This window comes from Manis pentadactyla, chromosome 10 (assembly GCF_030020395.1).
Source record: "Manis pentadactyla isolate mManPen7 chromosome 10, mManPen7.hap1, whole genome shotgun sequence".
NCBI classification, from domain to species: domain Eukaryota; kingdom Metazoa; phylum Chordata; class Mammalia; order Pholidota; family Manidae; genus Manis; species Manis pentadactyla.
The window spans coordinates 126,489,133-126,736,426 of NC_080028.1; the positions used below are offsets into that span (position 1 = coordinate 126,489,133).

General features: G+C 45.4%; 2 protein-coding genes and 2 long non-coding RNA genes across 12 annotated transcripts; all 4 read right to left on the reverse strand.

Annotated features, from left to right (window-relative positions):
• Positions 1–36,094: 36,094 nt before the first annotated feature.
• On the reverse strand, positions 36,095–165,425 carry ADCY9 (adenylate cyclase 9). 7 transcript variants are annotated; one of them, XR_008992332.1, is made up of 12 exons: positions 164,844–165,425; positions 162,841–164,577; positions 79,109–79,299; positions 67,268–67,372; positions 66,092–66,309; positions 61,918–62,020; positions 57,194–57,402; positions 52,829–52,988; positions 51,467–51,615; positions 48,840–48,881; positions 44,591–46,523; positions 36,095–39,325 (listed from the first exon to the last, which is right to left on the reverse strand). XR_008992332.1 is itself a non-coding variant. In XM_036920445.2 (11 exons), exons 2-11 carry the CDS (start codon positions 164,531–164,533, stop codon positions 45,332–45,334), a joined length of 4,062 nt encoding a protein of 1,353 aa, XP_036776340.1. In that variant the 5' UTR covers positions 164,534–164,577; positions 164,844–165,425; the 3' UTR covers positions 36,095–45,331. The 7 variants fall into 7 exon arrangements, 2 of the variants coding, with proteins under 2 accessions (XP_036776340.1, XP_057343684.1); XR_008992331.1 differs by having other exon boundaries at positions 44,024–46,523; XR_008992330.1 differs by having other exon boundaries at positions 42,621–46,523.
• Positions 165,426–173,790: 8,365 nt separating this feature from the next.
• On the reverse strand, positions 173,791–206,449 carry LOC118929886 (uncharacterized). Its single transcript, XR_008992333.1, has 3 exons — positions 204,351–206,449; positions 179,550–179,628; positions 173,791–175,328 (listed from the first exon to the last, which is right to left on the reverse strand). It is a non-coding gene; the product is annotated as an uncharacterized LOC118929886 (long non-coding RNA).
• On the reverse strand, positions 185,784–188,419 carry LOC130679220 (uncharacterized). The gene is made up of 3 exons (XR_008992334.1): positions 188,316–188,419; positions 188,141–188,242; positions 185,784–188,038 (listed from the first exon to the last, which is right to left on the reverse strand). It is a non-coding gene; the product is annotated as an uncharacterized LOC130679220 (long non-coding RNA).
• Positions 206,450–207,444: 995 nt separating the features above from the next.
• On the reverse strand, positions 207,445–240,293 carry SRL (sarcalumenin). Of its 3 annotated transcripts, none has more exons than XM_036920446.2 (7): positions 240,052–240,293; positions 218,014–219,087; positions 216,861–216,962; positions 215,955–216,050; positions 212,916–213,032; positions 211,986–212,219; positions 207,445–210,645 (listed from the first exon to the last, which is right to left on the reverse strand). In XM_036920446.2, the coding sequence occupies exons 1-7, from the start codon at positions 240,110–240,112 to the stop codon at positions 209,834–209,836; spliced, it is 2,496 nt and encodes an 831-aa protein (XP_036776341.2). In that variant the 5' UTR covers positions 240,113–240,293; the 3' UTR covers positions 207,445–209,833. The 3 variants fall into 3 exon arrangements, with proteins under 3 accessions (XP_036776341.2, XP_036776342.2, XP_036776343.1); XM_036920447.2 differs by lacking the exon at positions 240,052–240,293 and adding an exon at positions 237,872–237,893; XM_036920448.2 differs by lacking the exon at positions 218,014–219,087 and having other exon boundaries at positions 240,052–240,272.
• Between the last annotated feature and the right edge of the window lie 7,001 nt (positions 240,294–247,294).

The following is a 247,294-nucleotide window of genomic DNA, read 5'->3' on the forward strand; positions in this document are numbered from 1 at the left end:
GTCTCAAATCAATTATGTAAGTTTACATGTTTAGACACTAGAAACAAAAGAGCAAATTAATACCAAAATGAGCAGAAAGAAGGAAAGAGGGCCAATCAATGAAAGAATAAGGAAAAACAACAGTGAAAATCAATGACACCAAAAGCTTGTTCTTTGAAAGTATCAATAAGATTGATGAACTTCTAGAAAAAGAAGACTAAATTTTCCAATTCCAGGAATTAAGGAGGAGAAATCATATATACACTGGTGAGGGAGATGATAAAAGAATATTGTGAAGAACTTTATTCCAACAAATCCAAAAACTTACATGAAATGGACAAATTCCTTGATGCAAACTACCAAAGCTAACTCAAGAAGAAACAGATTTAATTTCTACATCTACTAAAGACATTTCACTTGTAGCTTAAAACCTTCCAACAAAGAACAGTCCAGGCTCAGGTGGCCTTAACTCATAATTTTGACCATCCATTTTTTAAGGAAAAAATTAAAGTTAATTCTACACATGATTTTCTAGAAAACATTGTAGGAGTTCTTCATTCCTCTACACCAGCATTAAAAATTACAAAAAACCTGCAGACCCATACTCCTAATGAACATGGGCACAGAAAACACATTTAATAAATCACAATCAAGTGGGGCTTGTCCCAGGAATTCCAGATTCGTTTATCATCTGAAAATCAGTCGTTGGAACATATTAGTTGATTGCAGTAGGCCTAAAAAGGGCTCCATAAAAAATATCTACGTCAAAATTAAAAAATAAAAAATAATTAAAAATAATAATAATAAATAAATAAAATATCTATATCAAATCCCTGGGACCTGTAAAGGTGACCTTCTTTGGAAAAAAGATATTTGCAGATGTAAGTTAAGGAAACTGAGATGAGGAGATGATCTGGATTATCCAGTGGATCCTACATCCAATGACAAGTGTCCTTGTAGGAGAAAGGCAGAGTGATACTTGAGAATGGGCGTAAGGGGAGACACAGACATAACAGAAGGTGTTGTGAAGACAGAGGCAGAGATCTGATTGATGCGGCTATAAGCCGAGGAACACCTGGGGCCACTGGAAGCTGGAAGAAGTAAGGACCAGATCTGAGCCTTCAACCTGGAGCAAGGCCCAGCCAGCCCTTGGTTTTAGATTTCTGGTCTCCAGAGGTGTGAGGCAATACATTTCTGTTGTTGCAAGCCAAGAAGTTTGTGGTAATTCGTTATGGCAGCCCCAGGAATACACTGACTAAAAAAGAATGAACTTATGAGCATCTCTTTTGATGCAAAAAATTTTTTTGACAAAATTCAATCTTTATTTATGATTAAAAAGAAAAGAAATTGAACTCTCAGAAAACCGGAAGTGGAAAGGAGCTTCTTCAACGTGATGAAAGGCATCTATGGAAAACCTACAGCTAACATCACACTTTGTGTTGAAAAACTACATTATTTCCCCCTAAGATTAGAAACAAGGCAAAGGTCTCCACTTATACCCACTTTTTCTAACATTGCAATGGAGGTCCTGTTCAGTGCAACAAAGCATGGACAGGAAATAAAATGCATGCAGGTAGTGAAGGAAGAAGTAAAGCTATCTTTATTCACAGATGACATAATTGTCTCTGTACAAAACCTTAAAAAATCTGGAAGAAACTACTAGAACTAATATGTGAGTTCTCAAATCAAGGTTATAGGATACAAGGTCAATATATAAATTAAGTGGAGTTTCTAAATACTAGTAACAAAAAATTAGAAATTGATGTTAACAATAACATTTTAAATAGCATAAAATATGAAATATTTAGGAATAAATTTAACAAAAGATGTGCAAGACTCATGCCCTATAAACCACAAAACATTTCTGAAACCAGTATTACATATGAACTATACTTTAATTAAAAAATTATGAAAAATTAAGGACCCAAATAAATGAGGAGCGATACTGCTATGGTCTGAATGTGTCCCCCAGATTTATATGTTGAAATCCTAAAGCTCAGTGCAATGGTATTAGGAGGTGGACCTTAGGGAGTTTATTAGGTCGTGAGGGTGGAGCTCCTATTAATGGCATTAGTGTCCTTATTAAAGAGACCCAGAGAGCTCCTTAGTCCTTCCTTCGTGTGAGGATACAATGAGCCGTCTGCCCCTGGAGAGGGCCCTCGCCTGAGCATGCTGGCACCCTGATCTCAGGCTTCCAGCCTCTAGAACTATGAGAAATAAATTTCTGTTGTTTACAAGCCACCCAATCTGTGGCATTTTGTTATAACAACCTGAATGGACTAAGACAGATACCATGTTCAAGAACTAGGAGACTCAATATCATTAACATGTCAATTTTCCCCAAATGGATTGGGGTTCCCAAATGGATTCCCCAGATGGATTTAATGCAATTCCAATCAAAAATCCCAGCAGGACTTTTTAAAAGAAACTCACAAGGTGTGTAAAAATTGTATGGAAAAGTCAGGGACCTAGAAGCACCAAAAGGTCATTCTGGGCTTCTGTGCATAGAAGGGATCAGAGGGTCAGACCAGAAGTAGGAAGGCCGATTAGCTATCCTCAATAATCCAGGTTAAAGACTATGGTGATGGTGGCAATGAAGATGGAAGAAAACAGGTAGTTTCGAGAGAGATTAAGGAGATTGAGATCAAGAGCTTTTAGAGATTAAGTTTAAGGTAGGAGGATCAAGAATGGCGCCCAGATTTCTGATTTGGGAAGCTGGGTAGATGGTGGAGGTGTTCACTGTGGTAGGGGACAGAAGAAAGCTGAATTTTGAGAGGAGAAATGATGATACCAGGATAGGACATGATAAGCTGAAGGATTCTTTGACATAAACAAATGATATGTCCAACAGACAGCTGCATACAGAGGAGATGCTCTGGGCCGGAGGACACACACTCAGGAGTGACCCACAAAAATGGCAGCTGAACACAGAAGTGAACGAAATATCCCAGGTGGTGTGTAGAATCAGAACACGGGGTCCCAGGCCAGCGCACTGAAGCATGCTGAGCATGTGGAAAATAAGTTGGATGGGGATAAAAGTACAATACCATGGGTTTGAACTGAGGGGGTCCACTTATATGTGATTTTCAATAAATATATTGGAAAATGTTTGGAAGTTTGGGACAATTTGAAAAACCATTTTCTTTTCTCTAGTTTACTTAAATGTAAGAATACACTATATAATACATATAACATACAAAATATGTGTCAATGGATATTTATGTTGTCAGTAAGGCTCCCAGTCAACAGTAAGTTATTGGTAGTTAAGTTTTGGAGGAGCCCAAAGTTACATGCAGATCTTCAAGTACATAGGGGGTCAGTGCCCATAATCTACTATTGTTCATAGGTCTACTGTATTAGGAGAAACTGGTCTGGAACTTACAGCTTTAGCCTTGTTGCTGCTGTGGTGGTTGAGACGAAGGCAGAGGAAGTGAAGGGAAAGACGCTCCGATTAATTGCGGTGATAGTCAGGACTTCTATTCAGGTGTGGCCAAGGAGCTTTATTGGATCAACCCTTCTGCAGTTTGCAACTACATATTCTGGAGAGAAACCAAAAGCAATAGTGGGAGGCATGAGTACTTGAAAGATGGAACTGCATTAGACAGTCCACATTTTATGGCTTCTAGCCTGAGGGAAGGCTGACTGCCACTTCAGATGGCTAACACGTCAATAGAAAACTCATAGCTTTATTGGTTTGAAGAACCAGAGGACAATTTATGACAAGCGTCACTCCTGGAAAGGAAGGAGAGAAAACCTAGAAAGAACAGAAACAGAGTTGGGGTGCTCCAAATTCTGTGTATAAACTCTTCCCAACTCTCTGGCTGACTCATAAATAGTGCGTGCACCTGGCACCAAGCCAAGTTAAAAGAACTGCCGTGAGGTTTCAGCTGCTGCCCACTGTGGGGAAGGCAGACTTTGCCAACTGAGTCCAGCCAACTTAAATGCCTGTTAAAAAAATAATCAACACTCTTTGGAGGAAGATAATAGGATTCAGAGGCTCTGCAATATATCATTCACCACTCAATATTACTAGACATACAAGAACATAGGAATGTGACCCACTCTCAAGAAAAAAGACAATCAGTGGAGATTGACCTCAAGATAGACAAGATATTTGAGTTAGCAGACAAGGATGTTACAAGCAATTACTGTAGCCTGTATTAGTCTTGTAGGGGTGCTATAACAAAATGCCACAGACTGGATGGCTTAAACTACTGAAATTAATTTTCCCACAGCTCTGGAAGTTGAAAGTCCAAGATCAAGATGCCTGCAGGGTTGGTTTCTCCTGAGGCCTCCCTCTGGCTTGCAAATGGCCACCTTCTCACTGTGACCTCACATGGCCTTCCCTCTGTGCAAGCACATCCTTGGTGTCTCTTTCTCTTCTTGTAAGGACACTAGTCACATGGGATTAGGGCTCCCAGCCTTATGATCTAGTTAACCTTAATTACCTTTCCAAAGGTCCCATCTTGAAACACACTCACATTAGGGGCTAGGGCTTTAACATATGAATTTGTGGTGGGGGAACACAATTCAGTCCACAACATAATTGTTCTCAAGGACATGATATAAATATAAACATAAAATATATAGATACACATACATTTAGACTATAGGATACCTCAGGACAGAGGATAGAAACAGAAACCAATGAAAAGAGGTGAACAGAAATTCAAGAAAAATATCATATTTTTAATGCAGAATTCATTGGATAGGCTTTACAGAAGACTGGACACTACAGAAAAAAAGATCAGTGAACTGGAAGACAATAATGAAAATTATCCAAACTGAAGCTTGGAGGAAAAAAGTATGAAAAAAAAAGAATAGCCTCAATGACTCGTAGGACAATATTAAGTGGTCTAATGTGTGAGTCACTGGGGTCCTAGGAGAGGTAAGAAAGAAAAAAAAACTACTTGAAGAAACAATGGATGGAATTTCCTTTTTGGAGACAGACACAGATGCAAGAAATGCAGAAAACTCCAAGCTGGATAAACACAAAGAAAACTACATCCAGATATTTCATAGTCAAACTGCTAAAAACCAATGATAAAGAGACAATCTTGAAAGTAGACAAAGAAAAGTGGCACAATAGTCACAGGACAACAAAGATCTGGGTGACATTGACTTCTCATCAGAAACAATGGCAGCCGAGCACAGTGGAATAACATCTTCAAAGTTCTACGAGGAAAAAAAAAGATGTGTCGACCCAAAATTCTATATCCAGTGAAAATCTCCTTCAATATTTAAGGTAAAATAAAGACATTTTCAGATAAAACTAAGAGAATCTATTGCCAATAAACCTTTGCTATAGAAATGCTAAAGGAAATTCTTCAACCTGAAAATAAATTATACCACCTGGAAAATTTCATTTTAAGGAAGAAATTAACAACATTGGAAATGGTAAATAGGTGGATAAATATAAAAGAGTATCTTTCCTGTTAATTTTGCTAAAATACATGTAACTGTTTAAAGCAAAAGTTAAAGGATTGTTTACAATTGTAAACTGTTCACACTGTAATGTTTACAATGAATGTAGATATAATACATATGACAACTATAGCATAAAGGATGGGGGTGGGGAGAAAATGGATTTTCAGGGCAGTAGTGTGACACTAAGTAGACGAAAAACTGAAGCAGTGCATTGCAATCCTTATGGCAATTACTGAAGAAATATTGTAATCACTAAATAATATGCATTGATGCATAAAGAACACTATCAACAGAGTGAAAGGCAGCCTACAGCTTGAAAAAAAAATTTGCAAATCATTTATCTGATCAGTTATTACTATCCAGAGTATATAAAGAAATCCTGAAACTCAAAAACAACAAAACAAACAACCCAATTAAGAAACGGGCAAAGGACTTAAATAGATATTTCTCCAAAGAAGATAAACAAATAGCCAATAAACACATGAAAAGATGCTCAGTATCACTAGGAATTGGGAAATATAAATCAAAACCGCAATGAGATACCACTTCACAACCTTTAGGACGGCTATTACATATAACAGAAAATAAGAAATGCTGGTGAGAAGAACTCTTGTGCAACCTTGCTGGTAAGAATGTAAAATGGTGGCCACTGTGAAAAGTATGGTGTTTCCTAAAAATTAAACATAGAATTACCATATGATCAAGCAATTCTCCTTCTGTGCATATACCCAAAAGAAGTCAAAGCAGAAATTTGTATACTCATGTTCACAGAAACACTATTCACAATAGTCAAAATGTGGAAACAACCCAAGGGTCCAATGACAGATGAACGGATAAATAAAATGTTTATACACATACAATGGAATATTATTCAGTCTTTTAAAGGAAGTAAGTTCTGACCTATGCTAAAACATGGATGAACCTTGAAGACATCATGCTAAGATAAGCCAGATACGAAAGGACAGATATTATATTCCACTTATATGAGATACTCAGAAAGCTAAATTCACAGAAAAAGTAGAATAATGGTTACTAGGCTAGGAAAAGGGGGGAATTGGGAGTTACTGTTTAATGGGTACAGAGTTTTAGTTTGGGGGATAAAAAATCCTAGAGATGAGTAACAGTGAAATGAAAGCGTGTATATGCATGCAGCCTTGCACACAAATGCTTAGCAGCATTATCCATAATAGCCTCAACTTGGAAACAACTTAAAGGTCCATCAGGTCAAAATGGGGTTTATCCATGCAAGGGAATACTACTCAGCACTATTGAACTAATGACATGCTATGACATGAACAAAACTCAAAAATACCAAATGATAAGTTAAAGGAGTTAACAGTAAAAATAAGTTAAAGAAGTCAGATGCTGGATCAAATCAGAGAGAGGGTCTCTGGACTAGGGAACATCAAACACAGAAGGGCCAAGGTCTGGTACTGAAAACAGAGGAATTAAAGGAAAGATTACCAGCTAATGAAGAGACACCCAGCCTTCTCTACCCCTTTGGATTCCAGGACTGTAAAAGTCAGGTGGAGACACTCCAGGCAGGAGATGGAAGGTCTTCTCTGGGGAATCAGCCAGCCAGATAAAAGATCTAAAGATGTTCACAGCTGGGGTTCTGTTTGCAATAGTGCCAGCCAGCCAACAAGGACTGTGACAAGGCCGCCCCATACACATAGGGCTTCCAGTCTGTCTTCAATAGTCCACTCTCAAATAAGAGACAGTGGTCAAGGGTAATCAGACATTTCAGAAAAACATCTTATAATTGATCCACCCAAAAAATAAAACCAAGCAAGCAAACAAACATAAAAGAGTAACCTGGAGAGAATGCAGACCATGAAAAGAGAAGGTAAAATAGTTTAAATAAAAAAGGAGAGATGGACTCTTAAAATAAATATTCAAAGACCAATAAATGATTAATTTTAAATGGAAAGGTTGAAGGAGGAAAAAACATCAAATAAAGAAGGAAAAAGAAAAAGAAAGGGAAGGAAGGAAGAGAGAGAAGAGGAAAACAAGAGAGAAAGGTAAGAAAGTTGGAGGCTTTACACTGAAGGTCCAACACACAACCAATCAGAGATCTAGAAGTAAGAGCAGAGAAAGAGGCAGAGAAGAAGTTATCTAGGAAATAACTCAAGAAAAATTTCCAGAATGGACAGAATTTCACAGAATACCCACCATGCACAGGACCAAGCCCATTCCTAACACTTTTAGGGTCTTGGGCAGGAGTATAAATGGAGGCCAATATGCCACATGTCTAAATGTTTGAAGTTATAAATGAGGCTAATAAACTAATAAGTAAAGTATGCTCTATCTTCCTACCTTGACAATATGCCTTCAGAACTACTTGGAAGGCCAGATTTAGAATATTCAGGCTCTTTGGAGTCCTGCTCCAGAACGCGGAGGTGTGGGAGAGCCGGCTCCTGACATCCCTCACCCACTCGCTTCCTCTTCCAGCCCCTGGATCTGTCCTACACCATGAGGGGCCTTATGTGCGTGCCAGTGGACACTACAAGCTCCACCCCTGTCTCCCACAAGGAGCTGTTTCTTGGCCACTCCGTAAGTACAGGAGTGAAAACGACCTTGGGGGGTGTCTATCATGAGGACAGATCCAGGAAAGATGCCTGTATAGGTCCTGGACGTGGGCTTAGGGTTATCTGGGCGAGGAATTCCAGGTATGTACCTTTGGTCATAGCCGGTGTGTGGGCAGAATTGCCCAGTAGATTCCCTGTCCTGTGGGCAGAAGCATGGCTGCAGGATGGCCAGAGAGGGGCTGTTGGAAGCATTGAAAGCACAGGGCCTAGGACGGGAACCCCTGCCCATGTCTCAGGGTGGCCTAGCCCTGACCCATCTACCCCTGATGGCTGAAAGGAGGTCCAAACCAAGGGACAACATTGTGAAATTTCAGATCACTAGGACGAAGAGGAGATTCTAAAAACTTAGAGAGAAAGAAACAGGTTTCATACAGTGAGCCAACAATCATATTGACAATGGACTTCTCAGCTGCAACACTAGAAGCTAGAAGAAAAGGAAACAATGGTTCCAAACTTCTGGGTGAAATGGTTTCAAACGTAGGAGTCTATATCCAACCAAACGTTCAATTAAGTGTGAGCAGAGAACAAAGACAATTTCTGGCACGCAGATGTGCTCCCAAGGCACCTTTCTTCGGAAGCCACTGGAGGCTGTGTCACACACCGGTGAGTACACCAGGAGGGGACGCAGGAGCCAGTGAAAGGAGAGGATGCTCAAGAGAGAAGGGAGGGCCCCCAGGATGGTTGCGTTTGTTCTCTGCTGACAATTACCACAAACTTAGCGGCTTAAAACAATGCCCACTGACCCCCCATTTCCATAGATCAGAAATCAGCAGGGAGGGCCTGGCTGCATTCTCTGCCTGGGGTCTTTCAAGGCACAGTGTTGGCTGAAATTCCAGGCTCTCTCCTGGAAGGTCTGGGGAAGAATCCACTTCCACGATCACTCAGCTTACTGTAGTATCTGGTCCCTGTAGTTGTGGGACTGAAGGCCCTGTTGTCTTACTGAGTGTCATCAGCTCCTGGGGACCGCTCATAGGTCCTTTCCCAGTGGCCCCCTCCATCTCAGCAACAGATAACAGATCCCGAAAGGGGATCTACTCACAACACTTCTGAAACCAAATATGTGCATTTTCCACACCAAGCAATTCTCCCGTTCTCTGTGGACGCCAACGTGGTGTCCTACAGTTTGGTTCAGTTCTGACACTACCTAGAGCTAGCGCAGACCCCACAGGGGGAGGCTTGGTTCCACAGACTGCCCCCACTTCAGACACCGATTGCAGGTAGTGGGCCCACAGGCACCCACACTTCTGTATGATTTGGCTACAAATTGGAGTTCCCACAAACAGCTCCTTGGGTTGGACAATTTGCTATAATAGCTCACAGAACTCAGGGAAACATTTTATTGACTATCCTGTTTATTATAAGGGATATTATAAAGGATACAAATGAACAGCCAAAGAGGAACACACAGTGAGGTCTGAGAGGGCCCCCAGCACAGGGGCTTCTGTCCATGCAGTTTGGGGTACACACCTTCCTGGCGCCTGGATGGATTCACCAACCTGGAAGGTGTCAGAACCCCGCTGTTTAACATTTTTATGGAGGTTCCAGTATGTAGGCACGACTGATCACATCACTGGCCATTAGCTCCACTGGTGATTAGCTCCATTCCCAGCCCCGTCCAACCCAGGGGTCATGGAGGGGGCGCTGAAAGCACCAACTCTCTAACCACATGGCTGATTCCTCTGGTAACCAGCCCCCATCCCAAAACTATGGGACCACCTAGGGTCACCTTGTTAGCATAAATTCAGGTGTGGTTGAAAGGAACTTACAATAAATGACAATAGACATGCCTCTCACCCCATTGCCCAGAAAACTACAAGGGTTTTAAGAGGAACTGACAGAATATATCTTTCTTGTTCTATCACAATTTCACAGTCTCTCCCATTGACTGCTTCTTACTCTTAGAATATCTCTGACCTCCTCGTCTACCACCAGCTAGAGAAAAATGCTCTGCTTGGAAAGAGCTCATGTGACTGATTAAAGTAAGCCCCCTTGAGAAATCTCCCTATTTTAAGCTCAACTGATTAGGAACCTTAATTACATCTGCAACATCCCTTTGGATGTAGTGTAAATAATCAGAGGGGTGACATTTCATCATAGTCACAGGTCTACCCACACTCAAGGGGAGGAGAGAACCCAGGGCCAGGGGTCATTCTTGGAATTCCGCTGGCCCCAGAGTGAAAGTCAGTCCCAGGGGGGCTGGCATGGCAGGCTCGAGGGTGGCCAGTCCCTCTGGAGAAGACAAGGGACTCCGGGAGAGATTTCCTCAAGACAAAACTGACTTTTAAAATGTGTTTGACAGAATGAAAGGAGATATTTTTCCTTACCTGGGAGAGAATCTGCAGTTGTGCCATCCACAAGACCAAAGAAAACTCAGCCCCAAACAAAACAAAACAAAAAACTAGATAGCTAACAACTTCCCAGAAAACAAAATGTTGCTCAGGAAAGAAAAAGTAACCATAGTGTCTATGTAACTCAGAGGTTTGAATAGTGCTACAGAGTCCTAATAAATTAAAACCCAAACATTGATCTAACCAAAAAAAGAAAATCCTATCTATTTTTAGAGGAGGAGAAAGTGTAACACTCGCCTTGCACAACAGGAACCATCTCTAAATGCTAAGAACAGGGATCCTGAGCATGTTACTCAGAGCTGGGGAGGTAAACAGTGAAATCAGCTACATAGGGGGAAATCTAAGTGGATTAAAAGAGGTATGTGGGCAGATAATTTTTTTTAATGACTTGTAGAATTCCTTCACTCTTCATGTTCATGTATACCTTTGATTAAAAACAAAAATTTCGTTGAAGGAGGGAAAATTTTAGAAAACAGACATCCCAGGCCTCTGAATACTGCTTTCCTCTCTCCTTAAAGCTGAGATGATCTTTACCACCTGGGGCCTCGATTCTTGCTTATTTGCTGGAGCTGCTCAAATCCTGCTCTTCCTCCCAAGGTTTATGCCTGTGCAGCCAAATGCTTATAGACATCTCCACCTGGCAATTGCAGCACCTTTAACTCAACCTGCCCGGCCCATCCATGTTCCCTGGCTCCCACCCTGGCCCCAAAACCACACCTGTGTTTTCTGGCTCAGTGCAAAAGCCCAAGTGCGCAAGCCCGACACGCGGCAGCACCCTAGACTTCCCCTCCTGCAGCCCACACTGAGCCAGTTCTATCTCCATACCTATTGCCACAATCAAGGACCTCATCTTTGATCTGGGCACTAAAGAGTAGTGTCTAAAGCTGTCTGAAACCTTATCTTATTCACTCCAATTCATCCTATGCACCACTTCCAGAAAGATCCTTCAAACTAAAAATAAGTGAATACAAATTATGGGTTCAAAATCCTTCAGGCTCTTCTTGTTGCCTGCAGGATATGATCTAAAATCTTAAGCAGAGAACACAAGGCCCCGTTTGCCTGTCTCTGATGTTCTCGACAGCTATTCCCTGGCGTGTAAGCTGCGTGTCAGTTGTATGACCCCTTGTCTGTTGTCTCCCCCAAACTACATATTCCCTCCCCCAGCTTCATCTGCTGTGAACCCCGACAGAAAATGCTGCTGATTGGATGAATAACAGATGTTGTGTTTGGGAAACCCTCTGCCGTTAGGACTCTTTTAATTGCAAGTGAAAGAAAGTACACCCACGCTGTCCTAACCAGAGGGGAGTCAGGGGCTCCTGCCAGCTGAAAGTCCAGACGGGCCTGGCTTTAGGGCCTATGCCCAGCGCTCAAGGGCCTGAGCTTGGGGCAACAGCCTGCTGTTCTTGCAATTCTTAATAATTCTTTGAACTTGTAAGTGAAATCTGGTGGGACACAGAGCACGCGTGTGGGTAGAGGAGCTCAGTACAACACATGTGCGCGCTATTCCTTGACGCCCATTCACACGGCGTGGAGATGCCCCATGAACACAGGATTCTGGCAGCCACAAGGTACGGGGATCCAGCAACGCAAAGGGAGCAGAAGGTAAGTATTTTAGGTCTAGAACTGAGTAATTGGGGTGGGGGTCTGATACCCGGGGCTGGGGTCTGATACCCCCAAGGGAACACACTTTTCCATTTGAACTAGAACTTGCTCCAAATGCAGAAAGAAGGCAATAGTGTTCTGAGAAATGGAACAGCCGAGGAACCCTGGCATACCTTTCTTCCTGCAGGCTGCACCCCTGCGTCCATGGGCCCGTCACGCTGAGCAACAACGTCACGGACGGGAGGAGAGGCGTGCAGCCCAGCTCCCACATCCTTTCAGGCCCTCCTTGAACCTGAGGCTGAGTGTGGTAGAATGGACTCCTATCAAGAAGTGAAATAACAACATTTCAGTTAGCTTTGTGCAGTATTTCTACTGTTTTGGTAAGAACAAAATATATATGCATGTGTTGTGCCACACAATACAAATTATAATGTCGGTAATTGTACATATGAGTCTACTGCTCTCATATCTACATTTAAAAGTGCCATTGCATGATGTAAAGATGAACAGCAAAATTCATACTAATCATTTCCCATTTTAATTTTCCTAGACTTACAATGACATTTAATAGCAAATTCAAAAAAGCCAAGAGAAATCGAGGGAGACAGACCTTGGATGAGAGAAAAAGATCATACGTTTGAGGATCCTTGCCAGCACTTTGCGCCTGCTGCTAGAACAAGGGCCCCACAAACGGTGTAGCCAGGCCCTAGTCCATGGGTGGGTATGGTTCTGGACACCCCAGACTTCAGGATTTCAAATGATAGAATCAAAACTTGGGTTCTCTGTGTCCCCCGGCCTGACTGTCCTTGGCGGGGCTCAGTCTCAGGTCTCATGAGGTGGCCTGAGGGAGGCGAGCGCTCGAACCCGAGCGGCTGAAGCCTCTCTGCTGGAAGCCCAGGGAGAGCCTCCTCCCACCTGTCTCCTTCCACACCCTCTTTCCTTGCAGCCACAAAGACGCAGTGGCCTACAGACATAAAATGCCTTTACTCTCCCCCCAGGGGCATGGCTCAAGTTTTATCCCATCACACTATCCCTGTAATCTCTTCATTCCTGCAGATCAGGGGTCTGGCCACCTATGGCTGAATGAAGAATTTGACCAGTCCCAGCACACAGACAGGGTATTCCAGCCAGCGATCTGTAAAACCACCCAAAATAACTCACTTGGAGAAGGGACACTGGGAAGGGGCGGTCACCAGCCCATGGCGCATACATTCCGACACCGTGCAGCAGGAAGGCCTCCCTCTGGGTGGAGGGGCTGGGCCAGCAGGCTCACCTGTCCTCTCTCTGCTAGGACCCCCAGAGCCCCTGGGCCCTGGCATGTGGTCCGTCACGGAAACATCCGAGCTGGGTATCGGGGAGCCCGTTCCTTCCGGCAGGCCGGTTCTCAGCACCTGCGATTCTCCGCGATGTGAGCAATGTGACCTAGTGAGCAGGAGAGGAGTGGCATGGAGGTGGGGTCGTGCCTGGGGACAGCGGTCAGAGCAGCACCTGGCACCGTGAGGCTCTGCTGGAGTAGTGGCATGCTGTCTTTGTGTCCTGGGGTGGGTGGCCATAGGTGGCTGCAGGGGGCCCAGATGCGGGCCAGGAATCCATGAGGGGTACTGATTATCGTCTCACTGTGCTGTGGTTTTACTCACTTTGAGGCACACGGAGGCTTAATGACTTGCCTAAGGCTCCCCCAGTTTGCACCGTCGAGTCCTGTCAGCTGTGGGGTTCTAAATAAGGGACAAATCATGTTTGGTCTGCATGACTCATGATACATGGAAGCCCTTAAAATGCCGCGTACGTGGTTTGTGCCTTCCCACGTGCAGATGTGGGGCTGACAGCTCCCTCTTTGAGATGAATGGGAAATGCTTCCTGACCGGCGGCAGGCAGCAGGGAATGCCGAGCCGTAAAGCCTTGCCCCTGGATGCAGGCTGGCGTCTGGCTTGTTGCTGGGTCGGGTGAGAGGGAGGTGGACACCCCGGGGTCTGACTGGAGGAGGTGCAGCCAGGCCCGCGCCCAGAGCCCCGCCCCAGGCCTGCCCGCCTGCCCCTCATCACTCCCGATGGGCCCTGTGTCTCCCGAAGGGCCCTGTGTCTCCCGCCACCTCTCTGCCTCCTCCTCGTGCTCCCACGCACCTCACCACAAATTCCGATGGCTACCCTATCCCTGCCTTTCCTACTTTTAACACTCCCACCTTGCCCAGGTAAACAGGATGTACACGATCTCCTGTGGGCAACAGTAGACTTTCACCTGCCTAGAAGGTGAGACGCTCCAAAGCAAACGCACTGATTGGCTGTCAGGGCATGGGTGCCATCTGTGGGTGGGCCCCCTTGCTCCTGCCTGTGGAGGCCCTTGTCTGGGCCCCAACCAGGGCCCTGACCCTCCTTGCTGCTGCGTCTGGACCTGCTCGGGGTCTGACTTGCAGGGTATGGACGGAAGGCCGGTTAGGGGAACAGAGTGGATGTTACCGAGACCACAGCACCCCTCGATCAGCCACCACACCAGCGGAGGCAGTCCAGCCCCATAAAAACATTCCTACGGTCAGCACCATGACACCAAATGAGCCGATGGGGCCACCCCTCGGAACGGCAAGGGAGCCCAGACACTTGGTGTCCACTGAGCACGAAAACCCCGCTGAGCACTTTCCACACATTACCTTGTTTGATCCTCTCAACAGCCCTGGGAAGTAGAGGCTATTCTTATTTTTCCTGTTTCACAAATAGTTGCCCAGAGCCCAGAAACTTATTCAAGGACAGGCCCATTTGGCCTGGAAGTGGACTCTTGGTCCCGCGGTGCAGAGCGCGTGAACCTGCCCTGAAGCGCACGGCCGGGAGTGGCCGGACGGGCTCGCTCACATGCCGGCACCGCGGGCCCTCCGGCACTTGGAGAACAGCACAGACACTTCCTGGTGGTGGACGAAGGCAGGGGAGGGAGAAAGGAGCCGCGGGCCCCCTGCCCAGCCCCTCTGCCGGGCGCCCGGGGATCCCCCTGGAGGCTGGCCCCTCTGTCTAGCCTTGAGCCGGCCGGGCCCAGGCAGCACACCACTGGGTAGCGTCTGGGCTCACGTTTGTGCCCAAAGCCCAGTGGGCACCGCCCATCCCCTGGCTCTGACTGCACTGTGGGTTCCCCAGCAGGGAAACCCAACTTCTGGCTCATGGGTGGACTCAGACATTTTTGGAAACATAAGATGAGCTGGTGGGTCTGGTTCCTCCAGAAATCATCTGCAGAGGCCAAGGAACTTGTGGAAAATAACCTTCCCTAGGAAAGGAGCCCGGCCCAGCAAGCTGACCCTGCAACAGGCAGCTCTGTCCAACGTTCCAGGCTTGGGGGGCTCGGGCACCCAGAGGGTTGGGAGAAAGCAGGAGGCATGTGATGTAAATATAAGCAAATAGGGCTGGTGACCCTATGAAACGGGGTCCAGTCACTGCTCAGGCAGCTGCAGCAGCCACCGTGCCCAGAGGGCAGATGAGGCTGGGCGGCGTGGTGGCCACCAGCTGCTCGAGCAAACTCGCAGGCACAGACGTCTTCCCGGGGGCTGTGGCAAGGCCTGCAGGCTGTACCAGTGTGTCAGCTGGCCAGGCCGTGACCACCTCTCTCAGCAGCATGGCACCTGAGGAAGGACTCAGGCTCCAGAGGCCTGGGTTCTAATCCCATTCCTACCACTTCCTTGAAGTGTGATGTGGGGCAAGTTAATTAAAGGCTCTTGACCTGGAATGGGTGGCTTTAAAATAGGTCTGCAAATCCTTTGGTACCCCTCCCTGCAAGAGGGTGGAGCCTAAGTCCCCCCTGGGTCAGCGTGGGTCAGATTTAGTGACTGGTTCTAATGAACAGAATTAAACAGAAGTGGTGGGCTGTGCAGCCTCAGAGCCCTGGTCAGAAGAGAAACTGGCTTCCTGCCTGCTCCCTGTCTTGTCCCAGGTCACTCACTCTAGGGGAAGCCAGCTGCCCTGCCACCAAGAGAGGCCCCCCTGCGAAGAGCTGAGGCCTCCATCCAACAGCCACATGAGGGCCCCGTCCCGGAATGGCTCTTCCAGCCCCACTCGAGTCTTCAGATGGCTGCAGCCCCAGCTGACACCGCAGCCCCAGCCTCATGAAAACCCCTGGACAAGAACCAGCTAGTTAGGCTGCTCCTGACCATGGGAACTGTGACACAGCAAAGGTTTGTGGCTCTCTGCCAGCACATTTGGGGGGGATAATTGTTACACAGCTGTAGATAACTGATACACACATCTATCTCAAGGTGTTTGTCCAAATGCACTAAGATAACTTACACAAAGGGCCAGCCATCCCATGGACACTGATTAGCTCCTTTCTGCTCTGCAATCTCAGCAGACCCATCCCCAGGGGCTTAGGTTGGGACCATGGGTTATGCCCATTTGGAGGCCAGCCCTCCAGCCAGGTTCCTGGCCTCCTTCCCTTTTCTCCCAGCATGTTTCCTGGCCTGCCCACCAGAGAGACTGTCACACTGCGGGAGGCCTGCCCAAGCTTTTCTAGAAAGGGTCAGGGATACTGGCTGGCATTCAGGTTCTGTGGCAACACCGCGCTTTCTTCCTGGTTCACCTTCTGCCCAGCAGCATAACGCTGTACATCAGTTCATACACTGTCTGCTTAAAACCCTCCGTTGGCTTCCCTTTACCCTTGGAGAGAAATCCCAGCCTGGACTGTGGCCACAGGACTTGGGATTCTTCCCCTCCCCGACTGCATGGTCATTTATTACGCTCCGGGCTCTGGCCTTGCTCATGCCCCTCAAACACGCACAGCCTCCTCCACACAGGACGTTCATTGCAAGGCTTCCCGTCTTGAGCTCCACTCAGTGCTGCCTTCTTGGAGCCACAGCCGCACCCCAGGTCTCTCTACCACATTATCTTATTTTATACTTTTTTATCATCAGCTAAAATGCATCATTGGCTTGTGGTTTTTTTGCCTGACACTCACCCTGGCATGGACACTCCTGGAGAGCAGACCTTTGCTGTCCTCAATCCAGGGGTTTAGGATCGTACCCGGCACCCAAGAGACAGCAAATGTTTGCGGGCCAAATAGCTTTTTGAACATCAGTAAATTCCCTTTGAAAGCTCTGGAGACGGTGTTCTTCACGGAGAATGTTCTGGAAAATCACCTTCAGACTTTCTAACAGCAGATCTTGGCTGTATCATGACCGTCTCAACCCAACAAGGCTCTTGTTATGGGTTTTGGTCACCTGTGTTCTGTGGGGAGATCAATGTTTCTCTGATTTGGTTCTAGGCAACAGACATGACCTGGAACACACTGATTTTTTTCCCTTTGGGTGGGTTTGGTGTGGGGTCTGCCAAGCCAGCTGTCCCTCTGCAGAGTGCAGGGGTCTGAGGACCACATGGCCCTACTATGCGCACCTCCACTCCACCCCTCAAGAGGACAGAGACTGAGCGAGGGGCAATGCGAGGCCAGATGGTTCTGAGATCCAGGAGGTTGGAGGAGCAAGTGGGACCCAACTTGGGGCTGAGTGGGGGGTGGGGGGAGGCTCAGTGCCACGGACCCAATACAGGGCTGTCCTCCAGCACGGAGGGCCAGCGGCAAGGTGGTCATGGCCTCAGGCCCAGCCGTCAGAGGACTGCTCGTTCCTGCCTCTGGGACTGGGGAAGCTATGCAGGCCCACACTGTGATGCTAAGCCGTCTTGTTTCTCTTTGGCGCCTGAGCACCAAAAGGGTCGTTTTCTGGGAATAAGACCCCACCACTCCTCAGCCTGAGGAGCTCCCCGTTTTCAGGACAGAGATGCATCTCTACACTGGATCTGCATGCAGCCCCAGCCTGCTCCCTGCCTCCAGCCCCCAGCCCCTGCTGGGCACCACACGCTCTCTGCTCCCAACATGGACTTCTCTCTTCCCTGAACCACGTGGCTGTTCCCACCAGGCCTCCTCCTGAAAGAGACTGTCCAGGCCTCCATCCGGGCCCATGCCCTTCGCTGTCTCTCTGGCCTCCCAGTTCTGTGGGGGCACTGGTGTGGGGGGGGATCCCTGGGGCCAGTCAAAATTGTGCAGGATCCTTGGGGTCAGCCACTCCCATGGGAGAGACCAGAGCACGTAAAGTGTGGTCAGAACCGTCCAGAAGGGACCCCACACTGTGCCAGTGGAGCAGGGTTCCAGAGGCTCCCTGTGGGCCAGGCTTGCCCTTTACTTGCTGGATTTAGGGAGAATGTGGGGCCCCCGGGGAAGAGACGGGGTGGCAGGGAGTGCCTCACATATTCGGATTTTGATGCGTGGACCCACTGTGCCAGTGCGTACCAGCTGAGGTCAGCCTTGGCGGGTCTGGCCTTATCCCCTGACTGTGCCTTCCGCATGTCAAGCCGCCTGGCCTCCTGTCAGTCCCTGGAAGGTGCTGTGCCCCCCGGGGCCCAGGCCTCCTGCCTCTGCCCTCCCCGGAAGTTGGATGCCCCTGCACGCCTCTCCTCATCCCCCCAAGTTCAGCTCCACTGACTGTCCTCGCGGAGGTTCTCCTGACCCGAGGCTGGTCCAGGTCCCTCGGTCCCCACCAAACACTTGTCCTTCCCAGGGCCTCGCTGCTGGCAGGTATCTCAGTTCGTAATTCCACAGGGATGAGAATTTCCCAGCAAACTTGGTTCAGAGGCTCAGGACCAGAACTATCTTTGCTTGCTGCTCTATCAACATCTCATTAAATATTTGCTGGCTGGATGAGCAACTGAATGAATGGGCTGGAAACACCTGCCTTCTCACAGATCCCATTGCCCTCTTCCTTGGCTATGTGTCCAGGCAGCGGGTACCACACATGCGGCCATGTGAGGATGCTGGGATCTTAGTGGTCCCCTTCCGTGGTAGCCAACAAAGCCCATATGGGTTAGTTGCAAGGGATGCAAGATCCTGCCAAAGAATATGAGGGCAAAGCAGGGGCCAGACCCGTGGAGTCCACACCACGCACGGCGGCAGGTTGCCCAGGACGTGCACTGCTGTGCTGATGGGCCCTTTCAGCACCCCAGCTCCTCCCCTGGCTCATTTTGAGGACCTGTCTCAAAGCACATGGGTGAGATCCACATCTTTGAAAAGCTGGCCTCGCCGTGGACCAAACAACCCATTATTTGATTTTTCTCTCTATTCTACCAGGATAATATCCCCTTCTGGAAATAGATTTACTCTTTCCTGAGAGTTTGGAAAGGTGGTAAAACAAACAAACAAACAAGCAAACAAGTGGTACAAAGGGATTTAGTTAAAGGGCATGGGCTAAATAAAAAGGTGACCTTTTCACCTTTCCTTAGCACCATACCAAGGATAGTGGATGGGAAAAAGAGGAGAGGTCTTCCCTTACTCAATTCTTCAGTTGCCTAAATTGAGATGGTTTCAGCCAGGTATTTCCCAGGCGGGACTGTCCAGGATGAGAGTTGAACCCAATTCTGGTGGGGGTGGAACGCACACACTCCATGTTCCCTCCCCTAAACCGCTGGCAACGAGGCCAAAAGGATGGTCCTCACCCGCTGGTGATGGGGTCTCTGCCATGCCCAGCCCTGGGCGGAGCCTCCAGGCCCACATGCTGCCTGTCAGCACACAGGAAATCAACTCACCGGCCGGACCCCTGGGCAGCAGCACCAGAGCCCAGAAGTGGGAGAAGGCAGGGAGGAGGCTGCACGCAGAACTCGGCAAACCCGTTCTGGTTTGGGAGAGGCTGTGGGCAGGGAGCCCTGCGCGAAGGAGGGGAGCGGGCTAGAGGAGCTGGCAGGGGAGGACATCGGTGGGCTTTGCTGATCCGGAATGGTCTCATATCTCTGCGGCAGGAAGATTTTTTAAAACTGCATTAAATTGGGTAAGATGTATTTGTGGAACGGGGAAAGAGATGGAAGAGGCAAGATGAGTGGCTGCTCAGGAATGACCTGTGAAAACCGCCCCTCGGTGGGAAGCCTGAAATAGAGGGAAAATTCTAAGACAAAGACAGACTTCAGCATTTGCCAGTCTTGATGATAAAGGTTTGGACACACCTTTCTTTCTGTAGAACGAGCTCAGTGGGTCCACCTGAATTTGGGTCTAGTAGAAAGTTGAATTCTAACTTGGGAAATGATGATTAAGGGTGTGGCATTTCTTCCTGGGATGATGGAAACGTCCTGGTTGGCTGTGGTGCTGTGCGCACGGCTCTGTGAGTGACTGCCCGCCACTGGACTGTGCGCTGTGAATGTGAGTGATCCGTATGGCATGTGATGATATCTCAGCAAAGCTGTTTAGAGGAAAAGGATTTTGGTGGGCACGGACTCTCCTCTCAACCTGTGAGGGGGCATCTCCTTGTAATGCCTCCAGCCACAACCGGGTCTGTGAAACGACTGACCTGAGCCAGACAAACAATAAAGGACTTTCTAACTGTAAGAAGAATGTAAGCTAAGGGGTATAGAGTCCGCCCCGAGGCACCCACAGAATATGAAGATTAGAAAAGAAAATGGCACCCTGAAAATTTAGAAATAAGACCTGACACACAATGAATGGCTTAGCGATCCACGGCTATTAAGAGAGTGCTGGCCGTTTTGCAAGGCTGTGTCCAGAGGGCCGTGTCTCCCTGGAGCCCCCCAGCTTCCCAGCATCACTGCACATCCTAGTTTCTGGCTCATGGGTAACCTAAACACAAAGTGTCTTCCCCAGGAGGCTCTAAGCTCCTTTGGGACAGCGATCTCTTGCTTATTTATCTTTGAATACTTGATGTCTCTAAAACAGTAACTTTCATATAGTTGGCACAGAATAACTAATATAATATATAATCCATTTTAAAATTCAACTATACATTGGGCCAAAATTCAAACAAGATTTGAGATGATCACTACCATCATTTCTATTCAAAATTCAAGTTCTAACAAATTTCAAAGGACTGATATAAAATTACTAATGTTCTCTAAATACATTGTAAATAAGCTAAAAATTAATAACAAAAATGTAATTGGAAAATCCCTGTACCTTTGAAAACTACACTTTTGAGTAATATGTTCCAAAACATCCTTCTAAATAATGTATGGTCTCAGAAGAAATGGAAATTAGAAATTATTTTGAACTAAATTATATGCAATGAAAAAAAAAAAGACCCGCAAAAAGATTTGTGGAACGGAGCTAAAGCAGTGCTTGGAGGGAAATATATAGCCTTAATTGCATATTATAGAGAAGAAAAAAGGCTGAAATACAATGAGCTAAGCATTCATTTCAAGAGGTTAAGAAAAGAACAGAACATAAATGAAACAAAAGTAAATGGGAGGGAATGATTTCAAAGTACAAATAAATGTAAAAGAAGACACACAGGAGAGAGAATCAACAAAGCCAAAATTGAAATGAGTAGCAAAATTGACAAATCCCAGTGAGAATGATTAAAAAGAAAAGGCAAAAATCACAAGTAGAAGAAATGAAAAAAGAATTTTACCACAAAAATAAGAGGATATGATGAATAACTACATTAATGAACTTGAAAATTTAGGTGAACTGGACAGATTCACAGAAAAATATAAACTCACTGACACAAAATAAAAACTCTTAGTCCAATAACTATTAAAGAAATTAAATCTGTAATTTAAAAACATCTGAAGATGAAAATTCAAGACTCAGATGTCTTCACTGGGGAATACTACTAAACACTGAAGAAAGAAAAATTACTTACTTATATATATTTTTTAGAAAGTGGAAAAAAAATTCACCAATTAATTTTGGGAGGCTAGCATAACCTTTATACTAACATCCAACAAGACAGTCCTAGAAAGAGAAGACTCATGCCAATTTCACTCATGAATGTAGGTGCAAAAATTCTAAACAAAGTAAAACAAGCCTAATCAAGAAATATATAAAAGGATAATACATCATGATCAAATCAGATTTATCCTAGGAATGCATGTTGATTTAACATTAGGAATAGAATTCACCACAATAGATTTAAAGAGAAAATTCATGATCATCTCAAATCTTGTAGGAAGAGCCTTTGATAAAACTCAACATCCATATATAATAAGAACTCATTGGATAGAATGAAACTCCCTGAATTTGATAAAGGATGTCAATAAAAAACTACAGCGCAAAATACCATACTTGGTAAAAAGTTGAAAGCTTTCTGCAGGAAATTGTGTAAGCAATAAGGATGCTCACTACCATCATTTCTATTCAGCACTAAACTGGAAGCTGTAGTAGGCAAGAAAATATATAAAAGGTATAAAGGTTAGAACGGGAAAAAAAATCTAAGTCATATAATGATAATGATTCTGTATAAAGAAAATCCAAAAGACTACTGACAAATATTAGAATTAATAAAAGATTTTAGCAAGGTTACTGGATGTAGAGTCAATATACAAAAATCAAGTGTTTCAGTAGTAAATGGAAAAATAAATTTAAAAGATGAAATCTATAATAGCTTAAAAAAACCAATGTCTCAAGAAAAAAAAATAGGAAAAGACATGCAAAACCTCTAAATAGAAAAAATAATTATTGCAAGAAATTTAAAAAGACCTAAATAAATAGATATAATACATTCATGGATGAGAAGACTCAAGAAAGTAAATATATCAATCCTCAAACTGATCTGTAGATCTCATGCAATCTTAACCAAAGTCTCAAAGGTATTTAAAAAACAGAACTTGAAAAAACTGATTCCAAAAAAAAAAAGAGGAAACAATTGGAAGGTCTACCAACAGTAGCCTGGATAAATTAGTTGTTTTATATCCAGAGGAAGGAATGAAAATGAGCTAATGCTATGCAGCAACATGAATGACTCTCAAGAGGAAGCCAGACACACCTACACACACGTGCAGCCACGGCATTTAGGAACGCATGCTTTGGTGGGAAAATATAGGTGATCACAGGGAAATGACCGAATAAAGATAAGGGTGGGAGTGGAGAAGATCTGTGATGGGAAAAGGCGTAAGGTGGGTGCTGGGGTGCTGGCAGCATTCTATTTCTTGACTTAGGTGGTGGCTGTACAAGCGTTTTCTGTATGATTAAGCATGAGGTAGTACATGTTTTGGTTCTGTGCACTTTTGTGGATAGGTGTCATATTTCACAATGATTTTGGAAAGATACAGAATATTTGTTTTCTGCAATTCAGAATTGGGGCATCTTAAGTCTCCATAGGGAGACAAAATGAAAATGAATATAATATCAGCAGTTTTTAATGAACTGTAACATGACAAGGGCCATAAAGGAAGGTGGAAGCCTGGACTGAGCCTAGGGAAAAGATTGCTCACGGGTAAGAACTTGCTGTTGTTTTTCAGCACTAACAATGGCAGAGGGACGCTGTGACTAGCATGGGATCAACAGCAGGAACAGGGATGACTCCACTTTCCACCTCAGCCTGGACAAAACAAAAACAGCCTTACCCAGGTCCCCGTACTCTGCCTCTGGGCATGCTAAGAAGTCTTTGCATGACTAATTTAGTTTCTTGAGTAGATATCAAGACAGGGAGTGGGTTCCTTGAATAAAAGGCACAGATTTCAGATTTCAGGAAAGGTATACTTCCATTAAAAATTAATAAAATGACACTCTGATCTAATCATTTAACCTCTACAGACTTACACAGTATGATGCATTGCCCTAGGAAATTATCACCTTTGGGTGATCTGATAGAATTGATTTCTTAAACCTGGATAGCAGAAACTCGTACCTTGCTCCAGCTTTACCCACTGAATGTACATACTAAGAGACCCAGGAGAAACATAGCCAGCTTATCTCATCTCATCTCATTGGCAGTTGCTGATTATTATACAGGCCACACCTGCAAACAGGGCCCTACCTGGGGCTTGGAAACAATCTCAGTGGGAGCAATCTCCCCAACCCACACATTTTATTTAAGAAGGAAGTAGGGCTCAGTAACAAAGACTTTTAAAGAAAGAAAACTACAGACCAATGTCCCTCATGAACATAGACAAAAAATCCTCAACAGAATGACAGCAAATAAAATCTAGCCATATATTCAAATGATCATGACCATGTGAGTTTATTCCAGGAATATAAGGTTAGTTCAACATTTGAAATGCAATCCCTCTAGGATAAAAAAGAAAAATCATATGATCACCTCAATAAATGCAGAAAAAACATTTGACAAAATTCATCACTCATTCATGAGAAAAACTCTCCTGCAAACTAAGAATAGAAGGGAAATTCCTCAAAATGCTAAAGGGCATCTATGAAAAACCTACAGTGGATATCAAATTTAGTGCTGAGAGACTACATCCTTTTTTCCTACAATTGGGAACAGGAGGAGGATGTTTGCTTTCACTACTTCTGTTCAACATTTCACTGGAGGTCCCTGCCACTACAATAAGGCATGAAAAATAAAAAGAATTCATATTGGAAAGGAAGAAAATCACAACACTAATACAGGTCCTGTATACACTCTACTCAGCTCCCCCCAGTGGTTACATCTTGTTTGATATATCAAAACCAGGAAACTGGCATTGATGTCAGTAAACTGATTTTTTGACAAAATGCCAAGGCAATTCAGTGAATAAATAATCTTTTCAATAAATGGTGCTGGATCAACTAGATATACGTATGGAAAGAATGAACGCTAAACAAAAATTAATTCAAAATGGATCATAGGTCTAAACATAAAAGCTAAAGCTATAAAACTTCTGGGAGAAAAATTTTCATGACGTTGGGGTTAACAGATTTCTTAGGACACAAAAAGTACTCACCATTAAAAAAAAAAGGACTTACTCAAAACTTCAAATTTCTGCTCCTCACAAGACACCATTAAGAAAATGAAATGATTAATTAACTAGATGTGGGGAATCCTTTCACCATGTATGTATATATCAAATCACCATGAAATACACTTTAAATATCTTGCAATTTCACATGTCAATACAGTCGGAAAAAAAAAAGGAAAAAATAAGCCATAAATTGGGGGAAAATATTCCTAATACATATATCTGACAGAGGAATAGTAGATAGAATATATAAAAACCTCCTATATTCTCAATAATAGAAAATAAACAATTCAATTAGAAAAATGAGCAAAAGTTAATAGGCACTGGGTTTCTTTTTGGAGTGATGGCAATGTTTTGGAGTTAGTGGTAATGGTTGCACAACAGAGTGAATATATTAAAAGACTGAAGGGTACACTTTAAATGGTGAATTTTGTTTGGTGAAGTACATCTCAATTTTTAAGAAATGCTCAAAAAACAGGCAAAAGACTTGAACAGACATTTCACAAAAGAAGATATATGAAACGACAGTATGCATATGAAAAGGTGCTTAAGATCACTAATCATTAGGCTAGGGAAATGCAAATTAAATCTACAGTGAATATTTCTACACACCCACCAGAATGACTAAAATTGTTTTTAAATTACAACACCAAGTGTTGATGAAGTTGTGTAAGGACTGGACTCTCCAATACTCCTAGTAGGTGTGTGAAATAGCACCACCACTTTAGAAAACAGTTTGACTGTTTCTTACAATATTAAACACACCAATCCATGACCAGCGATTCCACTACTGAGTATTTACCCAAGAGAAACGAAAACATTCCTCACAAAAAGATTTGTACACAAATGTTCACAGCAGCACTATTCATAATAGCTAAACAGTGGAAAGAGCCCACATGCCCATCAGCTGATGAGTGGGTAAACATAGTGTGATATATCCACACAACAGAATTCTGCTCAGCGATATGCAAAGAACAGCCAATAAACAAAAAACATCTCAGAGCATATGTTGAGCAAAAGAAATCATTCCTGCTGAGTGAATCCACGTACAGCATTCCATTACAAGCAAAAGCAGACCAATAGTTGCCCTGAGCAGGGTTGGGGGATCGACCATGAAGGACAATGAGGGAACCTTCTAGAGGGAGGAAAATGTTCTGCGTCTCAACTGTGACGGTGTCATGTGAGTGTATGCGTTTGTCAGAGCTCACTGGACTGCAGACTTAGAACCTATGTGTGTATATATATATATATATATATATATATATATATATATATATATATGTATATGTATATATATATGAAGTATACCTCAGTAAACTTGATTAAACAAATTAAAAAGAGCACAGGATCTGGAAGCAAACTATCTGGGTCTAAGTCTGTTGTCCTGGCTCTAGTTTAAAAGTTGTGTGACCTTGGACAAGTTACACAGCCTCTCAAAGACTCAGTTTTCCCACCTGGAGAACGAGGATCCCACCGGGGAGAGGGGGAACACCCTTCCGGTGTCCAGGTGTCTGCACTTAACCTTGAGCCAGACGCTGCGCTCAGCAGTTTGCACAGAAGAGCAACAGACTGGACGGGAAGCAGAGACATGCATGCTGGGCTCCTGGGCCCCCTTCCACCCTTAAGCTATGGGAGGTGGGGCGGGGCAGGGATGTATTTGTTTGCTAGGGCTGCCATGAGAAATTACTGCACACAACAAATTTCCTAAAACAACAGAAATATACTCACTCAGCATTCTGGAGGCTGGAAGTCCAAGTTCAAGGCTCAGTGGGGTTGGTTTCTCCTGAGGCCTCCCTCTCCCCTTGACTTGCAGAGGCACTTTCTCATCATCCTCACCAGGTCCTTCCTCTGGACGCACATCTTGTGCCTCTTGCTTTCATTATGATGACCCCAGTTAGAATGGATTAGGACCCACCCTAACCCTAAAGGCCCACTTTGAATTAACATCTCTTTTAAGACCCTATTTCTAAATGCAGTCATATTCTGAGGTGCTGGGACTTGCTTCAGTATGAATTTGGAGACGAGGCACAATTCAGCCCATAGCAGAAGGTAAATCCAGATTTGACCCATCTCCGATAGGAATGTCTAAGAACAGGGACTATAATCCTTACTAGTTGAGAGGCAACTCAGAATAATGGATTGAGAGTCAGATCAGTTACTTATTCACCATCTGATAGATGCATAATCTTGGATGAAGTACTTAAAGTCTCCGAACTTGACCTGCCTACCCCTACTCCTAAAAGGGGATAACGTTTCATCCATAGGCTTGTTGGAAGAGCACATGGACTGATCCCATTAACATGGGATTAACTAGATTAGGCCATGTCCATGCAAGGGACCCACATGTGGCTGTTAAAATGATAGGGTAATCATCTCAAAATAGAAAGTTTAAAAAATAATAGAAAAGGTGTGTACGTCTGCATATAAAGCCGCAGCTCCGTGACACATTGCTGGACGCAGTATCGGTGGGCCTCCACCCGCCTGCACCAGAGTCACTGGGATACTCATTGATTGTTCTGGAGCAGAGATCCAGGCGCTGGTATTTAAAAACAAACTAAAAGCAAGCAATGAACTCAAACAAAGGCTTTTCTCACGTGCAGCCCAGCGCTGAGAACCACTGATAAAAAGATATTATTATAACTTTGCCCTTACTGTGTAGCGGATACTATTCTAAGCCCTTGGTGTCTATGACTCACTGCATCCCCGCATGCACCCTATTTTACAGATGAGAACAGTGAGACACACAGAGGTCCAGAGGTTTGTTCATGATCACACAGCTAGTAGATGGTGGAGGCAGGATTGGAACCCAAGCAGAGTGGCTCCAGAAATCAAGTAGAATTCCCTATGGTGGGAGGAGGAAGGAGAGCGGAATTTAGGAATTTTTAATTTGAGTCTTAGGGGCTCTATTTATTAGCCAAGTTTGGAAGCCTAGAACGGTGAGTCCCCAACTCCCTGATAAAAACTGCCAGGGGAAGTCTTTAAATGTAGATTCCTGAATATCTTTTCTGGAGATTCTGAGGCATCCCCGAGGGAGGGTCCCAGGCAGGGCGGGGTGTGCTCAGGAGGACCCGCACTGGGTTCAGAGCGGTGCCGTCCACAGCGGGGAAGTCCTCATGACGTTTTGTTGAACCATGTTTTGTAAGTGCTGGGACACTGCGACGTGCACGGAACTCAGTGCGTCTCACACCTGTGCCCTCACCTCCCAGGCCCTCTGCCCCGCTGGGGTGAGCTCTGCCTCGGGGGCTTCCTTCCTGCCCCGCGGGTTAGTCCCAAGACGGGCCACTCTGGAGAAAGGTGTCGGCGGGGTTGGGCACAAGCCGCAATGGAGGGGCCACGGGGTGCACGCGGGGGCCGGGCCGTGCGTTACAACCACCTGGCAGGAGTGGAGACTGCTGGTGCCCGCACCCGTTCGGTCAGTCTGGGGTGGAGCCCACAGCTGCCCTTTCCGGGGCTCCCCTGTGGTCCCGGCGACCCCCCGGGGTTCGGGGTCGCGGGACTGCGCGCCTGGGCTGCGGAGCCAGAAGCCCCCTGGCGCTCAGGGCCACTCCCCGCTGCACAAGGAGAAGCAGGCGCCGGGGCCACTGAGACGAGACCAGGGCCTGTCCCCGCCCGCAGGCAGGCGCCCGCCCGCCCGGCACCGCGACCCCGGAAGCCCGCAGGGGAGCGCGGCCCGCTGCCCCGAGATCCAGATGCGCCACCTGCTGGACTGAGTTCCGAGACCTCCGCTCAGGTGCTCGGACCGCCGCCCGGCGGCCAACGCGAGGCGGCGCCCGAGAGCCGGGCCTTTCAGCTCCCGGGGGGCTGGGGGCCTAGGGGGCGGTCTTGGGGGTGCCTGGGAGCCCAGGAGGCCTGGGGGGTGTCGGGTTCTGGGGTCCCGCCACTGGGCAGCGGAGCCTCGCCTCGGAGGTGGCCGGCCCCTCTCCTCTTTCCCGGGACTGTGGGGCCGGTCGTCCGCAGTGACTTCCCGAGACCTAACAGCGGCCTGGCCCCTGGAGAGGCCGTCGCACGTGTTACCTCTCTCCCCTGCCTTCTTTCAGGAGGTAGGCCTCTTCCTCAGGTGAGTTAACTGCTCATCTCTATTAGCAAATCTGGAAAATTCTTCATAGTACTTTTCCAGCCCAATGCGTGCCTCAGAGGACTGTCCGTTGGCAAGAAAATCGCATTTTTAAAAAACAGGAAATTTATCAGAACAAAGAAACATGTTTTCTACACTCATGTGATGGGAGAGAGTCACGAGCAAGGACCCTGAGACACTGTAAAATACTCAAAAAGCGTCCACTTCAGTTCAGCATTTTTTTCGTGTGGAGTGCTTTACGTATTCTATAACAACTCTAGACTCAGGGGCCATCATTAAGGCTGCTGCTAACGGTAGCCCTCCCTAACGCGGGGCAGAAAACCCGCCGCTGGGCGCACGTTGAAGTGCGGTGTCGTATTGCAGTTCTGAGTACTTTAGATACTTCCTTTTGAGGGGCCTGGGTTAGCTTTTGCAAAATGGACTTTCCCATGTAACCAGTTGTTTTTCTCCTTCCGCACTGTATTTTAAAAATTTCTTCAACCAACATTTATTTGCCAGTCCCCAAGTCAGACCCTGGAAGTACAAACAAAACAAAACAAAACAATAACTCTTAGGAAACCATCCCTACCTCTCGGAAACTCTATCTAACTGGGAGAAAGGAAGGGATGTAAATAACACCAAAGCTGTGTGTTCAGGGATTATATGGAAACGTGTGTGCTCAGGGGACGCATACAGCAGCAATTCAAAAATTTTAAACCTTGCATTATGAGAAATTTCAAACAGGGAAAGTGAAAGGAATAGTATAATGAATCCTTCCTGTCACCCAACTTACAAAATGATCAATGTATCACCAGTTTCATTTCGTCTATGCCTCACCACCTTGACGGTTTGTTCACAGTGTTATGAAGGTATAATTAACTCAGTGATTTTGTATAAGGCTGTAGTTATGCAGTCATCATCACTATCCCATTTTAGAATGTTTCTACTACCCCCAAAATTTCACTCATGACTATTTGCAGCCAATTCTTGTCTTCATCCCTAGGCAGCCACTGATCTTTCTTGATTTGCCTTTTCTGGACATTTCCTATTAGTGGGAATATATAATATGTAGTCTTTTGTGTGTGGCTTCTTTCACAGAGCATAATGTTTTCAAGGTTCATCCACATCGTAACAGAGTTTCATTTCTTTTTATCGCTCAGTGGTATTCTATTGTATACATAGAACACATCTTGTTTATCCATTATCAGTTGAGGGCATTTTTGAGTTATTTCCCTTTTTGACTATTGTGAGTAGCACATCTATGAACATCCACATTCAAGTCACTATGCAGACATATGCCTTCATGTCTCTTTGGTAGGACATGGTAGGGGTGGAATTATTGGATATTATAATCAGTTCATGCTTAACCTTTTAAGACACAGCCAAAAAATTTTTTTTCCAAAGTGGTTGTAGCATCTTAAATTCCCATCAGCAATGTAAAAGAATTCCAGTTTTTGACATCTTCGCCAACAGTTGTTACTTCTCTTGGGTCATAGCCATTTGCATTTCCCTAATGAATGTCAATGTCGAGCATCTTTTCGTGTGTTTCTTGGCCATTTGCCCATCTTTGTTGAAATGTCCCTTCAAATGCTGTCCACTTAAAAAATAAACTTTTTATTTTATTAGAGTTTTAGATTGACAGAAAAATCGTGAAGAGAGTGCAAACGCTCCATGTCCCCCACACCAGGTTCCCCAATCATGAACCTCTGACACCAGTGGGGTACGTTTGTCATAATTAACTGAAGTCTACACTTCGTTCAGATTTCCTACTGTTTACCTAGTACCCTTTTTCTGCTCCAGGGTCTCACCCAGGACATCACATTACATTAGCTGTCATGTCTCCTCAGGTTCCCCTTAGTTGTGACCATTTCTCAGACTTTTGTTTGAACCTTGACTTCTGATAACGGTTTTGAGGAGGACTGGTCAGATATTTTGCAAATGTCCCTTACCTGGGCTTTGTCCAATGTGTTTCTCTTAATGAGAACAGGGCTGTGGGTTTTTTTGAGGAAGAACTCTGAAGTACAGTGCCTGAGTTAGTCTGCTCCAGCCGCCATAGAAATACCACAGACTGGGCAGCATAAACAACAGAAATGTACTGTCGGTTCTGGAGGCTGGAGGTCCAGGATCGTGGTGTTGGCGGGGCTGGTTTCTTCCGAGGTTTCTCTCCCTGGGGAGTAGACAGCCATCTTTCCCCCACATCCTCGGTGGTCTCCCCTCTGTGTGTGTCTGTGTCCCGACCTCCTCTTCTCATAAGCCCCCATCCAAGGCTAACCACTGTTGTGATCATTCATCAGAGATTGCTTCTTCTGCTTAACTTCACGATTGATCCACCTCCCTGGAATCCCACAGTAAGTACTGATTTGTGCCTGGCCGCTTTCACTGACATGCGTGGGAGATTCCTCCAGGCTGTGGGTAGCAGGACTTTGTTCTTCTCCGCTACTTTGTAATACCCAACAAGACCATGACGTCTTTAGCCGTTCTCCTGTTGAGGGCCATTGGGTCGTTTCCAATAAGGGCACCAGTCCTACTGGATGAGGGCACACCCTAATGAACTCATTTACCTTCATTACCTCTCTAAAGACGCTACCTCCAAATATTGTCACAAGCGGAGATCTGGGGCGTTAGGACTTAAACATGTGGATTTTGGGAGACAGTTCAGCCCACAGGGGCCATTCTCATCATCTCAGGGGCCCGAGCCATCAACACACCCCGTCACTGTTGAGGGTGACCCTGCTCATCTAGCTGAGGTGTGTCTGTCAGTTTTTCCCTGTAAAGTCATTCCTGCTTTCCCGTTTCCATACTGTGCTCTCTGGAGAGAAGTCCCAATGTGCAGCCCACACTTAAGGAGTGGGGACTGTGTTCCATAAACTCTTAGAAAAAATATAGGGGTAAATCTTTATGACCTTGTTTTTGGCAATGCAATCTTAAGCTATGACACTAAGAGTATAAGCAACAAAAGAAAGAAACATAAACTGGGCTTCATCAAAATGCAAAACTTATGTGTATAAGGGCATTATCAAGACAGTGAAAAGAAAACATACAGCACAGGAGAAAATATTTGCAAGTTATATAATTGATAAGGGGCTAGTATCCAGAATATATGAAGAACACTTACAACTTCACAACAAAAAGATAAAACTCTAGCTTTTACAAGTAAATGCTGTAATGAAGAACCTTGTGCACAAGATGTTTTGCATGTTTGAGCATATCTGTAGAATAAATTCCCAGAAGAGCATGTGCTTTTCTAATTTTGACACCTATTGCCAAATTGCCCTCAGTTGAGGGTGTACCAGTTTTAATCCTGCCAGAATTTATTTCCAAACCTACTCTGATATATGCCAGCACGCCGAGAATGCTCATTACGACATTATTCATAATAACTCCAAATTGGAAACGACCCAATGGCCCTCAACAGGAGAACGGCTAAAGACATCATGGTCTTGTTGGGTATTACAAAGTAGCGGAGAAGAACAAAGTCCTGCTACCCACAGCCTGGAGGAATCTCCCACGCATGTCAGTGAAAGCAGCCAGGCACAAATCAGTACTTACTGTGGGATTCCAGGGAGGTGGATCAATCGTGAAGTTAAGCAGAAGAAGCAATCTCTGATGAATGATCACAACAGTGGTTAGCCTTGGATGGGGGACACTACACGGGCACGAGAGGGTCTCCAGAGTTGCTTGGAACATCCTATCCCGGATGACAGCTACATAGGTGTACAAGTGCATAAAAACTCATCAAGCTATGTGCGCTTCACTCATGTATGTTACATCTCAATAAAAAGTAAAGTAAAAAAAAAAAACCCAGCCAGCCTTGATGTGCTAACAGCACAGTGATGGCAGCAGGCCCTCCTTAGCTACGAAGGGTCAGGTGGCAGACCCTGTCTCTTCTGTCCAGTCTTGAACCCACTGTGGTTTCCAGGCATAAGGAAGGGAGGCTCATAGGTCCCTCTGGGGATGTCCAGGCTTCGTCCTGCTCCCTCAGAGGTGCACTGCTCAGGCCGCTCTCCCCGGTGCCCTTCCCTGATGCCGTCCCAGCCTCGACCATTCTCTGCACCAGCTGTTGAGCAGCTGCCTAGTTATTTATAGCCTTGGGGCTCCCCATGAAAGGAGCGTCTTTCTGTGGGTCCTTCCTCCCGCCACTGACCCTGCTCTGAACTGCTCTTTCCCCACCCACCTCAGCCTTTCACGTTTCTGGAACATTCCAGATCCCACAGCAGGGCTACATGTTGCTGAGATGAGGGGTCTCCCCTGTGGAGCTGATTCCCGGGACTCACCTCTAGGACTCTGCTGCAGTGACCTCAACTCTCAAAGGGCTTTTGGATGAGGCAGGGAGAGCTTATTTCTCCCCCGACCGAAGCTAGGTCCCAGGGTGTTGGGCTTTTGGCCGCCATGCCATCTCTCTGGGTGAAATAACACTTCCTAGAAGGTTCAGATGAGCGTTCATTCCCTTCCCTGGAAGCGATGGTGATCCTAGCCTCTCCTCCCAGGATTTCCTGGACGGACTGGAGAGGCCAGGCAGCCCCTGTCCGCCATGCTCCCCCGCTGCCTGGTGAGGCCCCTTGGGGACATGGCTCTCCTCTGCCTGTCCCACCCTGCGGGAGTTCCCGGGTCTGAGGCCGAGCCCCTCAGAGCACTTTGGCAAGGGGCTGTCATCCCTCAACTCCACCCCCCTCCCGGGGAGCAATGGCAGCATCCTTCCGGAAGTTTGAATCTTATCTCCAAGCCCCGTTTGGCCCCAAATTAGTCTTGTTCCTCATTTGGGAAAACCAGGTTGCTCCTGCCCCCACCACAGACTGGAAGGTGGTTGGCGGGCCCCCTCAGCAGCCATCAGCAGGGGAGGGAATGAACCGAACCCCAGAGCAGTTCAGCTTAAAACTCTGCAGGGAAGCCCACTTCCCAGGGAATAAGATGGCAACTTTCAGCTTTTCTGTTATCAGAGGCAGATACCTACCGAGGAGACGTGCTCTGAAAACATGATCTAGAAATGGGTCTTACAAATCAAATCCATTTAAAAAGTAGTAAAGGCGTTTGCCTGCTCTGCTCTCTCTCTTTCCCTCTCTTCTTCCTTCCTTTCGCTTCCCCTCCCTCCCTCGGTGAGGCAAAGTATCCCCTGTAATGGGGAGGAAGGTCTGGTAAGCCAGATTTAAATGGACCTCACTGGGTAAGGCGTGGGGCATAAAGTCCATGTTCTCTGTGTTACCGACAAGCTGAGCAAGTTGGCCTCCCCCAGGACAGCGGGTCGGCCCCGTCTCTGCGGGCTGAGAGGTGGTACTACAAGGCAAATCAGTTTGTTCAGGAGCACAGGACGTTCGCTTTGCTGGGACCCACTGCCTTCCCCATTGAGGGCTTTCGGGGGTCTGCGTGCACCTAGGCAATCAGAATGCCCCCTCAGGCCCTGCCTGTGCAGACTGTGGGGGCCCAGGAATTATGGACAGAAAAACAAAAACAAAATTAGTCCGTGTCCTTTGAGTCTGTGGCTGCCTGCCAATGGTCTCCTTCAAATACAAACATTCTCATTTTCATTCTGGAAGTTTTTGTCAGGTTATCGCAAATCGAAGGGTGAGCAGACAGAAACAAAATGACATTTGCTGAGCTGGAAGGACTGTTTCTAACTCCACTCTCAGGAGCACACCGTTGTATGTGCGCTTTTCCAGGGGAATCTCCTTTGTGGGGGCTCTAAATCCAAGTCAGAGACAGTCTTATTTTATGACCCGTCTTGGGTTCCGATGCATGTGCATTTCCACGCGTGCATAATAAGTAGGCATATGGCCAATATGTAGTGAGGACCATTGTCAGCAACCACTGGAAACATATGCAAGACAGATGGGCACTAAATCCCCAAGATAATGGAGAATTCTAATGAATTTCACTGGCATCAAAATTTTATGTTCTTGTAAACTTATGAAAACCATGAAATTAAGATGACTGCCTTAACAAAAGCACCAGAGTGACTAATTAAATTGAAAAAAAAAAAAGCCCTCCAGAAAAACTAATTGATAAATCAAAACTAAAACCAATACCCTTTTAAAAATTGAGAATGATATCCCTGAGTTTTAACGTTTGCTCACAGATCCCTTTGGCTATAAGAGCTCGTTATACAAGAAAATTCTGTGTTTCAAAACAGTGTTACAACCTTGGTACCTGGTTGTGTCAAATGAAGTGTCTCTCCGGATGGTAATGGATATGGAACGCCTGGTCTCCAAGCACACAGGGAGGGTCTGAGGGGTCACCTGGCATGGCCCAATCTCAGGAGAGTCACCGGGCAGAAAAGGGGTCCCTTCCAGGGCATGATGCTATTTAAAATGATGTTGTCTTATTTGCACAGGTGCTTGATAACTGGAAAAAAGAGAAGGTGAACAAGATTTCCTTAATGCACACAAAAAATGTAGCCCTCAGGGTTTTGTTGATACTGCACACCTAAAGACCTTTCTCCCCACCTCCCCTGCATACCGCTGAGAGACTAGGAGAGCAAGACTTTTCTCTTTCCAGACAGTTGGGCTGAATTTAAAAACAAAAGCTAGAAAAGTCCACTTTGTTCCCAGGGGGAGTATACTACTTTTTGTATTGTCTGCTAACCAGCGTCACACACCTGTTTCCCCAACACCAGCTTAAAATAGTCAAACTCAAGAGTGCAGGAAATCTGGCCCAACCACACGTGAAAAGAATGTCCTATGATTCCCGGGTGCCTGGGCTTGTGGGTTCGATTTCAACATATTCTTACAATGCAGGGAATTGGCAGTCACACTTCTAAGTTAAAAGATTGGGAAACTGGGCCAAGGAATAAATACTTACTCTGGAGCTGTACTATTGATTAAAAAAAAAACCCTGGGAAAATGAACCCTTTTATTCCATTTTTGCTCAAAGCAGACCAAAGAAAACACATTTTGGTTCACTCCTGTCTGTGAGCTAAGTTCTATATTGAACAAACTCCACAAAATTGCAGAGAATGCTTGAACCAGACATGGACTAGTGCATCCTACCTGGATTTCTTAACATAGAGTCTTTACCTTCTTTTCCGGTGTTGGAAAGAGGGACCCCCAGGGACAGGGTGCTTCTTTGCCTTCTTTCTGTATTTGCCTGTTGGCAACAGCTTCCTGCTCAAGGGAAGGGGCTGCTCACCTTCCAATCACAAGAGTGGCACTCAAGGCCCTAAAAACTTACCACCACAATTGTGTGTTCTGAACACTTACTCAAGTTAATGGGAGCTGACGGTGGCCCTGCACAAGGCAGGCTGGCGGAAGGGCTGCAGTGCCTGCTCCCTGAAATGCCCTCATGCGGATTGAAATATAGCACTAGCTGGAGACCCCCTTGGACTCACAAGGCATAGGCACGTGGTGAGCACTATGAACTGGTGTGGTATTAAAAATGGGTTTCAGGAATCTTGCAGATAAATCCATTTCCCAGTTGATAATTTATATTAAGCACATTTTCTACTTGAATTCGTGTCAAGCCCAGAATAAATAAACAACAAAATTTGAGTTAATTATACTGTATTTTGAATTATTTTCCTAGCTTTTGTCAATCTATAGTGTGAAGTTTTCTCTGATACAGTAAAACAGTTTAATATACAATAGATTGCAAGGTCTGTAGTAACAAATTAAAGGTGATGTGCTTTTATTTATATACATACAGAGCTAAATATTTCACAGATACAATTCTACCTGTTTTTGGTTGTTGACAGAGCATAAGCAGCTTTTTTTTTTTTTTTATTTACAATTGGGCTCCTTCCCTTCAACCGAAAGGAACTCTTGAGTTCCTGCTCAGCAGCACTTTCATCTCCTTGGAAAAGAGAAGACAGCAAGGCAAACATGAGAAAAAGTCTGCTGGGGAGAAAAGGAAAGCCACGGGCAATTTCTAGAAAATGCGATTTAAAAAGAAACTATTCCATGCTTTGGAAGAGGCAGATCATTATTCATGATCGTCAGTGACTTCATTCTGTGTTCATGACAGGCAAGGCGCAGTGCCCGAGCAGAGGAAGCCTCAGTCAGAGCGTGGGAAAGAACGCCGGCTCTAGGATAGAACATGCAAGCACACAGGTCAAAGGCCGCTTGAACAAGCCGCTGTTACCCCTTCACAGTGCTACGACCCCGTGGGTGGGGCGGTATTCCTGCAGCGTTACATCACACCTCACGTGCCTCACAGAACTGGCTTTGGTATCAGGATAACTACGTTACTGAGACAGTGGAAGTTGATTTTAGTAACTGGATCCTCTCAGGGACAGCTAAATCCTGCATGCTGTCAGTTACAAATTGTGAAATCGACACAGGATTTCCAAGAGGATGTTAAGGCTTCAGGTTTTTCACTCGGTGCTCACCTGTGTGTTGTTATTGGTGCTTCGGTTTGATGCTATAGTGTGAAGAGGGTGCACCCAGAGGCCCTGCCTGGCACACCCCGTCTGATGGCTTTATGGAGTGCCTGCCGCTGCAGCCCTTGAAGGGTAGGGGTGGGGAAGGGCCCCTTGGGAGCTGAGCTCTGCTGCATTAGGTCACCGAATGCTGTGAACTGCATTTTGTGGGCATCCACTTTTCTGGGCATTCCCAGCTGGTCCTCTGCTCTGTCCCTGACCTTCCCCCAGTCCAAGGTCAACTTGGGGGCCCCAGAATCATTGGTAGGGGGTCTCTGTGTTCCACACTGGCCTGAGAGTCTAGCTTCCTGTTGCCTGGACGAGCCAAGGAGTGGAAGAATGAAGATCCTCTTTGTGAGCCCAGATCAGACTTAAACTCCCAGCTCTCTGTTCTGGCAGCTTCTTGGGGCTAAAACTGGAGGGGCTTGCAGGCGATTTTCTGAAGAGGTGTGGGTGCCACAGGCTTGCCCAGGACCTGGTGGCAGTTTACAGTGAGGAGCTTGGAGTGTCTCAAGCTGGGACAGTGCATGACATGCAGACCAGGAAGTGTCCCAAGCAGAACATGAAGGTCGCCGAGCCCACAGGGAGGCCAAAGTGGCAACGGGAGGCCTGGCGTTGTGTTGGTGCTCAGAGCTTGCCTTCCTGCACTGCAGAGGAGCTGGAGGAAGGATGCTCCAGTCTCCTCCTCACTGCCAGGCTGTCTCAGGGCTCATCCACATTTCTCAGTGCTCATGCTGGCACCGGCAGTGCCCCTGCTAGAGGGCATCCGCAGGGCTGTTGCTGTGAGCGTAGATGCCAGAGGTCTTGTTTGTGGCACTGGCAGGAGCCACCAGCTGGGCACACAGGCAAACTCTTTTGCAGTTTCGGTAACTATCAAATGGCTACTTCCCTGGAACATGCTAGGTTTTCTCTCAAAGCTCGCAGGTCTGGGCCTATGATAATTCTGCTGACAAAACAGGCAGTTGAAGAACTTTGGAAATGAGAAGTGGAAAGGATGAAAGCGGCCCAGTGTATGGGCCCCAGGTAAGGGCATGCAAGATTTTGGATCAGCATCCATGTGACTCATGCAGCGAATTCATTTCTTCTCATTTAAAATATTTTATGAAGAAAGATGCTTTTATCCTACATTATCTGGGTAATTGCTTTGACTTCTTTTTCCCAAATAGTTGTACCATATCTTCTTAGGTTTGAATTAATTTCCTGAAAGTTCACATATATTACATTCTTCAGTATTAACAAACAACAAACAAATCCAACACTCTCCAGGTATCACGATAGAGAAGGATTTTTAGAAGTAGATGGAAGTTCTTGACAGAAGTTTTTGTAAAGTACAGCTCATCATGAAATTAATAATAGAAATTGGAGGTCAAGGATGATATGCTGCCACCTTCTTTTGTGCTAAATGAATATTCTACAAGTATCTGCAAGGCCATCCTAAGTCTTAACTCTTGAGGAAGAGAGGTCATCCTGACAAACCAAAATTAACAAAGAGAAGTTCAAACCACCATGTTAATAAGTCTTGCTTCTGAAAAATAAAACTATTGGCTCCTTCAGTCCTTCATAGTCAACAAAGTCCATTTTTTTGCCCAAGATCCCCCAGTTGACATGAAAATGACAAATCGTGCTCTATGATATTTCAAGTTAAGTGACCAAGTAGTAGTTTTTCTTCTCTCTCTCTAATACTTCCCTGAAATACTGGAGGTGTACAAATATATACAGACATTTTAAAAACATAAGGAATTCACTGTGCAATCAATGGTGAGAAAACCTGATTTCATGTTAAACATATGGAATATATCTGTTACGTTAGCAGGAAGCACAGGAGACAACATAATCTCCATTTTACACTGAGCTTTCTGAAGGCACCAGTGTGTTGCCAACTCTGCCTCAGTTCCCTGATGGTCTTGGTTAGCACATGGACACAAGTCCATATGGACACCTGAATAGTTTTTAAATTCTCCATTCTAAGCTTTTACTAGATAGTAACTAGTAAAATACTCCACATATAATTCAAGTAGCCAGCTTTACAAAAAAATGGTAGAGGGAGAGAAGGGAAAATGTGTTTTACCTTGTCCATTGCTTGACAACCTGCTGTCTCATCTGACCATTTAAATGCACAGTGTCCCACTTCACAGCTGGAAGGGGAGGCCAAGACATTTGATCATTTGGATGTGGCAGCGTGTTATTTTCTGGCTGTGAAGCTGGGATTCACGGGCAACAACCAGCTGAACTGGGGCAAGCCACTCAGGTACTGGACTTGCACCTCTGCCTCCCTACTGCACCGAGGCATCCTAAGGACAAAGGGAGTTCCAGGTGTTTTGAGTTCCTTGGCAGAAAGCTCTAACAGGAGACCGCTTTACCTGTAGAGGCATGTTTGCATATGTGAGAACTGAAGTCAGCAGCTAAAGAGTTATTTTTGTCAATCAATAAAGTATCTGCTCATCATTTTGCTGCTGGTTTATCGATACTGCCCAAGTGAGGGAGTATGGCATGGTACTGAACCTAGCAGGGAGGTCAGAGATAATGGTGGACGGGGGTGGGGACCACAGGAAGAGTGGGGGCACATGTCTGTGGAGAGGAATGGCTGGCTAGGAGACAGACACCAGAGCTGGGGTGGGCTGGTCTTTGTGCAGAAGACTCCCAGAGGCCAGTCCTGGAGACCTCAGAGGGTGGGATGCCGGAGAGAATGTGAGGTGGCAGTCCTAAAAAGGAAGGGCACGGTGAGCCGCTGAGGTTTGCCTTGGGCACAAGGATGTCTGTGTCCAAGGGAGTCCAAGCTGAGTGTGCAGGTCTGTATCATCCTCCTTTCCCATTCTGCTTCCTTTTCCCAGAATCACATGGACAAGTCCAAGCAATTTCTCCTTTCAGGTGCCATTCATCACCCTCCCAAAACAGAATTTTTTTTTAGATCAAGCTGAGAAGGAGAAAGAGCAACTCCTTCAGAAGAGTGCTGGAGCCTGGGCTGCCTCAAATCACTGTCAGGAGAGGATCGTTTTAAAAATACAGTGTCTGACCTTATGGGTGGCATGTGGACTGGCCCCTCTCCCATCGAGGGACCAACGCAATATTGGTGCAGCTGTTTTCCCTGAGTGTTTCTCATCTGTTGCTCATTCTCAAGAGACTGAATACTTAAGACCACAGACATGAAGATGATCTCTAACAGGTTACACATAACACTAAGGAGCCAATAAGAGACGTTGAAAATGTCAATAAGAGAAATGTCCCTATGCCACCCCAGAGATCTTGAGCTTCCCTTCAGTGTATAGTGGAATCCATAACAGTAAAGCCATCATGAAAAGCACAGTTTCTAGTCACAGCTCTTCCTCAGAGATTCTCAAATGTCACAGCAACTCTCACAGTCTGAATAAAAGGAGCTTTGGCGTCATTTGGCACACAGTAGGTGCTCAGTCAACACTGGCTGAAGGTAACTTATCCATTGGAAAGAATTTGACTTTGTATTTATTTATTGAAAAGATCTCTGAGTGGCTCTTGAAATATATTTAGATAAGTAGGACATAAAACTCAAATATATATAATCTGATTATAAATGCATATATAAACTGGTGGCGTTAATGTGTTTAATCAAATTTCCAATGGGGAGTCTGGAAATGCTTGGAAACCTCATTTATAGTTATGATTAAAAAGCATCATCCCTCTAGTTAGTGCAGATCAGAGGGGCCCTTCATTTGGGTCCAGGAACTCCTGAAATTGTATGTAACACTGAGAGCATTTATTTTTATGTGCAACTTTTCTGGAGGAAGGAGCTATAACTTTCATCAAATTATCAAAGGCTGTGCGAGCCAAAAAAAGGTTAAGTATTGCTGCCGTTGACTGAGCTCTCAGGAGGTACTCAGATGGCTCAAGACGTGATTACTTAACTCACTTCTTCAGACTTCCAGGCCCAGCAAGGATATGTGAATTTCCCAAGCTTAAATTACTCTAATATATAGTAACAACTCTTTGGGTCATGTCATAAAAAAAATTTTTTTTACAAAGGAACTGTATAAAAACAGACACTTGGAAATATTTTAAAGTTACATGTATATGGTGTGCAAGTGTGTCCTTTTCCTTAGTCATTTCCTGTCACTTTGCTTTCCCGTTAGCATCCTTGACCTGGCGCTTGGAATCTATTCCAGGTGGCCACGACGATGGAGTCCCACAGCACAGAGAAGCAACCACATGTGCAAGAGATTTTAGACGGAAGAGAAATCACAAATCAGTTCTGAGACTTGTGCAAAAGTTAGAGGCTGCCTTTCTTGACTGTTCGAGAAATTCTGAAGAGCACCCCCAGGGATCCCTTTCTGGGAGAGAGACCCACATTCTTACAGGGCCTTCAATGCAGCAGAGACCACTATTCATTCCCTAACCTCCAGAAAGGCTCTTAGGGTTGTCCCTTAGCACAGGCTTGGGAGGAAAGGGTGCCCACACCACGAGGGTCCTCATGGCACCAGGTTCCAGCAGAGAATCACCTAGAAGCTTGGTGCCTGCGAGCTGATGAGCAAGGACTAGCAACATGCGTCTTCATCTCCCATCACTGAGTCTACAAGAGGATCTTGTGCTCTGATGTTCTCATAAATACTGGGCTCCCTAGGAAAACCCCTTTAGGGGAAAAGCCTCTAAACCCCAGCAGATCCACAATTTGGTTCCAGTTTTGGAGGTGTTGTGAATCCCTAAGGTATGGACTATTCATTTTTCTGGGAAGAGACTTTCTGACTTTAAACAGAGTCTAAAATGGGTTTGTGACTTCCCCTGTGATTCGGGCATCCCCAGGGGCTCTGCAAAGGAGAGGCTACATGGGTGTATCTTTTTAGAAAACCTACCTCATTTTCTCTGTCAATTTCTTCTCAAGATATTGCAGGAAAAACCACTTAGAAGGCTAAAAAAATAGGGATATCATCATAGGCATAACTTGTCCTGAAACCTCTAATCCTTTTTAAAGTTCCACATAAAAATACTTCTCAAAGTTAACTGTAGCAAATATGTCCATTAAAAAAAATACACAAATTTTTTTTCACAGTCATGACATCAAAGAAAAGCAAATCTTCCTATTTCAGCCACAAACTGTAGAAAGCGAGGGGTGGCCCTAATTTCTGAAGTGGTATGGATCTTTTCAATGAGGAAATACCAGGCATCAAATATTTATATTTTAGAATATTTTAATGTCCATTTCTTCAGTGGATGCATTTTGAAATTGTTAGAATTAACAACTTAAAAAGAGGAGAGCAAAGGAAAGATGGAAAATGCAAACAGTTGGTTCTTGTTCATTTAACTTTAGACGGTAGGCATGATGCAATTTTCTGAAGCGACCAACTAAAAACTGCTTACCTTGAAAATCTAGAAATGCAAATGCTGGATGGATCTTTGGAAATTAGAAGTTATTATAGCCCATGTAGCGGGAAGCACGCAGCCCTGGCTCTCCATGTCATGTGCAAATGTGCAGGTATCGCCTCTGCGAATGGAGTCAGTGTTGATGGGGCTGTGGGCAGGTGCCACATAATCTGTGTGCCTCTTCAAGCTGCTTCCAGGTTTCACAGCTGACGCTCTACATTTGTTTGCATTGGATGAAATCATGTGTGCTTGTTTACACACATATATATATACATACATACACACACACACACACACACATACATATATATGTATATATATACATACCTGGGACCAAGAAGAAAATAGCAATTGCAACTTGAAGCAACTATTTACACACATTCAATTGTGAAGTATTGCTTCCTGACCTAAGTTCGTAAGAGGTATTGCCACTCTGAAGAATGCATCCGTTGTATCGGTAGTACTTGAACCGCTGCTTAGAAACTCATCTGTTTTCAGCAGCTCTGTGCAATGTTAGGCATTTCTGCTGCAGGGATGCTGTGGTTCTGCACTGAGGTACACGTCGGAGCAAGGAACTGAGAAGGGCCTGTGTCACCTGGTGGCCCAGAGGGAACATCTGTCCTGGTTATTTACGAAGGCTTGGATATTTTTTAAAGACAACTTGAAGCTCTTTGGTGAACCACCCATCAAATTCCAATTTACACAATGCTGAACCAGACCATCAGATGTCATGATTTTCCCCTGCAGGCTGCAGCTTCTCAAGGCTCCCCCAGGGTAAGGAGTCACAACTACCTTTGTAGGAGGCAAAGGCAAACAAATTTGATAGGGAGGAAATGTGTGTAGAGATGAACTTTGCAGAGCACATTCTGAGTAGACAGCAGAGACGTGGTGACTCGTCAGCAACCGCCCAGTCTGTCCTGTTAGAGATACAGGGCCTGCAGCTATTAGGCAAAGGGAGAGGGCCACACTCAAGGACACGCATTAACGCTGAAGGAAGAAACCCCTAGCGCACCCACAACCCCTGTGGACACAGAGACCATCAGGTAGTGTTTTTCAGAAAAAAATAAAAATAAAAAACTGTCGCATTTTATAACAATACATTCTTCAGAGGCAAGAGGTACTGTCACACCATCCTTTCTCTGTCCCTGGAAGATCAACAAACTGAAAGTAAAACCACAAGGAAAATCTTATTTACTGAGAATGCTCTCAGCTCTCTGGGATGCCGAGATCCTGGCTATGGCTGCTGCGCTGTCTGGTGGCCATGCCATGCATGTCCCCTGGGGAGCTGGCTGATCAGAGTCAGTATTTCATGATACTGGAAGCGGCAGATTCTGTATGTATTTGGGGAGAAGTGATAATGAGATTTAATGCTGATGTGAATGTTATATGGAGATTTACCAGTGCAAAGAAAATGTACAGGGTACATCGGTAAAGAGCTTACAGAGAAGGAGCTAGTGCTCACATCATCCCAGGAGCTGCACACCAGTGTCACCTTAATAACCATGACTAGACTGTGACAGGGCAACTCTAACTTGAGTTCATTGTACATAAACTTCAGAGTCAGTGCGGCAAAATGCGATCACAGACGCGATTAGCAGCAAGGGCAGAGAAGTGATTTTCCTTAGGTTTTCTATACTTCCCCCCAGTTCAACACCTCATTTGCATCTGGATGATTCTGATCCTACATACAGTATAAGAACTCCATCTAAAGAGGGCTGGGATTCACTCACCAGGTTCAATCCTGCCACAAATAGGCCCTGCCCAGGCTGAGAATAGGAAAGGATGGAGACACTTCTTGAATGTGTGGAGCCAAACAGTGCCAGCACTGAATGCCCTTGAGCTCTGCCCAGAGCTCCTGCTTCATGCCGAGCTGGACTCTGATCCTATCCCTGCAGTTGGAGGCCCTGTGGACACAGATAGGTGGTGTGCTGGGCAGAAGCAGTGGCGCTGATTCAAAACCCATGCTGAGAGCTCAGGGCATCTTGGACCCAGAATGCACCGGCTGTGCCCATCGGGTCCTGCTCTGCCGCCCTGTGGGGGAGGGCGCCCAGCATGGCTGAAGCACTAGTGGACATCTTATCTTCTGCTGGGTTCTCTGCAGACTTCCAGAGCCTATTTCCCTTCCCTTCACCAGAATGACCCGGCATCTCACTCCCCAAAACACACGTTTCCTGATAAATAAATGCAACCCTCAAACATTTATTTTTGTATTTCCCTCTCTGCTTCAAAGACAAACCCCTTCTCTTCCAGCTGAAGACCCCTCAGTGTGGAGTAGAATGAAAACGGCTTTTAAATACCTGAGGCCTGGGTTCACAAGCTTTGTTACTGGTTGGCATCTGGAGTCTCTCGGCCTGTACATGAGGAAGCCCTAAAGCCGCCAGGTGTGGGGAGTGGTACACCTGCAGCCCGTGAGGGCGCAGGTGCTCCAGAAGGCGCAGGTGGGGATGGGCTCTGGAAAGTCCTGGCCGACTGCTGACTGCTATTCTCAGCCCCCTCACCCCAACATCCTCTCTCGGCGAGTTACTGGCACTTGATCTGAGATTCATAAATGCAAGTGTATGTGCATGTATGTGTTTACATAGAAAGGTCAGCGCACTGGAAAACACTATTATGTATACAGGAAAAAAACTCAAAAACATTGTATTAGCAAAAAAAAAAAGTGTCTTGGAGAAAAAGCAATAAAAATGATATCTTAACCACAGCTTTTGTTTTAAAAGTCCAGCAACACCCAATGCCATGGTTCCCACTGGCAGCCTCTGTCACTAGGCGCGGGGGCCAGGCCAGCCCCTGAAGGCACTCGCTCTCCTCCACGCTGCTGGACGGCTCCACCGCGGGGAGAGGCTTCCGGGGGAGAGAAAGGACAGAAATGGATGAAAATGAACTCTGAAAACTGTGATCCACACAGACTTCAGGGCTGCAATGACCACACAACACCTCATCCGGGGATGGAAACCGTGGTGCTGGGAACCCACAGCAGTCAAATACAAATATTATTGTGTTTCAATGAGCAGAGCACCATGCAGCACCCAGGCACCGCCTTACACGCTCTTTGACACGTTGAGCTTGGTGAGCTCACTGGCTTCCTCCATCCCCATGTCTTCACAGTCACTTTTTTCTATGGCTTTGCCAAATCGACACCTTTCTTCAGCTTTGCTGGGCTCTTTCCAGGGCCTCCTGGAAGACAGGTGAGTGTCCTTGGCCTGTGAGTTGTTGTCAGAACCCAGAGATGTCTTATCCAAGTTCTGCACAGAAGGCACCAGGTTGGCGATCTCATCCGTGGGAGACCGTCCGATGCTGCCATCCACCTGGACTCGGATGTCTGGAGAGATGGACAGCTGGTGTTGGGGCACAACTCCACTGTCCATGCACTTGGGGTAAAGGTAGGTCTTCATCTGGCCTTTCCCCTTCACATTCACTGTCCCACGGTAGTCAAAGTCATAGCCCATCTTGCTCAGAGCGCGGTAGCTTTCTTCACTCACCTGGATGCGGCACTCCACCCCTGTAGTGTCCATCCTGCTGGCGATGTTGACAGTGTCTCCCCAGATGTCATACAGCAGCTTGGTGGTCCCAATGACCCCCGCGGTGAGCGGCCCATGGTTGAAGCCAACTCTGAGCTTGAAGTTGAACCACAGCATGTTGTTGTTGAAGTCATCCACCACACGCATCATCTCCTTGGCAAACTCAAACAGGATCTGCAGGTGCTCCTGCGGGTGGCTGCCATCCTGGCACTGGGTGGCGTTTAGCCCTGACGCAGCCATGTACGTGGCCCCGATGGTCTTGATCTTCTCGACACTGCTGTAATCCGGCTTGCTCAGGAGCTCATCGAAGTCCCCGATCAGCTCGTTCAGCACCCGGTAGCACTCCTTGCCTCCCTCGTAGTTCTCCTCGTAGAACTCACTGAAGTTGACAATGCTGGCAAAGATGACCCCCCCGCTGTCGTGGTTCTTGGAGTAGGTCTGGGAAACCTTTAGCTGCTCGGCCACATGGTAGGGGATGATGTTTCTCAGCAGCCAGTCGGCTTGGTCCCTCATGCTCTGGATCTTGGTGCGGTGAAGGTCCGCCTCCACATCCCCATGGTAGTGGAGGCGGTAGCTGACTTCGAATTCTCTGTTCAGGAACCAGACCAACAAGAGCAGGAGAAAGAAGACAAGAATCACCTCCTGGCCAATCAAGCTGGCTGGCCTCCTGCTGTCCTGCGGAGAGGAGCTGTTGCACGGGTTCCTCCCTGAACTGGAGAGTAAAGACAAGAGATGTATCTTCTTAAATTACCTTTTAAGGGAAAAGTTACTGCTCAGTACTTCCAGGTCTGAAACAGCCCAGCTCGCACAAAGCGCTGTCGAGCACAAACCTTCAACAACCTGCAGCCACAAAGCAACTGAAGATGTGCAGAGATAAAGACTGACTTTTGTAACCGATTTCTTTAACAACTGCTTTGTAATTGCTTTGCTTTTCAGAAGTCTTTATTAGCTCTTTGATTTTTAAAAAATCTTTTTTCCCAACTTTTTATTTTAAAATTCTTAATGTTATACAAAAGCTAAGAGAATAGTAAAACAAACATCCATACATTCTTTTCCTGGCTTCAACAATTTTTAACAAAGAAAACAAAGATCACTTATGGTCTTAGCCAGCTAAACACAGGATTTGTAAACATTTTGGTGTATCTTAGTGCCATTTAAAGTCTATGCCTAGGGATATGGGGGTGGGAGGTCACTGGAGGGGACCCAAGGGGAGCTTCTAGGGTACTGTTAACGTTCTAAGTCTTAGTATGACTGATAATTAAATGGGTATGCTCACTCGTAAAAATCCATTGAGTTGTTTTCTTATGATCTGGGTACTTCTCTGTGCATATGTTATATGCCAATAAAAGTTAATTCAAAAAAGCTGCTAAGTGTTTTGTTTTTAAATATTATAGTCGTGATCATACATAGGAACCATTTGCATACTTTTTCACAATGTCAAAGTGTCCATAGATATTTAATTTTTTGATTGTAGAAACAGAAAAAATAATCATATCACTCCTTCCTAAGTTCTATTATTTATCTTACCTTTTTTCATATATATAATGAAATACCTAGCTGTAGCTACAGGACATGTGCAATTTCAAATAATAAACTAAAAACAAAAACCATAAATTTTTTCCATATTGCTTCATTTTAATGGCTGCAATATTTGAGTACATGTATCATAATTTAATTCATTTTTTTTGTTGTTGACAACTGAAGTTGCTGATGAATTTTCAATATTATCAATCACTGTGATTGCTATTTTTGGGCAGGTTGCCTTTACCATATGCTGAATTATCTCATCATAGAAGCAAAAATAGAATTATTAGGTTAAAGGCTATGAACATTTTTATAGATTGTCAAATTACTTTCCAAAACTATTGTACCATTCTGAGGAGCAAATGAGGCATGGCAGGAAGAACATGGCCTGCGGGTGAGAAAGACCAGGGCCTAAGCACAGTCAAAAAATTAAATATCTATGGACACTTTGACATTGTGAAAAAGTATGCAAATGGTTCCTATGTATGATCACGACTATAATATTTAAAAACAAAACACTTAGCAGCTTTTTTGAGTTAACTTTTATTGGCATATAACATATGTGTGACTGCAGGCAGGCTCCTTGACTGCTCCCAGCTTCCGCTTCCTCACCTGGAAAATGCGCACAAAGCCACCTAATGTGTCAGGTTACTGTGAGGATTAAATAAACATATTTTATAAGCACCTGGGAAACAGATCAAACACCACCAGCCATTTGTGACAGTCAGATCCTTGCCTACACTGGGTATCTGCATGTTATAACTTATTGACAGTCTAATTTAAAAGACCAGAAGTAATTTTGTAGTTATTTAAATGTACAATCACTTTGGTAGTAACATATTTAGCTTCTACCTACATTCCCTCTTGTGTGTGTTTTTTTTTTTTTTGGTCCTTTATCTTTGAGGGTCTTAATTGGCTTTTTATGTAACTTTCCTACAAATATATTTTCTCATTCTGCTTTGATCCCCCCACCCGATAAATCTGTCAGTTTTTAATTTTTTTGTGTGTGTGATCTATTTATTATTTGTAGAAGATTGGAAAGTTATTTCTTTCTTAAGAGTCTTGAAAACTATTCAGTTTTATTTTTCCTAGATTTTTATATAATTTTACATAATTTAATTTTTGTTTTTGACCCTCCAATTTATTTAGAATTTACTTTGATGTTTGTAGTAAAGTAAGGGTCTAACATTTATTATTTCAAGTTTCTAGTCAGTTATTTCAAAATATTACTTTGCTTCCCTTTGTAACATGCTAAAGTCTCATACAAAATTAAAGCAAATCTAATATATATCTTAATAATTTCATTTTCCCAGTAAGATATTATATCTATGATCTGATATTTCAATTAGTAAATACTTTCCACTTATTCTTTTAAGAATATATATATATATATATATAGTTGTTTTTAATTCAAGATACAACTGTTTTTAGGAAGCTTAGAAATAAGCAGTAATGATATGCTACTTGCATTTATTCAGAAGTCGGCACAATGTTAGAAGCTTACCTGAAATTCTGTACCGCATCAGTGTGTGAAATTACTACAGAACTGAAATTAAAATGAGAAAAATTGTTATAAAAAGCAAAGAAGGCATTACATAAGGCAATCTAAGGAGAGTTTAAATAATCAATTTTCCTGTTTTATGTGGAAATCAAGTTAGACAGTTAAGGACAGTTAATTTTTTCTTATAATTTGACACTGTGTGTTAATTAAGAATAATAAAAGGTGTAGGCAATGATCCAGCTAAAAAGCCTCCACATCAGCTATGGAAAGTAGGCACAAGGGCCAAAGAGCAAAATTTGAGAGACAGGGTCTCTGAGGCATTCCATGTTACTGTCAGAACTTAGCCATGGAGTCCTAACGGCTAGAAACATCAGTCATGATGAACAGTGATGTCTACTGACAAAGGATCAGCTTCCAAAGAACTGCTGGGGATGCTGGCAGGTTAGGGCTCACCAGAGAAGCCAGACTTGCCTGTATCCTCTCCAGTCTTCACAGCTTCTCTCGGGGGGGGGGGGGGGTGTTACATCCCACATCTAACCAGGCCACCAAATCACCCTCAAATTTCCCCATCCAGGGAGCCTCGTGCCCCAACACTCCTTGGCCTCTAGATCCAGCAGCCTCACTCATGGGAATGGAACAGGACCTGTGAGCAGCTCTCTCAGGCAGCAAAGGCCAGGCGAGGGCCCGGAGAGGCTTTTGTAATTACAGGAGGTGTTAAATGACTTCACAGAAAAAGAAAGGCTCAGGTGCCGACAGGGTGGATAGGCTCGAAGGACTTTGCGAATATGGAGGAGCACTGGTGAAGGGGTGAGCCGACCGCCAGCCCTATGCCAACATCTGCTATTTGAATTTTGGGTAAAAAGGCAAGGGAGTGGTCCCTCAACACTTTGGCCCTCTAGATCCAAGTGGAAAAAACCCACACTAGTGACTGAATGACACTGTGAAGGGCCAACGTGGTATTTGTGATGATTCTAAAAGTGAGTGCTCTTGGGAAAGAGCTTTATAATGACTGTAATTCCAGACGGCTGCACCTTTAGAAAGGAAAAAGTATGCTTTGTTTCACTTAAAGAAATTTAACTGTTCATTTAAGTTTCCTTTCAAATACAGAATGGCAGTTCTAGTTCAAATTCCCTTTTTGTTCTTAATTTGCAGAGAACTTGAACTTCTTTCATGTCGTTATTATTTTATTAAATAAATTGAGGAAAAGCATACTTACTCTGTCCATTACTAACCACTGCTTTAGTAATATCCAAAGACATGCTATGGTGCTTTTATTTGACATTGCAATAAATTGGATCATTCTCTAATATTGAACTACTAAAGCAATGGTTTTCAGCAACAATAATACATTCTAGTGGGCATTTTGGAAACATTGGAGGTCCCTCTGGTTGTCATAATAATTTGGGGAGCCAGGAATGTTAGATGTCCTACAAAGCACAATGAAGAAATGTCCCACTTAATTCTGAAATATCCTGTTAGCCTAAACCCATTATAATTCTAAATAAGTGTTTCTTCAGTATGTGCTAAAGGAAAATGTTTTTGTAAGCAGTTACACAGAAATCCAGTATTTAGGAGAAGTTTGTTACAGACTCTAAGACATTGTCCAGAAATTTCTGAATAAATTACTATGTGCATTCTGCAGTCTAAGGTATTATTGTATTTCCAACTACATATTTAGTTGAAAAAGGTTAGAAGCCATAATACCAGCGGTAAATGTGCAAAAGGCAATTTGAGACCCATTTGTAACAAACTAAGCACTAAACACCACTCAATTAGTAGAATATGTAAAAGACAGGGATCTTAATGGATTTCATTAATATAGAATGCATCAAATACAGCACACATCATTGCCATCCTGTATTTTTCTATTTTTGTAGCACAACGGTTAAGAACCCCAGGGGTCTTGCACTGGCTCCTGTTTCTTTTCCTGCACCCTCCTCTCTATTCCTGGGCATGTATCAGTGAGGGTACAGTCATCTGAGTACCTGGGGTATGTGGTATGTGCAGGGATTTCAAGATAAAAGATATATTTCCAATGGCTCATCATTACTTCAATGTTTTGTGTCATGTTACAATATTGGGTCAATATTTGGGAGGCCCAGGTCACTTGTAAGAGCATCATGTCCATTCATTTCCTTTAACTTCAGCCATGTGCCATCTCTTAGTACATTAACCTGACTTCAAGGGAGGTTAAACTCAGCTTCATCTTCTCATTTTTGTGCCTCCCTATACCTCTAATCCTTTATTTTCTTGATTGTCTTGTATGAAACAGCTCCTGGCTCTACTTTCTTAAATTTAAACTTCTTCATTATAAGTAAGTTCAAGCATGAAACTACTGCATAATGTCCTGAGGCCAGCGGGGGGAGGGGGGGTGGTCACCCCAGGATGTCTATATGCAAACACGTTATTAAAATTATTTTTTTCTTTCTTTTGCATATTACTCTGTGGGTATGTCATTAATCTGTTGACATTATGTATGTTGAAAACTCTTTCATGTCTGACAGTGAAGTCTGTTAGAATGGAGGGTGTGGGCTCTGATGTGAACATGGAGCTTAAGAGATGTAAGCAATGTGGGGAGAGGGGGCCCTGCCATCGAGGGCACCACGCACAGACCATGGGGGTGAACGTACCTATCCGGGCACAGAGAGATGTACAACAGGAGCAGGGGCCCAGCCCCAACAATGGTGGCTAAGGAGGACCTCATCCAGGAGCTGAGCTGGCAGAAGTTACAGTAGTGCACGACGGCGACCAGGACAGCTGAGCCCATGAACACGGTGAACTGCAACGAGGGGCAGGCGCTTAGTTAGAACCACATCCCATCTCCTCCCCTTGTGGCTCGCTCGCCTCTCCTCTACCTGAGCATCCTGAGATCAAATGATTCACTCCCTTACTGTTTGTCTTGTTTAATATAAAAATATCTTGGATATCACAAAAGATCCAGCAGTTTCAAGGACAGATTATAAATCATTAGGTTAATTGCCCAGAGCTTTAGGTTACAAGTTCACATTGGTACTAAAATTCTTCTCCAGATGTGTGGCAATGGCACACATTATTGAGGACAAGGAAGGTAGGCTGCCTGTTTGAGAACTAACACTGTGTAATCAGCTACCTTTAGAAATCCTCTCCCTTAGGTACCCTGCTGTGTGTAAGCAGAAATGTGATTTGGTGCTAAAGTATCAAATGCAGCCAACCTGCCCTGGTAGCTCTTGTTACACTCACTTTTTCCTAAAACGTAACCTTCCAAACAGCATTAATTCACTCTCCATGGGGTTTAACGGAGAAGTACCTTTCCTGATCAAGAGCACCCAATCCAGGGGCTAGTCAGTCATCTGTGTCAGCTCTGCAGGATAGCACATTACCTTGTATTCTTTGGGAATGTGGGACAGATGGTCCTTTGTAAAAACACCTAAGGAGGTAACTGATTTGGAGCTTGGTGAACACCAAGAGAGGTTGGACAGGACACCTGTCCATTGGGGAATCTCCCGAGGCAGGTGTGGACCACGCCCATGAATGTGTTAAATGGCAGGCTTGAGCAGCGAGATAGGGCCGCATGCTTGCTCCCCTGCCTGCTCCTCAATCCGAGCCTTCAAAAAGACAAGTTCAATGAAAGTTTCTGTCATGACTGCCCTTGCACTGTTCACCATGTAAGAACTTATTCACTATGTAAGGACTTGTTCACCATGTAAGAACTTGTTTGTTATGCTTCAGAAGATTGGAGACTGTTGAGAATTAGGCTTGGGGTGGATTAATGATTGTGCATTGAGTCCCCTATGCAGAATTTTATTGTTGTTAACAACCATTTGATCAATAAATATGAGAGATGCCCTCTCAAAAAAAAAAAAAAGACAAGTTCAAGGTAGTGTCAAAGAGTTTGTACCTCTTTAAGGGCCTATATTTAAATCGCTGACCCTTGTCATCAGGCTTAATTTTTTTTTTAAGTGATGAGGGAGTTCAGAGGAATGCAGACACAAAATAGCCAAGACTTTACTTACATGTATGTTCGTCTCAAATTCGGAGGTAACATGTGAATAGACGGCGACAGCAGGGAGTGACACGAGGATGGCGCCGATGAAATGGCGCGGGAGCCAGCCAGCTATCCATTCCAGCAGGAGCTTGGTGCAAGCCACCACATCCTCCAGGAAAAACACCATCCTGTGCCGGGGACGGGGAGGGCGGAGACACGGGGTGTCTGTGCCGTCGGGGACCCACAGAGGGCGCCCCTCCCAGCTTCTGCTGCCGGCATGGGAGGAAGGCAGAGCCCGCCCCCCTCACTCCTGGGACGCAGCAAATCAGCTGGACCCACTCAGCACACCATGCCTTATTTTAAGGTCCCTTGTTGCATTCTGGTAAGATGTGCTCAGAGAGAGAAATCTTCTGCATCCGTGGATGTTTTATTGCCCTGGTCTAGCTTGGATTAACACATAGTCTACAGGCACACACCTGATCATCTACATTTGCTCTCTTACAACACTAAACTATGTTTTCTACCTTTATCTTGTATCTACCTACCACTTCAGCATTTTACTAAAAATAGTAATAATTATAAGGAGAGAAATGTGGTATCCACATATAAATCAAGTATAAAGATCAAAGGAGTATTCATATTTGAACTGTTTATAGTTCACAATGCATGAGCAAAACCATAAGTTTCTGTGATGACTGCCCTTGTACTGTTCACCATGTAACTTATTCATTATGTAAGAATTTGTTCTCCATGTAAGAACTTGTTCGTTATGCCTCAGAAGATTGGAGACTGACGAAAATTAGGCTTGGGGTGGATTAATGATTGTGCATTGAGCATTGACTCCCCTATACAGAATTTTATTGTTGTTAACAACCATTTGATCAATAAATATGAGAGATGCCCTCACAAAAAAAATAAAAATAAAAAATAAAAAAAATAAAAAAATAAAAAAAAGATGTGCTCAGAGAAACCCAAGTATAAGCTTCTGTGGGACTGAGCAGAGCATTTAAGAACCGGGCACACAAATATGAACAGGCCCTGTGATAGGTCACCACCTTGTCACCTGTTTCAGTGGCAGGAGGTCCAGAGTGGGTTCTGGTGCCACAATGGCAGAGGGCGCTATGGCATCTAGTGGGTAGGAGTGCAGAGGGAGGCTCTGCCCTGGGCCCTGCATAACTGTCCCGTGCCCTTGGACACCTGAGGGGAAGACCCTGCTGACAGTGACCTTAGCCAGAGCCTAGACGTGTTTCATTTACAAACAGAAAGTGGTTTTTGCGTGGTATTAACATACACGGAATTTTCCAGGATGAGCTATGTTCTTGGTATAGACCAAGAAAGACCAGGCTTTGTTCTGTCTGGGACACCACCAAGGGTCTGGCATCTCAGGAAGTGTGGTGCTTGTACTGTCACACCTGGACGTCCCTAAGGATTACATGGGGCTGTCATGTGGATCGAGCAGATGGCCCATGACTTCATATGACCTCCCAGGCAGCCAGGGCCCAGGCATATCCGAGGTGAAGCACCACGTTTTATTTTAATCGGCTTTCTTGTTGTTTCTCCTTCATACTGGAATGACAGCATTTCATGGATTCCTTCTAAAATTATGTGTATAGCGGGCCACATTTCAGGGCAGTGATGTGGACATCATCAAGTATTTGTCATAAAGACAGGAGAGCTGAGAGTGTGGGGCTGAGAACTGCTGTTCTGGAGGAAGAATGGGTCTTGGCTAAGTGAAGGATGGGGAGGGAGTGCCTGCAGTGGGGGTGGAAGAGAGGGCGCCTGGGTCCAAATTGGAGGAAGGGGGAGACCCACAAACTGAAGCCAGCCCTGGGGCAGCAGGGGGGTGGCAGGGGAGGGGAAAGGCCTGCTGTTCTCGCATCTGGCAGGGCCTGGAGCTGTTGCTGAGCTTTGACACAAAACGCTGCCAGGGCCTCTCCCAAACTGGGTGCCCATGCCTTCAGTCCTGGATGTCTGCAGTGCAATGAGCACTCCGGCTGGGCTTGGCCTCCACCAAGAAACCCCAGATCTCGGCCATCTCCCACACAGAGCCAGGCCCCATCTGACCCTTTTAGATCCTGGATGGTTCTGGCCTCCTAATACTTAAGTGATAATGGAGTCCTTGGAATATTTCCAAGAAAAACCACAAATATGCTCTAAAGCAGAATACATAAGCCCTACAAGGAGACAGAGGGAGTTGAGTCCCAGCCGGGAGAAGGCAGGACTGAGAGACCCTCCACACAGGTCCCTTGGACTGCAAAGCTCATGGCACGTCAGGAGCAGCACAGAATGCTGGAGTGGGGGATGGTCCCTGAGCCCAGATGCCGAGATGAGGGCAGCCTTCTGGATGAGGTGCCAGGCTGGGGCTGGCCGCTGAAACTGCTGCAGACTAGCCTCCCTGGAACACCTACATTCCAGTGTAGGTTCTTGTTCTTGTAATCTGGAATCCTTGATATGTCCCTGGCTGGGCAGGAGGAAATTCTTCAAGGTCCTGACCTCTCCCAGGCTTTGATGATCCCACATCAAGTGACCTTTTAAAGTCATGCCATAAGTCATTCAGGAGCACCATGGCCAACCTCCTTCAGAAGGTGCTCACAGAACATGTGGGTGTGACTGGCCCTGCACCCCAGCATGCATTGGGTGCCTCTGTGACCTCTGCAGTCTCTAAACCTGGGTTAGCCCAGATTCTATAGAGCTGTGTCCAAAGGAGCAGGGAACGATGGTGTAAAGGGTTTTTAAAGATGTATGAAGACAATGCTCGCCTCAGAGAGGACAAGAGCCTTATCTAGCTGCAGGCCCAATCAGACAGAAGCCCAGGGCTGGGCCTGGCGGGGTGGGGGAAGGCGTGCGGTGCTGGGACATGAGGGGAGAGACTGCAGGTAGGTGCCAGGTTCTCTCTGGGGAGATAGGAATGTTCTAAGACTACATGGTAATATTGGCACAACTCTGTAAGTTGACTAAAAATCCTAGAATTAAAATGATTTCACTCATCTGTGGTGTATAACAGCAAAGCAAAAATTGAAAGAACAAAAAATCAGCAAACTCACAGAACCCAAGAATGGACTAACACTTACCAAAGGGAAAGGGACTGGGGGGGGCGTGGGTGGGAAGGGAGGGAGAAGGGAATAAGGGGCATTATGATTAGCACACATAACGTGGGTGGGGGGGCACGGGGAAGGCAGCACAACACAAGAGAAGACAAGTAGTGACATTATAGCATCTTACTACGTTGATGGACAGTGACTGCAATGGGGTATGTGGTGGGGACTTGATAATGGGGGGAAGCTAGTAACCACAATGTTGCTCATGTAATTGTACATTAATGATAGCAAAAAAAAAAAAGAATCCTAGAATTACACACTTATATGAGTGTATTTATTGTATAAATCATTTCACCATAAAGCTAATTTTAAAAATGAAAAACAAACCAGGGGCCTGAGGATGTCTTGATTTGGGTTCCCCAGGAGCAGAGCTGCTCTGGGAGTCCAAGGCTGGAGAGGGCAGGGATCATGGAGGGAGGACCCAACCTTGGGGTGCCAGGAGGCAGACGGTGCAGGTGGTCTGTGAGCACATGAACGAGACGAACCGCGCACCCTCGTTAGAAATGCACAGAGCAGCATGGGCTCTTTCGGTGCTGCGTGGGCCCTGACACCAGGCTAGGCGGGTCCTGAGGGCTCAGCTTCCCTGAGGGACCCTGCTGTCTATTCAGACTGTCCATTTTCAAATGGGTTGTCGTTTTGTTACCGAGCTTACACTCCAGACATTAGACCTTGTCATAGATGCAAATGGGCACATGTTCTCTCCCGTCCTGTGGGCTCTTTCACTTCGGTGTAAAAAAAAAAAAAGTGACTGTGTGGTTCTTTGGAACATAAAGGTCTTACATTCTGATGAAGTCCAGATGGCCTGTGGCTTCTTTGATTGCTTGTGCCTTTCAGGTCGTATCTAAGAAACCGCTGCCAGGACCCAGCTCATGAGGTCCTTCACCTGTGTCCTCTCCTGTGGGTTTTATAGTTTTGCTCTGATATCTAGAGACGCACCTGCTGATCAGCTGATGTGTAGCCCCTTACACATTTCTTTCTCTTTCCTTTCTTCCCACTTATTTTTAAGCCTCTGATGTGGGAGATCCAGAAACTAGCTGGCAGCACTGGGGCTGCAGAGGACACCAACCCTCCAGTAAAGATGGTGCCGCCCTGTGCCAAGGGCCAGGGTCTTTGAGGTAGGATGCTGTGGAGCAGTTCTGGGGGAGGGAAGGAAAGAGGCCCCTCACCCAGAATGAGCTTACAGGGCCAGTGGTCAGTAGTGCTGCAGTAAGACTGCTCAGACATAAACTCGAGCCAGCAGAGGGAGCTAAAGGCTAAAAGCTGGGGACCCACCCTGCAGGGGGGCCTTTACCTACCTGACAGAGACCACAAGGGACAGCACTTCCAGCAGCAGGGCTGCAGCAAAGACAGCCAGGGCTGCGGGCGGGGGAGGCGTGGTGGCAGCCCCATACTTCAGGAAGCAGGTGATGGAGAGAATCAGAAACACTATTGTTGACAGAAACACATCCAGGAGGGAGCTGAAGGTGGCACTGGCAAAAGTCTGCACGGGGGAATTCCTTATCACCTGTTTGGGGCAGGAACGGAACGTGAAGAGAAGCTGTGACAGGTGGCCACAGAGTGGAATTCAGATGGAAAATGAGTGAGTGTTTATTGAGTGCTTGCCCACTCCAGACCTGTCAGGGTGCTAAGTGCTTCAGGGGGCCACCTCCCTATTTTCCCATTTTACAGTGAGGAGGCTAGGGCACAGAGAAGTTAAGGCACTTGCCCAAGGTCATACAGCAAGCAGTTACAAACCAGGAAGCTCTCACAGGCAGGTTAGGTACAGAGACTGAAAAGGTGAATTAAGGCCTGGCAGAGTCAGTGACAGCATTTGCAGTCAGTCGCCTGAAAGCCATGTGCTGGAAGCTTCCACCAAATGGTTGGGTGCCAGGTCAGGGTATATTAAAATTGGGTTCATGACAGAAGTAACAGGCAGGGATTGAAGCGGCAGCAGATGAAAGCACAGGCATGTCAACTGCTAGTAAGAGATGCTCACGCCTTCCCTCAGGAGCCTGCTCTGGTCCTGGCCCGTTGGAGTGTGGGGCGCAGGCAAGAAACAATGCCCAAGAGGAATCCAGTCTAATGGGCAGGGATCTCAAATGGCACATGGTGTGGTAAGTAAAGCAAAGAGACAAACACATGGTATTCAGGAATCATGTGGAAGGAGGGGGAAAATGACGCTAAGTCTGAGAGAGGACTGGGTCCTGGTACCATGTAGACCCACTAGGGGCAAGACCTCAATCAGTGCTCACATGGCCCCCAGGAAAGGAAATGCCACCAATCTTGGTGCACACTGGAGGCCAAGGAGAGTTAGCTGCCCAAGGTCACACAGCTAACACGGAACCCGGCTAGGACCCAACCCCAGTGCACCCCAACCACCATCCTGGGCTGATGGTGGTGGCAAGGGGGTGCCTGTCGAGATAACAGAGCAGGAGCTAACAGCAAGGGTGAGGTGGGAGGAAACAGAGATTCAGACAATTTATGTTGCTTTCCTTTTGGCGTTGCAAGCTTCTGACAAGCCCCCCAAGAGGCACCTGGTGGACTCGGAAAGCTGGGTGCATGAGCCAGAGCTCATGGTAAGGCCTTTGACCAGCTTCTTGTTCTTGTGTGTGTTCCTTTCAGGACAAACTTGTTGGGGGCCCTCAGGAATATCCCAGGTCCCGGGAGCTGGGAGAGGGGACAGAAGGGCTTAAACAAGGAGGACTGAAGCCAACAGTCAGTACAACGCTGCTCCTGGGGTCCAGGTACAGGCCACAGCCACCTGGGAGCAGCATTTGGTTCCAAATTACCTCCTATAATCACAAGAAACTCTGAGGTTCTTTAGGTAGGTGTCCATGTGTCCCGAAGGGTCAGTCTTGTCCTAACCTCTGAAACTCCCTCAAAAGGCATGAGAATTTTGGAGGAGATGCTGTGACCCTGACCCATCTCCACAGAGGCTCGTCTGGCTGAGGGAAGCCTCGGCCCAGTGCAGGCACTTCTTGTCTCTTGTGGTGGCCCAGAGCTCTGGCGCACAGCCAGGGCTCACCTGCAGTTTACCTGTCGGGCAGAGGGAGCCAGGGGCCTGCTGCCAGGCTCCAGCAGGGACCCCATTCACAGCCCAGCAGCACTGCTGCAGCATGGGCCCCTCATCTGACCCCTACTCCAAGGGTTCCTGACTTCCCCAATTCTTGCCCTGAGGGTGCTGAGGCCCACACCCACTGCTTCAGGTGTTTGATAACTATCCTCTGTTGCAATAGCTGATGACGCAGGATTTCGTATACAACCAAAGAGGACCCGTGAAAGGGCTCCTGTCCCAAGCAGGAGCTCTCAGGGCACCAAGACATGGAGCATGGGAGCTGGGCGCCTGGGGATGTTGCATCCGACACCCGACCGGGGACGAGGCCGGAGCTTCAGACCACCGGCTGGGGTCTCTTCATGAGTCAGGACTGAGACAGCCTTGCGGCCCTGGTCAGCCTCGGGTCCCATGTGACCTCGCTTACTTGCTGACATGTGTCCCACAGTGCTTTCTACCTTGGCCACTGTCCTGCCTGTGAACATCTCCCACCTTCCAGATCAGATGGGCTCGGTCCAGTCTACACCCTACTTGGACCTGCATCGACTCCCCCTAGGCACACTGCCCACCTGGAACCCGGGGACTCTGGGACCCGAGGTCCCTCCTGCTGCTCCTTCCACTCCGTTGTCTCCACTTGCTGTGTGGCTTCGTGGGGATGCCTGCCCTCACCCTCTTCTCTTCTCCCTGGGCCTTATCTCCCGGGCAGCCCCACTGACCTTATGCTACGCTCCCCAGCCCCACTCCAGCCCAAGCTGCACACCACCTTAGCGCTGCTGTCTGTTCATGTCCAAACAGGTACCATCCCTGTGGGTATGAGACCCAGGGAACACACCACCCCTACTAGGGTACCCCAGGCCACCCTCCATCCCCCTTAGCACTCAGATTCACATCCAATTTGGCCCCAAGTGCCACTGATTTGAGCCCTGGAGGCAGCAGAGCCCCGTGGTCAGAGCACAGGCCCTGCACTAGGGCTGCGTGGCCTCAAAGCCCACCCCCCACTGTTAGCTGTGACATCTTGAGTGCATCACCCAGGTTCTCCATGCCTCTGTTACCTTATCTAAACAGATAAAATCAGTACCTGGACCTCACATGGTGGTAATGCTCAGATAGGAGACCACTGAACCTGGTGAGGGCCAAACACTAGGGCTGGCTTGGAGCCCCCATCACTCGTGCACCTGCCGGCCTCTCCACCCGCCCGAGCCGCTGGGCCTCACACCGTGAGTGTCCCACCTGCTCCCCTCCTGTCTGTCCAATTTCATCACAGTCCACAACTCAGCCACCTGGTCAGCATACAACACAATCTGAGGGTGCCCCCTCTTGTTTGGGGTCCTTCAGTGGCTTTCTCCAGCCTTCAGCATAACATTGACAGCATGAGGGCCACTAATCCGGCCCCTGCCCACCTCCGGGCACTTCAGCCCTGCATGCCCAGCGAAGTGCCTGCACGTCCCAGGACACACCACACTGTGTTGCCTCAGGGTTTGGGGCGCCCCCTCCTTCTGGAATGCTCATTCAGTTACTTGCTAGTCGTCCCACTAGCACGGGCTCAGAAGCTACCTCCTCCTGGCCCGCAGCCCGGGGCGGGGTGCTGCCCTGTGCGCCCATGGGGCACTATGGGGCTTCATGGGTCTGAGTCACTGCGCCCCATTAGAGTGTGTTTCATCATCCCGGCGCTGTGAACAGTCCTGGCAGTGCAGACGCTCAGTAAACGTCTGGTGATGGAGGAATAGCTGAGAGCCGCACCCTCTGCGTCGGGGGGCTCAGCAGCTCAGCAGAGGGAATGGCAGAGAGCACCTGACCTTGAATCAGATGCACACAATTCCAGCAACAGGGTCTCAGGAACTCAGTCTTTCCTGGCCTTGGCTTTTTCTCTGGTAAAATGGGGATTATTGTAAGCTTCCCTAAAGGGTTGCTGTGAGGATTAAATGAGGTGTTGTTTTGCCTTACAAGCCACGGACCAGGCCACTCACAGTCCACTAGAGGACTGCCTGGGAAGGGAACTGGTACCTACTGTCCCTAGAAGGCTGATAAAAGGTGGCACTTCAAGCCTATGAGGTATTAACAGGCTGTGTCTGGTTCAGGAGGGTCTCCTTAAGCCCTAGGTCAGGGCCTGACAAAACAGATGCTGATGAATGAATGAGCTTGAAAGAAAAATCCTTTTGGCTCTGAGGCTGGGAGGGTGTTCATTTGTGACCTTGGAACACTGAGAGGTTAGATTTGGGCCCAGAGAGAAGAAATGCAGGGATCTAGCTGCTTATAATGCAAACCAGGCTGCAGTGTTTGTATTTATTCATCATTTCCACCAAGCTCTCCTTGTGGGGTGGCAACTGTGCTGAGTGAATAGGGAACAAGAGGCACAGGTCTGTCCCCCAGGACTGAGTTCAGGGGAGAGGCGCATGATTTAGTAATCACACAAGAAAAGGTCACAAAGTGGGAGGCATGCTGAGAAGACAATGTATAACTGGGAAATATGTTCCAGTCTGGGGTCAGGGGACGCTTCCTAAAGGAAATGACATTTGGACTGAGCATTAAAGGACAACAGGAGCTTAGGCATGGAAGGGGCTGTAGCCCTAAAGCAAGTGGGAACACAGGGGAAGGTGAAAGGCCTCTTGAGCTCCCTGTCCCACCTAGTGGGGACAAGCAGAGAAGTCTTGCTGGAGAACAAAGAACAGGTCTGGCTGGAGCTCGCTCTGTGCTGGGCCTCCAGGCATTGAGCATGGTCAGGCGCCTGAGAATGCACCAGCTGTAGACAGAAGGGGCCAGGAAATGACTAGCCTGGGTTGTCAGAAGAAAGATCTGGGTTTCTTTCCCTTGTGCAGATAATTTCACATACAGATGCTATTTGGGGCTTACAGATTACAGATAATCAATATTAGCTTCCATTTTCCTGTCACTCAGGGAAAAAAAAGGCCTCCAAAGCACAAACCTACTAGTGAACTGCCCAGAGAAAATGACAAATTATTTTTGGTAAAAATATAAGTAAAAACATACCTCTTCTTGATAGCTGGTCCTGTAGGTTCGCTCTAACTCCTGATCCAGGAAGTTCAAGCTGAACTGATTAATGGGTGGCTTAAAAAAATAATCTTTCATCAGGCTAGAAGAGATGATAAATGCACTTGATCAACATTCAGCACAATCATTGTATTTATTTTATCAGCAGACTGCAATTAGCTACTGAAACACCACTCATTAAGCATGTCACAAAAGCCACTTCTAAAAGTCACTGTGTCAGACATTCTCAGCTGCCCTTTTCGAACATATCTCTGGGAAATCCTTTATATTTCTAAACATAATCACATTTTATGTTGCACCTCCGCTGAAGAATCACCATTCACCATAATTACAGCACACATCATTAGCATCCTGCTTTTGAAAATATCTTCCTAATATCCACGGTTAGAAGACGACAGGTTTTTTTTGTTCTGTGAAAACAATCTCTCCTGAAGGACCAGCAGATCCCTGTACTGAGAGTACTTATGTTGATTCGGTGGCTTCCAGGGATGACAATTCAGAGCTGGCTGTCCTGTCATTCAGAGTACTGACAGTAATTACCATTGTCAAAGCTAACAGGTTGTTAGCACAAACTTGTGTTATACTTAGTGTAATTGTGGTGTTTTTGTCACATATGCAGATTATGTGTGAAACCTGAAAAATGATAAAGCTCAATGATTTTAATAGCAGAGAAATCAAACCTGATTTACATGACACTTCCATTCTTTTATGGATTGCTAGCAAATAGTAGTACCCTTTTTTACTGCAGAAAATTACTATGAATTTAAGGGAATGTTAACATGATTTCAGATGGCAAACATAGCCATGAAGTATAGTCTCTCTTCCTCATACAATAATGCCTAGAGTTAAATCAGATAAAATAGGTCAAGTACCTGGCATGTGTCTGACACATAGTAGGGTTTACTATATGTACACTTTATGTACTATTTGTACATTATATGTACTATATGCTCGCTTCTTTGGAGCAGAGTAGACTCTCTCTCTTTGGGATAAGTGTATAATACCTTACTATGCACTCAGACTCAGAAGAAAGAAGACCCTGCCCCGTAACGCTGACTGGACCCCCACTGCCCCTTCCCCTCAGAAAGTGTGGACAGATGGAAAAGCAACAAAGCAGCTTTAAGGAGGATGTGCAGTGGCCACATTTTAGCAGTCAAGTGGCAGAATCCACGCTGCTCGAAGGTGCACAGTCCCTCTGAGATTAACACCGGGAGGCTCCACTTCTGGGAGTGGAGAGCAGCCCCTTCTGGACCAATTCTCTCTGATTATAGCAATAAACTCTGGACAAGATATAAAAATTCCTGGAAGACGGTGGTTAAAAAAACACTAGAGATGAACCAAAGCAGGTAATAAATGGAGGAGAGTCACACTAGGAAGGAGGGAACAGCGCCAGTTGGACTTCCATTTTTTTCCTTTTTCTTTTTCACCTGAAGACAACCATTAGTCAGCACCATGTGCAGGATGACTAAAACTCAGATAGAAAAGCCACAGTCTTACTGGCTTGGAAAACCAGAAAATAGAGTTTGGGGTACCGACAGATGGAAAATGAGACTGGACCTGCCAGAGAAAGGGAGGATCAGAGAAGCTGTGCCCCAAATTTTGCCTTTAAGCTCTGTTCAAATCTTTGGTTGACCCTTGGCATATGCATGTGCACAGCAGACTCCAAGCAGCCTAATTAAGGCTAAAGAACAGTGGCTGCCCACAGAATTTGGTGTTTGAGTTTAGATAAATTAACTGCCTGCTGAAACTAATACGAAATTGACACTCGTCAGAGGAATATAAAAGAATACAGAGTTTATAAGCATCATGCAGTGTGTACAACACAATCCAAAATTACTAGACATACAAAGAAACAGGAAAACAGGATCCAACCCAACAGAAAAATCAATCAATAGAGACCAACCTGAGATTACCAAGAGGGGAGAGTTAGTGGCTGGAGTTTACGACATCAGTGGATACATTACATGGGACCACTGTAGCATAATGAATGAGATGAAAGAGTGGACCTCTATACCTGTAAGATTTTGACATTAAAAGAAAACTGGTACAATATCAACTCTAAGAAGACTACAGAAATTTAAGTATGCCTATTTGTAAGTCCTAGAGCAGTCAATAAAAGAAAAATAATGTGAATAGGTATGGCTAAAAAGCTAATAAATATATTAAAATGGAATTAAAAGGCAAAGATGTTTAGAATGATTAAAAAAGCAATACAAGAGATGGCACTTCAAAGATAAAGACATAGGTAGAAATATATTTTAAAATGAAAAATGATATACCAGGCAAACATAAGAATAAGAAGGGCAGAGTGACTATATTAATATCAGATAAAGCAGTCTTGCAGACAAAGAGGATCTCTCTAGAGATGAAGGGGGACATTTCAAAATGACAAAGAACCAAATCACCAGGAATATGTAATACTTATAAATGTGTACATACCTAAAAAAGAGCTTCAAAATGCTTGAAACAATTATCAGAACTAAAGAGAGACACAAATCATTCCACAATCATAGTTGGAGATTTTAACATCTTTCTCTCAAAATTGGTAGAATAACAGACAAAGAAGTAAGTAAAGAGACAGAGGATCTGAACAATACTGCCACCCACCTGGACCTAACTGATGTTTATGGATCACAATATCCTAAAAATGTGGAATATACATTCTTTTCAAGTGCACATGGTATTTCACCAAAACAAACCATAAAGGTAAGGCCATAAATAAGTATCAATAAATGTAAAAGGGCTGAAATCCCATAGAATGTGTCTTTGACTCCAATGACATTAGATCAGACATTAATAACTAACATACCTAAATATTATTCTTCACTAAAAGGAGCCAAGGTTCTTTGGAGAAATGGCTGATTCCTGAGCTGGGGCATGGAAAATAGAAAATGAGCCTGGAACACTCTGTTGTACTAGAACAGAATGTAAAAAATTGCTCAAAACAAACAATGGACTCACTTCAGAAAGACACAGGACCCAGCCTGAAGGCTCCCATTGGCCAGATTCAGGACAACTGGAGCATCAGACTGTAATGAGAGCAGTGATGACTTATGTCCTGTTACATAAAACAGGACTTCATGAGTCCAGGTTGGTAACAGATGAAGTCATAAGTGGGAAGAGGCTGTTCTTTACAGACGAATGCCAAGTGCCAAATAAAAATGTGCAGTTGTGCTCAAGCAGGAAAATCACCACTTTGAACCATCATGACAAAGACTGTTTCAGGCAAGAATCATCAATGGAGAGTAAATCTAGCGAAGTCCGATGAGTAACGTTTACTTACATGGTCTTAAGTGTTTTCCCACAGACTCCTTATTAGTCACAAGGAGAAAACAATAACTATAGGTTGGAGACATCGGCAACACTTGCCTGGTTGATCAAAATTACTATCACTGATGAAGGACAAATGGGCACCTTGTGCCTCTGTATATGACACCTGAGAAGGACACATTATTTCTGTGTATCTGGCCAGAGCTGCATAGCCTGGATGTAATAATGAGAAAACATCATGCTAATCCAACTTCAGGAATATTTTATAAAAGAACAAGGTCTGCATTTAAAAAATGTATCAGTATCATATAAAGCAAAGAACAGATGAAGAACTATCCCAGATTTAAAAAGACTAAAGAGGCATGAAAAACAGCTAATGCAATACACAGTCCTGGACTGCACCCTATACTAAGGGACGTGCTATTGAGGACATATCAAACCAACTGACAGAACTGGAAAATGATTAGAGAAAATATTGTATCAATGTTACATTTCCTGCCTTTGGAAACATAACTGTGTTAAAAAAATCCTTCTTTTTTAGGAAATATAGTGTTAAGGGGTAAAGAGCATGATGTATCCAACTTACTGTCAAATGGTTCAGAAAAAAATAAAAGGTAAGTTTCAGATAGGAACAGAGAGAGGAGAATAAAGCAAACATAGAACATAGTAAAATGTTACATGCTGGTAAACTGGGAAAAACGTATAAAAGGGAATTCTTTGTATTATTATTCATGCAACTTTTCTGTAAGTTTCAAATTAGTTCAAAACCAAGTTCTAACTGACATTGGAAACTACTGACTAGCAATGGGTAAGGTAATTCAGGGAAAGGTAAATCTGCCTGCTTGCAAATCTTTCCTTCCAATGTGAGATGTAGTGCTCTTACCTGTCTTCTTTGATAACATCCACAAAATGGGCGTCTGTTTTCTCCCGGATGTTCTTGAATCTCAGTGGAAGGAGAGCTGACTGGTCCAAGCTCACACCTGCCCACCTTCCCTTTTCCTGTAGGATCTCACACAGGGACGTCTGACTGTTGGTGAGCTTCTCCTCTTGGGGAGGACTCAGGAGTCCGTTTTGGGTTTTGGAATTAGGCTCTCCAGAATTCTGCCCATGACAAGGGGGAAGCAGACACAGAGGTGAAGTGTGGGTGTGTGACAGCGCTATTCCACCTTGACCCCTCTGCCACACTGCAGTCCCACAGTGCACAGCACGTTTTGACCTATACCTTCAAATCTTGGTTCTAATCTGAATGCTCCATCTCTCCACTCATCTGCTTCTCCCCATGCCCCTATTTTGACAAATTGCACCTAGATGGGTTCAGGCAGCCAGGAAGGTGACATGGTAGGGAAAATGAGTGAGGAGGTGAAGAGAAGCCCAAGGGAAGAGTTGAGGCTCTTGGAGTTTGCTAACCACAGAATCTGCATTCCAGAGGGGATGGTTTGGAGGTAGGGGGAGGTGTGACGATGGATCTGGGGAAGTACACCCAGTGCCACACAATGTGGCTTAATAGAAGGGATGACGGCTGTGGACAACATGGGCTGAGCACAAGTCCATTGGCAGTTGGCGCACTCAGGCTTCCTTGGAGAGTCAGCCTTTATAATAAGCTTTCCTGAAAGGGCTCCCAGGTTTGGTCTGTCTTCTGCTTTCCACTCCAGTCCTGGCTTCTCTAAGGAGACTTCCCCTGCAGTCTCCTCACTGCAGGGCCTGTCTTCAGGATGCATCTCATCCTGAAAAATTCCCCTTTCCCTTTGCCCAAGCACATTCTGCCCTACATGGAGGCCAGTGCCTAGCCCACAAATCTTCCCCTAACTTCTCTAATCCACAGTCCTTAAACTCTTATGGCCTACCCAGCTTAGCATGTGCTTATTCTATTCACACAGGTTAGTTCTGATTCCCATCCCCTCTTTATTGGTCTATTCAAAACCTGAAGGACGAGAAGGTATGGCGTGGTGTCACTGAAGAGGAGTTATTCTCAGAGCTGAGGACTGATAAGACAGAAATGTCACCCAGGTGGATGCACCAGGGGAGGAACCAACAGGAACAACAGCCAAGAACTTGTTACCTTGGTGCTGTTTCTATGCTCCTCTTGACAGCCATTTTGAACTGCTCCTCCTTCTGCTCCAGCTTCCGATTTGGGAGCAAATGTGATTCCACATGAAGGGCAGGTCTACAAGAAAAACACAGCCCATAGGAACATGTCCAGAAAACATGACCACGATACATACCTAACCAAGTCCACTGCTGTTTCAACTGGATATCACACATAATGGCTGTGACCAAATGGAAGGCTTACTGAACCACACAAGGGGAAGTTAAAAACAAATTGGGCAAATGCAAATGGAAACACGTCCACACAAAGACCTGCACGTGAATGCTCACAGCTCAGTGTTACTACCTGTAACAGCCAAAAAGCAGAAACAACTCAAATGTCCATCATGGATAGATGGATCAACAAAATGTGTCAATCCCACAGAATAGCCTGCAGGATGGAATATTGAGTTGTCAAAAGGAATGAAGTGCTGATATATGCTACAACATGGATAACCCGTGAAAACATGACGCTAAATGAAAGAAGTCAGACACAAAAGGCCACAACATGATTCCATTTATATAGAAATGTCCAAAAGAGGCAAATTCATGGAGACAGAAAGGAGATTAGTGGTTTCTAGGGGTGATGGGAAATAAGGAATGGGGAGACATCTAATGGATGTGAGGTTTCTTTTGGAGTAATGAAAATGTTCTAAAATTTACTGTGGAGATGGCTGTACAACCTTGCAAATATTTACACTGTTGAGGGTAAAATTTATGGTATATAAATTATATCTCAATAGAGCTATTATTATTAAACAAACTGGCTGCTAATCTACACAAGAACTGAGACAAAGGTCTTGAGCTCTGTGTGATGGTGAGCTGATCTTACAGAGCAGGTTGAATAATTAGAGAGACATGTTTATGGACCTAGGAGTTCTTAGAAGCTTGCAGGAATTGACTAACTTAGAAAATAGGTGGGACTTAACACTTACAGGTAGAAGAAGAGCAAGGCTCCTGTTTTTCACAAACCAGAGGTCAAACCCCACCTCACTTACGTACTAGTTTGGAGATCCCTGTTAAAATCACTGGCCTCAGTTCTCTCATTTGTAAAATGAAAGTGGTAACACTTTTCTTGAAGATAGATGGGAAGGATTAAATGAATAATAATGAAGCTATCCTGGCATCATTCCTGGCCTTAATAAATTTACCATTATTATGGCTGTGATCCAGTAAACCAGGAGGTCATTGAGAAAGCAACTAACAGCTTCCAGTGGAGAACAAAAACTGCAGCAGGAGAGATTTATTAGGACTCAAAACCAATTTCCTAGCATAATAAGCATTGTTAAACATTGGAATACATTAAAGGAAGCTAGATACAATTCCAAAATTTAAAAATAAGTATCACTTCGTGCCTACGGGCAAGGATATGACTCAGACCACATCCTAAGTTAGATTTCAGACCTATCTGTATTAAATAAAAGAAATAAAGATTTTTACAGAGTTGTGTAATTTGGAAATCTGATGTAATGCATAAGTTTGAACATTTGTATTCATTCGAAAAATGAAAATATATATGCCAAAACAGCTGGCCAAATCATCAACCATCATGCCAGAGTAAACAGTAGTACCTACATAAAATTTCCTTGTTGTTCTTTAAATACTGTTAACAAGGGCAAGATGTTCTAACTGTTACAATGTACAATAAAACTTTTAAAGTACCTTGGTGTTGACTGACTGTTAAGATTCAAACGTGATCCCAGTGAGGACACTGACCTTCTAAAAGAACCCCAGCAACCCACTGCTTCCCAGGCAGAGCTCCCTCCCAGCCCCTCAGGGAGGAGGACAGTAAATGTGCCCGACTGACACGACCAGCAAGAGTCCTAAGGGTGCTTCCTACGGGGCTGAGAGTAAATGGCTGGTGGTAGTGGTGGAAGCTTTGCTCCTCTAGGGGAACACTGGCCTTTTTGGGGCCAACTGGCAGCCCCAGAGGAGGAGTGAATAGCTCGGTGCATGGGAATTCTAATCTGAGTCAAACCCTTAGGGCCCAGGGACTTGCACCAATCTCATAAAGATATAATAAAATTGTAAAAAGCTGTTTCTCCAGCCACTTTTTAAACATTAAGCCTAGAGAACTAGTATAACAGAGTGATTAAAGGCACTGGCCTTGAAACCAAACTCATGGACTGAATCCTGGTTCTAACACTTCGTAGGTATGGGAATCACTGAATCCCAGTTTTCCTCTTTTGTGAAATAGGAACGTATCTCCCTCTACTGACTTCCTAGAATACCGAATTTAGAAGGGTGATGAGGCCATACCCTAGCCCAGAGGGAGCAGAATTGTGATTGACTGCTGATGTCTGCCATGGGTAAGGGTTGGACGCATGGAAGCATGTATGCGTTTATCACACTCCGCTCCACACAGTGCCTGAAATGTTCACGAGTGCTCAATAAATGTTGGCACTTAATATTAAAATGCCTGGTCCCTGCTCTCTCTGGTTATGAAGACAGTGCATCTGGTGAGTTAATGTCTTTGATGGCAGAAGGACAGCCTTCCTTGGGAACTCTTGCGTCAGTTTGTTTCTAAGTATTTCTCTCTCTAGTACTTTAAGAATGAGTACTTGAGTAAGTACCATTGCTTCCTATGAGTCCCCAGTGGCACACTGGCTTTACACGTACAGGCACACCCTACTTTTTCAAAGTCTGCATTTTGCCACTTTGCTTTTATGAAAGACACACATTAGTACCTGTTTTTGCTAACAGAAAGATATCTGAAGAGGATTTTCGCTTTTACCAAAAAAAGGCAATAGGTAAAAATAGTACTCAGCGTTTGTTCTGCAGCACTGTCAGGCTCCTCCCTGGGGCCTCACTCAGTATCTCAACATCAAGCCAGCGCAGCTTTAAACTGTCACTGAGCATCTGTGTTTTTCTCGATTTCTTTTGTGCATCTGTTAACAAGATGTGTCCTAGTGTATCAGAAAACCTTTAAAAGAGATTATTTTTTGGGTCTGGGAACAACTCAAAGAGTTTTCTATGTAAGTTCATGTAAGTTGTTTCTTCACTTTACTCCATTTTGGCTTAGAAAAGATTTCATAGGAACACTCTGCTTTCAGATAGTGGGGAAAACCTGTATGAGATATTTTATGCATTTAGAATAAAAAATATGCATAGTAACTATCAAACCTACTGGACACCAGAGGGCACACACCATCTACAAAGGATTCCCTAGATACATATCAAGGCCACAAAGCTTCACTCATGGCACCTGTTCTCTGGAGATCTTGGCTGCAAAGGGGTTTGGAAGGCCAGTGGACACTGGACTGATGTCCAGGGCTAGTGGTCTTTACAGTTGGGTAACTCAAGGCTACATCCTTTGACAAAGACAGGCTCTGTGGCCTGTACCCTGCTGGGATAGCACTGCAGGTACAGAGGTAAGGTCTTGTGGACCACCCACAAAATGCCTCAGGGAGCAAAGGGCACAGACCCACACTGCAGAGCCCACGTGTTCACAACTCGTCTTGAGGACCACTCTCAGGGAGGTCTGTGGGCTCAATGAGGTCACATGTCAGGAAGTGGAGGCAGGACCCATGATCAGGAGTCCTAATGGACTGAACAGTGCTCACTGCTCACCCTGCATCCCCATGGCAGCTTTGACCCAGGCATGGAGCCCCAGGGGGCAGCAGGAGAACCAGCTAAGGACGGACTCCAGGTCTTCCTGTAGCAAGCCAGTCCCAGAAACTTGAAGCACATGGACCCAGCAGATCATTTCACTATGTTTTGAAAATGTGGATGTTTGTTGTTCTATTTCTTCCTCAGTTATTTTCCTTTTTGTGGGGGAAATTGTATTGATTAAAACTTCAAATCAAATGAAACCAAAAATCTTGGAGAAATCCATCTGCCATGATGGAGACATTCTTATGTCTCCATTCCCTTCCGATTAGTGGTTGAGAGCCCTTCTGCACCAGCATGCAATGAGGACGGGTTTGTTTCCCTGCTCCACCACCCAGAGCAATTTGCCAGCCCCTTTTTAATCTGGGTGAAGACATCTCACAAAATGGCTTTTGCCAAGCATGCAGGTACCTCTGTGAAATGTTTCTGGGCCCACTAAATGTCCATCTCTCCTCCTGCTGAGAAGCCCTCACCAGGAAGAGCATTTCAGACTTCAGGGAACTATCTGGGGTACCTTTCCACCTGGAAGGCATGTCTAAGCAAGCGACTGGCAGGAAGCAACGCTGGCAGGTACATTAGATAAAAAACGCTGTTATAACAAGAGCAGCTACTGATTTAGAAATGCGTCTGTGCTGAGGACATACCAATGCACAATAATCGGGTCTTTAGCCACGTGATGTCTGCAGTATGTGTACTCAATCTAATCAAGCCTCATAACTACCGCGAGGCAGGAGTGAGCACACAGGCTCATCAACAGCGGGAGTCAGGATGCAGGGCTCCTGGTCCCTGACCACTGGGCAGCCTCTCTCTGGCCTCCTTTCTCAGCATGACGGGGACCCAGCACCAATCCTAGCACTGTGATCTCCTGCACTGCACTCCCGTGAAGGGACCCAGGCTCCTGGTTTTTTTTTAAGCAGCACTACTGGCACAATGGCACAAGGGGAAGCTTCATCAAGACCAGGAAAGGTCCCCAAACAGAGGTCTCTGCAGGCCGAGAGGATGCTGGCTGTTGCCTGGGGAACTCGAGATCCCTTGGAGAATACCCAAGAACAAACTCTGCATTTTCCCAGATTATCTTTGCTCCTTTCTCCAGCATGGATGTGGGCTTTGGAGGGAAGATTATAGTTATTTCCCTAACACACTCTGGCACATTTGCATTTGCTTTTAACACATTTCAAGGTACACACCCTACGTTCTGTTCAGAATACACGGCACAGGGCTATAAAGAAGTTTTTCCTTCAAGGCTATTTCTCTTTACAAGATAAATCATTTTGAAGCCAACAGCTGTCCTTTTTCATAACATTCAAGAGAGGGGGCAGGAAAACCTCTTTTCTGAGAAATGAGAGGGAAACAACATGGCTTTGCCTATTTAGTCTGTGACTCTTTGGCAACTGTCCTGTGACCAGGAGAAGCATCCTTTGTCCCCAAACTTAAATCTCAGGTTGAATGTGGCAGCCAGGGACATGTGCCAGTGACATGCTAGGGACCTGTGCTAGAGACAGCAAATGCAACTGATGGGGGCCTGTTCCAGATTCTAAGCTCTTTGCCTATAGTCCTCATAAGCATCCATAGAGCCAACACTATGTTTAGCCCCAGTTTGCACATAAGGAAACTGAGGCAGAGAAAAGAAAGGACTTGCCCAGAGTCACACAGTTAGAAAATGCCAAGTAGAGTTTAAGCCCTGGACCTACCCATGCAGCTGACATCTCTAGGTGAACAGGAACCACAATACAACATGGGGCAGAAGTCACCCTGGCTACTACATGCCACTGGTGGGCCACCACATAATCATTTAAGCTAGCAAATTAGCACGGGCATGAATACTTCCAAATAGATGATTTCTGTTAACAAAATAAAAGACAGAAATAGAAGCAAAATATTAGAGAAAAAAAGAAGCAGTAGTTGTTACAGAAAAAGAAAGGCATTCCAGAAGCCTTAGAACATCAGACAGCCTGAGAATACTGGAGACACAACAAAAAAGAAACAAAACAAAACCTATACAAATCAGAAACAAGACTGCAAAGTCATGGAGTATAGGATCCTAAAACCCTGCTCAGACTCCTGAGTCCTGAATGACCACTGGGTCTAATGATTGAGACTGATAAGGCAAGAAGACTGTTACTAGGTTGTGGAAATATTCCATCAGGAAGTCAAAATAAGAAAGTATTTGTTATTTTGGGAAATTTCATTTATGTGCCATATTTTACTATCTGATGATGCCAATTAAATGATGCTGGACATATTTTCCCATTTCAGTTCTTACGTAATACATTACATAAATATAATAAATATATTTGTATTGCATAATTAAAGTAACATATTGTAAAAAATGTAATACATATATATATCAAAATTTTAATTTGGGAATAGTGTTAGATTTATGGGAGAGGGGGAAAGGCGGTTCAGAGAGTTCCCATGCCCACTGCCAGCTTCCCTAATGCTAGCAACTGGCAGTACCCACAGACAGCTCTCTAAGTAACCCCTGAACCCCAGTGCAGCACTAAACTACAGAACTACATGGGCTTCCCAGCGCTTCCCCAGATGTCCCTCCTCTGGTCAGACCCCGCACCCCATTTGGTTTGGCGTCTCCTCCACTCTGTGGCAGGTCCTCAGTCCTTCCCTGTCATCAATGACCTTGTCATTTTTGAAGTACCCTGGTCAGGTATTTTGTAGACAGCCCTTGAATTTGGATCTGCTTAACACTTTCTCATGAGTCAACTGAAGCTCAGGGTTTGGGAGAAGATTCCCACAGAGGTGATGCACCCCTAGCACATCCCATCGAGGGTCATGACACACTAGTCTTATTGACTGTGATGCTGAACTGCATCTGGTGAGGGGAGCCTGCCACATTCCTCCCGTTGAGCAACTGCTCTTCTCTTTATAATGAGAAGTATCTGGGGGGAGATGCTTGGAGGCCATGCAAATATTCTGTTTCTCCTTAAATTTTACGCACTAATTTTAGAGTTCACTGAGGGACCTGGCCCACAGTGTCATTACTCTGATGTTCTCACAGTGATTCTCTCTTCCTCTCATTCCTGCTACATCCGTTAGCTGGGATTTCTTTGTAAAGAGGAGTTGTCAGTGTATATGTGATGTGCTTTTTCCCAATTGAAGGAAACACATACATGACTAAAAATAGATAAAATGTGAAAAGTCCTTTTTTAAAAAAGTTACTTTACATCCACATTTTGGAGCCAGCAGACTATTATTTATTTGTTTTTATAACACCTTTATTGAGATACAATGCACATACCATGCAATTCAGCCATCTAAGAGTATATAGCTCAATGGTTCTTGGTATATTCACAGAATTGTCCAAACATCACCACTACCAATTCAGACCACCATTTATGATAAATACTAATTTAATGTCTGAACTATGTATAGAGATCTACCTTTTCCATTTCTACAATGAACTAAAAGGCCCTCTCTTTCTTAAACTGAGCCTACTGAGCCCATTTATAATGATGATTTTACATACAAATAACAAGGAGATAAAAAAAGTGACCATTCATTTAGAGCCATTAAAAAAGTCCCAGCACTGTCACAGACGGATGGTCCCCAGGGCTAGAGACCTCAAGGGAAAGTATAACTCTTTTAAAAACAAGACAGATCCTCTCTGAATTGCCTCCATGTGGATAAATCTACATCATTAGCCTCATTACTGACTGTAAACATGTAGAAACTCCCCATGAGCAGGGATCTGAATAATAGATTAAGTTCAAACTCACAAAGAGTACCCAGGCAGGTGTATTTCCAATAAAATTCTTCAGCAGTGAGCTAAGATAATTGCACAGCCCACATGGTTCACTGATAAGGACTGATGTGATAAAAAATCATCCACATCTTTGGTTTTCATTTCCTTATTCTTCATGAATATGTTAGACCAAGATTTTTGTCGGCCTATGTGGTCTCAATCCAACCATCACCCACTGCATCCGTGGTAATGAGCAGCAGATGTCCAACGCAGAGCTGAGGTCACACTACACAGGTCAAGGCCTCTGCTCTGATGGCATGTTTGTGACATAGTTCCATCCCCTACAGCAACAATCAGCTGCAATAATAAGCATCCATAGAGCTGACACTGAAGAGGACCCCCAAAGTCAGAACACATGGAGGAGTCAGGACCTCCTGAAAGATCATGATCCTTGCTGGCAAACTGGAACAGTGTCTCTGTCTCCTGCTGCCCGTCTTTACTCCTACCATGTCAACATCCACTTCTCCAAGTGGAGTGAATGAACACATCCTAAGCTTATACTCCAAACCTGGCATTCACGGCCATTACTTCAGCTAATCTTCAGCCTGAGAGACTGCCTCATTGACACTGCACCGTGGCTTAGAGCGATTAACAGACTTACTCATAGTCCCAAAGCCAAGGCTTTGAGAAGGAGCCTAGATTTTTAAGTTTTGTCCTTTCCATGGCACTAAATCTGCTCTCCGTGACACTGACACTGAGTCCTTGTCTCCTTTCCCAGCTCCCTTCTTGATTCCTCCTTCCCCAACCCCAAGCCCCAGAGAAATCTTTGGAAGGTCAATCTCAGAGAGCTGGGTGTCATGGTGCCGGTAGTCCCTTCTACCCCGATCCCCACCCCATTATGCAATGCCAGGGCCTTTCTAGTGAGAAACTTTCAAGGCCATTCACTCAAGAAGTCAAGGCTTTGGTGTGGGAAGCGTTCCCTTTGACCTCAGGGCCAAGCCCTTTTCCTTTGACAAGGAAACTACTGTTTCTTGGTGGGCCATCATAGATAGTACTCAGACTATTTTATGAAATGTGAGGTAAGAATTCTCCAGCTGTGGGCTGTGAGATAACTTACAGACACACAGGACGTATGTATTAGGAGTGAGAAAGAACTGCTTTATAGACATTATCTGGTTTTCTTTTGTTATACCCAGGCTTCTTAGTTCCATCCTTCTTAGTCTAGCTTGGCAGAGCTATAGCTCTCTGTGTGTCATTGAAGAATTAACTTAAGCCAAAAGAAAGTTGCGATTATCTACCACATGTGAGACACTGTGCTGGGCACTTGGGAAAGAATATAAGTTATTTAACACACAGGCCCTGCCTGCATGCAAGAGCCTATAGGAAGGCACAGAAGAAACCTAAATAAACACTGAAGGAGTTAGAGATGGGTCAGACAGCCTGTTTAGTTAGAGCAGCCATGGAAAATTGCAATGTAGCTGAAGGGCAAAAAGAAGAGTTTATAGGGAAAAAGGAAGTGATGAGCACAGCAGGGTAAGAGGAATAACAGGACCGAGATATGCATGGATTTATTTGAAGAACAGTTAGTGAACACCTTTTCTCTAATTTCTTGGTACTTGCATGAGACCTCTTCTAGAAGACAATCATTCCTCCAAAAGGTACAGCTTGAAAAAAAGAGATCTGTGGCCAAAAAGGCCTATGAATGTTGCATACCACATCCCTTTCTAGAAATCTACCAGTGCATATTAGCTACTAAAGGCTCTGAGAAGTCCTGCAGTGAAGAAACCCTTTCAGTGTTGTTTAACTCAGAATTTCCCAAATTTTCTTGACCACAGAACCCTTTTTCCATACTTGACACCTATTTCCAATCTAGGAAACCACTGCTCAAGGGAACATACTTTAGGAAACACTCCACAGGACTCTTCAACTAGGCAGGGCTTCTCATGCTGGGCAGGGGGCAGGGGGTAGAGGGAAACATGGGGTTAGCAACAGAAATACGCACAGGAGCAAGGTCTCCCCAGATGAGGCAATAGCAGCAGGAATCTCCTGCCGACAGGAAGTGTCAGTGAAGGGCTGGAACAGCCAGGCTGTGATCCCAGCTAATCAGAAAAGCTACCTTAGTGCAGATAACATAAGGCAACAGACCAAGAACACATGTGTGAGGCACTGATGGACTTACAGGAGAAATCCACCCAAAGAGCCTATGAGCAAGCAACTGGCATCCTACATTTTCATTGTTCAAATACTAGAGGGAAAGACTTATATGTCAGATTTTAATCTATATAATCCTGAAAGCAGACCTCAGTTTTCTGCCTTTCAAGTTCAGGACGCTAGTTCATAATGATTCACTCAGTTACCCAGTGCTTATGATTTCCAAGGCAGTCATGGATACCTGCTCTCACCCGACCCTCATGCCAGGAGCTCAAGGCAGAGGGGGCAGGACTGTGGGAAGGGCTTCAGACTGCAGACTAGGGCTTCTCTCTTCATATTCTCTCCATTCCAGCTGGGAGTCCAAGTGATTCTCACTTTCAGGAATGGCCCTTGTCTCTGATGTCCTATTTTGCCCCCAACACCAACACTATCAAAATACCCCGGAAACCACACTTCAAGATCTAATTCATCTTCCCCTTCTTTTTTTCTTTCTCAAATTCCTTTTGACAAACACGATCAACTTAAAAGAGACTGCAAGATTTTTGAAAACGTTCAGTGATTATTTGGAAAGCTTATACATGGAAATAGAATATGCTGAATAGTTTTTGTCCATCTATTTAAAAATATGATTGTAAATATATATATAAAACTAAAACAAGAAATGTTCTTCCAGGGTGAGAGAAAACCTTCTTATGGCAATTTAGCACAGAGCCACTGTCACTGAAATCAGACATACATGGTGAAGTCAGCAGTTGTGCTCTCTAATGGGTAGGGACACACACATAAAAACTAAAATGGGAGACAGACATAACAAATCATTCATTTCTGGCTTAGAGCTCTATTCCTCTACTTAAATACAGCTCCATTTAAAGCCTGGAAAAAATAATTCTTCCCCAAATAATGACATGGTATTTGGAAAGTCACGTTTTGGGACCCCTCCCCACCACACTTCTTCCCTAACCATGTCAGCGACACTCTGTGACGTGAGAGCTCCTCTTTCTGATGCTGCAAAATGGCAGCCCAAGCAAAGAGGCTGTTTCGAAAGTGGGCAAGCTTAAGGAAATTTCAGGGACATCAGCTGTTACACATGGGCCAAATGGTTCGGGGAAGACAATCGAAGGCCCTAACCCCACTGGTTCTCAACCAGGAGTGATTTCACTCTCCTGTGCCCCCCAGGGGACACTGGGCAATGTCTAGAGGCATGCCTGGTTGTCACAATGGGAGGAGAGGGTGCTGCTGGCATCTAGCAAGTGGAGGTCAGGTATACTGCTTAACATCCCACAGGGCCCGGGCTGGTCCCCTGACAAGAGTCACCTGGCCCAAAATGCCGATGTGCTTTGGTGAGGAAACCCTGAACTAAATCAACAAGGCACACAATGAAAATGATGTATGAGTGCTGTCAATCACTCTGACACAATAATTACACAAAGTGACAGGATGAAAGGTACTGCAGATTCTGACACAGTGACATATCTGGATACCTGAGCTGGTTGCCACATTATGATGCCTGTCAAGCTTAAATACCAACACGGCCTTCAAATCTGTTAATGAATGCAGGTAAGAAGTAACATATTGGATTAAAGCTACAACAATACACCACTGCCCTGATTGATATATTATTTTACTGTTTAAGAGCACAAAGCAGTGAGGTGGGACTGTTGTAACTGTCTCTCTCATTTTTTAAAGAATAGAAACAGCAAATATTTAAACTGCAAAAATAAACACAAGATACCAGTAAGAGAACAAAATCAAATATGAGAACTGAGGAGCAGCTCTTAACTAGAGTGATATCATATGCGAGGTCCATTGTGTTAATCCCGTGGTGGTTCATCATGACAGACAGGGCACTTGGAGATAGCTGCCAAGAGGTCTCTGTCCCCACAATGAGATGCTATAATGTTCCTGGCAAGACTGCATCTAGTCAGTGAGCTACATCACAAGACTCACACCAACAAAATTTAAAATAGTCATAAAGAACTTCATTACAGGAGATGTAGGAGTCCTTGAGGAAGTAGTCTCTGAATTAAGATACAAACTACCTCTCCAAGCAAGATTCGAGGAGAAACACCTGTTTTCATTTATTGTTTGCTTTTAGAAATCCCAAAAGGCATCACAGGTCGGAGAAAATGGTAACTCAAGTGAGAAGTAACTTTATGTAGTGTAGAAAGAAAATGAAGGAACATAATATGTCCAAAAAGCAAAAATGTAAAATGTTGCTAAATTTATACTAGATTTAAAAATCATAAAAACCAAATTGAGGGGCATTCCAAGTTTTCTGCTACAAACCTGCTGTTTATTATTTCATGTGTTCTACTGCAGAATTAATATAAAGTTTTAGAAGTAGGAAAAAAAACTAACCTTTAAGTTATCAAAGGTTTTGACAGTCTGCGCCAAGTCACTGACACTCCCTGGTGATGCTGTCCCCTGTCCCCTAGGGCCTGAGGACACCCGTGAGCCGTCAATGACCTCAAAGCCAGAAAGCAAGGCCTCTGAACAGCTGCAATGAGACTCCTTCGCTCTCTGACCCGCTATCAGGTATGTCTTCAAACCTATGGATAAAAATTACAATCAGCACAGATTGAAACCACCGGTGGATGAAATGCAGCTCAGTCTTGCTCTCTACGCAGGACATGCTCCTGAAAAGTTGAGAGTAAAGTGAAAATGTGAATGTCATATTTTACTGACTTCTATGATATTTACAGAGACATGCAGCCTTTGGGAAAACATTTGCCTCCAAGACACACCATTTACTCACATTATGAATGATGGTTGCATGTTTTACCTTTGGGGGCTGAAATGAGATTTAAAAAGTTCCTCCATGGAAGGGTCAATGACCTCTTTGTGCAGCAGCAGGGCAGACTGATGGTCGATCCTATGCATTCCTTGGGTTTATTTAGGGCAGTCCAGAACACAGCCCACTTTAGCCATGTCAGGGATTGCAAAACTACCATGGGAAGTGGGACCATCATGTGCACCAACTGGGGTAATTAATACCTCCCTTGATTCAGATTATCAATTTTCTATTGGATCCAAATACAGCAAGAACATTCAGCTTTTCTCAAGCTGGCAGTTACATGAATTTTACTTTCACAAAATCATCATTTAAAAAAGTTCATTAAACAGACAATTAACCTACATCTTTACATTTCACATCAAAGGCTGAATTAACACACTAACATACGCTACACTGTTAAGTAGCTGTAACAGGCAGGTAGGTCCCTGCTCTGGGTATTCAGAACCTATCTGCTGGGAAAATAATGAGCAGCTTTTCTAGATAAGACTCAAGAAGTTTCTGGAAAAGAAGCAAACCTCATTTAAGGAAATGAACTATTAGTCCATACTGGAATTTAACCAGACTGAAATTTATTGAAGGGAGTGACAATGTAATTTATCCAATAAACATTTATTTTAGGGCACGCATACGCTACACAGGAATATAACATCAAGAACAAAGCTGGGTCCCTGTCTTGCAGAGTTTAAGCTCTACCACAGGTGGTAATGCAAAGCCATCACAGAAAGACTCAATCAAGAGGTGATCTGTCATTACAATTAGCACACATAATGTGGGGGGGGGGCACGGGGAAGGCAGTATAACACAGAGAAGACAAGTAGTGATTCTATAGCATCTTATTACACTGATGGACAGTGACTGTAATTGGGTATGTGGTGGGGACTTGATAATGGGGGGAGTCTAGTAACCATAATGTTGCTCATGTAATTGTAGATGAATGATACCAAAAAAAAAAAAAAAAAAGAAGAGAGAGGTGATCTGTCTACACTGCTGACCCACACAGTTTCTTACATTCAGTACACAGTAAATGTTTTAAAGTTAATTAATCAAATACACTAGGGGCTACTTAATCTTTAGTCATTCTACAATTACACCATTTCATTATTTATTATTTCTTTATTTCCTCTCCTCATAAAAAAAACTAGATGGTGAGGGGCAGAGCCAAGATGGCGGCGTGAGTAGAGCAGTGGAAATCTCCTCCCAAAACTATATATATTTTGGAAAATACAACAAACGCAACTATCCCTAAAAGAGAGACCAGAAGACACAGGACAACAGCCAGACCACATCCACACCTGCGAGAACCCAGCGCCTTGTGAAGGGGGTAAGATACCAGCCGTGGCCCGGAGGGACCCAAGCACCCCTCACCCCAGCTCCCGGCAGGAGGAGAGGAGTCAGAGCGGGGAGGGAGAGGGAGCCCAGGACTGCTAAATGCCTAGCCCCAGCCATCCGCACCGGAGTGCAGACACAGTGCGTGGGGTGCTGGAAACTAGGGAAACAGGACAGTAAGACCTGTGAGTGGGTCCCCACAGCCAGCGCCCCTGGGACAAAAGAAAGGCAAGTGCCCTTTGAAAATCTTAAAGGGACAGGGGCCTCACAGCTGGACAGAAGTGCCCTGGCGCAATCAGCCCAGTAACTGGGAATCCCGGGGAACTCCAGATGCCCCAACCCCCTGGGCGGCAGTGCAGCTCAGAGGCCCCTCACAGTGATAAACAGCCTCCTGCCCATTCCCCCTCTGGCGCCACTCCGCCATAGCGGCAGAGGCCACGTCCACAGCAACTGGGCAGAGCTTCCTCCACAGCGGACGGGCAAGAATCAGACACCCCTCTGCAAACAGCTGCACAGCACAGGCCGCTAGGGGTTGCTGTTCTTCCAGGAGAGGAAGGCCACACCCCAGCAAGAAGGGACGTTATCCCAGCCGACACACGCACCAGCTCCCCACAACTACCTCTATCGCCATGAAAAGGCAGAAGAATTTGATAGAGACCAGACTAACCCAGACATCCCCCCCTGAGAAGGAATCTGGAGAGACAGACCTAACCAATCTCCCTGAAAAAGAATTCAAAATAAAGGTCATAACCATGCTGATGGATCTTCAAAGAAATATGCAAGAGCTAAGGGATGAAGTCCGGAAGGAGATTACAGAAATGAAACAATCTCTGGAAGGACTTAAGAGCAGACTGGATGAGGTGCAAGGGGCCACTAATGGAATAGAAACCAGAGAACAGGAATGCAGAGAAGCTGATGCAGAGAGAGATAAAAGGATCTCCAGGAATGAAACAATATTAAGAGAACTGTGTGACCAATCCAAAAGGAACAATATCCGTATTATAGGGGTACCAGAAGAAGAAGAAGAAGAGAGAAAAAGGGACAGAAAGTGTATCTGAAGAAATAAATGCTGAAAACTTCTCCAAACTGGGGGAGGAAATAATCACTCAGACAATGGAAGTACACAGAACTCCCAACAGAAGGGACCCAAGGAAGACAACACCAAGACACCTAATAATTAAAATGGCAAAGATCAAGGACAAGGACAGAGTTTTAAAGGCAGCTAGAGAGAGGAAAAAGGTCACCTACAAAGGAAAACCCATCAGGCTATCATCAGACTTCTCAACAGAAACCTTACAGGCCAGAAGAGAATGGCATGATATATTTAATGCAATGAAACAGAAGGGCCTTGAGCCAAGAATACTGTATCCAGCACGATTATCATTTAAATATGAAGGAGGGATTAAACAATTCCCAGACAAGCAAAAGTTGAGGGAATTTGCCTCCCACAAACCACCTCTACAGGGTATTTTAGAGGGACTGCTCTAGATGGGAGCAGTCCTAAGGCTAAATAGATGTCACGAGAGAAAATAAAAACACAGAAAGAAAGCAGACCAACCAAATACTAAGGCAAAAAATAAAATCAACTACCCACAAAAGCAGTCAAAGCAAACACAAAAGAGCACAGAATAAAACAACTAACATATAAAGAATGGAGGAGGAGGAATATGAAGGGAGAGAAATAAAGAATCACCAGACAGTGTTTATAATAGCTCAAAAAGTGAGTTAAGTTAGACAGTAAGATACTAAAGAAGCTAACCTTGAACCTTTGGTAACCATGAATCTAAAACCTGCAATGGCAATCAGTACATATCTTTCAATAATCACCCTAAATGTAAATGGACTGAATGCACCAATCAAAAGACACAGAGTAATAGAATGGATAAAAAAGCAAGACCCATCTATATGCTGCTTACAAGAGACTCACCTCAAGCCCAAAGACATGCACAGACTAAAAGTCAAGGGTTGGAAAAAGATATTTCATGCAAACAACAGGGAGAAAAAAGCAGGTGTTGCAGTACTTGTATCAGACAAAGTAGACTTCAAAACAAAGAAAGTAACAAGAGATAAAGAAGGACATTACATAATGATAAAGGGCTCAGTCCAACAAGAGGATATAACCATTATAAATATATATATACCCAACACAGGAGCACCAGCATATGTGAAACAAATACTAACAGAACTGAAGGAGGAAAGAGAATGCAATGCATTCATTTTAGGAGACTTCAACATGCCACTCACTCCAAAGGACAGATCCACTGGGCAGAAAATAAGTAAGGACATGGAAGCACTGAACAACACACTAGAACAGATGGACCTAACAGACATCTATAGAACTCTACATCCAAAAGCAACAGGATACATATTCTTCTCAAGTGCATATGGAACATTCTCCAGAATAGACCACATACTAGGCCACAAAAAAGAGCCTCAGTAAATTAGAAAAGATTGAAATCCTACCAACCAACTTTTCAGACCACAAAGGTATAAAACTAGAAATAAATTGTACAAAGAAAGCAAAAAGGCTCACAAACACATGGAGGCTTAACAACATGCTCCTAAATAATCAATGGATCAACGACCAAATTAAAATAGAGATCCAGCAATATATGGAAACAAATTACAACAACAACACAAAGCCCCAACTTCTGTGGGACGCAGCGAAAGCAGTCTTAAAAGGAAAGTATACAGCAATCCAGGCATACTTAAAGAAGGAAGAACAATCCCAAATGACTAGTCTAACATTGCAATTATCAAAATTGTAAAAAGAAGAACAAATGAGGCCTAAAGTCAGCAGAAGGAGGGACATAATAAAGATCAGAGAAGAAATTAATAAAATTGAGAACAATAAAACAATAGAAAAAATCAATGAAACCAAGAGCTGGTTCTTTGAGAAAATAAACAAAATAGATAAGCCTCTAGCCAAACTTATTAAGAGAAAAAGCGAGTCAACACACATCAACAGAATCAGAAACGAGAAAGGAAAAATCATGATGGACCCCACAGAAATACAAAGAATTATTAGAGAATACTATGAAAATCTATATGCTAACAAGCTGGGAAACCTAAGAGAAATGGACAACTTCCTATGAAAATACAACCTTCTAAGACTGACCAAGGAAGAAACACAAAAATTAAACAAACCAATTACAAGCAAAGAAATTGAAGCGGTAATCAAAAAACTACCTAAGAACAAAACCCCCGGGCCAGATGGATTTACCTCGGAATTTTATCAGATATACAGAGAAGACATAATACCCATTCTCCTTAAAGTTTTCCAAAATATAGAAGAGGAGGGAATACTCCCAAACTCATTCTATGAAGCCAACGTCACCCTAATACCGAAACCAGGCAAAGATCCCACCAAAAAATAAAAGTACAGACCAATAGCCCTGATGAACGTAGATGCAAAGATACTCATCAAAATATTAGCAAACCGAATTCAAAAATATATCAAAAGGCTCATACACCATGACCAAGTGGGATTCATCCCAGGGATGCAAGGATGGTACAACATTCGAAAATCCATCAACATCATCCACCACATAAACAAAAAGAAGGACAAAAACCACGTGATCATCTCCATAGATGCTGAAAAAGCATTCGACAAAATTCAACATCCATTCATGATAAAAACTCTCAACAAAATGGGCATAGAGGGCAAGTACCTCAACATAATAAAGGCCATATATGATAAACCCACAGCTAACATCATACTGACCAGCAAGAAGCTGAAAGCTTTTCCTCTGAGATCGGGAACAAGACAGGGATGCCCACTCTCCCCACTGTTATTTAACATAGTACAGGAGGTCCTAGCCACGGCAATTAGACAAAACAAAGAAATACTAGGAATCCAGATTGGTAAAGAGGAAGTTAACTGTCACTATTTGCAGATGACATGATATTGTACATAAAAAACCCTAAAGACTCCACTCCAAAAATACTAGAACTGATATAGGAATACAGCAAAGTTGTAGGATACAAAATTAACAAACAGAAATCTGTGGCTTCCCTATACACTAACAATGAACCAACAGAAAGAGAAATCAGGAAAACAATTCCATTCACAACTGCATCAAAAAGAATAAAATACCTAGGAATAAACCTAACCAAGGAAGTGAAAGACCTATACCCTGAAAACTATAAGACACTCAAGAGAAATTAAAGAGGGCACTAACAAATGGAAACTCATCCCATGCTCCTGGCTAGGAAGAATTAATATTGTTAAAATGGCCATCCTGCCCAAAGCAATATACAGATTTGATGCAATCCCTATCAAATTACCAACAGCATTCTTCAACAAACTGGAACAAATAGTTCAAAAATTCATATGGAAACACCAAAGACAATAGGCAAAGCAATCCTGAGAAGGAAGAATAAAGTGGGGGGGATCTCGCTCCCCAACTTCAAGCTCTACTACAAAGCCATAGTAATCAAGACAATTTGGTACTGGCACAAGAACAGAGCCACAGACCAGTGGAACAGATTAGAGACTCCAGACATTAACCCAACCATATATGGTCAATTAATATATGAGAAAGGAACCACGGACATACAATGGGGAAATGACAGCCTCTTCAACAGCTGGTGCTGGCAAAACTGGACAGCTACATGTAAGAGAATGAAACTGGATCACTGTCTAACCCCATACACAAAAGTAAATTAGAATTGGATCAAATACCTAAATGTAAGTCATGAAACCATAAAACTCATAAAGAAAACATAGGCAAAAATCTCTTGGACATAAACATGAGTGATTTCTTCATGAACATATCTCCCCGGGCAAAGGAAACAAAAGCAAAATGAACAAGTGGGACTATATCAAGCTGAAAAGCTTCTGTACAGCAAAGGACACCATCAATAGAACAAAAAGGTACCTACAGTATGGGAGAATATATTCATAAATGACAGATCCAATAAAGGGTTGACATCCAAAATACATAAAGAGCTCATGCACCTCAACAAACAAAAAGCAAATAATCCAATTAAAAAATAGAGGAGCTGATCAGACAATTCTCCAAAGAAGAAATTCAGATGGCCAACAGACACATGAAAAGATGCTCCACATCGCTAGTCATCAGAGAAATGCAAATTAAAACCACAATGAGATATCACCTCACACCAGTAAGGATGGCTACCATCCAAATGACAAACAAAAACAAATGTTGGCGAGATTGTGGAGAAAGGGGAACCCTCCTACACTGCTGGTGGGAATGTAAATTAGTTCAACCACTATGGAAAGCAGTATGGAGGTTCCTCAAAAAGCTCAAAATAGAAATACCATTTGACCCAGGAATTCCACTTCTAGGAATTTACCCTAAGAATGCAGCAGCCCAGTTTGAAAAATACAGATGCACCCCTACGTTTATCACAGCACTATTTACAACAGTCAAGAAATGGAAGCAACCTAAGTGTCCATCAGTAGATGAATGGATAAAGAAGATGTGGTACATATACACAATGGAATATTATTCAGCCATAAGAAGAAAACAAATCCTACCATTTGCAACAACATGGATGGAGCTAGAGGGTATTGTGCTCAGTGAAATAAGCCAGGCCGAGAAAGACAAATACCAAATGATTTCACTTATATGTGGAGTATAAGAACAAAGAAAAACTGAAGGAACAAAACAGCAGCAGAATCACAGAACCCAAGAATGGACTAACAGTTACCAAAGGGAAAGGGATTGGGGAGAATGGGAGGGAAGGGAGGGATAAGGGCAGGGAAAAAGAAAGGGGGGTATTATGATTAGCATGTATAATGTGGGGGGGGGCATGGGGAGGGCTGTGCAACACAGAGAAGACAAGTAGTGATTCTACAACATCTTACTACGCTGATGGACAGTGACTGTGATGGGGTTTGTGGGGGAGACTTGGTGAAGGGGGGGCCCTAGTAAACACAATGTTCTTCATGTAATTGTAGATTAATGATAACAAAATAATTTAAAAAATACTAGATGGCATATGTCTCTAAGTCACCTTTTCTGAGAAAATGGGGAGCCCTTGGGACACCTAGAGACTCTCTGGAATATAGCCAAATCACAGGTGGGAATCAAAAAACCTAGATAAATAATTTTAGATGATAACGACCACAAAGGAGATCACTAAATGCTCACTCTTAACTAAGGTCCTGAACTTCCATGTATTTTTTTCACCAACAAAAGTACACTTCCCAGTTTATGCACAGGATTAATCACAGTTTAGGTAATTACACATACAAACTTGAAATGGAAACATGAACTGGAATATGACTGAAAAGTAAAAGCATCTTTGTATGAATTTCTCAGACTGTCACAGACAACACTGAACTCATTTTGTCGTTTTGCCTGGGGAGAGAGTCAAAGCACACAACTTGACTCTGGGGGCTAACCAGAGACAAGGACAACATTTGACCTGTCACGGAGTCTCCAAGCTGGCAGGGCCCCTTCCTGGCTTCATCAGCTGAGTGCATGGGAAGGCCTGCCCCCTGGAGCAGCTCTCACGGTCTCTCCTCTGAGTCCGGGTATGGTGGGCAAGTCTTCTGGCAGTGTGGGCAGACGGGCCAGGAGAGCACACACTGCCATTACAGAAGCCATCTGGGGAACTAGCGGGAAGAAGGCCATTGTTGATTGCAGTGGGTGAGGAGCTGCTGCTGAAGGGAGAGGTGTTCTGTTAAGTCCACAGCTGGCCCTGACCCCAGATAGCATCTGCTGTGAGATGCCAGGAACTTGGGGCTCCCCTGCCTGAGGCTGCTGCTCCCCACAGGTGAGGACTGCCCAGGGAAGGTGAAGCTGGGCAGTCAGAGAGTCCTGCTCTCCGCCCTCTCAGACCCGGGGTCCTTGGCCAGGTAACTGCATATCCTGCACACGCAGCTCCAGAGCTGCAAAGACAACTGATGCCGAGAAAAGGCTGAGCTAGCAGGCCTGAGGAGGCGTAGCCTGAGTCCAGCAGATGCATGCTTGATGCTGAAGTTGGTACTTCAAAGCAGGAGTGCCCCTGCCCCGGGAATGCACAGCAAGGCCACCCAGCTCTGCATGGCAAACTCTCACACTGCCCAGGGGTGCACATTCCTGAGGTTTGTTTTTGTTATTTTGAATTGTGATTATTCATTGCTCCTTCATCACTTATTAAGTGCTTCCTGTTTACCACACACTCTGGTGGGTGCTGGGAAGAGAAGTGTGAACACATTGGCAATAACCCATATCTGTATGGGGTTACCACCTGAAGAAGATCTAGACAACAGGCAGGTGTGACTACACAATCCCAGGATGCAGAAGTGAGGGTGCTCTGGGAAGCACTGGAGGGCGGCACCTCACAAGGTCTTGGGGGTAGGGCAGGTCACCTGCATGAAGTGCCTGCCAAGCTGGGGGGAGGGTCTGAAAGATGAAGTCAGTCCAGGGGAAGCCAACAGGGCTGGGGGCTGGAACAGCCATCATCAGGCAGTGGGTATCACTAGCCCCCTCCAGAAAGGGAACCTTTGGCAGGCATAGTTGAGAGATGGAAGGGAGTGTAGTGTGGCTGGGCAGAGAATGTATGTTGGGGAATGGCCAGAGATGAGCTGGAGCCCATGCAGGGTGCTATATAGACCACCTCCAAGAGTCTCCATGCTGGGGGCCACTCAGGGGAGGGGAGAAAGAGCAGTAAGCTTAGGAGAGGCCAGAGAGTGGTGGGAAAGCCAGCCACAGTGGGTGGTAAGGGAGTCAGGGGACATGGGAGTCAGGAAGTAATGGGGGAAATGGGGGTTCCCCACGATGTGGTAGGGATGGCAATTCTTCTATGACAGGCTGTGTAGACATGGGTAAAGACAAGGCTTCTGCAGAGATGCCTCCAGAGTCAGGCTCTACCACTGTGTGGCCCGAAATAAGATGCTGCATCACTCTGCACCTCAGCTTCCTCCTTGCCCAGCAAGGCTGAGAAGAGGACTTACCCCTAAGGCTGGCGTGAGGACCAAATGATTAACACACGTGAAAACTTTCCAACTGTTCCTAGCACATACCAAAATCTCAATAACACCAGCTATTATTATCGGTGTGGGTGTCTGACCTACCTATCATTAGCAGCCTTTTTCATGTTCCTTTTATGTGCAAAAGCATTTGCAGAACTATTAAATCAAAGGTTGCTTCAAATTTGCTTCATCTATCTTGAACTTTTCTTTATGGAGCATCTAATGGCCAACTTGTATTGATAACACAATACTACCAGTGTTTCAAAGGTCAAACGTACTTATGCGTCCATGACAAGCAAAATCGGTGAACTTAACTAAGTACCTTTTTATTTATGCATCAATATGGAAAGCCAAATTTAGAGTGAAACCTTCCATGGACACTGTAAGGATAGCAGCATGATAAAGTAAGGCAGAATTTAGTTGCCCAACGGAAATACCTTGGGAGATGGATCAGGGCTGGGTGACTGAGTTCCAGCCTCCTCACAGTCTTCTGTCAAGAGAGTTTATAAGAGATAACGATTTAATGAGTAACCACACACAGGGACCTGGGGTCCAAGTTCATTAGAATGGCTCTTTTAGAGCAGAAGGTCAAAATAAGACAGCTAAATGATTTCTTTTGTTAAACATAGTGTAAACAGGAGAATAATTAGTAAGATTTCTTATATTCTCTCCTAGTTATTGATTTTAACCTCACTGGCACTGATGCCTTTTATCAGCTTAGTTTTACAGAGGCTGGCAAAAGGCGAGGTGGTTCCTACCGTGCTCCTATCTGGTGGAGGGGCTTGTCCGTGGCCATGTGTGTCAAGGAGATGCATGTGGTTAACGTTCTTAAGTGATGTTTATCATCAATTCTTTGAGGGCAAAAGCCATGCCCTGCACACAACCAATTTTGGCGACCTGAGTGTAATCTGAGTGCGTGCCAAAGTCCATTTGGGAAAAGAAAGGCTGTTCTGGCCTGCTTTCTTTATCGTGGTCTTTTTCTGTGGGACTCTTGCTTTAGAGTAAGATATCCTCAATCACCAAGAACCAAGACCTGTCAACTCAACAGAAAGAGGAGACAAATCAGGAAGGGAAGAATATTTTAAGATGACCTTAGAGGTGAAGAGCATGACTTAACAAGCACCTAGAAGCTTGTGCCACTAATGATTTGAAACAATAAACATAAAAGCGGCAATCAGTTTGGGCGAGTTCATGAACATTCCAAAAAGTTATTTCACTTTGTATTGTACTTTTTCCTCATATTCAGGTCTGTAAGGGACAAGCAGCAGGAGGATTATGTAAACTAAAATGTAGCCAGTCAGTGAGGAAAGTAAAGATTAAAAGTGCTCTTTATTTTAACACATGAAATAACCAAGACTCACAAAATTATAGATATGATATTTTCATAAATATCTATTGCTTTTGCTTAAGAAGACCGGTTTTGGTGGGGAAAAAAAGCATTTTTCCCTCTAACATTAACCTACTATGGAGGGTCTAAGTCCTTCCTACTTTTACATCAACCAACTGGTCACAAGGACTGACTCACCCTGGTTGTCCAACGCTTGAAAATAAATCACAAGTTCCTACAGCAAATGGCTGTTGGTGAAACTTAACCTCTTTTCAAAAAATGAAGTCCCGAACAATGAAGACTGAGACAGAGTTACCCAAGCAGGTGAAACAGAGAGTAGGCACCATGCCTGTTTAACTTGATCTCAATTAAAACTTTAGCCTAGCAAAACATTTAGAGCACACATACACACACACTACTCCTGCATTAATAAATGACACCCTGCTGAGGGCTATGTTGCTGATATTCCTGGAAGAATCCAGGGATAAGGAACTTCAGAGTCCTGCTCTTTCCACCTCCAAAAACCTTGAATTATGGTTGAATACCATAGGCCTTCACAAAGGCTACAGACAAGAGCTCCTTGAAAGGTAACATTGGGCATACCAACCAACAGACGACCAGGGCCTTGCTCATTCATTCACTTGCTCATTCATGCATTCACTTACCCAGTAAATTCAATATTTACTGAGCACTTAATGAGTATTACAACTTGGGCTAAATGTTGCAAGAAATTGGTAGGAAAAAACAATATTCCAGTTTTAGAACAGTGCAGATGAAAATAATGACTTAAATACTTGGTGTCAGTTCCCTTGTCTGTAAAATGGAAACACCAGGAACCCAATAATAATGCTATTCCATAGGGGTACAGATGAGCGGATGCACACTTAAAGGGAAATGCGGAAGAGAAGACAATGCTTTTCCACAGACTGTCCTCAGGAATGCTCAGGAGCAACTCAAGAGTCAACGGAGGGAGGGCAGGAAGTACCATTCACAAAAAGTTAAGTTGAAGTGGAAGGACAGCAGTGAATGTGAGGGCAACACGGTGAGTGACGACACACACCTATAAGTAGAGAGAATTACGTGGATTCAGGTCTGTGTACTGACAGGATGTTCAGAAGTGACAAAAGGCTTTTTTCCAAAAGGCTTTTTGTAAAACAAAAGAAAAATGAAGATCTAGGATAGCTATCTTGAAATACTGCAATATAACAGACCTTACATAACCAGAAGAGTCTATAAATAAGAGCTAGAAGGAAAGGTATCAGGAACTGAAACAGACTAACAATTAATAAACTGTTATTCACCAAATGAAATAGAATGCCATCAGAAAGGAGAGACTACGTTGGGTCAGAAGCAGGTACAAGAGGAGTCACTGACCATATTCTTTTTCCTAGAGAACTGATAAATAATAGTTAATTTTAAGATTTTAATAGTTAATAGGTAAATTAACAGATTAAAAATTAGTTAATTTTAAGAGTTGAAGATTTAAATACAGAACATAGATGATGGAAAATAGATTCTAGAAAGCAGATAAAGGAAGACTCAGTTTAAGATCTGAGAATAGGTAACAGCTAAATAATTAAAAAATAAGACCAAAGAATGGACTATACTGAAAATAGAAATAAACATCTATGATGCTAAGTGAAAGAAGCCAGTCACAAAAGGTCACAAACTGTATTGATTCCATTTATATGAAATGTCCAGATCAGGCAAATCTGTTGACACAGAAAGTTGACTAGTGGCTGTGGGGTGGGGACGGGCACAGCTGCAATGGCACAGGGTTTCTTTCTGGGGTGATGACAGTGTTCTGTGATTAGATGATGGAGGTGGCTGCACAACTCTGTGAATATACTAAAAACCACTGAACTGTATAGTATGTGAATCATTGACCTGTATTTTTTTTTAATAAAGCTGTGTGAACCTCAACAGTTCTGATATTCAGAGAATAAATTTTTAAAATCTGGTAAGAAATACACTATCCCTGGGAATTCAAAGAAAGGAGTGGGCAGTGGCAGGTAAAAATAAAAATATTAAATAAAAATAAAGACTTGGAAATATATAATGTGGTAGAGTTAGGATAGAAAAACATATAAATAAGAAATAAGGCTAAATAACCTTGAAGAACTAAAAATTCAAGATGGCAAGAGTTCTGAAGTCTGGGAGAGATTAAACAAAACAAAACACAAGTGTGACCTTCATGAGATATCTCCAAGAAGCATCAAATTTGCAGCTCCCACTGCATCTAGCCCAAAAGAGCGGGGCCCACACCCAAGCTGTCTTCTTAGGTTTCCAGCCCGATTTCCCCTGATGGCAAGTGCTCACCACACCGCACAGCAAGGCTGCCAAAGCACCACGCCTGCCGCTTCACTGCAGCAAGGCAGAAGGCTCAGGCTTTCCCTGGCTGCCTTCAGCTCGGCTGCTTGCTTTTCATCCACAAGCAGATTTATTTCCTTTGACCCAGGGCCAGTGCTATCTGAACTGATACTTCCTGTGAGCATCTTCAGCTGGGAAGGAAGGCCACAGAGACCATCTCACCCCACCTCACCTGGAAACTTCATACTAGGAAGTGAAAAACACAATTCTCACAGTTTCTGACTAGCCTTCCTGGGAGTAGCCACACCCTTGACTTCACCACCTGCTACTTTGTGGAAATGTTTATCCAGGTACTGGGCTTGCTCCCAAATCGTATTTCCAGCACATCATGTGCCTGCTGTCAAGTTCCTCACCTTTCACATGAACCAATTTTCACCTGCATTAAGGTTTTCCCCCTTTCAGTGACTGTTCTGCACCCTGGCAGGAACACTGACCAAAACCATTTCCTGGAACCTTCCTTCCCTGAATCCATGGGCTTCTGCCTGCTTCCTTTTTTGTTCCCACAGAGCAGCAAAGATGCTCAAGCTGTAGAACAGAGAAACCCAAAACCTCTATTTTCTGATCAAGAGGCACTATCTTAGATGTCTCTAGTTTATCTCATTTCATTACAGCACTGGAGGCAGTCTTTTTTCCTTCGGCCATTTTCAGAAGAGCAAGAGTTGTGTTTATGAGGTATGTTTTTAATAACCTTGAAAGTATTGCCAGGCATGAAACGAGAAGCCTAGAACAGGGCCCTGCGGGCATTTGGGAGGTCATCAGCTGGGCGACCCACTTCCCACCTAGCCTCACGCTGCACAGCATGTGACTGGAGTTTACGCCTCAAGAAAATCACAGCTAATGGTGTAGACTCTTGCAGAAGCCAAACTGAAAGCGAAATCACAGCAGTGAGTATAAGATAAATGCCCACATGTGAGAGGACAGGATGAGAGACCATTCATGCCCCAGCATGCAGAGATGGAGCTACATCAACAGCCCCTCATTCACACAAAGGGGCAGGATGCAGCTTCAGTGGCCCCTCCTCTTAGGGTGCAAGGCGAGGCTCTGCTGCAGATCCTCAAGGAGAAATGGAAGCGGGCAGAAGCCCATGGATTCAGGGAAGGAAGGTTCCAGACACTCCAGCAGGCCCCTGCCCAACAGAGGTGCTGGCCCCAAACCACACAGCTGAGCACTTGGACAAGAGGAGACATAAAGACCAGCTAACACTATGGGAAAGAAACAAGGTGGTAATCTGAACGCCACCAGGCTACGCTGAAAACACAGAAACACGGTCTGAGAAGCTAATGTAGAATGTGGTGACTGTAGTGGATAACACTCCTGTACAACTGAACTTTGCTAAGAGTATAACTTAAACGTTCTCACCACAAAATATACATATAAAGATGTGAGGTAACGGACGTGTTAACTAGATGGGGAAATCCTTTCAAGATGTGTATCAAATCACAATGTATGAGTTAAGTATCTTATAGTTTTGCCAATTATACCTCAGTAAAGCTAAAAAAATTAATTGGTTAAAAGAAAACACACAGAAGTACACCAAAATCTTAACAGGACAATAGGATCATGGAATATATCTGCTTTCCATATTATATATTATTTTTATTTTTTTAAAAACATGAGTCTTTGAATTTATTACAAAATATTTTGCACATGTAATAAAAATGGGCTCACCAGTTAGGATGGCCATCATAGAAAAGACTAGGAACAACAAATGTTGGTGAGGATATGGAGAAAGGGGAACCCTCCTACACTGCTGGTGGGAATGTAAACTAGTTCAACCATTGTGGAAAGCAGTATGGAGGTTCCTCAAAAAACTAAAAATAGAAATACCAGTTGACCCAGGAATTCCACTTCTAGGAATTTACCCTAAGAATGCAGCACTCCCATTTGAAAAAGACAGATGCACCCCTATGTTTACCGCTGCACTATTTACAATAGCCAAGATATGGAAGCAACCTAAATGTCCATCAGTAGATGAATGGATAAAGAAGATGTGGTACATATACACAATGGAATATTATTCAGCTATAAGAAGAAAACAAATCCTACCATTTGCAGCAACATGGATGGAGCTGGAGGGTATTATGCTCAGTGAAACAAGCCAGGCAGAGAAAGACAAGTACCAAATGATTTCACTCATCTGTGGAGTATAAGAACAAAGCAAAAGCTGAAGGAACAAAACAGCAGCAGACTCACAGAACCCAAGAATGGACTAACAGTTGCCAAAGGGAAAGGGACTGGGGGGCATGGGTGGGAAGGGAGGGAGAAGGGGAATAAGGGGGATTACAATTAGCACACATAATGTAGGGGCGGCACGGGGAAGGCAGTACAGCACAGAGAAGACAAGTAGTGACTCTATAGCATCTTACTACGCTGATGGACAGTGACTGTAATGGGGTATGTGGGGGGGACTTGATAATGGGGGGAATCTAGTAACCACAATGTTGCTCATGTGAGTGTATATTAATGATACCAAAATACCAAAAAAAAAAATTCAAAGCAAAAAAAAAATGTGCTGAAGACTCATGGTGCCACCAGTCTCAGCAATGAAATGTCATCTTCACTGTTTGGGCTCCCTGTGGGCCTCCCCCCACAGGGAGCCCTCCTCCCCACAGAGCAGATAACTATTGTAAAGGCCACATTGCTCCTTCCCATACTTCTTCAGGTTTTGCTACATATGTATATTCTGCTAAACAATATACAGCACTAATAGGCTTTTGAAAATTTACACAAATGACATCAGTTAACAGGTATTCTTCTGAGAGTTGCCCTTTTTGGCCCAGTATTATGTTTAAGATTCATCCATGCTGATATGCATGAATTGTATTAATTTATTTTCGATACTATGATATTTCTCATAGCATTACAAATAGACATACCACAATTAAAAAAAGAAAAGCTGAAAAACTTTCAGAAAAATGGTATCAAGGTAATTAACACTGTTATAAATTCTGTGTTGTGTTAAAAATAAGGAAGAAATGTAAATACATGGATAAGGACATACTTTAAAAATTATTACTGATTCAAAGAATACATCATAAATATAAATTTAAGAAAGAACTGGAACTGCAGAGACCAGTAAAAACAAAACCAGGAGAGAAGCCCAAGGATGGAAGCTATGGAAAAGAAGTCAGACCTGAAGCTTAGGGAGGGTGGCCGGCCGGCACCCCAAAACCACATTAAAAAGGCCAAAACAGAAATAAAGGAATACAGAGCTCTTCAAGCTGTAAGCTGATGAGGCTGAGAGGTGACAAGTCCACTGTCACTGGCTGCTGTTGACACAGCCAACATGCCTCCACTTACTGCAACTAAGAAAGGGCCGGGCACCCAGGGAATAAACCAGGATCAGACTGACTTGTGACAATATCGCTCAGCCCGATATTTCAGCCATGACAGCTGGTCTTAGAGGCGTGCAAGAGGTGGAGCCAAAGGAGAAAGTTCCAGGTGGTGCCAGAAAACTCAAGAAGCTTTCATCAAACCCCTGAAAGCAGTTATAAGTCATAATACAGGAAGTGGATTACTGGAGTATATAAAGAATCTAGACCTGGGCTGTCCAACAAAACTTTCTGCAATGATGGAAATGTTCTACAGCTGTGTTTCAGTAGCTAAAAGCCATATGTGGCTACTGAGCACTCAAAGTGTGGCTAGTCCAGGGAAGAACTAATTTTCTAACGTTTTTTTCATCGTAACTTAAATCTTAAATAGCTGCATGAGGCTAGGTGCTACTATATTCAACAGCCAGGACTTAGATCCCTTCTTATGGAGAAAAGGAATGAGTTGGCAATAGAAAGCTCCTTCTTATCTTTATTAAATAGAGGTGTAAGAACTCTTAAAAGAAGAATGGGTGGGATAAAGAGGAAAACTAAGTATGAAACCAGTAAGTATTAACTTTTATTTATTACTGGTGATACTTAGTAGCAAATACAAGGGGGAGATTACCTTGTACACTAACAACAGGAATAGCCAACTGGAAAATAGGATAGAAATAGATACTCTGTCAAACAAAACTGCAGCTAATCTCTAAGAATAAGAAAACAGGAGAGCTTGGAAACATTAAATATTTTCCAAAAAGAAATTAAAATAGGTTGAAAAATTGGTTCAAAAGTCTAATTCAGAGCCTATCTGTAGTATAGCTCAATCTTTTTTTTCTAACTTTTTTCTAAATTCAAGTATTGTTGATATACAGTCTTACATCGGTTTCAAATATATAAGACAGCAGTTCAGCAGTTACCCATATCATTAAATCCTCACCGCCTCTGGTGTGGTCACTATCTATCAACGCAGGAAGAGGTTAGAGAATCATTGACTAAATTCTCCATTATAGCTCAATCTTGCTTGACATATATTATTCCTAAAAATGTTTTCAATGTGAATATTATAAAACATGCCATATTTTCCACTTTTTGTACACTTCAATTTTACTACATGATCCCTAAAAGCAGCTTGTAAAATGAACACCAAGCTCTCTGGTCTTTCATTAAAAGCAACACATGTAATGAAACACACCACTGAACAAATTACCATCTCGTGGGGGTTCTCTTGGACTCCACGGGGCCTGAATATTTAACTAGGCACACAGCCACAATGCTAATAGGATTTGGCACAAACCCTCAAGGCCAGGCTGGGAGAAGATGTTTCCGGAGCTGTATGCCTGCACCATCCCTTCTGCTGAGGCCTCAGCCCCAGGCAAAGGGTGAAGCAGGTAAACTAACGCTGGTCCCCTTCCCTTTTATCCCTGCAGGATCCCCTACTGCCAGGGTTCCCTCCCTCCTGCCAATCTAAGCAGCCAAGTGACGAAGGGCCTTGTGAGCGCCGTGAGCTCACACACACTGAGAGCGAGAGCACCAGTGACCCACTCCCGCCCACTCCTTCCGTGAGCCACCAGTGGTCAGGCAATCCACCCCTGCAAATATGACTGAGCTGTATGTACATGGTGTCTTCCTGACATGAATGCAGGTGACAACATCTGGTTCCCAGTCATATTCTAGAAATTCCCGTATCACCAACATCCAGTCAAAGTATCTGCAAGGCATCACCCTGTGGTGTCTCCATGCCGAAGTGTCAGGTCCCAAATTAAGCTCTGCCTCGTCTGGGGATCATCATGAATCACGACATTCCTATTGGGTTCTTCAAAATACTTAAAATTCCTTGAGGAACAATAACAACACCTTCTGGAAACCAGACAGTGAACTATAGGTTCTCAACCCGATCAGACCCAATACCCTCTTCCATTACATTTTTATTACCTACTTAATTTGTAATGTCCTCTTTACCATTGTGAATAAAATTAAATTCATGGATAAAGTATAATCCTTAATTGCTGAGACTATCAAAACCCTCTAAGGTCAGGAGGCAGGGAGTGTCCGGCATCCAGGCAGAGCTGTGTCAACAGCCCAGGTGAGGGGGCCAGGAAGAGGAAAGAGGATGACTCCCTGGTTCTGCTCTCTCTCAATGTATGAATGATGGTACATTTACTGCGGTGAATAAGACTGGGGGAAGGAAAGGTTTGGGGACAAGACCAGAGTCAGTTTCGGCACTGCTGAGTTTAAGATGCCTGTAAAATCCCCAAGTGAGGATGCCAAGGAGGCAGCCACACCATCCGGTCAAGAGGGGAGATCTCGGCTAGGCAGAGTCGCTACTGCCACGCAGGGGAGGGTGACAAGAGAGGGCCAGGAAGTAGGTCTGAGGACCTTAAATGTCGAGAAATGGTTGAGGGATAGGGCTCCAATGGAGTTTGAAGACAGGTTGGAAGCCAGTCAGACAAACAGGATTCTAAGGAAGCCCAGGGAGTGTCTCAGAAGGAATGGGCCACTAGGTCCAATGCCGCTGAGCACTGAGCACAATGCAGCCAGAAAAGTGATCCAGATTTGGGGGTGTGAAGACTGTCAGCACCATGCCCAGCAGAGACGCAGCTGGGTGAGGAGAGCACAGCCAGATGGGGTGGGCTGACGTGTGAGTGTAAGTGGAGACGTGGAGAAAGCACATGGGGTCAGTCCTTTAGAGAAGCCTGTCCATGAAGTGAGGCAGGGAAATGGGTGCTGTGGCACGCTGTGGGCATCTGAGCAGGCGGAGATGCTGGAGAATGCCATTGGCTGATGAAGCAGTCTGGTGTGGGGGGAGATCAGAGGTGCAGGAAGAGGAAGGCCACTAGTGGAGCCAAGCTGCTGAGAAGGAGAGAGAAGACAGAACCTGTAGCTCAAGTGAAGGGACTGGACATGACAAAGGAAGTGAGCTTCCTCTGCAAAGGAAGGAAGACACAAGCAGACCCTACTTGTAGACTTCAGTGGGAGTCGGGGCAGGAAAGTGGGACTCGTGTGGTGAGGCTGTGGCTGGGAGAGTGTCACATCACGTGGCTTGCAGGTCAGACTGGCATGGATGCTCTTGAGGCTTCAGCATGGCAGTGTGCCCAGAAGACAGTGCAAGCTAGCTCTTTCAGAACAGCCCTCAGAAAGCAAGGAAACAGCAGAGACACAACTAAGGCACTTAAATATCTGTTGATTAAATATATAAACAAAGGAATGGATGGATGAGCTGATGTAGCAAGAAATCAACCCACACATAGCCTATCATGAAGGCAGAGCAAAAGGAGATGTGTAATGACAGCTGTGGGTGCCTGGAGGTGAAGTGTACAAAGAACTCTTACGGTGCAACAATTAAATGACAACACAATTTTTTAACAAGGCAAAAGATATGAACAGACCTTTCTTCAAGGATATGCAAAAGGCCAGCAAACACACGAAAAGATGCTCAACATCACTAGCCATCAGGGAAATGCTAATCAGTACCACAATGAGATACTATTTCACACCCACTAGGATGGTGATCATCAAAAAGACAGGCAATAACAAGTATCAGCAAGGATGAACTGAAATTGCAATCCTCATACACTGCTGGTAGGAATGTAAAATGGTGCAGCTGTAATGCAGATACGTAATGGCGTAGAAAACACTCTCATTGTTCTTCAAAATGCTGACCAGATTTTCTATATGTGTTGCTAGCAATTCTACCTTAAGTATATACCCAAGAGAACTGAAACATACATCCACATAGAAACTTGTCCATGAATGTCCATAGCAGCATTATTTGTAACAGCCCAAAAAGTGGAAGCAACCCATGTTTCATCAACTGAAGGTGTATCCATTCAATGAAATACTGTTCAGCCATAAAAAGGAATGAATTTGATTCATACTACAACATGGATGAACCATGAAAATATTATACTAAACGGAAGAAACCAGTCACAAAAGACCACTTTCTGTATGACTCCATCTTGAGGAAATGTCCTGGAGAAAAAAAAAAAAAAACAAGGGAGAAGACTTGTTCTACAGGATTTCAGTAGCTCTTATAAATAAATTACGGTTCAGGCAGTGGAATACCAGCATAAGGACAAAAAGATGAAACAGTGAAGAGTTCAGAAATGACTCTCTCACATACACACAGCATTTATGACAAAAGTAACACTACAGAACAGGGGAAAGGGCAGCCTTTTTGAAGAATGCTCAGTTCAGGATGGAAATCGGTTGCTTCCTTTGCAGCCACCCCTAAGGCCAAGGGCTCGTAAATACGCACATGAAGAAATGTCATCATCATTGGCCATTTAGGAAGTACAAATTAAAAATATGGAGAATCACTACATATCTATTAGTATGACTAAAATGAAAAAGGCTGACCATATCACGTGCTGGCAACAATGAGAAGCAATGCAATGCTCACACATGGCTGGCGGCAATAGAAAATGGTATAGCCACACAGGAAAAATCTTTAGCAGTTATTGTAAAACTAAATATACACTGGCAATATGGCCCAGTAACTCCAATCCTGAAATTAAACATCATTCATACAAAATGTTATATATGTAAATGTTTATAACAGCTCTATTCATAATTGCCAAAATGTGGAGTCATCATAAATGTCCTTCAGCGGGTGAATGGATAAACACACAGTGTGCACTCACAGGAATACTGTTCAGCAAAGAAAGAACTACAGATAACACGCATCAAGTAGGATGAATCTCAATCCTTCACTTGTACTAAGAAACCAGCCTTAAAAGCTTACATACTGTACAGTTCCATTTTAATGGCATGCTCCCAAAGGTGAAATTATAGGGATGATAATAGATTAATTGTTGCTGGTAGGGAAGGAGAGGGCTGGAAGTGTGTCTCTAAAGGGTCAATACAAGGAAAAATGGGGTGGGGGTTTTTGGGGGGAAAGCAGTGTTGGAATTGTTCTATATCCTGATTGTACTGGTGGCTACAAAATCTATACATGTGTTAAAATTCATAGTATTGTATATCAAAAGAAAAAGTAAATTTTCAAATGATAATTTAACAAATGAGATTATACAAAAAGGAATTACCGTACAACCTTGCAATTCCAATCAAAGTCTCCACTCTGGAGAAATGAAACGTCTATCCACACTAACACTTGCACACAAATGTCCAGAGCAGATTTATCATGGCCAAGATGTGGAAATAATCCAAATGTGCATTCAGCTGGTGGATAAACAGACTATGGTCTATCATACAATGCCATTTGCCTCATCAGTAAAAAGAAACTGAATACCTCTCCCTGCTACAACATGGATGAACCTCAAAAACATGATGTTAAGTGAAAGAAGCCAGATGCAAACGGCCACAAATTGCATAATTCCAATTATATGAGATGTCCAGAAAAGGAAAATCTGTAAGGACAGAAAATAGATTCCTGGTGGTTGGGCTTGGGGGCAGGTATTGCCTGCAAGTGAGCACGATGGGCCTGTGGAGCACTGGAAATATTCCAAAACCAGATTATGATGATGCTTATATAATTCTGTAAATTTAGGGTGTGTAAATTATGCCTTAATAAAACTTTAAAAACAGTGCTCAGATACCCACATTTTTTTAAATGAAAACTTGACCCTACCTCACAGAATATACAAAAAAATTGATTCCACCTGGTTTGTATCCATAAATCTAAAAGGCTAAACCATAATGTATTTAGAAAATAATATAGAAAAATAAATTCATGACCTCAGATGTAGATGAAGTTTTCCTAAATAGGACACAAAAAGTATTAAACTAACAAAGGAAATGACTAGGTAAAACCATACGAAATTGCCAATATCTGACCATTTTCATCTGCAAAAATGGCAATTTCATAGTAAAAAGGCACAACCAGGTGGAAGAAGGTATTAGCTTCCCATATAACTGACAGAGGGGTGGAAGCCTGAACACAAAGAACTCCTAAAAATCACCACAAAAATAAGACAAAACAGACTACTCAGTAGAAAAATGCACAAGAAACAGGCAAGTCACAAAAGAACAAACCCAGATGGCCAAGAGAGAGAAGAAAAGGCACGCAGTCAGGGAAATACAAGGCAAATCAGGGAGTCAAAAATTAAAGCCACCAAAAGAAACTCCACACACACCCAAGTGGCTAAAGCCAGACAGGCTGACAAGCACTAGTGAGGCTGTGGGTTAACAAGACTCTTTCACTGCTGGCGGGAGGAAGAACTGGTAAAGCTGTTTGGAAAACAGGTTGGGGTTATCTATTAAAGTTGAGGATATTCATGCTCTATGAACCCAACCATTCTACTCTTAGACATTAATCTACCCAAAAGAAATGCATGCAAGTGTGAACTAGGATGCAGTAGACATGGTATTCGTAAGAACTCTAGAGAAGCCATGATGGGAACCAGCCACGTGCCTGTCAACCGGAGGAAGAATAGACAGATGGTGATACAGTGATACAGAGAACATGCTACAGCACAAATGAACAATCTACAAATAGAACAGCAGGGATGAATCTCAGAAGCATAATACTGGGTGATAGGAACAGCCCCAAAAGAATACATATTGCAGATTCCATTTATATGAAATCCAAGTACAGGCACAACTAATTTATGGGTCTGAAATCACGATGTGGTTACCTGTAGGAGGAGGGCATGATTGGTATTGAGAGGGGCACAAGGTGGGGGTCTTCTGGGATGCTGGCAGTGTTCCAGTTCATCTAGGTGTTGATTAGGTGGATATGTTCATTTTGTGATAATTCTGCAAATGTACACTTAAAACACATGCATTTTTACTTATGCATTTTATGCTTTAATGCAAACATTTATTTGAAAAAACAGGCATCCAAACTCTTCAAAAATGTCAATGTCATTAAAGATTAAAAAGGCTGGGGAACAGTTCTAGATCAAAGGAGATAACCCAGACATGATAACTAAATGCAATAAACTATTTCTGACTGGCTCCTGGGTGAAAATAAGAAAAGCTCTAAAGGATACTGCAAACAACTGGTGAAATCTGAATATGAACTATGTATTTGATAAGAGTATTTTGCTCATTAAATTTCTTGGGCGGATAATTTATTTTGTCTATATGGGAGGATGGCCTTGTTTTTAGGAGATACATGCTGAAGAATACAAGGATTCAGGGCCATGCTGCTTACAAATTGCTAAGTTCAATGATTCAGGAAAGAAAAGAGGACACACACACATATATACATATACATCCACATATACACACGTATAGAAAGGACATATATATATTTATGTATCAAACACATACATACATTTAAAGAGAGAGAACAAGCAAATCTGGCAAAATATGAACAATCGGTGAATCTAAGTGAAAGGCATATTAGTGTTCATTATACTAGGTTTGAAATTTTTCAAAAAAAAAAAAAACAGCTGGGAAAGAAGGAAAAACAAAAGCAAACCCAAACTCTGGCAAAATGAAACAATATATGCCAAGTGTTGAAGGCTTTATGCACACATAAAGAAAAGAAGGGTGGCCCCAGCAAGGGCGACACCCTGGCTTCTTCTGACAGGTGGGGGTCAGGATGGGGGTGTCTGGGTGGCTGGCAGTATGCTCCTTTTTAACCTGGCTGGTAGACACAAGGGTATTCGCTCTATAATAATTGGGCTGTACATATTATGTTGTCTTCTGTATCTGTATCACATTTCACTATTTTTATAAAACTGTGGTTTTACAAAAGACTGAAGAAACTGAGCAGAGCCGTATGTGCAGTATATGAGAAGCAGTTGTCATCAGATCTGGAGGAGGAGAGAGCAGCTCAGCCTCTCAGCTCCAGGATTCCATGGGTTTTGCCAGCCCCACTGTGTAGCTTCTGGCTTGTTTACACAATCATAACAGCCTAAGGCCTCTTAGCTGCCAAATGTTCTCACAATTTGGTTGTGTCTACAAAAACACACCTAACTAATACTGCAGACTGATTTATTAAAGGTGTTGCAAGATGGTCTTTTTTAATGAAACAAAGTTGTTTTCCAGAAAGTTACTCTCCCATAAATCGCATATAAACACTTACCAGAAAATATTTAAAACTCCCATAGTTTTGGTCCTTAATTCTTCTCTCCTGCTATTGCTACAAAGATAGCAGAAACAAAATATTTATTGTTTACAGCTGCTTGGCATTTAATTCCAAAAGAGTTAGTCAGTAAGTTAATTTAGTTCAGAACTAAGTATGCAAGACTCCTGAGGACAAATTTTCTCCAAATACTGGATGGAGGAACCCCTTTCAGCCACTTGTGGGAGTCATTCTTGACCAGCTCACAACAGTATCTGTGCTGAATTTCAGCTCATGGACTCCAGAACCAAATGCCTGGGTTCAGACCCCAATTTCTCTACATGAAGCCTGCGTGACCTTAAGCAAATTCCTTAACCACTTTGTGCCTCAGGTTCTTCACCTGAAGGACATGACATCACCTATCTTACAGGGTTGTTTTGAGGATTACCTGATAAATATTCAGAAGGTGCTTACACTGTTCCTGGCACATATAAGCATCCTATCAGTGTTTCTTCAAAGTCAGTATTCAAATAAATGAGGGTAGTGGCGGTATGTGGGAAGAGGACTGAACAACTCCTCCCAGAAAGTGTGGATGAAAGAATCAAAGACCATTTTAAAGAAATGGGCTCTAGAAGGGGAAAAACTACACCAGAATTTAAGAAGAGGGATTCCAGTGCCAGGCTTTCTGATTTTAAATGCCAACTATACCACCTTAAAACTAGCTATTATTTAACACTCTTCTGGTTTACTTGTGTGTGAAACTGTAGTAACAAAAGTTCCCTGCCCAGCTTGGTGTAAAAATTAAATAATATGTGAAAAATGCTTGAAACAGTGCGTGGTACACAGTAAGCATTCAATAAATGTTTATGATACTATTACAGTGGATTTGTGGTATGCTGTCCTATAAGATAAATAAATAGTGCTGTGTACCTGATCCTGGTCTGTCCAAAAATTACTCTCATTTTGTCAAAATTATGGATGAAGACATAAAAAAGCTGTTTATCACATATGCAACTCAGAGGGAAAACCAAAGATTGATGGGTATTGAAGGAGCTGCAGGCCCGACAGCTGTCACGTGCTGTGGCCATAAGACAGTGTGCTGAAGAGGCCGTAGTTCCTGCTGTCCCTGAACTGCCTTTCTGAGTGTAAAAAAGGTGGCTGCTGCTTCACTTCTGCCTCTAGATCTTTCTTGTTTAAATTGTCTCTTGTGGCCCAAGCTACATACAGAGTTCCAATATAGCTAAGCCGATACAATGTGAATCCACTACAGTCCACCCCTCATCAGCTTGCATTCCGATACACACCTCTTTTCAACCACACTTCCAAATCAAGTCACTGGTGAAACCAGGCTTCCACCTAACATAATGCAACTATCCCTTTTACAGACCAAAACAGGATAACCCTCTCTCCCAGAGAGGATCCAAAATCCCTTTACAGTTCATTTCTCCTCTTGCTGAGTCATTTCCCTTTGACAGCCTGCGGAACGCACAGTGTGATCTGTGTTCTGACACAGGCTGGACAGATCCCCGAGGCACCATAAATGTCCAGTGCTGACCCTGCCAGGCACAGAAGACAGAGGCATTCTTCACCATGCCAGGTGCCAGGAGCATGGCAATTTGTTCCCACGACAGAATCACATATGGGACAGTGGCTGCAGCTGAAGCCACCACCTACTTAAGTTTGTAATAAGTCACTGTCATTCTCCAAGACCCACCTGTCTTCTACGCAGGCCAGGTAGGTGGTGAATGGAGATGTGGTAGGAATCATGACCCCTGAATCTTTCCAGTCCTTGAAGTTGACACTAACCTCTGCCACCCTGCTGGGAAAGTGATACTGATCTTGGTAGGTAGAGGCAGTGTGAGTGGCCTCCACTTGGCCTTTCATACCACAACAGCCCTCCTGACAGGGAACTGACGTCAGAATTCTGCCAGTGGTGAATGTGTATGCTTCAGTTACTCTAAAACTAGAGAAAGAACCACAGGGTACATTATCATGTTTTAATAATTACTTAATATATAACAACAATAATGTATGGGCATTAAATATTATATACCAGTAATTATTCTGAAATTCGCCAATGAAAGTTGGTGTGAGTGTAACTGACATTTTGAGTGATGCTCACTCAAAATCATCCATGCTTACTCATTCCACACAAACACACAAAACACACATATGTACACTCTCAGGTCACTCTGCAAAGCCTGTGTGTATGAAAAGCCAGTCACACATGAGGAAAGAAAGGGACATGGAGCAGCTTCTCTGTCTCACGGATCCTCATTTCTTCCTTCTCAGGGAGACTTTCACGTCATGATTGCATTGTCAGATCTACTTCCCAGGTCTTGGCCTTAAAGATTCCAGGGGATCCCAGCCCCCTTTGTCTCCACCAAATTCAAGTTCTGGTTCTTTCCACCTCCAAGAACTCACAAACACACCACACATCCTCACAAGTTTGTACAATGTAACTGTGCTATCTTTATAGCATGATGCCTGTAGAGTTTCCTTTGGGAAAGGATGAGTAGAATAGTTAGGTCTTATCCCCACAAACCTGCTTTTTTCCTCTTCTTCTAGGGGGTCACCATTGCCCAATCACCCAAACAGAGGACCCCATATAACTTTGTTCTCTTGTGTCTCCCCTGTTGTCAAGCCCTGTCAAGCCTTCCTGTTTAACTTACTACCTTCTCTCCACTCCCATTGCCTGAATCTTAATTTCTCTCAGATACTAACAAATGTCTTCCTAACAGTCTACTGCCTTCCAACTTCTCCTCTTCCAATCCATCCCCTACACCCAACATATCTTGCTCTAAAACCCCTGATCGCTGTCCTCTTATAAAAATACTAACAGTGACAACTACTACAACCAGCATGTGTGTCACTGTGCTAAGCACTTTACATGGATTATTATCACATTAACCCACACCAGTCCTATGAAGGAGGTACTATTACAAATTACTGATAACAGGATAAAGCATAAACTCCAATGTAGCATGCAGAGCTGTTCACTACCTGCCCCCAAGCCACCCCCATCTCCATGTCCACTGTCTATGCCTCTTCTCTACACACATGTAATGCTGTTTGCCAAACACCCGACACATTGTTACATTCACATGCCCTCATCCTATCTCCTTGCTTGCCTTCTTAGGTGTTACATTAATGTTCCAATTCTTGAAATTTTTAAGTGTTCCATTACAAATGAAAATTGCTTTTGAGTGCGGGATTTCACACTTGAAAATTAAAATTGTACTTTAACTAGAAGAAACAGACCTAACATTCCCTTTCACATAAATACTTCCAATGATGGCTTTAATCTAGTCTAAAATTTTCATTTCTGTGGGTACAGAGTCAATAATTAGATGGTCTTTTATGCCCCAGCACAGTCAGAGTACCTGAATCTGAAAATGTCTGAAGAATCCATAAGACATTACACTGTGCAAATAGCTCAAACTATGGTGATTTGTTGCGTTGTGGTAGAGTTTTTTTCTTTTTTCATTTTTACTTAATCACAAAAGCCTGTGCAGGAGCAGGGACGTTGCAAAGTAACACTGGAACTCACTTTTGCTCTGGGTTTCACTGCTTTTAAGACAAACAGTTGGTGAAGGGGCTCAGCACTACCACATTCCCTGGTTTATTCCTTACTTAGAAAGGACTCGCTCGTTAAAATGACATTTAATTAAACAGACATTTAAGGCGTGTCTAGTGAATGTAAGCTACTGACTCCAGGTTAAGCATTAAAGCAAGTCTTTCTACCTACTGACTGAGTTGTCTTTGGTGATTGTACTTGTGTAGGGCCTTACATTTCCACCTCCTCATTTGATTTTCCAAGGAGGTGGGTGAAACAATTCTGCCTCCAACAGAGATAGGCGAGTGGAAGTGGCAGTGGGGCACTTAACTGCAGGGTTCAGTTTTAAGTTAGAGGTAAATAACCATCCAAAACTTCAGGATGGAAAAGATCACACAGGCAGAAAATCCAAGCTCAGAGATACTGAGCTTCCAAGACCAGCAGGGTCATAAGACCTCACAAGGCAAGGAACAGTAGGTTCTAGAACAAAGTTAAGTTTAGGCTGCAGCTCACTCACAGGAAAGGAGCTGCCCCACTTAAAGGTGTCTGTGTTTGTATCCCTATTTTTCCTTCTAAAAAGCTAGTCTCTTTTTAAAATTTTTAGATTACCAAACTCAAAGAATATTTGGTTACAAAAGCATATAACTCTGGAATCACAAACTACTAGCAAATTCCACCTTCACATACTGTCATTTTACTGACATACTAGTACCAAAACCAAAAAATGATATGTAAAGGAAAGGTTGGTGATGATCTTAAATTAAAAGCTTCTTTTTGTTTTTATTTACCTGGATTTAAAAGAAAAGGGAAAAAATATAATGACTCCCCACCCCCTTACTATTTGATTAGAGTATTTTATAAACTGAATTCTTAGAAGACTTTGCCTATTTATTTATTTCTGAAAAATCCATTTTTATACCAGGACCTTAATCTAGTGGATTCTGCTAAAATAGGGTTAGTTTTAGGTAAGTTCCCAGAGGACCTGCATTCAGTTGTTGATTGAACTGAATTTCCTAGTTACCAGGATCTGTAAATATTAATGATTTGAAAGAGTGGGGATGAACATATAGTGCTTTTAGAGTATAATATAATACTCAAAAAACCTGGGAAATGGGACCAGCACAGTAGTGAAATGAAAGCTCAGAGCCCCCTGGTGAACCTGGGCTATAATGGCCTTTCTCTACAGTACAGGATGTGATTTCACCTATAACATCTGCTTTTTCTGGACTTTCTGGATACAACACATATGGGAAAATTATTTTGGACAAATCTAGTTTGAGTGTGATAACTTACCAATTATATGACTTTGGCAAGTTACTTAACTTCTCTGTGCTTCATCCCTCCCTTTAGTAAAACAGTTCTAAGAATATTAGGACTCTACTTTGTAGTAGAATCATGTAATTTCTTACAAATAAACATAAAGTATCATTATGAGAAAAGGAGTGTGCCAGTGGAACAAAGTGAAAGAAGATTCCCTCTCATTTCCTAATAATTTTGAGTCTTTTATTCTTGGCCTAGAATCTTCTATGCATGGCAAGAATGAGCACATTACGAAGTTCAAATTTAACACTGTTGCTAAATACCTTTTTGACTATGTGCAGGGTACTATGTTCCATGGACCTCAGTTTCTCCCTTTATAAACAATGAGATCGTTTTACTAGAATCATCTAAGCTACAAAGTGCCCTTTATTGCTTCTAAAACAGAGTATTTATAAAATAAAATTCTGTGATTTGACAGAACTATTTTTGTCCAAGTTTAGCAATGCCTGGCAAAAATAAATCTAAAAAAAGGTAAGATGTGTATTTTAGAGACTAGGGCTTCTCAGGCACAAACCTATGGAATCAAATCATTTAAAATCTAGCCACCAGTGACAAAGCAGTTTAACATCAACAAACATATTGTGTTTAATCTTGAAAACAGAAGGTATACAGCCATTTTTCATGTAAATCAGCTTTGTCTATGGATATTCATAAATCCCAATTTAGAAAGCTGATCTGTTTTAAGAGAAACACAGCAAGAGAGTATCACTTTAGAACCTCAGTCTATTTAAATAATATCTCTAGATTGAGAGCCTACACCAAAATCCTTCCAATTTTCCAGGAGCTAGCTTAGAGACCACTCCAGCACACTGGACAGGCAGACGAACTCTCTCCATCCTGCTTCAGTTGCCCTCAGGACAATAAATCTTTTCCCAGACAAACACTCCACTTCCCGGCATTACAAGCAATTGGCTCCTGGCTCCTCTGACTGTAAACCATCTGAGACTGTGCTGGCTCTGCATTATTCTTGAAGCAAGCATGCAATACATAATTTTTGACATAAACTTATATAAATTAATATATTCTTAATTTATAAGCATGGATACAAATTGTGTAAGTGTTGTAAGTGACTCTTGGGACAAAGGTCCTGAATTGAAGTCCAGTTCCATTTTTAGACCTGTTGACAATATTTTAGGGGAACCTGGGGATGAAAATAAGATCAAAATAAAGTGGCTACTGAGAAAAAGGTGAAGCCTAGGAAAGAATAAATTGCTTGAGCTCTGCTTTAACTAAGGAGGAGCCAAACAACTTTGCTTCCCAATTTTCTTAATTCATCCAAGAGAGGAAAAAGATTTCAAATAATAACAATATTCAAAAATCCTTATGAATTTGCAATTCACATTAAAGATGAAACTGTGGCTATTTGAAGTAACTATCCAAGTTCAGCTCAGTGGCAGGGCTCAACTAGAGCCACAGCACAGGCACTCCCCATGTTTCCAAAATTTATGTTAATCAATATAAATTATTGTGCAGATTTGTATGTAAACACAGCTACAGTTCTCATATTAGCTTTGTAAATAAGCAAGAAATTGTATCAGCCAGCAGAGCTGGGTGTGCATGCATGTGTGTTTTAAGCACTGATGACATAAATGAAGACACCAGCAATGTCCCCACTCCTCTAGAGGGTCATTAATGCTGAGCAGGAAGGCTGCAGTCACTCCCAAGGCCATGCTCAGTGTGTGGCTCCTGGGACAGTGGTAGGTTGCTTACCTGTCCCTTTCACTTGAATCTAAGTGTGCCTTTCTAGTGGAGCTCTACAGAAAACAGGATTCTTTAGAAATCCTAGGCTAGTCATCAGTATAGATAATCTTAAGCCAAGATTTTTGACAGGCCTCCCTTATCATGGTAACATTTCTTCCCAGTTAACTATTTGTGCCTCTGTCACAAAGTCATTACATAAAATCTTCAGGGATTTTTTGTGTGGCAGGAGGGGGGCAACTGGGTTGACAAAGAGGCTTCCCCTGTGACCAGTCTGCTTGGATGTGGACCCTGAGATGCATACTGACACACACGCAGGATGGAAAGCACATGACATGGATGCCTATGATACAATGACAGCCTCTCTATGGGGCCATGGAGCCGCTTTCACTACAACAGTTCCACCCACCCCAACACAGCCTTCTTAAAAAAATAAACACAAGTTTGGACATCTTTCCTTCTTTGCTTCCAACACTACACACACTGCAGGTCCAAGGACTAGCAGAGAGCCTGCTTTCCTGAGCAGCAGGGTAGGAGATGAGTCCAAGGTTACCCACAAACTGCTTACAGTGTCTGAAAACTGCATAGTATTCCGAGAATACGAGAGAAAAATATCTTGTTTTGGGCTGAACTCACATCTGCTCAAATGTTTTCCAGTGTTTAAACTGGACATATCCCCCTTACTTACCCTATACCTCTCTTCCCAGGCAGCAAAGAGGCTGCTCGGTGACAGCGCCTCTCCAGCAGCACTCCTGTCCTCGCCGGGGCCCCACCCTGACCCACTTGGACTTGTAACGCCATCCTCCTCCCCTGGGCCCCAGGAGAGGACCAGCTCTCCACTGCGCTCACCAGGATGGAAACAGGTCTGAGGCTGGGAAGTGCACCAAACAAAGGTCTTTTCATGGTTTCTGTTCCCTGTTCTTTTTTGGGGAAATGGAAATAATCAGAAATTGTCAGGCAGATACAAAAGAGATTTAATTAATCATAAATACTATTTTAAAGTTGTATTCACACTGCCATTCTAAAAGCAGGTAATACTAATAATATTAAAATGAAGTCTCTGTTTAAAGAAAATAACAACATATTGTTCAAATTTCAATTACTTCTTTGTTCAACCCTGAAAAATCATCCTCAGTTAGTTACACATACTTACTGTGAAACACAGCGGTTTATCTTTTTGTCACATTTTCTTCTTGCTGTAGTTTAACTTCTCTTTGTTCAACAAATGACAATACAATGTCGAGATGGAATTTATTATGAAAATGGATCCATTAAGACCTGCCCAAGAATAACACCACTTTGCAACTCTGCCATGTGGAAAGGGGCATGGTAAGGTGAAAAGAAATGTCAGTTCACCTTCAAGAACCACTTAAGCATGGCCTCCTTCCACCTCCAAAGGAAGGCCAAAATGGCAAATGACAGAGAACAGTGCTACGTCCAACTCCCTCCCTTTGTAAGGGTTGCCCATTTCTGCCCTTTCTCTATAAAGTGGAAATTCCTTGAGGTTAGGAACATGGGGCATTATTTACACTCTCTCCTCCACAGAGCTTGACTTGAAGTCTTGCACAGAGCAGGGGCTCAGTCTCCCGACATTACTGAGTGTTCACACTGATGACTCTCTACCAGAGCTGTTGTAGTCCCCAGACCACTCATGACCTCATGACCCGAGGGCCCTCAAACAGCCACCTGGGCAGGGCCTCTGGTCACTCACTGGAGAAAACCCAATAATGTCCCCCGTCTAATGAAAACCCTGGTCTCCAGATTGTGACATGAAGCCCAAGGAGGTGACCATGAGTGACTCTTGAAATGACCTAGAGTCTTGTCTCAGTTCACAGCTCCAATAAGGAAACAGTAATCCCAGATCAGAAAGGCTTTAAATACAGAGAAATAGAGGGCAGGGGAGCAAAGGCCAGGAGCCCAGTACTTGAAGCAAGGGACTCACTGCCCTCACCTGGAGGCATTGCAAACAGGAACTTCCCAGAGAGCCATTGCCTAGCTCACCTGGAAGTTTCCGAGAGCCACCTGCATGTCTGCTTTAAATGCCACAAACACAGCAACTTCTCTGCCACCTCCCATACTAAACAGAACCCAACCTGGGCCACACAGCAAAGGGCCAGGGAATACAGCCCCAGGCTTTCCCTCTGAAGGAGGGACAAGTTAGAAGAGGAAAGAACCTCGCTGGCCACAAACAAGCACAGGCTCCCTGCTGATGCTGGATGCAACCCCCACGGCATTCTTGACCCCTCTGACCCAAGCCAAGCCCAAGGATAGCAGATAACAAAACGCTGACTACCTTCTGCCAGATTATCCTCAAAACCAGTCACTGGAATGTTGACTTAAATCTCTGCAGTAAACTCTCTAAACCACTTCTGAGCCCAAACTGAGGGAGATTTTTCTCCTGATACTCCAAATTGCCTCGCACTTCAATCCAGCCCTTCCAGAGTGCTTTTGCCTCCACAGCCCGTCACCAACACAGCCCACTGATTCTTCCAAGGGTCATGATCTTTCAGCTTGACTTGGAAATAAATACTGATAAGGAGACCTTTTTCTCAGCTTATGTTGGATATGTGTTTAGGCAGTTGCTTTAAAGTGTCCCTAGACTAACTAAATGACTTTTTAAGGCAAAAGCACAGATTTAAAAGTGCATGTACTGCTTGCTGGCACAGGCTGACGGGAGTCTGCCCACCTCCAGGAGCACAGGTGGGGGCCGGGGAAGCTCCTGGGGCCAGGGATAAAGTATCAAGGACAATGGCCCAGGGCAAGAAGACTGGTCACATACAAATAAATAACCACATCACAGGTGATGGGAGTCATCTGTTACTCTTATTCTTGGGAAGGAGAGTTACAACCAGGGCAAGGATAGAAGCTAAGATGAACCCCATGACCTGAACTGTAACTGGACACATCATGGCTTTTAGAGATGGTTGAATGGATAGACAACTATAAATGTACCTGTGCACATGTGCATATATGTACACATGTATATGTATATGTAGGGGCATGTGTGGAGGGGAATACATACACATATTTAGTTTCTTAACTATGTCCACTGAGAAGGCTTAGTAGCCATGTTGTCCCAGTAGCGAAGGACACACCCAGCACTCAGGCCTTTGTTTCTAAAAACCATTCTGCACTAAAAGGAACCAGGGCTTACTGGAGAAATGGCTGATTCCAGGCCCGGGGTGAGGAAAGTTCAAGATAAGCCTGACCATATTGTGCCAAAAAGTAAGCAAATGCTCAAAGAATGATACAGGCATGTCAAAGTACACAAGAGCCAGCTTGAAATGGCTCCCACTGGCTGAATCTCGGAAATCTGAGCATCAAGACAGATAATGACAATAGTGGATTATAATCCAATGATAAAAACAGGAGTCTGTTGGTTCTCCTGAGTCTATTGCTAGGAAGGAAGGGAGGAAAGCAGGAAGAGAGAATCTCTACCTTACAGTGGGATACCCACTAATGCATGTAAAATATATGATGCAATTAGAAAACCACCATTTGGCAACCACCATGCTAACTTATTTGGGTAAGAAACATCAGATGATGCTATATCTAACAGGTGAAAGTTAATGAGAACCAGTATATTTATACAATCTTAAAATACTTCCCCACAAATTCCTTAATAATTGCAAAATGCTAATTAATTAATTTTACAGAAAAAACCTGGCAGACACCTTCTCAACCAATGATAAAAGCTAACATCTCTGGAAAAGGGACAAACCACCCTCCTGTCATGATCCTCCACCCAGGATGCAGCCCCACCTCACAGACCTCCTGCCAAAATGTATAACCTGAATCTAATCCAGAGGGAGTATCAGACAAACCTAAACTAAGGTATAGTCTACAAAGTAACTGGTCTAAAAGTTCTCTTCAAAAATGTCAAGGTCATGAAACACAAAAACTGTAGAACTGCTCCACGACAATGAATGCATCGTGTGGTCCTGCATTGGCTCCTAGGCTTCTGTAGGACATAACTGGGACAACCGGCAAAATGTGAAGGGGGCCGATACATTAGGAGAGGCATGGTGACAATGTTAATTTCCTGGTTTGGGTGGGTATATGGTGGCTGTACAGGAATGTGTCCTTGTTTTTAATAAATACACACACAGAAGTATTTAGGAACACTGATCTATTCTCAAACAGTTCAGGAAAAAAAATGCATGAGAGAGACAAAGTGTGTGTGGTAAAATGTTAACAATTTAGGGAGTCTGGGTAAAGGATTAGCACAGAATTGGTGGGTATCCCAGATACCCCAACTACACAGTTAACAATTTAGAGATTCTGGGTGAAGGACTGGCACAGGATTGGTGGGTATCCCAGACACCCAACTACATGTCACTACAATAGCTGATTGTACTGTGCAGCTGTTGTATCAAGAAGGGCAGCCATGGACAGCCTGCACCCAGACACTCAAACTACCAAGAACCCCAGACTATGGCCTTATTTGGAAATAGGGTCTCAAGGATCGAGGTGAGATCATACTGGATTAGAGCAGGCCCTAAATCCAACCAGAGTGTCCTTACAAAGACAGAAGAGGACATACAGAGACACAAAGAAGAACGCCATGTGAAGATGGAGGCAGAGATTGGAGTGATGTGTCTACAAGCCAAGAAATGGCAAGGATGGCCAGCAGCCAAGAGGAGAGAGGCATGGAATGGAGTCTCCCTTCAAGCTTCCAAAAGGAACCAACTCTGCCAACACCTTGATCTTGGACTTCTGGCCTCCAGAACTGTGAGACAATAAATTCCTGTTGTTTGAAGCCGCCCAGTTTGTGGTCCTTTGTTACAGGAAATGAATGAAAATACTCGAGTACTTTATTGGCCTTTTCAATACCACCAAAATCTCAGGCTAACTTAAGGTAAATCACTTTAATATATACATATTTCAGCAAAATCAATCTGACTTAGCATCTTAAGCCACATGCTACATAAGCATAGATTCTCTCTGACATTGAGCCGTTCTCAATCTGTGCTGGGAACCATCAAAGACTGACAAGAGATGCACATTGCATTTTTTTTCTTAAGAGACAAGCTGATTTTTTTTATTACTGACAACCTACCATATGAATGGCACTATATGAATGAATGTGAGATGTTCTGGCATGCAACAAAGAAGCTACAAAAAGTTCTTGGATTGGGACTAAAAATACAGGAATGAATGTGATAATTAATGGGCACAAATTTCCAGCCACAAATCACACCACATATACATCAGTGTTATCCATAAATCTATCATTTGAAATTGGGCCATATTTAAAACTTTAAAACTTTAAAATTCAGTGAATTATCAGGCATCAGGCAGTCGTTACTAAGTAAACACAAGGTAAACCTATGATTGATCGTAAAGAGAAAAAAACACATTTGGATTAGAATGTTGGAAACAGTTAAATTATGCAGTACTTCTTGCAGATCACACAGTTGTTGTTTTCTTAATTTAGTCAGTGAAACATAAAATAATATTGATGTCTGAGAAGGCGTTTCAATGGAAATAGCAGTTTGCATTCATCAGCAGAGCACTTGCCCTTCATCTGGAGCATTTCACGTTCAAGCCTTGGGTCTATTTATAACGGCTGGGCACATGTCACTACAATAGCTGATTGTATTGTGCAGCTGTCTGTGTGTATCAAGAAGGACAGCCATGGACATTCTGCACTTTGATGTTTCCCTTTTTTGGAGATTTAATATAACATTTAAAAAACTGCCAACCAGCAAGGTCACAAAATATTTTTGGATGGCATGGGGAATTGATTGCAAAGTTGTGGTTCACTTCAGATGTGGTGGTCTGGGACTCAGCCAACAAGCCCAATTACACAACATTCTGCCGGTGCCAACTTCCCAAGTTATTTGCTTCAGAGAGCTCACAAACTACTCTTTTCCAGGAATAAATCCACATTTTATAAATCTGCAGAGGGTCTCTCTGATAGGGAATACCTAAGGGAACAAGGATTTCCCTGATCACATAATTTACAGTTGTAACCACTATGACCAGGGCTCTTTGCTGCCCTCACACCACACCACCCCAAAACGGCTGGCCCTCCCTGCTGAATTTTCTCAAAGCACATGCCATTGATATACTATATATTTTTCTAATATATGTGTTGATTTTCTGACTCCCCCATTCTATTATATGTGGTACACAAAAGCAGGGTTGTATGTCTGTTTTGTTTGCTGATGTATTACAGAACAGAGACTCACGCCTGGCACATAATGTTTACCAAGCACATACTTGTGGAATTACTTAATTTAAACAGCAGAGACAATGGTTTCAGGAAACACATGGGAATACCAATGACCAGTATTAGATTCCAGAATTCTGTGTTATCCTCTCCCCTTACCACAAAGATTTGAGTTTTAGTCACAAATTTACAGTATGCAAAAATAGAAATTGACTTTTAAAATATCTGATTTTCTCAAACTGGGGTAGAATGCAAAGAGTACGACTTCACAGGACTCAATTCTGAAATAATATTCAGATCATATCTCTGAAACTCTGAAGACTGCTGTTTGCGCATCTGACAAACCTTGCTAGAGGTGTTAGACCTGGGAAGCCCTTGTGCTAAAGACAAATGTGGCCCAAATTAAATGAGTATTTAAAAAATCATTTAGTTATGCAAAAGAATGTGGTACTATACATAATTTGAGATTTTATATTTTTCAGGGTTTCCCATCAGTATATCATGAAAACCTAACATTGTTTTAGGTGAATAAAATTCAGTGGTACACCTACTACTCAGAAATTCTGGAAGAGGAGGAAAAAGCAGAGAGCAAGACCCCAGTGGAAGGGGAGGGGGCGCAGAGCAGGGAGGTAGGAAGGCAAGCGGGGTGGTTCCAAGGGCTGTCCCGGCCAACCCTGCAGAGCCTTTCTTCCACGGAATAAAGGGACTCAGTAAAGCCAGACTCAGAAAAGCAGAGTTCACAAGTGAAGAAGCCTTTAGAAAATGCTCTTTTGGAACAACACTGGCAGAACAAAGGTGTTACTTCCTAAATGCAATTAATGCCTTATGAAAGATGCCTGGGGAGCCCCTGTAGGTATAATGGCCAAGATAACTGGTTTACTGAGGACCTCTGGCAAATGGTTTTGAAGTCACTTTCTTAACCCCCACCATCAAGCAGTGTTTTAAACACACAAGCAGGGAGCTCTCGGCCAGGCTTACAACTCCGAGGGAGCAAGTCAAGTCCCCCTACAGACTTACTTCCCCTCAGAGGCTGTCTTCTGAAAAATCTGTGACATCCTGGATTCTTGAAGAGTTTCCTCATCATCAGATCTCAAAACACCTGCTGAACTTCTGCTTCATGCACAGCCATTTTCCTACCTGTACAAAAATGCTATGACTTCAAAACAAAGTTAAAGGGGGCATTAATCTTCCCAGGAATCACACCAACCCTCACTGTAGTAAGCAGGATTCTGATCTTGCAGCTGTCTCCTGGGAACACTGGGAGGCAGCATATGTTCTGTGGGGGCCAGACTGACAGACACCCTGATTTACCTCTACATCAGAGGTAAATCAGGGCCATCCCTGATGCATAATAGGTCCTCAATAAATGTGCTTTGTTTACATATTTGAGAATGATGAAGGCCAGAGCGGTGCAGAGTTTCACATGTACATTTTTATCACCAGCTCCCAGTGACAAGTCGGCCACGCCCACCTCTCCAGGTCCCTTCGCAGTGGTTTCTGAAGCTGACTGGCAGGAGCAGTCACCACTTACTTCAGGGGGATGGACCTGGCCAGTGCTAATCCCTGAAGCTCTCCTCTGAGGGCCATGCCTGGGGCTCACACGTGGCTAGTTTTGGCAGAACTCTGCCTAAGAACTCAGTTCTTTCAGGTAACCTGCACTGATGAAGCCCACCTCAGCTTTATTCTGCTACTATTTAATGTCTACAGTGGGTTTGGGCAAATGAAATACAATGATTTATAAGAAACATACATTTGGTCATTCAGATAACCAAAATGTATTTCTCAGATAGATTTGGTCCTCATCCACAGTTTCAGAAAACACTTCAGAGTCATAAAGATGAAATGGGTGTCTTTTTATTAATGAAGGTTACCCAAAGGCAAGGGGCTGGTTGCCAGGAGGACCAACCATGTGCTTAGAGGACCGAAGCGCTCAGTCCCACCCCGGGAATCTCCAGGAAGCAGCAAGGGGGGAGGGGCCGAAGGCTGAATCAGCCATCAACCAATGACTTGGTCAGTAATGACTATGTAACAGAGCCTCCATCAAAACCCAAAAGAACGACTTCCTGGCCCTTTCAGAGACCTCCCAGGCGTGGGGAACCGGAGCACCTCCACGTGCCACCAAGCCAGGCCCTAAGCTCCATGAGGACAGAAGACCCTTTGTTCAGGACCTCACTCAATCAATCTCTTTATCTGGCTGTTGATTCAAATCCTGTCATATAATTTAATAAACTGGCAAACATAAGTAAGCATTTCCCTGAGTTCTATGAGCCACTTTAGCAAATTAAACAAACCTAAGGAGGATATAGATGGTTTGAACATCCGGACCTGTAGCCAGTAGGTCAGAAGCACAGGTAACAAGGAGCCTGGGGCTTGTAACTGTGTCTGAAGTAGTGGGTGGGGGACAGTCTTGTAGGACTGAGTCCTCAGCCTGTAGAATATGACGCTGCCTCTGGGTGGACAGTGTCAGAATTAGGTTGAATTCTCAGACACCACTGCTGCTGAGAACTGCCTGGTGTTGTGTGTGGGGACAGCCACTCCCATGTTGGACTGGGTCCAGGAACCCTAATGAACAGACAAAACGACATTCTTTGTTTAACACTGATGTTTGCTTTCTCCTTTTAAAAGCAATAAATATATTTTGCTGGAAGTATCTAAAAGAGCCAAAACTGTAATGAAAAAATAAAGATGATCTGATCGGTACTCCAACCAGAGACCAACCATTCTTAACTCCTTTATTTCTTTTCCACCTTTCTTAAATAATAGTTTTGTTGACATAAACTTCACATACCATACAATGTACCCATTTATAGTGGACAATTCAGAGATCCACACATTCACAGAGCTGTACAACCATTGGCACAATTGACTTAAAAGTTTTTCATCATCCCCCAAAAAAATTTATCCCTTTAGCAGTCACTCCACCATCTTGGCTTGTGTCTCAGTATCTGCTCAGCCACTGTCGTGTGCCTTTTCCTTCCTAACACCAGCCTCCCTCCCACCATACCATCTCCTGGCTAGTGCCACTCCCCATGCCCCTGCAGGGAAGTCTTGACTCCTCTCAGAGGTTTATTGATACCAAAGCTTCTGTGAGCACGTAAGAAGTCCCACTCGAAATGTTCTCTTGAACATGAAACCTCATCATTAAGGGTGATTCCTCATGAGCAGTGAGTAAAGATTATGAAGACAATGACAATGGGGGGAGGAGGAATGGGGGAAGCACTTCCTGTGTGCTCTGAAGTGCCAAGCCCTGTTCTAAAGCACACTGCATAGAGTCTCCCATTGTGTCCTTATCATAACCCAGTACAAGGGAAAGCAAGGCCAGAGAAACCAAGGCCACAAAGGCTTAGAAGAAGAGCTGAAACCTGAACCTTGAGCAATGTGACACCAGAGCTCAGGCCCTTAACCCCACGCTACATGGACCCTTCCTTCAGAGAACTCCCTAAAATGCAGTCACGCCAGAATGATACCATGGGGAAAAAGACAAGTCAGGCACTTCCCCAGAAAACCTAAGGACAGCTGTCAGTAGGACAAAAGGCAGGGGGATGAGAAAACTGTGGAAAGGAGACTGGATAGCCATGATATTGTGGAGGTGTGGACAGAACTAAGTCTACTTAAGTATAAAATCACACCAGTCCTACTCATCTATCCTTCACAGAAAAGGGCCCCCCATCTCCTATTAGTCCAACTAATTATTGCTAATTAAGTTTATCTCCTTGAATCAGGGAGCTAAAAGAAATTTCTGAATTAGGAACCATCGTGGCAAGGGGTAAGGGAATTGTGTGTTCAGGGGATACAACCAAAAATACAATGATTAATTTAAGACTTAACTCTGGAAAGCAATTTTACTCTGGAAACCTATTAGCAATGACTATCTCTAAGGGTAAAAGTAGTAAATGCTTTTCATTTTCATTTTATACATTTCTATACTGTTGATTTTTGCAACAAACTTATACTACTTAGAAAGTTTTTTTTTTAGGATATAAAAAGAAAGCTTGTGGGAAGGGGCAGAACTTCTGTAATAATGAGAAGCTTTGAAAAACTTCTCAAAAAGAAATGGTAAAATTGGACAAATTTGTCAAAATCAACCATTTCAGGACTGGAAATCAAAAGCATACAGCGATTGAGAAGTGTTTATTCAAAAGTAACTACAGAACCTCAAGTTAGAACAGTAATAGCCTGCGGCCTTTTAGCCTGGGGTGCTCCCACCTCTCATCACAGCTCCATCATGGCGGGCGGTCCACCAGAGCAGGACAAGCTGTGAAGACTGGTGGCTCCACTTCGGGAGGGGTTGACCTGATGTGGAGTAGACATGCCCAAGGGCATTGTCATAATCAACAGTGATCATAGAAAAATTATAGAAGGCCAACAGCTCAAGTAGCCTTAGATGCAATACTGATTGGAACAAGCAGCAGACCAGGAGACTAGCCAAAAATTTGATAGGTAGATGCAAAGAATAAGAGAGCCAAGGTGATAAGCTTCCACATGTCCTTGGTGTTGTGGGAGGGTGCACCCCTGAAGAACAGACTGGAGAGGGCCCTTGCTGTCTATTCATTCCTGGCTGAAGTGAGGCATAAGAAGGCCTGGCAGAAAATAAGCCAAGGAGACTTTAAACAGCCTGAACTTTGAAAGTGTTCCTCAACCCAAACACAGATCCACTGCAAAATGATGAAGCTTTACTGAGTCAAGGTGTTTAAGCACACTTCTCAACAACTGCTGGCTAACCACTAAGCCATGCTGACCTGGGGGAGACCCTTAGGATGCCAGGCTTAAATGCAAAAACAAAACAAAACAAAATGACCAGTATTAGCAGCACCTATACACTGCTGGGAAGACAGATGGTACAGAATAAATTCAGGTGAGTCACAAACAACAAAACAACAAATCCACATTCTGCCAAGGGTGGTCAGAATCCAGAGTCACTACAATGTATGAACTAACATATCCAGTTTAAAAAATAAAGTATGAGATAAGCAAAGAAAAGTAACAGCATTGTTAACTATACTCAGGAAAAAGAGCCATCAGTACAAACTCTAAGAGGACCCATGTTTTGTACTAAATAAAGATTCAAAATTGCTGTTATAAATCAAAGAACTGAAAGAACCCATATGTAAAAAAATAAAAGGAAAGAATGAAGACAATGACTCACCAAATAGAGAATATCAACAGAGATAGAAATTATTAAAAGGAATGAAAATTCTGGATTTCAAAAGTGTAATAACTGTAATGAAAAATTCATTACAGGGGCTGAACAGCAGATCTGAGATGGCAGAAGAATTAGCAGACTTGAAATACCCAAGCCCAAAAGGAGAAGAAACAAAGGAGCAGAAAAAATATTTGAAAAACTAATGGCCAAAACTATCCAAATATGATTTTTAAAAATTAAACTTTTCTTCAACAGATGGTGCTAGCAAAACTGGACAGCTACATGTAAGAGAATGAAACTGGATCATTGTCTAACCCCATACACAAAAGTAAATTCAAAAGGGATCAAAGACTTGAATGTAAGTCATGAAACCATAAAACTCTTAGAAAAAAACATAGGAAAAAATCTCTTAGACATAAACATGAGTGACCTCTTCTTGAACATACCTCCCCGGGCAAGGGAAACAAATGCAAAAATGAACAAATGAGACTATATCAAGCTGAAAAGCTTCTGTACAGCAAAGGACACCATCAATAGAACAAAAAGGTACCCTACAGTATGGGAGAATATATTCGTAAATGACAGATCCGATAAAGGGTTGACATCCAAAATATATAAAGAGCTCACACACCTCAACAAGCAAAAAGCAAATAACCCAATTAAAAAATGGGCAGAGGAGCTGAATAGACAGTTCTCTAAAGAAGAAATCCAGATGGCCAACAGGCACATGAAAAGATGCTCCACATCGCTAATCATCAGAGAAATGTAAATTAAAACCACAATGAGATATCATCTCACACCAGTAAGGATGGTTACCATCCAAAAGACAAACAACAACAAATGTTGGCGAGGTTGTGGAGAAAGGGGAACCCTCCTACACTGCTGGTGGGAATGTAAATTAGTTCAACCATTGTGGAAAGCAGTATGGAGGTTCCCCAAAATGCTCAAAATAGAAATACCATTTGACCCAGGAATTCCACTTCTAGGAATTTACCCTAAGAATGCAGCACTCCCATTTGAAAAAGACAGATGCACCCCTATGTTTACCGCTGCACTATTTACAATAGCCAAGATATGGAAGCAACCTAAATGTCCATCAGTAGATGAATGGATAAAGAAGATGTGGTACATATACACAATGGAATATTATTCAGCTATAAGAAGAAAACAAATTCTACCATTTGCAGCAACATGGATGGAGCTAGAGGGTATTTATGCTCAGTGAAATAAGCCAGGCAGAGAAAGACAAGTACCAAATGATTTCACTCATATGTGGAGTATAAGAACAAAAGAAAACTGAAGGAACAAAACAGCAGCAGAAGCACAGAACCCAAGAATGGACTAATACTTACCAAAGGGAAAGGGACTGGGCAGGCCGGGTGGGAAGGGAGGGATAAGGGCGGGAAAAAAAGAAAGGGGGCATTACGATTAGCATGTATAGTGTTGGGGGGGGCACGGGGAGGGCTGCGCAACACAGAGAAGTAGTGATTTTACAGCATCTTACTATGTTGACGGACAGTGACTGTGAACGGGGATGTGTGGGGGACTTGGTGAAGGGGGGAGCCTAGTAAACATAATGTCCTTCATGTAACTGTAGATTAATGATACCAAAATAAAATTTTAAAAAAAATTAAACTTCATATTCAACAAACTCAAATTTCAACAAACTCCAAGTAAGATAAACACAAAGGGATTCACTGGATTCAGCATAGTCCAATTGTTGAAAGCCAAGTGCAAAGAGACCATCTGAAATACACGGAGAGAAAAATGACTGATCATATAGAGAAACCATAATAAGATTAACAGTTTACTTCACATGAGAAACTATGGAAACCAGGAGGCAATGCCATGACATCTTCAAAGTGCCAGAAGACAAAAACCTGTTAACCAAGAATTCTATATCCAACAAAACTGTATTTCACAAATTAAGTAGAAATAAAGACATCCCGAGGTAAACAGAGACTGAGAGAATTTGTTGTTAGCAGACCTGCCTTGCTAGAAATACTAAAGGAAGTCCTTCAGGCTGAAAGGAAAAGAAACCAGATGGTGACTTAAATACACACAAAGAAATAACAACACTAATAACAGTGATTACATAGGTAAAAATGAAAGAGAGTTATAAACATTTTCTTCTCTTTTCTACTGATTTAAAAGACAAGTACATAAAACAATTATTACAGACCTTTATTGTTAGGCTCATATAAAGGTGTACTATATATGGTAATAATACGACAAAGGAGAGAGGAAGACAGAATTTTTTTTTTGGACTTTGATGGAATGTTTATTTTCAGAATCTTCAAAATTTTGTTTCTAGGACTGTTAGGATGGAGTTCACCTTTCTATAGTATCTGTAGAGTGGGAAGATTTTTAAAATGTGATTGTCTCTCTATATATAATCTACTCATCTAGAAAAAAAGAAAGAAGGAAATTTTCCAGGCAAGTAAGGAAGATATTTATCTAAATAGATGTCTTCTTTTCTTTCAAGTTCTAAGTTTGCTAATCTTGACTTCAAAAGAGCATATCCAATTTTTGGAAGGGTATAGTTTATTGATTTGAATGTGGCTATAATTAGCAAAGCGTGCAAAATGGCATCCTTGTATTAGATATCACTGTGCACTGAATGAGCAGAGAGATTTAATATGACAAAGTTTCTATATTTTTGGAAATGAATTAGTGTTAATCTGAAGTAGACTGTGATGAGATGCATACTGCAATCTCTAACCATTAAAAATATAACTAAAGAAAAAATTTAAAACTCAACAAATGGATTTAAAAAGATTGTTGGAAAATATTTAATACAAAAAGAAGACAGTAAGGAGCAACAGAGGAACAAAAAAAAAACAAATAGCAAAAGCATATGTAAATGTAACCCAACCATACCAATAATTACATGAAATTTAAGTGGATTAAACACTTAATTACAAAACAAAGACTGTCTAATGGATAAAAAATAAAAACAATAGCCAACCATAGGCTGTATACGAGAGATGAACAGGAAAATGATATACTATGCAAACAAAACAATAAGAAAATTGCAGTAGCTATACCAATAAAAGACAAAATAAACTTTAAAGCAAAAAAGTGTTACCAGAGAAAAATTTTATAACAATAAAAGTGTCAATTCATTAGGAAGATAAACAAGTATACAATAAGCACTTAACAACTAGAACACCAAGATACTTGAAACAAAAACTGACAGAACTGAAGGGAGAAATGGGCAACTCAAAATCATATTTGGAGACATTAATATCCCACTCTCAATAATGTGATATAACAACTAAAAGGAAAATCAGCAAGGAGATACAAGGCTTGAACAATACTGCCAACCAGCTTGACAAACATCTACAGAACATTTTCATCAACAGCAGGACACACATTCTCTTCAAGCATACATGTGACATAAAATAGGCTAGGCCGAAAAACAAATGTCAACAAACATGATCCAGTAAGTTTCTTATAGAAATTAACAAGAATGGCCGTAAGTAGATAATTGTCTGAAGCTGGGTTGTAGGCACCTGATAGTTATATTATTCTCTTTACTTTCATATGTTTGAATTATCACAATAAAGTGTTTTTGTTTGTTAAAAAAAAAAAGTACCAGAATATACACAATGGAATATTATTGAGCCATAAGAAGAAAATAATTCCTACAATTGCAACAACATGGATGGAGCTGGAGGATATTATGTTCAGTGAAATAAGCCAGGCGGAGAAAGACAAATACCAAATGATTTCACTCATTTGTGGAGTATAACAACGAAGCAAAACTGAAGGAACAAAATAGCAGCAGACTCACAGACTCCAAGAGGGACTAGTGGTTACCAAAGGGGAGGGATTGGGGAGGGTGGGTGGGGAAGGAGGGAAAAGGGGATTAAGGGGCATTATAATTAGCACTGGCAATATAGGTAGGCATGGGGAAGGCAGTATAGCATGGAGAGGGCAAGTAATGACTCTATAGCATCTTACTACACTGATGGACAGTGACTGCAATGTGGTGGTGGGGACTTGATAATATGGGTGAATGTTGAAACCACAATGTTGCTTATGTGAAACCTTCATAAGATTGTATATCACAGGTACCTTAATTTTTAAAAAATTAACAGTAATTCAAGGGCTGCCTTAATACTCTTCACTGTTCATCCTATGCTTACTTACATCCTCACCTAAGGCTGATCCTTGCTCAGAGTTCTCATAGCACACATGGTTAGTGGATCAATAGGTGGGAGAAAGTAAGAGAGCAAATACACAGAGTAATATAGGAAGAATAAGAGAAAGACCATAAGCATTAGCTACAGCCATTCCTGTAATCTCACCCACCCACGGGCTTAAATTTTTGGTAGCCTATATCAATTCCAGAACTGCTGGTGTCAATCTCTATCAACAGACTGGAAGCTACCAGAATACTGTTACAAAATGCCCTTCTATTGTTATGTCAATTGCACAGTAATTCACTTGAAGCTAAACAAAGTACAAATTAGTGATACTCTTAAGATCAAAACATCCAGGTCTCTAAAGCTGCCATCTTCACTGCCTCACCCCATCCTGTCTGGAACACCTACATATTCCTTTCACTTTCTACTGCCAAGCACATACTGTAAAGCCCTGTGGGAGAGGGAAAGTAAGCCCTATTTAGCTTCCCTCAAAATATTTGGTGCTTTCCGATTTTATTCCTTTCTTCCCTAATGGAATAATACTTTACATTTGTAAAGCATCATTTATCTTTTAGGATCCCTCTACAACACCATGACATAGGCAGGGCAGGTGTTAAATCTGAAATAATGGTTAAAGTCCAATGTCACAAAGTAGCATCCAGTCTCCTGTCCAGCCAATAACTTTAACAAGTGGGATACATTTTCCACTTACACTGCTGCCTCTCAAGGCACAGTGGGCACTCCTAGCAACTGATAAGGGGGCCCTATTCTAATAATGGGTAAGAAATGGCCTGAACAGTCTGTGATGGGCAACTGGGAAGTTCTATCTATACCTCCTCATGGAACCCCCCAAAAAAATTATAAAAAGGTAGAATCCTGAAGTTTTAAGAAGTATTAAATAGTTCTAATATATAATGCCCCATAAATATTTTGCCTGGAAAAAACAAACTTGGCTTTCTTCTTTTGATCTATTATTAAAATGTCCTTCAACTCCTTGACTATATTTAATTTTCTCTTTCTTCCCTAGCCTAGGGTAAAATTTTACTCTTTAATAAAAGAGACAGATCATATGTCCAATAACATTTCCATGAGACCCATGAAAAAAGGTGAATATCACTCTTTAGAACAAATAAATCATCTCAAAACACTTAGCTTTAAAAGATTCCCACTTGTAGGAGCAATCAGAATTTCAAATTGCCCAGTTTTAACATAACCTTATCCATTCCAAGTTTGTCATTTACATACAACTCAAATGAAGGATTTATTTTTCCATAAATTTCAATTTCTTTAGATACAGAAAAGATTCTTTATTACATCAAAGCAACTGCAACTTTACTATTCAATCTTTCTCTTTTATATACTCAAACTGAAAATCATCATCTGAGACAGAATTAGAGAAAACTGTTGCTGATGCCCAGCTCTTACGAAAAAGTTTTAAGAACTGAAATGACAACTCAAAAAAAAACATTAAAATAACAGATGATAACAGATGGAGGGAGGGGGTGAGAAGAACGCATTCCAAGTTGGAAACATGAACTACTGCTCAAAGTGCAGAATTTTTAAAAAATGGATTTATGAAACAGACAAATAATATTTATAACTAATATTAGTTCACAAACATAATACAGTGCTAACTTTTAAAATCTTCCCTCTTCTTCTATGGTTATTTCTGTGTTGGCCAAACAAGTCACTTCCTATCCACAGTCTCCTAACAATGAACATAATCTGACAGCATTATACACACCACTAAACACCATTGCAGACCAAGATGGTTCTGGGTCAAACCCAAGACTTCTGGTTTAAATTAGGATAGTTAACAAATTAAGACAGTTCTGGCTCAACTGAGTCATCCTGCACAGGCGGCTGAGCCCATTTCAGGGCTAAATGCCTGCTCTAGGGTAACCCTGCACATCTCAGACAGCTGTATCTTATGGTCTGTTCTAAACAAACTGGACCCCCACATAAGTTTCAAAACTAACACAGTCTCCAGGTGACCCTTAGAAGCAGGTTAAGTCAGGGGCTGAGCAGACCAAGGAAGGGAGCATGGGATCTCCATCACCAGCAGGTAGATGCCATCTCCCTAGACATGCTCTCCCACTGTGAACTAATGCATGCAAATATTTACTTTACGAATTTCTCTGTCTTCACTAAGTCAGCAGAATCAAATTTCTGAACCTGTTTTTGGTGATTGAGCTAACTCTACAGTTGCACTTTCGGTGAAAAATTGATTCCTTCTTTAACAGGCTAGGGGGAAAAAGTAGCAGAAACATCTTTTTCTCTCTCTTTAGAGATTTGAAGGGCTTTTATAAATAAGAAGTTTTCTATTTGTGAGGAAAACAAAGTCTTTGAATATTGTGATTTATAATTTAGGCAGCTTAAAGAATGTATACAATGTGATACCCTCACACGAAGACAAGCTCACATCAATCCACACTTAGTGTACAGCCTAGGTTTATTTTGCATTCACCTTCCCTCACTTATGTGCCTTCAGAATGCACTTCTGCCTCATATAATGGCTTTTTAAAAAATGAATAGTTCTTTTACTAACAAAATAATACATATCTGTTATAGGAAAAAACTGAAACAAAAAGTATAAAATACAAAATTAGAGGCTCCTCCAGTTCCACTCTAATAACAACCACTATTTTTAGATACTCATAGACCCTGTAATGCATATAACATCTCTATGTATACATACTCTCATATAGAGCTTTTTATGGAAAATGAAATTATGTTTCTTGTAAGGTACATTTTCTTTTTTCAATTAACAATGATGGCTGTTTTTCCCATGTTGGTACACACATATCTACCTGTTTCTTACAAATACTGACAAGTGTTCCACTACATGGTTAGACCAACTGTAATTTACGCTTCATAGATATTCAAGCAATTTCATTTTCAATTATTACAAGTAAGATGGTAACCAATACCCTCCTAAATACATCTTTGTACATGTATACAAGTTTTTCCCATGAGTGGAATGACTTGGTCAAACAGTATGACATAAAATTCTGAGAGATATTGCCAAACACGCTCCAAATAGTTTTTTTCAGTTTGTACTACCAAACAACAATACTGTTTCAGAGAGCCTGGTTTCCCTGCCACCTCACCAACAACAGCTATAACTCATCTCTTTCATCTTTGCAAATGAAAGAGATTAACAATTTTTTATCATTCTCATTTCAATCTTCTCTTTTAATTATCAGGGAAGTTGTGCAGTTAGCCCTCCATATTATCAGCTGTATGACCCTCGGAAGGTATTTAATCTCTCCGTGCCTTGGCTTCCTTGTTTGTAAACTGGGAATAATAGTAACATCTGCTTCATGGAGGAATTATGAAGGTATAGTGGGATAAGTCTTCTAGGACACTTAGCACAGAGCCTGGCATACAGTAGGAATTTAACAAAGGTTTGTTGAACAATGAATAAATAAAATATTCTATCCAGTAGACTTAGCAGAGTTATCTCAACAATCACTATTACTGGGAAGTTGAGCACTGTTCAGTTTTTGCTATTATCAACTGCATGTCTATCTTTGAGTAAATTGCTTTCTTTTTTTCTTAAGGACCGTTTTCTAAAGCTATTCTCTCAGGATTGAAATATTATAGTTCCTATTTCTACTCTTTAGAAAAAGTAAACTGGCAACAATATGTCACCTATCAAGTTTTATTATTTTTTTCCAATTTAAGAAGTAAATAATGATATTTCAAAGGATTCTCACTGTACTTTTTAAACTGCTAATAAGGATCTACATTTTCCATATTGTTCACTATTTGTAGTTTGGAAAATTAAGCTTTATCAGTTATAATATTTATATATATATACTTCTCCAAATTATACAACCTGAAAAAAAATTAGTTCATCAGTCACAACTAGCCACTTTTCAAGTTCTCAATAGTTACATGTGGCTGGTGGCTACCATATTGTACATCACAGACATAAATATTTCTGTTGTTGCAGAAAGTTCAACTGGGCAACACTGCTTTAAAAGGTGATTTAATGTGTAAAGCAAAAATCATAATGTGTTATGGGGCTTATAACATACTGTAAAATACAGCATTATGGCAACAATAACAACTGTTCCTACAAGGTTCAGGTACAGTGGATCAAGTAGTATAATATTTGAAGGTAGAGTATGATAAGTGAAAACTGGTGTAAACTTTAGGCAATCAAAAATAGGTTGGAAAGAGATATAACTAGTAAATTAATAGAGGAAACAAAAATGGAATCATTAAAAAAAAAAACCCTCAATTCAAAAAGAACAAAAAACACACAGGGCCAGGCATAATACCTGTTCCCAACAGCCAATCTATGCACCTAAAAAGGCTGAATTTTAATGTATGTAAATTATGCCTCACTAAATTTTTTTTTTTTAATGAGAGAAAAAAATAACCGATGAGTCTTTGTCCTGATAAATTCTTTAATTTTGGCTTCGCAACAGGGGTATGTAAGACTTAATGTTTATTTCACTTTATATACAGAATCCTATTATATTTGAAAAGTGCTGGGCTACCTGAATGAATGCATAATTTCTATGAAGTGTGCAAATAAAACTGTCCCTTGCTGGTGATCACATAGTTCATAAGCAGTAAAGCTTATGGATTCAGTTTAAGTACGGATTCATCCAACACCAAAGGTCATCCTTTCAGTCACTAGACTATATCCAACAGGATTCTGAATTTGAAGAATTTATGAACTGAGCTACAAACGCACTTTAAGAGCTAGCTCTTACTAAAATAGGGCAGGAGTTTAACAAATTCTTTGCCCCAGTATTGGCAACGGGAATGCCTGTGTGATTAGCACTTTACCAAATGCAATGCATCTGCTACATTGGTATCCTGAAGGGGTAACCCAGCCGTCAAGCAAAGAAGACAGGAGACTGGGAACAGACCGGTCCACGCAGGCACACGTGGTAATCATTGTCAGACCCTCGTTAGTTGCTGGACAGCTCATGTTCTGGACATGGAGGGAGGTGCCCTCCCCCCAAGGAGTAGGCATTGATCTCCAGCCTTCTGCACCCTCCCTCTTATCCAAGGACAGGAGAAGAAAAATGTACTAGCAAGTTGACTACAAAGAGGAAAGTTAAAAAATGACAGAGGAAAAAGGGAAGCTAAATATACCTTCCTATGGGAAATCTACGTTAAAATTTAAGAGCCAGTTTAAGTAGAATATCAACCAAGAGCTAAGAGATTACACTGCCAATGTCAAAAAGCGTGAAACACAGGCTTATTATTTATGCAGTTTAAAGAAAAGAAAGATTGTCAATCATATTTCAATTAAAAATTTATAATAATAAACTTTAATTTTAAAAATAGAAAAAACAAAGATTGATAATATTTTGAGTACTGCAAGACTTGATCTTAACCTCTTGTTTTAATCCCTAAATTAATATTTTAACCCCAAAGGATTATGAATTTATGATAGAAGTGATGAGGGGAAACTGGATGTATTTACAATTTACTTCACTGAAAGCATGCACTCCATGAACACCTAAATACTGAGTACCTGCTAAGTCTGGAAAAAGTTGGTTGCAATCTCATCATCCTGAGATGCATCGGTGTTATTTCTTTAAGTGACAGATACCCTGTTTGCGAAGAGATGAGGAAAGCACAAAAGCACTGAGTGACAGGTCAGTGCAAATGAAAAATAGAATTAAAGCCAGTCCCTTGGGCTTATACTTAGCTGTTCATCTATTACATCACTGCTAGAAAACCTAATCAGAGGTAAAAAGAGAAACTCAAACCCAGAAAGGTGTGGTGGCAAATTTATAAACCCTTCTATTTAAAAATTCAGCAGGACACAGATACAGATTTTGCATCTTTTCAATCCAAAAGATAAGAGCTCCCATTTTCTCCCTCCCATCCCATTGGTTTACATCATCTGCTGGGCCACACAGAAGGATGAGTGACTTCCCTTGCAAATGAGAAATGCTCAGCTTTCACTACCATGGTCTAAGTGGATAACTGGCAAAAGGTGAGGCACACGGGGGACTTATGAAGAATCTTGTAAGCTGAAATGGTTACAAGAAAATGAGCAGTGTGCCTAGTCAGCAGCTGCAATCGCCAGGGGCCCTCAATCCATTGATTGACATAAGACCCATTGGCAAATTAAGGAGAATCTACTAGCAATGCCCCAAAGTAATGATTAAGAATCAGTCTGCTTTCTACATGCTTTTCATGGCTAGCATGTGGACAACCAGTTTCAACTGATTCGATTATGGGTATAAAATAGGACCAAAATTTAAGACTTATTCAGGGAGTTAGAGTTTTTGGGAAACAGCCCAAGACCATGGACTAAATGAAATAGCACAGCCGCCTTCCACTGTAGAAAACAGCACCAAGTACAATTCCTAGCACCATCTGAGTTCAAGGGAGAGAATATTCACAAGCATAGTTTCTGTTTTTGGTCTGTTTACGAGGTCTTTTTGGTTATGAAAAGATCAAACACAGTGCCCTAAAGTCCTGCAGGAATTAAATGACCAGTTTGGCGGCAGTGTGCACTTAAGAAATAGACCAGCATTTCCTCTATTATGATTATTTCCTGCACATTACATCACCCTTTCTTTTCTTAGGGAGAGAAAATACACACACACACACACACACACACACACACACACACACACACCAGAGTCACATGTTACTATAACTCTTAAGCACAGAAAAGGAATATTTATGGTCTTTACACTTTGGCTCAGTTAAAAAAAAGAGAGAGATATAAAGATCAAAAAGGGATTCTAAATTTATATGATTTTTCTACCAAGAAAATATAAGACTATCTGATTTTTAAAAATCAGAACCAATAAGCATTCAACTAAGTGGCCAATTGCACAGAAAAATAGCATTTTCAGCTTTATCATTTCATATAAAATTAAATACATACTCATCATACAACCCAGTGATTCACCTCCTATGTATTTAACCAAGAGAAATGAAAGCATCTGTCCACAGAAGACTTGTAAATGTTCACAGCATCTTTGTTCATCATAGTCAAGAACTAGAAACAACTCAAACATCCATTGACAGATGAGTGGATTTTTAAAATTGTGATATATCCATACAATAGAATCCTGTTTAGCCAATAAAAAGGAACAAGCTACTGGTACATGCAGCAATACTGATGAACCTCAAAAGCATTATTCTACACCAAAGAAACCAGTCACCAAAAACCACTTGCTGTGTGATTCTATTTCTATGACTCTGCAAAAGGCAAAATTAGTGGCAGAAAGTAAATCAGTGGTCACATGAGCTGGGAATGGGGAAGGGAGTGATGGCCATGAGGCATGAGGCAGCTTTTAGGGGTGATGGTAACATGCCAGCCACATCAAGTGTGGGAGTGGTTCCACAACGGCAAACATTTGTTAAAACTCACTGAACTGAGTTTGTGGGGAAGATGGCGGCGTGAGTAGAGCAGCGGAAATCTCCTCCCAAAACAACATATATCTATGAAAATATAACAAAGACAACCCTTCCTAGAATAAAGACCAGAGGACACAGGACAATATCCAGACCACATCCGCACCTGAGAGAACCCAGCGCCTCGCGAAGGGGGTGAGATACAAGCCCCGGCCCCGCGGGAGCCGAGCGCCCCTCCCCCCAGCTCCCGGCGGGAGAAGAGCAGGCAGAGCGGGAGGGAGACGGAGCCCAGGGCTGCAGAGCGCCCAGCCCCCGCCATCCGGGCCAGAGTGCAGGGCGCTCGATACTGGGAAAACAGGGCAGCAAGAACAGTGAGCAGGCACTGGAGGCCGGGCGACAGAGGACATAAGAAAAGCGCGCGACCATTTTTTTTTTGCTTTTTTACTGTTTTGTTTTGGCGAGCGCTTTTTGGAAGTCTTAAAGGGATAGGGACCCCAATACTAGGGAAACAGGGCAGAAAGACCAGTGAGCAGAGGCCTGAGGCTGGCACCGGAGAATAAAGAAAAACGAACGACCACCTTTTTTTTTTTTTTTTAATTAAAAACTTTTTTTTTTTTTAATTAAAAAAAATTTTTTTTTCTTTTTTTTTTTTTGGTGGGCGTTGTTTCGTTTTGGCGGGTGCTTTTTGGAAGTCTTAAAGGGGCAGGGCGGGTCACTTAATCCAGAGGTAGGGAATCCGGGATCTCTGGGCACCCTAACCCCTGGGCTGCAGGGAGCAGGGAGGCCCCTTACGGAGATAAATAGCCTCCCAGCAGCTCCTGCTCCAACGCGACTCCACCATTTTGGAGTAGCTGCCCGAGCCAGGCCACGCCCACAGCAACAGCGGAGATTAACTCCATAGCAGCCGGGCAGGAAGCAGAAGCCCTGTCTGCGCGCAGCTGCACAGCACAAGCCACTAGAGGCCGCTGTTCTCCCAGGAGAGGAGGGCCACAAACCAACAAGAAGGGAAGTCCTTCCAGCCGTCACTCGTCCCAGCTCTGCAGACTATTCCTATCACCATGAAAAGGCAAAGCTACAGGCAGACAAAGACCACAGAGACAACACCAGAGAAGGAGACAGACCTAACCAGTCTCCCTGACAAAGAATTCAAAATAAGAATCATAAACATGCTGACAGAGATGCAGAGAAATACGCAAGAGAAATGGGATGAAGTCCGGAAGGAGATCACAGATGCCAGAAAGGAGATCGCAGAAATGAAACAAACTCTGGAAGGGTTTATAAGCAGAATGGATAGGATGCAAGAGGCCATTGATGGAATTGAAACCAGAGAACAGGAACGCATAGAAGCTGACATAGAGAGAGACAAAAGGATCTCCAGGAATGAAACAATATTAAGAGAACTGTGTGACCAATCCAAAAGGAACAATATCCGTATTATAGGGGTCCCAGAAGAAGAAGAGAGAGGAAAAGAGATGGAAAGTATCTTAGAAGAAATAATTGCTGAAAACTTCCCCAAACTGGGGGAGGAAATAATCAACAGACCACGGAAATACACAGAACCCCCAACAGAAAGGATCCAAGGAGGACAACACCAAGACACATAATAATTAAAATGGCAAAGATCAAGGACAAGGAAAGAGTTTTAAAGGCACCTAGAGAGAAAAAGGTCACCTATAAAGGAAAACCCATCAGGCTAACATCAGACTTCTCGACAGAAACCCTACAGGCCAGAAGGGAATGGCATGATATATTTAATACAATGAAACAGAAGGGCCTTGAACCAAGGATACTGTATCCAGCATGATTATCATTCAAATATGACGGTGGGATTAAACAATTCCCAGACAAACAAAAGCTGAGGGAATCTGCTTCCCACAAACCACCTCTACAGAACATCTTACAGGGACTGCTCTAGATGGGAGCACTCCTAGAAAGAGCACAGCACAAAACACCCAACATATGAAGAATCGAGGAGGAGGAACAAGAAGGGAGAGAAGAAAAGAATCTCCAGACAGTGTATATAACAGCTCAATAGGCGAGCTAAGTTAGGCCGTAAGATACTAAAGAGGCTAACCTTGAACCTTTGGTAACCACGAATTTAAAGCCTGCAATGGCAATAAGTACATATCTTTCAATAGTCACCCTAAATGTTAATGGGTTGAATGCACCAATCAAAAGACACAGAGTAACAGAATGGATAAAAAAGCAAGACCCATCTATATGCTGCTTACAAGAAACTCACCTCAAACCCAAAGACATGTACAGACTAAAAGTCAAGGGATGGAAAAACATATTTCAAGCAAACAACAGTGAGAAGAAAGCAGGGGTTGCAGTACTAATATCAGACAAAATAGACTTCAAAACAAAGAAAGTAACAAGAGATAAAGAAGGACACTACATAATGATAAAGGGCTCAGTCAAACAAGAGGATATAACCATTCTAAATATATATGCACCCAACACAGGAGCACCAGCATATGTGAAACAAATACTAACAGAACTAAAGGGGGATATAGACTGCAATGCATTCATTCTAGGAGACTTCAACACACCACTCACCCCAAAGGATAGATCCACTGGGCAGAAAATAAGTAAGGACACGGAAGCACTGAACAACACAGTAGAGCAGATGGACCTAATAGACATCTATAGAACTCTACATCCATAAGCAGCGGGATATACATTCTTCTCAAGTGCACATGGAACATTCTCCAAAATAGACCACATACTAGGCCACAAAAAGAGCCTCAGAAAATTCCAAAAGACTGAAATCCTACCAACCAACTTTTCAGACCACAAAGGCATAAAACTAGAAATAAACTGTACAAAGAAAGCAAAGAGGCTCACAAACACATGGAGGCTTAACAACACGCTCCTAAATAATCAATGGATCAATGACCAAATCAAAATGGAGATCCAGCAATATATGGAAACAAATGACAACAACAACACTAAGCCCCAACCTCTGTGGGACACAGCAAAAGCAGTCTTAAGAGGAAAGTATATAGCAATCCAAGCATATTTAAAAAAGGAAGAGCAATCCCAAATGAATGGTCTAATGTCACAATTATCGAAATTGGAAAAAGAAGAACAGATGAGGCCTAAGGTCAGCAGAAGGAGGGACATAATAAAGATCAGAGAAGAAATAAATAAAATTGAGAAGAATAAAACAATAGCAAAAATCAATGAAACCAAGAGCTGGTTCTTCGAGAAAATAAACAAAATAGATAAGCCTCCAGCCAGACTTATTAAGAAGAAAAGAGAGTCAACACAAATCAACAGTATCAGAAACGAGAAAGGAAAAATCACGACAGACCCCACGGAAATGCAAAGAATTATTGGAGAATACTATGAAAACCTATATGCTAACAAGCTGGGAAACCTAGGAGAAATGGACAACTTCCTAGAAAAATATAACCTTCCAAGATTGACCCAGGAAGAAACAGAAAATCTAAACAGACCAATTACCAGCAACGAAATTGAAGCGGTAATCAAAAAACTACCAAAGAACAAAACCCCCGGGCCAGATGGATTTACCTCGGAATTTTATCAGACATACAGGGAAGACATAATACCCATTCTCCTTAAAGTTTTCCAAAAAATAGAGGAGGAGGGGATACTCCCAAACTCATTCTATGAAGCTAACATCACCCTAATACCAAAACCAGGCAAAGACCCCACCAAAAAAGAAAACTACAGACCAATATCCCTGATGAACGTAGATGCAAAAATACTCAACAAAATATTAGCAAACCGAATTCAAAAATACATCAAAAGGATCACACACCATGACCAAGTGGGATTCATCCCAGGGATGCAAGGATGGTACAACATTCGAAAGTCCATCAACATCATCCACCACATCAACAAAAAGAAAGACAAAAACCACATGATCATCTCCATAGATGCTGAAAAAGCATTTGACAAAGTTCAACATCCATTCATGTTAAAAACTCTCAGCAAAATGGGAATAGAGGGCAAGTACCTCAACATAATAAAGGCCATCTATGATAAACCCACAGCCAACATTATATTGAACAGCGACAAGCTGAAAGCATTTCCTCTGAGATCGGGAACTAGACAGGGATGCCCACTCTCTCCACTGTTATTTAACATAGTACTGGAGGTCCTAGCCATGGCAATCAGACAAAATAAAGAAATACAAGGAATCCAGATTGGTAAAGAAGAAGTTAAACTGTCACTATTTGCAGATGACATGATACTGTACATAAAAAAACCCTAAAGACTCCACCCCAAAACTACTAGAACTGATATCGGAATACAGCAAAGTTGCAGGATACAAAATCAACACACAGAAATCTGTGGCTTTCCTATATACTAACAATGAACCAACAGAAAGAGAAATCAGGAAAACAACTCCATTCACAATTGCATCCAAAAAAATAAAATACCTAGGAATAAACCTAACCAAAGAAGTGAAAGACTTATACTCTGAAAACTACAAGTCACTCTTAAGAGAAATTAAAGGGGACACTAACAGATGGAAACTCATCCCATGCTCGTGGCTAGGAAGAATTAATATCGTTAAAATGGCCATCCTGCCCAAAGCAATATACAGATTTGATGCAATCCCTATGAAACTACCAGCAACATTCTTCAGTGAACTGGAACAAATAATTCAAAAATTCATATGGAAACACCAAAGACCCCGAATAGCCAAAGCAATCCTGAGAAAGAAGAATAAAGTAGGGGGGATCTCACTCCCCAACTTCAAGCTCTACTATAAAGCCATAGTAATCAAGACAATTTGGTACTGGCACAAGAGCAGAGCCACAGACCAATGGAACAGACTAGAGAATCCAGACATTAACCCAGACATATATGGTCAATTAATATTTGATAAAGGAGCCATGGACATACAATGGCGAAATGACAGTCTCTTCAACAGGTGGTGCTGGCAAAACTGGACAGCTACATGTAGGAGAATGAAACTGGACCATTGTCTAACCCCATATACAAAAGTAAACTCAAAATGGATCAAAGACCTGAATGTAAGCCATGAAACCATTAAACTCTTGGAAGAAAACATAGGCAAAAACCTCTTAGACATAAACATGAGTGACCTCTTCTTGAACATATCTCCCCGGGCAAGGAAAACAACAGCAAAAATGAGTAAGTGGGACTATATTAAGCTGAAAAGCTTCTGTACAGCAAAAGACACCATCAATAGAACAAGAAGGATCCCTACAGTATGGGAGAATATATTTGAAAATGACACATCCGATAAAGGCTTGACGTCCAGAATATATAAGGAGCTCACACGCCTCAACAAACAAAAAACAAATAACCCAATTAAAAAATGGGCAGAGGAACTGAACAGACAGTTCTCCAAAAAAGAAATACAGATGGCCAACAGACACATGAAAAGATGCTCCACATTGCTAATTATCAGAGAAATGCAAATTAAAACTACAATGAGGTATCACCTCACACCAGTAAGGATGGCTGCCATCCAAAAGACAAACAACAACAAATGTTGGCGAGGCTGTGGAGAAAGGGGAACCCTCCTACACTGCTGGTGGGAATGTAAGTTAGTTCAACCATTGTGGAAAGCAGTATGGAGGTACATCAAAATGCTCAAAACAGACTTACCATTTGACCCAGGAATTCCACTCCTAGGAATTTACCCTAAGAATGCAGCAATCAAGTTTGAGAAAGACAGATGCACCCCTATGTTTATTGCAGCACTATTTACAATAGCCAAGAATTGGAAGCAACCTAAATGTCCATCAATAGATGAATGTATAAAGAAGATGTGGTACATATACACAATGGAATACTACTCAGCCATAAGAAAAGGGCAAATCCAATCATTTGCAGCAACATGGATGGAGCTGGAGGGTATTATGCTCAGTGAAACAAGCCAAGCGGAGAAAGAGAAATACCAAATGATTTCACTTATCTGTGGAATATAAGAACAAAGGAAAAACTGAAGGAACAAAACAGCAGCAGAATCACAGAACTCAAGAATGGACTAACAGGTACCAAAGGGAAAGGGACTGGGGAGGATGGGTGGGTAGGGAGGGATAAGGGGGGGTGAAGTAGGGGGGTATTAAGATTAACATGCATGGGGGGGTAGGAGAAAAGGGAGGGCTGTACAACACAGAGAAGGCAAGTAGTGATTCTACAACATTTTGCTATGCTGATGGACAGTGACTGTAAAGGGGTTTATAGGGGAGACCTGGTATAGGGGAGAGCCTAGTAAACATAATATTCATCATGTAAGTGTAGATTAGTGATACCAAAAACAAAGCAAAAAAAAAAAAAGGGGGCAGTTCCTGTGTGGTAACCTCCAACGAGTTCTACACAAGGGTAAAAAGGGCATATAAAAGTGTAGGCAAAGGGTCTGTTTGTGTTTATACAGAGGATCAAAGCCTAATTGGGCTACCCTGAAAATGAACTAAGATAAGATATGAAAAAGAACTTCCAACATCTGCACTCTCTGGAAGAGTCATGCCAGAAGATGATCATCAAAAAACCCCAACAAAGATCCACGCACTGCTACAGCTGTAGATGCACTCATCCCACCAGTTCCTGGACTTGCCATGGGAATGAAGAAGGAGATATCTAAGCTGACCTGTGCATACAGTAAAACAACAAATTTGACTGGATCTATACTATTGGAACTCAACCAAGAATTAGGAGAAGTGCAAATTGTAGCGCTCCAAAGTCTTACAACTACAGACTATTTACTGTTAAAAGAACATATGGCATGTGAACAGTCCCCAGGAATGGGTTGTTTTAATTTGTCTGATTTCTCTCAGAGTGTTCAAGTTCAGCTGGACAATATCCACCATATCATAGATAAGTTTTCACAAATGCCTAAGGTGCCTAACTGGTTTTCTTGGTTTCACTGGAGATGGCTGGTAATTACAGATATGCTTTGGTTATGTAACTATACTCCTATTATGTTAATGTGTGTGCGCAATTTAAGTAGTAGCTTAAAACCTATATATGCTGAAGTTACTCTACAAGAAGATATGTCAAAGAAATAATCAATCTTCCCATGTTTTCTTCCGCCTGCTACTTCTATAGCTTTTCTTCTTCCTTCCTAATTACAACCCTTAAATAGAATTCGTGCCTCATATCAAATTTACCGAGTATCATAATTCTTCCAAGTGGTAAAGATACCTCAAGACAAATGCTGGGCATAGAAGCCACAGGGCATAAATATGCAAAGAAGTAAAAAGCTAACCTTTTCAAACAATAAGGCTTCCGTCTCACTTACCAACTTCACATTTCCCTGTATGGCCCCGGAAGATGACTGGTTAGCCAGAGACGGGTAAGATTCCTCAAGGGAGGAACAACCTAAGACAGGCACAGTCGCAGGGGGGCCATCAGGTGAGAAATTGGGGATCAACAGAGGTGAGGCTTAGAACCTCACCCCCCCTGTTCTGAGAGAAATCTTCTGCATACGTGGATGTTTTATTGCCCGTGTCTAGCTTGGATTAACACACAGTCTACAGGCACACACCTGATCATCTACATTTGCTCTCTTACAACACTAAACTATGTTTTCTACCTTTATCTTTTATCTACCTACCACTTCAGCATTTTATTAAAAATAATAATAATAAAGAGAGAAATGTGGTATCCACATATAAATCAAGTATAAAAACCAAATGAGTATTCATATTTGAACTGACTGTTTAGAGTTCATAATGCATGAGCAAAACCGAAAGTTTCTGTGATGACTGCCCTTGTACTGTTCACTATGTAACTTATTCATTATGTAAGAATTTGTTCTACATGTAAGAACTTGTTTGTTATGCCTCAGAAGATTGGAGACTGACGAAAATTAGGCTTGGGGTGGATTAATGATTGTGCATTGAGCATTGACTCCCCTATACAGAATTTTATTGTCGTTAACAACCATTTGATCAATAAATATGAGAGATGCCCTCACAAAAAAAAAAAAAAAAAGGACAGACTTCCAATGGTAAAATAAATAAGTAACCGGGATGTAATGTATAGCATAAGGAATATAGTCAAGATATTGTAACAGCTTGGTAGGGTGATAGCTGGAACCTAGAATTATGTATATAAATGTTCTACCACTGTGTTGTACACTTGAAACTAATGTAATGTAATACTGTGCGTCAACTACCCTTCAAAAAAATAAAAATTAAAATTAAAATTAAAAAAAAAACAAAACTCACTGAACTATATGCTTAAAATGGGTAGGTTTACTGTTATGCAAATTATAAAAATTGGCAACTTTCTTATATACCAACAGTAACTAGCTAGAAAATACAGTGGAAAAGGACCCTATTCATAGCAGCAATGAAAAAATAATAAACCGTAAGAACACATTTAAGAAATACGTAAAAGCTCATGAAAAACTGCAAAATTTTACTAAGTGACATAAAAAGGACTTGTATAAATGGAGATAGAGGTATAGTAGCTTGCTGGAGAAGACTCAAAATTGTAAAGACGTCAAAATAATCTGTAGCCTGAAAGAACTTGAATCAAAACGCCAAAGTAAGTTGTGAGTAAACAAGCCTAACTTCGATCTGTAAGAGTAAATGTAAAAAAACAGAAAGACAAATCAATTAGTTTTTCAGATTAATTAGGAAAAGACAAATAAACTCAATTCACAGGCAACTCATAAAAGAAGAAATACAAGAGAGGAAAACATACATGAAAAAGAGTTTGTTCTCACTGGTAATTCATGTGGGCAAAGACAGTTACCAAAAAGGATGCTCATCACACCATCAGAATATACAGTACCATATTAATGAAATACCATTAACTCTAAGACACTAATTGCAAGCTGCATCATTACTTCTGAATTTTATTATGAAATAAAGTACTGCCAATTAAACTACATACATTAAACTCTATAAGGCACCCTGACTTGAGGGACATCTGAAAAATGTACATCTTAGTGGATCATGGTATACAGTATTACAAAACTGGAAACAATCTAAATTTCCAACAAGGGAGATCTCCAGAATAAATTATAGGACATCCCTATAACAAAATATTACAGTCACTTAAAATGGTGATACAGATGTATACAAAGAGGAACAGTATAAAGATGTTCATGATCTACCAGGTGAAAAAGGAAGCTGTAACACAATATGTTTACTATGATACCATTTTGTTAAAAGATAGTTATTGCTATGTGTATCTGCATTGAAAAAGTCTGAAAGCCTAATACCCAAACATTCACAATGGCTCTTTGGGTGGTAAGCATTTTTACATGGTGAACAAGTTCTTACATAGTGAATAAGTTCTTACATGGTGAGTGGTAAGCATTTTTACCTTCTTTTTGCTCATTTGTCTTTTCTGAAAGAGTACAAACATATTTTACTTTTCTAATAAAAAATGAATTAAATAAGGTGTCCATCCACCTTTGTTATCTAAATGTGAGGTTTCAAAAGTCACACATTCTTTACAAGGGTAAAAAAAAACTTGAAACAATATAAAAGCTCAGACAGGAAATGGTTAAACAAACTACAGTCATTCATTCCAAGAAATATTATGTTCTCCTTACAGATAAAAATATGAGTCATATTATGTAGAAAATCTACATAAAATCGAGTAAAAAATCAAAACACAAATTGGTTGACATCGATTTTAACCAAGAAAAATTACTGTGTTCCTAAGAATATCGAAGAAGTTAGTCTTATAAAAAGAGGCCAATTAAGGTAACAGGCTTTACATAATTATTTGTTTTTACCTTTTCATCATTTTTTCATATAAAATGAGTTGAATAGAGGCAATAAAAAAAATATGCACTTCCCAGAACCACTGTAGCATTCTGCCCTCCTTGTGTCCCTCTAAACTGTCTTAGCAAAGGAGAAAGTCTCCCTTGGAAATGCCTGTACTACAAGGAAATGTAACAAGAAGTTTCCTTCATCCTGTGTGTGCTTTTTTCTATTTTCTGGTTAAAGAAAACATTTTCAAGTTCATAAAAACAAGGATCTAAAATTAGAGAGATGAGAACTGAACCTTGACTCATGGTAGGGAAAACATTATTTTTAAACTGAGAAATATTTATAGGCCTGAGCTTTATGGAAAAGGCAGACAGGCATGCTAATGTATGGCGGCAGAACAGCCTGGGGCAGGGACAGGAGACTTCAGAAGAGAAAATACTTTCACTGCATGTTTATATTCCAGGAACCACTGGCACTTAACCTATTTTCTCTCATGGAATACAAATTAGGACCAACAATTACAGAGTATTTGAGAACTCTATTCACCTAACTTCAAAGAAAATATTGTAAACAGCTCACACCAGACCATGATGCCATCTCTACCTCCTCCTATTGCCATCCTTATATCAGGGGTGCTCCCCAACTCCAGAAGAGCTGGCTTTTTTGCTTTAGACACTTCATCATTTCTGCAGGACAACCAGTAGTTTTCAGAGCCCCAGATGAAAGTTTAAGAAATATGTTTGTTTTTTTAAAAGGCACAGAGGTGAAATCTAAGTCTTAACAGGTGACTATTAAGGAATAAGCCTTTTAAACACGTTAAAACCACATTCATTGTGAGAGTCATAGTGCCACTCGAACACCTTCAGGAGTGCTTTACCTTCCACCACATCAAGTATAAAAGTCTTCCTTTCAGTCACTCACACCCACACAGTGAACATCAGAGCACCTGTGGCAAGACCCGGGTCTTGTGGGATAGGAGAGAAGTTGGGTCTGCAGAAGCAAGTGGTAAGAGCTAATGGAGGGAGCCAGAGGGCAGGGGGAAGGCCCCAGTCATTCCACTCTGGAGTCTGAGAAGGGGAGGGCTGCAGGGAGGCACTGCTCTTTGAGCAAACTCCACGGGTGGAGGCATGGCTTCCAGGTGGAAAGAACAGCTATGCAAGGTGTAAGGGACTGGGACTACCCGGGAGAACCAGAGAAGAGAAATGCAAAGGTTGGTCCAAATGCACAAGTTTCTCCTGAGAACAAGCACCTCCATTTTCATGGTTACAAACTGCTTTTTTTACCAGTCACAGCCTTAATGCTCTGCATCCCTAAAAGTCATCTTCTTTCTTCATACCCATGCCCCCCCCCACCTTCCTCAATAGCAGAAGCCATTTGCAATATAGAATTCAGTGATTTTGAGTATATTCACAGAGTTGTGAACCATCACCATGACCAATTTCAGAACACGTTCAGTGCCTCAGAAGGAAACCCCACACCCATCAGCACTCACTCCCCATTTCCCTGAATTGCCCCAGCCCCTGACAATCACTAATCTGCTTTCCATCTCTATAGATTTACCTGTTCTGGACACTTGAAATGGAATCGCTTAACACATGGCCTTTTGAGTCTGGCTTTTTTTACTTAGCTTAAGTGTTCAAGGCCCATCCATACCATAACATGTGTCAGAGTTTCATTCTTTTTTATGGCTGAATAAAATCCACTATGTGGATATGCCACATCTTGTTTATCCATTCCTCAGTGAAGAGCATTTGAATTGCTTCTACTTTTTGGCTATCACAAATAATGCTGCTATGAACCTAAGTGTACAAGTTTTTGTGTGGACATGGTTTCCATTCTTTTGGGTGTATGCCTAGGAGCATAAGTGCTGGGCCCCCTGGGACCTCTGTGTTACCTCCTGAGGCGCTGCCAGGCTCTTGCCCACAGCCGGTGGGTGCTCCACGGCACCCCGCCACCAACGTGATGGGGGTGGTCCGGGACACTGTGAGTCACAGACTGCAATTTACTCATCCTCATGTCCTCAATCTCTAGTAGGTACTCAAAAACTTTTCAGAAATGGATGTGAGCAAAGATAGCTTAGAAGAGAATGAAATGAAGCCTGGCAGCAGAGTGACAGGACGCTTTCACCGCCGACGGGATCCTGACATACACTGTGTGCTTTTGCCTCCTGGAGAAGCTACCTCCACTGAACCGAAGTAGCTTTACCTACCTACCTACCTACAGGTGTGGACAACCTAACACACCTGCTGGGACTTCGTGGGTTTCAGGGCTGTCAAACAGTTTTGGGGGCCACCCACTGTGGCAATCATAATCCAGCTGCCCTAAGGGGCCTTCCAAGCTGCCCCATGAGGGTAGTTTTTCAGGTGGACCAATAAAGTCAACTGGGGGCAAAAGCCCTCCCAGGAGAGGGGCTCAGGGGCATGCAGCATGCCCCTAGGCACCCATGCACATTTCCCACCCACCCCACCTCATCAAACGGCAGGTGGGCCTGGCTCACCCCCAGCCTCGCCCAGCTAGCCACAGAGGCACCTCACCTCTTCCTTTGCCCCGAAGGAAAAATAGTGCTTTTCTGATTAGAAACTCAGTTTTCTCCTCTTCTACCCTGAACAGTACTGACACTTGGTAACACTGACAAGTTTACATTCTCTTCTTGTTTTAACTACATAAAAACAAATAGAAATGAACTATGAACCAAGTTCATAGTTGAGCTCTTTCAGTAGCCTATGTTTTTTAAAAAAAATGTTCTATATTAAGGACGCATTGTGGGAACACTGCTGGCTGCGAACCGTATCCCACATCCCTGCGCTCTAAGGACAGCTGACAAGCAGAGTATGTCCCAGACGTGCACGAGAGGCCCATGCGCTCATTCGACCCCGTGGAAACCAGAAGGGAAGCCTAATTTTACCAAAATGGATTTAGACAGTTTGAATTCATTTGAACAAGAAAGTTCCTAGAGCTGTTCTAGGCTTTTTTTTTTTTGGTCAATATTTAAACAGTACTTTTTTTAAAGCTTGCCTTAGATACCGATTGTTTATCTAACACACAATTCCAAAGTTGCCAAATCCTATGCCAGCCTGAAGGGGACAGCCAAAACCATATGTTTATCAAAAAGAAAAGGTCTCTAAACATGCTATATCTACATTATAACTTTATCCTACTCACAACACCATTCCAATCTACAGTAAACAAAGTCATTATTTCAATCCCAATATGTAAGTCACAGCATCACCTATTACCAGACTGACATTCTACTAGGAAGATGTTTCCTGAAACATCTGACTGCCAGATGTGACTTTTTACAGGCTCCTTCTTGTAAGTTTCTCTTTTTTAAAAAGTGGCAGAGGTTTATCAAAAAAGATAAACCTAAAGATACCATATGACCCAGCAATTCCACTCACAGGCATATATCCAAAAGAGCTGAAACCACATCCTCAAAAAAAAAAACCCCTTACACATGAAGGTTCACAACAGATGAAGGGATAACAAAATGTGGCCTATCCATATAGCAGACTATGACATAGCTATAAAAAGGAATGAAGTACCAATAGATACTACAACATGAATGAACCTTAAAAACACGCTTGGTGAAAGCCAGACATGAAACATCACGTATTTTGTGATTTCACATGAAATATCCAGCACAGGCAAATGCGAGGGAAAGAGAGTAGATCAGTAGGGTCAGGCGAAGGGGGCAGGAAAGGATGAAGAGCGACTGCTTAACAAACATGGGGCTTTCTTTTGGGGTGAGGAAATGTTTTGGAATTAGAGGTGATGGTTGCTCAACACTGAGAATGTACTAAAGGCCGCCAAATTGCTAACTTTAAAAATGGTTAATTTTATGTTAGTGATTTTCACGTCAGTTTTTAAAAAGTGAATACTGCATCAGAAAACTGTAGGATGATGGCCAGGGAGGAAAGTGGCATACTATGAGCCCTCAGCAAGTTCTAGATATGGCACAAGAAGCCTGACATCAGTGGGCCAGTGTCAGAGAATGTTTATGAAAGCGATCAGGAGAGCTCCACCAGGCCTGCAGTTTAGAGTTCGGGCAAGTTAGACTTAGATAAAGTCCCTGCCCAAGGATTTTTCATGACAATCTTACAAAGAAATGTCAACCCTGAGCCCAGGCACTGGAAGAGAGCTCAGTGATTCCCTGTAGAGAAGTGTGAACTGAGCACTTGACAAAGTGAAAATATATTTTCTTTATCCATGAAGGGGGCAAGAGGGAATTCAAGTGTTGCACTCATGGTCTTGAATCAGTTGTAATATTAACATCAATTCGAGAGATCAGTGGCCCTCTTGTCCATCAGATATAAAATCACAAAATCAGTGTCTATGTATTCACCCTGCTTTACTCTTCTGCCCGGCCCATCACTGTGGGAAGCTGTGTCCAGCTTCTTGTTTACCTATTTCTTACGGTCTCCCTTGCTGCAAGCACACTGTGCTTCATGCTCATGGCCTTGGGGAGGCTGAGATCAGGGCTGGAGGAAGCACGCTCAAAGGGCAGGTGAGGACCAAAGATGAAAATGCGAGCTTGGTCTGGATGTTAGGGATGCCTGCATCTGACTCCTTCCTTGAGTCACAGTGGGCCCACCGAGCTCCCTGCTGCTAGCACATGCCACGCATGAGGTTTCAGCATCACAGAGCTCATGCTCCCACTGGGCCCTACTTCCTCATAGCTGCTCATAGATTATCACCCATTCCATGGGTCTCAGTGCTGATGAAAACTGGTTTTAGAGGGGAACCATGTCTATGGCTTCTCTATACATATGCAATTAAACTTTGTTTTTTTTCCCCTGTTAAAAACAAAAACAAAAGAAACAGGTTTTAGGGAAAGGGAACAGATTGGAAAACCAGCATTTGTTAAATGCCTACCATATGCCAGGTGCTGTTAGGTGCATTATCTCATTTAATCCTAACCAAAACCCTTTAGGTTAGGCAACTTTCCCCAACAGAAAACCAACAGTCACACTGCTATTTACTAAGTAACTACATATTAATTACATTTAAAATTAAGACTTTGACAACCCATACTCCCAAGAAGTGAATCTATTTCATTTGTAATCTAATGAGAGAACAGCCCTACTAAACTGGAAAGCAGTAGATACCTTAGACTTGGCAGACATACCAATGTATCCTGCAGCATGAGGGGCAGAGCACAGATCATGTAACATGAACCACCCAGGCATGCACTAGTCAGTCTGGCACCTAGCCAGGCCCTTCAGGAAGAACAAACCTTCCTAAAACAAACAACAAGCAACAACAAACTAACACTACAGATGCCAAACTACTAAACTTGGGGAATGAAAATCCACGCACACCTTCAGCTTAAACCACAGAGTATTAGAACACAGTTTCTATACTGTTAGTTTTACCAGATGTTCCTTGGGGAAGTCTGCAAAGAAATTTCAACGACAATCAATACTTCCCTAATTTAACATTCACATTTTAGCTTTTTAACTAGTTACAGGGTTAACTGTTAAATCATCATTAGTTATAGAATCTAATCTACAGTTTCCATTTTCTATTTCTACATACTCAAAGAAATCTACTTTGGTCTTGTGGAAAACATGCTTTGTTCACTAAGATGCAAATTTGATTCAAATTTCCCTTTCTCCTCCCTTTTAAAAATATACTTAATATAACTGTAATAACATATTACTCATCTGAACTCAGTACCTAGCGACTTATTCAGAATATAGCTGACAACCAAAAAATTACACTAGGACTGAATTCTTAGTCCTTTTAATCAAATTATATCTGCAAGGTTGATGAGCTTGATCACTTGGGTTTTTTATGGGATAAGGAGAAAACCAGGAGCAAAGCTGTTACAGGAAGCACACTAATGACCACATGAGCTGATAGCAAGAGCACAACAAAAAAATTATTTAAAACACAAGACCTGGATAAACAGCAATCCTGGTTTATTTAAAGCAAAAATTCCCATTTATATAGGGAAATTGCTATATTAGTAAGAGCAAGTAACAGGTAATAAAAATAACTGAGTCATCAAGGAAATTTTATTTGACATAGTTCATTTTTATGAAGGTACAAAAGTATTTTATCCACCTCAGAACTGTAAAACCAAATGTTTAATCTGGTTAGAACAGGAAAATATCCGATTGACTGAAAGGGAAAATCCTTAGCTATTCAGAAAACTTGACTATCCAGAAAGACTTACTATAATTGGTATTTATATCTAACAACATACCAAATGAGGCTGGTTTTATATTCAGTCATATGCTACCCCTAAAGCTATCTATGAGGGAACTGGATAGAAGAAAGAGAAAGGATCTGAGAATTTAATATCTCATCAGCCTGGATCAAGGTTAAAAAAGAGGATAGCTGTTTTAAAAAAACTAAACTTGATTATGTGAAACATTTACATTAAATTATAATTCAGTATTAAATCTCATTTAATCACAACTCTCAGGAAAATTTCTAAACACTAGTGAAAATGAAATAGCTAAATTTTAATCAAAGTATGTTATTAAGTAACAAAAGATTTTTTATCATTCCAACTTATTTTCAAATAATCAGTTCAGTTGCTGATTTCAAAAAAGAATAGCTTTTCCATTAACTGATGAATAGATAAATCAAATGGGGTCCACACACAATGGAATATCATGTGGCCATAAAAAGGGATGAGTACTGACATGAGCTAAAACGTGGATGGGCCGTGAAAGCGATATGCTAACTGAAAAAAGCCAGACGCAAAAGACTGCATATTGTATGATTCCATTCATATGAAATGTCCAGAATAGGCAAATACATAGAGACAGAAAGTATATTAGTGGCTGCTGGGGAAAAGGGAAAATGGGGAACAAGGCTAATGAGTGTAACCTTTCTTTTTAGGGTGATAAAAATGTTCTAAAAGTGATTGTGCTGATAGTTGCACATATCTGTGAATATACTAAAATCAGTGAATTACATACTTTAAATGAGTGAATTATATGGTGTATGAATTATATCTCACAAAAGCTGTTAATAAAAAAAAGAAAAGAAAAGCTTAAAATCATCCACTTTTAAGAACCTTGTTTATATTCCTTGTTCAGGGAAGTTCCACATACCATGAACAATGCTGTTGCAAGAAACAGAAACCTTAGTGCAAACTGGAACACCACCAGGGGAGTATATGGAATTGGAAATTCAATAGCCACTAAATAAAGCAACATCATGACTACAGCTATGAAAGCAAACATTTCCTTGTGAACTTCAAATGGCAAAGAGTCAAAGTTGTATCTTAGAGTCATCAGCTCTGAAATGGTTCATAATCAAAAGTTCTTTCAGGAGCCAGAAAGAACACACAGTCAGTTATTCCAGCTGAGAAAGTCACTGTGAAATGTGTGTTAGAGATAAGAAAAGTCCTTTGAAATTTGTTTGCACAGGAGTTCTAGAAGTTTTTAACCTTCTGCAGTTACTTACACACTGAGTCAGTCACTTCAGTCTATAGAAAACATGACTCCAAAGGGCTGTGAATAACACTTTCTCTAAGGGAAGCTACAGTTTCACAAGTTGGGTCTTTGCTGAGGCGAAATTCTCTCAGGTTGGATGACCTATGTACCCAGGGACAACACTGCCTTTCAGAACACAGTAGAATGTTTTTCTTTTTCTACTTTGTTTCACCAGCCATGCAAATTGCAGTAAATGTTATATTACTTTCCCTAAGCTGCTCTGCTGTTCATAAGGATAAGAAAACTATTCAAAATCTTTTATAAATCCTTTATAATTAAATCCAAGGGTTTCTTTTTATCGCTGGCGACCTCTAATTTCTAATTATGGGATTTAATCTACATAGACACTTCCTGGGTACATTAAGTTTTGGACTACTAGAGTCACACAGGCACATAGTAAATATATAGAACCATGACACACTAAAAACACAGTTGGCAGATCCAGGAATGCACCATCAGGAGCAAGTGAGTCTTTTAGTCTTTTATTAATGGAATAATCAGTAAGAACATTGTTAATCCAATATTTGCAATGTTCTACTAGAGGAAAAAAACTTGCCAACACAGTGAAATTAATTTTATTGGCAACTAAATTTCCAATCTGTCTCTAAAACAATGTTCAAACAGGAATTAAAGCACACTTTCTAAAAAATGTAATTACTTCACATTTTTTCCAAGCCATTTCAGAAGTATTTTTCAAACTTTAAAATCAAATAGGGTTCCTCTAATGATACACTGCTTTATATAACAAATGTGATCCAAAAAAAAACACATGTAAATTATCTTCTATAACTGATCTTATTTAATTATATTTAAAGGAAGTAAAGAATCCTTTAGAAAGTGAAGATTCTCACACATGCCCTGCAATTTAGTGGTTCTGTATATCTGAGTTCCCATACACTAAATTTGTCTAAATCAGGGTTCATAGTTTAAACAAACGAACAAAGAAGAAACCACTTCTTCTTATTAAGAATCCATACTATTTCCCAATCATATGAGAAGCATGACTGTTCTTAGAGAATGTGGGGAATTTAAAGTACATCTAGTTCAAACTTTATATTTTACCAATACAAGGGAACTGAGAACCAGAGAGATTAAACTGTTTTCCCAAAAGTGTTTAGTTAGTAGAGAAAACATCTTAAGAAGGAAAGATAATCTACTGAGCAAATTCATTTTTACAAATAATTATATGAAAGGACTTTCCTTCCAGAAACATCCTCACCCTCGCCCCCACCAGATTTTAGAGAGCTTGTTCACAAAACAAAAATTAACAATAATGACCACAAGAAGCATTTTTCTCATGGAGAAGAAAACTTGTTTATGAAGTTATGGAATGCAATGTAATCCACACTTTGAATATTAACACTTAACAGGGGAAAACTAAACCAATGTACAATAGACCCTTTTACTTAAAATGTCAAAGCCTTAATAGTTTATTGTATTTTAATATCCATACACAAGAAAATAAATCACACGCATGTGGGTTTTCTTCCTCTCAACAAACTAGATGGTTAAAAAACCAAAATTAATATTTCCCAAACAATTCGAGCATGAATATAAATTATTCAAAAGCTCTTTTAGTAGCACATTTTTCTTTGGAAGGAAAAGAAAAATTAGAAAAAACAGAATTTAATAGCATTACATAAAAATCCTGGAAATTATGCACAAAGACTATCCTGGAGCTTTGCCAAAAAAAGGGTATGCTGGTTTTTCATGTGTATAGGTGATAATCAAATAAGAATTATGAGGAACTACAGTATTATTAAAGACAAATACACTTTTTGAAATCTCCATTTTAAAAAGCTTAAAAATGATTGCCTAAACTAAGCTATTCAACCCCTCATTTCTTGGGCCCTAAATAAACACTTGGTTTTCAGTCATCTGAGTTCCTGCCCTTCAGCCTGGCTGCCCTACCCAGCAGCCTTACCAGCTGGGCCTTGGAGCCCTGGGTCCTGAGGCTGTCCACAGACCATTTCCCATTCCCAGGCCCTGTGCATTTGCGGCTCCCTCTGCCTTTCTGGGTCCTTTCAAAGCCCTTTCTATTGCCTACGCTTAATAAATTACTTAACCATTCCTAGAAAACCAGTTGTTGCCTTTTCTCTACCTCCTGATCTGTTCTCTGTAAATGTCTGAGGTGCGGTTTTGCACACAACAGAATGCCCGCATGTAAAGCACAAGTAGGAATACTCATTCTTTCATTCATTCATTCACTCAACAAGTATTACTCAGCCTCTACTATATGGCTGGCTATGTTCCCAGGCCAGGAATACAGAATACAGCAGTACATAAAACATGCAAAAATTCTTGCTCTCAGGACACATTCTAGTGGGGTGGAGGCAGATCATAAACAAAATGCATCAAATAAATACACATTATACAAGATGGACAGAAGAGTGGCAGGGCAGTCATTCCAGGAAATGCTATTCAGAACAATGTTCCTATGAAGGGAACACCTGGAGTTGGACCTTCTTGAACCTCCCACAGCTGTCCTGGGGGATGGGGCTTGCTGGGCTGGGGGCATGCATGCTTCAGTGTGCAAACAGGTCATCTGCATTTTAGTTTTGGATTTCTTTTATTTTATTGTTCTTTATCACTCTTTACCAACTTTCATAAACACCTGTTCCTCAGCAGGCATTAGTGGGAAGATACACAGAGAGAAATGCTGCATTGCTCTGTAACTGTCAATTGAAAGAATTCAAATTAAAGCTTCCAAAGAGCTTGAAGAAGCACAAACCATTTCTGCTGCAGTGCTATTTCTTCATGTAAACATGCACATACTATAGTTTTCGTTTCAAAAAAGGAGAGGGTAAACTGGCTCAGTCTCTCTGAATAAACCTATCAGACAAACAGAATAATGAGATTTCAATACCTATAATCTTCTCTACTCCTTAAAAATGTTAATAAATGAGTAAGAAAGCTCTCATTGACTACTGAGTTATATGAAGAGGACTCAGAGGCCAAGTTGAAGGGGCTTACATGGTCCCAAGATGTGACAATCTGAGCATCAAAAACAGTAATGCCTGTCTTGCTGCACTGATGGACAGTGACTGCACTGTGGTACGGGTGGGGACTTGATAATATGGGTGAATGTAGTAACCACATTGTTTTTTCGTGTGAAACCTTCATAAGAGTGTATATCAACAATACCTTAATAAAAAATTTTTTAAAAAAACAGTAATGCCTGTAACAGAGTGAAATATATCAAAAAGCTAAAATCCAAGAGCTAATATTCATTCTTGAAAAAAATCAGTGCTCACCTTTGGAGGATGTTAAGAAACCAACTCAACCTGAAAACTGGTACCTAACAGGAAAGAACCAAGCAAATAAAAGATAAACTTCTAAACATACACAGTTCCCATGATCCTAATATTTCACACTGGTTGAAATAATGGTGTACATGAAAACACTGTGAACTGGAATGAGCTAAACAAAGGGCTAGTTGTTTTTCTGCTGTTGCGGCTGCTAAGAAAACTGTCCCCACATTCAGTAACACTAGCTAATGAATCTAATCTCTATGGAGAGTTGTATGTGTCATGTACTTTTCCAAGTACTTAACATTATTTTCTCCCTTAATCCTCACAACAATTCTATGAATTGGGTTCTAGTGCTTTCTTATATGGTCTTTGGGTCTAAATCCTGGTGCCACCGTTTAGCAGCTCTTTCTAGCTGTGTGACCATCTCAAGCTACTTAACCTCTCTGTTCTTCAGTTCCCTCACCTAGAAAATGGAGATAAGTGTCCCTACCTCCCAGCCCTACTTCTAATCCAATAAGTAAGTTTAGGGCATATTTGTTTGGGTGATTATTTGATTAAGGCCTATTTCCCCTGCTAGGCTGTATGCTCCAAGAGGGCTCTATCTCCAGACCCTGGTCCAGGCCTCACAAACAGCAAAAATCATTTGATATTTATTGAATAAGTATACAAGTTTACAATAGAATACACTAGACTGAATTAGTGTTTTAATTCAAATGTGAACCATTATCTCCAGAGTCACAGAGCTGAAGATTTTCCATAATTCCTTAAGTATCAAGGGCCACATCATCTTAAGTACCTCTAAGCTCTGGGGACCAAAAGCAGCCCAGGAACAATACTGCCTGAACTCCCTGAGGTATTTTAGTAAAGAAGCTGCCAAACTTGGCAGCTACAGTTTAACCAGGGCAAGTCTGTGTCTTGTATTTTGGACACTTGCCCTTTTTAATTTAAGAAACTGACAACCATTGTGTGTGGTGTGTTCTGGGTTTCAGTACCAGATTATACAAGACGTACACCAAATAGAGTATGGAAAACAAGAAGCACCATTGAATCTAGCACAGAACGTGACCCACCCAGACAGGAGAGTTGGTCATTATTTATTGAACAGTTGTGATGAAGTTACTATGTTATTAAGTGCCCTACTTGTATTATCACCTCATTTGATTCTCCCAACAACCCCTGACAGAGGTACTGTTATTCCTAGAAACTAGAAAGTTCCACAAAACTTGCTCAAAGTTCCACAGTTCAGAAATGGAAGAACTGAAAATTGAATGGAATGTATCAGAAAACAACTCCACACACCCAACCACTAAATTACACTGCCAAAAAGTGAGCCCTGAAAAAAAAAATTTTTAAACAAAGTTGATGAACCCTAAAACCCAGCAACGAAGATTTGGCAGAATCACAATAATTTTGAGAAAAAATGTGTGCTGGGGAGGATGAGAGGGAAGGGAGGGATAAGGGGGAAAAAGGGGGGGGCATTATTATTAGCAGACATGGGGGGGCACAGGGAGGGCTGTACAACACAGAGAAGACAAGTAGTGATTCTACAGCATCTTACTACGCAGATGGACAGTGACTGTAATGGGATAGGTGAGGAGGACTTGGTGATGGGGGAGTCTAGTCAACATAATATTCCTCATGTAACTGTAGATTAATGATACCAAAATTTAAAAATTAAAAAAATAATAAATAAATAAATGTGTGAACTCAAGTCACTTGCTACTTCCACAACGAATGTGACATGTCTATCATAATGCCAGTCTGAGTTGTTACATACACATGAGAATGTGCGTTTGGTTGGAATGCATAAAACTCTCCATCTTCCTATCTAGCAGCGTCGCAAAGGACGTCTCAAAGTGCAGGCCACAGACCCTTACGGGTCCCTGAGATCTTTGCAGGGAATCTGTGAGCTCAGAACTATTTTCCTAATAACACTAAGACACAGTTTGCCATTTTCAGCATTGGCACTGCCATGAGTGGTGCACATGCAATCATGGGAATAGCTGCTACAAATCAAGGTGGTGCGCCAGCCATCACAGTTTTCTTCACCACCCTCTTGCAAAAGGGAAACAACAGCCCATTTCACCTAAGCACATCCTTTGATGAAGCAATAGAAGTGAAAAATTGTGTTAAATCTCAATTTTGAGTGAATGTCTTTTTAATATTCTGTGTGATGAATTGGTGAACGCATACTGACCGACAAGGGTTGACAAGAAAAGCACCTGTGGAACCGTTTGGGTTGCGAGCAGACCTTGCTGCTTTTGTGGAAGTGACATCATTTATACTTGACCTACAGACAAACTGTGATCATTGAGACTAGTATATTTGGCAGACAGTTCCTGAAAAATGAACGAAATGAGTCTGTCACTTGAAGGAAAACAACTGACAGTTTTGTGGCCAATGATAAAATTCAAACTTTCAAGTAAACACTAGAATGTGGAAAACTTGTATCTGCTACAGTGAGGTTACATCTTCCCAGTATTCAAACACTTTGCTTCTGTCAACATCTGGAAGATGTGCATAACTCAAGAAACCAGTATTTTCCAAATGACCAATGCAGGATATTACAAAATCACATGTAGATAAAAAGATTTACTCAAAAACCCAATGGGGTTTTAATAACTGTATACCAAAAAAGTTAAGATTTCAGATTCCATATTGCAACTAACCCTTAAGAAACTACCATTTGTTGGGTGTTGGTGCAACATCAAAGAAAAATATCTGTAATTATTTTAAAAGGTTATTAAATGTTCTTCCATTCTCCAACTCTTTCTCTATAAAGCCACATTTTCTATTCATTTGCCAACATGCTACAACAGATTGAAGGCCCAAACAGTTCAGAAATCCAGCTGACACTTAAAAATGGTTAAAATGACAAAATTTATGTGCCACAGTAATACACTCAGTTACTTCACCTAAGTCCTGCATTAACATCTTAGTCTGGCCAGACTAGACCTCCAACAGCAGTGCCCTTCCTGTTTCAAAAACTCTCACCTCTCTATAAAATTCCCTCCAAGGATGCTAGTTCCTGTTGGGAATAAAAAGTCATTCGAGAAGCCACAGGGCATAAATATGCAAAGAAGTAAAAAGCTAACCTTTTCAAACAATAAGGCTTCCCTCTCACTTACCAACTTCACATTTCCCTGTATGGCCCCGGAAGATGACTGGTTAGCCAGAGACGGGTAAGATTCCTCAAGGGAGGAACAACCTAAGACAGGCACAGTCGCAGGGGGGCCATCAGGTGAGAAATTGGGGATCAACAGAGGTGAGGCTTAGAACCTCACCCCCCCGTTCTGAGAGAAATCTTCTGCATATGTGGATGTTTTATTGCCCTGGTCTAGCTTGGATTAACACATAGTCTACAGGCACACACCTGATCATCTACATTTGCTCTCTTACAACACTAAACTATGTTTTCTACCTTTATCTTGTATCTACCTACCACTTCAGCATTTTATTAAAAATAATAATAATAAGGAGAGAAATGTGGTATCCACATATAAATCAAGTATAAAAACCAAATGAGTATTCATATTTGAACTGACTGTTTAGAGTTCATAATGCATGAGCAAAACCGAAAGTTTCTGTGATGACTGCCCTTGTACTGTTCACCATGTAACTTATTCATTATGTAAGAATTTGTTCTCCATGTAAGAACTTGTTCGTTATGCCTCAGAAGATTGGAGACTGATGAAAATTAGGCTTGGGGTGGATTAATGATTGTGCATTGAGCACTGACTCCCCTATACAGAATTTTATTGTCGTTAACAACCATTTGATCAATAAATATGAGAGATGCCCTCACAAAAAAAAAAAAAAAAAAGGACGGACTTCCAATGGTAAAATAAATAAGTAACCGGGATGTAATGTATAGCATAAGGAATATAGTCAAGATATTGTAACAGCCTGGTAGGGTGATAGCTGGAACCTAGAATTATGTATATAAATGTTCTACCACTGTGTTGTACACTTGAAACTAATGTAATATAATACTGGGCGTCAACTACCCTTCAATAAAAAATAATTATTAAAAAAAAAAAAAAGTCATTCGGTGTCTCATATGCAAAGTGCAAATGATGCCAAGAGCCACATGGATGAGGTCGTCAGCTTCCTCCCACCACCAGGTGAGAAGACCCGCTGGGCTCTAGATTAACGTTCACACTCCTGCAACATGGAAATCCCAACAGAAATACCAATGTTGAAATCACCAACCCACAACCCACAGAAAGAGGAAAAATCTGGCACATGCACACATATGACAGAAAATTCAATGTTTTTTTTCAACATTATTATTCCACAGAAAAGCACATCAGGAGAAAATGACCAGTAGGTAGAAACACAATTATTATTTGAACCAGGCTGGCTGATAGAAGAGAACTCTGAAATTTTTAAAATCTATTTGCTTTTCATTTTTCCCTTTCTTAGTAATTCTACCTGAAAAAATTACCCTCCTTCCTTCTTCATGCCACCATCAATTCAGGAAACCATATCCTTAACCTCCTTTGCCAAAGGCTAATTCTACTCAAAAGCTGGCTCTCAGAATTAACAGCTATGTGCTCCTTTCTGGAAGCCATATAATTTGGTCTGACGAAGCTTGAATGAATTACCACGAGGGGCTGCCTGAGCACTGGCTCCACAGCTCTTCGTCATCTCTGATCCCAGTTGTCAAGCCAAATTTTCTGCTCCACCTTAATTCTGCCACTTGCTACCCAAGAGGCTGTGTCCACATGCACAAGAGAGCCAGCTCAAAAAGCAGGCAAGCATAAAATTTATCTTAAAAGGGGGCACTGAGCTGTCGGCCTTGGGCTAGCACTACAGTGGCAAGGGTTACCTGCTGGGTGGGACAAGCTATAAGCAATCAGGTGAAGAAGGGGTACACCTGAGCAAACAAACTGCACCCACAACTGGTACTTAGTTCTCAGCTGGTAGCGAACCAGGAAGCCCAGACCTTCAGTTTGGGACAGCTGTTGGCAAAGACTGAAGCACAGAGAGCCTCAGCTCACCATCAGTTTGAGGAATGGCCCCATGCAGAGGCTAGATAGGAACTCTTCTAAGTGCCACCTATTAACACATGGGGATGGTCTTGGTCACTGAGGTGGCCAGTAAGTGATGATATGTCCTAATGCACATCAGTGGATCTTTCCCCCAGTTGTTCCATAAGCCTAAATGCTTGGCTTGCTGGAAGTCTTGTTTTATTTCTGCACCTAACAACATAGAGCTACAGAATATTCCCTTCTACAAGGACATGATCGCTGGTGTGGATTTGGAGTGACTGAGCAACTTTGTTTTATCTTCCTAATATTTAAGAGGGGAAAAATAAGATGCCTGTGGGCATTTTCTGAAAGTTTCACTTTTTGTCTTTATGACTCTAGGATTTCAGACTGCATATTGCAACTAGCCTTTAAGAAACTACCATTTGTCGGGTGTTGGTGCCACAGCCAAGAAAAATATCCACAATTATCCAAAAGGCTATTAAATGCTCCTCCATTCTCCAATTGTTTATCTCTGTGAGGTCAGATTTTCTACCCATTCTTCAACAGACTGCAACAGACTGAAGGCCCAAGCAGTTAAGAAAATCCAGCTATGATAGGAAAAACCAACAGTTCTAGACAATACCCCTCACCTTTTCTACTTGTGGCCCCAAGGCAGAACAGAACAGCTGTACCTTTTTGGGCCCAATGGTTCATTGCAATGGTGTGGGAGCACCCTTCTTCTATTGCTCAAATCAGGCTATTATTCCCCGTCTTTAACAATAATTGCCCCTCAGTTTTGGATCATTTTCAAAATCCTAGCTCTATGCTGAAAATTCTTTCGATTTTCTCTCTCAGTGACTGGGCACCCTACCTAAACTTTCACACTCAGACACACACCCATATTCCTCATCTTTCTGTTTTCTCCTTAGAACTTAGCACAAAACAAACTCTCTACTTATTTGTTCACTGCCCGACTGCCCTATTAGAACAAAAGCACCATGTGGGCAGGAATTTTTGTCTGTTTTGCTCACTGCTGCATCCCCAGCACCTCTAACTGTGCCCAGCACAAAATAATTTGTTGAGTGAATGAATGAACAAGCCAGGAGTTCCTGGCCAATTCATATTCTGCAACTTGATCCTGCATTCTCCATTCACACAAAAGAAACCTCAAAGACTCCTCACCTATCAGGCCTCCATCCCCAGGTCAGTTCCAGAACCTTGAATTGCCATCTCCCATTGCCTCCTCCAGTCATCTGTTTAAATGTGGCTCTAATTCCCATCAAGTGCATATTACTGCTGCTCTGTCTGTCCCATCACTTCCATCACTGCTGTTGTTACCTTGGTTCAGGCTGCCATCACCCCTGCCTGGGATTTACTGAAACAGTTCACTAATCTCCAGTCTCATACCCTTCCACCTGACTGAACTAGAACTGAAAAGAATAAGCTTTCTAAAATTGCAAATCAGATCACCTAAGCCTCCTGCTTAAAAGCCTAACAGTGGCTCCCCCTCACCTATAGGATTGATTCCAAACTCCTTCCCGTGTGAGGCACAGCCTCCCATATCCTAATGAACCATTTATAACTGCCCCACCCACCAAGAAACACACCCTAGGCCTTTGCCCCTGTTACTCCCACTGCACCAAGGTTCTTTCATCTACCATTGCCCCATCTCAATATCCACCTGAAGTATGTGCACATCCCTAAGACATCCCTGACTCTATGGTATTTGTAACTGTGAGCCCGTCAAGGTCAGGAACTGCCACGACTCCATCGGTACATTCATGGTGCCAGGTGCATCGTAAGAGCACAATACAAATTTTTGAGGAGTGAATGTGCAGAAATACTGAATGTCCACCCTTCTACAAAAATAAATCACAGATGAGTAGCTTTCTTTCACACTGCCAGGCTAGTTCTGGAACCCCCAGTTTAATCTACAGACATTCATTTATACAGAGTCCTCTACTGGATATTTTTAACTCCATTATCAGAAAAGGGCATTAGAGGTAAAGGCTCATGTCTAACATTGTATAGAGAAAACATGTTCCACAAACCCTAAAACAAGCTGAAAGAATTCTGCTATATATAAGGTTGTGAAAAGGGTCTTCTACAAATTATGCTATCATCTCAACTTAGCAGATTTGTACAATGTCAGAAGAATTGAACTGTGCATTTTCTAAAAGGGTCAGGAAGTTGTGTAGACATCCTCTACTACTGGAGTCCTGTCCACAAAGGTTTTCAAAATGAGCTGAATAAAGCAAAAATTATGGTTTCAGGGAACTTAAAGGAGAGAATATCATACAAAAAAAATCACCAATTCAGCTAAGCCTTCCACCTTTCCTATCTCCTAGCCAGTACTAAAACTTTTCCTTATAAATATACAGTGTTCACAAATGTAAAGGAAAAGTTAATTTACCAAATTTACACTACATAGGGAAAAAAAATTAACAAACCCATTCTGGCATATTTTGGTCAGCATCTTTGAGATCCTAGATCTATAAATTGAAAATAAAATGACCCATAAATAAACAAAAATGGGTATTGCCAAAGAGTGAAAGACTTGGCAACTTCCAGGCATACTTAATGATTGCATCTGTTTTTATTTTTGAAATTGAAGTAATATGCTGTTCAAAGTACCACTTACAATATTGCTATCATTGTCATACTGAATTTAATGTAGCACAGCCCGGCTATGTTCTCTGGAACCTGTCCCACAACCCCTGAGGACAGAGCCTGCAATACTCAGATCCTAAAGAGGCCAAAATGTCAAGCAGGGATTATATCCGCACCCCACTCCACTGGCACCTCAGACTCGAGAGCAGGTTACCCTCCTCCAGCGAAAGACACTAGTCGAGGCACAATCTCTCAAGTGAGCTGTAAAGTGTAGTTTCTGACCTCATCAACGTAGCATCTAAAGCTTTTTAGGTAAAGGAATTATCAGGTGAAAATATTTTTCTACTACATCTATAAATTCTTCAATTATTAACAAAATTAATATAATGAAGAAAAATCAGGAGCAGAATAAGGCACCCTCACCAGATAGATATAAAATGAGTAAACACCACCAGAAACTATGATCACAAAGAAAGAAAGAAAATACTAACTGAGCATATAGGATTATGTCAGGCTGACAGCCTATCCAGGCCCTCAAACTGAACTACTTACTATCCCTAATTTACACTATAACTTCTCCCATCTCTGATTTAAGCTGTTACTTCTCCCTCTGAGGATTTGATTTCCTGGAGCTTTTCACTGTGTAATTATGCAATGTGTGGGCACCACAAAACACAATACAGCTTTACAAACTGAGGCTTTTAAAGATCAATGTTATTTTCTCTACATACTCTACATACTTCCAAAATAGATGTTCCCCTCAGTGTGGAAGACTCAGTAAAACATTAAGGAGTGTAAAAAAAAAAAAAAAGAGGGCTGTGTTAGTTATTTAGAACCCTTATGTTTGGTCCCACTTATTTATATATCACCTCCCAGACCTCAAAGATTTTTCTCCTATATGAAAATAAGAAGGACAAAGAAAAGAAGCCCAGTGAAACACCAAGAAGAGCAGCAAGGATCTTAAGACTGAGGCAAGTGACCAGACACAGATCTGAGGGGCCGGCGTAAAGGCATTTAGACACTGATCTGGGGGCACTTCCTCACTTTCCAATCACCTGGTAGCTTGAGAAATCCCATGTTCTAAAATGCTGCAGTCCATATGGTAAGACAAACACCGTGGTAAGAGGCATCATTAAATGAGAGCTGAAAATGCAAACATTTTTTGATAAGAGACCTAGGCAAAGGCATTATGCAACTCCCTCTCATTCTCAAGAGTCCTGCAGGGCTGAGCCCACTTCCTTATCCCAGTAAAGTGAGGCCTAGAGACGAGAAAGGATTTACTCCGTACATTTGTGGAAAAAGACATAGAGAAATGTTTTGGTGGAACTTTAAGGGCAACCAAATGAAATGCAAAGGCAATTTCTTAAAGTGCTTCAAAGGTCTGCCTGCTGAAGGGCTCAAATCCCCTTACATCCATCAGACCTGCCCCAGAATTTCAGAATTACTGGCAGGGTCCACATTTTCCAAGTTCTCCTTCCTTCTGAAGGTCGCATCTAGGTCAGCACTGTCACAGTGAACAGATCTGTGATATTTGACTCACTGGAGAAAAAGTGGCCCTGAGATGCCCCCATGGTAAGATGTCCCAAGACAACTGATATGCCTCCAGATACTGACACTGGAAAAAGGGTTGTTTTTTTTCTACCCCCAACACAACACAAACAGGACCAGGGAGGAGGATGACGAGGCAAATAAATACACATACCTTTCAACTGGTCAGCAACAATGCTCTGACCAAGGCGTTCAGTAACTTTCCCATCTTCCATGTCGTACCGATCATCTAGGTATTTTGCAGTGGCCTCTGAAATGTGAACTTTGCCAGCCACTCCCAGCTGCTCCATGAGATTGGCCAAGTTCACATCGTTGGACCACACATCAAATTTAAATCTCCTCATGCCCAAGATACCACACAAGACGGTCCCCGTGTGAACCCCCACGCGCATGTTCACCATCTCTTTCTTCTCTTGGCAGAACTGCTCAATGGCTCTTATCATGCCCAAGCCCATTTCGATGCAGCAGTAGGCATGGTCGGCCCGGGGCTCAGGACACCCTGCCACACAATAGTAACAATCCCCCAGGGTGCTGATCTTCTCACACTTGGTCTCTTCGCACAATCGGTCAAAGCGACCAAACAGATCGTTGAGGAGACCCACCAGGGCATGAGCAGACTTGTTGGCACTCATCCTGGTGAAGCCCACAATATCTGCAAATAAAATACTGACTTCTTCCATCTGCTGCATCTTAAATGGACGGAATGCTATGGGCGCTTTCTGCATGGAAGACTTTTTCTTCCTGTTCTTGGGGCTGGAGGTGGCATGCCTTTTGACAGAATTCTCACTCTCCTCATCCCCCTGCTTCATTAAGTCATCAGCTATTATTCTAGGCATCACAGAATGAATCATCCTCTCTTTCAGGGCTTTTTCCACTTCCAGATCCTTTCCATGCATAATTGACTGTCCCACCTTGAGGAAGGTGCTCCTGGATCTCACCTGGGACATGATGAACAGGTGGATCCCAATGGCATGAATGCAGACGTGGAGCAGGGCTCGGCTCAGCAGCTCCCAGTGAGGGGCCCCTGTGCCAGGCGAAGGAAAACGGTCTTTGTCTTGGAAATGATAGCCAAAGGTCTCAAAAAGAACAGAATAGGCCACTCCCAAAAACAAGCTCAAGTACAAAGGTAAGTGCATGACGGTGTAGAGCAAAAAGAGCACTTCGATGCACATGGAAAAGCTCCCCACTTGGGATAAGCAGGTGTCTGTGGGTTTGGCGGAGGGAGTATGATTGGAGCTGTCACCGCGTCCTGAGAGAGGCGTCAAAACCTGGAACTGGGCCGCCAGGGTCAGGGCGAACACCAGAAGGGTGAGAACCAGCGAGGTCCACGCGTAGTGCCGGGCATAGAGCTTGGTGAAGGTAAACAGAAAAAAGCCCACACACACCACGAGGAAGCACAGTGCAGGGGTTACCATGACAATCAGTTTGGATCTCATGTGGACCCCAAAATAGACGCTCCACAGAAGGCAGGCGAAGCCGATGTAGAAGAGCGCATACCGGAAGCGGCGCCGGGTCTGCGGGAAGCAGCGCTCCATGCAAGCCTCCTCCAGGTTCACCGAGTCGAATTTGGGGTTCCACCAGCGGCTGGAGGCTCTCTCGAACAGCTGGGGCAGCCTCTTCTGCCTGCGCAGGCGGCCTCCTGCGCCCACTCTCCGGGGGAGCGCCCCCGAGTCCCCGGAGCTGCTGCAGCTGGAGGAGATGCTGTACTTGCAGTGTTTGGGGTGGCTGTTGGAGGACAGCTGCTTGGGGTTGATTCTGACCCTCACGCTGTTGCTGTCCCCGCTGGAGTCACAGCTCACCTCGGGGCTGTGCTGCTGCAGCAGCTGCTGGTGGGGCGGGGAAGCCATGTTGTCGGGCGCTCGGAGCCCTCCCCGGCCCGGGTCACGGGAACCTGTCAGCGAGACCACCTGGGTTACACCGGGACTCGTTCCCACACGGGCACACACGCCCGAAGGCCACGAGCCCTGCCAGCGTCCCAGGTGGTGGCCCGGCCGTCTACTGGGAAGGGCGCCCTTTGCTCCCCAAACCTGTGGGAAACCTCGGATCGGCGATTCCCCTCCCACCTCGGGGCCGCCCTCGGCGCCGGGCCGGCCGGGGCACCCGGGTTCCCGAGGCGGCGGCCCCCAGCCCGCGTGCGTCCCCTGCGCGCGCACTCGCCTGCTCCGACCGCCGCGGCTACGAGGGGAGGTCCAGTCCCGAGCCCTCTCACGCCGCCAGCCGCCCGCGCAGACGCAGCCCTCCCGGCGGTGGCGGCGGCGGCGGCGGGCTCCTCATGCTGTGCGCACCGCGGAGCTTCCACTGCGTCAGAGCCGGCGGCCGGACCCCTCGGCCCCCGCCCGCGCCCCGGGCTCGGCCGCCCTGCGGGTGGCGAAGGGCCAGCGGCCAGGGGCGCGCGGCGAGGCCCGGCGTCCGACGGCTAGGTTGCGGAGCCCGGCGCCGCGGCCGCCCCCGTCGTCGCAGCCCGTCCAGCGGGGCCTGCTCCCGGTCTCGGCCGACCCGCGGGCGGGCGTGCCCAGGGCCCGGAGCCGCCGAGCGCAGGGCGCGGCGGGCGCCTCAGCCCGCGGCCCCTCAGCCGGGGGCCCGTGCGCGCCGCTGCCGCAGAGCCCGCTCGCGAGATGCCGACCCGGGACGCCCGCCCACGCCTGGGGCGGCCTCCGGAGCTAGAGGTGCCGCCGCGGCCGCGGCCGCCGCCGGGTCCCCCGCTGCCGCTGCCTCATGCCTGAAGAGCAGCCTCAGCCGCCGCCGCCGCCGCCGCCACCATCTCCAGCCCCTCCCCCTCCCGCTGTCACTGACAGACTAGCTCGCGCGCCGCCCCTCGCCCCGCCGCAGCGCGCACGCGCGGTCCGCGCACGCCGCCGCCGGCCCCCGCAGGCACGCTCACGGCGCGCGCGCCGGGCTGATGGGGGCGGCGGGGCGGGGGGGGCGGGGCGGGGGCTGCGGCTCCGCCTTCTGCGGACGCTTTTGGGCTGCGGGGTTAGGGGGGTCTCCGGATCTCGGGGGGTGCTGGAGTTGCGGGGGAGCTGCAGGGGCTGCGACCTTTGCGAAGGCTCGGGGGCCCCGAGACCTGTTCGGGGAAACCCAAGGGAGCCTGCTGATTAAGGAGCCGCTAGGGAGCGAGTTTTAGGAGAGGAAAATGTTTACCCTCCTCCTCAGTCCCCCTTTCTTATAAATGGAAGTTTGCAACTATTATATTTTCCTGAAAGGTGGCGCCCCTTTCTCTATAAGCAATGAGTACGCGTCCCCTGCGGCACTAGCCCCTCCGTGAGTGTGCTTGTCTGGGCAACCACCACAGTCTGAGCCCCAGCTTGCCGTGGCGGGCGGCCAGGTCTTAAGGAAATCGTGGTTGGCCCTAGAAAGATGAGACACTGGGAACTACCTCCTCTAGCCCCCAGTTTCCCTTCCCATCCGTGGGTCATCTCTCCCCAGTTAGGAACAGCCGGTTTTCCCTTTCCACAAATGAAACTTGCAAAGGAGTCTGCTATCCACAGGGCAATCCTGCACAGGCCCCGGTAAGGGTTGTCTGCCCAGTGGACCAATCCCTGCCCTTCTCCCCGTACTTGACACTACCTCCTGTCAGTTACAGGGGTCTTCTTCCTCCTTCCCTCACCTCTGTGCCAAGCCCCAGGGCCCACACCAGGCTTCACTGTTGAATTAGGAAATAAAATGTGGCCTGCCCACATAGTGAAAGATTATCCAGCCATAAAAAGGAATGAAACATTCCTAAGAGAAATTAAAGAGGACACTAACAAATGGAAACTCATCCCATGCTCTTGGCTAGGAAGAATTAATATTGTCAAAATGGCCATCCTGCCTAAAGCAATCTACAGATTCAGTGCAATCCCTATCAAAATACCAACAGCATTCTTCAACAAACTGGAACAAATAGTTTTAAAATTCATATAGAACCACAAAAGACCCCGAATAGCCAAAGCAATCCTGAGAAGAAAGAATAAAGTGTGGGGGGGATCTCGCTTCCCAACTTCAAGCTCTACTACAAAGCCACAGTAATCAAGACAATTTGGTACTGGCACAAGAACAGAGCCACGGACCAGTGGAACAGAACAGAGACTCCAGATATTAACTCAAACATATATGGTCAATTAATATACTATAAAGGAGCCACGGACATACAATGGGGAAATGACAGCCTCTTCAACAGCTGGTGTTGGCAAAACTGGATAGCTACATGCAAGAGAATGAAACTGGATCACTGTCTAACCCCATACACAAAAGTAAATTCGACATGGATCAAAGACCTGAATGTAAGTCATGAAACCATAAAACTCTTAGAAAAAAACGTAGGCAAAAATCTCTTGGACATAAACATGAGCAACTCCCTCATGAACATATCTCCCCAGGCAAGGGAAACAAAAGCAAAAATGAACAAGTGGAACTACATCAAGCTGAAAAGCTTCTGTACAGCAAAGGACACCATCAATAGAACAAAAAGGTACCCTACAGTATGGGAGAATATATTCGTAAATGACAGATCCGATAAAGGCTTGACATCCAAAATATATAAAGAGCTCATGCACCTCAACAAACAAATAGCAAATAATCCAATTAAAAAATGGGCACAGGATCTGAACAGACACTTCTCCAAAGAAGAAATTCAGATGGCCAACAGACACATGAAAAGATGCTCCACATCGCTAATCATAAGAGAAATGCAAATTAAAACCACAATGAGATATCACCTCACACCAGTAAGGATCGCCACCATCCAAAAGACAACAACAAATGTTGGTGAGGTTGTGGAGAAAGGGGAACCCTCCTACACTGCTGGTGGGAATATAAATTAGTTCAACCATTATGGAAAAGAGTGGGGAGGTTCCTCAAAAAACTAAAAATAGAAATACCATTTGACCCAGGAATTCCACTCCTAGGAATTTACCCTGAGAATGCAGCAGCCCAGTTTGAAAAAAGACAGATGCACCCCTATGTTTATGGCTGCACTATTTACAATAGCCAAGAAATGGAAGCAACCTAAGTGTCCATCAGTAGATGAATGGATAAAGAAGATGTGATACATATACACAATGGAATATTATTCAGCTATAAGAAGAAAACAAATCCTACCATTTGCAACAACATGGATGGAGCTAGAGGGTATTATGTTCAGTGAAATAAGCCAGGCAGAAAAAGACAAGCATCAAATGATTTCACTCATCTGTGGAATATAAGAACAAAGAAAAAAAACTGAAGGAACAAAACAGCAGCAAAATCACAGAACCCAAGAATGGACTAACAGTTACCAAAGGGAAAGGAACTGGGGAGGGTGGATGGGAAGGGAGTGATAAAGGGGAAAAAAAGTGGGAGCATTACTATTAGCAGACATAATGGGGGGGCACGGGGAGGGCTGTACAACACAGGGAAGACAAGTAGTGACTCTATAGCATCTTACTACGCTGATGGACAGTGACTGTAATGGAGTATGTGGGGGGGACTTGGTGATGGGGGGAGTCTAGTAACCATAATGTTCCTCATGTAATCATAGATTAATTATACCAAAATAAAAATAATAAAAAATAAAAAATAAAGGAATGAAAGACTTATTCATGAAAGACCCCCATGAACCTCAAAAATAGGATACTGAGTGAAGGAAGCCAGTCAGGAAAGACCATATTGTATGATTCCACTTGTATGAAATGTCCAGAATAGGCAGTCCTGTAGAGACAGAAAATAGATTGGTGGTTGTCCAGAGGCCGGGGTGAGGTGAATGGGCAAAGTAGGGGGTTTCTCTTGGGAGTGACAGAAGCATTCTGAAAGTAGTTGGAAATGGCAGTTACAACACTGAATGTACTAAATGCCACTGAATTGTACACTTTAAAATGGTTTAAATGGTAAATTTTATGTCATGGGTATCTTACCACAACAAAGAAAAAAGAAAAAAAACAGTTACCCAACATTGCAGCTGTGGTATTTCTACCCAAAGTGCACCACCTCAATCTAATCATGAGAAAACATCAAAGGAACCCAACCTGAGAAGTGTTTCTTCCAAGTAAACGACCAATATCATCAGAAGTGTCAAGGTCACAAGACAGAAACTGAGGAACTACCACAAATGGGAGAATACAAGGGAACATGGGACCCAGCTGTAGAATCTGAAACAGAAAAGTGGGGGAGCTCCAGTATGGTCCGAGCCTAGTTAGTGGCATCACATTGTGCAACATTAACTTCCTGGTTTTGATCATTGTTCTGTGATTATGCACGGTGTTAATATCAGGAGATGCTTGATGTAGGATATAGAGGAACTCCAGTGTTTCTGCACCTTCAAAATCGTTTCAAAACAAAAAATTTTTAAACTTAAAAAATAAAAATAAACCTTTATTGAGCATCCACTATGTGCCAGGCACGTACAGGTGGAGAAAGAGGGTCACAAGAGTGGAGATACTAATCATAAACTTAAACTAACACTGACCAAACATGTCATCAGAGTCAGAAACCCACTGGACACTTTCACTGTGACCTACATGGTCCTTACCACAACCACATTATTGTCCCTATTTTAGGGATGTGCAAGTGGGGATTGAAGAGTGACATGCCCAAAGTCACACGAAAGGCTGGAGACGGAGTTCAGATTCAAAGCCAGGTCTGACACAAAGCCACGCCCCTCCGAACGGCCCTGGTATCACCCTTCGTAGGCCTCGCGGCTGTGGCCCTTCAGCACCCCCTGGTACCCCGCGGTCTCCTCCTGCCCCAGCTGCACAGGAAGCCTGGGGAGGCAGCACCCGTGGTTTACATTTCCCCTATTTAAAGCAGACCTGCGCTCCCGCTCCCTGGTTTCCTTTAATAATCTGGAAGATTGCCTGTCTGCATTCTTCCTCCCCCCTCAGATCCCCGATTCACCAGCCATTTGTGATGGCTTTGGCCTTTGTAAACTATTTAGTCGTGTCAGACTTTTTGACATGGCTAAGGGTCACACCCACCTCCCTGCATGTCTCTTGCATGTCTTCTGGAAGCAGCAGGTAGCCTTCTCTGCTGCTGAGACCTATAGAGTGCCCGTGCCTCCCTGGTCTCCAGGTCAGTGCGTGAGTCCTCCCGTGAACCCTCGGGACTGGGGATGAGGTGCCCAGCACCAGGCGTTAGGCTGTGTGTACAGTGATACCCAGCTCTCTAGAAGCTAGAAAGACGCTGCAGGAGGAGACGGGTGAAGTAAATGGAATCATTAGGCTTGGTGACAGATCACCTGTGAGGGAGAGTTAACAAAGGAGGCAAACTAGGTGCTCATAATGCAACGACCTGGAGGGCAGTCGCTGTAGGGTGCTGGGCCCCTTCTCCTTGGCCCCCACAAAGCTGAAGGTGCCTGATACCCAGCAGATATGGGACCAATGCAACTGCTTTCTCCGACCATCCATTGCAGGTTGCTGCCTGATCTGCAGGGTTTTGTCTCCACCTGTGATGTGTGAATTTCCACCTGGATGCGTGCGGTGTGAATCAGAATGTATCCGTACAAAATCTACAAAAGCTTTCAGAAAGGCTCGCCAGCCTCATCACCTCATCTCGCCCTCCCTCACACTCATGTTCAACCAGCTGCTGGGGGCCTCAGCTCCAGGGTATCAGATGTCACAAAGGGTGACCGGTGTGACTGGCTTTGATGTGAGCAGCTTACTGGTGGAGCTCTGCCCATTCTCTTTACACCAGCCTCTACAATATCAGCAACACCCACATTGTTTTTGGTTGGAGGACCATCCACTGGAAGATGGCTCCCCTGCTCATGTGTCCCAAGCTACAGTTACAAGTGCTGATTCCTTTTTTCTTTCAACTGATGAGGGTGAGTTTGTAGAAATTGACTCACATTTTGTTTTTCGCCATTGACTTCTCCACCCAGGTGGCTGGTCACAAGTCTCAAGCAGCTGCCTTCCCGCTGGCAGATGACCAGGTGTCTGGGCAAAGCAAATGAAGGCCTATTAGAGAAGAGCACCAAAATCCCCTGAAGGCTCCTCTATAATCCAGGAGTCTTCCTGCTGTGCTAGGTGGAGAACCCAGAGACACCTTACGGAATGAATGCATATATGGGAATTAAAGGAGGTAAGATGTGTGCAAAATAAACTCTCAATTACTTTTATTAAGCAAAGTAGCATTTTATATAACTGAGTAAAAGTGTAATATATCCAGAATATATCTCCTGGCTTTAGTATATCTGCATACCAATAGGTGTTCAGAGGTAGAAAGAAGTATGGCTTTAGTGCATTTGCATCTTCCCTCAGGGGTGGAGAGAAGTTCATCTCCATATCAGTGGATAATTACCTGGGCACGGAGGGCTTATCTGTACCTGAGAGGTGAGGGGGAGGGCTGGTTTTGCTTCTGCTGGAGCAGGAAAGAGAGAAGGCTCCAAACTGGAGTTTTAAGCAATAAATGGGTTTTAAACTTTATTTCTCCCTTTGGCTGATTTCAGTTTTTAGAGGTATTTTGCCCCAGGATTTCCTCTCCCTGGATTTATAATAATGCTAATAAGTTTATAGCTTTTTCCACTACATGCATTGTAGAGGCTCAGGGTTGAACCTAAGGCTAAAATATATGACTCTGTGAGCCAGGCAGGACCAGTCTTTCAATCACATTTGAAATAAGAAGGAGCTGGTTGGCTGACCCAGCAAGAGTAAAGCATAGTGTCTGTCACTCAGAACTGTCAGCTCCAGGTCCTGCTAGATGGCTGCTCCCATGCCGTGCTGTGGGTAACAGCGAGGACCCATACAGTAAATCAAAGAAAACTGCTCGTGACAACTGTTTACTGGGTTGAGGAGTGCCCCCTGCCCCAAATTTGCACCTACCTGGAACTGCCAAATGCGACCTTGTCTGGAAGGAGGGTCTCAGCAAATATAATTAGTTAAGACAAGGTCATACTGGATTAGGATGGGCCCTAAATCCAATGATGGGTATCCTTAAAAGAAGAAGAGAGGACACAGACACATAGGAAGACAAAAGCCATGTGGAGGTGGAGGCAGAGGTTAGAGAGACGTGTCTACCAGCCAAGACACGCCAAGCTTGGCCAGGAGCCACCAGAAGCAGAAGGGGCGGGAAGGATCCTCCTCTGGAGCCTTCGGGGGGCGGGGGGCAGGGGCAACGCCTTCCCATGTGCAGTGGGCAGCAGAGCCCTATATAAGACTCCAAGATATTCCCAAATAATGCTCTTGACTAACTGCCAACTCTTGTTCCACACAGAAGATGGCCTTTGGTTCTAAGAATCACATTGCTCTTGGTGGCCATATGCTTACAGTTTCTAGGAATAGAGTTACAATTTGGGAGCAATATCCACATATTCTCTTAGACACTCATGAGGACATGTCACTGGATTTAGGGCCCACCCAGGCAATCCAGGACCATCTCCTCTCAACATCCATAGGTCAATGATGCCTGCAAAGACCCCTTTTTTCCAAATAAGGTCACATTTGCAGGAACCAAGGGTCAGGATTTACATGTATCCTTTGAGGGTACTATTCAACCTGCCACAGAAAGGAGGTAGGTTTGGGCCTGCAGTGTCACCTCGTTCTTCAGTGGGGACAGCTGCTTCAGCCACAGTGCGAGGATGAGCCAGACCTCAGGCAGGCAGGGGGTGAGGCCAAGGCCAGGCAGCCCATCACCCAAGAATCAGGGAAGGGCCAGCATGCGGGCTCCCAGGGCAGCAAGCAAGCTGGACAGGGCAGGATCAGTGGTTCCTGAAGTTCAGGGAGGTTGGGGAAAGCAAGCTAATCCTTAAGGGCCAGGGCAGTGCTGCCAGGTTAGCCTAAAATCACATTCCTGGGCTGCTTAAGTATCAGCCAGACCACAGTGGACAGGTTGGGGACAGGGGAGCCAACCTCACTGGACAGTTCAGGCCAGAGCTGAAGCTTCCTCTTCATTCCCTATCAGCTCAGGCTGTGGTCACAGTGCCATTTGCAGGAGGCTTGGCCCCACCAGTGCCCAGCCAGGGACTGGCCATGCGGGAATGTCCTGACTGCCCACACAAGGTCATGGCAGGGAACTGGTAGGTCTCCTTCCTCACTGGCTCAGGGTGGAGGTCAGAGACACCTGGTCACACCCAGTTCTGGACTTCAATTTTTTTCAAACACACTGTCTGCTCCTAACAAGCAGAGAAGGGAATAAAACATGAATAAGGGAGGCCTGCAAGTCCCAGAAGGGCTTGGGGAAGGGGACGGAGTGTCTTGGGGATTCTGGAAGATGCAGGACCCTGTGAGGCTAAAGCAGTGGGCTCTGCAGTGGGACTGCCTGGCTTCAGACCGTAGACCCCCAGCTTGCTGTGCAGCCTTGAGCAGTAACTTCTCTCCGCCAAAGCTCTCTGCTCTTCAAACTGAGTATTAAAATAGAACCTACCTCATATAGCTGTTATGAGGATTAAACAAGCCAAATAAAGCACTTAACAGTAATCTGGTAGGTAGTAAATACTCAACCAATGCTAGCCATTTCAAACCACAACTTGGCAGTGAGCCTTGAAGGAGGATATGAAGGTTAATTTTACGTGTCAACTTGGCTAGGTTATGGTGCCCAGTTGTTTGGTCAAATATCACTCTGGAAGTTGCTGTGAAGGTACTCTGTACATGCAATTAACATTTAAATCAGTAGACACTGAGTCAAGCAGATCACCCTCCAACATGTGGGTGGGCCTCATCCAATCAGTCGAAGGCCTTAAGAGCAAACACCAAGGTTCCCAGGGAGGAAGGACTCCTGCCTCACATTGCATTCACATTCCAGCCTGCAACATCGACTCTTGCCGGAACTGCCAGCTTACGGCCTGCCCTGTGGACTTCCGACTTTCTGGTGCCAACCTCTCCATAGACTCCCATTGGCTCTGTTTCTCAGGACAACCCTGACCAGCACACCAATATCGAGTCTTCCATCCATGGTCACGGTGAGAGCAGGGCTCACTGTGACAGAGGGGTAGCACTCGGTCATGGTGAGAAAAGGAAGTCAGGGCCCATGAAGCATCCACTCTGCGCCTGGGACTCCGCATGTCCCGAGAGGGGGCATCTCACCACCACTGCACGATGAGGATACGGAGCTCAGACTGCCGAAGCGACTTGGTCGACATCACCCATGAGGAGCAGGTTGTCTGAATTTGAACGTGGATCTGCCTGACTCACAAATCCATCAGTGTTCCCATCAGTCCAAGTAAGCACCATCAGGGGAGGAGAAGAATTAGCGGGTCAGGGAAAAAGGGGCCTGCAGGGCAGGCATGGAGAACAGAGAAAGGGCATGGGCTGAAGGGTCAGAGAAAGCCGCAAGCACCCACCAGGTGCGGGGGAGGGTGCACCCAGCACTGTGGTGTAAAGGGTTAACTGCACTTGACCGAAAGGTGCCCATTTGGGCTCAATGTCAACTCTCCCTAGGGGTCCAGCCTGCCCCCTGCCCTGAAGATATCAGATTTACCAGGTGCCACAATCATGCACACCAGTTCCTTAAAATAAATCTCTGTAGATGGGTGGATGCATGGATGGAGGGAGGGAGGGAGGGATAGATACAGATACTGGTATCTATGGAAAGATCTGCATCTGTTTATCTAAATCACCCACCTAAATTATCTGTCTATTCTCTATCTACTGTATACATACCCTGTTGGTTCTGTTTCTCTGGAGAACACTAACACACAGGGGCCAGCAGGATGAGTGGCCAGGCACCACAAGGACAAACGGCCCAGACAGAGCCCGAGTGGTTGGGCTGTGGTGGGAGGTCGAGCAGTCCACCTGGGCTGCAGTGTAGAGGGGACGTGAAGCAATTAAGCAGGACAGTCAGGGTGGGCCATGCTAAGAGGAGGCTCGGAAGCCTTTGAAAGGTTCGTGAGGCAGCTTGGGGGGGCACCTGGAGCTACCCTTGCAGAAGAGGCTCGGCCCAAAGCCCATGGGCGAACTCCCTCTGTTGTAACTGCTTCTGGCGGCAGAACCAGGACAGCTGCAAAAATGTGCTTGGGATGAGGAAGAAACCTACCTCTCCTCCCAGACCGGTGTTGTCAGGTGCAAACACAGGCACGTCCCTGCCTGATGCCTCCACAGCTCAAAGTCACGAGGCACAAACACTCAGAAGCCGGGGAAGGTGTACGGGAGGAGCCAGGGCTGCTGAGGCGCTCATCTGGAATCTGGGCGAGGCCTCCCTGCACGGGGATTTGGAATGTGCGGTGCTGCAAAGTGAAAACCTGGTGCACTGCTGAGGCTCAGGTGATTCTGAAGGTAGACGCTGTCAGGAAAGAACAGCTCCCTGCAGAGAGAGGTCTGAAAGGCGGCCGCAGCAGCTGGCTTCACCCAGGGCCCCGCTCACAGCCTTCTGCCACGTGGATGTCGTCCCCACCAGAAGCTCTCATCGGGGAGCAAGGCTGGTGCACACAGGGTGGCTGCACAGACTGCGTTTGCCAGTTCACGGGGAAAATGGCCTGGGGACAAGGCAGAGGGGCTTTCAGCTGTCAGGGGCTTCTCTCTTCTTTATGAACAGGCTTCCCACCGGGAACAGAAGTTACGCCCACTCCTCCTACTGGCTGATTGCTCTAACATTATACAGTTGCACACATTCTTTCTTCCAGTTACATTAAATGCCAAGACAGGACAAGTACAGAGCAGAAGTCACTGAGCTGGAAGTTTTAGAATGCGAAGGCCAGCATTCCATTTCTAGCACAATGGAGGTCCAGCTCGAGGGAAAAAGCCTCCTGCTCCAAAACACCTAAAAAGGAAAAAAAATGTTTTTATTCTGGTAAAATATACATAAAATTTACCCTTTCAATAATTTTTAAGTGTATAGTTCAGTGGCATTAGGTACATTCATATTTTCTGTTACCATCACCACCATCCAGCTCCGGAAGTGGACATTTTCCCAAAGAGAAACTGTGTCCCCATTAAACAGCAACTCCCAATTTCCTCCCTGCCCCCAGGCCTGGGTAACCTCAATGTTACTTTCTGTCTCTATGAATGTGACCATCCTGCACTCAACTAAGAGGAATCATACAATATTTGTCCTTTTGTGTCTGACTTCTTTTATTAGCATAATGTCTTCCAGGTTCATGTTGTAGAATGTGTCAGAATTTCAATCCTTTTTAAGGCGCAATAATATTCCATTGTATGGATACACCACATTTATTTATTTATCACTGGACATTCACATTATTTTCACCTTTTCATTATTGTGAATAACGCTGCTATGAACAGCAGTGTACAAGTACCTGTTTCAAGTCTCTACTTTTCCTTGACTTAGTGATTTTTTTTTCTAGAAATGTATTCTTTTTTTTTTGAGTGTGAAAATTGATATAAGGTTTTTCACAGTCTCCTAATATCTTTGTCCAGAATAATTTCCAGAGCACCAGGCAGGAAGGAGGAGGAGGAAGAGAAGAAAGGCATGCTTCCTCTCTTTGCATCTCCCGGGAGTGACACACGTATCTGCTCAGATCTCACTGGCCAGAACATAGCTGATGATCATTCAACCTACAAAAGAGTTTAAGAAATGTTGTGGTGTTATTTTCTCCTCTCCAAACCTTCATGCTATTGGTGTCCTACATTTTACATCCACATGTTATAAACACAATATAAGGTTTATTTTGCTTTAAACAGTCAATTACTTCTATAGAAAATTTTTAAATGAACTCTTTTCTACTCTCCCTCGTCTGAAGTCTTCATTCCTATGTATACTAGGTTTCCCTCTGGTATCATTTCCTTCTGCCTGAAGAATATTTTCCAATATTTCTTGTAGTTCATTATCTACAGGGAACATATTTGCTCAGCTTTTGTGTATTTGAAAATGTTTTGTGAAAAACATTAGATTAAATAAAGAATTCTAGATTGACGGTATTTTTTTCTTTCAGTGCTTTAAAGACGTTGTTCTGATGTCTTCTGGCTTGTGGTGTTTCTGACAAGAAATTTGTTGTAATTTTAACCTTTGTTCTTCCATATTTAATATATCTTTTTTCCCCCCTGGAATTTTTAAAGATTTTTCTCATTGTCACTGGTTTTCAGCAGTTTGGTTATGTGTCTTAGTTTGGTTTTCTTTGTGTTTATTCAGCTTGGAATTGTTTGAGTGCCTTGGATCTGTGCGTTTATGGTTTTCATCAAATGTGAAAAAGCTTTGGCCATTATCTCTTCAAATATATTTATTTCCTGACTTTCTTTCTCTGGGACTCCAATTACACACACAATCACACTGCTTGATATTGTTCCATAGGTCAGAGAGGGTCTGGTGGGTTCCCTTTTTTCCTTCTGGGTCTTACTGTGGATTGCAATTGTCACCATGTTTATAAATTCACTGATCTGTTCTTCTGTAGAATCTAATCTGCTGTTAATCCCAACTGGTTAAATTTTCATTTCACATATTGAAGTTTTCAGCTCTAAAAAGTCCATTTGTTTGTTTTTTATATTTTGTGCTTCTCTTTACTTAAGTAATTTCCTTTACATCTTTGAGCATACTTGCAATAGGTGTTATAAAGGCCTTGTCTTTAATCATATCATCTCTGTCATTTCTGAGTCTGTTTCTATTGACTGATTTTGCTCCAGATTATGGATCACATTTTACTGCCTATTCTTATGTCCAATAATTTTTTAATTGGATGCTGGACATTTTGTATTCTACATGGTTGAATGCTAGGTTTTATTACCTTCTTTTCAAGAGTATTAGACTTGGTTCTAACAGGCAGTTAGGTTACTTGCAGATGAGCTTAATTATTTCAAGTATATTATTAATTTCGCTGGGGCAGGTCTTTAATAACCTTACTCTAGTAATAGTTTAGCCCAACTGCTAAAGCAGACCCTTCTGGAATCTCCATGAATGCCCTATGTATTCAATGAGGATGCTCCACTCTAGCTGTTGGAACCAGAATATTTTCCAGGCCTATGTGAACTCTATGAATTGTTTGGTTTACGGTTCTCTAGCTGTCCTTTTACCAGCCTCATGGCATTTCACTCTGCATACATGTGGCTTAGTATTCAGTATCAGTCTCCAGATTTTTAGAACGTTTTCTCTGCATACAAGCCTCCTCTCTGTGACTCTGCTTTGCAAATTCCAATTGCTTCAGCCTCTTTGAATGCCTATTTCTGTCTCCTCAACTCAGTGAGATTGCCATGTTGTGCTTGCATTCCCCCTAATTTCCAGAAATGCAAGGTTGGTGTAATGTTAGAAAATATGCTAATGTAATTAATCATATTAACATACTAAAAACAATACATGATCTCAGGAGACAGCTAAAGAAAAATCATCCAATACAATTCAACAACTATTAATAATTGTTTTAAATTTTCAGCAAACTAGGAATAGAAAGAAACTTAACCCAATAAAAAGCACCTACAAAAAAATCTGTAACAAACCTAATACATGTTAGAAGCAGTCCCTTGTAAAACAGGAAAGACAAAGATAACAGTTTTCTCTGCTTCTGTTCAACATAATTCAGGATGTTCCAGTCTGTGTAATAATATAATTAGAAAAATGAAAGGCATAAGATTAAAAAGGAGGAAACAAGGCTGTCAGTTATTCATTCACAAATCTATATGCAGTACCTACTATGTACTGGGCACTGTTCTAGACACTGGTGACATAGTAGTGGAAAAAAGAGACAAAATCCCTATGCTTACAGAACTTACTTTCAACCCACAGGTGGGGAAAAATCGGGTAATAAACAAAACAAATAACAAAGAAAATGGGGTAGTCATCTTAAAGGTGGTTAAGTGTTATGGAGAAAAATAAAGCCAGAAGTGGGATGGTAGGAGCACGAGTTGGACAAGCTCAGGGACACCATTCAGTTCCTAATCGATGGGAATGGTCACCCTGAAACTGCACAGAAGGTATGATGGGCATGGGACTGGAGGATCACTGCAATTCTAAGTGGGGTAATCAGGGAGGTTTCCCTGAGAAGGAAACATGTGGGCAAAGATCCGAGGGATGTGAGAGAGTGAACCGTGTGAGCATCCGAGGGACAATGTCCTGGGCAGAGGGAAGAACCAAGTGTTAGGCTGGAGGAAGGACAAACAAGGACATGCAAACAGAACAGAGAGATGCCATAGGGGGAGAACAGACCAGACGCCAAGGTCCGTGCCTTACATGGAAAGGGGACAGCTCTCCCTGAATTCCATCCTGATGTGCCAACTAAGACCCGGATGTCAGCCTCCTCCCTCTTGGAAGGAAAAAAGTTTCTAGTTGTCTATTATGTCACCTTTAGCCAATCATACCTCTCCACGCCCCCTAGGATAGCTTGCCCACTCCTCCCCCTCCTAGCCCCTTATAAGCCCCCACCTCCCTGACTGGGTGCAACTTCCCCAGCCTCCATTTACGTAGACTGGTGAACCTCACCCGGGAATTACGCTCAAATAAACTGCCTGGCCCTTTGTTGCCTCTCGTCGCCTGCTTATTTCGGCTAGAATTTATCTTACACCAAGATGGTAGGAGTGGCCTGGAGATGGGAGCCTGCCTGCTGTGTTCCAGAAGCAGAACGGAGACTGACGTGGCCAAAGTGGAGTTAGCCAGGGAGAGGGGTAGATGAACCCAGAGAGCTCATAAACCACCATAAGGACCCGAGGCTCACTCTGAGCAGGACGGTGGTCTGGGGAATCTGAGAACTGAGAAGGTCCGTAATTGGTCTCCCATCCTTAAAAAGGTTCCCTCTACTCCCTGTGTTGAACACAGGTTACAAAAAGGCAAGGGCAGAGGCAGGGAACAAGCCAGAGGTCTATTTCGGTAGCCCACTGGTGAACTGGTGGTAGCTGGTGCTCATCGCTCTGCTGTGGCTCGAGCCCTCGTGTGTGTTCTGTTGTAGATCACTCACAGATTTTTCTCAAAGACCCATGACCCAGCCTCTGAGGTCAGAGCTCAGAGCCATATTTTTCATGTTACACAAAGGCTTTAAGAATATGAATGAGCTGGGGATTTTTTAAGCATATTTAATTCTATCAAGGCCAACAGAAAACTCACTTGGAGTTGATTTTCTTTTCTTTCCTTTTACTATTTAATCAGGCTGGGTTGTCAAGAAACATCCATTCCTCGGTGTTACCTGTGTTCAAAGAAGATAATACATAAGATAAAGTCTGACTTTTCCTTCTAGGAAATTCCCCTTCAGTCACCAGGTACCCATTTGCAAGTGAAGCTGGAAAACACACACACACAAGAGTGAAACCAGCTGGTAAAAAGAGGAACACAGACCACCTTCATATGCATGGCGTATTCCATGGCCAAGTGTCAGTGATCATCCCAGACACACTCCCCCACCCCTACAAGGGAAACAACAGAAAAGCCCCCAAAACTTGGCCTCTGCAAAACTGAAGCATATGAAGTCAGTTTCTACCTTTTCTTTCTGTGTGTGTGTTTCCCTCAGTGAACAATTGCTCTCTGACCACACCTAGCCAGTGGGGTTGAGAAGCCAGGACACTAGACCTGGGATTAAATCCCAGCTCCGAAAGTTGCCGGGTGGGTGCCTCAGGCAAGTCATTATGTCCATCACTGGATCTCAAGTTCTTCTTCAACAAAAGGAGGACATTCTAATACTTGCCTTGTGCATCTTGAATTCTGTGAGACCCAAATGAAAAAACAAAGGGGAAAGTACTTTATATACAATGATAAAACATAAACTAGAGAAGTATAATATGTTATCACTGTTAGTCTCAGTTCTGACACTGACAGTGTGACCTTGGGAAAGTTACAGAAGTTCTTTAAGTCTAGAATTCCACATCTGCAAAGCAGATAAAGCAGAGAAAGGATTACCTACCTCAGATAATTTTGAAAGGGATTAAATAAGATAGTTAATATAAAGACACTGTTGGTTGGCTTTCTAAGCCCTGGGTGGGGCAGGGGAAAGGGGCTTCTCCTCCTAAATAAGAAGGTAAGGACTTGCTAAGGGGAAGCTCTTCATCCTTCCACCCTTCCTCCCTTCTTGCCTGGGACATAAGTGTGAAGCCTGGAGTTGTAGCAGCCATCTTGCAACCAGGAGACAAGAGGTTGAGAATTAAAGTCTGTGTTAAGGATAGAGGAACAGGAAAATGGAAAGAGCCTGGGTTCCTGATGATCACTAAAAACAGCCCCAGTATGTCTCCACATTAACTTTATGCTCATAGGAAAAACAAATCTTTATTGGCGTCAGCCTCTAAAATAGGACTTTCTGTTGCTTGCATCCATATGCATTCCAAACTGATACACTGTCTTAATTTATTTGTATTAACTCTGGTCTTTAGAGAACACAGCTATGAGATATAGCACTGGCATATGGCTTTTACTGTATTAGACAAGGCTGTTGAAATGAAATTATAGTTTCAGGATTGGATAAAAAATGTTAATCATAGGAATGATGAGTAATTTGAATATATGAGTAAAATCTTCAAACATTTCAAAGGTCTCAAATTCTTTACAGTGTTACTGTTAAAACAAAGAAGGTTATCAGTCAAAATACTCCTCACTGGAAAAGGTCCTTCAGTAAATATTTTCGTAAAGTAAATGAATATAACAAAAGAAGTACAAGACTCGTACCATGAAAATTACAAAACATTGAAAACCAGAGAACAGATTAGTGGTTTCCCGGCCAGGGACTGGAGTGGAGTATGGGGTTTATGATAAACGGTGGGCATTTTAAGGGTGACAAAATGTTCTAAATTAGAGGGTAGTGATGGTTGTACAACCTTGTGAATATACCAAAAACTACCAAATCATACACTTCAAAAGGGTGAATTTCAGGGTGAATTATATATCAACAACAAGAATGAATGAAGAGTGGAAAAACAAAACAAATAAGTAAATGAGACAGACTAGTTAAGTGGGGCCCTTTTCAGACTTCTGTATGAGTCTAATAAATTGGCCTATTAGCCCAAAGACACATACGTGGAAATTTCTACCAGTGACAACCTGAACATTTCACTCCTATTGACTCCTCTCTGGCAGCATTCCAGGCATCTTTCTTTAGTAGTTACGTTGACATGGCTCAAAAAGCAATGAAAAAAATACCATTTGTATCCATGTAGCTTGCAACACCAAAGGAGAGGAGGAGCCCATATCCTTCTGCAGATATGTAGTCTCAGGTCTCTTCAACTCAACATCTGTGAGTTCTGGGGTGACAAAGAATAATACTGTGAGAGCTAATACCCATCCTTCTTAAAGTATTCCAGAGAGTAGAAGAGGACGGAATACTTCCAAACATACTCTATGAGGCCAACATCCTCTAAAACCAAAACCAGACAAAGATACTACAAAAAAAGAAAATTATATCCCTGATAAACATAGATGCAAAAATTCTCAACAAAATATTAGCAAACCAAATTCAAAGATACATCAAAAGGATCATCTATCACAACCAAGTGGGTTTATTCCAGGGATGCAAAGATGGTATAATATTCATAAATCAATCAATATCATATATCACATTATCAAAAAGAAGGATAAAACCACATAATCTCAATAGATGCTGAAAAAGCATGTGAAACAATTCAACGTCCATTCATGATAAAAATTCTCAATAAAATGGGTATAGAGGGTACGTACCTCAACATAATAAAGGCCATGTAAGACAAGCCACAGCTAACATTATATTTAATGGCAAAATGCTGAAAGCTTTCTTCTAAGATCAGGAACAAGATAAGGATGTCCACTCTGAACACTTTTATTCAACGTAGTACTAAATGTCCTAGCCATGGCAATCAGACACAACAAAGAGATGAAAGGCATCCAAATTGGTAAGGAAGAAGTTAAACTGTCACTATTTGCAGATGACATATTATATATAGAAAACTCTGAAGACTCCACCAAAAAACTACTAGAACTAATAACTGGATCCAGCAAAGTTGCAAAATTAATACACAGAAATCTGTTGCATTCCTATATCCTAACAACAAACTAGCATAAAGAGAAATCAGGAAAACAACCCCATTTACAATTGCATCAAAAAGAATAAAATACCTAGGAATAAATCTAACCTAGGAAATGCAAGACCTATCTGTACTCTAAAAACTGTAAGACACTCATGAGAGAAATTAAAGAAGACACAAATAAATGGAAATCTATCTCATGCTCATGGATAGGAAGAATTAACATTGTCAAAATTGCCATCCTGCCCAACATAATTTACTTTACAGATTCAATGCAATCCCTATCAAAATACCAATATTTTTCAATGAACTAGAATAAAATAATTATAAAATTCATATAAAACCACAAAATACCCCAAATAGCCAAAGCTATCCTAAGAAAGAAGAATAAAAGTGGGGGTATTATGCTCCCTGACTTCAAGCTATACCACAAAGCTACAGTAATCAAAACAGTATGGTACTGGCACAAGAACAGACCCATAGATCAATGGAACAGAACAAAAAGCCCAGATATAAACCCACAAATGTATGGTCAACTAATATATAATAAGGGAGCCATGAATACACAGTGAGGGAAAGACAGCCTCTTCAATAACTGGTGTTGAGAAAACTGGACAGCTACATGAAGAGAATGAAAACTGGATACTGTCTAACTTCAAACACAAAAGTAAACTTGAAATGGATCAAATACCTGAATGTAATACATGAAATCATAAAACTCTTAGAAGAAAACATAGGCAAAAATCTCTTGAACATAAGCATGAGCAATTTTTTCCTGGGCACATCTCCTCAGGCAAGGGAAACAAAAAAAAAAATGAACAGGTGGAATTATATCAAACTAAACACCTTCTGTACAGCAAAGGACACCATCAGCAGAACAAAAAGGCACTCTACAGTATATATTCATAAATGATTCATCCAATAGGGGGCTAACATCCAAAATATATAAAGAACTCATATACCTCAACATCAAAAATAATAATAACCTGATCAAAAAATGGCTGGAGGACCTGAACAGACATTTCTCCAAAGAAGAAATACAGGTGGCCAATAGGCACATCGCTAATCATCAGGGAAATGCAAATCAAAACTACAATGAGTTAATACCTCAAACCAGTTAAAATGGCCACTATCCAAAAGACAAGAAATGACAAGTGTTGGCAAGGACGTGGAGAAAGGGGAACCCTCCTACACTGTTGGTAGGAATGTAAATTGGCATGACTGCTATGGAAAGCAGTATGGAGTTTCCTAAAGAAACTAAAAATAGAAATACCATTAGACCTGTAATTCCACTTCTAGGAATTGACCTGAAGAAAACAAAATCCCTGATTCGAAAAGATATATGCACCCCTATGTATATCACTGCCTTATTTACAATAGCCAAGATATGGAAGCAACCTTAGTGTCCATCAATAGATGAATGAACAAAGATGTAGTATATATACACAATGGAATATTATCCAGCCATAAAAAAAACTGCCATTTGCAACAACATGGATGGATCTAGAGGGTATTATGCTAAATGAAATAAGCCAGAAGGAGAAAGACAAATACCATATGATTTCACTTATTTGTGGGATATAAAAACAAAGCAAAACAGAATGAACAAAATAGCAGTAGACTCAGACACTGAGAAGGGACTAGTGGTTACCATGGGGGAGGGATTAGGGTGGGTGGGTAGGGAGGGCAAGGGGGATAAAGGGGCACAAAAATTCTCAATCATAATATATGTTGGTTACAGAGATAATTGTACAGCATGGGGAATATAGCCAATGATGTTGTAACATCTTCCTATGTTGACGATAATAACCACAGAAGTGAGGGTGAGGATTTGATAATATGTGTAAATGTTGAATCAATGTGTTGTATACCTGGAACTAACATAAGATTGTATATCAATGATACTTCTATTTTTTAAAAATAATGTTCTGGTCTGATGACAATAATATTGTAGTCTGTTGCTTATAATTGAATGAACTGCTAAATATCCATTAGGAGTTAACAAAAATCAAGATGTAATTTTTCCCATCTTAAAAAAAAAACATGAAAATGGACTGATACAAAATACTCTATGCAGTTCCTGGCATATAGTAGGTGCTCAACAAATGTTAGCTATTATTATTATAGGCAGACTGACAGTATATGTAAACAGAATTCAGGGGCCTTCCATTCCTCTTTGTCGACTTCCTTCCCTCCTCCCAAGGCCCTAACGGCTACCCCCACTCAGCCTTCCCACAGTCCTGATAGATAACCATGTGAGGTCAAATAAACTGACTCGAGCTGACTTAGCAATGGCTAATGGGGCCTCATCATGTTCCCTCTTTCCCTTTCTTCCACTGTCTGCCTCGGACAAATCATTTCCTCAGGCTCCATCACATCTAACTCATCCATATTGCCATTCATGTGGGTGTGTGAATGCATGTCTTTCTCTGACAAAAATGACCCTATTGCCTCCCAGTTTCTCTAGGAAGTAGGACGGATGGGTCTGCGCTGAGACAGGGTCAAACCCATAAATAATCAAAGCTTGTTTCCAGACCTTGAAGAGTTCTCCCACCCCGACCTATGTCCCCCAACACGCATGTAGGTGTGTATAGGCATAGGTGATACAGACCTACAGATGTGAAGGTGACTGTAGATGTAGATATAAATTAGTTTAGGTATATAGATTAAATACATAGATATACCTCAGTTTAACACACTACACACATTTTCATTTTCCGATTTAATCCATCAAAACTGGGAAGAAGGATTCTATTAATGAGAAAACTGCAATTTACAAAGATTTTTAAAACTTAGCCAAGGTCACCAGCTGACAGGAGGCAGGTGAGGCTGGCTCTGGGTCCCCGAGACGTGCTCTTCCATCTCATCTTCCCCAGGCACTGAGAGCCGCAGGTCCTCCCGCCATTTCTAGGACTAGCCTGATACCACTGCTCTGCGTTGGCATCCAGGGCTGGCCCCCACATTCCCCATTAGCGGGGTGCCCTTTCCTCCCTCCCCAGCAGGCCCCAGCCTCCTCACCAAGCCTGCCCCAAAACCAGAGCAATTTACTAGCCCTTCTTCATGTCCTCTGCCAGACCACAAGCTCCACTCATGGGCTCAGGGGCTCCTGGGTTGGGTCTTCGCTGTCCTCACCCTCGGACTCTGGCTCTGGAAGAGGGAGCCTGGGGCTGAAGCTCTGAATCCCCCAGCTTAGCTTAGGAGCTTGGATGGAGTCAAACTAAGGAGGATTGGTGGAATAAACATGCAAATCCAGCAATATTTTTACATCTTACAAATGTTAATTCACAGTATTATCTTTGAGAAATCATTGATTATATCACAGTTCTCAAAATTTAGGACACTCATTAGATTACACACACATACTTTTTTATTGTGGTAAAATATACATAACACAGAATTTGCCATTTCAGCCACACAGCTCTACGGCACTAAGTACATTCACAATGCCGTGTGCCCATCACCACCACCCATCTCCAGGACTTTTTCATCTTCCCAAACTTAGACTCAGTCCGCACTAAACACTGACTCCCCATCTCACCTTCAGCCCTGGCACCTGCCACTCTACTTGCTGTCTCTATGAATGTGAGACCCTAGGGACCTCATATAAGTGAGATCATACAGTATCTTTTCATGTCTGACTTACCTCACTTAGCATAATGTCTTCAAGGTTCATCCATGAGGTAGCAGGCATCAGAATCACAGAGCTCTTAACAGACACTCACTGGATCATCAAAAATGTTGATGATTTCCTGTTGCAGGCAGGGCCATACTCAGTGCTCCAGCCAAAAGAAAGGTAAATGACAGAGACTCTGCTCCAAGATGTCAGTCAACTAATCTCATTTTTAAAGTGTCTGATGTGCCACTGGACAAGATAAACAAAACACTGGCTGGACTTCTTCTCCACCTTTGAAAATGGCTTTCAACACTCCAGCCTACAGACTACACAGACTATTTCCCAAGTGGATATGTTGACTCAAGAAGACAATTAAAATATGAAAATGACTAATGGGAGGAATTTCAGCCACACTGGGGTAGTAAGTGAACAGGCCAGTATTCACTCCTCTAGTCATACTCTGCAATAGCATCAAGTGGCCTCTGACTCTGTCTCTGCATCTCTCTGGAAGTTCTAAAAGGTGCCAAGATTTCTATCCAGTGAGACTGTTCCCTCAGTACCCACCACCACTAGTGTGGCTGCAGGGTTGCTGCCAAGAAAGCTTTGGATGGAACGGATCCGAGTTCCAAGAAGCAGTGGGAAGCAGAGGGAGGTGGTATTCACTGAGCTCCTACTCAAAGCCAAGTACCACGCTAGGTGCTCCCACACACAGTGTCTCACGGAATAGTCTCAACAACCAAGTACAAGAGATGCCATCACCTCTTGTTGATAGATGCAGAAACTGAGGCTCAGAAGAGTTACTAAGTTACCCAGCCACACAGCTAACTCATGTTGGAAGTGACAAATTCAGGCCTGTCCAATCTCAAACCTCTTGTTCCATGACGGGGAGTGTGTACCCCCATCCCTGGCCCCTACGCAGCTCCCCCACTGCAGCTCTCAGACATGCATCTTGGGAAGATACATCAGTGGTGGCGCTAGCTGAAGGGGAAAAGCACTATCCTCCACCCCAGAGAAACCATGAAGGGGACTGGGGTAGCTCCAAAGTGGACCTCAGGAAAGGACAAATCTCCTACGAGACCTTCCACGAGAAAGGGGCAGATTCCTACAGCCCCAACAGCTTAAGCAGGGCAGGGCTTCTGGCTGGGATGAAGAATGCTCACATAGCTTTCCCAGTCATGACGGTTGAGTCATGAGAAGAAAAAAAAGTCAGCTCCAAGCCGACACTGAGAGAAGGGTATGCTCTGTGAAGGGCCTGAGTAGGTGTCTCCTGCAGCCACGTCCCCCACTCTCCCCTCCAGCCCTCATGCCACACCTGGCACTTTATCGTGGAGAGAGGCTGCAAAGAAGCAGGAGGCCGAGCCCAACTGGTTTGGGAGGGCTCGCTTTGGATGAGCAAACGATTGCTGAGGATGGTGGGAAGGCACTTCCACACAGCGGGATGGATCGTGGGTGGTCTTTCACACCAGGTACAATATAATTTGAGGGGCAATGGCAAGTCCTTGGCCAAAACTTGCCACATTGATGTCCCTGCTCCTGAGATTTTGCCTTCAGAAACATTTTCCTTTGTGTTCCTTTCCCCAGAAGTCTTTTTGGGAGGAGAACATTCATTATCTTCTGGTAAACTGTTAGGCAAATAATCCAATGGATCTTGAAGGCCCCCATATCCTGCTCGGTGGAGGAATCTCTATGAGGATCTGCTTGTATATTCCAGGGCCACAGAAATCACAGTCGGGCAAGGAAGCCTGTACCTTGGTTGTACAGCTCCTATAAAGTTCTTTACATTAAGCCAAAATACTTTTCCTATAGCTTTTCCCCCTGCCCATATGGTACTGGAGACAAATGTGCTTCTTCAAGGTGGGCTTGCAAGCCCCCAGGCCTCTCTCCTGGGAGCTCCAGTTCTCCCAGGGCTTCCTGTGCGATGACTGTCAGTGTATGCCCTCTCCAGAGGCCTCTGACAGGCCCACTACCAATTATCCATAAGACCTCTGCCTGTGTGTGACAACCTGCAAAGATGAAGTGTAGAATCCCAGTTATTTGGGTACACACAAACACACCATCATAACTAAGGGAAAAGCAAAAACTCTAAACTGAGGGAACACACAGACCCAAGGGGAGTCTCTCATGTTTGCTGGGTACTCCTGGATGCAAGCAGCAGCAATTCCCTCAAGTGAGTCCATGCAAGTGGGCGGGCAACACTGTTAGGTTACCTGTGGAAATAATGAACAGATGAGACTTAGCCACAGAGCCAGCCCCCAAAGGACCCTCAGAAAAATCAAATACCTGAGCTTTGTGGGAAGGGCAGGAATTCAGGACAGTGAGGCCTCCTAGGCAGTGGAGCTGGAAGACCATAGGAAATACAAGGCAGCTCTGGAAAGCAAGCCATCGGGTAGGCCCCTAGGCAGTAGGCATTCACGGTTCTTACTCTGCCATGAAAGGCATTCAGCTCCCCTCGCACTCTGCTTCTTCTCGTCCACCTGTGTTTTCTCTCCTCCTCTACTAGGTATGTGGTTGACTCTGCCACATTTCCCAATTCGCTGAGGCATGGCTCTCCATGCCATGTCCCCGCAGAGGTCCCTGGCCACTGCTGCTCAGGGAACACCTTGAAAGGTGCTTTAGGAGCTGGAGGCCTCACAGTTGCTCTCAGGAGGGGACAGTGAGCAGGACTAACCTGTGCCTGAGCTTCATAGTACACCAGGTGTTCAGAAGGGAAAACTAAAAAGGTATTCATTTTAGTGCATGGAGGGAAGAAACAAACACGGACTTCTTGGCTATCATGTCCCCAGTCACAGAACCGAATTGATTCTGACAGCCAGATGGAGGGACTAAGTGAGATGCACCAACTGCTTCCTGTTGGTAATCATTTGCGGCTCCATATAGGGCCCCAACCCCAAACATCAGCCCCACTGTCTCTCTATCCACCACTTCACCTTCACACTGCTGTGCTTTCCAGGTTCCTCTATTAAAATAAAAATGCTATTTAAGAATAAATTTAACAAAAGATGTATAAGATTTCTACACTGAAGATTACCAAACACCACTGAAAGAATAAAAGACCTAAATAGATGAGATGGACCATGTTCATGGATTGGAAGCCTCAGTATTGTTGAAGTATCAATTCTTTCCAAATTGCCCTATAGATTCAATGTGATCCCCATCAAAATCCCAAAAGGTAAATGTTTTTTAGAAATTAACAAGGAGATTCTAAAATTTAAGTGGAAATTGAAAGGACTTGGAATAGCCAAAATAATCTTAATACAGAACAAAGTTGGAGGGCTAACAGTAGATGATTTTAAGACTTACTGTAAATAATAATAATCAAGGAGGTTTGGTATTAGCATTAGGATACTCAAATAGATGAATGACACAGAAAACAGAGTCCAGAAATAGACCTACATACATATATACAATTGATTTTCAACAAAGGTACTGAAATAATATAATAGGGAAAGAAAAATCTTTTCCATAAATGCACTAGAATAATTGTCTATCTAAAAGGAAAAAAATTAACTACAACTCTCTTACATTATGCCAAAAAATTAAGTTGAAGTGGATCCTAAAACCATATAGCTTCTAAAGGAAACATAGAATATCTTCATGACCTTGAAGTAGACAAATATTTCTTAGGCAAAAAAAATTTAATAAAATAGAGTCTATAAATATTTAAAATTTCCAACTCACCAACACAAATGGCTACAAACAGACTGACCATATCAAATGTTACGAGCAATCAAAACTCTCACATCTTGATGTAAAACAGTAAAACCACTTTAGAAAAAAAAATCCCTCAGTTTCTTATAAAAATTAAAAAATAAATAAAATTCCATTTCTATGTATTTATCTAAGAAAAAAGTAAACATATGTTCACAAGAATATCCATAGCAATTTTATCCACACTAGCCCAAATTTGGAAATGGCCCAGATGTCCATCTATAAGAAACTGTGACAAAGTCACACTACTCAGCAAAAACAAAAAGGCACAAACTGCTGTCACAACAACATAGGCAAATCTCAGAAACATTACGCTTAATGAAAGAAACCTCACACAAATGAGTACACAATGTATGACTCCAATTGTGTAAGTTCTACAACAGACACAATGAATATGTTGAACTATGGTTGTGGGGGAAGGGTGGGAACTGACTGGGAAGTGGTATGAAGTCTCTTTCTGGGGTGATGAGAATATTCCATAACTTTTTAATAAATTACAGTATTGAAATATGTCATATGCCATAAAGTTCACCTTTTTAAAGTGCACAGTGCAGTGTTTTTTAGTATATTCACAGTTATACAATTATCACCACTATCTAATTACAGAAGAAATCTGATACCTATTAGCTCCCTCCTACCCCCAGCCCTTGTCAACCACTCATTTACTTTCTGTCACTACACATTCATCTATTCCAGACATCATTTCATACGAAGGGAATCATACAATTATGTGGCCTTTTGTGTCTGGCTTCTCTCACTCAGCATAAAGTTCCCAAAGTCCATCCATGCTGTAGTGCCTCCATGCTTCCTTCTTTTTTATGGCTGAGTAATACTCTGTTGGAAGGATGGGCCACACTTTGTTTATCCATTCATGTCATTTCAGCTGATGGACATTTGGGGCGGTGTTTAATTGCAAAAGGCACAAGGGAACTTTCTGGGGTGACTGACATAGCAGTTACATTGAGTGTATATATTTGTCAAACCTTACTGAACCGTGCACTTAAAATATGTGCATTCTATTATAAGTAAACTATAATTTTAAAAAAGAGATCCCAGAAAGAAAAGAAGAAAGATATTAAATAGGAAGGAAGCAAAAAACATTTCTGATAGATGATGCCTCCTTGTTTTAGCCACACCCTCATGGGTTACTGAGGGGTAGGACATCACCCAAGTCAACACTGTTGGTGTCCCCAGGGGTGGGCAGGGCTAAGCAAACTGTTCTCAGTGGGCATCATGCTGTGGCCCAGGCCCACCCCATGACCCTGCTATTCTGAGTGTGCTCCCCAATCTATTCTCATTCCAAGTCTGTCCTACAGAGAAAACCTGCCTTTTCTTTGGTCTCTTGCTGGAGAAGGTTCCTGGCTGGGCTGCAGCTGGCTGCTTCGAGCAGCCCCTGCCAGCACTTGCCCCTGCATCTGAGCACACTCCCTTTGAGATCATCGGAGTCCACTGCTTACCAAGCAAGTCTGTACTACCAAGTTGTCCTTAGGGGGAAATCTTCCTGCTGAGAGAGGAAGGTGTAGCTGGTTAGCCTAACAGTCCTCTTTCTCAATCAACAGATTGTCGGTGTTGACATTTTAAAATATTTTCTACACCTGATCAAGGGCATGCCAGGAGGGAGAACCTCCTGCACTGGGCGGCAGGCAGAGCAGCTGGGGAAGGAGCAAGGCCTGAGGATTTGCCCACCAATTGCATCAGGACCCTCTGAGCAATGATAATTTGCCTCCTTGTCAAGAGATACTTAGTATTGCCCAGGTTACAAATGGTCTAACAGCATTTTCATTTGGCTCAATCCAATAGACCATCTAACGGTTGCAAGACCCCATGTGCAAGGCTGGTGACCCCTGTCCTAAGTGGGTTTGGAGATGGGGGTAGACAGCAGGGTATACGCAGAAAACAATAGGAAGCAACAGACCCAAGCACCGCCCCCTTGCGGGCTGCAGATCACAGCCGCGATGAGTTCACAGAGGCCACTCCCACCATGCTGTCAGCAAGTGCCCAGGATGCGATGATTAATCAGCTGTGGCCCACACTCCAAGATGCCCCCTCATTGTCTAGGGGCGTAGACTAGCTTGCAAACAAAGAACTGGAATGCACTGTGGCAGTCATTACAATGGAGGGGAGTCTAAGTTCTGCCAATCCAGGGCTTGTGCCCGGTGTTGGGGGCAGGGAGGGGGGTAACTTAGTGGAAGAGAGAAGACAGGCTGAGTGGAACTGGGGGCGTGCCAGAGAGGAAGAAGGCTCCCGGACTAACAGCACAGAGGTGGAAAGATGCACAGACGGGAGGGTCTCAGTTTGACCAGAGAAGTGCTCGTGGTCAAGAGCAGCAGCAGGAACCAGGGCTGAGGAGCACCCAGCTGGAGGGAAAGGGGACTGAGGAAAGCCTTCCCGGGAGAAGCAGCACGAAGGCCTGGATGATGGGAAGCATTTAGATGCATGCAGATAGGAATGCAGAGCAGAAGCTGCATCTCTGGGTTTCCTGCATGAGGCAGGCTGACCAATGTCCCACCAGAGACTTCCACAACCTAACCCCAGAACCTGTGCATCTGTCACCTTATGTGGTAGTAGAAGGGACTTTGCGGTTGTAATTCAGTGAAGGATCTCAAGAAGGGGAGCTAACAGTGCATTATCCAGTGGACCAAATATAATCACAAGGGGCCTCAGAAGAGGGAAGTGGGGGGTCAGAGTGCATAGTAGGAAGTGTGACTATGGGAGCAAGAGCCTGGGTGACATGAGGAGGGGGCCATGAGCCAGGAATGCAGGCTGATTCTAGACTCTGAAAAAGGTAAGGAAACAGAAACCTCCAGAAGGAGCCCAGACCTGCAGAAACCTTGGTTTTTGCCCTGTGAGATTCATTTCAGACATGTGACCTCCAGAACTGCCAGGTAATGTATTCATGCTGTTGGGAGCCACTGAGTGTGGCGATGTTACAGGAGCCACAGAAACGAATTCACCACAGAATCAGACACAGCCCTCTATATAATCCCCTTCCCCACCCCCAGCAAATATATTTCCCTCTGGAGAGCTCGTGCCATCAAAAAGGGCTGGAGTGCATACATGCTTAGCAGACGTGGCTCCATTAGCTGTCACTTCGTTCATTCACTCACTCGGTGACAGGAACAGTGAGAGGACAGTGATCCATGCCACAGCCCTGCCCTCAGAGAGCTCAGAAGCCAGCGGGGAACACAGGTATGTTGGTAGGCATGTCACACACAGGCGATAAATGCTTTGATGGAGGACAGCAGAGGGGAATAGGGGGGCAGAGGAGGGCTGGCTGAGCCAGCTTCCCAGAGGACGGATGGCCCCAGCTCAGGCGGTCTCGGCTGAGCGGAAGGAGGAAGGCTGACGCAGACAGCAGGAACCGCAGGAACCGAATGGAGGCGGGAGGAGATTGAGCTCACCAGGGGACTGCAGGTGTCTGGCCGGAGCACAAACAAGATACACAAAGTGGAAACCATTGCTTCATAACCACTTCCTGGGCCCTGTCTTGGTCACATAAAAGGGCCAGCGGCTACGGGAAGATTCAGGTGAGGTTCTAAGGTCACCCTCCCTGGTGCAAACCCAAACCTGAACCTTCAAGCTTCAAAAGGCAGCACCAGAAAGAGACTCTAGGTAGGGAAGACCTAGGCCAAGCAGCTCTGACCCTGTTCCTCCTTTCCCTGGGATTCATCCCACTGCCCTGCCTGCCACCACCATGCAGACCTCAGGGTGCATTGCGTCCATTACACCCTGTGTCAATCAGCGACAGAATCTTCCCATTGCTTACCTTCATGAGTAAGATAAGGAGCAAGAGTCCCACCCTGGGAATCGCCTGGCTTCTGGAGCTGGTTTCTAGCCGGAACCATTCCCAGATGGCTGATGGCACAAATGACAATGAATGAGCCAAGGGTATTATTATATCTTCATGCAAAAAGCAGCCACATAATTGAAACAACACTACACATGCTTAGTAACTGGGTGACATTTGGTCACAAGGGTGAGAAAATCTGGAGATGAAAAGAAGACGAAGAAGAGAGGAAGAAAAGGAGACTGGAACACAGAAGAGAGAGGGAGAGCCAGAGAGGAGGAGCGGGCACCTCCCCATCACATAAGCAAGAGAGAGAGCACTTCCTGGACTCCTGGCCTCAGCAGTAAGATCTGGGCCCTGGCAGTGCTGTGGGCCGTGAGGCCAAAGGAAGGGAATAGCCCCCCACCCCCCAGCTCAGGTACCTAACCCACTGAAGCCATAGACCTTGCCCATGATGCAGATCAGAGGAGGAGAGCTTGAGGAGCAGTAATAAATACCAAGGGGAAGATTCTGAAATAACAGTTTTTAATTGTCACTGCATAAGGGCAAAGACTCTGAAGTCTGAGAAGCAACATTTTATTCTCCCTAAGTAATCAGAGATAAATAAAAGGAGAACTCTCTGTCCTCAGGAAATCTGCACTGGGTGGGCCCACTCAACAGAACGTGGCGGAGTGGGTGGGTAGTTACAGATCCATAGTGGAGTTTCAGTCCCAGATGGTGCAGGCGGGCAGGCTGAGGGTGCGGCCAGTGAAGGCAGGAAGCAAACCAAGGAGAAGCCTGCTCCAAAGAAAGCCACCAGAGCGACATGTGGGAAGGCGGTCCTGTGTGGCCCAAGTGGACAGAGGCCCCAGGGATGCCCAGCCCAGTCTGCAAGCTGATCCTTCCTTTGCAGCAGAGGCTCTGGGATCACAGGCCACTGCTGGGCTGGATTAGATGGTGGGGCTTGTGGGGAGCAGGTACAGGCAGGTGAGCTGGGAGCTCTGGCTCTACTACAAATTGTCCATGTGGCCCTGGGCCAGTCGTCCCTCTCTTGGGAGCAATTTCCCCATTTTCACAAAGATGGTGGGTGAAGGGGTGACATTAGTTTTTTGGCAAGCACCTGTCCAGCTTCACCAAGGAGAGAGAGCTCAGCTAGATACATGAGGAGTGAAGCATCGGGAAAGGTCTTTGTACATATGCAACTCTGTGACATAAGCCCAAGGGCTCTCAGCCCCAGAAAGCCAGAAGTCTGGGTGTGGTTTCCTGGGCTGTCAGGGCCAACCTCATGTCACATGACACCATCCAGGGCTGTCAGCCACTTCAGTTTTCTTCTTCCCCAACTCATGGAAACTTTTAGTTAGACTGATATGAAAGATAAGACAAACCAGTGGTGTGACTTCAGCACCAGAGAGGACGCAAAGGGAGTAACATGGCTGTGGGGTCGGAGGGCACTCTTTGGGGCCCGGGTAACATGCCTCGGGCGATGGCTCACCTCTCCTGGAGGGACGCTCAGCCGGGACACTGCCCCCGGTCAGCCGCGTTAAACTGCACAGGGCTAGGGCCAGCAGTACCCTGGGCTGGCTCGCCCTTCCCCGCCTCCCTTTCTAGTCCGACATGCCAAATATGGAGGTTTGCTTGTCCTGGCAGCTGGAATAAGAAGTGTCCTGAGTCAGAAGACCCTCAGGGAAACTCTCTTTAGACAGAACCATGAAGGAACAGCAGCTGGATTTGGGAAGCTGGAGTGAGGGTGAGGGTGAGGGTGGCTGAAATTCTGGGCGGGAAGGTAAACACACCAGGAGGCTGTAACATCCATCCTACTCCATCCAGTTGGCCAATGAAGTCGTCACATTTGCTCTATCACCGTTACTTCTTCGGTTTCACTTTTACAAGGCTGACTTGAAAATACTTTATTAACCTACACTTCACATAGCATAAAATCCACCCATTTAATTACACAATTCAATGGTTTTCAGTATGTTTGCAGAGTTGTGAAACCATCACCAATTTTAGAACATTTCATCACCCCTAAAAGAAACCCACACCCATTAGCAGTCACTCCCCATTCTTTCCCTCTCTCCTCTTAGCCCCAGGCAATCACTAATCTACCTTGGTCTCCACTGATTTAAAAGATAGCATTTTGCCCCGTTAGGTACTTTTCGTACAATTAAAGTATGCAGAACATCAGATAGCAGTGAAGTCTTAATCAAGATTTCATGATCCATATACAAATGGTCAACAAACACATGAAAAGATGCTCAACATCTCTGATCACTAGGGAAATACAAATAAGAACCACAGTAAGATCACTTCACACTCATTAGGGTGGCTGTTACCAAAAGCACACAAAATAAGTATAAGTGCTCCCAAGGATGTAGACAAATTGGAACCCTTGTGCACTGTTGGTGGGAATGTAAAATGGTGTAGCCACTGTGGAGAACAATATGGCAGTTTCTCAAAAAATTAAAAATGATCCAGTAATTTCACTTCTGGGTATATACCAAAACAATTCAAAGTAGAGCCTTGGAGAGGTATTTGCACACCCATATCCATAGCAGAGTTATTCTCAGTAGCCATAGTTGGAAGTAACCCAAGTGTCCATCAACTAATGAATGGCTCAATAAAATGTGGTATATACATATAATGGAGTATTATTCAGCCTTAAAAAGGAAAACTCTGACACATGCTATAATGTGTATAAAACCTGAAGACATCATGCTACGTGAAATAAGCACTCACAAAAAGGCAGACATATTTATGATGCCCCTTACATGAGCTGTCATATTCATAAAGACAGAAAGTATTACGGTGGTTGCCAGAGGCTATGGAAAGGGGGTATGGGGAGTTATTGTTTAGTGGTACAGATGAAAGGTTTTGGTTTCCCAAGATGAAAGAGTTCAGTGGTGGTGATGGAGGCACAGTATGAATGTACTTACTACATTCAAAATGTTTAAGGTGGTAATTAAGGTTACTAATCAGTTGACTTTAAGCTAAGCAAAAGGGGATTGTCCCAGTGGGCCTGAGCCAATCATACGAGTCCTTTAAGCACAAAGGGTGTTCTCCAGTTATAACAGAAGGGGAAGTCAAAGATTCAAAACACAAGGGGGATGTGAGGGAACATTGCTAGATTGAAAATGGAAGGGCCACATGGAAAAGATGTGAGCATGGCCTCCAGGAGCTGAGGGCAACCCCCAGCTGACAGCCAGCACGAACTGCCTGGAAAGATGGCCTGCAGAACTGTGAGGCAATGAATGGGTGTTATTTTAGGCTGCTAAATTAGTGGTCATTATCAGGCAGCAACAAAAAACTAATAATCTCCTAATTGGGGCCAGAAAGGGAAAGAAGACATTTGGGGCAGGGTAGCAGGTGGGGGATGAGTCTAGATTACTGACTTTTGTCTTCTTCACATATCTCCACCTCCTCTAGGAAGTCCCACCCACCCCCAGAGCCTCTGAGGATCCCTGCCTCTGCTTTCTTACGCCAGTAATTACCTACCACTCCCTTGGCCCTGTGCACACGAGGCTGCCAGGGGAATCCTCTGCCCCTCCACAGTCATCTCCTCTGCTCAACTCTGGTCTAAGTACTTCCAGCACAGAAGCCACAACTTGACCTTTTTCAATTCCTCAAAGCACCCAGTACAAAGCCAAGCACACAATACGCACAAATATTTGTCAACTAAGTCATTTTCTTTCAGCTCCAGTGACCAGAAGAGCGAAGGCACACAGGGAGCCTTTCCCATTAGACTGGCTTCACAGTCTCCTGGGATTAACCGAGCACCAAGACGGCAAGACCCTGTTCCTGAAGCATGACCTTTAGTTAACAATGGCCAGTCACGTGTCCAAGCATGAGTCAGGCTACCATTTCCCTGAATGGTGGTCTGGTTTGTTTGGTTTTTATATTTATCTATAACTGGAATTTGCAAACACGAAGGGAGTAAGAATGAGGATGACGAGAGGCCTCACAAAATGCACCACCTGTATTCTGTTCAATAACAAACATCTTGAATATCTACCACATCCATGAACCAAGCTAGGACCCTGGAGACACAGAACCACTTCACCATAGCCTCTGCCCTTGAGCTTTATTCCAAGTATCCCCTGAGCGCAGAGTCTTTGACAGTTTGGAAACCAGGAGATTGAATTTCTTCAGGTCAGAGAATCAAGTGACAACAGAATCAGGTCTCCCACAGGCCTGCAGTGGGTGAGGCTCCCTTCTGTATTCTACCCTGCCCCCATGGCTCTGGGCCTGCCTTCAGGGCCCCACCCTGGACTCCAATAACATGCATATGATGTCACTGTGTACATGTGCAAGAGTCTTGGCAAATTTCATCCAGAGCCCTCAAGCACAGATTTAAAAAGTAAATCCTTAGCATTTTAACAGACCTTTACAGTTTATAAGCACTGTCACACTCGTCCCATTTGATCCAGGAACCCTAGAAGGTAGGTGGGGTAAAGATGACTATCTCCATTTTTCAGATGAGGAAACTGAGGCTCAGAGAGTTGAGGTGACTTACCCAGGGTCACCTGATTTGGAAGCCAAAAAACCTATTCTTCCCTCTCCATCACCCTGGATCTAGTCTTTGGGCCTAAATGGGAACCCAAACAAAGGCTGGCTAAGCTCCTCCAAGATGGCCTTAGTGGCTGGTGATTTGAGTTTCTTTACAAAGTGAAGGAGAAGTAGGGACCAGGAATAACAGGAAAACTTAATGATGCCTAATATTCTAGTAACACTTTATATTTTTCAAAGAACTTATATTTCTTATCTCGTTTGGTTCACAGAACTCCATAAGGTTAATAGCCAGTATGTTGTCCCCAGAGACTGGATCAGAACTAGCCTCAATGCTTCGGATTCCAAGACTTCCCACAAGCTAAGGGAGGGCATTCCTGCCTTTCAGGCCCTACATTTGCCCCTTTGTTCCTGAAGGGTCAAGACCAAGAGACAATTGGATACCCTTCTCTTGTGTGTCCCCACAAGTCCAATGCACAATGACCCTTCATCTCACTGTGTGTTCCTTCCCCGGCCAGAAACTGGCCCCAGAAAGCAGGTACCTCCCCCATCTGGCTTTAGGGTTACTTTCACAGAACTGATTTTATTTAACTGCTACACCAAGAAGAAAGGAATCTGTTAAACTCGTGTTCGTCCATTTCACAGACATGTTCGGAGCAGGGTACCAGACTAGGCTCATCACTGGGAATTAGAGAAATGAGTCAGACACATTCCCTGCTGGCAAGAAGCTCGCAACCTAGTGGAACTAATGAAAACACAAATACATACATGACCAGTGTAAGTCTGGGGAAAGGAAATCCCAGGGCAAAATACCTCTAACGGCCAAAATCAGTCAAAGGGAGAAATAAAGTCCCGTTTGTTGCTTACAAACTGCAGTCCAGGGCCGTCTCTCTCCCCTGCTCTGGAAGGAAGCAAGCAAGCTAGCCAGCCCCTCCCCTTAAACTCCGAGGTTCAGACTCGCCCTAGGTTGCCCAGGTAATTACCCATTGATATGGAGATGAACTCTCCACCGCTGAGGATATGCAAATGCGCCGAAGCCAGGTGAGATAATCTGGAAATGTTCAATTTTACCCACGACCAGATGGAATAAATGTCACAACAAAGTTAGAAGCAAAAGGCCATAGAGGATCAGTGACAATTTTGACCAGGGGAAGAAGGGCTCTATGAAAAGAGAGGTTTTGGGGCTGGGCCTTAAAGGATGAATGGAGAATCCTGACAAGTTGGGAGACGCAGGTTGAGGAAACAGTATGAACATTTGGGCAGCAGGGACATGCCCACGTGAGGGCAGCAAGAAGTCGTGTGGACCCCAACCTCACACTGAGGTTGGCTAGATCCTGCTCCCAACTGGAGGGAACCCAAGAGACCTAAACCATCCACCCCTTCCCTCCTCGGGTTCTGTACGTGCAGCCTAGCCTGGGCCACCAAACCCTAACTGCTCCAACTACTCAGCTTTTCTGTTCCCTCACTGGTTCTCATGTGTGTTTTGCTCTCCCAACTAGACTAAAATGCCAGTCTCCTGATTCCTGGAGAACATAACCAGGGGGTGACTGTATCTCCTCGCAGCCAGCATGAGGCCGGGCACACAGCAGGTTCCTAAACCCTATTTGTTGACTGATTGCTGAAGTCTACAGGCCACAGGATCACGAGATGAGTTTTACAAACATGTACAGCAAAAAGAGGCAGTACCTGGAACCCGAGGCTGGGATAACAGTGGAGGGATTAGGGAAAGACACATACTTCTGGTTTTAAGATCACATTTTATACAACTGATCTAAATTTAACTCAAGGACTCACACTTGTCCAGTCACTCTGTGGGCCTGCCCTGCATTCTGCTCTCTCTGTGGACCAACATCCCAAAGTCCCTGTAATCTGTTTTCCTAGTTCCTGCTGGTCGCCAATGAGACATGGTGTCTCATTCTTCCTCTTGGGCAGAGTAATGGGAAGGGCAGTGTAGTTACCACTGCCAGTCTGGAGACCCAAGGATGATGCCAGAGGAGAGAGCAGGGTCAGGGCCAGAGGATGGAGTGAGAAAGACCCCGAGGCAAAGGACAGCTTCTTACTCAAGGAGCTGAGATCTCATCTGAAATGTGGGGCGGATGGAATGGACAAACAGGGAAATTGGATAAGGTCAAAACCTAAACAGAACACAGCACCCCCAGGATGGAGCGTGGGCAAGTAATCAAGGTAATCAACTAGGGGTAGGGAGAGAGCGGGTGGGTACAAAGGCCCAGGTCGGCTCTGGAGCACACCTTAGTTTGAGGGATATCCAGTCCGACCCTCCTCTCTGATCCCATAGTTGAGGCCCTGAGGTGTCCTTCCCTGCGGCACTGCCCTCTTCTGCCCAGTGTCCCTCACCACCTTTGATCCTTCTATTCACCCTCCATGTTGCTGCCCGAGTGGTCTTCCTACAGGGCAGACCAGTTCCGTCTCCGCTACCATCTACCTGCAGAATAAGGCCCAAAGCTCACATGGCTTACCACCCTTCTCTGCTAGACCCAGACAGACCTACCAGTCTAATCTCCTCTCCACGCTTGCCCTTCTCTGCATCCCACTGACATACTGCACTGTACTGTCCAAAGATCCACTAAACTTACTACCACTGCCAGAATTCCAGTGTCAAGGTCCAGATCAAATGTCACCTCTTCGGTTAAATCTCCCCCTGCTTGCTCATTCCCCGTAAGACCAGACAAGTTAGTTTCTTCCATGCCTCAAGACACTTCAAAGAGCACTGATTACCTTGACTGGCTTTGATTTACAGAGACCGAGAGACCACTGGGGTAGGTTTTGACTACTTATAGCCCTCCTTGTCCTCAGTTAGCACAGGAGGAATAGGTGATCAAAACCATTTTTACTTAAAGAATGAATCCGTTTCCTCCCTAGACTCCCACTGAGCTCCTGGCAGAGCCCAGTTAAAATCCAGGTGGTCAGACTGGGGTGCTCCTTTCTAGGCTGCTGCCTCTATGCATTTTCCAAGACCATGCAGTTGGATAACTCCTTGCTAATCTAGACTTTGAAACACTGGGACAGTGACAGACACTTACAGAAGCAGGAACCCAAGCTGCTGTCTCTAAGGACAGCCTTCTGTGCCTCTCCTGGGGAAGTGCTGTGATTCTGAAGGGCTTTGAACCAAGCCGTAGGCGTCGACAGAACAGGTGAGTCATCCCAGCCTACATCGTTCTCTGCTGAAGGGCCCCAGCATCTGTCTTGGGTGGTATGAGAAATGGGGGTTCTGAGCTGACTCCGATCCCAGGGAGGCACGGCCAAGGTGCCCCCAGCCCTGGTGGTGAGAGCAACAGTGACGGGCTTTATCTATGGCAGCCAACACAGAGGGACTTGGGGAGCACAAGAGATGGCCTGGGAAAGGTTGCAGCCCGTGATAAAGGGCTACAGCTCACTATGTTCGGACCCCATCTGGAGAGACAGATGTGCAGGCCTCCCACCTAAGCCACATTTTCTCCACTGCCCACCTTCATTGGTGTCTCTTCACTTCCTGAAATTCAAAGCTTCTCAAGATGTTCTTCACACCCATCTGCCAGACTCAACAAGGACATTTAACTCACATGTGAATCTTGTTTTAAGCCAGTCAACATGTAAAGTTGAAGGATGACTCTTCATTTTTTACAAACTTTTCACCCCAAAGAGCTCCCCTGATGCGTTTGTTCACCAGTGGCTTACTGTGTTCAAGGGCCACTGTTAGGAACTGGAGTCATACAAACACTATTGCAGTATCACGCCTGCCCCCAGCCAAGCAGATAAGCTGCATGTGCAAATGACTGTAAATACAGGAAGTAATGTGATGAGCCCTATAGGGGAGGCTCACAAAGATGAGTTTGGGGATCTGAAGGTGAATGAATCTGGAGGGGCATCACGGGGAAGGTGGCATATAAGCTAGGCTTTAGAGAACCGGTTAGATGTTGCTATTCAGAAATGGGAACAATGGCCTTCCAGATGGAAGACATATCAGCAAAAGACCGAAGAAAGCTGCCCAGACTACGGATGAGATCAAATGTTAGGCAGATCCATGTGGAAACCCCCAAGGGGGATTGCATAGTAAATGTGATAAACCCAATCCCCAGGGACGCAGTCAGTGGCACGAGAAAAAGGCTCTGAACAGCAAAGGGCAAGATGAACACGTATACTGCGGCAGCAGGGCGTATTCCGGGTGAGGAGTGCGCTGCGAAGGCCCTGGACTTAGATCAGAGCTCCAGTGCCAGCTCCACCCTAAGAGCTGTGGGATCTTGGGCCAGTTACCCACCCTCATCTGCAGGGTCCCTCCCTGATCCCTCCCTAGTAGATCACTATGAAATGAAAGGAGATAATGGGAGTGAAGCATCTGGCACAATTCAGGCACACAGCACAGGGTCAGCGTGTTGTGGGTTCCCTCTCCACGCTTGAGGGGCTGGGCCAACCAACAACGAATCAAAGGCTTTGCTGGGCCAATGAAAGGGGATTCCGAAGCAAGGACACAGTGAGAGAAGAGGAGCGTGGAGAAAAGGCCCGGTGCCTTTACGCTGAAGCTTCCGCTCCTGCAGGCCACGTCAGGGGTGCTGGGAGAAATCTCCCTGCCACACCGGCTGTTGGTTCATCTCTGAAGAACGGTGTGTTCCAGGTGTGCAGTCAGCGGAATGGGGCTTGTGGGTGGAGCAATGAGTAGGAGCTGAGCAGGAAGAGGCAGCACCCTGGACCTCGGCCCAGATTGCGGGGGCATCAGGAATCAGGCGTGGGTGGCTTCAGAGAGGGAAAATGGTTTAATTCCAAAAGCTATCTTCCACAAGCAAAGCCAAAGCATCCAAGGTTTTTTTCAGATCTTTGTAGCTGCCCTTTTAACCCAAATACTTGGCCTATTGCAAACTGGCAGGTGAGATACCACCAGGCACAGAAACCCCCTCCATAGAGCACCTCCAGGCCCACAGAGAAAGGGCTCCACTACAGACCCACAGGGAGAGTCCATCTACTTCTGTATGTTCTCCTCATTCATCCACTCATTCCACAATCATCCACAACACAAGATCGGCTTCCGGAGAGGCAGGCATCATCTGCACACACCTCCATCTCGCGAGCCGTTTCACTAGTCAGTTTCTTTTTCTGCCAAATGGAGAACACCGGGTTTATGAGAAGATCCAATGAGATAATGGACATACCCGGTACACAGTGCGTACTCAGGACATGCAAATATTATCCTACGAGAAGTAAGATCACCTGACATGCTGGCTATCTTTCATGTGCTCCTCCAGGTACATTTGCATTCTTCCCGCCCTGTGCTGTGCCCTAGAGTCAAGCCTCCCTTGCTCTGACTTCCCATTGAGTTTGGTCCACAGGGAGCCTTGACTGATGAGAGGATTTTCATTCCCCCAGTTGCCTCCCTGAGCCCCTTGACCCAAAATCCCAGCTCTGGAAGATGACCCTCCACACAGCCTCTCTGCCTCCAGGCACAGAAGTGATAAGAGCCCACTGTCGCTAGCCCCAGAATATTTCAGTATCCAAAGTTGTTTCCCTAAACCCTGCCTCAGGTTACCCAATTGTATGTACCATCTCTTTTCTGCTGGCCCTGACATACATGGCACAGGAGAACGAGAACAGACCTGGGAATGGGAGACCTGGATTCAAGTCCCGTCTCTGCCCCTAGCTGGCTCTGTGACCTGTGCCAGCAGTCTCTCTCCTTTCCTAGGCCTCAGCTCCCTCATCCGAAAAAAATGGCACAGAGCCCTTCTGTGCTACAACTCCCTGTCATTCCTGGATGTTCTGTGAAGTTAAAGCCAGGGAAGGGATGCATATAAGGGAAGAAAGCTTCCCAGCGCAGAGTGCAGGTCGCCAGCTAAGCCCCTCACCGACTCATTCTCACCCAAGAATCACCTCACTCCTTACCAAGAGCTTCCCTTTTCCTCTCAGGCCACCAGGGTACCAGATTACCAGACGCCCTCCACGCCAAAGCAACAGCCAAAACCCCAAGAAATTTCAAGTAAATTCCCTTTCCTTTCAGTTACCAACCGGTCAACCCCAGTTTAGCCAGAGAGGCCCCCTCCCACTTGCTAGTGTGCCCAGGGGTCCAAGCTGCAAGCAGGTACCCTCACACCCGTAACTTCCCTACAGGGCCGCACAGGGCAGCGATGCCGGCTGCTGGCCGGGCCCACGGCAGAGGGATCAACCTCAATCAGCGTCCACTGGGCACGTTTAAAATCGCTAAGGGCCACTTGATGGGATATTGCAGAATCTCTAAAGTCCTTTCAAGCTCCTTAAATGAGGGACTCGGGGAATCCCACAGTAGACACGTTTTAATGAGAATATCACCCTCCCTGCCCCTTCAGGAGCTTCATGTGCCCCGAGGGCTTCCCACCCACCCTCACGAGGGTGGGCTCAGTGGCCCAAAGGCTGGCTGGGGTTCTGCCCTAGAGGCCGGGAGGGGAGGGCAGTTTGGATTCCAGCGTCTAAGAGCTCCGGGCGAGATAGGCGAGGTAGGACCACTTCGTAAAATGGCTCGGTTCCTGGTTCACCTGAGGGCTGGCGCGGGTGAACACACAACGTAATACCTGCCAGCACCAGTTTGTCTCCAACGTTCTTCACTTCCCTCAAATGCCTCCAGAAATGTGGCCTGTGCCAGCAGTCTCTCTCCTTTCCTTCCCTCATTTGAGAGAAGTGAATCACAACTGATTCCCGGTCCCAAATCAAAACTGTCAGACCCTCTGGGCTTGCGGCGTTGGAACAGCCCGCGGGTGGCCTCGACTGGGGCGACCTCGGCGACCTCAGCCGGCTCCGCGCGGAAGTTCCCGGGAAGGGCCGCCGCGCGCCTGCGCAGGCGCGAGCCCGGGAGCGTGACCCGGAGCGCGCGGCCGGAGGGGGCGGGGCCAGGCCCACAGCCCTGGCCACGAGCGGCGGCGCATGCGCGTTGCGGGCTCGGCAGACGAGAGTGGGAGGTGACCCCGTCGGGGATGGCCGTCTGCGCCTGAGGACCCGGGCTTCAGGGACGAGGCCAAGCTCGGCCAGGCGCCCGGTTTGACCACCCTCGCGTCCCTAGTACGGAACCGCCCTGCTCGGGGCCTTAGGTGCTCCGTCCGGCGAGGGAGTGCACCGGGGAAGGCGGCCGCAACCCCCAGGCCCTCATCTCAGGGAACTCGGGCCGGAGCCCGTCCTGCCAGGCACCGAGCCCCGGCGGCTGCAGGATGGCCCGTGTCCTCTCCCGGCCCTGGTCACCTGGCGGGGAGCGACCGAAATGCCACGGGGGCCCAGGGAAGGGACACAGATGTGGATCTGCCCAGGGCTGGCCCTTTGAATACCTCTTGACCAGAGGCAAATTTATGTTTCTGCTCTCGTTTTGTGTTTCTCTTATGCTTCTTTTGTATTGCCTTTATAGTCCTCTAAAAAAATTAAGGTTTCCCTGGAGTGGGAAAAGCTTGAGCCTGGTGTCACTGAAAGTGGAACTGGCATGAAATGTTGCTAGTCTTTGTTTTTGAGGCTGTGAGTTAGCCAACTGCAAGGCCCAGGGCCTGGCGGGATGCCCTCCTGTGGCTTAATCTTCCCGGGTCTCCACCCTGGGTTGGGCATCCGCATTCACCCCACGCACACATCTGCCTACACACATGCTCCCTTAATCTGTAATCCACGCATTATTTATACAGTTACTTCACAGACACACCTGCCTACCCACCCCAGACATACCTATTCCCCAGACCCTCTACACACACCATACAATGCACAGACACCTTCCTTACTTCCCCTAAACCCACTTTGATTTGTTCTGATGGCACAAAAGTGATGAGTCCTACATCTTGGGTACTATGTTCGGTACTCGGGGACCAATTGGTCACAAACACATATGCATTGGTTTCTCCAAATGCAAAGACTTTTTTACATGCACACATTTGCACTCCCCATATATGTATAACCACGTGTAACCACCATATATTCTAACATACCTGTAAGGACATTATCCACTTATGCCCTGATAACCTGGCTGTGTTTAGAATGGTCTTTGATTTTTGCTTTCTCCACTTTGTGTTTCTGTTTCCCTATCATCTTAGTAGCAGACAACGTAAAGGTGGTAGGTCATGAGGCTTGTGAAATAGCACGGTTCTAAACACACCAGCAGTTTCTGGCATGTTATATTTATCTTCAAAACAGGCCTCACCTACCTTCCCTTTTCCAGGGAAAGCTTTTATTTCTCCCAGTCGTGGGAAAATGGTGCTTGCAGTCATGAGTGGGAGAGGTGACCTGGGCTCGGAGGTGGGCAGCACTGGCCTTAGGTCAGGTTGCTCAGCTGCTCAGACTGTGGAATATAGACCTCCTCATCAGGAGGAAAGCAGGGGAGAGGGAGGAAATAGCCCCCACGGCCCTACTCATCTGGCCCTAAGATCAGGCGTCTACACTTTGGGAAACCAGAGCCAGTGGCCACCTTTCTGGTGAGACCCCATCAGCCTGGCAGCATGGTTTTAACTCTCAGGCTCCCCTCTTGCTTATTTACAACTTCCCACCAATGCCCCAGGCCCCAGTTTTTCCTTTTCAAAACATGCTCTCAAATGGGGGTGTGAAATCCTCAGGAGGGCCCCAGAGGTAAAACTGCAAAATGAAGAACAGTTCACGTTTCTTTAGAGACACATACAAGCTGGAGGCCAGGATCACCCTGTGGAGGCATCACTTTCTGCAGAAGCCAAGCAGGCGTCTCCTCAGGTCCAGGGCAGCCCTCCAGGCTCCCCACCGGAGCCTGCAGGTGCCAGTGGGCACGTGGCTGCGGACCAGCTGAGCACAGCCCCATCAAGATGCCTTCGAATAATTTGGGGATAGCAGTTTCAATAATTACTACTCACAGGCTGCTGCTACAAATGCTGGTGGAATGACAAATTCAGGTGCTGAGGAGAGAGCATTTCATCAAGTTTCCAATTATGCAACAGGAAGCCTTCGTTTCAGAGCTGAGGGACCTGGCTCTCTCTGGGCCTCCAGAAGCAGGAGGGAGCTAGAGCAGGTGCGGGGGTGTCCAAAACCAGGGTGGGCAATTTATATATTTTCAACCTATCCCCCAAGACACTTAAAACCCAGTAGATGGGGTCAGATGAGATGGGAGGGGTGCGTAGGCAGAGCACAGGGGACTTTTAGGGCAATCAAACTACTCCATGTGATACTATAATGATGGACACATGTCATTACACATTTGCCCAAACACACAGAATGTACATCCTCAAGAATGAACCCTAAGCAGACTGTGGCCTTTGGGTGATAACTGACAACGTAGGATCATGGATTGTAACAAACGTTTGACTCTAGGGGTGTTGACAGTTGGGGAGCCTGGGCATGTGTGGGGGCAGGGAGCAATGGGAAATCTCTACTTTCTCTCAATTGTGCTGTGAACTTGAAATTGCTCCAAGGAAAATTAAGTCACTAAAATTCAGTACACTCTACTAGATGAAAGGAAAATGGTTGGAGACAGTCAGAAAGTACAAAGTGTTAAAGAGAGTTTGGAACTTTATTGACTTTCTCCCTGATGAAATCAGAATGGAAAGGACACTGGAAAGGTTCTGCTTTGGTGAGAAACAGCAACTGTTCAGGCATTAAGTATTTACAGATACTCCTCTTGGGGGATCTTTGGATCCTAAATTTCCCCCAGTCCACACCCCCCACCCAGAGTCAGAATTCTGCCTCAAAATCCTCCTCCGTAGAGTGGGGCACAAGACAGCACTTAAAGCGGAGCCTGTTCACTAACAAGCCTGCTGCAGTTAGAGGAAAGGCAAGTCAAGGGGTGAGCCAGGAAACAGAAGGAGTTAGAAAAGGAAAATGGGTACAAAAAAGAAAAGGGGGGAAAATAATCACACTGATAATGTCACCTCCCTGAAAATAAAAATATTGTATGAATGTATTACCCACATTCCACCCTCTTCCCCCAAAGCAGTGGCGACATCAGCAGCTGTGACAATGCCCATACAGTCCCCTGCCGCACTGAGGGACACAGACATGCCAGGAGTAGCTGGTAGGCATTAAGGGGCGAGGGGCGAGGGCAGACTTGAGAGGGTAAATGGTGGAGAGCCAAGGCAAGGGCTGGATCTGAACGAGAAGAACAGCAGCTCATCGGGCCTTGGTCCCCGGACTCCTCGGGCGCTCCTAGCAGACGCTTTTTCTTCTCTGGTTGGCTCCATCCCTCGAAACAATGTCCTGGAGGCTTTGGGATCTCCGATTTTCTTGTGGAAGGTTCCAGGTCTTCCACAAAACCAAAGGCAGCAGCCCTAGTTACAGAATGCATTAGAGCACTAGCCATTCTGAGAAACAGGAATTCTAAAGCGGCTGATCTCCGGGTGGACCTAATCCGATCGCCAGTCTGCTTCCACGGCCTAACCGGCAGAGTGCCTCTCCCTCTGGCCCAGGATGCTTCCTGGTGCATCTGACCCGTGCCTCACGGTGGAGCCTCCTGGGGACAGCGCGCACCTAGGAGAGGCTGGCTCACCAGGCAGAAGGAGCCCCTCTGGGCAGCCCTTGGCCAGGCCTCCTGGACTTGCCCAGACTGTCTGCCCACTTTTTGTCAGAAGGCTCTTCCCTGCATTCCCTGTCCTCTGCTGCCCTCCAAGGTGGCACATCAGCCAGGCAGGGCCTCAGAACAAGCTCCTCCTCCATGCCCTCTGGCCTGTCGTCGCCTAACTCTCTCATGGACAGCGTCAAGCACACATCCTCACATTCTGGTATTTAAAGGCCTGGCTTTCCCTGGTGCACTCAGTGGGGACTGGCATCAAGTGCAGGGGAAACAGAAGGTGCAGCCGTGGTTGCCTCCGACACCGAGCGGCTGGTGCTGGTTCTGACCCCTGGGAAGTTCCTCTGAGTCCAGAGTATTGGCACACCAGGGACTGGAGCAGAAGGGAAAGAAGCGGCCTTGATGACCAAAACCAGGGAGGAACAACTCTCCTGCCAAGAGTCTCCACTGGGAGGATTTGGAAACAGAGTTCTCTTAAACCTGGGAGAGATGGCCGCCCAGAGAAGTCCCTGATGAAAGGAGCAAGGTTTCCATTGTCCCCTCTGAAACCCAATAGCTTTGGGGGCTGAGTTTTCCAAGACATGCAATAGACAAAGACACACCGCAAACCAATGAACCCTCTGAGCCCTCCCAGGACTCCCACGAAGGCACTTCCAGGAAGTTACCTGGATACATGGAACCCTTGCCCTCCTTGGGGCCAACAGAGGGACCAAGCTTCCCCGCTGGCTTAGAAGACTGTCTGAAAAATGGCATGGGGGAGGCAGGCCCTTCTCCTAGCCTGGGAGCTCTTGTTTTCTCCGAGTATTCCGGATCCTCAAGCATCCTCCCACCCCCTGAGGAAACAGGGAAGAGGGCCTGGGGGTCCCCTCAAAACCCAGGTTGATTCCGACCCAAGAGACTGTCCTTGTTGAAGTCAACCCAGGGCTAGGAGGCAGCTGAGGACTGGGGCACAGAGGGCCGTGTGAGGACGGAGGTCACGGTGGGCCTGGGCAGCCCTACAGAACTCAACTGTTTTCCCAGCCTAGAGAGGGAAAGGAATTTCAGCCACTTTGAGCTTATTGGACACCTATGAATTCAGTACATGCCAGACCTTAGCTGCTCTCGGTCCCTCTGAGACAGGACCCTGGAAAAGCAGGTGTGGCCTGACTTGCGTCAGTCAGGCCCCTCACTGAAGCTACAAGACGACAAGCACACTATAATTCACAGTTTCTGCCCTCCTGTGACCCGCACCTCTCCCCACAACTGGCCTCAGTTAACTCCCAGTCTCCAGTGCGTAATGACTCTTGCCAGTGGCTCAAAGGGTTAATAAACCAGGACTTCCCAGACAGGACACAAGCTCATTCGCCACTAGGAAAACAAGGAGGGCCATGCGGCAACCTAGTGTTTCCTGTAGCGATTCTTGGGCGTTTCGCCACACCCTGTTTTGTCACAGTTGAGAGCACCTGGGTTCTTCCCTAGCCCGAGGCTCCCCAGGAGGCTGGGGAGCTCCTGGGTGATGGCCCGCTCGATCTTCTCCAGAAAGCAGCCTCCCATGTAGGAGCACTGCTGAGACAGTAGCTTGAAACTGGAAATGGGGTTGATGCCAAAGAAGTCCTTGTAGGCCTCACGGTTGGGAAGGTCAAATTTACTGACATTGGTCTTTGCCAGGATGGTCTTGAAGATGTAGAATTTGTCGGGATCTTCCACGATGTCCTTAAAAACAAGTTCTCCATCACTGAAGAAGGTCATTTTGTCCTTGTACGTCTGCAGGTAGCGGTCGACCAGGAGGGCGTGAATGCGGACCCGGACGGCGTGCTGGCGGATGAAGGCGATCTTGTTCTCCAGCCTGTTCTCGATCACCTGGTTCAGATCTTCCAGGAGGGAGATCTCCTCCTTGAGAAACAGGTCCCGGTGGGTATCAGGCTTGTAGTCTTGTGGCCAGAAGGAGCTGACATAAACCCGAGGGGGCTCTGTGACGTTGATGAGCGGGGCCAGGCTCCAGAAGAGGGCCCCGTAGACCCGCATGAGCATCTGTGTGGCCAGGTTGTCGGCCTTGTTCAGGATGATCCTTATCTGGGATTCGCGCCCCTTCAGCTGGCGGAAGAGCATCTCCAGCTCCAGACCCACATCCAGCTTGGTGGGGTCAAAGACGACAAAGATGAGGTCGGCTCTGTCGATGAACCACTGGCACACATCATTGAAGGGATAACCTTGGGGAGAGGGAGCGACAGGTCAAGACGAGCAGGCCCGCCCCGAGCCCCTTGCGCTGCCTTCCAGAACCAAACTGTTCCCTGATTGAAGGAAGTAATGGCACTACAGATTTTCTGGGTTTCTGAGGACTTTTAAAGGAGTAATTACATATCTCCGGCCCCTTGTCAACCCTCAACCAAGAACCACCTGATCCTTGTTTTAATCTGTGGAATCCAAGGTTTCAGGAAAGCAAAATACCTTTTCAACATGGGGATTTTCCTACCAACTAAAAAGATCTGGGGACAGTAGCAGAGATGTTGAAGGAAGGAAGCCAAGAATCAGAAGGATGTGAAAGAGGATGCATTATTTCCGGGAAAGAAACGTGGACCTGGCATAAGACCTGGACTGGCACTGGGGCTCTGCCACTGACCAGCTGAATATTTAAGTGCTGCTAAACTTTCGTGTTTTAGCTACAAAATGACAAGAGGAACAGTAACACCTAAATTGGTATAAAGATTACTATGTTGCTTTAAATACAGTAAAGCACCTAACTAAAGCTGCCAGTCACAGAGTAGGTGTTCCATGTATATTAGTTCCTCTAACTTATATCCTAAATGAGGAGACTAGGAATGTCTGTCTTAAAATTTTTCTGTAATAATTAAGCCATAATGCAGAACAGAAGTCCAATAAACGTTAAGTGACTACTATAATTATTAATATAATGTTATTACTAGTAATAAAACAGGGTTTGGTTATAACCAAAATGAGAGTTATATGATAACGAGATCCACCATCTGGTCATATATTCCTACAAATGCCCTGTTATGACTCATCTCTGCAGAGAGCCCATGTCATGGCCATACTCAAGGGCCCAGGTCACAGCCTAATGCCTGCCACCTGATGGCATGTAGGGTTTTAGAAAGCTGAATGCAGGTTTATGCTGAAGCAGGCCTGGTAAAGCATGCCATGGCACTAGGAAGAGGTGAATGAAGGTCAGGTTCAACCCAGACCCAAGTTAGCCAGAAGTTATGTACACTTGGACTGGGATCCCACTAGCCCAGGTCCCCCAGAGACAGCTCAGCCCCAGCATGGACCTCAAGGAGGTACTTACAGAGGACACCAGCCTCCCCTTGGGAAAATAAATCACCTCCAAACCAGACTAGTCCTTGGGGAGGTAAAAGGACGAGGCTCTCCACAACCAAGTGGCACCACGTCAGCACGAAGGGGCTGGGAGAGAAGAGCGTGTCCCCTGGCTTTGGACCACGCTGGCCACATTTCCTCTCCTCTGCCTGCTTCCCACCCTCTGTTGAGAAAAGTTCCCTGAGACAAAACATGCTGTTCAGAAATGAGACTAAATTACCTCTTTCTTGCTGCTTGCGGTTCTCAATGATGCCTGGCGTATCCACAAAAGTGACCCGCTCCAGCAGTTTGTGGGGAACCTCGATGCCAATCAGCTTCTCCAGGAAATTCTGGCCAAACTTCTCGAGGGGAGAGAAGGACCGGGCACTGTCAGCAGCCATGACGATGCCCTCAATGGTCTTCAGCTTGGGCCCGTGCATGAGGACAGTGAACTCAGAGGTGGTGGGCTCGGCACCTGCACGCATGCGCACAAGGTTAGCAGGGAGCCAGGCATCGGGGAGGAGGCCTACCACATAGTCAGCCTGTAAGCACGGTGTTTCAGGGGGACTTTGCCACCCAGAGTGGATACTGTTTGCTAAGCTAGTGGTTTTTTTTTTTTTTAATTGTGGTAAAATATCCACAACGAGGTTTACCATATTAACCATTTTTAAGTGTGCATTTCAGTGGCATTAAGTACATTCCTATTGTTGTGCAACCATCACCACATCCATCTCCCAAACTGAAACTCTGTCCCCAGCAAACTCCCCGCTCACCTCCCCTGGGCCCTGGTAACCTCTGCTCCACTTCCTGTCTCTATGAATCTGACGATGCTAGGTCCTTTATAAGTGGAGTCACACATTATCTGTCCCTTTGTGTCTGCTTTACTTCACTCAGCATAGTGTCTTCGAGTTCCATTCATATTGTAGCATATCTCAGAATTTCCTTCTTTTTTAAGACTGAATGACATTCCTCTGTAAGACCGTGTCTCTCATGCACCCGCCCATCAGGGATGTCTGGATTGTTCCCACTGCTTGGACATTGTGAATAACAACACTGTGAACGTGGGCGTAGCTGCTGTTTTCTCATTTGCAAGTTTCATTATTATACTGAAAACACATAGGAATGTTTTAATTGTTCACATATGACATACACAGGAAAATCTCACTGTTACCTGTATATAGCTGGTAGCGAGTGTTTTCCAACCCAAGGAGGTAGTTTATCATGGTGGACTTGCCAACGCTCCACGGTCCCAGGAACAGCACCATTGGCTTGGACGTGATTTCCCCATCTGTGAGAGGCAGGAATTAGAAAGGGAAGTGAACTAACCAAGTTCCTTGTGACAGGAGCGACGTAGTTCTTCATGCTGCTTCCCAGACAGTCCAGCTCGCTGCTTTGGAACTGGACACTGGCCCAGACAGTGTGTAAAAGTCAGTGGCACATCTCTTGCTATGGAAGTGTGGTCACTCAGTTACAGATAGTGGAAGACATCATTCTGGCCTCGCACGGATTCCTGGCCCACAGGCACCAGGAGGAGTGAGTGAGTGAAGCCACAGCACTGACCAGAGCTCCCCTAGGTGAGGCCCTCCGGTTCAGGTCTGGAGAACAGTTCCTAGAAAGTGGGGGAAAGAGCTGCCCCGCGGGAAGAGGAGAAAACTGCCATCGGCCTTGGTGACAGGAGAATGGAGGCTAAGGAGGCTCACATGCTCTTGGGCGTCTGGACTCGGGTCCTGCCTGTCCCTGGCCTCCCTCCCCTCAGCTGTGCCTCCTGACAGCCCATCTCAGGCTCAGCCTGACCCTGGGCTCTGGGCCCTGTCAGATTAGCCTCCAAAGACGTGACCTATTTGCCAAGTCCCAGGACCACACACTGACTAGGCAAGTTGTGGGTCCTGGGCCCTGGGCCCAGTGTGGGGGAGGACACCCTGCCTGAACCACTCCCATTGGAGTCCCAAAGAAAAGTAAATTCTCCAGTGCTTTCCATACCAGTGGGCAACAGTCACACCATCGCTCTCGTGGCTGAGTGGCAGCCTTAGAGCCTGTGCGGAGGGCCAGCCCTGCATAATTCAGCCCCTAATGCTCCCCAGACCTCTTGGTCTCCCTGAGCTCTGCAGGCAGGCCACCAAATAGTAGGCTCTCCTTTTCTCTTTTTTTCCCCTCTTTGATGTATTTAATTTCTTGATTCAAAAATCAGAAGTATAAAAAGGTATACAGAGAAAAGTCTCCCATCCCCGGCCCAGGGTGCCCAGGCCAAACACCCCCTATTTACCCTTGCATATATGTTAATGCATACAGTATAGCTGTCTCAGCAAATATCACATTCCCCATCTTTTGTATACAAAGAGGAGTATTATCCCTCTTTTTCTGCACCTTGCTACTTGATGGGGTCTTCTTTCTCTAAAGTGAAGTTAATTCCTAGGAGACCAAGATGATGCCTTGTAAGTGATGGGCACACATACATTGCCTGAAATCAATGCCATGGTCTTGCCTCGGTCCTCCTTGCCTGTAATTATACATGATGAGTCACTTGCATCTCTTGTTGTCAACCCCTAGCTAGGGGGCTGGAAGGGACAGGCAGGCAGAGGGGGTGGCAGGAGTCCCCGGGGATAGCTACAGAGATCCTACAAAAGGTTCCTTTGACCCAGGCCCAGGTGACACCAGGGAAAATGGGACCTTCCAGCTCCCCACAGGGTGTTCCTAGGGCTGCTGTTCCAGATCTCCACAGCAGGAGGCGTGACGGGCATGTGCAGGAGGCCGAAGGTGAGCCTTGGAGGAGTGAGTTTACACAGGAGGCTGCCCAAAGGCATGGAGGTGCGGCACTGGAGAAACAAGCAGGAAAGAGCCAAGCCTGGAAAGAAGTGAGGAGCCATCCTTGCAGAGCACCATTCCCCGGGCAGCCCTCAGCCTGCTGGGCCAAGCCTAGGTCTTGAGGGCTACTGCAGAAAGCAAGAGTGGAGGACAGGAACACAGCTGGAAGGCTGCACCCTCACACTGTGCCCGCTGCCCCCCATGAAGCAAAGAGGATCATTTGCCCTTAGGCTTGCAAGGAGCAGTAGGGCTGAATCCTGACACAGGCATTCCCTCTGAGGCAGTCAGAGCTCCAGCTCATGGGCCCGGCTGTGTGGTCCTGGGTGACCGGCATGTCTCTGTAAAGCAGGCATAACATGCACCCCAGAATACCCTACCCACTTTATAGCAATCAAGAGCCCCACAGGAGATAATATAGAAGCAGCCAATTAACACAAAGAGATGTGTAATACCCCTGACCATCCCAACAACAATGAGATACCACTGTTACAGTTTTCGGAGACGGCTAACACTTAGAAACGGCACTGCTGTGGGGAATGAGGACTTCACATGCTGTTGTGGGTACAAACTGGTGCAGCCTCAGGCGATTTGGCAACAAGTATCACAATGTTTAATTCCAGCATTCCGCTGTTATAAATATACTCTACAAATATATTTGAAGGAAATATGTCATGACTATGGTAGCGTTTGCAATATTTTAAAAAATGGAACGAAGCAAGAGCCTGGTTGACCACAGGTAGGGTAGTGGTTATCTGCTGTGGTGCATTCACACAAGGATCAGAAAAGCAGGGTGCAGCCACACACACGGTTGTGTGACTCCATCTTTGCAGAGGCAACAGGGAAAGAGAAGCTCGGATGCACCTGTGTGCAAGGGAAACGTCTGGATGTGTTCAGGGAAAACTGAAACAGTGAGTGTCCCTGGAGTGGAACTAGAGAAGCTGGGAATATTCCAAGAAGGGGATTTTTGTATTTCGGTTTATGCTATTCTGCACTATTTGAAACTTGTTTCAGCAACAAGTTGTGCCTTATCTTTATGATGTTGAATATTAGTTGTTCAAAGAGTGCAGCCCCAAGGGAAGCTAACAGGTGAAGCAGTGAGGAGGAGGGAAGGATTACAGGCCCAGCAGTAATGAGACATGACCTGCAGTGAAAGGGAACCCTGGTGGGCCCTCCTCGGTGTCAGGAACCAGAACTGCACTACAGCTTAGGAATGAAGGAAGCGCTTTCTGAGAGACCGCATGCCAATCGAGAGGCGTGCTCCCAGAGAAAGGCTGGTTCGGGTAACAGGTCTCCACCCACTTTGGAGAACTTGGAGAGCTCAGCTGCCCGCCTGCTCACCCAGCACCCAGAGCTCCAGGGAGTGTGGCCAGGTGGCAGGTGCTGGCCCACCCTCAGATACGAGGCGTACCTGTTATCTCATGCTGCCGTAGCTCATTGTATCTGTAAGACTGCTCCAGGGGCTTGATGGATGAGTGGTAGATCTTTCGAAGCCTCTGCAGCACCACTGCGAGCAAAGAAGGGTGGAGGGAAAGCATCAGGCAGGGCTTGGAGCCGCTCATGCCCCAGAGCAGTGTTGGCCCTGCCTGATGGGACTGTGCCAAACGTGAGCATTCCCAGAGGGAGCTGGTCCACATCACAGCCTCTCCTTTAAAGCAGAAGGCATTCCCTCCCCTCTCCAAAGCCTCCTGAACTTTTCAATTTTATTCTAACCCTCTGCCCACCCCCTTCCTCCATACTGTCCTGAAGCCCTGTCCCAGTCTGCAGCTGAGGCCTTTCTATGGCAGATGAGGACCTCTGCTCCTTCTCTCTGCCCCCGCCCCTACTTGGGCTTGCCCCAGGCTGGCGGATAAGGAGCCCTGTGCTGAGCAGGCCTACAGGACGGTCACCCTGGCCCCTCACCCATCACCACACTCCCTGGCGCCCCTGGGAGGATTCAGACATACCAGGTGTCTTCTTGGGGAGAGCATGGCTCCAGGGAAAAGCGACTCAGGAGCGAGGCTGGAAGCCCCACCCCACCCCGCCCCAGTGGGAGGCACAAAGAGGAAGGGGCCCAGAGTCAGGCTGTCCATGCCCCGCCCCGAGGTGCCCTCTGCAGCTGGGCCATGCCCGGGCAGCAGCACTGGGATTTGCCCCTGACCCTTTCAGTGGCCCCTATGCTGGGATGGCCTTTCCTCCTCCTCCCCACCAATCCAGACCCCCAGGCTTGGTGCTGCTCCGGGATCCCCAGGGGTCTCTTCCCTGGGGCGCCTCCAGGCCTCGCGGCCCCACCCGGCTCTGGCTGGGCCCCAGCCCCGGGCGCTCCTCTCCCGGTCACCAGAGTAATCATCGCCTGGCTTGTCCTCATTGAGCATCAGAGTTTTCTCGATGTGGGAGCGGTCCCTCGCTGGGGCTTCTTCACTCCCATCCTCCGCCTCCTCTGGGGAGAGAAGCAGAGAGCGGGGTTAGGGCAAAGCCGAGAGCCAGCCAGGCCCCAGGGCCCCTCCACGGGAGGCAAGGCCAGGGCCGGGAGGAAGTGCTGAACGCAGGCTTGCAGGGTTCAACCGGACGGAGCTCGGTCTCTAGGAGGGAGGGACTTGGAAAATCTAAACTCAACCTCGTTAAATTAAGCTCCATGATCCATTTTATGTATTCAAAACACAAATACTGATTGAGCAACTGCTGCACCCCAGGCAGGAGCACTGTGCTGGGAATGCAGTGGTGCCCGAAACCACCATAGTGCGCAAATACCTGACAAGCTGTATGGGGACTCAGATCCGCAAGGAAACCTGGGGGGAAGCCACACTGGAAAGCAGAGGCTGACCCCCAGGCCCTTCCCCTAGAGGCCGTCTCTCTCGGTCCAGGCCAGTGTCCCTGGTGGAGGAGGTCACGGGAGTGCTGGCCATCCCTAGGATGCCATACAGCTCCAGTGTCGCCCGAGGGCTCTGCTCTCCCCCCCACCCGCCCCCCATCCTGAGGACATCTGCAGGCCATCAGTGCCACAGCCAGCCTGATTCTTAGTATGCTCCTGCACCCGCCCCAGTTCACCGGGCCTGATGTAGCCTAGTCTTCGGGGCAGACCCCAGCTGGCTCCCAGCTGCCCGCCTCCCCCCCAGTGCACCTGTACACCTCTCCATCAGCCCGCCATGGGGCCTCCAACCCTGCCACCAGATCTCCTGTCCCTTGGTTAAGGCACTGCCCTGTGTCAAAATGCATGGAGGGCCCCTAACCAGCAGGCTTCTGAGGGCCTGACTCCAAAGGAACCAGGTTCCTCTGCACCCTCCACCGTGCGGCCTCTCGCTGTGTCCCCCCAAGCTGGGCACAGGCGGGTAGAGTGGCTGAGAGCTCCTGTGGGCCAGGCTGCCTGGACGGGTCCTCCACCTAGCAAGCCGGGGGCAGCAGGGGCTCTCCCGCCCCACCCTGTCCCCCTGCATACATGTCCTCCGGGAAAAACACGGCTGCCCGAGGTGCACGATTCCAGGAGTCCCTACCCAGAATGCCCCGCTGGGGCTCCTCTGCCTCGGCATCCTGGGCCTCGGCCCCCTCAGGCCTTGTATTGGACTCCTCCACGCCCGGCTGGGACCCCGCAGCCCCAGGGCTCGTGGGTCCTGCTGCTTCCTGGGACTCCTCCGCCTCCTCGGAGGTGTCCCCTGCCTCTTCTGAACTAGCCCCGTCACCGCTGTCCTCTTCGGATTCTTCTTGGGACGGAACCCCTCCTCCTTCTTCTTCGCTGTGGTCACCACTCTCCTCTTCAGAGGAGGGGGAGCCCTCCTCCTCCTCCAGCATTCCTGGGGGCCGGTCCTCCGGGCTGCCCCGCACCTCGGAGCCCTGCGCAACCCCGGTCTCTGCACTGGCCTCTGAGGCTGGGCTGGGCTGGGGCGCCCCCTGATCCTCAGGCTCCTCCCCGGTCTCACCCAAGACTCCAGCCGGTCCTTCTGGCTCCCGATCAGGCCCTGGGCCGCGCCCCCCTCCTGTCTCCGGGGCTCGGGCCTCCTCAGCCTGCTCGCTGGGAGAGGGCCCCTCCACCTCAGCCTCTGGGGTCCCTGCAGCCACTCCCTGCTCAGGGCGGTCCTCGGCGACCTCCTCAGCTTCCTCGGGGACCACATCACCCCCAGCCTGTCCTGACTCCTCCCTGGCAGCTCCCTTTATAGGGGGCCCGAGCCCAGAATCCTGCTGTCCTGGGCCCTCACCCACACCGAGCTCTGGCACCCCCTCCTCCCCAGCACCCCCGGCCCCTCCTGGAGGGAGCGCACTGGCTCCTGGTGGGCCCACTTCTTCCTGCCCAGGCCCTGCAGAGTCTCCAGAGCCAGCTGACTCTGAGGCATTTGAGGGACTGGCTTCGGGGTCAGAGCCCAGGCCGGTGGTGGGGGCCCCAGCACAAGTCTTCTCTGAGCTCTCAGCCTCCCTGCCATCTGGGGAGTGAAGGAGCAGGTTCTTCTCTTGAGGGGCCGCCTCTGCATAAAGCGCCCTTTCCTTCTCCTCTAGACTTGCATCTCCAGCAGAGAAATGATTCTCCAACAAATTGCCAACATCTTCTGTGCCACCCGAAGCAGAAACTTGCAGTTCTAAATGATTAGAACACGATTGGTCAGTTTCACAGGGTTGGCACTGGCTTAGCTTCTCAAAAGAGTCTAACTCAACCTAGTTCCCATCCTCCAGGAGGGAGGTGTGGACCTGGCATGTGGTGGGGCACCCCCTCCCTGGTCTCCATAACTGCCCTGTGTGGCAAGCAGAGGAGGGATTATCCTGCCTCCCCCCAAGACATGGGAACCGTGGCTCAGGGAGTTACAGACCTGCTGTCCATCACCAAGGGGGTGGGCGGCCAGCCACTGGGGAGCCCCACCCCTGGCCCTGACTCCCCAGCCTCCCCACTGAGTCCCTTCCAGTCCTGCCTCAACCTTGTGGCAGGCACCTGCAGCCTGGCTACCAGAAGATCCTCCCAAAGAAGGCCAGTTCCTAGAGGCAGAAACCAGCAGGCTTTTTATGCTTCTATCAGCAAAGGAGTGGACGCGTGTGTGCAGGCCAGATCATCTTAGGTTACACAGCAAAGTACTTGGGGGATTACTCAGGGCTCTCAGCCTTATTAAGTCACACATCCAACTCCATCCCCTTAAGGGCAGGCATTTGCTGGCCTCATTACTTAGATCAGGGGGGATGTGGCCTGAGAAGCAGATGTCAAAATAGGCAGGGCCAGGACTTCCTGGTGACCTTAGCCAACCTGTTCCCAACGGGGATCCCCTTCTAAGGGTTGACAGCTTTCCCTGGAGGGCAGAGGGCACAAGGAGAACAAAGCAGGAGAGAGCAGGTAGGGGTTTAGTCTGTACCAGGGACCCCCGACCAGGAATAGTGTAATTTACTTGGAAAATGGGGAGAGCAGAAAGGTCTAGACCTATCCTCTCCCACCCAGGTGGGGACTTGTTTAAGGAGGAGGCCCACGGAGCGCGGCACTGCAGGCACGTGGGGTGAGGGGCCCACAGGCGCCCCGCCTTGGGGTAGCTGAGACTGCCCCCAGCGGCCCCCTTGATGCACGAGGACTCTGAGGAAGCAGCCACAGCCTGCCACTCACATCTCTGCCTCCCACAAAGAAAAGCCACTTCTTAGGGTACTCCTTCTGCCTTGGGGTACCCACCTGCCTTGTTCCCCGATAGCTAGGCAGCTTCTAGGGGCCAGGAACAGATATTCCTCATCAGTCCCCAGAGGCAGGCTGCCATCAAATTCAGAAGGGTGGGAGTCCAGGCACCTTTATTATGAAGGAGCCCTGACACCAGTGTGATGCCATTCATGGCCTCATGTCAACCTTCTTGTCACTGTCACCCACATCTCTGACTGTCTAGAGAAAGTCTTTGATTTGCCCAAGACACCAGGCGGCTAGTGGGTGAGTGGAACCCAGAACTGCCCACTCTTCATCCAAGCCCTCCATGAGTTTAGGGGAGCACAGGGGACCCCCTTCCCATTGGCATCTGGCCCTGCCCTGTGCAGCCCTCTCCAGGCTCAGATCAGACTGCAGAAACCAAGGCTTGATCCTCCTGTGCTCCCAGGTCTGGAGCCCTGCCTGACCCAGGGAAGTGCTATGGGAGGTCTGCGGTGAGATTCGGGTACAATAAGAATTCCTGGTACCTTAGTGGGGGAACTGGAAGTTACTCATTAAAATTGTCTTTCATGAACACCTAAATACCAGCACGTCCTGACCCCTTTGCCTGCATCTCTACCACCCCCCACCCTCTGGAGAAAAATCTGTGACAGGAACTTGGTTTAACTCAAGGAGACTGACAGTCATCTGAGCAGGAGGATGGATATAGTACACATCCCATGAGGTGCACTTGTACAGTCATTCATTGTGCCAAGCAATGCTTAAGACCTTACATGCATAGAACACTGACTTACTGATCCTACTCGGTTTAGTCTGACTTGCTTCTGTAAAACAAATCCTACTCTTACCCTGTTCTTCAGATGAAAGGACTGGAATCAGAGACACTGAAAGCTTTGTTCAGCATCACAGATGGTACCTCGAGCTGCGAGGAGACTGCCTGACTCCACACAGGTGTAGTGGGGTTCTCCACCCATGCTCCCCAGTGTGGTCCAGGCACCCTCAGCAGAGCTTGGGGCAGATGTAGGCTCCTGGGCCCCAGCCCAAACCCCCTGAATCAGAACCTGCATTTCAACAAGATGCCAAGGTGCGCATCAGAGTTTGAGAGCACTGGTCTACACTCCCCGACAGAACTGCCTCTGAACCAGTGGTTCTCAGTACTGGATGCATATTGGAGCCACCTCGTTCTTGGTCCCCCTCCTCAGAGGTTCTGAATGAGTTGATGGTGGTGATGGTGGCAGTGGTGGTGACGGTGACGGTGGTGGTGGTGGTGATTGTGGTGGCAATGATGGTAATGGTGGTGGCGGCGGCAATGGTGATGGTCATGGTGGTGATGATGGTAATGATAGTGGTGGTGGTGGTGGCAGTGGTGGTGGTGATGGCGATGGTGGTAGTGGTGACGGTGGTGGTCGTGGTGGCGACGGTAGTGGTGGTGATGGTAATGGTGGTGACGGTGTGACGTGACGGTGGTGTTCGTGGCGGTGGTGGTGGTGAGGGTGGTGATGGCAATAACAGTGATGACACTGGATTAAGTGCACTCTGGGCCTGATCTGTGGCATTTCTAGTATTCTCCAAGCACCCCCTATTCCTGGTAGCAGTGAGAGGGTTTTCACAGTCCCAAGGGAGACTGGGGGGTTTACCATGACCTTCGCATCATTGAGCATTTCGCTCCTGGGCCCTGGACGGGCAGTCGGGTGTGTGCACGTGTGTGTACACAAGTACATCCTTGTTGTACCTCTTGGTGCTAAGCTTTCCCTGACCTTCTGCTAAGGAATTTGGGGTGGAAAAGATGGAGGGTGATGACTTCATGACCTGTGACCTTCACCCTGCACCTTCCTTCCCAGGCCAAAAATAACTTCCCCGACAGAAAGTCTCTCAGTGAAACAAGATGTACCATTAGGTCCCCAGATCAACCCCCAGGAAGCAGCGGTGCCACTGGGCCCAATCCCTTCTCCAGGAGGCAGGCAGAGGCTGCAAAAGCCTCCATTAAACTCCGTTCAAGTCCACAGAATCAGACCCAGTGTGTTCCCCCACTCCCTGACCTCCCTAGCATCTTGCTGAAGCGCCCTGTTGGGCCTGGCGGAGGAGGCAGGGAGGGCAGAGGACCAGGGCAGCCTGCATAGGCTGGGAACCTGGTGAGAGGAGCCTTGGTCTCTCCCAGGACACGCAGTCCTGTACTGTATGTGCCATTGCCAAGCCAGCCGCCCTGGCCCTGGACAGGCCTGGGTGCTTACATCACCCTACGTGAATAGCAAGCCCCCAGCTCAGCCCCGGAGATCACGGGAAGGCCCGTGTGCCTGACAGGCTGGTGCCCCGGACCCACTCATGCCGTCAGAGCACGGCATTAGCCGGTTCCGCTCTCTCGCTGACACTCCCTCCGCCATCAGCCGTTCCCTGGGGGGTCAGTCTCTCTGCTACTCACTGCTCACCTCACCCACAGCCTCAGCGGGGAGCAGGCTCAGCCCCTCCTTCTTCTCCCCACCCCTAACACCTTTTCCCCCAGCTCCTAACACATTCCAAAACACTTCCCACAGGGATTCGGAGCGCTGGGATGAGTCCGACTGCAGAGGAAGCCCAAGCCAGGGAGCTTCAGAGACGTGCCCGGGGTCGGGGTAGGGCTGGGGCAGAGCCCAGGTTCACAGCCCTCGGTCCCTAGTCCTTTCTGCCCCCCATTCGTGTGCGAACTTTGTCCCATGTAGTGCTGGGGTTCCAGGGAAGGACAAGGGGGGGGAGGGGGGAGGAAGGAGCTGGTGTCCAGCCACCCCCTTTGTACTTCCTGTCCAGCAGCTGTCCTTGGGTCTGTCTGTCCCACTGCCTAAGGAGGGCTGCAACCACAGCCCCTGCTGCCCCCGCCTCTTCCTAAACATCCCTCTAGGCTCCTCTTGATCACCTTCTCCGACCCCGAGGAGCATCTTTTCACTTTGCTGACTGACACGTGCCAGGCGCTGAGCTAGCCGACATCTTGCCTTCGTGCAGAGCTCCACACTTCCCAAAACAGTTTCCCGCCCGTCTTCCTCCAGCCTCCCAGCAGTCAGTCCTCTGAGGCAGGGAAAGCAGGGACTATTAACCTCTCTGGAAATGAAGAAGTGGTCACAGAAAGCCAAGTTGTCTGCTTAACAAGCCTTTCCAGGGACAGGCTTAGAGCTCGGGCCAGGCAACGAGCAGAGGGCCCTGGCCCACGTGCAGGCGGCACCCAAGACCTGCAGAGCTTCCCGAGCACAGATGCCCGGCCTCTGGGCTGGGTCAGCAGGAGTCTGGGGGTTTCGCAAGGTGTTTCTATGAACACTGACGTCTGAGAACCACTGCTCGGAGCCATCCACAGTGCGGTCAGGAAGTCTGTCTCGAAGTTGAAACTGGAGATTGGGAGAAGAGAGGTCAGAACCCGAGAGCTTTGGCTTGGTTGACCTCTTTGGAGCCACCTGGTCCATAGACCAGAACATAATCCAATTCCAGCCTGTCCAGGTCTCCGTGGCACACATTTCTGAGGTTCCGCCAGGTTTCTCCCCCACATGACTTCCCATCCATTTGAACTGAAGCCATTGAGTCCAAAGTCACACTCAGGTAAAATATCTCTGACAGTTACATACAGTTATGCAGACGAGTCGTTAAGTAATAAAGTCCCAGGGAACAGTCACTTTTCAGTTCTCCTCCTGGACACGTCTGTCCCCAGGAGTCAGAAATGCAGTCTTGCTGTCCAGGGAGCCCCACGTCTTTCGCCAGGCTGCTCTCTGCCCAGACACTTGGACATCTCAGGACTGTGTCTCAAGTGCAGCTCAGAGCACTTCAGAAACAGAGCTTATGAAGCCAGAGCACCAGACTGGCCCCTCCCATGTTCTAGATCTCATCTCTGTGCTCTCCTGGACTGGGCCCAAGGTCAAAGACCTCCTTGGGCATCACATTTTTTGCTTGACCTCATTTACAGAGTAAATGTTCACCACTCAGGCCCCTTGTTCCTGCACTTGGATGAGCCTTCAGACAGCTTTGCCGATGCCGATGCCAAAAAGGACCCTGAAAGGACACGCCCACATCCTCCCAGGACCCCAAGACTCTCTCCCTCACCACCAACCTTCACCAATTTTCCCCAGACGAGGGGACAAGGGGACGAGGGTGCAGCGAATGAGGCAGCCATTCTCAGAAGGTTCTTTGACCTCCTGGCGAAGCTCCTAAAGTCAAGGTTAATCCCACCAGGACAGCTTGCCCCTGGCTGGACTCTTGCCCCAAAATGACTCACCCAGCAGATAGGACACAGTAACAAAGGCACCAATCAGACAGAACCATAGGATTGGGGTCAAAAAGGACCTGCTAGACCAACCAGCTTGATTTCATTAATCAGGATCCTAAAACTCTGATACACAATTGTCCCCTGCCACAGGGCTAGTCCAGCTAGCTAGCAGCCGTCAGGTTCTAGAACCCTGCTCTCCACCAGCTCCGTCTCATGCACTTTCCCGGCACCAGGTCAGTCCCTCCAGAATGAGAGGGTGAGTCGGCCTCAGGACAGCCATGTCACATCTACCCTTTCTCCTCCCTTTAAAAAGGACTGTTTAAGACTTCAAGACAATTGTCTTTAACCCATCAAGCCCAGATAACTGAGAGAATAGCTTCACTGCCCTCCTCACCCTTAATACTGGGAATTCTGGGTTTGGCAGGTATAGAGAGAAATCGCTCACAATCCCACAGCTGCTGTGTAGACCCCTGCTTGTCACAGGCGCCCAGAGGAGGATCCATGACTGGGTGGCAGCACTCACCTTTGAAAGGTAAATACCTTTGAAACAGGCAAGACATTACGGCCAACCCCTGGGTGTGACGCAGTTATAAAAGTAAGGTCACTCTGGGGAGCATCTAGTTTTCCTAGGATCAGCCCTGCCTTCAGGGAACAGAAAGCTTTGTAGGCATTGTTGGGCGATACGTCCTCCATTCAGAAGGGCTAAGCCAGGCAGGAGATGGCAGGGAAGGAGGGGGGCACGCAGGCTGGATTCCAGGACAGACCGAAGCAGGTGGCTGGCTCCCTCACTCCCACCTCCCCACTAAAAGAGGCAGAATGTCCCCCAGGAACTGGAAGCCGGCCTCTCAGAAGGCTGATGGTTTACCTCAGGGGGACCAGGCAGGGAGAGATGCCCCAGGAGCCGGAGGAGGGTGGCTCCCCTAGCTCCCAGCAGGATGCACGGCTTGGGGTCAGGTCAGAGCCATCATGGGCTTGCCACTGGGGAGCAATGACACCAAACAGCCCTCATCTTCACACCAGGGAAGCGGGAGGAAGTCTGCTAGATTCCTGAGCTTGGGAAATGGGACCTGACGCCTTCCCCAGCCTCGACCGGGACATCTCAGGTCTTTGCTTTGCCATGAGACCCAGAGGCAGACAGGTCTCTCTGGATGTGGTTCAAAGTCAGGAGAGCTGGTCTCTGCTCACTGAGACGCAGTATGACCTTGTTCGGCTCCTCACTCCTCCTGCACCCAAATCCATTCACCCATCAAATGTGGAGAGTAACACATGCTTTGCCAACCCCTTCAGGGCATTTCAAGCATCAGATGATGTTTAAAAGCAGTCTACAAATGTCAGTTATAATAATAATAATTTCCTAGAAGAGCAGAGATGCCAGGCCAAATCTCAAGTTCACTGAGTGGGCCAAGACAGAACCAGCTTTGGACAAGCACCGAGCTGGCTCACCTCCACTCTCCTGCATTCGGCCCTCGTTTCTGGGGGTCAGTCCGTGGGCCAAGAGAGGTCTTTCTGCCTGTGGCTCCTTCCCTTCTCCCAGCCAGAAGCAGTTCAGGCGAGCTGTGGCCACCTTGAGGGTGGCCCTGCCGTCCCCTTGAGGTTCCAGCTGGCCTGGGCAGGAATGGCCCTTAGTTGTCAACACCTCCTGGGCCCAGATGCCATCCTGCTGAGCTCCAGGTTAACTTCTGTGGTCAGTAACTCCCACCTCCAGCCAGCCCTGACCCACCAAAACTCCCCAGTCCACGCCAGGCTTCCCCTCTCTCCCCTGTCTCCCACACCCCTGCCATCACTGTTGAGGTGAGGTGACGCTGCACTTTGCCCCAGTGAGAACACCACTCGGGGGGCTGTCTACATGGGCCTGCTTGTAAGGACTACATGTGTCTGAGAACATGTGAGAGGCCCTGACTGGAGGCAGAATGACGGAAGGCCCTTCACAGCTCTCAGAAGTGGTAATACAACCACTGGAGAGGTCACTGGAGGCTGGCGGCCTGTCCTCATGACAAGGGGACCAAACAGCAAGCCCTTCAGAAGTGTTCTAATTGCCTGTCCTAATAGGGTGCAAACGGAGCTCATGTCCTCACAGCTTTGAAGGGCCTTGCGCATGGGTCTTGCACCACCACAGGCTGCCCAACCGCCCTGCTACAGATGTCACGTCCCCCCAACACCTGCCCAGCAGTGAGGTGTCCATGTCCTTAGCAGATCTCACCCCCAACTTCCAAGAAGACCAGAGAAATAGCCCGTCCCCAAGTCTTCTTAGTGGTTATGGAGGAAGGTCAAGCCAAGGGCAGAGGCTGGGACAGCAATAACATGTGAATATTCCACCCTGTGTACCCTGGCCCATAGATCCCTCCAGAAAAACTGCTGTCCAGACACCAAGATGACAGTCTTTCCACCTTCTCTCCCAAAGGGCTTCACCAAATTCACAACAGATAGACTGTACTTCTGGGCCCTCCCATTCATGACCCCAAACCTCTTGTTATTCAGCCTTATGGTGATTTTTGCATGAGAGCCTTGTAAAATGAGGGGAAAAAACCCTAGAAATGAGTAGCTCCACTCTTTCACTTCACAGATGAGGAGACCAAGGCCCAGAGAGGGAAAAGCACCTGCGGGAAGTCGCCTGGTGAGCTGGGACAAAGCCAGACGTAAACACAAGGTCTCTGGAACCCCCCACCAGGTCTTTCATGCAGGGTTCTGCCAGCTCTGGCTTCCCGATGTCCCAGACACCTCTGACCCCGTGTGCCCAAGTCTTGCCTTGTCCCTGGGACCCAGAGGTCCTAGAGCATCCATCTGTTCCCCTAGTTGTCCTATAAAGTATGGCTCCCCCATGAGTGCCAGCCGAGGCCTCTGACATCAGGCTGGGTCTCCAAGCACAGCTCTGCACAGGGATTTTGGGAAGGACTGGATGAGGTTTAAACTCCCAGAGGCCACCTGCACCCAGCCCAGTCCTGTGTCCACCACCGATCTGCAGTACCAGGAGACAAAGGACCATTGGTTCCACAAAAGCTGTGTGAGATCAGATCTTAGTTGTCTGGGTTCAGGACGCAGAGGTCACAACAAGGCTGATCAGAAGAGCTTCCCAGGGTCTGGTCACAAGATGAAGGGACGAAGACCTCTCCCCACTCGCTGCTGCACGAATGGCACAACTCTTAAAGCCTCTGGAGCAAATCCACCCGCTAGCCTCAGTTATCACTCCAGCAAGGCAAAGACGTCCGGAACACCAGGCTACTTTATTGCAGAGCGCTCTAGAAATCTCATGTCTCCCCAGGGAGCAGACTTGTTCCCAGTCTGTACCCCCAAGTGGCCTAGGCCCCTGAACCTCAGCCGTGTGGGTCACACAGCCCCAGTGAGCCGCAGGCTCTGTCCCTCCTGGCCCAGCCTCTAAGCCTCCCGCAGGCCCCCTCTCTGGACATCCCCACCCCGGGGAGAGGTCACTGCAGGCAGTTAGACCCAGAGCACCTTCCTCCTCGGGTACATGCAGTGTCGCCAAGGGCCTGGGTTCTCCATCTGGTCTCTTCACACTGAAACCAGATGAGGCTCTTGCCTCCAGGGCACTTTCTTTTCCTCTGGCAGCCTGGTGGCCACGCAGAAAGCCAGGGCAGGCCATCTACTCCTCAGCTCCCCCAGGGCTCCCCCTGGGGAGAGGAAGGTTAAAGCCAAGGGCAGGACAGAAGGTCGGGCAAGAGCAACTGTGCATTCCGCACTCGCTGTTCCCAGGGTGACCCTCCTGGTCAACACTGAGGGCCCGTGCATCCTCCACCAGCCCGCCGCCTGCCCCACCCCACCCCAGACAAGAGCCCCAAATCCCTACACTGAAGCCGGAGCATGGCCTTGATTCATTTCTTGTGGTGGCTGTAACAAGCGCCACAACCTGGGTGGCTTAAAGCAATACAAATATATTGTCTCATAGTTTGGGAGGCCAGAAGTCCAAAATCAAGGTGTCCGCAGGGCTGTGTTCCCCCCAGAGCCTCTAGGAGAGGCTCCTTCCTGCCTCTTCCAGCTTCTTGCAGCTCCCAGCAATCTTTGGCTTGTCAGCACACGCATGCCTACGATCTCTGCCGCCATTGCACACAATCTTCCCCCTGTGTCTCTGTTATGTCTCTTCTTCTAAGGACACCAGTCAGATTAACTAATTAATCTACAACAACCTTATTTCCAAATAGGGTCACATCCAGAGGTACTGGGGGTTAGGACTTCAATATATCTCCTGGGAAGACACAACCCGACCCAGTCGGTCTCCAGATGGCCCATACCCCCACCTGCCTGGACGCCCTCCAGCTCCACCACATTTCCAGCCTCACCTGTTCCCTCTCGCCAGCCTGCAACCCACGACCTCTGTGATGCCTTCCAGGCCACATGAGTCACTTCACTGAACTCAGTGTCCACGACCATCCATGCTGAGCGCCTCCCTGTGTGGCTGTGCCCCTGCGAGGCTAGGGGGCCCTAGCTTCCCTTACAGGCTATCATCTCCTCCAAGTGAGAATACAGCCCAGGACCTCATGATGCCCGCACAGGGCCTGAGGAAGCATTGAGAATACAGTAAACTCCTGCAGAATTCTTTAAGAAATGGTTCTTAGTCCCCACGGACTTCCAATAGGTCTCGAACTTCAATCCCACTGTCGCCCTCTTTTCCCCGCCCCCTGGACCTGGCCGACTCCAGTTCCCACTTCAGATCTCAGCTTTGAGGCCCATCCCCTGGGAGGCGTCCCTGGTCCCTCGGTACGCAGTGCTTCTGCTCTGGGCTCCTGCTGCTCCCGGCACCCTAAGCCTCAGCTATTCCTTCACCTGTGTCCCCCTGGATGGTAAGCACGCTGAGGCCAGCGCCTACAGCATGTTCCCAGCGGGACCACAGGTGTCTGGCACGGGGCCTGGCAGATACCCCTGCCCTGAGAGCACTTGGCAGAAATGAGGCTCCTCCCCAGGGTTAGCCCTGCCCAAGGTGTGGCTCAAAGCCATTTGCAAAAGGATCATGGAGGAGCTTCATCAAAAGTTCCACGCCTGGGCCCATTCTTTAGATCCTCTGAATCACACTCAGGGTGGGCAGGGGGCCTTAGAAGTCTGTCATTTTAACAAGCGCCCAGGTGATTCTTACACTGAGAACCGCTGTCCTTGGGCCTTGACCATGGGAGTCAACCTCTTTACCCATCTTCCCAGAGACGTACTGGCTGCAAAGAGTGGAACCTGCCTTGCAGAAAGCTGTACCAGGCCTGCCCCTGCCACCCTGTCCCGGGCTATGGTCCATCTCCAAGACCATGGGCAACCAACAGAGGCTGATACCCATCAGCTCTAGGGACATAGGGGGTTGGGGTCTAGCTGACTTTGCTACCCTGCCAGGGGACATTCCCAGAGGAGGGCACAAAGAGGCAGGAGCGGCCAGTGGTGGCAGGCCCTTGAAGAACCTGCCCATGGGATGGCCCTCCAGTCTGGGGAGCAGCCCTGGGGATTCTGTGAGGAAGATGGAGAGAGGACAGAGTCCAGGAGCCCGATTTCCTCCCCTCATCAGCAGGGGGACCTTGGGCAAGTATTTTAACTTTTCAGTGCCTATTGATGAAACAGTAATAAAATGGAAAAGAAAAATGCCCGCCCTGCTCACCTCCAGATGTGTTATGCCTTCACTGATGGAGCGTCTACCACGCACTACATACTGGGAGACACAAATGATTCGTGATGGAATTCTGGAAGCTGTGTAGCACTAGAAAAGTATCAGTCACTTCTAATACTAAGACAAAATCTCTATACACAGGAATGTATCTCTACACAGGAACATGTGCGACAATGTTCACAGCAGCACTATTCACAGAGGCCAAAAGGTGGAAACACCCCCAATGGCCATCAGCTGATGCATGGATACACAAACGCAGTCCATCCATACAATGGATATTATCAGTCATAAAAAGAAAGCAAGTGTTGATTATGTGGACACTGATCTACAACGTGGACGAAACCAGTGAAAAAAGCCAGGCATAAAGGACACATGTTGTATGGTTCCACTTCTATGGAAGTCCAGAATAGGGAAATTCATGAGGCAGAAGGCAGAATAGGGAAATTCATGAGGCAGAAGGCAGATAGGTGGTAGCCAGCAGCTGGGGAAATGGGGAGTGACTGCTAATAGTATAGGGTTTCTTTATCAGGCTATGAATACGTCCTAAAGTGCACTGTGCTAATGGTTGCCTTATCTGTGACTTTCCTGAAAACTAATGAATTATATGCTTTAAGTGGGCAAATTCTAAAATATATGAATAAAGCTGTTTAAAAAAAATTTTTTTAAGATGAAGTGTCTTCTATTCTTTTCTTTCTCCAAAACCTTAGCTAAACCTGCTGTCTACCTTCAAAATCCATCCTGTCTAACCATTTCTTCCCTCGCTGGGCATTGTCACCTGTCACCTGGGCCGTGAAACAGCCCCTCGCTGAGCCCCATGCTGATCTGTTCTCCACACAGCCCCCTGCACATGCCCTCTGGAGGCTTCCATCTCAGGGGAAAGGCCACAGTCCCAGGTGGCCTGGAGGCCCACACCTTCTGGGCCCTCACCCCATCTCCACACAGGAAAGCTGGGCCTAAGGTTGCCAGCCCTGGGTTCTCAGCCCTCTGCTCTCTCCATCACATGACCAGCCAGGAGCCAAAAACCCTGCCTTCAGGACATGCCAACCCCAACTCACTCTGTACCTGAACATAACCAACTCAGAGCCAGAAGATTCTCTCCTAGTACCACTGCTAGGCAGGGCAGCTGCCTCCTGGAGTTCCCTGCCCCCAGTCAGCTGTCTGTCCATTCATTCAACACGCTTGCCCTGGGTGTGTCATAAAGTTCCAAATTAGCCACTGGGGCAATCGTGTGGGTTGTGGGGCCAGAGAAAGGACCAAGGAAACAGGTGCATCTGTGCCCAGAGACTACCACCTAGCAGAGAGGAGAACCATGCATTTAGAGCCAGCGACCACTCAAGTCTGGGTCCAAGGCTAAGGAACCATAGTGGTTGAAGAGTGTCCCCAAAATTCACATCCACCCAGAACCTCAAAATGTGACACTATTTGGATATAGGTCTGTGCAGATGTGATTAGCTAAGATGAGGTCATACTGCATATTGGAGGGGGACCCTCCGTCCAATGACTGGTGTGCTTATAAGAAGAGGAGACACACAGAGAAGACGGCATGTGAGGACAGAGGTGGAGGCTGAAGGTGTGTCTACCAGCCAAGGACTCAGGTCTACCAGGAGCTGAAAGAGGCAGGAAGGAGCCTTCCCTAGAAACGTCAGAGGGAGCGTGGCCCTGCTGACACCTGGTTTTCAAACTTCCAGCATCGAGTCTGTGATTGAAGACATGCCTGCCCTGTGTTAAGTCACCCAGTCTGTGTCATTCCATACAGTGGCCCCAGGAAGAGTAATGTAGGAACCAACCCCCGATCCTGGCCTAGGAAATCTTCCTGACAGCTCCCACACCAAGCCCCGCCTGCTCCCCCTTTCTCCTCACCTTCCAGCTACTTATTTTTAGCCCCCTGATTACATCTGCCTTATATGGTTCGAGTGAAGGGGTCTGGGCGGACAGGCCAACCGGCCTAACTACCAACTCCAGAAGGAAACCAAGGCAGGAAAGGACAGGAGCAAGAGGAGGATTCTAGCCCTGTCACAGCTGTACCCAGGCTAAGCCGCTGGGAGCCCAAGGCCAGGATGGACTCCCCGGGGCCACGGGGACTGCAATGACCCTTCCCCAATTTTTCCAGACCCCTTCACAGGTCCCAGAAAACATTCCTGCTGCCTTGACCCTCCCGGGATAAGCTAGAGAAATAAGTGATCTTCTACCATCTGGCCACCTGACACCTGCAACAAAGGGCAGGTGGAAATGCAGGAAAAAACATGTAACCAACAAAGTGGCTAAACCCTCTCCAGTGGGCGAGGGGCACAGGGCAGGCGGCTGTGCAATCAGATGCACATCAGAGATGCAGTTTTCAAGGCAATAGCTGCATCGAGTTTTCACCTATTGCCATCCAGAGAAAGTTCTATGGGAGACAACTAGGCTGGCCAGAGTCCTAACTGAACGGCCACTTGGAGGAGGACCAGGGGCCGCAGTTCTGGCAGCAGCCCGGTGAGGTGGGGGGGCTCCCAATCCCAGGGGCTCTCCCCTGGCCTGGTTCTGGGCTGAGCTCCCAGTGCAACCCTCTTCCTGCGGGCCCAGAGCTCCAGGTCTGAATTTGCCTTCACCTGTTTGAGCTCAGAATGCAGTCCCAGCTCTAGAAGGATCCAAAAATATCTGAGGGGGGAGAAGAGAGCAGGGCCAGAGTATGTCGAGAGCCTAGAGAGAGCCACTTGGCTCGGCATTCAAGGCCCTTCATGTTGGGGCCCCACTCGTTGGGGTGGTCTGACCTCCCCCAAATAGGAGCCTGCATTCTAGTCAAAGCTGGTCTCGCCCCTCCACCACCAGTGCAATGCCCTGGGCTTGCCTGCTCCTGGCTTCTATCATCTCCTGCACCGCCAGAGGCTCTTCTGTCTCTGCCTGCACAAAGCATTTGCTCGTTCACCCACGCTGACAGGGGCCTTCAATGAGCCGAGTGCTGTGCTGAGCATTGGCAATGCGGCAGTAAACAAGTTAAACACACACGCAGACCCTGTCCTCTTGGAGCCGACAGTCCAGCGATAGTCCCCTTCCTCCCAGTCCAGGGAGTTGAAACGCTGCCCCTCCGCGAGGCCGGCCTTCCAGCCCTCCTCTGAACTCCCAACCAGAGCTGCTGGGGGTGTTACATTTTTTTTCAGTGCGTGTCATCTCCCCAAATAGAAGTCAGCTCCTGGGGGCAGACATAGTCAGAGGGTGGCCAGCAGGACCTCCAGTGGGCACAGCCTGGCCTCGGGCTGGAGAACTGCCCTTTCACAGGGGACCATATCCACCTCACCCTGCCCAGCTCTCTCGGCAAGCACCCACCTCATCTCAGCTCCTACAGCAGCGGGATGCGTGAGCACTCTCCTGCCTCTTGCTGACCACATACTGCCCCTCACCACTAGTCATGAGTCCATCTGGTTCCATGGCTCTTATTTCTTCTGGACTTTGTGCTGAACCCTCTTTGTCCCCAGGGCTGGCCACACAGCCATGCTCATTCTGTGCCCCTTGACACTCTGAGTTGACAGAGGACAAAAGGGTCAATACTCTCAAAGCTGTAAAGGACAAGGACCCCTAGGGGTAGATCCACCTAAAAGTCAAGAGAAGAAAAGCCTCTACTCATCACTTAACACCCTTGTGATGAACCCGGGGAGCCCACCCCTGCTGAGCCAATGTCCCACCCCAATCCTTCTGGGCCCCGAGACTTGGAGCTAGGTGGAACCAACAGTGACCCTGCTTTCCCACGGTCCCAATGACATGATCACAGGAAAGAGGCTCCTTGACTGGCAGGAGCTGCCATCCAGCACCACAGCCTCATGGATGTCTTCAGAATCGGAGCTCTGGACCACCAAGGCAGAGCAGAACAGTGCCCCCCACACAGCTAGGGGCAAACCGGAGGGCAGGGATAGCAGGCTGCATCCCAGCCCCCGACCTTGACACTGGGCGCCCTGGAGCCCTCTGAGGGAGGACAAGGAAGTGACAGTGCAGGCATGTCCATGGGGTGGAAGACTACCTGGGACCTTGACTCTGAGCAAAACCACCTCCTGGACTGGAAAGAGATGAGGCTGAAGCCAAACAGGACAGGACTTCTCTGTTACCAGAGTAGGACGACAGCACGCAAACCATGAAACAGAGGGCTCGATACTCAGCCAAACTGGACCCATCCCACTTGTGAATTACACCTTCTGCTGACGACACCAAGGCTGAGGGGTAAGCAGAGGGGAGGGGGCACTGCTAGGCCACTTGGCAGTGCCCCGGCAGGGCCATCACAGCACCACTGCACTCATTCACTCCCACCCTTGGGACCAAGGATGGAAAGCCCACTCCAGAGCTCAGAACCAGCGGACTCTTTATTGCCTCAATGGTGGGTAAGACTTTGCCCACCAAAGCAATGGGCAATTCCACATTAGAGATGCATTCCTTGAGCCAAGATTCTTCTGACCCCTTTAAAACAAAAACTACTTGGGACAGTGGCAGCCTAAGTGTTGAGCCACTAGCACTGGTTGAAATGAGTTCTAGGGCCTTTACTGACAGCATGTCTCAGTGGGTGGGGCAGAGCAGGGCCAGTGGGGGGCAGGGAAGGAAGCCGGCACAAGGAAGAAAAGGAACCCTCCAGGGCAGGTGTGGGAGTGTGAGGACAGCCCTCTAGCCCCCACATCCTGGAGGGTGCCTGAGAAGGCAGGTGAGGGGTCTCTGGGGGCCTGGACTCCCAGGGCAGGTGGAGAGAAGACACAAGCCAGCCCCAGACTTACTCCTTTTGCTCAGCCCCTCATCCCAAAATGAGGCCTGCCAACGGCCCAGGAGCTGTGGGGCCCTCACAGCCAGGAACACCCTGCAGGAAACCTGAGCCTGGGCCTGACTGCATGTAACAGGGAAGAATGAGAGCAGAGGCGTCATCCGGGAAACTCGGCCGCGTGCCTCTGTGCCAACTCCACTTAAGTAGCTCATCCCGATGGAGTCCAAAGGCAGAGCTTTCCTCGTGTAGACCCCGTGGACGCTTGCTGGGCTGAGCCTGCCTCTCAGATAGGGGAGCCTGGGGCCGGACCCTGCCCTCCTCTGCACTGCATCTGGCCTGAGGGGCTGGTTCACCAGCAGTGAGAGACCAACACACACTGAGCATAAAACTCTGATCCACTGGCCACATCTCCACGCCCTGTCTCTTCCCAGGTTTTCTCTGGCATTAGAGGCCAGGCTGTAGGCTGGGACCTGCTGGCTGATACCATACAACTCGGTGCCATCGGCCTCTTTCCACCTCCCAGGGGTCCTGGGAACAGCAGTCTGGTTCCTTCCCTCTGTGGCCCTCCAGGCCCTCGTGGGCCCCAGTGTAAACCAAGACCCCTGCTCCCTGGTTGAGCTCCCTGGCTGGCACCATGGGTACTAAGTTTATCTCAAAAGTGGGGTGTCCTTCTGAGGTCTCCACAGTGCGACAGCATGTGTCCCCTGAGACCTGCCTCAGACCTCATCTGCCCTCCACACGTGGTCCCTTTCCACCCCGGCGTTGGCCAATCTTTCCCACTCCACATGGTCCTCCCGTCAGCCCATGAACACATTTAGTTTTCCCTCCACACACGCCCCTTCTCTGACTGTCCTTCATCCCTCCTAGGCAGTGTGAGGTCCCGTTGTCTGAGTAAGCTGCCTCAGCATCGTCCTGAGGCACGTGTGCACCCGCATACCTGTGAGTGACCTGGGGCCGGCCCCATGCGTCTGCTTCCCCACCGTTCTGTGGCTCTCTTCCTGCCTCTTTAGAAGGTATCCCTTCCCTTGGCTTCCGGCTCACTGCCTCTTCCTGGGTCTCTCCCAGCTCCTGAAATCCACTCCCCTTCCTCTCCCCACTCCCTGCACCCAGCATCGTCCAGGGCCAGCTCCGGGACCACTTCTCCCTCTGCTGCAGCCTCCCTGGCGATTTCCCAGCCAACCTTCATCCTTGCCCAAGAGCGACTCCTCTCCAAATTCCCAGACCCGACCTTCCTCCTTCGCTTAATCCTCCAGGGTCTTCATCCAGATGTTCCACTGGCACCCAAAGTTTATGATAATCCAAACCAGACTTCTAAAGTCTATTTTTTTATGATTCTGGTCTTTTCTTTCTGGCAAGATCATGCCTCTGGGGACCTAGTCTGAGCCATGAAGACTCCGTCTCTGGGGCTCAGTGGGCAAAGCTCCGTAGATTCCCCACCCCAGCTGGTGGCTGGGTCTGCCCCTCCTCTCCATTCCCGCTCCCCGGCTGAGGTCACACCCTCTCTGGCACTTCCGACGTGGTTGTCTAATTGGGCTCCTCATTCTACTCCTCCCTACAAACTGCCAGATGGATTTTTCCAAAGCCTCCATGGTCACCCGGCATCCACAGAGCAGAGCGCTCCTCCTCAGTCCCACGCTCAAGCCCTTCACACTTCAGCCCACCCAGCCTTCCGGGACGCCCACCCTCACCCCGTGACGCCCGTTCTCCTCTGCCTTCCCTATCCCAGGTGGAACCATGTGTGCTTCCCTGGTTCTCCTCAGAGCACCAGTCTTCCCAGGTGTTATGAGCTTGCTCACCCCTCCCCCCTTCTGTGGAATCTCTTCCTTCCATCTTTGCATGTCTGGATCCTCCTTTCTTCAAGGCCCATCTCAAACGTCCCCTCATCTGTAAGACACTTCCTGATCCACTCAGTTAAAAATAATCGCCCCACTTCTCTCCCGTTAAAAATGATCACCCCACCTTACCTGTGCCTCCCTTGTGTGACACTGATGTGTCTCACTTGGGTGTGCACAGACACAGGGTGACCCCTTATCTCCCCTACTGGACTGTAAGTGTGCCCAGGACACAGTGCCTATCCGAAGTCCCTCAGTGCCATGCCTAGAAAACAGTAGGTACCAAAAAAATCTGGGACGAATGAATGAAGGATGAAATAGGGTGCAGTGTTTGCATGAGAGGGCTTTGCACACTCAAGAAACATTTAAGTCAGCAGTTGTGCCATGAGTCTGGATTTGGATCTGGAGTAGAGAAGGTACCCAGGAGAGCTAGCCAGCATCCCACAGAAGCAGACACCTGCCCTGCCATATACCCACACCCCACCACCAGCCTTGCCCCAGGCCAGAAGGCACAGCATGCAGACCCTGTCCTTGGCACTCAGACCAGGTGAAGGGACAATCAGCCATCCTGCACCCCTTCCCAGCCCACCACACCTCAGTGAGCAGCAAATGGCCAGGTGGATGCACGGGACCTCGTCTGGACCTCCTTCTGGGGGAGGTGAGGAGACCTGCATTCCAGCTCTGGCCCTGCCTTGAACTAGCTGCTGGACCTTCACTGTCATACCCAGACATGGGGCAAAACAGGCATCTCCCCAGCCATGGTTCCACATGCACAAGAAAGGTGCTCACACCTGGGAAATGCATCTGTTAGCAAGTCTCAGAGTCGTGCTTGGCAGATTTGCTGTGGAAGTGGCAGCCACGGTGCCCTCTACCAACCTGTCCAGCTGTATGGTGCTGGGAGGTGGGGAACTGCTAGGGACATAGCCTTCAGGGGGGGCGGCAAAGGCTTCTGGGGTCTGCTTTCTCCCCAAGCCCCCCAAGCTTATGACCTTCTCTGAGCAGCCCTCCCATGGTGGATCATGGCAGCTGGGCTTCCCTGTTGAGGAAACGTGAACACCAGCCTCCTTCTGGAAATACCAGCCTGTGGTGGATGAGGAGGGGCATGACAGGGTTCCTGAGAGACCCCCCTCTCTCATGGATGGGCAGGTTCGCTCCAGTGTGAACCGACCTCTCACCGTCCAGACCAGCAGCCCTCACAGCTCTGCAAACAGGGCCAGGCTGGAGGAAGGATGAACACAGAGCCCCCACCTGCCACAACTCTCTACATGGGCCAGATAACAGGAGGCAAAGATGTCCAGAATTCAGCCTAACAAAGGGCAGTGGCTTGAACCGGGAGAAGTGCTGTCTCAGTGGCCCCCATCCCCCCCGGGGGGGTCAGAAGATCAAAGGCGGGGCGCTTACCCCACATCCTGAGGGAAGCCGCCTATGGCCGGCGACCCGGCAGCTTCCTCCCACGCCCCCCCAGGCAGAGCTGTCAGAGAGGCGCTGCAGGAACCCCCCACCCCGCCCCGGGGCGGGGCCAGGCCTGAGCGGGGCGTTCCTGTCACTGACTGGGTGGCTGACCTTGAACACGCCTCCCAGGCCTCTGGCTCTCACTCTCCTACCTGGACACGTGGAGGCCGCTTTCCTCTCTCCAGGCCTGGCTCCCAAGGCAGAGAGAAGTGGTGTGGCCAGGGCCTCCCACCTGCATCCTGGCATCCAGGGCTGCTCTGGGGTCCTCACTCAGGAACCGAGCGGCCTGTCACCTCAGGCCACAGGGCCACAGGAACAATGTGGGGAAAAGGAAGGGCAGCCCTATAGCACCTCCCACCACTGCCCCCAGGAAGCAGGAAAGGGTTAAAGAAGACCTCTGCCTGCACCAAGTGAGGTGCAGGCAAGTGGGGATGGAAATGAGGATCCAGAGCAGGCCTGGGAGCTCAGGAGCAAAGCTGTTGCCTGTGGGCAGGCAGGGTGGCATATACCAGGTGGCACAATTCTACGGGAATACCGACCAGTGGAAAGAATCATCATTAGGGGATGGGAGATGCCACCCATATGGTTGGAATATCCCAGCAGTGCAGGAGGACCCCATCTTTGGGGGCTACAATCTACAACTGCAGTAACGATAAATTCCACCCCTGGGGAAGCACCCACAGCCCCAGCTGCGTGCAGGGGTAAGGGAGCAAGCTGCCCACTGGAAGCTAGGTTAGGGGCACGTGGCAGAGTCCAGGAAGGAAAGGGCATGCACAGAGAGGGCTGCCTCCTTTCCCCTTGGCAAGATCCCTCGGCAAGGCCTGTGGAACATTCCAAATGTCCGGTTCCTTTGTTGGGCGGAAAGATAAAGCATGTCCCTAAAAGGCTAAAAGTTCCTGAGCCTTCTGTGTGGAAGCAGAGCTAGGTGGCAACTGGGGATGGGCGGAGCAGGGGAGGGGCAGCGAAGGGGAGAGGGTGGCAGTGGCTTGGGCTCAGGATCCAATTACGTGGCTGTTTCCATACTTAGCCACCTGACAGCCGCTTGGAATCCTCACCACTCCAGCCACGGCAGCCCCTAGAAGCCCAAATTAACTCAAGGGCAGACAAGGGCAGGGCCCAGCGGCACATGCAAGACCCAAGCCTCCACCTCAGTCCAGCCCCTGAAGGGAAGGCTACTGCGCCTGCATATGCCTACTCTCCTGGCAGGGGCTGGCACAAAGGTCAGAGTGGCTGTGGTTCTGGCCCCCATGGCCCCCTGCTCAGATGAAGACTGCCGAGTCACAAAGTGGGAGTCCCAGATTCCTGGGGGTCCCCAGAGCACCCCTGAAGCATCCCGACTGGGAAACCAGTCCCAGGAATCTCAGGAACAAGAGAGGTGGCAAAATGCTCGGGTGTCCCCTCCATGCCTATAAATAAACTGCATGCTGCAACCCGAGCCATGGGCTCTGCTGCACGGTGCTGAGATGTCACAGGAAAGCTGTGCACACAAGCCCCCAGCCCCCTTCTATGGAAGCCCAGCCTGGCCCAGCTCCACCCAGAAGGGGGCTGTTCCTCTTCAAAACCCTGTGTCCAGTCCAGTGTCCAGCCAAATCCCCAATTCTATCTCCAATTCCATCCCATAACTCCCACTCTATTCCACTGTTCCCCAAACAACCCCCAACTCTGCCCACTGCCCCCCATCCTCCGTCATGCAAAGCCAGGACCCAGCCAGATCTCCAGCAGGAGGGTTGACTCAATGACCTGAAGGGGCCCCTCCAGCTCCAACACCAGTTCTTCCATCCATATAGGACACTCCTCCAGTCTTTACTTTTGGGGTCCTCTTCCCCAGCATCCACTGGCCCCAGCTCAGGCCCTGCACCTTCCTGCACCTCTCAGTTCATTGCCTCCACTTCCTCTGGCCTCCCCACGAACCCCCCAAACTTGATCTCGGGTTCTCTCCCAAGCCCCAGGGAGAACGGAACGGAGACGACACTGAGACCAGAGGAAGGGAAGGTTTGCCATCGGTCCCAGGAATCACAGAGGCCCCATCCTCCACCTACCACCCGAGCCCCCCACCCCACAGCAAACATAAAACCTCAGGGACACATGGGGGCTCAGTCTGGCCTGGCCGACGGGGGCGGGAGCCGTACCTGTTTGTCCTGGAAGCAGGAGCGACGCCACAAAGCAGCAGAGCAGGACCAGCACCCTCATGGTGACTGCCAAGAGTGCCCAGCTGCTCCTCGCCTCTATTTATAGGGCAGGGGGCAGCGCGGGGCGGAGAAGAAGGGTCACACAGTCACTGGGGCAACCGGACAGGCGTGATGGGGAAGCAGCGTGGACCCCGAGAGGCTGTGCAAAGGCTCAGCCTGCCGCTGTCGTGCCAGCTGCCAGGTCCTTGGGAGGCAGGGCTCAAGAAGATTCTCTCCCCTCAGCAGCCCTGGGGTCACATGACATGGGTCGCAGGGCAGGAGAGGTGGAGAAAAAGTGGGGCGTCCCTTGGATTAGGCCTAGCAGTTAGGAACTGAATGCCTGGTATTTGCACTAACTTGATCTAAAGTCCTGGGCAAGTCAAGGATCTGGACGTGCTTCAGTTTTCCGGATGAAGGAGTTATAGGTCAAGGGAGAGAGAGAGATTCTGATAGCCCCCAATGTCAGTTTTAGCCCCTCCCTGAGGGTCAGGAAGGAAAACCCATAATGGTTAGTTAGGGAAAACCCACGACATTGGACCTTTGAGGTCAGCAGCCTGAAGCTTAACCTCCCCAGGCCTGTGACGGGAGGGAAAAAGGTGGAGCTCAGAGATGCATCTGCTGCCAGGGTGGAAGTCAGAGGGTGGGGGGACAGAGATCCATTTCCAGTGACAAGAACCTTCTGACGCCTCTGCAATGTGCTAATTTGATGTAAATTTCCTAAGGGCATATGACAGCCCCTGAGAGCCAGCTCTGTGAAGCCGAGGGAAAGCAGACACTGGCTTGCGTGGCTGAGGAGAGGGTGTCACTGTTAGGGTAGCATTCGGCCACAAAGGAAAGGAACTAAAGTCAGGCAGCATCTGTGGGCTTTACATTTAAAACAGCGTTATTGGGGTATAAACATCAGAGAGCAATCAACGCATATTCAAAGTGTAAAACTTGATATATTTGGACATATGTATATACCCATAATCAAAGCAACAGTTTCCTCACTCCCAAATTTTTCCTCCATCCCTGCAGTCCCTCCCTCCTACCCCTCTACCAGGCAATCACTGCTCTGCTTTCTGTCACTAGATACTGGTTTGCATTTCTTAGACTTTGATACAGATAGAATCACACCATACATCTTTTTATTTGGCTTCTTTCACTCAGCAAAATTATTTTGAGATATCCTCATGTTGTAGCTTATATGGACATACCAGCACTTGCTATCCATCCACCTACTGAGAGACATGTGGGCTGTTTCCACATTTTTACTATTACCAATAAAGCTCCTATGAACATTCGTATGCAGTCCAATTTATGAACACACACTTTCATTTCTTTTGGGCAAAACCTAGGAAAGGAAGGGCTAGAATGTCTAACTTTTTCCTAAGATGACTGTACCATTTTACATGTCCACCACCAAGTTCCTCCACAGCCATGCCAACACTTGCTACGTGCGGCCTTTAAATTTTAGTCATTCTTGTAGTTGTGTGGTATTATCTCATTGTACTTTTAATTTGCATTGTCCTAGTGACTTATGATATCAATTGTGTTTCCATGTGGGTATTTATTTGTCATCTACTTCTTTGGTGTGTCTTTGATAAACTGCCTATTCAAATCTCTTACCCATTTTTTCAAGGTTGTTTTATTCTATTGAATTTTAAGAGATTTTTATAAATGCTGGATACAAGCCCTTTATCAAATATCATTTGTAAATATCTTGCCCAATCTTAAGTGAATGTATTTCTATTCACTTAAGAGTATATGAAAAAGCAGACATTCTTAAATTTTATCAAGTCCAATTTATCAATTTGTTCTTTTATTAATTATGCTTTTGGTTTCATAGCTAAGAACTTTTTGCCTTACCCAAGGTCACAAAGATTTTTTTCCTGTTTTCTTCCAAAAGAGTAATAGTTTTAGGTTTTACATTTAGATCTATGTCCATTTTGTGCTATTTTTTTAATATACTGCAAGATATGGACCAAAGTTTAGATTTTTTACATGTGGCCATCCATTTGTTCAGCACCATTTGTTGAAAAGATTATATCCTTTCACACCTTTTTTTGAAAACCAGTTGACCACAGGCGTGTGAATCTATTGATCTGTGTGTTTGTCCCTGCACTAATTAACCACACTGTCTTGAACACCAGGGTTTCCTAGAAAGTCTTGGAGTCAGGTCGCATGAAACCTCCAACTTTGATCTTCTTTTTTAAGTTGTTTGATGATTCTAGTTCCTTTGCACTTCCATATAAATCTTGGAATCAGTTTGTCAGTTGTTTTTAAAAAGCTTTCTTGAATTTCAATTGGGATTACAATGAATTTACAGATTAGTTTGAAGAGAACTAACATGTTACCAATTGTGATGGTTAATTTTACGTGTCAGCTTGGTAGGTTATGGTGCCCAGTTGTTTGGTCAAATATCACTCTGGAAGTTGCTGTGAAGGTACTCTGTACATGCAATTAACATTTAAATCAGTAGACACTGAGTCAAGCAGATCACCCTCCAACATGTGGGTGGGCCTCATCCAATCAGTCAAAGGCCTTAAGAGCAAACACCAAGGTTCCCAGGGAGGAAGGACTCCTGCCTCACACTGCCTCCGCATTCCAGCCTGCAACATCAACTCTTGCCGGAACTGCCAGCTTACGGCCTGCCCTGTGGACTTCCGACTTTCTGGTGCCAACCTCTCCATAGACTCCCATTGGCTCTGTTTCTCAGGACAACCCTGACCAGCACACCAATATCGAGTCTTCCATCCATGGTCACGGTGAGAGCAGGGCTCACTGTGACAGAGGGGTAGCACTCGGTCATGGTGAGAAAAGGAAGTCAGGGCCCATGAAGCATCCACTCTGCGCCTGGGGCTCTGCATGTCCCGAGAGGGGGCATCTCACCACCACTGCACGATGAGGATACGGAGCTCAGACTGCCGAAGCGACTTGGTCAACATCACCCATGAGGAGCAGGTTGTCTGAATTTGAACGTGGATCTGCCTGACTCACAAATCCATCAGTGTTCCCATCAGTCCAAGTAAGCACCATCAGGGGAGGAGAAGAATTAGCGGGTCAGGGAAAAAGGGGCCTGCAGGGCAGGCATGGAGAACAGAGAAAGGGCATGGGCTGAAGGGTCAGAGAAAGCCGCAAGCACCCACCAGGTGCGGGGGAGGGTGCACCCAGCACTGTGGTGTAAAGGGTTAACTGCACTTGACTGAAAGGTGTCCATTTGGGCTCAAACAGATCCTGCACACCCATGGTCACAACAGCATTACTCACAACAGCCAAAAGGTAGAAACAACCCACTCAACAGAGGAATGAATAAAGTTAATGTGGTCTATCCAAACAATGGGATGGATTAATACACAACTGTAATTATAAATTATTCAGCCATAAAAAAATTAAATTCAAATGCATGCGGCAACATGGATGAACCTTGAAAATGTTAGGCTAAGTGAAATAAGCCAATCCCAAAAGGATAATGGGCGAGGTTGCCAGGGTTGTCCTAACAAAACACTACAGGCTGGGTGGCTTAAACAACAGAAATTTATTTTCTCACAGTTCTGGGGGCAAGAAGTCTAAGATCAAGGTGTTGCAGAGGGCCATCTTCGCTCTGTGCCCTCACGTGGTCGCCTCTCAGTCTGTTGCCCGTATCCTAGTCTCTTACTCTCATAAGGACAGCAGTCATTATTGGATTAGGGCCCACCCATATGGCCTCATTTCACCTTCATTAATTCTGTGAGACTCTACAAATATACATACTGAGGTACTGGGGGTTAGGACTTCAACAAACGAATTTCAGTGGGACACAATTCAGTCCACAAAAGACAGACAGCATATGATTCCACTTATATGAAGTACCTAAATCAACGAACTCAGAGAGACAGAATGGTGAAAAGTTCTGGAGATGGATGGTGGTGATGATTGCACAACACCATGGATATACTTTATGCCACCGAATTGTACATTAAAAATGGTTAAAATGGAAAATTTTGTTATGTATATATATGTATATTTTTTAACCACAATTTTTAAAAATTGGAGAATAAAAAGGATACCTTGTTTGGAAAAAATAGAGATTAAAAGAAGGGCAGACTCAAATGAAGACACTCTCAGGTCATAACATCTTAAGCAGACCTCTCTTGGCCCAGTGAAGTCTCCACACTGGTTTCATCCCACACCACCAGCACCAATGCTCCTTCCCAAGGCACCAGCCTCCCTGGGCCCGGCTCGGTCTTCAGACAGAGGTGCCAGAGCCCTCGGCCTCAGGGTCCTCGTCCTCACACAGTTCCTGTGGTTTGGTCCCTCATTACGAACTGACTTCCTAGAGCAATCCATACCATAAACAGTTCTTCAAATGGCTGGGAAAAGCAAGGAAATGTCGGTGGGGCTGGACAGGCACTGAGGGGCAGTGGGGGCTGCTCGTATGGGATCAGGGAAGAGGCAGGCTCCATTCTCCAGGGATCCCACATGGTTGTCCCCAGCTTTTGAGGTGAAGGTGAGGTGGCAGGTGGGGAGGAGATGGGGAGCACTGTGGCTGGTTCCAGGCCTCACGTTGTGTTGGAAACAGCAGAGCTGGTGCCCTCGGGTAGTGACAACACAGGCCTCTGGCTGGATCTGTCCTACACCCAACAGTTAGCACAGCACAGGGAACCCTCATCAACAGTATTTTCCCATTTACCTTAGAAATACATCATCTACCCTAGAAGGACCCAAATTCCCACCCAGTGTAGGAATCCCCTCCACAGTAACGCTGACATCTATCCATCCTCTGTTTGAATACCTCCAGTGACAGGGAACTCACTACCCGAGGGCACTAGCTCTGCTGTTTCCAACACAACGTGAGGCCCAGAACCAGCCACAGTGCTCCCCATCTCCTCCCCACCTGCCACCTCACCTTCACCCCAAAAGCTGGGGACAACCATGTGGATCCCTGGAGAATGGAGCCTGCCACTTCCCTGATCTCATATGAGCAGCCCCCACTACCCCTCAGTGCCTGTCCAGCCCCACTGACATTTCCTCCTCCCAACAAGGGAACACGAGATTTTCGTCAATTTTCTTCAAAGTTTCAGAGCACCATCTCCATCTCCCACAGTGCAAGACGCAATGCAAGACAAACTAATCTCTGACATGTGTGCAGCACCCAGAGCCTTCTCCAATCACTTTCCCATTTCCTCTTTCATTTGATCCTGAGGCTGCCCAAAGGCAGGCCTTGCCTTGGGGGAACCTGGGACTTAGGCCCCCTAATTCAGGAAACTCTGCAGCTGTCACTCCTAGCTTCTTTTCAGCACCAGGGGTGTGGTGGGGGCAGAACCAGCTTAGGGAGTGCGTTCCTTCCTACAGCTGCCGGATTTAGGGCTGCAGCTGCCCCCCAGCCCTAGCCCACCCTCCTGGACAGCACCCGCTCACATCAGTCAACCTAAGAAACTTGCAACTCAGGGCAAGAGAGGGGCAGGACCAAGGCAGGGGATGGTACCAACCCCAGCCCCAGCCCAGGAAGGGCAAGTGGAACGCGAGAGAAAATGGAAACAAGTGCCACGAGGAGTGGCATCCAGGGAAGCACAGAGAGGCAGCTGCAGCAAGAAAGCCCAGTGAGATGGGCCCCACGGGGCCGGGCGGAGCCAGGGCCGACACAAGCTGAGGCTGAGGGCAGCAGGGCCAGCTCGCTCCCAGCGGCTGGGGGATTTGCATGTGCTTTACATAGCGGTCTGAAGCCAGTTAATCGACCAACAACTAAGGAGGCCCAGGTAACAGAACCCCTCCCCCCTTCTCTAGACAATCCTTCAAACACCTCACAGAGCTGGGGCAAGGCTGCTCTGCTGCTAAAGATGCCCCCAAATTATGACACAATTATTATAACCCACCCTGAGCCAGAAAAGCATGAAGATGGCTCCCCAGTATCTATAAAGCATAGCAAGTAAGAATTAGAAGTAACAGAAGAAAACCACACAAGGGCAGGCACACAGAACAGAGCCGATTGTCAGGCCAATACAAAAGCAAACAGCACCACACACCAGTGTACCTCTCATGTGTGTAACTGTATCACTTGCCAATTCACAGTGCCCTTAAAATAAGAACAAACCAGCTAGGAGAAGTGAAACTATTTCTGCTACTGAGACTGGACAGTAATGTCTTCTGAAGATCTTCATAAAGAGGACACAGCTTAACATAACAATCCTTGAGAACATCAGAGCAAAATGTATTTCCATGAGGTTTCTCCCTGACAGAAACCCTTAAAATAGGACAGGGGAGGGCACCAGGAACCGAAAATGCCAAGCCATTGCCCCCAGCTCCCCCCACCAAAGAAACCACCACCAAAGAGAATCAATGGCATATGCGTAGGTTGTGTCTTCTCCACTGACACTTTACCACCTCACACATTAGTGGCAGAAGGGTTTCAAAACTGGCACAATCAATTTGAGGGACGGTGTCTACTAAAATATATTCATAACAGACACAAGTTCATAACAACCTAAACGTCCATCTTTAGGTTGAATGGCTCCAACTATCATATGTTCATACAATGGACTATACTTAGCAATAAAAATGAACAACCTTCTGATACACGCAAAAACATAAATGAATCTCATTATGTTGAGCAAAACAATCCAGACCCAAAGAGTATAGATACTGTATGATATGTTAGGAAGATCTAAAACATGCAAAACTAATCCAAAATGGTAGGCATTAAAACTGTGGTGAAATTCCACTCTACACTTATACCAAAATGGCTAAAGAAAGAAAAAGAAAAAAATAATAACCTGACAATATCACGTGCATGTGAGGAAGAAGAGCAACTCAAATTCTCATAGGTTGCTGAAGCAAAGTGATGAAGAAATATATAAGCACACCCATAAAGGAGAGTATATAAAGCTGGTAAAATCTGAGTAAGCCCTGTGGAATGCACCAACAGCAATTACCTGGTTTCCACCTCGTACTTTAGGTATGCTAACATGGGGGGAAGCTAGGGGAAGGGTGCCCAGGACCTCCCTGTATATTTCTCTAATTATTTCCTTTTTTTTTTTTAAGTTTTAAAAAATAAACCACTTGAAGGCTTGGTGGGGTGCTGGCTAGATAATCAGTTTGTGAAAATCCACAAGCTAAACACATAAACTATGCCTCCTCCTCTGAGTGTACATTATACAGTATTTCAGTAAGATTTTTAAAACAGGTTTTGTGGAACACAGCATTGATTACCTCTCTCCCAGAACTTCACAAAAAATAAAATCCAAGT

Excerpts from the sequence above, each read along its gene's own strand:
- SRL (XM_036920446.2), bottom strand. The coding sequence starts at position 240,112 with ATGAGGGTGCTGGTCCTGCTCTGCTGCTTTGTGGCGTCGCTCCTGCTT. Across the intron at positions 216,051-216,860 it reads GCCAGGCGATGATTACTCTG|TGGTGCTGCAGAGGCTTCGA; the intron begins GTGACCGGGAGA and ends CTTTGCTCGCAG. Across the intron at positions 210,646-211,985 it reads CCGCAAGCAGCAAGAAAGAG|GTTATCCCTTCAATGATGTG; the intron begins GTAATTTAGTCT and ends CCTCTCCCCAAG.
- ADCY9 (XM_036920445.2), bottom strand. The coding sequence starts at position 164,533 with ATGGCTTCCCCGCCCCACCAGCAGCTGCTGCAGCAGCACAGCCCCGAG. Across the intron at positions 67,373-79,108 it reads AAACCTTTGATAACTTAAAG|ACCTGCCCTTCATGTGGAAT; the intron begins GTTAGTTTTTTT and ends TTTTTCTTGTAG. Across the intron at positions 46,524-48,839 it reads GATGCGGTACAGAATTTCAG|TTCAGGGAGGAACCCGTGCA; the intron begins GTAAGCTTCTAA and ends TTTACTCTCCAG.